Source organism: Biomphalaria glabrata, chromosome 11 (assembly GCF_947242115.1).
Source record: "Biomphalaria glabrata chromosome 11, xgBioGlab47.1, whole genome shotgun sequence".
Lineage (NCBI taxonomy): Eukaryota > Metazoa > Mollusca > Gastropoda > Planorbidae > Biomphalaria > Biomphalaria glabrata.
Genome location: NC_074721.1, coordinates 23,179,096 through 23,443,666, shown reverse-complemented (window position 1 = coordinate 23,443,666; position 264,571 = coordinate 23,179,096). Strand labels below are relative to the sequence as shown.

The 264,571-nt window shown below is 37.6% G+C and overlaps 2 protein-coding genes and 1 long non-coding RNA gene across 3 annotated transcripts; 2 read left to right on the top strand and 1 right to left on the bottom strand.

Annotated features, from left to right (window-relative positions):
* Nucleotides 1-30,550: 30,550 nt before the first annotated feature.
* On the bottom strand, nt 30,551-185,536 carry LOC106064530 (substance-P receptor-like). Its single transcript, XM_056003934.1, has 3 exons — nt 184,587-185,536; nt 98,682-98,911; nt 30,551-32,972 (listed from the first exon to the last, which is right to left on the bottom strand). Exons 2-3 carry the CDS (start codon nt 98,811-98,813, stop codon nt 30,948-30,950), a joined length of 2,157 nt encoding a protein of 718 aa, XP_055859909.1. The 5' UTR covers nt 98,814-98,911; nt 184,587-185,536; the 3' UTR covers nt 30,551-30,947.
* LOC129928948 (uncharacterized) lies at nt 104,931-109,345 on the top strand. Its single transcript, XM_056045549.1, has 2 exons — nt 104,931-108,129; nt 108,646-109,345. Exon 1 carries the CDS (start codon nt 104,931-104,933, stop codon nt 108,117-108,119), a length of 3,189 nt encoding a protein of 1,062 aa, XP_055901524.1. The 3' UTR covers nt 108,120-108,129; nt 108,646-109,345.
* A 41,302-nt stretch (nt 185,537-226,838) lies between the features above and the next one.
* LOC129921806 (uncharacterized) lies at nt 226,839-250,191 on the top strand. Its single transcript, XR_008773784.1, has 4 exons — nt 226,839-227,009; nt 228,550-228,612; nt 246,643-246,735; nt 249,694-250,191. It is a non-coding gene; the product is annotated as an uncharacterized LOC129921806 (long non-coding RNA).
* Nucleotides 250,192-264,571: the final 14,380 nt, after the last annotated feature.

Sequence of the window (264,571 nt, the reverse complement as noted above, 5' to 3'; positions counted from 1 at the left end):
CCCAATATGGCCTGACCTCAATTGGAGTCTCGCTTCTTGTGTCCGGCCAACCAGTCATAATTACTTCCCGAAGCATTGAAAGTTCTTTGCTTGTACAGTCTTGGATTTCACTGTATTCCGAATCACTTACATAGATCATATGCACTGAATCATCTGTAAATTCACATGTCTGTGTATCAGTATTTGGTAGATGTGCACGAAAAAGCTAAACATTTCCTTGCCTTTTCTGTAACAGACTTTCAGATCATACCACTGTAGTCTTATTAACATCTTCTGTATTCTCATTGGTGCTGACAATAACGGTTTCTTGAAGATTTGCTCCAGAGGTTTGTGATCATTATAAAATGTTACTTCTTTACCAAATATGTAGCAGTGACATTTGCTTGTACTATACATGATTGAAAGCATTTCCTTCTTAATTTGAGCATATCTTGTTTCTGCATCCGTGAGAGCTCTTGATGCGTATGCAATTATACGACCTTCCTGGAGTAATACTGCTCCCAGTCCATCTTTACTTGCATCACATTCTATCTCTACGTTCTTGTTGACATCATAATATGCTAAAACTGGAGACTAGTATATATAATTCTCTTCATGGCTCAAGAGTTTGAACACCACGTATGTACAGTATTGGCTGTGATTTATCGGACAGTAAACTGTAACGTTATTTTGGAGCCCTGAGTTGTCAAGTTTTTGGTGTCGCGTGGATCAGTTTGCAGAGAGTTTGGGTAGTGAGAGACGTTTTAAGGGTAACTTTAATTTCTGTATCCCTTATTTACTGCACTACATGACGAAGCTTTATGAACAAGCACGTGAAAATGAAAGGTGTGATATCAACTTTAAAAGGAAGGATGTGCTAATATTGCGTCATTGTTTGTTGTGAATGTTTTTGTGAGAAAGTACTTAAAAGGTTGTGAAGTAATAAAATGATAGTCTCATCTACTTATATCAACACGAAGTCTGTATTCATTAATTGTTATGCCTACCGTAATTTATTTATTCGCTGTGAAAACAGAACAGACTTGATGTAGGAGACGTTCGCCTTGCTATGACCAATTTAAAGCTAGACATTTCAAATATTGTCACACTGCAGGAGGCACGCTGTTCCGTTTAATTTCATTTTTTAGTGAATTCAACAATAATAGTATTTATATAAACAATAAAACTTAATTTAAAATTAAAAACAAAAAAAAATAGTAGTAGACTACTGGTTTGGATCTAGACTATTGTTATTACATCTAGATTCTAGATCTATCTTGGACATCTTGTTATGTAATACTATATCTGGTTTAAGTATTAATTTAGATTATAGATATATCTATAATTATAATAATTAAATAGTCTGGACCTTTGATCCAGATTAGTAGATACAAAAGTAGATGACCATGAGTTATCTTAAGGATCATTTGGCTTCATTCCATCATAAGAATCATTTAAAGTTATTTGAAAGATATATGTAGATCCTATCTACAACTGTTTAAGTTTATTTACAAGTTGATTATCAAATCTCGTTATTTTTTACACTTTCAAATGACTTTTTCTAGATCTAATATAAATACGCTATTCTAAAATTTCACAGTTTTAGAAATTGACTTTAATGCTATCTGCTATCGAAATCTAAAGCTAACTCAATTATGAAAAAACAAACTTTTCATTTTGTTTTTAAAGTAATATAGGTCAAACAAGCAATTAGAAACCATTACCTAGCACCAATTTGATTTTCAAAATAAAATTTGAAACATCTTATATCGATTAAAAATATTTGAGATGTTTTGGCAAGAAAATGAAATGTAAAATAAGTTTCAAGAGTGATTTCCAACATCGTTTGTAGTCAAGGAATTTGTCATTTTAAAATTTTGTAAAATAGGTCATTTGACATAAATTTGTTTTAAGTTGAAAATACGGAACAATTTGACATCGATAATTAAACTATATTAACGTATTATCCAAGAATATTCAGTGTAATATAAAACTGAAGTGCGATTTCAAACTATCATTTGATGTATTTTTAAAAACAAAATCAGTAATAACTTTAAAGATAATGAAATATTTATAAATAAATTATAAATACTTTCATTTAGCGTTTTGTATGCTATTTAGTTTAAAAATCAGGAACAACTTATTTTGATCATGAAATGTTGCAACGTGTTACATAAAGATGGGGGATTACTACGTAAGATCACTCCATGTTACATAAAGATGGGGGATTACTACGTAAGATCACTCCATGTTACATAACAATTTGATCAATTAATATGACCTAGTAGCGGGTATGTATCGTCAATAACAGTCTCCGTGTGACCTTTGGCTAATATTGCGTTCCCTACAATAGGTAGTTCGCTATCCGCGTATAAACACCCGAAGTAGTATTACATTTTTTTTTCATACACAATCTGCATAGGTCCAAAACTGTAGTATTTTGAATTTCATAATAAAATGACATTTTCTTAATATTTTGTACAATATTTGTGTATAATAAAATCTAGAATGTTAATATTGTTACGTATTTCTGATTTTCTGGCTAAATGTACAAGGCACACAAATAAAAGAAACACTGCAAAGAACTTGACGAATCAACTTTCAGCTTTAAATAACTTTATTGAATTATAACTATAACAATTCGTCACTGTAACATGTAGCGTATACGTCTTACATCGACTGTATCGACTGTAACGGCTCAAGTCCACTCTCTTCTACTGTCTCGCACAGTAGAGAACAGTATCGACGACTGTACTGACTCTTTTCACATGAACTCTCTGGTTTATAAAGAGTCCCTAATCGCTTGTCTATTGTTGCAAAAACACTGCTAGTATCCTCTGGAACAACATGGGAGGAAACATCACATCCTGTTGTTGTTTATACATGTCGATTCCAGAGGATACCTGCTGCAGTGTCATCTCGCCGAGGTCACACGTAGTGACCTCTAACTGTCACTGTTCATTTGTCACAATGCCCCCCTTCGTAAATCTGTTCGTCCTCTGGAACAACACGTGAGGCACGTCCCACCCTGTCTTTGTTTACATGCATAGATTCCAGATAACACTCGGTGCTGTGTCATCTCGCAGGGGTCACACATAGTGACCTCTACCTGTCACTATTCATTCGTAACACTGCCCCCTTCTTAGATCTGTTCGTCCCGAACAGATTCTATTTCACCACGGTACTGATGGAGTCGGTCAACGTGGACAACCTTCAGCTTGGACCGTGGACTTTTCTGTATCCGGTAGACCACGTCGTTTATTCTTTTTACGACACGGTCTCTTTGGAGTTTCGGGGATCTGCCTTTTCGTCTCTGTGGGTTATAGAGCCACACTAGATCATTCTCATGGAACCCCGACGTATTGGCCCGTTTGTCATACCTCGTTTTCATCAGGTCACTGTTGGTCTTGATGTTTCTGCGGGCCAATACATGAGCATTCTCCAATCGTCTTCGGAGATTGGTGACATATTCAGTTGAAGACACTGGCGTATCTCTCGGAATCCCAAATAACAGGTCACATGGTAGACGAAGCTCACGACCAAATAACATCTTCGCTGGGGTATATCCTGTGGTGGTATGAACGGATCCTCTGTATGACATGAGGAACATGGGGATATGGGTGTCCCAGTCGTCTTGTCGGTCATCAGTAACCTTAGACAGATGTTGTTCTAGGGTTCTGTTGAATCGCTCCACCATCCCATCAGATTGCGGATGGAGAGCTGTCGTGTGAGTCTTTTCGATGCCAAGTGTCTTGCACATCTCCTGGAAAACTTTGGACTCGAAGTTCCTGCCCTGGTCAGAGTGCAACTCATTAGGTACACCAAAGCGACAGATCCAGTTATCCACGAGTGTTTCGGCCACTGTGATAGCTTCTTGATTTGGTATGGCATAAGCTTCTGGCCATTTGCTGAAATAGTCCATAACTACCAAGATGTATTTGTTTCCTTTCTTGGTTTCAGGAAATGGGCCTGCTACATCTATTGCGATCCTCTCAAATTGAACACCAACATTATACTGTTGCAAAAGACCCCTGGTTTTGCGTCGAGGGCCTTTTGCTGCCGCACATATGTCGCACCTTCGACACCATTCCTCTACATCCTCTCTATATCTGAACCAGTAGAACCGCTGACGAACCTTTTCCAGAGTCTTATTGACACCAAGATGAGATCCGCTAGCGCCATTATGCATCTCTTTCAGTACTTCAGCAACTCTCACCTTCGGTAACATCAGCTGAAGGCGATTGGATGTTCCATCAGCAGATTCCTAAACTCTTTTGATGACACCATTGACCAACGACAGCGAGTCCCACTGAGCCCAGTACGCCTTGGTGGCTACCCCCTTCTCAGAGATGTCTTTCCAATCTGGCCGTTGTCCATCTTCTTTCCATAGAAGAATGGGAGCCAGATCTTCATCTTGCATTTGGTCCTCTCGAATCCTTTTATCACACCAGGGTCCGGAAACATCTACTCCGAGCCGAAGACAATTGACAGCTACCTCCTTTTCTTCAGCCCTCTTGCAGTGCTTACATTCCGCTTTGCAGGGTCGTTCAGCATTTTGGTGAATTTGCCCTTTTCGGTGCTTAGTTTCAAATTCATAGGTTTGAAGACGTTCGATCCACCTTGCCACCTGACCTTCAGGGCTCTTAAACGAAAGCAACCATTGCAGAGCTGCGTGATCTGACCTTAAGATAAATTTCTGCCCGTATAGGTACTTGTGGAAATGTTTTATTGCATCCACAGCAGCCAGCAATTCACGTCTCGTCACACAGTAGTTCCTTTCAGCTGTCGATAGGCTTCGACTGAAGTATGAAATGACTCGTTCAGTTTCATCAACCTTTTGGGACAAGACTGCGCCTATTCCAGTGTTGCTTGCATCTGTGTCGAGTATGAATGTCTTCCCTGGAATGGGGTAGGCCAATACTGGTGATGAGGATAGTGTGTTTTTCAGCCTCTCGAAAGCTTCTTGACATTCAGATGTCCAAATAAATGGCCTCTTTTGCTCTGTCAGTTGATGAAGGACCTTACAGATGTTTGAGAAATTTGGCACGAAACGTCGGTAGTATGTACAGAGTCCCAAGAAACTTCTCAGCTCATGGATATTACTTGGCGTAGGCCATCGTTTCACTGCCTCAACTTTGTCAGGGTCAGTGCTGACTCCGTCATTTGACACAATGTGACCAAGGTACTTAACGTTTTTCCTGAATAAGGAACACTTCTTTGGGCTGAGTCTCATTCCCGCACTTCTTATCCGTTGAAATACTTCCTTCAGATTTGCAAGGTGCTCTTCAAACGTTTTGCCAATGACAATAATGTCATCAAGGTAAACAAGGCATGTAGTCCAATGAAGTCCTCGTAAAACCCTCTCCATCAATCGTTCAAAGGTGGCTGGTGCCTTGCAGAGACCGAATGGCATCACAGTAAATTGCCAGAGGCCATTGCCAGCAGAGAAGGCGGTTTTCTCTCTATCATTGGGATGCATTTCAACTTGCCAATACCCACTCTTTAGGTCGAGAGTAGAAAATACCTGGGACCCTGCAAGCGTGTCCAAAGTATCGTCGATTCTAGGAAGTGGATAACTATCTTTATGTGTGACTTCATTCAGAGCTCTGTAATCTACACAAAATCGCACAGATCCATCCTTCTTCTTTACTAAGACAATAGGCGAACACCAAGGACTATTTGAGGGCTCAATGATTCCTTGCTGCGTCATGCCCTCTATCATGTCCATAGCTTCTTGTTGCTTTGCTAGCGGCAAGCGACGTGGTGGCTGTCGAATCGGTCTGGTGTTTCCAGTGTCTATTCGATGTTGTACCATGTTTGTCCGTCCGCAGTCTGTTTCATCAGATGGCAGAATATCTTCAAACTCCATGATCAACTGTTCCGCTTTGCTGTACTGCTCATCTGATAAATTCACTTTCATTTCTGTCAGGAGCTTGGTAATTTGTGGATTGAAAGGTTTGGTGGAATTAACGATCGTGATATTATTATTACAGTTTCTTATCAGGTCAAGAGTATTACATATTGCGATGGGGCTGTCTTTCTCTAGATGTCTCTCTTGTAGGCCGAGGTTCATGATTCTGACGGGCACCTTTTGATCTTTTCCGACAAGGACCAATGTTTTTCCTACTGCCATTCCGCTGTTGTCATTTTCAATGCCTTCCACTATCGCCGTCATCGTTGCAGTTTGACCATGCTCTAACTTTCCCCAGATAATTGCTTCAGACTGAGCTGGCAAACTTGTATCTTCTGTTAAAAGGATTCTTCTTATTTGACCATTCTCTTCATCTTCATCCCCGAGCAAGGGAATCTCAACATCACCACATTTCAAAGTACCACCTCCGATGTTCAGAGAGAATTCACATTTCTGCATAAAATCGAGCCCAATAATACAGTCATCCGTAATGTTAGCGATCAGAAATTCATGTATAAATGACTGATGCCCGAGCTCAAAGTTTATATTTGTCAGTCCATGTATAGGCATCATCTCTCCACTGGCCGTCTTCAAGGAGTAAGAGTTCACTCTCTTGATTTCGTTCTTTTTGACAATGTCTGGACGAATGACTGAACGTGAGGCACCAGTATCTAGAAGAAAACGGTAATTTCGAGATCCAATTCTACCATTGATGTACAGACTTTTATTCTTCCCTAACACAGCGACTGGAATTATAGTTGCAGGGGCTGTCATGTTCTTGATCGCCGATTTTTTGCCCCATAAAACCGGCGAAAGTTAGTTTCCCTGGTAGACATGAGCACCTGACCTTGCATCTGTCTCCGGTCTGTGCTGATACTCTGTTTGTCGGGGAAATCTTCTCGTGCAGTTCCTTTGTAGATGGCCAGGTTCTCCACAATTCCAACAACGTACACTGGTTCTATTCTGTCCTTCTTGCTTCTTATTTGGTCTGCGTTCTTCTAGCACTTCAGTTACCCTTTTGAGAAGTTGTGTAAGATCTTCTTCTTGGACTTCCAGCATACGCCCATGATGGATATTCTTAGAGGCGTCTTTGGCGGCTTCATAGGAGAGGGCGTAGACTAGAGCTTCGCTGGATTTGCGCTTACCACTGATTCTTATTGCCTTCTTCAGTTCTGGATCTCGAATAGCATCAATGAATGCATCAGTGATAATGACGTCCAGAAAGTCTTGTGCTGCTGTTGGATATGCCAAATGAGCAAGACGTTCTATGTCCGCCTCTAGCTCTTGCAAGGTTTCACCGGAGCGTTGTTGTCGGGTTTTCAACTGAACTCTATAAACTTCTTGTGAATGTTCGTCTCCGTAACGGAGCTCCATAGCCTTAACAATGGCAGCGTAATCTTGTTGATTTGTTATTGACTGAAGCAGTTCTGCTGCCTTCCCTCTTAAAGCTAACACCAGAGCAGTCGCTTTCTCTTTTTCAGTGTTCCAGTTATTAACCTTGGCCGCTGCCTCAAACTGTCTTTTGTAAACAGTCCATGAGATGGATCCATCAAACACAGGCGGCTTTATCTTCCCAGAGATTTCGGGCACTAATGTTTTTGTTCTAGTACCCCGTTCCTTACTCAGTTGTTCTTGGACATGAGTCCTTATCTCTTCCATTTCTTTTTCCACAGTGTTGACTCTCTGGTCAATCTTCTCGTTCATTTACTTTTTCATTCATGGCGTTTATTTTCTTGAGGCTCTCCTTCATTAAGTCCATCTGGCCCTGCATGTTACTCAGGATCTCTGTCATATCTGGGTTTAATTCAAATATGTATTCATCTGGATCTTGATCTTCCTCAATAAGGGCCTGTCTTAGGCGTTCTGTTAGTGTTTCTTTGTTACCATTGAGCTGCAGACCTCTCTCACGAAGTTCTTGCCTTAATTCTTTGACCAACAGCTGGTTAAGTAGTTTCCTCGAAGACATTTCAGCCAGAAAATATCCCACTTCTGACACCAATTGTTACGTATTTCTGATTTTCTGGCTAAATGTACTAGGCACACAAATAAAAGAAACACTGCAAAGAACTTGACGACTCAACTTTCAGCTTTATATAACTTTATAGAATTATAACTATAACAATTCGTCACTGTAACATGTAGCGTATACGTCTTACATCGACTGTATCGACTGTAACGGCTCAAGTCCACTCTCTTCTACTGTCTCGCACAGTAGAGAACAGTATCGACGACTGTACTGACTCTTTTCACATGAACTCTCTGGTTTATAAAGAGTCCCTAATCGCTTGTCTATTGTTGCAAAAACACTGCTAGTATCCTCTGGAACAACATGGGAGGAAACATCACATCCTGTTGTTGTTTATACATGTCGATTCCAGAGGATACCTGCTGCAGTGTCATCTCGCCGAGGTCACACGTAGTGACCTCTAACTGTCACTGTTCATTTGTCACGATGCCCCCCTTCGTAAATCTGTTCGTCCTCTGGAACAACACGTGAGGCACGTCCCATCCTGTCTTTGTTTACATGCATAGATTCCAGATAACACTCTGTGCTGTGTCATCTCGCCGGGGTCACACATAGTGACCTCTACCTGTCACTGTTCATTCGTAACAATATCTTTAAATGGCATGTCCCGTTTATTCCAGTGTTGGTTTGTTTTTATTTGGTTGAAGATCAAATGACAGCATTTTTTTTTATGTTTGTCAATTGAATTAATCCTCTTGCCAAACTTTTGAAAAAAAAAAAAAGTAGCATTCAGGCAACTGCTTAAAAATGCATAAATGATAAGTTAGAACTGTATTCTCGAAAGCTTTTAATGGGCTTTGTTGCTGCACATACAAATTATATAAGTGTCAGACGCGAATAGCTCATGTTTTCAGTAAAAGAAATTATAAAAGTCATTTCTCTATAGAAGAAGTTATATAATATAAAACCACAGACCTATCTATATTATAAAGTAGAATGTGTGGAGTATGTATGTATGTATGTTACTTATAGACATCAAAACCGCTTGACCAATCTTGATAAAACTAGGCAGGAATGTTCCTTGGGTACCAACTTAGACCGTAGTGTATGTATTGTAGCCTAAAACAAACTTAAGACCCTCAAAAAAAAATAAAGTTGTCCGACTCTATTACAGCTATAGTATTTTATGGATCTAGGCCATGTCTACAATGTTGACATGAGAAAAGATAGAAAGGATTTAGACCTAGATCTAATTTTAAGAAATACACTTTGCGCAGATAGTTTTTTACTTTGACACATGAAAAGACAAAAGAAGATCCATTGATTTCATTATATAATAAAATTAACCTTCAATTTTGTGTTTCAAAAGCATTTTTTACATTAATTAGTTCCTTATATCTGTGATTACAGATTTCCTGACGAACATTCTTTCATTAGACAATTCAGTAATGAATCGCGTACTAAATATTAATTCGTTTAATTGTTTACTTTATAATCCCATCCATGGGCGTAGCCAGGATTTTTTTTCGGGGGGGGGTTTTGGGGGGGTGAATTTTTTTCTCCCCTCCCCCGCGAAAAAAAAATTATATGTATTTATGTGTGTGTGTGTGTGTACATAATCTTTATTACATTCTGACCCTTCATTCTTTCGGTAGACGTTTATTGTGCCCTAGAATAGGTTCTTCCATGAGTTAGTGAAAAAATTGTAGATTCCCCTACATTACTAGCAAAGCCCCGCCGCCAAGCACTATTTCTGATATTGAAAACCAACAAAATGCATATTCTGAGGTATCTACAGTGCATTTTCCTGCTATTAAAAAGTTCTTTTTCAAAAACCTAATGTGCTATTCTTACTGACTTAGACTCTCCCTCGTCTTTCGGCGCATTTGCCATCAAGCTGTTTCCATAAAATTGTTGACTCCCAGCCATTACTAGGAAGGGGGTCTGGGGGAGCGCCAGGAGCTCCCCAGCGCGGGGCGAAGCCCCGCCGCCAAGCACTATTTCTGGTATTGAAAGCCAACAAAATGCATATTCTGAGGTATCTACAGTCCATTTTCCTGCTATTAAAAAGTTTTATTTCAAAAACCTAATTTGCTATTCGTACTGACTTAGACCCTCCCACGCCGTTCGGAGCATTTGACGTCAAGCAGTTTCCATAAAAATCTATCACTGGTAATCTCTGAAGCCTCTTCCCACCTGCCATGAGGACCTCAATGAATGAGTAGCGCCAAGTTGTACTAGGATATCATTGCAACTCTTCTTATGGGTAATTCATTTTATCGGAGAACATGTCCTGCAAACCTCATGCGTCGTTCTCTCACAATCTTACTAAAGGGTCGACTCCCAGTTCGGCATAGGATTTCCTTGATTTAGACCCGATCTCTATAACTGACTTCTAAAATCTGTCTTAGCCATCTTTGTTGAGCTACATTTAGTGTTTTTCGATTTCGGTAGATGACTATTCACTGCAGTTTATTAATGGAGCCCTGCCACTGGTAAAAATGTGTAACCTCTCTTGAATACGCTCTTGGAATTAAGTGACTGTAGTTTGCTTTAGATTTTATATCGAAAAGAGAAGTTTTATCGTTAAAATCTTCTGTTGGGGGTTTTCCACCTCAAAATGCTCTGTAGGGGGATCTTAGACTCAAAACCATCTGGAGGGGTTTTAAACTTTAAAAAAAAAAGCCATCTGTAGAAGAAACTCAAAACCCCCGATTGGCTTGGCTACGCTCAAATAATTTTAGTGTGTAATTTGCTTTTTTTTTATATTGAAGATGTATTTTTAGCACCAAACCCCTCTGAATGGGGGTTTAAACTCAAAACCCTTTTGACTACGCTCATAGATTTTAGAGTGAGTAATTTTCTTTTATTTATATTGAAGAGGTACTTTTTAGCTTCAAACTCCACTGGAGGGGAGTTTAAACTCAAAACCCCATAGACTACACTCATAACATTTTAGTGTATAATTTGCTTTTTTTTATTATTAAAGAGGTATTTTTTACCTTCAAACCCCGCTGAAGTGGAGTTTAAACTCAAAACTGAGTCAAAACCCATTTAGCTACGCTCATAACATTTTGAGTGCGTAATTAGCTTTTTTTTATATTAAAGAGGGGGGTTATCGTAATTTTTAGACGGGGTTTTAAAATTAAAATCTTCCTTAACTGTGCTCTTGGAATTAGGGGATTTTCGTTTGCATTTTTTGTTGTTTTGTTTTATAGAAGAGGGGAAGTTAACTGCAAAAAAACCCAGGTAGGGGGTTTAAAACTCAAAACCCCTGGTAGGGGGTTTTAAACTCAAAACCCCTAGTAGGGGTTTTTAAACTCGAACCGCTCTGGTAGGGGTTTTAAACTCGAACCCCCCTGGTAGGGGTTTTTAAACTCGAACCCCCTTGGTAGGGGGTTTTAAACTCAAAACCCCTTTGGTTATGCTGGGGCAAGGGATGGTTTAGTATTAAAATCTCACCTAAAATAAACAAAATCAAAACAAAAAATTAGTCACTAAATTCCGACTCCCCCCCCCCGGGGGGGGGGTTTGAACCCCAAGAACCCCCCCCTGGCTACGCCCATGACCCATCCCTAGATCTAAAACTCTAATTCAACTCTAAGATGATAAAACTTCTCTTCGCACAGATAGTTTTATACTTTAACACATAAACATATTAATTAAAGTCCATTCATTTCATATTTTGATCAAATAAACATTCAAATTTGGTTTTCTAAAGCTACATTCCCCTACGAAAGCTGCGAAACCGAGTTGAGATAGGCCTAGATCTATAGTCATTCATGAATCGCGTACTAAATATAATTTCGTTTAATTGTTCACTTTATAATCCCATTCATTTAACAAAGCTATCGCTCTTTTCGTTTTTAATAGATAAGAATGTATCGACTTCGGGTAAACCCATTTTCGCAAACCTAATTTTATTTTCGTAGCGAAAGAGAAATAACGTGAAAGGATCATTAGCTAAGTTTAACATACATATAAATCCAATCCACTAGATTATTCAAAAGCATTTTTTACATAAATTAGTTCCTGATATCTACAGATTTCCTGGCGAACATTCTTTCATTAGACATTACCAAATGGTTACACATTAACACATCTCTCTTCTGAGGTCTGAGTCTATTCCTAGGCCTAGGTCTAAAACTCTTACTGAACTCTAAGATGATAAAACTTCTTTTCGCAAAGATAGTTTTATGCTTTAACACATAAACATACTAATTATTGTCCATTTATTTGATATTTTAATCAAATTAACATTCAAATTTGTTTTTCTAAAGCATTTTTAATACATTCGTTCGCTGTTCGCTAAAGCTGCGTAGCCGTGTTGAGATAGGCCTATATTCATTCATGAAAAAAAGTTCACGCATGCGCAGCTCAGAACTCTAGATTAGTGTAGATTTAGATCTACGTCTACCTCAAGATCTACTTTATACTTTATACACATGAACATACAAAATTTAGTCTATTCATCTCAAATTTTAATCAAATATATGTAGGCCTACAAGCAAATGTTTTAATTTGAAAAAAAAATGGATTTAAGCCTATTAGATATTTTGAATTGATAGCTTCATTCACACTATTTTTACATTGACACATTCGCTTTACTTATTACATTATTATTTCGTTTAATTGTTTACAAAACACTCTCATTGACTATATCGAAAGTAATGCGCAAAAAAAGACCCGCGGTCGCGGGTAACATATGTCTAGTACTACAATAAATATAGGTATTTGCTCTCTATTTAAAATTTATTTAGGTAGGTGATGTTTTACTATTACACACCAAGTATCATAATTTAGAAAAATCCAGGTTCTTTTTTTTTTGTGTGTGTAACGCCAGGGGCGGACTGGCTATATGGGCAAACGGGCAAATGCCCAGTGGGCCGGTACCAAATGGGCCGTCTGGTTGCGACCAAAGAAAAAAAAATTCAATGCAGACAACTTAAAAAAAAAAGTGACAGCAGCAAGACACAAAGGCCCGAACACATTTTCTTGTTGTTGTTTTTTTCATTCTTATTACAATTAATTTTGTTTGAAATTTAACAAGAATATAATTTTAAGAATTACACTATACACTGAAATACACTGTACGTATTATCATTTGTAAAACGTTAGACCGTACTTTCTGCTATGCACGAGCGGCATGGCATTCAATACTACTTTGATGTCTTCGAGACTGTGTTTGGCCTGATCATTTTGCTGGTCGGCATGGGCCTTTGATGGCACTTCCATTTTTGTTTTGCTCCCTCCCTCACCCGTTTTTTAATGGTTCCATTGAAAGTTAACGAAAAAGAGGGATGGGAGAGGATAAGTTAGAAAACATTGATATAACTCGGCAAAAGGGGAGACAATTAGCTCTTTAACAAAACTTAATAGAAGTAAACAAACCAATAAACACAGCCGCGAAATCGCAAACCACCCAACTTATTCATAACTCAATATGGGTATAAAGTTCTACTTTCTGCAATTTGAAAAGAAAGAGCAAGATTCTTGTTGTTTATTTGTAATAACATAGATGAAAGATCTAAAAATACTACACTTAAGGCTTACAAAAAAAATTATTCAGTTAAAACATAAATATAGATCTAAAACAATTTCATACCATTATGATTAATGGCAAACTTATGCTTAGTATGAAGTCATTAATAATGAAAATTATTACAATAATTAAAATAATTGATATAGCGCTGTCACATCCGATATTTAATAAAAGGAGATTTAGAATCATCTATATTTTAAATAATATATTCATATACAAATCGCGTTTTTGAGGATGTACTAGGAGGAAGCTAGAGCTTTTCACATTTAGAAGTACCTCTCTAACCGCTCTATTTTCTCTTATCTTTTAAAGGAATGTATATAGTTCTATCTATCTATCTATCTATCTATCTATCTATCTATCTATCTATCTATCTATCTATCTATCTATCTATCTATCTATCTATCTATCTATCTATCTATCTATCTATCTATCTATCTATCTATCTATCTATCTATCATCTATCTATCTATCTATCTATCTATATATATATATATATATATAGTTGGTCCATCGTAGTTCGATTATGACCACTTTGTCATCCATGGGGCTGGGGGCTTTGCACTGGGGTTTTATGTCTCCTCGTGTGGCTGGTGAGACCTATGTGAGCCCGGAATGTTCGGCCGCACACTAGGCAGGTTATTCCAGCTGGAGCTAGTGTCATTGGCCTTGCTTTTCTTCTCTGGAGTTTTTCTTCTGCCAGCATTGTTCTCTTTTTCTCAGCAACCTGTGCGCCGGTTTTCACCGCGCGACGTCATGATGCTCTGTCATGTGCATCTGTCTCCCAGGTGGCTGTGTCTATGCTGAACGCCTTCAGAGAAGCTTTGAGGGTGTCCCTTAAGCGCTTTCTTTGACCACCTTGCGAGCGCTTTCCTTCGCTTAGTTGGCCATACAAGAGTCGTTTTGGGATGCGGTGGTCTTCCATTCTGTAGACGTGACCTGCCCATCGCAGCAGGGACTGAATCAGGATTGTGTGGATGCTTTGCAGACCCGCTCTTTGAAGGACTTGAGTATCTGGTATTTTGTCTTGCCATTTGACATTCAGTATTTTTCACAGACATGTCATGCTGAAGGGATTCAGTTTCTTTGCATGTTAACTGTACACTATCCATGTTTCTGAGGCATAGAGCAATGTAGGGAAGATGACGGCTCAATAGACCCATAGTTTTGTATTTGTGGCGATACCACTTTAAAGGAATGGGTTGCCTGAGTCTGCCAGGAAAACCAATGATTTAGCATATTTTAAGTCACAGATCAACATGCATGACTAGATTGACACGTGAAATGCGTAGGACCTAATTATTTTATTTTTTTGAAGAAACGTCTGTAATCTATAAGTAATACAAAAAAGTTTGAAACTCATTAAGTCTGCTATTGTAGTGTTTATAGTTTTCAGACTACATACATGTATAAATAGAATACATTATATAAGCCTACGAAAGCATACATCCAGTTTTCGATGCGTTATCAAACTTTATATATTTTGAATAGAATCAGGCTTACACCTATGATAAAACACATGGGCGTAGACGAGAGGGGAGGAGTTCAAACCATCACTGGCCTAAGATCTCATTGTCTGAAAGGGAAACTTTACTTACTTCCTCAGTGCAGCCAACTTAAGCAAACTACAGTCAACAAATTTCATGAGCGTAGCCAAAAGGGGTTTTGTGGTTTCCCTTCCACCCCCTTTCCAATACAAAACTAAAGCATTTTACCATTTTCTACCAGTCGATGGACTCCAGTGAAGATATAGTTTTTGATTTTTTTAGCGGAAGAGTAGCAGGTTAATTGCACTATAGATGCCTCAAAATATTCATTTTTTAAAGCTTAAAATAACGGAAATAACGCTTACACCGCTTCCCCAGACTCCCTTGCTGCCCTTGACGGTGTGTACTGCCTTTCCCAATGCCTGGGCCGATTTTGATACCCTGTCCTCCCCTGTGTAACGCTATTTGCTAAACATCGTATAGAGCTAAATTACAACTCTTTATTTGTATAATTAAATCTATATATTAAATTCTGTATGAATGCATTGGTAAAATAGTAGATCTACAGCTACTTATTATAAATGACATTACTAGATTTATGTTAATAAATTAATTGGAATAGATCTATTGCTCTATAACTTTAGAATCTCGTACAGCACAGCAGATAAATTTACAAAAGCATCAAGTCGCTTACTATAAGCTATCCCGACAAGACCAACGTCTAATCTTTCGACTCAGGACCGGACACAACAGAATGCGACAACACATGTTCCGGAAGCTCAAAATTGGAACCAGTGAAATCTGCCCATGTGGAGTATCACCAGAAAATGCCGACCACGTCCTCCAAAACTGCTCTCTCTACCAAGAGGCCCGTATAAGACATTGGCCCCAAATCACCCCAATAGAAAGAAAACTATATGGAGAGCTCCCTGATTTGGAAACCACTGCGCAGTTCATCTCATGTATTGGTCTAGTCATATGAACACTCCAACATAACAATGAGAACGATGAAGAAGAAGAAGAAATCAAGTCGCAATAGGTTCTGCGTATATGTAGCCTATACATTTCACGCCATTCACGGTTTTGCGTATACTGTAGGCGTAGTCATATCACCACATGAGCACATGTGATTCGTAAAGCATTAAAATACATAGTAAACACTGCACTCATCATTAATCTTCGGAATCACTGACATTGTCGTTAAGTAGACTCTCTATCTAGATCTACATTTCAGATCGAATCTAGTTTAGAAATCTAGATTCTATCTTGAGACTAGATTGTCACTAGTCTAGATCTAGCTCTACCTGGCTAAAGTCTATTAATTAGGATATGCCTACATCTACTATCTAGATTATTTTATATATAGAGTCTGTATCTAGATCTAGAATAATTCTATAGCTAGTCTAGATCAGACTCAGTAGATCTACTGTCTATACAATATTGAATATACTTCTACTTATAGATCTACTTTTCAACGCCAATATAATAATAATAAGGCTTGTCATCAAGTCCAAAGATTCACGAGGATCTTGAATGCAATATTTCCCATCGATACGCAGCCCTAGCTGTAACTTACATATTTCCCCACAACCAGGGCAAGCATAACCATTGTCCGCCTATGGTCGATTAAGATTTTCTTTTCGCCGTCTGCGTCTGTCCTCGGCAGCGGATTTCCTTTTGGTCTCAAATGTGAATTCCGCGGCCTTTGTGAGTGACCTCCAGCTGTCTGTCTCGCTCACCAAAAAAGACTGCTTTTGGCATACGTTCGTCCCCCATACGGGGGACGTGCCCTGCCCAGCGTAACTGTAGGACTATAAGAAGTCCCTCAATGCTAGTCCATACAGGCGTTCGCAAGGACATCGCTATTAGTAATGCTGTCTGGCCACCGTATGTTTTTGATGGAGCTCACACATCTTTGGTGAAAGTGTTCAAGTAGTGTTAGTTGTTTTCTGTTTAATACCCATATTTCAGATCCACATAGAAGGGCTGAGAGAATGACTGCTTGGTAAACACTTTTTTTTGTAGGCAGCCGGAGCAATCTATTCCGCCAACTCACTCCTGGAGGCGTCCAAAAACACTATTGGCCATGGCCAGACGGTTATCCACTTCCTAGAAAGCGAGTTGTCATTCGATACTCTGCTTCCTAGATATGTGAAGTGGTCTACCATGTTAAGGGGACGTCCATTTACGTTGATCTTTGGGGCTGAGTAGGTTTTATTGGGTCACTTCTGGAACATTACTTCTGCTTTCCCAAGGTTTATAGATAAACAGAAAGGAGCGGGATTGTATGCGAATTCGCTGACCGCCATCTGGATATCATGTTCATTGTGAGCTAGCAGGGCGCAATCATCGGCATAGAGAAGCTCTGTTATGACCATTTCTTTTGAAGATTGCCGTCCGAACTTAACGTGATGTTGATGCCTTCTTGCAATCGCTGCCTCATTTGACCCAGCATTACGCCAAAGAAGATAGTGAATAGGGAAATTTTGAAATGTCACCATTATGTCTAATCTTGCTTGAGAATGGATAGGAGCGTAGTTGGGCATCTGAGCCTGGCCAAAGTCCTCAATTAACAATTGACCGCGTCGAAAGCCTTGGTGAGGTCCACGAATGCAGCGTATATATAGGTTTATATTGTTATGACTCTACATTGCGCACTGTCATTTGGCGCGACATTGTGTACCAGAGGATACGATAGAGAACAGAGGAAGGAAGATGGCCGATGATTAGAGATGTAAACAAGAAGGCCTGAGATGTGACTCTGGGTTTGGCTCTAGATCCAGTTTATAATTGATTATTAAACGTTCTGTTTTTTATCACTTTCGTTGAGGTTAATTGCTAAGTTATAGCAATATAGTGTACTAGACTTAAATCTAGTCCAAAATCAAGACTTTCTAAAACTCTAGAGCTAGACAGTAAATTCTCATTGTCTTAGATTCTGTTTCTACTATATTTATATCCTAGATACATATTATAGAAGTAGATATATACAGATTCTATAGTTACAATTTGAATTCAACGTGAATATTTATGATTATATAGATACAGATTATAACTAGATTTGATAGATCTATGACAATTATGACAAAGCCTATGGCATGTGTGAGATCAATTTTTCAAAGCAACTATAACTAATGGACTTCATCTAAAACAAGTGCATTCATATATTCACATGTGATTTTTTTTTATATTTATAAGCTTAGTATTATTTTGGACCAATGTCTCACAACGACTGATAAGAGAAATCATTAAAAAATCATTGAAAGTTTTAAAATCACAATTTTTATTTTTACAATTATTTTTGTTTGTGAAACTGTGTATCGGAAAATGCCGGGTACCTGAAGTAATCTAGATCTTAAAAAAAAATACACAGATCTTGGATAAAAGACTCATCAAGAAAGTACTGTAAATGCGTAGTTTCAAGCGCTAGTTTCAGGTCTTTTCTTTTTATAGCCTCTATCGGGTTTTATCCCAACTACCCGTATTTTTGTGCAGAATTTTTTTTTCTCTATCAGGCACACTTAAAATTATAACATAATAATGTCAGTTTAATTTAAAAAGAAAACTGAAAATGCTAAGATATGTAAGGAAAAAAGGCACTTCCGGCCCAATTTATGATTCTACTTTTTAATCAAAGAAAGGAAACGCATTAGTCCAACAACGCCCATTAAAATAAAAAAAAAATCGTCTTCTCGATTCACTTAAATTTGTGACCAATTAACGATAGTTGACATTTTTCAACACTGAACACTATATTTTCATATGAGTTGGCAGTAAAATAAAATATATCCATGCAAAAACAAGTGATTGTTAGAATCTATATATATAATTCTCTTCTTCCCTCAAGAGTTTGCACGAGAAGAAGAAGTAAATGAAAGATCACTCTTATTTCTGCGGATAGAGTTAACCCACAAACTTTACGAGCCTTGCGTGTAGCGAAGTCATACAGTGTATCATGAAAATTTTATTTCCTACATAGATCACGCTCATTATCAAATATTAACTAATGTTTCAATCTATCTACAAGAATGTTTATTGAATGACACCCCAAAATGACAATTTTTGTCTATATATTTCATGAGGTTTGTATGTTTTCAAAAGATTTTTAATAATTTCCGGAGATTTCCTTTTTTTTTATATATATATTTTGCAATTTCAGGAGATTTCCAGGAGCTCCTGGTAAATCAGGCGGCCGCGAGAAATCTGTTATAAGTTATAAAACGGTTTAATTTAATAATTCATACATAGAATTAGCGCAGGTCCTATGAAAGTGCGGGGCCTACTGCGGTCGCATAGGTTGCAGTGGCCTAAGGCGCGGTACGTGACGTTTTGGCGCCGCCGTTTTGACGCCGGGACGTTTTGGCACGAGCCGTTTTGGCGACGTGACGTTTTGGCACGAGATATCATTTGACGATAATTTAATAAGCACTATTATAACAATGTTTATTTCACTCTACCATAATATTGTATGTATAGTATGAATTCTAACAGCTTTCAGCGAATTGTTTGTTTCTTTTAATTATAAAGGTTTTGCTTATTTCATGAATATAGGCCTATAATAAGTCAGATTCCTGAATGGTAATGACATGCTGTATGTGAGTTCTGCTAATCGCACTTAATGACATTTTTTGGATTTCTTTCAAAAAGATTTTTTTTTATTTGACATTAGTGTAATATACGAACAAGCTAAGTGTAACACTTTAATATAACAAAAACCATGTTAAAATCTAAAGCTCTATTACGCTAAATGACGACAATAACTCCACACATAGTAAAGATCAAGACACGGAATGTGGTCAGTACGAACTCTAACGTGAAAAGAAAACAAGACCAGCACCTAGCACTGGTCGTTGGCGTCATGCGTCTGGCGATCATCTCCTTGGGAATGGTCATTACATGTGACACCTATCCCGCCCCCTCTCTTCTGCTCACATTTCACTCCTTGTATATACTCTTTCCTCCACCCCTCCCCTCTCTCCGGCGATTTTTGTTTTTAATTTTAAAGTAAAAACTTTTTTTGAAAATAAAAGTGTGCCTATTAATAAACACACATACACAAGCCAAAATGTTTATTAAAGAAAATCAGCTTTGCGAGATTTATCAATGGATTTGGACATTGGGGACTTCTTGGCAGCCTTGTTGATCTTAGCAAAATATTTGTTCAACAAGGTGGCGATTTTATTTTTTGATGAAATGGTTACCCCACTGGATGAAGATAATGGGGTTGCTGTTTTCGTACGCTTAGCATTTTTGAAATTTCTTAGAAGACTCCAGGCCTTTGAGCTATCCCTTAGGTCTAACCTTGCACAGGTGTTGGTCCAACGTTCTCGTTTTTCCCTGTTAACAGACGTTTTTACTAGTTGGCTGAGTCTGTTATATTTCTGCCTGAGTGTTGGATTGTTTGAATTCTATTGGACCTTTTGGTATGCCCTTTTCCTAGCCATAACAAGTTTGTAGATTTCAGCCGTCAAAAAGTTTTTGAATTTTTTACAAGGGAAGTTCGATGAATAAACTTTTTAGCCATACCCAATATAGCTGTTGTTATTTGACGGTATACAAGGTCAGCAGAGCTAGACTTAAAATGGATTTTTTCAAGGGCATTGTCGACAGCTACCTTATATCCTTTCCAATTAGCCTTACTATAGCACCACTTTCGTGGTTCTCTAGTGGTCTTGCTGTTGATTTTAGAAAGAGTGGCAGTCAGTAATATTGGAAGGTGGTCACTGCCAATATCGCCTAGTACTTGATAGGTTATGACAGATTCCAAGTTAGCAGAGACTAAAGAAAGATCTGGCCGTGATAGTGAACCACTGCTAATATGCAGAAGAGTAGGAGGAGAGTGTTTTTTTTTTTGCAAAAGAAAAAGGTTTGTTGAATAGCACAGGTCATGAACTTTTAGATCTCCAGCTGTGATAGTGTCTACAGTTATTGTCTCTCTGATATCTAAAGCAAGTTCTTGTTTTGGTGGATTATAAACATTGATGCACTTGAAGCGTCTATTATTTTTCCAAATTTCTGACACCTAAAGTGTCAGTCCTCCCCTGACTCAAGTCTGTGGACACTTTCTTGGCGACCAGAGCATTAGCCACAAGTGTAACCAAGCCTCGGCAATCCCCACAGGAGCAGCGGAAAACAGAGTACCCGGGTATTGAGACACTTCTTTTTTCACCTATCAGACATTCTTGTAGTAAGGCAACATCCACACACTCTTTGTGGAGCAGGTTAGTTATTTCATGTGTCTTTGGGATAAGTCCTCGGACGCTACATTGAAGGACTTTGAAAGTTTTAGTATCAGATTTGGAAATTTGGGGATCATGTTGCTTAATCTTTCCAGCTAAATTAGCCTAGGCATACTTACTTTCCCAGTATGAGGTTTGGTGTTGGGTAAATTTTTTGAGACTTGTGTTTTTTTAATTGTTGTGTTTGTTTGGGGGAAAAAGAATGTTATCAGGGTTTATGTGTTGGGAAGAACGGTAGCTCTTTTTTCATAATGTGGCCCGTTCTCCCAATGTACCAACGTTGCGAGGCGATTAGTAGCACGTTTTTTTATGCCAGGCCTAACGCCCTTTAACAGGCTAGCGGAGCCTGTTAGGGTCTGCTAAGACCCGCTTTTCTTTGTATTTATTCTCGACATAGGTATGGGTTCCTCCAGGGGGAGGAGATTTGGGTTGCCCCTTAGAGCGAGTAGTGAAAACAGTCCAGACATTAACATTGGACTATAAACGATCAAAAGACCAGTTAATTCGGCCACTCACTCGTATGGGCAGGGTTTAATCCATGAGAGTGGAGTGGTGCAGGAGACCTTTTTTATCACCAGTTTAGAGCCCGCCAATTTTAAAAGTTTGACCCTTCACTAGGCTCCAGGGCGGTATCTGATCAGTTCAGCATAGGCTATAGACCCCGACAGACACAATTCCTACACCAGACGAGCGCGCAGGGGTTATGTCAATCAGAGCTTAGCATTTTCCCCAAACCTGCACCAGGAGAGCGTGAGAGCCTGCTAGGAAAGTTGGAGCTCCCGCAACGTTAGCGCTTTTCGGACCACCCTGAAAGCAAAGGGTGAACTTACTCCAGTTACCAGGGGACACCACGAGGAGGATGGATGCTCTTGGTTGATGATCAACCTACATAGGCGTAGCCAGATGGGTTGGGTTGGGTTTCAACCCCTTCCCCCCGAAATGAAATCACAGGGGGACGGAATATAGTGACTGATTTTTTTATTTGAATTTGTTTATTTTCGGTGAGATTTTAATACTAAACCATCACTTGTCCCAGCGCAGCCAAGGGGTTTTGAGTTTAAAACCCTACCAAGGGGGTTAGCAAAACGAAAAAAAAATGCAAATGACAATCCCCTAATTTCAAGAGCATAGCTAAGGAAGATTTTGATTTAAAACCCCCCGAAATTTACAATAAAAATTACACACTTAAAATTCTATGAGAGCAACCAAAAGGGTTTCGAGTTAAAACCTCCCCTCAGCGGAGTTTGAAGCTAAAAAATACCTCTTCAATATAAAAAAAGCAAATTACGCATTCATAATGCTATGAGTGTAGCCAAAAGGGTTTGGAGTTAAAACCCCCTCCAGTGGGGTTTGAAGCTAAAAAATACCTCTTCAATATAAAAAAAGCAAATTACACACTCAAAAAAGATGGCTTTTTTTAAAGTTTAAAACCCCTTTAGATGGTTTTGAGTTTAAAATCCAAAGAGTTAAAAAAAATATAAAGAGTTTTAAGTGGAAAACCCCCTCTTCAATGCTATTCTAAATTCGAGTGTAGCTAAATGGGGTTTTGAATTTGTTTGTTAAAAAAAACCTCCAGAGACTTTTTAGTTTAAAACCCCCCAACAGATGATTTAGACGATAAAACTTCCCTTTTCGATATAAAATCTAAATCAAACTACAATCACCTAATTCCAAGAGCGTAGCCAAGAAAGGTTACAAATTTCTACAAGTGGCTGGGCTCCATTAATAAAGTGCAGTGAACAGTCATCTGCGAAATTGAAAAATGTGGCTCAACAAAGATGTCTAAGACGGATTTTAGGAGTAAGTTATAAAGATCAGGTCTCAATCAAGTAAATCCTATGCCGAATTGGGAGTCGACCCCTTACTAAGAGCGTCGAATGAGGTTTGTGGGACATGTTCTCCGACAAAATGAATTACGCATAATAAGAATTGCGATGACATGGAGGTCCATAAGATAATATAAGATAAGATAAGATAATTTTTATTGATCCAATCTAATGGAAATTCAGTTTGACTACAATTGACATGCTCAGCGAAACAATATTGATTAAAAATTCGAACATTCACACACGAAACACAAACACATTCACAACCAGCGCTTTATGAATTGGACTTCTATGTACTTCTCCATGACGACAGGTGATTTTGTAACACTCTGAGCGAAAGTGGGATAAAGAAGTTTTTAAATCTTTCATTTTTAGTCCTAATGGAAGACCTCAGAGCAGGTGGGAAGAGGCTTCAGACATTGCCAGTGACAGATTTTTGTGGAAGCAGCTTGCCGCCCAATGCGCCGAGCGGCGCCTGAGGATCGAGTAAGTAAGAATAAAAGATTATGTTTTTGAACTAAAACTTTTTAATAGCAGGATAATGCACTGTAGATACCTCAGAATATGCATTTTGTTGGCTTTCAATACGCAGCGCTCCCTCAGACCCCCTTGCTGACAAGGGCGGGGAGTCTATTGTTTTTCCTCTAAATCCAGAAAGAACCTACTTTAGGGTTCAATAAACGTCTTCCGAAAGAATGAAGGGTCAGAATGTAATGAAGAGTAATTAAATACACATACACACATATATATATATATATATATATATATATATATATATATATTATATAAAGTAAAAAGGAAGGCGTATGTATGTATGTATGTTACAAATAGAACCGTTTGACCAATCTTGATAAAACTTGGCAAAAATGTTCCTTGAGTACTAACTTAGACCATTGTGCAGCCCTGAAACAAACTTCAGACCCTCAAAAAAAAGTTGACCAACTCTATGAAAGCATTGTAACTTCATCGATCTAGGCTATGTTTACCATATTTACATGAACAGATCGAAAGGATCTAGATCTAATTTTAGAAACTACACTTTGCGCAGATAGTTTTTTACTTTGACACATGAAAATATAAAATGTAATCTATTGATTTCAATATTTAATAAATTTAAGCTTTAAATGTGTGTTTCAAATACATTTCTACATAAATTCGTTCCTTATATCTGCGAATTTAGAATTCCTGACGAACATTCTTTCGTTAGACATTACGCGAAATGTTACACATCTCTCTATTCCTAGGTCTAAAACTTATACTTATAACATTATTATTTTCTTTAATTGTTTCTTATGCACAATATCAGTGACTATATCCGTATTACGAGAGTTAAGACCCGCGGGTAATATCTGTCTAGTTTGTATATATATAGTACCGGGTGACCGAGCCTCGCTTGGATGAATGATTTATTATAAAGAATATATACTTGGTCACAACGCTTTAAGTCCGGCCCTGCTATTTTGTGACGAGTGAATACTACTTGTTCTTACCCCCACCCTTCTTTTTTTTAGTAGGGTAACTCTAGTCCGTCCGATTAGCAAAAATAAAAGAGTGATCTTTCCTTTACGTGGACTTGCACTTGTCTTAGTTCAGCTTTAGATTTTACTCCGTTGCTCTTGGCATGCCTTGTTTCAAAATGTGATCATGATGCTGATGCTCAACATCTCTACTAGCTACTAGATTGTCGTCTATGATAACATATGCTCCTTTAATACCTTGATGCATTTCATCCATTATTCTTTGGTAAATTTCTGGCGCTGAATTGATTCCAAAAGGTAATTGTAACCATCTATATCTTCCCAGAGGTGTGTTGAAAGTTGTGAGAAATGAAGATTATCTTTCAAGCTTTATTTGCATAAACCCTGACTTGGCATCGAGAACTGAGAATATCTTCGAATCTGGAATATTAGTGATCACATCTTCAATAGTTTTCATCTGGTGATATTCCCTTCTGATTTCTTTATTGAGATCTTTTGGATCAATACATATTCCAACTTTGTCATTCCTGAACGAAACAACCATGGAGCTAACCCATTCAGTAGGTTCATGTACTGGAGTAATAAATTCATCAGTTTTAAGTTGTTTAAGTCTTTCTTCAAATTTATTGCGTAGCGTTGCTGCTGAGCGACGTGGTGAATGGATAACTCCTTTAGCATTTTCCTGTAACTGAATCTTGTATTCTGCTGGTAGAGTTCCAGTTGTTTTCAGCATTTCAGGAAATTCTCTTTGTAACTCATCTTCTGCTTTGGATTCTATGCTGTCTATCCGTTGTAGTAGTCCTAAACATTCTGCTATGTCACCACTCAAAATGTTCTCTTGGTTAATGTCTACTCCCTCAAACCTTGCTTTCACCTCTTGGATATTATTTTTCAAAGGTAGCATCACTGCTCCTACAATCTTAATAACATGATTAGTGTAAGACTTGAGTGACTTTGCTGAATAAGCAAGGTTTACTTTGTCTTTTAGGTTTTCCCACTTCTGACACCATGTAGAATATTTGTGTTACACAAATAACAAACTAGTGTTTAAGAGGGAAGAAATAATAGGAACTCCAATTATTACGTAAACACCAGCGGTGTTGCACTGATGCGCTAGTGTGCAAATGTACATATAATACCAGTATGTTACAGCTTCTTTAGAATACTAACGCGATGTTTCTAAGTCTCTTAGGAAAAATGCGCTATTTTATTTTCTTACAAGGTGCACATTTTACTCTACAAATTAGAGATTTTGTATCACTTGATGTTTCGTACTAAAGCCATAATGAATATACTTATTGCAATATTAAATGTCAGAATGTAACCATTTTGGAAGTTACACTGCAAAGACTTTCTTCCAAGTCAATAATAACCCAATAGTTTTACCCAAAAGACGCAATGTACACCTGACGACGTGAGCTGTGGTTTTCTATACTGTTGGGGGACTTAAGAGACTTTCTATTCTAATCGCCATGTACGATTACTTTGAAAACTAACAGTTAGAAAAAGCAACTCTTCAGATTGATAGTCATTACCCGATCATTCATTTTCGTAATTACAAAAATACTAGTCGACCGGCGGCGTAGCATACGCCGCTATTTTGCAGGGCCAACCTTAGGCCACTGTAACCTATGCGACCTCAGTGGGCCCAGCACTTTTATAGGACCCGCGCTAATTTTAGCCCTGGAAATATCCGGAAAATTATTAAAATCTTTTGAAAACTCATATAAATCTCCTGAAATATACAGACGAAATTTGTCTTTTTTTCCCTCTAAAATTACCTAGGATAACTCCCTCCGTCCGAGTTACCAAAATAAAAGAGTTCACACTATAAGAATTTCCTTTTTTGTTTTTTTTTGTTTATTTCTAGTATTTATACCGGATGTTGTGTTTACAAATTGGTCTGTTCATTTAGACCATATAATTATGTTTATTTTATGCTCATTAGTAATTATGTTGTATGTTTGCCTTTGGCAGGTTTTTTGTGTACATTAAACTTGAAATAATCCCCCTGACTTGCTTCGTCATTTTGGTTGTTATAATTCTGTGTCGAACCCACCACAGAATCTTTTGGTGTCAGAAGTGGGATCCGAAGAAAGAGTCTACCAGACCTCCCTTTCAGACGATAAGTGGAGCCTTCGGATTCTTGCAATCAAGTCAGAAGCTGAACAAGTAAATTTTTTTATTATATTTTACCATTTGAGATATTCCGGTTGTTTTTTTTTTCAGGGTAGTTTAGGTAGTTATTTTTTTAAAGTATATAATTGTATTAAGTTAGAGTATAATTGTATTAAACAAAAAAACCTGCAGCCAATGAAGAAAGGACAAAACACAATGCGGTGGATTGGGGTGAGGTCGGTCCTTTGGGCAGCGAAGGAGAGCCAGAAGGAGGAGCAGGAGTGGACCAAACCGAAGTCGCTGCCCTCCGGGCTCAGTTAGAGGCCCTAAAACTGGCCTGCCAACGGCCTCTCGTAATCTCGGAACAGACAAAGCGGGTACGCCAGTTCAGTGGTAGGGGCACTGCCGATGAGCCAACGGCTGAGGACTTTGCAAGGAAAATAAGAGAGGCATGGGAGCTCAGGCCTTATTCTGCACAGGAAAAGGTGGCAGTCATTATAAGCAATGTCAGCGGCCCCGCTAGGAAGGAGCTCGATTTGCAGACCTCAAAGACAAAGAGTGACCCGGAAGCCTTGTTGGAAACCCTCCTTGAGGCGTTTGCCCAGACTATGCCATTGCGAGAAGCCGAGGTGGTCTTCCTGAGATCACGTCAACGGATAGCAAATACCTTCGAGACTTCTCGCACCGGCTCTTCTGCGAACACTCGGTGGCGGTAAGCCAACAAAGGCGGGAGAGAGTTGAGTGCTTCAGCGAGGCAAGGCTGAGGGATCAATTCGTCCACGGGCTGAACGACTCTGCACTACATAGGGAACTGCTGAGACTGGTGGAGGAGGAACCAGCAATAACATTCATTGCAGTTAGAAACCAGGCCCTCAAATGGGAAAGCCAGGACCGAGGAAACTCCCAACTACAAAACCAGTGGTGCGAACTGGTAAGTTCGCAATTGAACAGGTTTGGGGAGTTATTGGAGGCTTTACAGCACACTCCACAAGCAAATGGGCAGAGCAGCCCATACCCCGACCAGCCTCTCCCCCAAACACAGACAAGTCACCAAGTTCAGTGGGCAGTTAACTGCCCTACAGCACCTGCAGGACTGATTTGGGCGCAAACAAGTAGGGGATTCTTCCCATATGCTGAGGATGGAGCACCAGTCTGCATCAACTGTTGGAAGTCTGGACATGTGGCGAATCAATGTCTGGAATTGTCACAACCTGAAACTCTGATTCACTCAATTGCTATTGGTTGTTCTGTCAATGGTCTATTGCCCCCTGTTTCAGAAAATCCACCCACAATACCTAAAAGGCAGAAGTTAGGAAAATGGTGTAATTTTCACAACAGCTGCTCACACAATTTGTATGAATGCAGATCACAGCCAATCCACACAATTGCCACCCTTTTTCCTGGATACACAAACAACCCATCTTCATCTGGACGTAATCCGCAAGTTGAAGAGGAAGTGCTAATCAATGGACGTAGGGCTAAATGTCTATTAGACTCTGGCTGCTCTTTTGATGCTATTGTCAGTAGATCTTTTGTAAGACCTGAACACATTATGGATGTATCAGTGACCCTTCAATCTCTTGACTTAGACATCCCACCCAAAACAGTACCTCTTGCTAAAGTGCATGTCAAGTCCCGTTTTGTCCATAGTACTATTACAGCTGCTGTTTTAGAATCCTCATTGTATGACATTGTACTTGGATCAAGATTTATAAAGCTGAAAATTCCCCAAAACTCCACTATTAAGCTGCCTTCAGTGCATCTAACCGCATCCTCTCGACAAGGAGTAAGAGACACCCAAGACGTTTTTAAATCCAAGCACACTATAAGAGATATGACGCCATCACACCTGCCTATTAATGTTAGCTCTCGATGTAGAGAGGCCCCGCAGGTTGCGAGAGAAACAGTCAAGTCTCACCCCTCCGAATTAGTTAGCAGGAGCAAACTTGCCATTTCACCTCAAGTCAACCAAGTAGGACAACGAGCCAATAAACAGGCTAGGCGCATTCACACCCGTGGTGCAAGTCACCTTACCCAACCAGGCTCTACATCCAGAGACGGAAAGTTTGAGGCTTGTCAGTCATGCAAGTCCCGGATTGATAAGTTCCGCAGACCATATTCATTCAGAAGAAACAAACAGTGCCACCAGCAACAGAGACTTTTTGGTTCACCCCTCACTACCGCACTACCATCAGGTTCCCAAACATCTATGAAAGATTTTAGTGTCCTTGATTACCAGATGGAAAGCCCACAGCACCAGCTACATTCTTCATACAAAGAGAAACCTGATAGGCCACCCTGTAGAATCCAAGGTTCAAGTACACTACAGTCCGGAAACATATATGGTGTCCAAGAAAATGGCTGTTCGGAGAAGAAACAGTTGTTTCTGTTTCCAGAAACGTACTAGGCTAAACGCCCCGAGACGGGTCGTTTCAAGCTAGGGGCTCTGTAGTGGGGAGGACCTGATATACGGGTCGGCTGAACTTGACCAAGCACCGGTCAGCAAAGGGTCAAGTTGACCTCTGTCCCGGTAGCTGAGATTTGAATTCCTTTTCCTGCTGGCATCCTCCATTGAAACTTGCTGCTACACACCTACTCCAATACCACCTTGTCTGATCCTGCTGTTTTGTCCTAAGTTCATTGTTTTGACCAAGGCTGCAGGTAAACACATTTTACTGTTTCTTGTATATCATATATTCTTGTTTATTTTTTATATAGCATATTGCTACCCAGGTTTTTGTCCTCATTGTCGGACTACCTTTGTTTTGTAGTTTTGAAATGCCTTTGGAAGGAAGGCCCACTCTGTATATAATGTGGGGACCTCAGTTCCTATTTTGTTTTTCTTGTCAGTCAAGCTCATATCTTATGAGCCAAGCCCATTGTATCTTTTGTTTGTGAGTCAAGCTCACCATATTAATTGTCCCTCTTGTAAATATATTCCTTTAACCAGTTGTAGATACGGGCTGTTAAGAAACCGTGTATAGATTTGTTCTATTTAATTGTCATAGTTTTGTAAGAAAAAGTAAGAGCGAAGCTCTTCAATGTATGTTAGTTTTATATAGAACTAGTTGATTTATTTTTTGAAAATTACTTTATGTCATTTATTTTTATAATGTTTGTTGGTGTTCCATATCTCTCTTGTGTTTAAAAAAGAGATGATTGGTTCACACTATAAGAATTTCCTTTTTTGTTTTTTTTTGTTTATTTCTAGTATTTATACCGGATGTTGTGTTTACAAATTGGTCTGTTCATTTAGACCATATAATTATGTTTATTTTATGCTCATTAGTAATTATGTTGTATGTTTGCCTTTGGCAGGTTTTTTGTGTACATTAAACTTGAAATAATCCCCCTGACTTGCTTCGTCATTTTGGTTGTTATAATTCTGTGTCGAACCCACCACATATATATACACTATAAAGTAGAAAGTAAGGCGTATGTAGGTATGTATGCCATAAATGTTCCTTGCGTACTAACTGGAACCGTGACGTATGTATAGTAGTCCTAAAAAAAACTAAAGACCCTCAAAAACAAAGTTGCCCAATTCTATGAAAGTATTAGTATTTCATGGATCCAGGCCATTACCAGAAACACGACCTTTACATCATCTGCGCTATAGACCACAAGGTCTGAGAGGGGAACTTTACTTTTTGTACATTAGTTTAAAAAAATGGTGAATTTGCAAAAATTTGAAAGTTAAGTAGAGGGTCTACCAAAAACCAGAAAACATGGCAAGGAGTCTACGAGACAAAAAGTTTGGGAACCACTGGACTAGATGCATAAAGAGAAGGACGAAATCATCTTCTTTTTTGAAGTAACGTCTGTACTTTATACGATAAGATAAGATGTCACGCATGCGCAGAATAGAAAATTTCTCGAAGCTTATATCTATATCTAGATCTAATTATAAGATGATAGATCTACTCTTCGTAACGATAGTTTTGTATAAAAACATTTACACACAAAATATAGTTCATTCATTTCATATTGTAATCAAATTAACCGTCACATTTATTTGTGTTTCTAAAGCATTTTTCACACATTGGTTCGGTATAGCTGCGACTTAGCCCAATAGCTCCATTCTTGATATCGCGCACTTCTTACATTAGACACTGCCGAAAGGTCACGCAACAGAATCCTTATAAATCTTTATTTCGAATTTTGTTGGATGTAGGTCAACGCGAGTTCAAGGTGTTTAGTCAATAACAAAAAAGTTTTGGAACCACTGGACTAGATGGATAAAGCTAACATTATTATTTTATTTAATTTTTTCTAATACACCATGTCAGTGACTTTATCAGTGATACGCAAATTAAGACTCACGGGTAATAAACAGTAGGCTACACACACACACATGCACACGCACACACACACACACACACAAACACATATATATTAACATTACAAGTCTGTGGATAAAATATCTTGTTTAGGAAAAAGCATTTGAGAGTCAATCTGTAGGATAAAGTTTCTTGTATCACTACTAATAGCTGAAGCTACATTGTGTGGAAAAAGATGTGTCGAGAGTGTACATGAATCGCACAATGGAGCTGCCTGATCACACGCATTATACATGCCATATGTATCACATTCTGTACTCCTCTTTACACACGTAGCAAACACATTATCTTCTCTGTCGCTTGTAGCAAACACATTATCTTCTCTGTCACATGTAGCAAACACATTATCTTCTCTGTGACATGTAGCAAACACATTATATTTCCTGTCACTTGTATCATATATAATATCCGTCTTGTTGTCCAAACGGTGGTTAAAACACACCTTCTTACGAAGGTTTTCGTGTGATGTAATATTGAAATCTCGAAAATGGGTCGAATTATTTCTGATCTCATGCCTTTGACTTGTTAAAGCCTCACCTTGACAGTTAGTCAGAATTATCGACTGCCTGTGATCGCTGACATTCTTAGATGTTGTTGGCACGTCGTGTACACATGCACACACTTTGGTGAAAAGTTGATGTTGGTAAAATGAAGATCTGACGGAATTGCTCTCTGTGTTTAGACATTGATGAAGCTTGTCCGAGTGTACATCAAGTTTGTCTGTCTCTCGACATGTCTGATGAAGTTCATGGAGACTGATAGCTTTATGTCTGTCTCTCGTGCACTTAATACTATTTCTGGAGTGTTTCAGTCCATCTTTAGAAATTCTGTGAATGTGCTGACTGAAAGGCTTTCTTTTAATCAACGCTAAAGGTTGTACAAAAGTTTGATGATCGTTTTCAGATGAATTAGCGTACTCCTCTGTTTGAGAACCGCTGTCTCCGTTTGATAGAGAACTATTTAAGTTTGCACTGGATGAATCATTGGTGTCCTGTGCTAGTTGAATGCTGGCACTATCAGCTGTCTGGTGTTTCCCATTTATCTTATTGGTAAAGCCTGCCAGTGAGTTGTCCGTGACTAATGTTGGAGATGTGTCTTGTATTGGTAGGGAGTTGTTGTTTGACAACATAGCAGTCTTCACATCAGACAAGCGCCTGAAGGTAGACTCTTCTAGTTCAGTCATCCAAGTATTGCTTCTTTTGGTTTTGTGACAGCATAGTCGTAGGAAACTTTTACGGAATATTTGATTGAACGCGCAGTAGATGAGAAAGTTGATACCAGCGTTGATGGCTAATAAGGCATCGGTAATTTCCCGAATTCCTTTCGCTAAGTAGTCTGCCTCGTGATAGCCCAAACCGAAAACTGTGGACATGATGGCGTCAGGTGTGATACATATGAGGAAAGCTAGAATAACAACTATCATCATAACTGTCACACGGTGACGGGCATTCTTTCGTTTCTTTGTTTGGCTCCGTCTGAGGGCCGTGATAATACACGTGTTGAGTATCACCAGCACTATCAACGGAATAATAGATCGAAGTAAATTCTGGGCCCAGGTATAGATCTTTACAAATATCTCATTCTTCCACATCTCTGTCAGTTGCACGTCTAGTCGGGTCATGTTGCTGACTACGTCTAGACAGGCAATCGTTTTGTAGCGTAGGGCTGAAGGCAGTGCCAGCAAGGACATAATGACGTAGATTAGGGTACACAGTAGCACAGCTCGCCTTCTACTCCATACTGCCCGTACTCTAGTGGGGTGACACACCATTAAATATCTCTCCACAGCCATAGACACGGTTAACCAGGACGAAACGCATGCAGAAAAGCTAAAAATAAAATGAGCGTAAGGGTAGAGGTAGCCGTAAGAAAGGTTTCCAAGAGTCGTCGAAGTTTTCATGAAGACAATAACAAAGAAGTACAGAATGTCATTGATTAGCTTGACCGAGTCGGAAACAGCAAGAGCACTCAGGAAGGCATTCGTGGATGTCTGCATGTTACGTCTGGACAATACAAACAAGGTGAGAGTGTTACCAAGGACACCAGGGAAACAAACTAGAGGGTAGATGACAAGTCCAGTAATCATCTGGGGATCAAAAAGAATGAAAAACATGATTATATTCACATATACTGAGTATTATAAAGTAAAAACTTTTTTTCATGACTGCTTTTTTGTTTGAATGTAAGTAAACTAATTAAAAAACTTTAAAAAATATTTTTTTTAATACAATACTGTCTCGTAGCAGACTGGGCGAATTTATTTTATTATACCCGGAGGTCAATTATCTAATCCTACCAACCCTTCAACAGCTCAGTATTGAGCATTGTCTTTCCGGGAATTGTTCATTTCGCAACACCTTCAAAGGCTTCCTAGCGGCATGACGTACAGAACAGCAGTAGGTCTGAGCAGTGGTTAGCAATTCAAAGATGCAAGTTGCATCAATCTCAGTGGTAGAGTTAATATATTAGCTTGAATTTTATTTGTTAATGAACTTGGAAGAAGATGTTCATTTGATACAGTTTTATTTCTACATATATTGATATGTGATTCCTAGTTCTCGAATTAAAGTTTTGTATTTTGAATTGACGGATCTTCGTTATTTAAATATCTAAAGATATATTTAGATCTAGAGATAATATCTACATAAGAATCTCCGGCTACACAGGAACATCTTGAGACATCGATACCTCTTCAAGATTTATCCAAAGATCCTGTGTGTGAAAAATACCTCTATGAAGACAACTTTAAAAAAATCAAATATAACAAGATTACAAAGAGAGTTTGTGTTAGAGGGGGCCCCCATCAAATTCACAAATGGACCAGGAATGTTCAAGCCATTATCTTGTTTTGATCGTTTAAGCAATAAAATCTTTAAATATTACGTTTCGAGAGACGATCTTTTCCCTTTGCAACTTCTTGTGTGACTAAAGAGGCCAATCCTTGATACACAGCCGCGGCCATGGGCATATGTAATCACCAGGCCACGTTGCATTTTCACCTTTCTTTCTGCTGCTGTTGTGCATGGCATCTGCAATCCGAGACCCTTCTTTATGCTCTCTCTCCATGTGGATTTATCCACTGCCACATTTTCCAAGCTGCTGTGTCGATTTTGAAGAGGTTCATGTCGCGTTTCCATACATCCGTATACCGTAAAAGTGGGCGCCCTGTTTCCTGATGCCCATTGGTTCAGCGAACCACTCCTCTTTGTGACCTTAAAAGAAACTAGTGCAACACCTAGTGTTTGATAAGACTTTTATAACTCTTCTGGAATAAGTAGAGTAGCGTTAACTGATCACCTAAGAACAGCATGGAAACATCCCGCACCTAGTGCGGTAGCTCAGGGTGTCACCCTCCTCCATCAAATTTCTTGAAATATGTTCCAATAAACACTATTGCTAGTTATTTCTTTTTGTTGAGCCAATACACTGAGCTGATTACGTACGTTTATTGATTTTTACGCAAATGTGAAATACCACTGATTTTTTTGACATTTATTAAAATGTTATTGCAAATTTTACAATGACATTTAATTAGAATTAGAAACAGACTTAACATCACCTCAACAGGTTTGTTATACTTTAAGACAGAAATGGTATAACGTTTGGTGTGTCATTAACACTTAAACAAACATCTAGATGTGTCTAGGCATATTTGAGCATATATCTAGACATTTTATTATTATTTTATTTGCGAGGATATAATTTTTTTTTAAAACTTGGTTGTCTCCCCAAAATGGTGTTGACGGACCCCCCCCCCCCCAGTGTCGCCACTACTCTAAGATACGCACCTCTTCCAACAATGTCCATTAATATTGGAGTAGAAGGGCTAGGAAAGGAAAAAAAAAGCCATCACAGCTAATACGGTTTCCCATGCAAACAGCATAGTACACATTACCTACTATCTATATATATAATTCTCATAATGGATCAAGAGTTTGGACACCACGTAAGGGAAAGATCACTCTTTTATTTCTGCATGTCGAAATAGAACTACGAAAAAAAAAAGTGAGGGGGGCGAGAACAAGTAGTATTCACCCGTGACAAAATATCAGGGCTTAACAGTTGGGACCAAGAAGTCATGGAAAAATCACTCTTTTTTATGTCTACCCCAATAGTTTTAGCGGCAAAAAAAAAAAAAAAAGAGGATGGGGGGAGGAGAACAAGTATTCTACTATGTATTCACTAAATAGCAGGGCCGGACTCAACCGTTGTGGGGCCCTATGCGAAACGGATTAGATTTCGCTGGGCCAAGTTTGGGTAGGGATACGGATGATAAGTGAAATTTAAGAGTTTGTATTAGAAAATAAATTCATCTTTGCATTTTATTCATTCTTTACTACGTACAGAACTACTTTACGAGCCTCCGTGTAGCGAAGTCATACAGTATATCATAAAAAAATTTATTTCCTACATAGATCATGCTCAATAGCAAGAATTACCAAATGTTTCAATCTATCAGCGAGAATTGTTGACCTCAAGTAATTCTTCATTAGTTTGAGGCGCGAGAAGCTTCTTTCACCAGATTACACAAATACGGATAATGCCGTTTTTTATTTATCGCGCTTAGGATTGGCATTCTCCATATTGAATGACACCCCAAAATGACAATTTTCGTCTATATATTTGAGATTTGAGAGTCATGAGATTTGTATGAGTTTTCAAAAAAATTTTAAATAATTTCCGGAGATTTCCATGACTTTTTCATATATTTTGCCATTTCAGGAGATTTCAATGAGCTCCTTGTAAATCAGGCGGCCGCGGGAAATCTGTTATAAGTTATACAATGGTTTCATTTAATAATTTACATCTAGAATTAGCTCGGGTCCTATGAAAGTGTGGGGCCCACTGCGGTTGGATAGGTTGCAGTTTTCTATGACCGGCCTTGCAATATTGCGGCGTATCTTACGCCGTGATTTGACTATATATATACATATAATTCTCTTCATGGCTCAACAGTTTGGACAAAAAGAAGTAAAGGAAAGATCACTCTTTTATTTCTGCATGCTGGACTAGAGTTACCTCACGTAACTCAAGCGGCGAAAAAAGAGTGGGGAAACAAATAGTATTCAACCATCAATAAATAGCAGTGCCGAACTTAACCATTGTGACCTAGAAGTCATGGAAAGATTACTCTTTTATTTTTGCAAGTCGGACTAGAGTTACCACAAGTAACTTTAGCGGAGAAAAAAAAGGGAAGGGGAGAACACCAGTCACTAAATAGCAGGGCCGAACTTACCGTTGTAGGGCTCTATGCGTAACGGATTTGACGGGGCCAAGTTTGGTTAGGGATACGGATAATAAGTCAAAATTAAAACCTTGTATTAGAAAAAAAAATTGGTCTTTGCATTTTATTCATTCTTTACTATGTACAGAATCACTCTACGAGCCTTGTGTGTAGCGAAGCTATATCGTAAAAATTCTGTTTCCTACATAGATCACGCTCAATAGCAAGAATTACCAAATGTTTCAATCTAACAGCGAGAATTGTTGACCTCAAGTAATTCTTCATTACTTTGAGGCGCGAGAAGCATCTTTCACTAGATTCCACAATTACGAGTATTGCATGATGAGGTTTTTTTATCGCACATAGGATTGGCCTTTTCCATATTGAATGACACCCCAAAATGACAATTTTTGTCTATATATTTCATGAGATTTGTATGAGTTTTAAAAAGATTTTTAATAATTTCCAGAGATTTACGGGACTTTTTCGTATATTTTCAATTTCAGGAGATTTCAAGGTGCTCCTGGTAAATCAAGCGGCTGCTGGTATTCTTTTATAAGTTATACAATGGTTTAATCTAATAATTTACACATAGGACTAGCTCGGGTCCTATGAAAGTGCGGGGCCCACTGCGGTCGCATAGGGTGCAGAGGCCTAAGGCCGGCCCTGCAAAACAGCGGCGTATGCTACGCCACTGGTCGACTAGTATAAGCGATTTTCTTTGTAGAGTATAGATGTAAATTTTGTTCTAATTGTTTAATACTTTTAAACCTAGATCTATATCTGGTCTCTATTTAGTCTAATCATGAAAGTATATGCCTACTAATGAAACACCAGCTGCGAGTTGTTTACAAAGACAAAGAGAGTCGGAGTGCCGTTGATATTTTTTTTTTTTGCGCATGGTGCAACGTGGAGAAATACATAATGATGCCAAAAAAGAAATTTACTCCGCCAGTCACTTGGATCGACCTGCATTGGGTGTAAAACTTTCGTACACTATTTGATTAGATGTGTAAAAACGTCATCCATTAAATTTTCCTGAATAAAAGATAGTCACAAAAGTTGTTTTTTTTTCGATCACCATATAAAATGCCTTTTCTTTTTCCAAAAATAGAATTTTTCAGTCCTTCTGTATTTGGGTTATTTACACTAAATCTGGATGAAGACCTGTCTAACGTTCGGCTAAATGCGTATTTGTTACGATATACAAAATGGCAAGAAATAAAAAAAATAATAGGAGGCCTAATACGGCTATGACACTCCAAGCTACGCATTTCTAGTCGTTTTTTTTATTATTAGTATCGAAACGACTGTACATGTCTTGTGTGAAAAAAAGAAAAAGTTCATTTCGGTATTATATATTATTACATTATTTAATGTAAATTAAAGGACAAAAAAAATATAGCCTAATCTAAACTCAAATAGATTGCGCATACTTCTAGATCTAGATCACAGTAAAACTCAAGGTGTAACTTCCTACTTTACTTCAAGAAGTCTACTCTAAAGTATTGTCAAGTGTAAAGCATCATTATAGATTCACATATAAAAAATTTATAGGCCTAAATGGATCGAATTATCAGACCCTAATCTAAATTCTTTTTTAAACGATGACATGTTACTATATATCAATGATATTTGAATAAACTGTCATTTATTATCAGGCATGTTTTAAAAATAATGACCTGTATATATAATTGATTAAGTAGGAGCATCAACAAATCTTTAACAATAATAGTCTACAGAATAACTTTATTCTTATCCAAACAATATACATTTACAATGTATTTAAATTTGTTAATTATACAAATCTGTATGGCCTAAAGATTATAGCTTATTTTTAGCATTGTATGAATATGAGTTACATTTTAAAGAATATATGAGAATAATGGACATATTTTTTAAATATCCTGGGTAATAAAAATTAAAAACTAATATGATACTTTATGTGAACTCTAAGCTGGAAAAAAATAATTTTGAAATTAATTTTTAAAAATAAAAATTTATGGTTCTTTAGTCAATGGAATGATAGCAGCAATTAAAAATGCATTTAACAACTTTATGATTCTCCATTCAGTTCAATATACTTATAACTGAAAAATAATTCACAAGGTTTGAATACAACCATTTGAAATAATGATTATATATATTGTTATGACTTTTCCATGCGCACCACCATCCAGGCTAGTGCAGAGATGCGCACTTCTAGTAACCAAACTAGAACAGGATGTTGACATGAAGAGACTAACGATATCCGCCCAAGTAGAGAGCCAATATGGAGAGATTGTGCCTAAGATAGATGTTGTTTGTGTACCTGTGATGTCTTGTCAATAAATATCAATGTACCTCGTTGAGTTGCCTCACTTAAGTTATTACAATATTGTTACGTTCCTTTCTAAGATGAGACTCTTTGAACAGTACATTAACACTAAAACAACAACGTCATCGATTAGAAATTTAATTTTCATGAACACTAGAACACTATTTCGTTTCTATTTCTCCATTTTGGTTCTCTCCTTCTTTCAACACGCATTCGCACCATTTCACATTTACACTAACATGCGCACGTAACATATATATATATTTATTTAATTTGCTTAATTCAAATCTAATATATGTAAGCAGGTCAGGAGGCGCTGAGTGGAGACCTTTTATCTGCTCAACATTTATTCATTATTTACAGCAGGCAGGTGGTAGCTCTACTGGCTGGGCCCAATCTGTGCACCTCGGTCTGCAACCAAGGGGCTAGAGTCACCTAAGCAACTAGACAGCACAATTAAACTAAACTAGACTAACTAAACTAAACGGACAAACAAATAAACAAGCTTATATACACCAAAAACGATACTTTATTTACATTAAAAAATAAATCAGCATAAAGTAATTATAAAATAAAATATATACACTAACTACTACTACAGAACCCAACAACTCATCAAAACAAAAACCCGCTTGACCTATGCTACTACCAAAATCAACACTAACAAACCAACCGTGCCAATAACCGTCTAACTAACCACCAACTTACTAGTCTAAACACTAACCGAACTCTAATCAAACTATCCTAATAAATCCTACTATAACACAAAAAGATCAAACCAACTACCTAACTACGTCAACTAAATTACTAAGCCACACAAAGAAACAAAATAACACTAGATCTACAGCAGCAATTTGGCAGTTATGCACTAAAGCAGCAGTTTGCGGCAGCAATAACTGCGGCAGGCTACAAGCTACACAGCATAAATTATAGCCTGCAATTACAAATAATAAACAAACATAAGAAAAAATAAAATAATAATATAGATCTAGAATAGCACATACAAAATAATATAGGCATAAGGTAATAACCATTACCCGCATGTAGCTAATGAAAGCTATACATTACTGATATAAGAGTCAATGTCTACGCCACAACACAAGTTGGGCTAGACAACAATAACATAAATCTAGATCTAGGCTCAACAAAGCCGCCATCATGGAGCGTTTAGTAGGGCGCAGCCATCTTTTACATAAAAAAAATTAAAATCAGAAACATGCCAACTTGTTAGAGCAGTTATCCTAACAATATTATAATATTAATAAAAATACTTTTAGAAACAAAAGATAATAAAACAATAAGGGGATCATTAGGGATGGCTCGGGGGGGGGGGGTGACGCTATCCAGATTAATGAACTTTCCGGTTCCATCATAGACAATGGCTAAGTAATTAAGCCGGTGATGCACGGCACTAATCCGTTTACATCAAAACAAATAAAACAAATCTAAAAACAATCAATCCTAATTAAAAATAACTAAAGTAAAAATAGAACTATTCCTCAACTTACAGGCGGTCCCAGCTGAAATTACACACAACAATAGAACTTAGACAGGCACCACTAAATACACTGACCCCTGATCAAGACAAAAGAGAGCTTAACGTGGTTCTGGAGCTAGCTATAACTGGTCAGCGCGAACATATCGGAGAGCATGACGTCACGCTAATTTTCTAAAACTAAACTGGACTACCAATTTCCCTAATTCGTACCTAGCCGTACAGAACAATAAAATCTAGCAAATTATTAAAGACACGAACTACACAACATTATATACCAAATTAAATAGCATTAAAAAGAAAATCTTAAAAATTAAATCCTACAAAAGTACAAAAAGGAAGATAAAAAGTTATTTGTATTCTAAACTCATATGGGGGCTCTATACCGTTTACAGACCTGCACCTAAACTGACATTAAAAAATAACAACAAATCCAACACTAATGCCAAAGACAAAAATAAGCAGAACTAACCAGGGACAAAAAATAGGAAAGAACATCCACAGCTCTAAGACTAGCTAACTATTTAAAAAACTACTTTTCCTCTACGAGTAAAACACAAATGACAGAAAAAGACTAAAACTAGCAGAAAGTTATAAATAGTGGAAACTACAAAATATTCAGCACTGACCCATACAAACTGAAAAGACACTAAATTAAATATTTCTAGCACTGGCCTATATAAATTACAAATTAAAATACAGATAAAAAAAAGGTCAAAAATTAGATCTAGGAGCGTAAGCTTACATATAAACAAGATTTTCTCTGTCAAGAAACTTATGAGGGAACAACATGCATGTTTTTTCAGTGCGTTTGGCAAAGGGCATTACGAATATTTAATTAATGTTGTTTTTTTTTTGCCATCATTTTCAACCTTCCCAACTGGATTTTAGTTTTAAGGATAATGCATCATATTTTATATGTTAATTTTTGTTAGATTCTTATTTTAATAATAATAATAAAAAAAGTTCCCCTTACATATCTTGCAATCTATTGGGCCGATGTTGTAAAGTTAATCTGTTTCTGTGCCCCATGGTTAGCGAGGGTGTCATGTGGCCAGCACAACAATCAACCACCTTTAGAAAAAAGTTCTCATTTCAGATCAGGCCAGGGCGCAGCACAACAACCAACCATCTTTACTTTCCCCAATGAAAGTCAGGTACCCATTAGAGTTGGGTTGCCTCAGAGGCACCCTAAAAATCCCGAAATTCAAAATCTGAGTCTTCACAGAGATTCAAATCCATGACATAACCATTCAGCCACAAATTCCCAAAACGCCTTTACTTATTTTTAAGTAATGTCATGTATCCATTAGAGCTTGGTTGACTCAGAAGATTCTGAAATTGAAAATCCCAGTCTTATTTGAACCCAGAATCCTCAGATCAGAAGCCAAGTGTTTTCCCACTCATTCACTGCACTAACTCTTGTTTCATTGGGGCTCAGATTAATAGTTTTCAAGTACGGTACAATCTCAGACAGTTTTAAAGAAATACTAAATCCAAACATAGTGGCTGAATGACAGGATATACACACATATGTATAGAGTTTAAAGTATAATATAACTTATTAAAATTGGTCCAATACTTTTATTTTGCATCATGATGGGATTTTCCTTTCTGGTGATGCTATGCAGGAGTACAAGAATCTCATCTTTTCTCAGAACAGAAAGTTATCTAGTTAAAAAAAATAATAAAAGGATTTTAAAAAATGTGTGATATATGTGTTGACCATGGTAAACGTATATATGTTATTAAGTATAATTGTCTAATTTTGCCATTCTAAAAATAGTCCTTACCTAAAATGAGCTACTGTGTTAATGTGTAGACACTGGCATGGCCCTGACCTTAGTTATGAATTATTACTAAAGGTGAAGGCAGATATTCAGTTATTTTGATGGACATTGCACTCATCTAAAAGCAGCTATAACATATATTAATATTTACATTTTCATGTTTTCTTGGAAAGTTAGTTTTCAAAAATACAAGTACTTCAGCTTTTGAGAAAAGTGCATAGGGAAAATTATACTTGCAGTACCTTACCTTCAAGATGTGCAACCAATCATAGACTTTTCAGGAATGCATGCATTTTTTCTTGCATTTCCAAACATAACTGTAATTATACAATTAGGCATATTGGCTAATTTCTTTTGAAAATATTAAAATTCAAAAATAATAATATTAAATTGATTACATTGTTGTATCAAACATACAAATTATCAGACATACTTTTGTCTAATTTAGTCTAATAGTTTCTTGTAAAGGAATGGCCTGCACAACAGCTAAGGTATAGTAGACAGTCATGAAAGTTTAATTTGCTTAAGAGTGTTATAATAAAAAAAAAACTTAGCGAAAAAGGTTAAATTCCATCCCAGATATTTGAATGTTGCTTGACCATGAAAATCACACATTTCATAAGACATCTATTAGATAACTAAAATAAAAATTGTATAGTATTACCTACATTAAATATTGAATGGATTCCAATATTATTAATGTCTGCCCAGAGAGTAGAAATAGTATGAGTATGATCCTTGAGCCATTCTGGTACATCATCAGAACTGGTTGCCATGGTTCTACTTGTTAATAACTGAAACATTACTAACATTTTATTTAAATAATGTATCACAGACTAGATCAGACGTTTTGCTAGGAAAAATACCAATGGTTAGATCACACCTAATGATACTTTTGTAGCCTTATTACAGGTATAAAATGCACCAAAAATTCATTCAACAATTTAGATGTATGTGATCCTTTCGAGTTTTTTCTCTTTCGCTACAAAAATAAAATTAGTTGTGCGAAAATGAGTTTACCCGAAGCCGATACATACATATCTATTAAAAACAAAAAGAGCGATAGATTAATAGTACAATTAAAAACGGGTAAACAATTAAACGAAATAATTTTTAGTACGCGATTCATGAATGAATATAGATCTAGGCCTATCTCAACACGGCTTCGCAGCTTTCTTACGAAAGTATTAAAATGCTTTAGAAAACCAAATTTGAATGTTAATTTGATCAAAATATGAAATGAATGGACGATAATTAGTAAGTTTATGTATTAAAGTATAAAACTATCTGTGCAAAGAGAAGTTATATCATCTTAGAGTTTTAGATCTAGGAATGGAAAGATGTGTAACATTACGGTAATGAAAGAATGTTCGTCAGGAAATCTGTAGTCACAGATATAAGGAACTAATGTATGTAAAAATGGTTTTGAAACACAAATTTAAAGGTTAATTTTAAGATATAATGAAATCAATGGACATTCTTTTGTATTTTCATGTGACAAAGTAAAAAACTATCTGCGCAAAGTGTATTTCTTAAAATTAGATCTAGATCTAAATCCTTTCGATCTTTTCTCATGTCAATATTGTAAACATGGCCTAGATCCATAAAATACTATAGCTGTAATAGAGTAGGTCTTTTTTTTAGGGTCTTAACTAAATTTTACTGCAAATACTGATTATATCACCAAAAAAGGTCACCAAAAAAGGGCAGCAAAGATTACGATTACTAAGAAAACTGTCCTCGTTTAATGATAGCGAAAAGGCCTTGGCTATGTTTTATCACGCTCACATCTGCAATATTTTAAGTTTCAATATCACTGCCTGGTATGGCAATCTGAGCATTAAAAATAAACTTTATAGAATCCTAAATGCTGCTGGTAAAATCATTGGCAAAAAACAAACCCCATTTGCTAAAGTTTTTAAAGTTACAGATCTAGCTCTAATCTATCTAGATCGATCTATCTGCACAGCAGGCGACCTGATTATACCGGGCTCTTTTTTTCTAATTTTTTCTGTTAATATTTCATGCAATTTGTTACTACTCCAATGTTTCAATGGATGTGCACTGTGTCTTTTGGATTCTTATGTTGGTCTGGATTTTAATTTGTGTGGAAACGTGTATTTCAGTGGAGTTTTGTGGCAAGACGCTTGACAGTATGGACAACACACCCGCCATCTTGGAACCTAATAACGAGCCTAAGCCCAAGGCTTTAACCGAACAAATCCCTAGTACTAATCTTAAGAAGAGAGGACGTAGAGGAGGAATACGAGTTAAGTGTAGAAGAAGAGGACAACGAGGCTTCCTTCAACCCATCGTAACAGGCAATGTTAGGTCTTTACAAAATAAGATGGAAGAATTAACAGGTTGCTGTGAACATCTGTATCAATTTAGAGAGTGTTCCTTAATGTGTTTCACTGAAATCTGACTCAATGATACGATACCCGACTCTTCTGTTGATCTCGATAAATGTTACGTTTTTAGAGCAGACAGAACAATTAATAGTGTGAAGTCAAAAGGAGGAGGACTCGCCTAGGACTTGCCTAGAGAATTCACCCAGTTGTGTGTTGTTGTTGTGTACATACCACCGACGGCTGACACAGCGATTGCGTCGGACGTAATTTTTGATGTGCTTCACAATGTAGAATCAAAACACCCAGACTCTGTATAGTAACTGGAGATTTCAACAACCTAAATGCCAAACTATTACCAGTACATCTCCCTCCCCAAGGCAGGGTAGAACGCTCGACAAATGCTACGTAAACATTAAGCAGGCTTACAAATGTAAACGTTTGTTCCCACTTGGAGAATCTGACCATGCATTATACCATCTTATACCAAATTACAAACCTACTCTTAAAACTATAAAGAGAGTTATAAAAACGGTCAAGAAGATCTGAAGAGGCTGTAGAAAAACTACAAGGATGTATTGAGAAAACTAACTGGGAAATCTTTATTGAGAACTGTCCAGACATAAACGAACTAACAGAAACTGTGAACTCGTATTTATTATTCTGCGAGGAGTTAACAATTCCAACAAAAACAATACAAGTCTATGGAAACAATAAGCCCTGGATGACCAAAAAATTCAAACACCTTATTACTGAAAAGAAAACAAAGTATAAGGCTAGCAACGAAGAGTTTATTATAAATGCTATAAATAAACTGAGGAAAGCAATAATTGAAGGGGAAAAAACATACAAAGAAAAAATTGAGAATTTCTTTGCAAATAACAACTCAAAACAATTCTGGGAAGGATTGAAGAAAATAACAGGCTGCGCATCAAAACGAGAACAAATTTCAGTGGCTGATGATGAGAAATTCGCCAACAAACTAAATTGTTTTTATTCTCGTTTTGACAAAGAAGATTTTGTTGATCTACACAAAGAACTTTTCAACACTCTGTCCAAAGGAAAACAAGAGCCCTACGTCAATTTTGTAACTGAGGATGAAGTGACCTTGTTATTTAAAAGAGTAGACGTAACAAAAGCTTCTGGACCAGACAAAATTAGTGGCAAGCTGATCAAGCTATGTGCGGAGCAAATCTCTTCTATCTTCTGTCACATCTTTAACCACTCATTGCAAACGTGCGTAATTCCACAGATCTGGAAAACTTCAGAGATCATACCAGTGCCAAAGAAACCAAAAATAGATTGCTTAAATGATTTCCGCCCATTAGCACTAACACCTATTGTTATGAAATGTTTTGAAAAATATATGCTTAAACAACTTGTAGCAAAATTCAATAACAGCCTAGACCCTCATCAATTTGCATACAAAGCAGCTAGAGGAACTGAGGATGCCATTCTATTGCTTTTGGACCAGCTTTATAAGCATCTCGATATACCCAAAACATATGCACGAGTCCTCTTCGTAGATTTCTCCTCGACTTTCAATACCATACAGCCACATCTAATGATAAACAAACTGAGTAACTTAAATGTAAGCCCTTACGTACAAGCATGGGTTCTAAACTTTTTAACCCAACGGCCGCAGAATGTTAAAGTCAACAACACCAAATCGTCAACTTGAGTACTATGTACGGGTGCTCCACAAGGTTGTGTACTTTCTCCTGTACTATACTTATACTCTTTACACTAATGACATAAGAAGCATCTATGACTTAGTTAAACTCATTAAATTCGCTGATGATACTGTCATAGTCGGTCTTATTTCAGGAGACGAAACTCAGTATCGAAGCTCGATAGTAGAGTTTACAAACTGGTGCACCGACAACTTTCTAGAACTGAATGTTACAAAAACTAAAGAATTTATAATAGATTTTAGAAAGAAAAAACAAACTGTACGTGAACTGCAAATAAACACTACATCTATAGAACAAGTAAACGCATATAAATATCTAGGCGTTATCATCATCAACAACAAGCTTTCATGGGAAGACCACCTTGGAACTTTGACAAAGAAAACAGCCCAGCGACTCTTTTTTCTATACAAACTCAAGATCCTTGAGACTTTTTGCGGCGCGACTATATAAAATCTGCTAACATACGGAATAACTTGTTGGCAAGGCAACGCCTCATCTAAACTGTTGCCACGTCTAGAAAATATCATTAAAAAAGCATCAAAAATTACACTCACAACATTACCACATTTAAAGGAACTTTTTGAACAAAAGTGCCTAAGAAAAATCGAAAAAATCTTGGAAGACAACGGCCACCCGCTCCATCAGAACTACGTCAGGTCGTCGCGAAGTGGGCGACTGCTGTCAATCAAAACAAGAACGGAGCGGTACAAAAACTCGTTCGTACCTCTTTCGGTCAGACTCTATCACCGCCACTCATTGATCAGGAAACATGAAATGCACCAAGATACCCGTGTGTAGTCGCTGAATGAACTCTTTATGTTGTCTGTTGTATTTATTGTCGCGTAGTTATCCTAACTCTGTTTTCTATTTCCTCTACGTAGTACTTATACGGGGCGAGAGTGCCTTGTATTTTTGTTTTGAATTGTTTTTGCTACGTCACAAAGTCCGGTGACATCTATTGGTCATTCTTTGTCATGAGGCAGATCACCCTCTGAATTTGGTTGAAACGGACGGTGTGTTGGTCCGTAAAAGGTATCTATAGTCTTTACTAGTTTCTCGGACTTTATATTCAGTAGGATTTTTGGACCCTTGTTTAGGGTGTGTTATTTGTTTGTGATATCTCTTATTGTATGTTGTATGAGGTTGTCATTATTTCTAGTTTTAGAGTAGACGTTAAGTTTTGTGTTTTTTTCGTTTATAGGGTGCCAGTGTTGGAGTTGTATAAACTGAGCTCGAGTCTATGCTAGTGTGGGCGTCGCTTGCGTCTCAGAAATATATATTTCAGTTTTCAGTGTAATTTTCAAATTGGCGATCATCTGAGGTCTAACTTTACTATTATCGAGATTGGCAGTTTTGTGACGCCAGTCGGTCAGAGTCTGTTGGACTATGAAACCAGGGTGACAAGTTGATAGCAGAAGCAAAGGTGCTTAAATTAATTATTGAATAATATCTTTATATATATATATATATATATATATACTAGACATATTTTACCCGCGACCCGCGGGTCTTTATTTGCGCATTACTGTCGATATAGTCACTGAGAGTGTTTTGTAAACAATTAAACGAAATAATAATGTAATAAGTAAAGCGAATGTGTCAATGTAAAAATAGTGTGAATGAAGCTATCAAATCAGAATAGCTAATAGGCTTAAATCCATTTTTTTTAAAAATTAAAACATTTGCTTGTAGGCCTACATATATTTGATTAAAATTTGAGATGAATAAACTAAATTTTGTATGTTCATGTGTATAAAGTATAAAGTAGATCTTGAGGTAGACATAGATCTAAATCTACACTAATCTAGAGTTAAAAATTGGCTTTAATAGAGTTCATTCTGTGCTGAGCATGCGTGAACTTTTTTTCATGAATGAATATAGGCCTATCTCAACATGGCTACGCAGCTTTAGCGAACAGCGAACGAATGTATTAAAAATGCTTTAGAAAAACAAATTTGAATGTTAATTTGATTAAAATATGAAATGAATGGACAATAATTAGTATATTTATGTGTTAAAGCATAAAACTATCTTTGCGAAAAGAAGTTTTATCATCTTAGAGTTCAATTTGAGTTTTAGACCTAGGCCTAGGAATAGACTCGGTAGAGAGATGTGTTAATGTGTAACCATTTGGTAATGTCTAATGAAATAATGTTCGCCAGGAAATCTGTAGTCACAGATATCAGGAACTAATTTATGTAAAAAAATGCTTTTGGATAATCTAGTGGATTGGATTTAGATGTATGTTAAACGTAGCTAATGATCCTTTCACGTTATTTCTCTTTCGCTACGAAAATAAAATTAGTTTTGCGAAAATGGGATTACCCGAAGTCGATACATTCTTATCTATTAAAAACGAAAAGAGCGATAGCTTTGTTAAATGAATGGGATTATAAAGTGAACAATTAAACGAAATAATTTTTAGTACGCGATTCATGAATGAATATAGATCTATGCCTATCTCAACTCGGCTTCGCAGCTTTCGTAAACGAATGTAGCTTTAGAAAACCAAATTTGAATGTTTATTTGATCAAAATATGAAATGAATGGACTTTAATAAATATGTGTATGTGTTAAAGTATAAAACTATCTGTGCGAAGAGAAGTTTTATCATCTTAGAGTTGAATTAGAGTTTTAGATCTAAGGATGGGATTATAAAGTAAACAATTAAACGAATTAATATTTAGTACGCGATTCATTACGGAATTGTCTAATAAAAGAATGTTCGTCAGGAAATCTGTAATATAAGGAACTAATTAATGTAAAAAATGCTTCTGAAAAACAAAATTGAAGGTTAATTTTATTATATAATGAAATCAATGGATCTTCTTTTGTCTTTTCATGTGTCAAAGTAAAAATTTATATGCGCAAAGTGTATTTCTTAAAATTAGATCTAGGTCTAAATCCTTTCTATCTTTTCTCATGTCAACATTGTAGACATGGCCTAGATCCATAAAATACTATAGCTGTAATAGAGTCGGACAACATTATTTTTTTTTAGGGTCTTACGTTTGTTTTAAGGCTACAATACATACACTAAGGTCTAAGTTGGTACCCAAGAAACATTCCTGCCAAGTTTTATCAAGATTGGTCAAGCGGTTTTGATGTCTATAAGTAACATACATCCATACATACCCCTCACATTCTACTTTATAATATAGACTAGACATATGTTACCCGCGACCCGCGGGTCTTTATTTGCACATTACTTTCGATATAGTCACTGAGAGTGTTTTGTAAACAATTAGACGAAATAATAATGTAATAAGTAAAGCGAATGTGTCAATGTAAAAATAGCTAATAGGCTTAAATCCATTTTTTTTTAAATTAAAACATTTGCTTTTGAATAATCTAGTGGATTGGATTTAGATGTATGTTAAACGTAGCTAATGACCCTTTCACGTTATTTCTCTTTCGCTACAAAAAATAAAATTAGTTTTGCGAAAATGGTGTACCCGAAGTCGATACATTCTTATCTATTAAAAACGAAAAGAGCGATAGCTTTGTTAAATAAATGGGATTATAAAGTGAACAATTAAACGAAATAATTTTTAGTACGCGAGTCATGAATGAATATAGATCTAGGCCTATCTCAACTCGGCTTCGCAGCTTTCGTAAACGAATGTAGCTTTAGAAAACCAAATTTGAATGTTTATTTGATCAAAATATGAAATGAATGGACTTTAATTAATATGTTTATGTGTTAAAGTATAAGACTATCTGTGCGAAGAGAAGTTTTATCATCTTAGTGTTGAATTAGAGTTTTAGATCTAGGGATAGGATTATAAAGTAACAATAAAACGAAATAATTTTTAGTACGCGATTCATGAATGAATATAGATCTAGGCCTTTAACTCGGCTTCGCAGCTTCCGTAAACGAATGTAGCTTTAGAAAACCAAATTTGAATGTTTATTTGATCAAAATATGAAATGAATGGACTTTAATTAATATGTTAATGTATTAAAGTATAAAACTATCTGTGCGAAGAGAAGTTTTATCATCTTAGAGTTGAATTAGAGTTTTAGATCTAGGGATGGGATTATAAAGTAAACAATTAAACGAATTAATATTTAGTACGTGATTCATTACGGTAGGCTATTGTCTAATGAAAGAATGTTCGTCAGGAAATCTGTAGTCACAGATATAAGGAACTAATTTATGTAAAAAATGCTTTCGAAACACAAAATCGAAGGTTAATTTTATTATATAATGAAATCAATGAATCTTCTTTTGTCTTTTCATGTGTCAAAGTAAAAAACTATCTGCGCAAAGTGTATTTCTTAAAATTAGATCTAGGTCTAAATCCTTTCTATCTTTTCTCATGTCAACATTGTAGACATAGATAGTACCCAAGAAACATTCCTGCCAAGTTTTATCAAGATTGATTAAAAATAATCAGACAAATTATTTTTTTAATTTTTCCAATCAACACTCTGGCTGGCAAAAAGGAGGACTCCTCAGTACTGTGAAAAGACGATAGCTGCATGAATTGGTTTGGAATTCTATTTTGTAAGAATATAACTTCAAAAAATTATCCTTCAAGAGGGTTGTCAGAAGAAAAGCTGGCTGGACATCGCAAATAATGGACCGTCCTCTCTCTCTTGATATCTTGTTAAGAACAACTGGTGACAGGGAAAAGTGGAGGATTTGATTACGCGGGACAGATGATGATGATGACATGTACATAAAAAAAAATCCAGATTTTGTGTAAAATACCCAAATATGGAAGTACTGGAAACATCTATTTTAATGAAGTGGCCTTTAAAAAAAAAAGTTGGTGACGATCACTTATTCAGGAAAATTTTATATCACATAGCATTGTGAGAAAATAGATGATTGTTTTACAGACCTAATCCAATAAAGCGTAGGAAAATTTTACACTGATTGTCAATCCAAGTGGTAGGTTGAGTATTTTTCTTCTTTGGCATCATCATAGATTTCTCCACATTGCACCATGCGCAAAAAGAGATGCGCGACGGCACTCCGCTCATAAAAACTAGGAGCTGTTGTTCCATTAGTATAGTTCCATGGTCTAATTAAGATTGTTGTCAAGTGTTTAATGAGGATATGTCAAAACTGCGAGCTATAAAGTAGTTCGTTTTTTTTAACTTACAACTAAAGCGAAGTTCGTAACAAAATTCTTTAAAAAAAACCCATTTGAATCAGTATTCCATTCAATGAGTTAGTAAATATAAATGAAAAATATATTTTAAAATGATCCATTGACATTGCTTCCATTGTGACCTTAGATGTATTTTTTTTATCAATGCGCGAATCTATGAATGAAGCTTGAGTTGTTAATGAAGAAGTCCATGACCTTTTTAAAAAAACTTACCTCCCCTGAAGTTTTCACTTAAAAGTGGTGTATTTAAAAGTAAAACAATCTGCTTACATATATAATTCTAAAAATTAAATTGTTCACTTTCGGAAAGGAAAAACCGTAGCCGTTGCCTCAGAAATTTGAATAATCTAAAATATCATATTTTCATTTTCCTTTCTAGTTTCTGAGACGGGACGGGACGGGTGAATGGACGGACAGACAGACCACACAAAACTAATAGTGTTATTCCCCTGTCAGGGGCCGCTAAAAGTTACATCAGAATTTTGAATGGTATAAAATATCATGATTACCGATTTTCATATTCTTTTCTAGTTTCTGAGATCTAAACGGTACAGACAGACGGACAGATTACACAAAACTAATAGCGTCTTTTCTCATTCTAGGGCCGCTAAAAAGAATTTGTGAATAAAGTAAAACTAGACTGAAATCAACCTTGGTTACAAACTCATACTTTAGCACCGTCAGCTCGATGAACCTACGAGTCTAATCATTGGTAGTTTGAGTGCTGGGACAAGTTCCAAAAAAAAAAAAAACGCGAGTCTGGAAGCGCATGAGGCGCCCTGATCGCACTTCCGCGTGGTGGAGGCTGTTTAGGTGTGAACAAGCTATTAAAGCAAATTGAAGGACAGGCAAGGGAAGAAACAGAGACAGGAAGACAACATGAATGAATGGGCCTACCATTGAGAGCGGTTCTTTTTAAAGCAAAAGACAAATGAAGAAAAGTTGTCGATAGATCTTGCGTGGTGCCCAAAGGTGCAACACACAAAGCGATAGGTGAGGTGAAGGACAGGCTATATTCCTGTTGGCTGCTATTGCTCACGGCTATGGCCAAACTTCGACTCATGATGCAAACGGTGTCTCTAATTCTGTTTGACTGCCCCAGACTTACTGACCTGTCCTGACAGGTCTGGGAAACCACAAATTCTCGAATATGGCGATATGTATGCACTACACACAACAACAGGGTTTCTGTCCAGGGCTTTTGTAAGAGAGGATTTGATCCTCTGAAGCCCTCACTCAAATGAAGTTTGATGCTGATGATGATGATGATTTTAGATAATTAAAGACAAAATCGTGGCTTGAATATTCCTCGCCAATCCATTGATCCACAGATTCGTATTGCTGTATATGTTTTGTAATTTTCACTACTTTCATCACACATTGGCCTTTGATCATTAATTACATCATGCAATATGCGTCTGAGAACCCTAAATCAAATAGAAACAATATAAACCCCGCTTAATATATTTACTTGTTTAAATATGTTTTTTTCATTTATCAACAAATATGAAGAGAGAAGGGTAACACTATAAACACTAAAATAACATGTCAAAAATATCTTATCTTATGTTATATAATACAGAAGTTACTTCAAAAAAAAAAGATGATTACGTCCTACTCGTCATGCATTTAGTCATGCATATTAACCGATGACTTAAATTCTGCCAAGCCACTGGTTTTCCTGGCTGGCTCAGGCAACCCATTCCATGCTCTAATAGCACTAGGGAAGAAGGAGCAATTGTACAAATTTATCCTAGCATATGGGATGATGAATGTGCCTTTATCTTTGTGTCTTTCTGAGTATTTTATTAAATTTTGTTTTTGTATTTGAAGAATATGGTTCAGTGTTTTATGTATGATTGCTACTTTACTTTTAAGTGTTCTATCCTAAAAGCTGTCTAAATTTAGTGATGTTACTAAAGGTGTTACTCTAGTGAATATTCGTATGTTATGAATCTCACTGCTCTGTATTGTGTCTGTTCTAGTTTCTTAATGTTTTCTTGAGCTGAGGGGTCCCAAACGGAGGATGCATATTGTTATAAACCTGGTGGTGGCACAGATGGGGGTAGTGGTGTGTGTAGTCAGCCGACGCAAATCGCCGCAGGCCAGCGCTAGACGAGCGGTCAACCGTGACGAGCTACGACGGTCAGCCGAGTCGTGTGTCAACAGGACGGTTCGGGAAGGATTGCCGTCGTGAACAGAGCTCAGGAGCGTCACGAGAGTTGTAGTCATCTGACCACTAGAAACGTCGAGCGGCGTTCTGTCCGATTTGAGAAGGCCAGTAGGGACCCTATATAAGAGCGGAGGATCGCAGTCAAGACGGTTCAGAAAGGAGGTTCACGAAAAGAGTTCAGAACACGGTCGACTACAGCACAGTTCAGCGGTGTGGTTCTGTACGGAGCATTACGACGGTTCAGTGCGGAGTACTATCAAGTACAGTTGAGACAAACGGCGTCTTGATCTTGGTCTGCGATTGAGTGCGACACAACGAGCCTAGTGTGTGAAGTCAGTCCTGAACTGTTGAACCCAGTGCAAGCCCGGAACGAGACGGAGAGGCCAGTGCAAGAGTTGATACGGCGGTATGGCTATTAACAGGAGAGATATTTGTACAGTGTACGTATTGCCAATTGTACAGTATTGGCTGTTATTTATTCAACTATTAAAGTGTTACGTTACTTTGGAGCCCTGAGTTGTCAAGTTCTTTCAGTTGGTGGTGTATGGTGCAGTTTGCAGAGAGCCTGGATAGTGAGATTCGTAACATTTTATTATTGGCCTAACCAAGGTTAAATAACATTTTAGTTTTATGTTCTTATTTGATTTATAGACATTTCTTTTAATACACTGTAATGCTTTGTTTTGATTTTTTGATAGTTTCATCAATATGGGGATTCCATGACAGTTTTTCATTTATTATAACACCTAGGTATTTTGCGTTTTCAGTCTGTGTTAGTAGTTTACCATGAATAAGATAAGTGGAATTAATTTGTTTTAGGTTTTTTGTTTTTTTGCTGTCATCATACTTATTCTTAGTAGCCGTTCCGAGCCACCAATTGGAGGGACTATCATGGTAAGAAGACTGTTCTTGACAGAATGTATAACTAACCCAACTATGTATAATTATGTTAAATCATGGGCAATCATCACCCGTTGATCTCCCCTTCCTTATCGCCTTTTTTTGTTTATGCAATTTTAGTAATTGCTATTCACAATGACTAGTGAAAACAAACTATTTTATTATTCCTTTGATTGGGGGTCCCTTATATTTATTTTATTGTCTCTCCTGAAGGATACATTATTAACTTGCTAGCTCCCTCAGCTATGCTTAACGTGTAATACAATTAAAGAATCTGGGTATAGTTTTTTCCTTTAAAGCATAGGCCTATTCATTCTGAAGATGTCCTTCCCAGAAAGGCTTCTACGTCCCAGTAGTGTCATTATGGTTAACAGGCTTGTTTTTCATATCTTCGCAGCCTCTATATTCTTAGGTTCTCTGACCTTCTGTTCAGAAGCCTTCGCCAACGCTGAAGACCTATTTGTGCCTAGAAGTCAATACTAAGACCTGAGATAAACTCTTATTGAAAAAAACAGTAGGAAGGACTCAATCCTCCCGTAGTGCTCTGGCAAGAAACTTGGCTGATCGGCTTAGTGCCTCATAGCTACAATACAAGTCGAGTGACTGCTCAGACACGTCCCCCCTTAGCTCACGGAGCTAGGGACACTCGTACAAGACGTGCGACACTGTTTCGACGCTCGCTCCACAGTGACGGCATCGGGATTCAAAGCTCGGACGGAACCTGGCAAAATATGCCCCAATAGGACAGTGTTCCGTCCTGCACTGCGCAATAATTGTCTGCTCTGACCTCCTCAGTCGCCACCATGGATCGTCGCGATCTGGGTGACGCATGTGCTGCCAGACACCACGTGCTCTATCGGATACTAAGACAGCTGTCACGACCCTTCACTGGCTTTGCTATCTGTAGCCGCAGCTGATCCCTGTCTGTTAAACAGACATAAAGAACAAACAGCAAAAGGTTTAGCAGAAATAAACAGAAAACCTGTGGTAAAGATTCATTAAAAGTGCAACAAAGATAGTAGAGAAAAACTCCCAAACTGTTGGTTTTGTGGAAGCAAACATAGAGTTAACCTGGAGCTGTGTCCTGCATGGGGATAAACTTGCAACAAATGCAAAAGGAACAAGATTACAAAGAGAGTTTGTGTTGCCACACAAACTCAGATGCGGCCCCGTGGGAGACGGATCCCTGTCGGATCCGCATATTCGCAAGGAATATTCAAGACGTGATTTTGTTTTGATTGTTAAAAGTAATAATGTTTCAAAAATTCATTTGGCGTTGTAAAAATTTATAAAAAAAAAAGTAAAATCTCCCGCTGGTTGACGGAGGATGGCATCGAGCAGGGTATGAAACTGGGAACATAGAGATAATCAGTCCTGCGCGCTAACCGCACGACCAGGCATTGCTCTTAACCTAATGAAAAATTGTTTGATATTTGATAATATACCTACACATTACGGAATGACAACTACCGGATATGTACAATATGTCAGAAGAGCGATTTTAGATAATCTTTTGGTATTGAGCATTTTCATGTAAATGGAACTAGAATGAGGATGTAGATCTACCTAAATTAAACTTGTAATTTAGCACTCTCAATATCTATATCTATTAGTTTTAGATATAAAATATATATTTGGGATAATGTAGATGTAATTTGGATAAGATTTGTGTAAAAAAAAACACACTAGATAATCAATTAATAGACTAATCGCAATATTAAATTTTAAAATAGTAGATTAGTTTTAGTATTTTATAACATTGCAATATTGACATATTGACAATCTAGACTTTAGAAATAAAAATCTACACTTTAAATCTAGAAATTAAAATTATAGATATTGATATAGTCTAAATCATGGCTGTCTGGTAGTGCGGTTTGTGCGCTGGACTGTTGTTTGGATTCATCGATGCTCCCAGGTTCAAACTCTGCCAGCTCCCATTCCCCGTCGTCCTGCAGGAGGTCTGGACTACAGCTCTGAAGGAACATCAGAAACATGTAAAACAACAAACATTCTAAACTAGACCAAGAAATTCTAGATTCTACAATGATTTTAATTAGAACTTAAAAATCTAAATCTAGTTTTAAAAATCTAGCTCTAGTGTAAAAATAATATCTAGATCTAGTGTAAAAAATCTAGCTCTAGTGTAAAAAAAAATCTAGATTAGAAATTCTAAATTATGTCTTTTTAAAATGCGAGTCACATTACAAGGTTCAATAAAGTTTACTATACCGAGTTGTTTTAGCATTTCATTTAAAGAATTTATTCCATATGACATCAAAGGAAAAAACTCGGCCTAGTTAGACTTTAAAATGTCATCTATACGAGCAGCTTGTCGAGTGTTCATAGACATTGGTGCACCGAGTGAGATCTTTAAGCATTTCATTTAAAGAATAAACTCCATATGACGTCAAAGGAAAAAAATTCCATTACGTCACACGTCCTAGTTAGACTAAAAAATGTTTCTCGAGGGTTCATAGACATTGGTGCACCGAGTGAGTTCTTTTAGCATTTCATTTGATGGGCTAGTTAGACTAAATATGCATATAACAAATATATAAAAGGATTAAAGACGCTTTTTTATTTTGTCTGTCAGTCTGTCTGTCCGTCATGTCCGTCAATAGCGAGAAAAAAAAGACTAAAAGCTATTGAAAATCTGATTAAAATCTAATTTCCCTTCCGAAAAATTGCATTAGTTTTAAGTTTCTATAATAGATTGTTCCGGATGTTTATATATTTATAGTGAGAAAAAATAAGAATTCCAGATTAATCAAATACCGTTAATAAAATTTGTGGGATGATCTGTTATGAAAATTAGATGTACCATATCATTATGGAGAGATTTTCAAACCATACTTTTGTGTTAGGAAGTTGTTTTCCTTAAAAATCAAAACATAATATTAACTATAATTAGATTTTCTAACGTTTTAGCTAGAAAGTTAAATGTAGTGTAAGAGAGAAGTGCGATTTTACAAAAAATAGTTAAAATATTTTTCATAAAAAAATCCGGAACAACCAATTTTCGTAAATGAGAAAATTATTTATTTTATCTATTACAAGAGATATTTCAAACATTTATTAGCTTTACTAGATTTTTCATATAAAATTCGGATCATTTTTGGCAACGATCTGTAACAATAGTAAGGTAATATATACAAAACATTCTTTACCGATTAAACAACTTTTATTATGTTTCAGCAAAAAAATTAATTGTAAAATAATTCTGATAAGTGATTTTTAATAATCGTTTCTAGAAAATTACTTTCTTATTTTAAAATCCTGAACAACCAATTGTCGATATTTTTGAAAAAATAAAGTCATTTGACATAAAGTTGTTTAAGTTAAAAATTCGGAACAATTGATATTGATAAATAAACTATAGTCACGTAGTGTCAAAGAATATAAGTGTAATATTAGTCAATTATGCAATTTCAAACAATCATTTGACAGAATTTATTTTTTTATAAAACAATATCCGGAACAACTTTATAGTTTATGAAATATAAATCAGTATAGATATTTTTATTTAGCATTTATTGTCCAACTTTGTTGGCATATTGTAACATTGCCTCCCTTACATTTACGTAGTTGTTTTAGAATTGGTGTATTTTTATGAAAAAATCGCTTGCATAATTAATTTTATTAATTAAACGGTTTGCTTTTAGAAAACCAAAAGTAGCCGTTGCACCTAAACTTTTCAAGCCGCATTTAATGGTGAAATAATATTTTTCATATCTCTTCTAGTTTTCGAGATCTGAGTGTGACAGACAGAGAGACGGAAAGACGGACATTTTGCACAAACCTTATAGCGGCTTTTTCCCCATACGTGGGCCGCTAAAAATCATTTCGCAATCAAGTACAAAATGCAAAATAAAATAGACCTGCAGAATAATAAGAAGATGGAGATCATGATAAAGAATTCTTAAATTCAGTACATGTTAAGAATGTCAAACAAGACAGCATTGTTCAATAATAATAATGTTATGACTTTGCCATGCGCACCCTGATTGATGAAGACGAAGATCCGGAGACCTACCTATTTGAAATAGAACCGGAGATTTATGAGCTTATTGGCAAGATAAATGAAGGTATTGATGCATTGTGTGATTAAGTAACAGTATGGGAAACAAGGTAGATAAAATGGTGTCTCAAGTGAAAGAAGGAGTAGACTTATTGGTAAAGGAGCTGTTGCCTGTAGACTCGTTGGTTGCGTGGTCAAGACTGTGGCTGCACAAACAGTGGTGACGGAGACGCTGGGGATTGGAGCGCCGTCTGTGTCTGTGTTGTGGGCAAGTCTTGTGGTTGTGACTTTCAAGACGAGAAACGTGACAATGATTGCTGTGATGATCTCAACGGGATGTACCGAGTCGAACGGAAAGAGACAAATGAAGAAACTGGGGACTGTTACGTGCCTGAAGCGTTTGTTCCTGTTGTACCTGTTACCAGTACCTTAACTGAAGTCTGTTATGTGCCTGAAGCGTTTGTTCCTGTTGTACCTGTTACCAGTACCTTAATGAGCTGGACAGATCAAGACAACGTTGGGTCTGCATTTAAGCCTGTTGCTATGGACCTTAAAGACCTCTGCCTATCTTTCGGTGATCACGAAGGAAATTCGAAGCTTGACAACTGCATCCAGAAGTTTACCATGAACTGTACGTGCGGCGCATCACACTTAGAATTTAGATGCCAAGAAAACCATCAACAGGGCATATGTACTTCTACCATCATCATCGACATTGGCATAGATGAATGTCAATCAAACCACTCTAAATCTGAGCTGTCAAGAGGAAGACATTTTCCACTTGAACCTGAAGAGACCTATCTTTCGGACGTAAGACTGTTATCTGAGGATGACTGCGGTGCATTGGACTTTATTTGCAACGTGGCTGCATGTGAACCTGCAACTCCCTTGAGAGGCGTCTGTCGGGAAGGTCTGCTGAGACAGCGTGTCCAATCAATGGCTGTGCTGAAGAAAACAGTGCTCGACAATATCTCTTTGTGTGTCAAACGGCCACGTCATCGTCGCAACAACAGCCTGGTCAACTGGATAAAGAGAAAGCGTCACTGGAGGAAAACAATGCGGATGGCTTGGTGGGGAAAACGCTCCCTGCCGCCTGTGGCTCCCACTGATCGACCTCCACCTGAACTGTCAAACCTCTGTTGCAGTTGTTTCTTTTCGGGACGAAAAGTGCTAAGACGGGGGCAATGTTATGACTTAGCCATGCGCACCGCCATCCAAGATAGTGCAGAAAGAAGGTGCGCACTATCTGTGACTAGACAAGTCGGATGTTGACATTAGAGAGAGAGAACGATTTCCGCCCAAGTAGACAGAGCCAATATGGAGATGATGTGCTCAAGGCAGATGCCCCTTTGTGTTTGTCATGTCTCCGTGTAAATAAACGTCTTTGTCTCGTTGAGTTGCCTCCCTTCAGTTATTACAATAATAACAATAATAATACTCACAATTTAAAAAAAAACTTAGTTGGAAAAACAAAGATACTATGGGAATCTAGGCTTGGAGATTAAGCGTTTATGGAAGTTATCTAAACCAACAATCATGGACGTAGCTAGGGAAAGGGGGGGGTTTGGGTTCACCCCCCCCCCCCCGAAATGTAATCCCCCCCCCTGCAGGAATTCGGAATTCAGTAATTTACTTTTTTGCTTTGATTTTGTTTATTTTGGGTGACATTTTAATACTATACCATCACTGCCCCAGCGTAGCCAAGGGTTTTGAGTTTAAAACCCCCTACCAGGGGGGTTTGAGTTTAAAACCCCCTACCAGGGGGGTTTGAGTTTAAAACCCCTATCAGGGGGTTTTGAGTTTAAAACCCCTACCTGGGGGTTTTCAGTTTAAAACCCCTATCAGGGGTTTTTCAGTTTAAAACCCCTACCAGGTGGTTTTGAGTTTAAAACCCCTACCAGGTGGTTTTGAGTTAAAAATCCCCTACCAGAGGGTTTGAGTTTAAAACCCCTATCAGGGGGTTTTGAGTTTAAAACCCTCTACTAGGGGTTTCTGCAGTTAAATCCCTCTTCTAAAAACAAAACAAAACAAAAGAAAAGCAAACGACAATACCCAAATTCCAAGAGCACAGTTAAATGTTATGAGCGTAGTTAAATGGGATACTCAGTTTTGAGTTTAAACCCCCATTCAGCGGTGTTTGAAGTTAAAAATACTTCTTCAATATGAAAAACAAAGCAAATTATACACTCACAATTCTTTGAGTGTAGTCAAAGGGGTTTTGAGTTTAAACTCCCCTCCATTGGAGTTTGAAGCTAAAAAAATAACTCTTCTATAAAAAAAAAGCAAATTACGCACTCAAAATGCTTTGAGAGTTGCCAAAAGGGGTTTTGAGTTTAAACCCCCTTTCAGCGGGGTTTGATGCTTAAAGAAATACCTCTTTAATATAAAAAAAGCAAATTACACATTAAAATTATTTGAGCGTAGGCAAGCCAATTCGGGATTTTAAATTTAAACCCCTTCTCCTACATATGGCTTTTCTTAAAAGTTTAAAACCCCTCCAGATGGTTTTAAGTTTAAAATCCCTCTACAGAGTGTTTTGAGGTGGGAAAACCTCCATCTTCAATATTATTCTAAAGCAAACTACAGTTACCAAATTGTATGACCGTTGCTAAATGGGGTTTTGAATAAAAAAAAACTCCAGAGATTTTTTAGTTAAAAATCCACAACAGATGATTTTGACGCTAAAACTTCCCTTTTAGATCTAAAATCTAAAGCAAACTACAGTCAGCTAATTCCAAGAGCGTATTAGAGAGGTTACACATTTCTACCAGTGGCGGGGCTCTATTAAGAAAGTGCAGTGAATAGTCATATATCGAAATTGAAAAACACTAAATGTGGCTCAACAAAGATGGCTAAGATAAATTTTAGTCAGTTATAGATATCTGTCTAAATCAAGGAAATCCTATGCCGAATTAGGAGTCGACACCTTAGTAAGGTTGTGACAGAGCGTCCCATGAGGTTTGCGGAACATGTTTTCCGACAAAATGAATTACGCATACTAAGGGTTGCGATGACATCCTAGTACAACTTGGCGCCAGTAAGGCAGTAAGAATGCATTTTAGGTTTTTGAAATAAAACTTTTTAACAGCAGGAAAATTTACTGTAGATACCTCAGAATATTCATTTTGTTGGCTTTCAATACCAGAAATAGTGCTTGGCTGCCGGGGAAGCCCTGCGCTGGGGGAGCTGCAAGCGCTCCCCAAAACCCTTGCTGGCGATGGCGGGGAGTCTACAATTTTTCCACTAACTCCAGGAAGAAACAACATTCTAGGGCATAATAAACGTCTTCCGAAAGAATGAAGGGCCAGAATGTAATAAAGATCATGTACACACACACACATACATACTATAATTTTTTTCGCCGGGGGGGGGGGGGTAGGGGGGGAGACCCCCCCCCCCCCCCAAACCCCCCTCCGCCCGAAAAAAAATCCTGGCTACTGGCTACGTCCATGCCAACAATACACCCTATTATTAAAGCAACCGAGGGGATAATAACAACTGACCTCACAGATACCTTCAAGGCCCTTAACATTCCTAGGAACATTCTCGTTGCCTGTAAGAGGGCGGCACAGGGCGGTACTGTTGCAGACGTGTCACATCACCTGAGATGAACTCCAAGTAGTGGCAAGGCTGGAAGGATCAGTCCTCCCGTAGAGCCTTGGCGAGAATATCTGCTGTTAGGCGTAGTGCCTTTAAGCTCCCATACAGGTCAAGTGACTCTGCAGACAAACTTGCAAGAGATGCGTCACTGTTTCCACCGACTCTCCACAGTGTCGGCAACGGGCATCAAAATTTGGCCGGAATCGGAACCAGAAAATTCCTCAGTGGAAACTGATAAAGGGACTAAGATGAATTTTGTTTCTCTTGAACGAAACTCGAGCCTGGCAGCGCCAGAGAATGAATACTCGTTCGTTTCTTGTTGCAACTAGTCAGACAAAATACAGAGGACAAGTAAAGAAACATTGTGATCAAAGAACGTATGAATTACATCGAGACCGAACAATATATTCAGAGGGAGGATGGTATTCTGGCATAATTAGAAAACAACTATGTCCAAGAACTTATAACATTAAGGGAGAAAATGGAGGATACTACATTTTCAACAGAGAACACATTCGATCAAGGGAAACTATATTTTGCACGAACGCTTGAATGTTAAAAACTAATAGTGAGAAGCTACAATTATATACTGACTGTCCTCAAGAATAAAGAAACTGTCATATAAACATATAGGCTACATAATAATAAGTAAACTAGAGCCAGTAGCACTGAGATACAAGAAGTCATTGTGGTAAACATGTTTTATTCTGATCTATGGACTCTTGTACTTTGTTTGAATTATAAACATCATTTGTGAGCTCCAATAATGAATGTCCAGCTATCATGTTTAATTAATTGTCTTTAGTTGTTTATTTGTAGTTTATAATATTAGTTTAAGGAAATTAGAATATGTCATTATATTCTGTTTCGTTAATTACGAAAATTATTGATCTTTAAGTTGATATTGTCAAGCTGTAGAAAGGGAAGGGTGTTGCTGTTAGTATTTTTAATATAATGTTACGAATCTCACTATCCAGGCTCTCTGCAAACTGCACCATACACCACCAACTTAAAGAACTTGATAATTCAGGGCTCCAAAATAACGTAATACTTTAATGGTTGAATAAATAACAGCCAATACTGTACAATTGGCAACACGTACACTGTACAAATATCTCTCCGATAACACCGTACCGCCGTATCTGTCGTGCGCGCGTGAAGTTTTCTTTGCATTTAATATTGGTGTTTTAGCGTATAGGAAGTAGTTTCTTTTAAGTGCGTTTTGTTGTCTAGAATATTGTGTGTGTGTGTTTACGTCATCCTTAGTTCCCGCAAGAGAGAGAGAGAGAGAGAGAGAGAGCTTCTTTTGTGAGCTGGGTAGCTGGTTTTGTTGGTTCCCCCTTGTAAGGGGTGTTAGGCTTTGGGCTTTGGGAAAGTGTGTCGTCTTTTCGCCCTTGGAGTTGTGGAGTAACTATCGGCGTTGAGGTGTAGGGAGTTGAGGTTCTGTTGGGCGCCGAGATGGAGTGTGAGCGTGAAGGTGTGTTACGGAAACTTGTTGGTGTGATACTAGACTAATTAGTAATCAAATGCTAACTTCAATGATATTGATGTATATGTAAATATGTTTGAAAATTACAATTAAGTATAATTAAATATTGTTCCTGTTGACAACTGTTGTTATTCACTAACTTTTTAGTTGAATAACTGTTATTCAATGTTTGTAATTTACATGCTATTACCTTTAGGTTCTTGTGTTACTCTGTTCAGGCTGGATATACGGGACCATAATATCATACCCTACCTAAGCGACAAAACCCACCTGACAGTATCAACTCTTGCACTGGCCTCTCCGTCTCGTTCCGGGCTTGCACTGGGTTCAACAGTTCAGGACTGACTTCACACACTAGGCTCGTTGTGTCGCACTCAATCGCAGACCAAGATCAAGACGCCGTTCGTCGCAACTGTACTTGACAGTACTCCGCACTGAACCGTCGTAATGCTCCGTACAGAATCACACCGTTGAACTGTGCTGTAGTTGACCGTGTTCTGAACCCCTGTCGTGAACCTTCTGTCGTAAACCAACTTGACTGCGACACCTCCGCTCTTTATATAGGGTCCCTACTGGCCTTCTAGAACCGGGCAGAACGTCGCTGGACCATTCTGGGTGGTCAGTTGACTACAACCCTCGTGACGCTCCTGAGCTCTGTTCACGACGTCGATCCTTCACGAACCATCATGTTGACACTCGTCTTGGCCGACCGTCGTAACTCGTCACGGTTGACCGCTCGTCTAGCGCTGGCCTGGGGCGATTTGCGTCGGCTGACTACACAGACACCACTACCCTATCTGTGCCACCACCAGGTTTATAACAATATGTTACTAGTCGACCCGCGACGTAGCATACGCTGTTATTTAGTGAAGATTACTTGTTATCTCCCCCCCCCCTTTTTTTTTTCTAAACCGCGCTCTCTGTCACCGCGAAAGTTACGAAACAATAGTTATCTTTCCATGACTTTTTCATCTAGGGTTAGAGAGTCGGCGTGCGTGCATGTCCCGCATGGTTGAGCGAGGAAGAGAATATATATAAACTATTCGACCGGCGGCGTGGCATACGCCGATATTTTGCAAGACCGACCTTAGGCCACTGCAACCTATGCGACCGCAGTGGGCCCCGCACTTTCATAGAACCCGCGCTAAATCAATGTGTATAAATTATTAAATTAAACCATTGTATAACTTAAAACAGATTTCCCGCGCCCTCCTGTCGATTTACCAGGAGCTCCTGGAAATCTCCCGAAAAGTCCTTAAAATATACGGAATATATAGACAAAAATTGTCATTTTGGGGTGTCATTCAATATGAAAAACGCCAATCCTATGCGTGATAAATAAAAACTGCATTCTGCATTAGCCGTAATAGACCTCATTTATCAGTCGTAAACAAACAACATTTAGCCACGTGATTCTCTATATCTTCTATACAAATTATATAATCCATAAAGGTAGTCACATGATACTTATTTTTCATTGTTTTATCAATAATATGACGTGGCTAAATGTGTTTATTTACACTAGGTGAATGAGGTCCATTGTGTAATCTGGTTAAAGAGGCTTCTCGCGCCTAAAACTAATGAAGAATTACTTGAGGTCAACAATTCTCAAAGATAGATTGAAACATTTGGTAATTCTTGCTATTGAGCGTGATCTATGTAGGAAACAGAATTATTATGATATACTGTATGACTTTGCTACACGCAAGGCTCGTAAAGTAATTCTGTACGTAGTAATGAATGAATAAAATGCATAAACCAATTTATTTTGTAATACAAACTCTTAAATTTCACTTATTATCAGCTTCTCTACCCAAACATGGCCCCGCGAAAATCCGTTTCGCATAAGGCTCCTTAATGGTTAAGTCCAGCTCTGCTATTTAGTGACGGGTGAATATACATAGTAGATTACTTGTTCTCTTTCCATGACTTCTTGGTCACAATGGTTACGTCCGGCGCTGCTATTTAGTGTTTGTAAAATGTTTTACATGTTTCGGATGTTCCTTCAGAGTTGAAGTGCAAAGGGGGATGGGAGCCGGCAGGGTTTGATAAATCCAAACGGCAGTCCAGCGCGCAAACCGCACGCAAGGCTCGTAAAGTAATTCTGTACGTAGTAAAGAATGAATAAAATGCATAGACGAATTTATTTTCTAATACAATCTCTCAAATTTCACTTACTGTCCGCTTCTCTACCCAAACTTGGCCCCGCGAAATTCATTTCGCATATGGCCCCACAATGCTTAAGTCCGGCCCTAGTGCTATTTAGTGACGGGTGAATATACATAGTACATTATTTGTTCTCTTTCCATGACTTGTTGGTCACATTTAGTGTTTGTAAAATGTTTTACATGTTTCGGGTGTTCCTTCAGAGTTGAAGATAGTTTACTTTTTAGTCCAAACCTCGCTTCAGGACGAAGGGGGATGGGAGCGGGCAGGGTTTGACAGTCCAGCGCGTAGCCATCCGTATCGACGTGTCACTACCCACTTGTTCTCTCCCCCCCCCCTTGTGAGAGTGATCTTTCCTTTATTTCTTGCTTATCCAAACTGTTGAGCGAAGAAGAGAATAATATATATATATAGATATAGATGTTTTTCGGTATGTAGGAGTAATGTCCCGTGTTGACTGGTGTTGTTAGTCAAGATGGTGTCCTAATAAACAGCTGATTTTGTCAGAAATTAGCATAAGAGTTATGTGCTTAATCGATTTAGATAATTAACAGTTACGTGTGAGTAGCATCTTATCACAGATACAAGATGACGGTAATTGAGAAAAATACAACAATCGGGAGCAATCCCGATTCTAAACGACATGTTCATTCACCCGAAAAATGAAGTGTTTGCATGGCACAGATTGGTGTATGGCAAACAGAGTCCAAGAAACAATAGATGCCTCCATCTAGACACTAACAATCCTATTTATATACTCAGAATATATTGCAATTTGAAAGCAGTGACTGCCAACCATCAAGTATTTGAGACTCATTTATATGTTTTGGAATGTTGCTATAAAAACTGTTTTGTGCCATTGAGAAGGCTTTATAAATCAAATAATAAATAATCACTGCCGGAAGCCCATTGCAGGGCAACTATTGGTATAATTCATAGACAACTTTATCGCCGAATTTGACGACAGCACAGAGTACAGACCTGAAATAAATGCTAATATCTAGAAAGTGTTACATTTGGCGGCAAGTGTGTCTGCTCGTCCACAATGCATGGCAAGGGAAGTTTAGGGAAGAGACATGCAATCAGTGCTTTAAGAACGGACATTTTCAATGAGTATGCAAACCGACGATTTTTTTTTTGCTTAAGTGTTGGCGAGTCAAAGCTCTAGTTATCGCAAAAAAAAACAAAGACGGCTGACAGAATTTTCATCTCTATGTAAATATATCCTCAAGGGTGAGAAGCATTGTTGCAGCTTCATGTGAATGTAGATTGGTGTGAATGTAGATTGATATGAATGCGTGTTTTATTTGGCAATGAAAAGGAAGCTGGAAAAAGTGTCCTTGGTCTGGAAAGAGGTTTGGCAGATAAAAGTAGTCACTAGCATACGTGTAAGGAGGGCTTGACAGTCGCTGTTTATGTTCATTGTAAACATCGCACATCTTTCTGAAGTATTAAACATTATTAATCTTTCCCTGCTTACCTCATTGAGTTGCCTCCCTTAAAGGGATTGCTTATTTCTACGATGCTTATATCATCTCACTGTATAATGAGGATATGACAAAACTGAGCGCTATAAAATTAGTTTTTTTTTTAAACTTACAACCAAAGCGAAGTTCGTATCAAAATTCTTTTTTAAAAACAACATTTTAAATCTGTATTTCATTCCATGAGTTAGTTAATAAATCGAAAATGTAGTTTGTAATGAGCCATTGATACTTTTCCCATTGTGACCTTAGATGCAAATTGTTTGTATCGATGCGGGAATCCATGAATTAAGCTTGAATTACTAATGAATAAGTCTGTGACCTTTTAGAAAACTTACCTCCCATAAAGTTTTTCATTTAAAAGGGGTGTATTGATTTGAAAAATCTGCTTGCATAGATAATTTTAAAAATTAAATGATTCACTTTCGGAAAAGAAAAAAAGGCCGTTGTATCAGAACTTTGAATGATCTAAAATATCATGATTTCCGATTTTCATTTTATTTTCTAGTTTCTGAGATCTAAACGGGACATCTGACAGACGGACGGACAGACCATATCAAACTAATAGCGGCTATTTTCCTTTCAGATGCCGCTAAAAATCCATAAAACAAGCCTATCTAAGAGAACGAACTATGTACTTACAACTACCTCTCGAGAATGTATGTCGTACATAACCAAATGTTACCATGTTACATCTAAAGCTTTATTACACTGAATAACAAACAGCTACACGTATAGTCAAGATCACAAACACGAAATATGGTTAGTACAGTCCAACAAATGTAAACAAACACTAGGGGCGACATCGAATAAACAAATTCACGAATGTATTTCCCTAATTCAATTTCCAACAAAATGATTAATTACCATTAATTAATTGACTAATTGGTTAAATTTTGTATTGATTGACGTCTTTTCTATGCCAGTTAGTAATTGTACAAAGATTGATCCGAGGTTGGGAGTGGGAGACATAACGTGTAAAAACTTTTTAACAAATAGAGTGAATTGATTTATGCTTTGTAAACAAAGAACAGGACACACACCACTATTAAATGACCACCTGAACTAAATAAACTCCACACAACTACTCCTCTGCAGACATTGAGGATGTCAGGGAGAGGTATGGCGAGAATGAATGTTAGTTTGATATTTTGGTGTGATTGTTATATCCCCTTGTTATGAATGCGAAGTGTTGCACGCGTTGTGAACTGAGTGATTAAGTCTTCGTTGAATGTGCGAGAGAATGTGCTAGTCAGTAAGGTCCTGCTCCCGGTCCAGGAAGGTTGGACATTTACTTCCTGGACTGGTATTTATGCATTTATATATTTATAAGTTGATGGACTGGTGTTTTGTATATTTCATAACAGTGATATAATTGTGTGCTTTATTAAGTATTAAAGTATTATCGATATTCGTGAATATAAGGAGTTAGAGTTGATGTATATTAAGTGTTCGTATTTGAGTTAAGCAAGTATTGAATTATAATTGAATAACCAAGAAAGTATCAAGCAAGTATCATTTGATATTCAAGAAACCCCTAGAGAGCCAAGTTAAGAAACACAACAAGACAAGAGACAAGCAGAGCATAGCAGCAGCTTTATATATATACATATAATTACGAACCCTGACAGCGCCCACCCCTTTCAAACCGTAAACCATATCCTCTTTGAATGCCCCTCTTAATCCACCTTAGGCAGACCCTACTTCCACTACAGCCCAATATAACCAACACCCTGTACGGCAGTGCTGAACAACTGAAGAAAACAGCACACTTTTTTTCCTTGGCACAGTCTGCAAAAGAGCTCACAGCTCAGCAGCAATAAAGCTGGCTAGAAGAAGAAGAAGAAGATGCTTTGTAAATATCAATATTAATGCAAAAACTTTACATTATTTGAAATAGTGTATGTGTGTGTAAAATTGTGTATCGACAAATGCAGGGTACTTAAAATAAACTAATGAAAACAAAAAGTACACATTTTTGTGTAAAAGACTCGTGAAAGAAAGTACTGTAAAATTGAATTTAGTGTTTTTTTTTTATTTCATTACCTGAATCGGACTGGATCCCAACTCTCCTAATTTTTATACAGAAATTTGTTCTCTGTTATATTTGAAATTTAATACTTAATGATGTATTTCTATTGAAGATGATTTGACCTGGGCTTACAAATGATGATTCCCTTAGGGATATGGAAGTTTCTCTATATGGTTCACTGCTTCTGAAGATATTCCGACAGTGACGTTTGCTGCTCAACGCTGCTTCACTAGACCAACAGCGTACGTAATGTTCAATGTAGAGTAGGTGAGACCAAGGTCACCTCCGACAATGTCACGTTAGAGGAATAATGGTTTCACGCTGAATAAGTTTCAAACTACTAAAACAGCAAGACAATAACAAGTCCAGACCGTTAGATAGACCACAGTCAGGTATGTCCGAAATACGAGGTTCTCACCTTGAATTCCTAACACCAACTGAAGAATACTAACATAAACAAGGTTAATCTACTAATCGTGATGTCACTAAATATGGCGGTGAAGTCCGTCAACTGTATTGCGTCCCTCTACTAACTGCCTAACATCTGGCATCCTTGACAATGTCTATTTCAAAATCTCTCTTTTTTTATTTTCTTTCATATTTCTTTAGGTAACTTTTTGTTTTTGCTTTTATATTATCTCTATTTCTTCCTCTTGGTTCTTCAGATACAATAAGATGCAAATAGAATGTTTCTTTGTTCAAATTGCTCCATGGAAGAAGCAAAGCATCAATACATTATTGATCAATACTTCTATAATGTACGGGTAAAGAATGTGTGTAGTGCAGGTACATTATTGTATGCTGGGATGCAACGGGTGATTCAAAGAGCTTTAATGGCCTTTCAAAAAAAGTGGGTGGTTGGGAATGAGGGCTTACTATTTAATGATGCCAAAAAATGATGCAATGTTATTGTAATGCTGGCTGTCACACTGAATATACAAGGGCCAAAAAGTATGTTGTTAGGGAGAAGCGTTTCATTGATAAGTGGTGTGTGTATTGTGTGTGTATTGTGTGTGTGGGGGCATTATAATGCAGGCCAACTAGAAAGCTACAACTGATGGGCCTAAGAAGTGTTTGGGCCTATTCTATACTAGAATGTTTGAATCGAAGATCAGCACGGCTATCTGCTCGTCTTGTATAATAATCAATTATAAACTGGATCTAGAGCCAAACCCAGAGTCACATCTCAGGCCTTCTTGTTTACATCTCTAATCATCGGCCATCTTCCTTCCTCTGTTCTCTATCGTGTCCTCTGGTACACAATGTCGCGCCAAATGACAGTGCGTAATGTAGAGTCATAACACTGCCCCCTCCTTAGTTATGTTCGTCCCGAACATGACCAGATTTACGACAGGGCAGCAGAATTGTCAGTGCAGAAGAAGTTCTGGCAAGAAAGTTAAAGTTCCACTGGAGGCCAGGTCATAAAACACACAGTAATTTTCCTACATCTCCAGAGGTATGCCTTTCTACACATGTCCATTAACCACGTTATCAGTGTTCAGTTTCCGCTGAAATTGATTCATCTTTTACTCTGCTTTGTGAAGGCAGACGTACGCACGTTTGTCAAGTCCAGACCTGTTGATGTTTTTTTTCTGGTATTTGCATTGTTCATTCGAGGTGCCGCCCTTACAGTTCTTATTAAATTTCTGTCTGCAGTTAGTACTGGTAGATAAACAGAAGTATCGTACACAGACCCAACGTTGTCTGATTTGGTCATGCCCATTGAAGCACTCATATCAAGGACATCGAAAGCAATAGTTTCACTCTGCCTATAGGTCACTCCTCTAGTTTCTTCCTCTAGCGTTTTCTTTTCGGGTCTGCGCTTATCGTTGAATAGGTTGCCACTTTCTTTATCTTGAAAGCTAGACGCATCTGATTTGTCATTATGATCATCGACGGTCCTGCCACTACCAACAATTTCGTTGCAACCATCCGTACACCCACAACAATGATTGGTTGATGTTTCATTCTCCGCTTTTCTAGGATGCAGCCGGCCTTCCAGTTTGTCCCTTTTATGATACCTGTTTACTGACAGATTGGACCATTTTGATATGGTCGTATGTTTGACTCGTTTTACCTGAACGCCTTCCACATCATCATTTAGCAATGGAAACTCTATGTCTCCATATAGTACAGTTCCACTTCCAATGTTTAGAGATAAACCGAATTCCTGCATAAAATCCAGACCAAGGATGCAATCGTCGACAACATTGGCGATCAGAAAATCCTGACTAAATAGTTGACTTCCTATTTCAAAGTCAAGCCGTATCTGTCCTAATATAGGTAACAGTTCGCCACCTGCTGTTTTAAGAGTGTAGCCATTCACTCGTATTATTTCTTGATCTCCGATTAGACTGGGTCCAACTATCGACCGCGTAGCCCCTGTGTCCAAGAGGAACCTATGAGAGCGAACGCCAATCTTTCCCTGCACTCTCAAGGTTCTGCTTTGCTCTAACACTCTGAAAGGAGTGTTCATTCTCGGAGTTTCGATTTCCTGGGCTGCCCGTTCTTGCTCCCTAAACCCGTGGAATCGTAGCGGTTGACGTTCATATACACAGCCTTGGCCTTGGAACAACATGTTACAATTCCTCTGTACATGACCTGGAGTGTTACAATTCCAACAACGAAAAGTCTTTCTACTACGCCTTGAGGTCTGATAATGTTCCCGTTCATTTAAAGCCTTTTCCACCATTCTTCGAATCAGCCTCGGCAGATCCTCCTCTTCCGACACATTTAACGTCCGACAATAGTGTATGTTCCTTTCTGAAACTTCGGCCGCCTCGTAAGACATGGCATAGATGAGGGCTTCGTTGATTTTCCGTTTTCCGCTTATTCGGATGGCCTTCTTAAGTTCCGAATCTCGCATTCCATCTATAAAGGCACCTGTGACCAGAACATCTAAAAGTTCCTGTATTGCCAATGGATAAGCAAGACGGGCTAGACGTTCTGTGTCTGCTGCTAATTCCTGTAATGTCTCTCCGCTCTTCTGTTGTCGATTCTTTAATTGCATCCTGAAAACTTCATGCAGGTGTTCATTGCCGTATCGTAGTTCCATTGTTTTGACCATGGCATCGTAGTCCGTCCGATCCGTCATAGTCTGTAACAATTCGGCTGCCTTGCCTCTGAGTGCCAACATAAGACCAGTTGCTTTCTCTGCCTGGGTATCCCATCTGTTGATTTGCGCCGCCGCCTCGAATTGTAATCGATACACCGACCAAGACACAGAGCCGTCAAACACAGGTGGTTTAATCTTCCCCGTCATTTCAGTCACAGTGGCACCCGCATCTTGTTTCTTTTGCAGCAGCCTTCATTTCATTTCGTAATTGTTGAATTTTAGAATCAACATCTCCCACCATTTGGGACCTTAATTCAGCTACCTCATTTCTTAATTGTTGTTTGAAACTGTCTATGTCATTTTTCAATTCAGACACAAAGGATGCTATAGATCTAAGTTTATTACCTAATTCATTTTTAAGTTCATCCTTCACCAATTTCAGGTCTTCCTTTATTTGCTCTTTCATCGATTTCCAAATCTCCCCCGTATCGGGTTCTATTTCAAATAAATAGGTGTCCGGATCCTGTTCATCATCTATGATGCTTTGCTTCAGACGCTCCATGAGCGCCTCTTTGTTGCCGCTTACCTTCAGCTCTCTGCATCTGAGTTCTCGTCTAAGTTCTATCAATGAAAGCTGACCAAGTGTTTTCGTTGACGCCATCCCGTATCTTTCTCACGTTGGCCTACCAAAACTTACGTTGGGTTATCCGAAAAGAAAACGATGTAACGGTGGTGTACAAAGACCTTGTTCCCACTTTCGTTGAGAATCCCGCTTCTGACACCAATTGCTATAACTTAGCAATCAACCTCAACAAAAGTGATATAAAATAGAACGTTTAATAATCAATTATAAACTGGATCTAAAGCCAAACCCAGAATCACATCTCAGGCCTTCTTGTTTACATCTCTAATCATCGGCCATCTTCCTTCCTCTTTTCTCTGGTACACAATGTCGCGCCAAATGACAGTGCGTAATGTAGAGTTATAACACTATATATATATAGTGGACACAAATTTAGCTTATTATTACTTAAGCCTAGAATAACTGAACCTTTTCAAAATCAAAATAGTTGCGGTTGAATTTAACAAAAACGATTTTTTATTTGCTATTTCGACCAAATATAAAGAAAAGTACATGTTATTAAGCACTAATTAAATATAAAACAAGGTTACAAAGACAGTTTGTGTGAAACACAAACTCAAAATCGGCCCCGAAGTGGTCCACCTCGAGTCTTCACCAGGATTTGAACACGGGACTTCCAGTTCCAAATGCTTTACCCCTCAGCCACAGCATCTCCATATATTCATTTAGCGTACACTTATATTTTTTAAAATAATAATTATTAACCTTATCCATACATTCAAAATTAATAACATGTTACATTGTAATAAAGAGAAACTAAAAAAGATTTATTCTCCTAACAAAATTAGATAAATTGGCAACACGAAAAACAAAAACTTGACCTACTTTAAGCTACAATTGTGTACAAATGACAAGATTTTCCCTCCATTGTCATTTGTCATACAAACTAGACATAGATCTAGCTAGATCTAGACCTAGTTTTAGATCTAAATCTAGATTCAAGATCTAAGTCTAGGTCTAGCTACTAGATTAAGCCTAGATCTAGAAATAGATCTAAGACTCTAAGTCTAGATGTAGAGTTAGATTTAAGTCTAAGTTTATATCTAGATATAGGTCTATATCTAAGTCTAGATCTAGATCTCTTATCTTCAGCTCACTGTATTGGTTCAACGAAAAAAACAAATAACTAGCAATAGTGTTCATTGGAACATATTTCAAGAAAGTTGATGGGGAGAGATGACACCCTGAGCTACCTCACTAGGTGCCACCGACACTGTATCGGGAGGTTTCAATTCTGATCTTAGGTGATCACTTAACGCTACTCTACTTATTTCAAAAGAGTTAGAAGAGTCTTATCAAAGACGACGTGTTGCACTGTTTGCTTTTATGTGAAAAATAACGCCAAATATCTTTAAACGATCAAAACATTGGTGATTTTGATGGGGTCGCCTCTTAGTTTGTGTAAAAACACAAAATCTCTTTATAATTTTGTTATAAAATAATATCTTTTTTTTGTTGTCAAAAAAGCCAACATTGACTGAGTGCGTGTTTTTTTAGAGTATAAAAATGTATAAAAAAAAATTAAATGTAAGTTTAACGTTATTATTTTGTGTTTTGATGGTAGAGACAAAAAATAAGAAAATAGAATTCTTAGGTGCTAGAAAATTATAAATGTTCGAGTTATAATATAAAAAGGATACGACCAAAATCAGCATAGAGTTTAAGTAATACTTTAATATGAAATGAAGAAGCCGAAGAAAAGTCAGTGACACTAAAACGCGAGGTAATCTATTCTATGAATCTATGTTGACCACTTCTCAATGTGAAGGAGCCAGATTAATCCTAGATGTATAATTCAATAAGATTGATTTGTTTTGATGAGGGTAAATAGATCGACTTTCTCTGAACAAATTCAGGTGTGAATGCGAGCGCACCAGAAACTAATATTTAAGTGCTCGAACATGATGCACGGACTTGTCCCTCCTCCTCTACGCCTATGCTGTTAATTGTTTGTTTGTTTGTTTGATCTTATTCAGCAACTAGCTTTATATTCTATTCAATCTATTCCTAAAGTACCGAAACAATCTTGTAACTCTAAACATGATTGTGTTATCAAACTCCAGCAAGTTTAATGAACATACATGTTAATTTTCGTTGAAGGTTCGATTAAAAAAAAGAAAGAAAGTATCTTGAAATGTATTTACTTTTATTTTGTTGGAGATTTGGATTCGCAAATAAACTAACTTAATGCAGCGGGTACTAAAGACTGATCACCGGTTTTTAAAGTTTCCAAAACTTGTAATGATCATTTTTCACTTTTTTGTTAACATTCAATCAAGCATCGTTATGCATGTATCTCTATGTAAAGGCTTATGCATTATTAATATTAAAGAAGATAACTGTTCACGCGATGTTTCAATTACAGAGGAAATGGAGATATCTTTTGTCGGCATCATATTGATCATCAGCCACTGGCGGATCGGGGGGGGGGCGGTAGGCGGTAGGGGCGGACGAATTTTAGTATATAATTCACACAATTTGTATACGAATTTATTACATATGCTAATAATTTATGCTAATTATTTATATTTCAACCTATTTTTAGATTATTTCGCCCCCCCCTCAGGTATTTTGGCCGATTTGGTGGGGTCGGGAGGGGGGCGATGGCATCAATCCCGCCCCCCCACCCCATAAAATTTCGAGTGGGGGGGGCGGTCCAATAAATTTGTAGAAATCACAGCTTGCTAACAGAATCAATTAAATATCAATATTATTAAAATGTGTTATTGGTGTTTTAACCGATCTTTATATTATGTCTTTCCCCTGTTTTCCGAATGGGTGGAGGGGGGGGGGGGGGCGAATACATCTACTGCCATTCCCACCTAAACCCTTTGAGTGGGGGGGGGGGCGGTCCTACTTTTATGGAAAAATCATTGTTTGTGAACAAAATTAGTTGAATATCTATATGATATAAGCTACGTATTGATATGTGAACCCATTTGTATATTATGTCGCACCACACTCTAATCTCAAATTTTATCATTAGTAAATATCAAATGAAAAAGGGTTGTACTTGGTGGAACGGGCGATACATGCAATCGCCTTCCGCCCATCGGACAAACCAATGCTTTTTCTTTTTCAATTATAGTTAAGAAATTACAAAATTATTAGAAAAAACTGTCACTAATATACTTTATATGTGCTATCAAATAAATTCTTATATCGAGTCGCACAACCCTTATTCTTTAATGCCAAATGCAATTATTAACAGAAATTATAAAAAGGAGCGAGGATTAATCGTTTTCATTCTACCGCCCCTCCCCTTTTCAGACGAAAACATGATGTTTTAAAACAAATAGTCAAATATGGCGACAGAGTTTATGTAATTTCACATAAATTTATCATAATTTTGTAATGAAAGACTTTGCTATGGAAAATTTAGAATTCGTCCGAAATTTTTCAGAATAAGAGTAACAATTGAGATGAGTTCTAAAACCAAATATTCTTTTCCTAGTCACCTTTTTCCAACCTTTACTCAATCTGCTATTTTTCTAGTTAAAAAAAAATGGGAATATAGCTCATAACTTATGCTTCAATCCTAAAAATGCAAACAAATTTAGAGTAGAGTCTAATTGGTCCACTTAATTTCTCCTCCCACTTCCGAAACTTTTCGTTAGAGCTTTGAATTAAAGTTCTGTAACAAAACAAAGTTACAAACTTGCTTATTGAACAAAATTTATCTCTTACAAATGAACTATGAACTAAATTATTTTATTTGCAATGTAGTAAGGGCCTTTCTAATTCATATAAGAATATGTTTCAAGTAAAACATTATTGAAAAGGTCATTTTTAATAGGATGAATAATGAACTGTAGATGTCAGGAGAATGCGTTTCAGCAGTAAAAAATGCAAGAAAACGCTTTTGGCGTCCGGGCCTTGCCCCGAATACCACTGATAAATAATGAGCTATAAATGTCAGGAGAATGCGTTTCTACAGTGAATAATGCTAACAAACGCTTTTGGCTTCGCCCCGATCCCCACTGATAAATAATGAACTGTAGATGACAGGAGAATGCGTTTCAACAGTGAAAAATGCAAGAAAACGCTTTTGGCGCCGGGGCCTTGCCCCGAACCCCACTGATGAATAATTAGCTATAAATGTCAGGAGACTGCGTTTCAGCAGTGAAAAATGCAAGAAACCGCTTTTGGCGTCGGGGCGATAAATAATGAGCTGTAAATGTCAGTAGAATGCGTTTCTACAGTGACGAATGCAAAAAAAAACTAAAGAGCCTTACAGCGCTTCCCCAGACCCCCGAACTATCAAGAGAAAGGGTTCTACATGTCTGGGTTTTTTTCTTCGCAGAAAGTTGAGAAACACGGCTTTTTTTTATTTCTCATATATATATATATATATATATATATATGCTGTACTCACGTTTATGCATAGGGTTAGGATTTACTGGGGGTTAGGGTTAGGGTTTGGAAAAAAATCGCCCCCCCCCCCACTCCAAAGTTCTGGATCCGCTAGTGTCATCAGCATGATATATTTTAGATTTGTATAACAAAACAACAACCCTTTTGAACTTATCACATGATCCCTAAATCTTTGTAATCATTTCTTAAGTGTGTATAGTTCTACATACAGTATATTTTTTATTGTATAAATATTTTTATTCATTCATACAATGATATCTCAAATTTCTCTCTCTCTCTCTCTCTCTCTCTCTCTCTCTATCTATCTATCTAACTGTCGGTCTGTCTGTCTGTCTGTCTGTCTATCTATCTATCTATCTATCTATCTATCTATCTATCTATCTATCTATCTATCTCTTACGTATGTACGCATGCATATTTGCATATATGTATGTATATACCCACCCATCCATCCACCCGTTTACCTAAGTTGAAAGTTGTATGTTTATTGTTATTAGAAATAGGAGAAAAACAACGTTAACCCATTTTAATGAAACTAAGTTTGAACTTTTCTTAGCCAGGTGTTCTTGGAATCTTATTGGCAAATAAGTGTCAGACCGGGAGCGGGGCGGGGCGCTAATCTTGTACAGCGTCAGTTGTCTATCTTGACCTATTGTCACAACCTTAAATGCAAACAAGCATTACGATAAACAAGAAGATTCTTACACATTTTGGTACTTATGGGCTTTGTTGCGCTGATGCGTTTTGTTTCTTTGATATAAAGTAGAATCATAAATTGGGCCGGAAGTACCTTTTTCGTTATATATCTTTTGCATTTTTCAGTTCTCTTTTTAAATTAAACTGACATTGTTATGCTGTAATTGTGTGCCCGATAGAGAAAAAAAATCTGCACAAAATACGGATAGCTGGGATCGAACCCGATAGAGGCTAGAAAAAGAAAATACCTGAAACAATCGTGTGATACTACACATTTACAGTACTTTAGTGGATGAGTCTTTTACCCAAGATCTGTGTATTTTTTCAGGACTAGCTTATTTCAAGTACCCGGCATTTTCCGATACACAATTTCACACACAAAAACGATTGTAGAAAAACAAATTTTAGTGGTTTTAAAACAAACTTTTAATAATTTTTTAAAAGGTGTTTTTTTTAAAGGTGTTATTGTAAACAAGTGTGAATATTCATTTGTTATGATACTCACTGTCTATTTTGTGTCTGTTCAAGTTTGTTAATGTTTCCTTGAATAACGGGTCGTTTTCTCCTAAATGTTAATAACGGATTTCTCTTATCAGACGTTGTGAGACATAGGCCCAAAATAATTCTAAGCTTATAAATATTTAAAAAAAAATCGCACGTGAATATATGAATAAACTTGTTTAGATGAAGTCCAATAATTATAGTTGCTTTGAAAAATTGATCTTACATTATTATTATAGCTTTTATATAGCGCTACTTTCATGCTTATAGCATGCTCAGAGCGCTTTGGTCCAATCTCATTTGTGTACCAGTTGGGGGGGGGGGAAGGGGTATCTAGGAGCTGGTTTTCTTTGCTGCCTTTAGGCGCTCAGTAAACACAACTCTGCCCGAGTCGGGTGTCGAACCTCGAGCCCCCTTCTAGGTAGCCAAGCCAAGCCAAGTTCAAGCGCACTTATCCTCTCCCACATGGGCATTGTCATAATAGTCATAGATCTATAAAAAGTACTTAAAATCTGTAATCTATATAATCATACATATTCAAGTTGAATTTGAATCAAATGCTTACTATTGTAACTATGTAATCAGTATAGATCTACTACTAGAATGTAGATCTAGATTATAAATATAGTAGAAATAGAATCTAAGATAATCAGAATTTACACTAGACTGTAACTCTAGGCAGTCTTGATCTAGAGTCTTAGACTTAGTCATAATTTTAGACTAGATTTAAGGCTAGTATTCTATATAAACCTATACTCTGCCTCTGTGGATCTTACCAGGGCTTTCGATATGATCAGATGCGATGGTTTATGGAGGATTTTGGCCAGGCTCGGATGCCCATCTATGTTCCGTTCCATTCTCAAGCAGTTTCATGTGGGACAAAAAAGGCCAGATTTAGACAACACTTTACAAAAGGAAATGGTGTGAAGAAGTCTGTGCACTTGCTCCTACTCTATTCGTTATTTTCTTTGGCGTAATGCGGTCAAGTCAACGAATTCGCCTACGCTGCAGCCTCTTTCGGTATATCTATAAACCTCGGAAAAACAGAAGTCATGTTCCAGAAGTCACCTAATAAAACCTACTCAGCCCCAAGGATCACCGTAAATGGACGTCCCCTTAACCTGGTAGACCACTGACATCTAGGAAGCACAGTATCAAATGATGCCTCGCTTTCAAGGAAAGTTGATAACCGTCTGGCTAGGGCCAGTAGTGCTTTTGGACGCCACCAGGCGAGAGTTTGGCAGAATAAATCGGTCCGTCTGCCTATATGCATCTGAGACATGGTTATTATACAGAAAGCATCTAAGACTATTTGAACGCTTTCACCAAAGATGCTTATTTTATCTTATACTAGCCTGACATTACCCGCGGCCTGCTGGTCTAAGTTTGTGTTTACTAATCTAAAGGATTGGATTTAGATGTATGTTAAACTTAGCTAATGATCCTTTCAAGTTGTTTCTCTTTCGCTACAAAAATAAAATTAGTTTTGCAAAAATGGGTTTACCCGAAGCCGATACATTTTAATCTATTAAAAACGATAAGAGCGATACCTTTGTTAAATGAATGGGATTATAAAGTAAACAAATAAATGAAATAATTTTTAGTACGCGATTCATGAATGAATCTAGACCTATCTCAACTCGGCTTCGCAGCTTTCGTAAACGAATGTAAAAATGCTTTAGAAAACCAAATTTTGATCAAAATATGAAATGAATGGACTATAATTAGTATGTTCATGTGTTAAAGTATAAAACTATCTGTGCGAAGAGAAGTTTTATCATCTTGGAGATGAATTAGAGTTTAAGATCTAGGGATGGAAAGAAACATTACGGTATTGTCTAATGAAAGAATGTTATGTTCGTCAGGAAATCTGTAGTCACAGATATAAGGAACTAATTTATGTAAAAAATGGTTTTAAAACACAAATTTGAAGTTTAATTTTATTATATAATGAAATCAATGGACCTTCTTTTGTATTTTCATGTCTCAAAGTAAAAAACTATCTGCGCAAAGTGTATTTCTTAAAATTAGATCTAGATCTTTTCTCATGTCAACATTGTAAACATGGCCTAGATCCATAAATACTATTGCTTTAATAGAGTCGGTCAACTTTATTTTTTTTAGGGTCTTATTTTTGTTTTAGGGCTACAATACATACACTACGGTCTAAGTTAGTACCCAAGGAACATTCTTGCCAAGTTTTATCAAGATTGGTCAAGCGGTTTTGATTTCTATTCGTCACATACATACATACATACATACATACATACATACATACATACATACATACATACATACATACATACATACATACATACATACATACATACATACATACGTACATACATACATACGCCTTACTTTATAGTATAGATAGTATAGATAATACAGACGTTACTTCAAAAAAGAAGATGATTACGTCCTACGCGTCATGCATTCAGTCATGCATATTAACCAATGACTTAAATTCTGCCAAGTCATTGGTTTTCCTGGCTAGCTCAGGCAACCCATTCCATGCTCTAATAGCACTAGGGAAGAAGGAGCATTTGTACAAATTTGTCCTAGCATATGGGATGAGAAATGTGCCCTTATCTTTGTGTCTTTCTGAGTATTTTATTAGATTTTGTTTTTGTATTTGAAGATTATGGTTCAGTGTTTTATGTATAATTGCTACTTTACTTTTGCGTCTTCTGTCCTGAAGTCTTTCTAAATTTAGTGATGTTACTAAAGGTGTTACTCTAGTCAAATGTGAATATTCGTTTGTTATGAATCTCATTGCTCTATTTTGTGTCTGTTCCAGTTTCTTAATGTTTTCTTGAGTTGAGGGGTACCAAGCAGAGGATGCACTTTCTATTATTGGCCTAACCAAGGTTAAATAACATTTTAGTTTTGTTCTTAGTTGATTTATAGAAATTTCTTTTAATAAACCCTAATGCTTTGTTTGATTTTTTGATAGTTTCATCAGTATGGGGATTCCATTACAGTTTTTCATTTATTATAACACCTAGGTATTTTGCGTTTTTAGTTTGTGTTACTGGTTTATCGTGAATAAGATAAGTGGAATTAATTTGTTTTAGCTTTTTTGTTACTCTTAATAACTGACATTTTTTTGGGTGGAAAGACATGCTCCAATTTGATTCCCATTTCTGTAATTCATCTAATTTTCTTTTTAAAATTTCTGTATCTTGTGTTGTTTTTATTCTTCTATATATTATGCAATCGTCTGAAAATGATCTGACTTTTGTTCCTGAACTAATGCAATTTGGTAAATTGTTTATGTAAATTAAAAATAGTAGTGGACTTAAGACTGTTCCTTGTGGTACATCTGAGTTTACTGTTATTGGTGTTGATTTAGAGCCATTTATTATTATATTTTTTTCTCTTCCTGTCAAAAAATCTTGAATTCACTGATGCAATGGACCATTAATGCCGAAATATTTTAATTTTTTATGCAAACTATGGTGGTGAACTTTGTCAAAAGCTTTGAAAAAATCTAGTAAGATAGCATCGATTTGCTCACTGTTATCTAAACCTTTTGAAAAATCATCAAGTAGTCCTATTAGTTGTGTTTCACATGATCCTAAAGCCATGTTGGTATGGAGTAAGGACATTATGTTTGTCTTAGTGGTTAATGGTGTTGGTACATATGTTGATGCTTGTGCTTCATCATGGATATACGATGGCAAGACCACATTACAAAGAGCGATGACCTTGCGAACGTCGGAAAGGACAGTATAGACTATAGAGGGACTTCTTATGGTCCGACAGTTACGCTGGGCATGTCACGTATCCCGGATGGGGGACGAACGTATGCCGAAATCAGTCTTTTTTGGTGAGCTAAAATGTGATGCCCCACGGAAACGCTTTAACGACCAGGTTAGGCACCAACTTGACTTATCAGACATTGAAGAGAGCACCTGGTTGCATGCGGCCTCAGAACGAGACAGCTGGAGGTCACTCACAAAGAGATGCACATTTTAGACCTAGACCAAAAGGAAATCCGCTGCCGAGTCAGAGTCACTCAATTTTATCACAGCATTAATTATTATTATTTATTTATTTTATTTTAATTATTTCCCATTTTTAGTCCCGATTTCCCTACCAACCCCTACCCTTTTCCTCATCTCGCTAGACTTAGTCCACCACCTTGGCGATAACAAGACCACGACTCTAATCTATCTCCCCTTGACCTGGGGAAAGATCAAACAAGCAATCACTTACTTAGGTTCTAGGCGCCTGAACTCCTGCTTTCAAGTCGAAGCCACCTTTGATGGAACATGCTTTATTATTTGTTCTACCCCACTCAAGTCTCTCTTTGATCAAGGAGATTATTCGTGTCACCACGCCTTTTAGCCCTTCCAAGGTGCAACTTTCGTCGGGCTTCACCCACGTGAGAGATAATCTTTGGCCTATCGCATTTCCTGTTTCCGCCCATCTCTTCCGGACCTTTACAAGGTAGAATAAGGCGAGACCTACACTCTCTCACTTCTCTCTCGCTGACCAGTTGAGTCTGGACTATTTCATTCACTCTTACTCTTAGGGGAATACCTGGTGCCTCAATCAGGTGTCTGCCTATTTGTTATTGAGTATCATCTCCCACCTATTACTTGGATCTATTCAACTATTTATTCGGCATTGTTTGACAGCCACTCGTCAACCTACCCAATTTCCTATTTATCGATTCACTTGCCTACTTATTCCACATAAACTAACTACTTTATTTGGTGCTAGTCAGCACTGCGATCTACTACTTGGCGCAATTGGCTCTACTTGCCTGCCTATTCGACAGCCCACTATCAACTTATTAGGTACGACGTACCTATAGACCACGCGTCTGTGCGAGACGTCATAGCTCCGCCAGATCTCCGCAACTCACTGGACTTATACTGCTAACTACGCTGCCCACAGCAGATCAGCTCTTCCCGCAGTACACTTGTGCCCACGGTAGCCGGCCACCCGCCCTACTGTGCCCACTACAGATATCAGAACTTTGGATTAAGACTCCACTAGAACTGAATCACCGGCGTCCCTCTACCCGCTAGAGCGCCACCTCCAGCTGCAGAACCTCAAGCTAGGGCACAGCCAGCTGCGACCCAAGCAGGACAAACAGCTAAGTTCAGAAGACAAAGTGACATACTCTCTTATTAAGTGCAAGAGTGATGATTAAATATAGTATTGATTAGAGATAGATGCAAACCCTCCCCCTTTTTATTCTTGTATGTAAATATTTATGTAAAAAAATATTCTTCAATTTTTAACTTTGTATCTATCTTTCATTGCTTGTCTCGTTGCATGCCTGCTCCCGATTTATATGCTGACGGGTCGGTGTGTGATAGCTTCAAAAATAATCATCACCTAGACATAAACAAGCCAAACACACGTTACACGCGAAAACCTGTCACACAAGGACAGACGCAGACGGGCGAAAAGAAAGTCTTAATCGACCACCGGCGGACAATAATTATGCTTGCCTTGGATGTGGAAAAATATGTAGTTCTCAGATGGGGCTGCGCAGCCACGGGAAATATTCCATTCTTTACCAATCTTCGAACTCGAATGCAAGCCTTATTATTATTATTTTCACGAACATAAATTAACTTTTGTGCTCGTTTCAGCAGGGAATACTGGAATTTTCTAGTGCAACATAATTGCCCTCTAACTACCTAACTATTTATCGTGCAGTCAGATTCATATGCCTGTAATATATTTATTTTTATCAAGAACATTATTAAAACTAGAAAAGAAAAAGACAGAAACGTTGTGCCTGGTAACTCAGAATTTAAAAGAGAACTTTTCCCCCCTAACAATATTTTACAGTGTGATGTTACAGAGAAAATCGGCTTAGAGATGCCCCACTGTCCTATAATTAGGTTATTAGCTGGTACGCGTGGAAGGAGGCTTTAGTTTTCTAACAGCTTTACGGCCATAAGAAAAATATCCAAATAGTCACTTTCTGACATTATAAAGTGTCGATACATTGTCAGAATATTCATTTAGTGTCAATATGTTAGTATCCTGTGAAACAATTCTCGTTGAAACAAATTTCAATGAACCGATTGGCTGGGAGCCATTTGCACTTTGAACTTTTTGTCGTGAGCCAATTGTTGGTGAATCAGTTGTCTGCACTGGCGGATATGGGGGGGGGGGTAAGGACGAATTTTATTAGAGAAATTACACAATTAGTAAACAAATTCCTTTACTTATGTTAATACATATAAATTATTTATATTTAAATCAATTTTTAGATTATATCGCCCCCCCTCTACTGTGCTGGTCAACTTGGTTGGGTGGGGCGTTGGATGCATCAATCCCGCCCCCCAATCCTAACTCTTCTAGTCGGGGGGGGGGGTTTCAATTATTTCATAGTTTAACATAATTAGCAACATATCTATACGAGCTCAGCAACTTAACGATATTTTAAACATTCTATATGTTGCCCCTTCCCAAAAGACATATACTTTTTCTTTTGTATTTTAGTGAAGAAATTACACAATTTTTTAAAAATCTGTCATTAATAAAAGTTAACTATGCTTTATACTCAATTCTTCTATCGAGTCTCCCCTCCCCTATTCTCTAATGTAAATGATATTTTAAAGCGATGTAGAGTAAACTCTTAAATGATTAATTGTTTTCACTCTACCGCCCCATCCCTTTTTCCGACGAAAATTTGACTCGTAAAACAGAATAGTCCAATTCGGAAACAGGGTCTAATTGCGCATATATCTGTCATAATTATTGAAAGAAAGACTTGGAACATTTAGAATTAATGAAAAACTCTTTAAGTATCAGAGTAACAAAGGAGATGAAGTTAGAGGCCAAATATGTTTTCCTAGTCGCCTTTTCCCAACCTTTTCTCAATATGAGATTTTAATCAATTTGAGTATAAATAACTATGGGAGTATATTTCATAATTTTTACTTGAATCCTAAAAATACACAAAATTTAGAGTAGAATCTAATCCAATTTCTCCTCCCTCTTCCCAATTTTGTTCAGAGCTTTAAATTTTAGTTCTGTAACAAAACAAAGTTTCAAACAGGCACATTGAATAAAATTGATCCTATCTGAACGTCTTACAAAGCCTCTATTAACTCACTCTAATTGTAGGCCTGGTAAAAAGTGTGTACACGTTTTCTCCGAAACTCAATCTGGGATTGAAATTTTGCGCAATTATTTCTTTTACCTGACAACAGAAGAATCGATTAAAAAAACAATTAGTTTATTAACTGTTAATATCTAGATGATCAAAGACTCAACAAACACTTTGAGTGATCAGCTAAAACAAAGGGTACTTTAATAGTTAACAAGTTGCATTCCTGGCTGCCTCCATATTGCATGGAATCATAAAAAAAACAAGAGCTTTAAATTTTAGTTCTGTAACAAAACAAAGTTTCAAACAGGCACATTGAATAAAATTGATCCTATCTGAACGTCTTACAAAGCCTCTATTAACTCACTCTAATTGTAGGCCTGGTAAAAAGTGTGTACACGTTTTCTCCGAAACTCAATCTGGGATTGAAATTTTGCGCAATTATTTCTTTTACCTGACAACAGAAGAATCGATTAAAAAAACAATTAGTTTATTAACTGTTAATATCTAGATGATCAAAGACTCAACAAACACTTTGAGTGATCAGCTAAAACAAAGGGTACTTTAATAGTTAACAAGTTGCATTCCTGGCTGCCTCCATATTGCATGGAATCATAAAAAAAACAAAACTGTAACACTCAAGGGAGACTACTCCAATAAATAAGCATCATTTTAAGCATTAGACTTAATGTTCTTCACTAACTTAACTAACATCCTCTTTTCTTTGTTAACACAAAGATTATAACGATACTGTCCGTAGTTCTACTTCATGAAATAGTCTTTTTGCCAAACAGGTTTCTTCTTTTCTCTTGTTGATGCGGGTCTCCTATTGTTAGTTGGTTCCGTGTGCGTATGTGACGGGTTGATTGGATTGTCCATTTGGTATGTGGCTGATTCAGGTTGGACATCTGATGGAAAGTTGTTTTCGTTTACAGGAGGGTCAACAGGACAGGAGTTTCGGTGTGTTGCGCTGGGACTGGATCGACTGTCCTAAACTCTCTCCACCAATTTTCTGTCATCGTCGTAGATGTCTTGCCTTTCAATGTTTCTATTTCCCATCTTTGTTGATTGCTGTGGTCTGATATCAACTCTGTTTCGTATATATGTTCCGCCCTCCTCACTTCTAATCTTATAAGATCTTGGAGTTTCTTGACCAATAATCGTTCCGGGACGCCACGTTTTCCGTCCTGGGTCTTGGAAATATACCGATTGGTTTACTGTTAATTTTGGTAAATCACCGGCTCTTTCATCATAGCAACTTTTGACAGTTTGTTTATGTTTCCTTTTTTTTCAAGTATGCCCGGTGGGGCAAGATAAATGTCCTTTGTTCTTAGTATTAGGGTGCGGGGTATCCGGTTTAGCAGGAGATGGGCTGGGCTCACTCCTGATTCCTGTCTAGGAGTGTTTCTTAGTTCCAAAAGGGCTTCATACTGATCCTCACTTCTTTGGTTCGCCTTTTTCATCAGATTTTTTATGATTTTAACGGCAGATTTGGCTTTGCCATTTGCTTGGTGATGACCCGGATCTGATTTTACATGAATTATGTTCTGGGGTCTGGGGTCTTTAGATCTTACTTTGTCGACAAGAATGGATGCTTCGGCATTGTTTAGTTCGTTCAAGCTGTTGTTGGATTGTTCGAAAGCTTGGCAAATACATATGGTTTTATTTAGTGACAGTTACTGACACCGTAATAATCTTTCTTGAATTTGTCCATTCACTAAGAACACTATTTTGTCTCTCAACATTTGTCTTTGTCCTTGAAATTGCATTTCTCTGCTTGTGTCCTAAGTTCTGCCAGGAAACTGTCAAAGGGGGAGCTTTCTTTTAGATTCCAGAATCTGAAAGTCTCCAACACCTCGTTGTTTCTGGGGTTGCAGTACTCTTCTAGTTTTTTAAGTACAGTCCTATGGTAGTTGGGTTCGTCATCTTGCTCATAAATGAAATGCTCGTGAATCTCAATAGCTCTTGGGCCAGCACAGTGTAGTATAATAGCCACTTGCTGTTCTTTTGGTTTTGTGTTGGCTCCAGAAGCCGCCATGTAAACCTCCATGAGCTGTTTCCATTTTCTGAAGTTTTCTGAGATGTTGCCTTCAGCTATATTCAGGTCGGTTGGTGGTTTGATTAAACTCTCCGCAATCTTTTGTTATCTTCGCTCTAGATTTCGTCAAAAAATTATATTTTTATTTTCTTCTTTAGTTATTTTGTAATACTTATTCTTTGTTTCCCAACTGTGGGTTCTGCTACTTCGCTGCCACCATGTTAATAGCTAGATGACCAAAGACTCTCAAACACTTTAAGTGATCAGCTAAAACGAAGGGTTCTTTAATAGTTAACAAGTTGCATTTCCTGGCTTCCTCCATATTGCATGGAATCATAAAAAAACTGTAAGACTCAAGGGAGACTACTCCAATAAATAAGCATCATTTTAAGCATTAGACTTAATGTTCTTAACTAACTTAACTATAAAATTATTATAATTATTTCTTTTACCTGACAAAAGAAGAATCGAAAAAAAAAACAACAATTAGTTTATTACATGCAGAACGACAACACTCTAAAAGTCGACAGGAAACGTACTAAGGTCAGTTTAGAGAAGAAGGCAGGATGCTGCAAAGTAAAAGTACTACTCATGCCTCAACACAGGAGTTTGCTATGCAGTGAACATGAAATAAGGACCAAGAAGAAAACGCAAAAGGTGGTAATGTTAAAGTTATTAGTTAAAAGATTAAGAAAGATTTTAAAGTAAAAGCGTGACTGATTGATCTTTTTATGAATGCGGGACATTGGCCACCCCAGCGTGACAGACGATCCAAAGCGGGAGTGTCACGCCTAAGTCGGGACGTCTGGTCACATTATTTTTTTTTAAAGTAAAACGTAGGTTTTTCTTGTTCAAAAATATCGACACACAAGTCAATACACAAAAAGCAGATGTCACAGATACAGCCCTAGAAATACTAGGGAAGTTCCGCCCACCCGAAAGGGTAACCGAGGATATACTCCAACTGTGTGACAAGCGACGGATCACAAGATATTGTAATAACCATGTTCTGTAGTGATTCTATGGTTGCACATGAGCGCACTATAAAGAGACGAAATGAATGGAAGAAAGGAGGAGGAAGTGGAATGTTTTGGATGGTTGTTGATATCAGCCTTTTCTTTGTGATTTATTTCATTCGACTTGTGTTGTCATTGTTTCCTTGCCGTTGAGTTGCTTCCTGTAAATGTCATAACAATATGTTCACGAATACAAAAAAGTCAAGACACGAATTAAAAAGGAAATGAAAGAAGCGAAGAAAAAGTGGATAGAGAAAAAGTGTCAAGAAATTGAGCAGGGACTGAACAGGAACGACAGTACAAAATCGTACCAACTGGTAAAGAACCTCACTACCCCATAGCATGGAAGAACTAACACAATACGAGACAAAAACAATAGATGCTTAACCGAGGAAAAGGATGTGATAAAAAGGTGGACGGAATACTGTTCAGAGTTGTATAACTTTGAAATCTCAAAAGATCCAGAGATACTAAATGTCTCGGCAGTATCCAACATAGATGACTATCCAAGTTTTCCTTGGAAGTAGCATTAGCAGTAAAAGCCCTGAAAAAAAAAGGGAAAATTAGCTGGAGTTAAACAACATTCCTGGTGAACTTCTGCAGGCTGGAGAAGAAACTATTTATAAATGCACTTTTTAAGATTTGCAACAAGATATGATAGTCAGGATTATTGCCCAAGCCCTTGACCCAATCACTCATCATCACGCTTCCAAAGAAAGGCAATTTATAACTGTGTCAAAACTACCGCACCAGTAGCCTCATAAAGGCACCTCAGCAAAGTCCTGTTAAAAATTATACTAAACAGCTTAAACCGATAGCAGACAAAATTATATCAGTAGAACAAGCAGGTTTTACATTATGTCGCAGCACATCAGAACAAATCCTAAACATCAGAATATTCTGTGAGAAATACCTCAAACACAAAAGAGAATCTTTTACATGTCTTTATTGATTTCAAGAAGGCTTTTGAAAGAGTGTGGCATGGGGTACTCTGGGCAAAAATGGAAAAGTACAACATAAAATACATAATTAATAAGTAATTTAGAACCTCTACAAAGAGACAACTAGTGCGGTGTGCTTGAACAGTACAATTTTGGAATAGTTTAAAACCACACCTGGACGAGTCTGCCTACTCTTACCAACTCTTCCAACAATATCTTCCTTGAATTGGCTATAAAGGTACTGGAAGCACTGGGGGACGAATAATCACTAAATTGAGCTTCGCTGATGATATAAATGGCCTAGCAGGGACAGAAGAAGTAGCTGACTAGGTGATGCACATATTCAGGACTTCCTCAGCATATGGTATGCAAATAAATTATGACAAAAAGCCAACTGGGCTTTAAAAGGGGCATCAGCATTAGAGGTAAAAAGCTAACAAGTGTCATTATTTATTTAAATATCTCGGAGCTATCGTCTCGGATATGGTAACCAAACCTGAAGTACTGGCACGAGATGCACAGTCCACATCAGCACTGGCAGCACTGTCAAAACTCAAAACAATATGGAAAGATAAAGGCATAGCCCTCATCAACACCAAAGTCAGTCTGATGCGCTCCCTGGTGTGACAAGTCAAAAACTCGCTGTCAGAGTCACTCAAATTTATCACAGCATTAATTATTATTTTTCATTATTTATTTATTTTATTTTAATTATTTCCCCATCCTACCCCCAAATTCTTCACCCGCACCACCTTTTCCCCTCCAGGCTAGACTTAGTTGACCACATTGGAGATAGCTAGGCCACGTCTTTCGACTTATCTTCCCTTGACCGGGGCAAAGAAACGCACAGACTCTTTGATCTTATCGGCAGGATGTCTGACAGCCGCAGTGGACACCACCTTGTGTGGAATGCAAGTCACTCTTCCCCCTTCCCTTTCTCCTACGTCTCTCTTTGATCTAGGAGACCACGAGGAAAAACACGCCCATTGACCTTCCCAATGTGCGACTCCCATCTCACGTCTAAGTCACACACGTGTGAGATAATCCTTAGCCTAGGACATTTCCTTTTTCCAGGCCTGTATATAAGGTAAATTAAATCAAGTCAGACTCTCTCTTTCTCATTCGAGCTGAGCTATCGAGTCTGGACTATATCATTTATTCTCACTCCTAGAGGAATACCTGGTGGTAAGCCGAACTTAATCACAAGTTCCATCTTAGTTACTTTGTGTATATTTCTCACTGGAGTTTATCATGTGTATTCTATTATTTTATTTACCTTAACTAGTGCATTGTGTATTTCTCACTGTCGTAAGTAGAAAACATAAACATGTCTTATGTATGTATTTAAGTATTGCATTAATCTATTAATGCTACATTGCTCAATTGATCGTTGATGCAACCATGTATATATTTGTACATCCTATTTTATTTCCTTTATCTCGGCTGATCGCCGTGATAATTTTGCTAGCGCACTAATACGGCGTTTAGAAAGGAGATGTGAATTATCTCCCCTTCACTAATTTTACTCTAATGAGAGTTGCGCCGCTTGAACGGACACCCTCTCCATTCAAGCGCGCTCCATTGTTCTCGACCGACGGTCGTATGTAAACAAATCGTCATGGTCGCTGACCACCGCCCATTCCCCCTCCCCCTCTTTTCTCTTCCAACTTGTGTTGTTTATTAGATATTATTATTTCCCCTTTTATGTACATTTTTATATTATTACTTTCCCTTTTATGTACATTTCTATATTGCTACTATCTGCCATATATTTTTCAAATCCCATTTGTCATCATCTCCCCTTTGCGCTCTAAAGCAATTTTACCAATCTGACGAATGCACCTCAGTCGAGAGACATGTCCTAACTTGTCTTTATTTATCCGCAGCCTCCCTCAGGTGTCTGCCTATTTATTGGATCAACGATCTATTTACCTGCCTATTTATTTGCTATCGAGAATCACCTATTTATGTGCTTAGTGCTATTCCGCACTGCACTTGCCTACTGAGATCTACTCAACTCTACTACTTGGCGCTATCGGCCTTGCCCGCCTAATCGACAGCCCACCTGTCAACCTATTAGGTGCGACGTCCCTATAGACTCAGGTCTGTGCGAGACGTCATAGCTACGCCAACCCTCTGCAACTCACTGGACTTATCCTGTTCACTACGCTGCCCACGGCAGATCAGCTCTGCCCGCAGTAACCTTGTGCCCACGGTAGCCGGCCACCAGCCCTACTGTGCCCACTACAGATATCAGAACTTTGGATTGAAACTCCACAAGAACTGAATCACCGGCGTCCCTCTATCCGCTAGAGCGCCACCTCCAGCTGCAGAACCTCAAGCCAGGACACAGCCAGCTGCGACATCAACAGGAAAACCAGCTAAGTCAGAGGACAAAGTGACATTCTCTCTTATTAGGTTTCAAGAGTGATGATTAAATCTAGTATTATTCATAGATAGATGCAAACCCTCCCCCTTTTTATTCTTATATGTATATTTATGTAAATAAATATTCTTCATATTTAACTTTTGTATCTATCTTTCATTGCTTGTCTCGTGGCGTGTCTGCTCCCGATTCATATGCTGATAGGTTGGTGTGTGATAGCTTTAAAAATAATCATCCCCTAGACATTTAACACGCCAAACACACGTCACATTTCCCCACCTGTCACACCTGGTTACGGCCACATTCATGGACGCTGACTGCTGAGCTAGAGAGGAGGATCCTAGCAATAGAATTAAGACGCCACGGAAGGATCCTGGGTATCTCATTTAAAAACCGCATCAAAACGAAGAGATTAGAGACAGGATCACTACAGCCATTTCACCCCACGATGACTTGCTAACTAATGTAAAAAAAGCGGAAACTAAAACTCTAGGCCATATCACAAGGTCTTCGGGGCTTGCAAAGACCTTACTTCAGGACGTAGTATCAGGAAAAAGAAAAAAAGGCAGACAGAGTAAGCGATGGAAAGACAAAAAATTAGTTTGTGTAAAGTTTCTATGAAAAGCTCATTTATGTCCTTAATGTTTTGGTGTTTATCTATGGTTAGTATTTTCCAATTGATGTCAGGCAGATTGAAATCACCCATAATCCAAAAAAACTGCATTTTTATTTTTTTCTTTAAGTGTAGTTAACTGATTACATAGTTCTTGCAAGTAAAATGGGATTATAAAGTACTTCAGGACGTCTAAATTCGCAGATATAAGGAACGAATTTATGTAAAGATGCTTTTGAAATACAAATTTAAAGGTTACTCTTATTAAATAATTAAATCAATGGACTATATTTTGTATTTTCATGTGTCAAAGTAGAAAAAAATATATTTGTAAAATGTAGTTCTTAAAGTTAGATCTAGATCCTTTCTGTCTTGTCTCATGTAAACATTGTTTTATGACCTAGATTCATAAAATAGTAATACTTTTATAGAGCTGGGCAACTTTTTTTTTGAGGGTCTAAAGCAGGCATGTAAAACTCATTACGGTGTATGGGTCACAAAAAATACTTACTATGACCTGAGGGGCCGCAGCAAAAAATCAGTTGCAAAACAGCCTACTAGTTTTATGTAAATTAGAAACAATACAATAGAATGCAATAATTAATGTCATACCTGTCTAAATTTGGAGTATAATTTGGTAATGACAAATTATTATGATTCGGCATTATTTTCTTTGTCCTGATGCTTTACATCTTTTCTGGGATACAAAATTATTAATGTCTTGTTGAAGTTTGTTTGCCACTGACACTTTCATCACTGACGACAAATTTTGATCAGATAATCTCGAACGGTGAGGTGTTTTTGTAGCTTTAATGATGAAAAAAAAACTGCTCGCAGAGCTAAGTGCTTACAAACATAGCAAGAATTCTGGCTGCAAGTTTACGCAATTCTACGTACCGTTCAGGTAAATAACTGTAAAATTTTGGCACAGCCACTTCTACATACTTCGATTTCAACAAAGAATCTGACTGCTATTCTATCAGCTCTAGTGGCACATAACCAGCAGCATTTTCAGCAGCAAATGAGAATGGAGATACAAACAACGAAAATTCTTGCTCGTATGAAAGGAAGTTCATTGAAAGCATCTACTAATGATTCCAGGTGTAGGACATATTTATCAAATGCTGTAGCCGTATTTAATCTTTTTAGTTTCTGACAACTTGAGAAATGAACAAGATTTTCTATTCATATTTGATTTATCCACAGTCGTAATGTTGCTTGAAAGTACTTCACATCATCACACGCAGTTGTGACAATTTTCTCTTTACTTTAAAGTTTCAAATTCAAGTCTTGCAGGTGACCAGTGAAATCATCTGCAAATACCAAATCCTGAACTCATTCGTCAGTATGGAAATGTTCAACAGGTTCACCTTTTCTTCAAAAAATCTCTTCAATACTTAATGACACAGAGCCATCGGACTTCTGTGTAGTAGGGAACACAATCAAATTCGTGTTCAATATCACCCAGAAACATTGAATATTGGCGATGATTTAAAGTTTTTAAACCACGGGCACGAGATCGACTGAAAACGGTCTTATGACATGTTAGAACTGTAATTGCTTTCTGCAGAATGTTTCTTGTTGAATGATTGCTCTGAAAATGAGCAAATTTAAAATTAGCATCAGTCTCACTTATTTTTGCAAGTACTAGTAGCTTCGCATCAAAACCATTTCATTACATGTACTGCTATATCATCTCCTGTTATTTTTCAAAAACAACCTCGCTTTTTTCGTGGTGTTATGTATAGAACAAGTAGCTCCTCATGTATTTCAAAATTCCTGTCACAGGAATAAGAATATAGCCAACTGTGCTACACCAGTTACATCAGGTGACTCATCGAGAGCTAATGAAAATAATTCAAAATCAACTATTTTGTTCTTTATATGTTTACTCAAGCTGACTGACATGCCATTTATTCTATCTGCCACAGTGTTCCTAGTTAACGCTATTTCTTTGAATGCTTTCACCTTTTGCTGGACAAATTACTTCGGCTTTAACGACACACTTTTTCATAAAATCACATTCACTAAATGATTAGCTATGGCTTGCAATTAAGTTGGACAAAATGTAGCTTGCTTTCACTGCAGACTCACTCTCGTTGTTCAGCGTAACAAATACTAATTCAAGTAACTTGTCATCTCTTATTTACCAGCGTAATGATAATGTTTTAGGTGGACAAGCGGGCCGCATGCAAAGTGGTCGCGGGCCGCACGCGGCCCCAAAACACCGTGTTTGACATGCCTGGTCTAAAGCTTGTTTTATGGCTACTGTACAAACATTACTGTTCTAGTTAGTATCGAAGGAACATTTATGCCAAGTTTTCTCAAGATTGGTGAAACGGTTTTGATTTCTATTTGGGACATACATACATACATACATACATTCTTACACACATACATACATACATACATACATACATACCTTTAATATAAAGCAAAAAGTATGACGTATGTATGTATGTATGTACGTATGTATGTATGTATGTATGTATGTATGTATATATGTATGTATGTATGTATGTATGTATGTATTAGGGGTGCACCGGATAGTCGCTCCGGCTCCGGCTTCTGCCGAATATCCGGCATTTTTTACTATCCGGTGCTATTCGGCTCCGGCCGGATATCACTACCGGATAGTAAACCGGATAGTAAAAAATACACCTATTTAATATGCATAAAGTGGACCTCGTTCCATTAATGCCTGTTGTAGAATGTATTAATGTTTATACTAAAACAAAATAATGTTCTTAAAAATAGAGCCATTGTGAACATGCACCAAACATCGTTTATTATAAAGATAAGGCGTGTTAATAACTTATTATAAATAGAAATAAAACTTTACATCATAAATGCGCTTTACATACAGAGCAGCAATGGCTTGCACTTTTTTCAATTTGTCTTGACCTTTGAGTAGGTTAGTTAACATGTTAAAATGCTACAATCCTTGACTACGTCATGCTGACCAGACGTCTGTCTAGCTGTGTGGGTATATCTCCAGAGGTAGAGATGAACAACTCCTACCCCTTTTATTTGTTTAGTCCATCACATTGAGTTTTGTTTATAGGCAGGTGACCACAAGTTAAATACGATGGACGTAGGTTTAATGTCAGCGTATGTATGTATGTATGTACGTATGTATATATGTATGTATGTATGTATGTATGTGTGTATGTATATATATATATATATATATATATATATATATATATATATATATATATTGTATATATTTTTACTTTTTACATTTTGCAAATCGTAATGCTCATTTTTAGCGGCCCCCGTAAGGGGAGAAAGCCGCTATTAGGTTTGTGCAAAATGTCCGTCTGTCTGTCTGTCCGTCTGTCTGTCTGTCTGTCCGTCTGTCCGTCTGTCACACTCAGATCTCGAAAACTAGAAGAGATATGAAAAATATTATTTCATCATTAAATGCGGCTTGAAAAGTTTAGGTGCAATGGCTACTTTTGGTTTTCTAAAAGCAAACCGTTTAATTTATAAAATTAATTATACAAGCGATTTTTTCAAAAAAAAAAATACACCAATTCTAAAACAATTACGTAAATGTAATGGAGGCAATGTTACAATATGCTAAAAAAGAAGCCAGATTTATATGTATTTTCAGTATCACTAAGTCAAATATATTTATAAAATGTACAGGAAATGTTTACAACAAATATTAATAATAGTTAAAGATGTTTTTTCTAGTCAACTAGCTGTTAAAGTTAAAAGAAAACATTTCTGTTTGTTTATAAAGGCTAATAATGCTTTTTGTATGTAAATATCACTCACATTTTTTTAAATGGACTTATTATGCAGCGACTTTCGTGCAGTTGCCACATGATGCGGTGCTAAACCAATTCCTTAAACTTTTTTGAAAAAATCAGATTTTATTTATTTTTTGTTTAGTGCCCCCATCCAAATAAAAGAAGATTATTTTTGTGCGTTTTGTCTGTTGGTCGGTCTGCCCATCACGATTAGATTAACAAATAACACTAGAGGCTCTTCTAACTTTTAGATTTTATTTCCATGCTTAAACATTGCAAGAAACACATGATCTTTAATATATTGTTCCGTTTTTTTTATGTAAATAGCATATAATGGCTAAATAAAAATATCTATATTAATTTATATTTCATTAACTATAAATTTGTTCCGGATATTGTTTGATAAAAAATTAATTATGTCAAATGATTGTTTGAAATCGCATAATTGACTAATATTACACTTATATTCTTTGACACTACTTCACTATAGTTTATTTATCAATATCAATTGTTCCGAATTTTTAACTTAAAACAAATTTATGTCAAATAATTTTATTTTTTTCAAAATATCGACAATAAGTTATTCAGGATTTTAAAATAAGAAAGTAATTTACTAGAAACGATGATTGAAAATCACTTTTCAGACTTATTTTACAATTAATTTTCTTGCTGAAACATAATAAAAGTTGTTTAATCGGTAAAGAATGTTTTGTATATATTACCTTAATATTCTTACAAATCGTCGCCAAAAATGATCCGAATTTTATATGAAAAATCTAATAACGCTAATAAATGTTTGAAATCCTTCTTCTAATAAATAAAACACATAATTTTCTCATTTACGAAAATTGTTTGTTCCGGATTTTTTATGAAAAATAGTATAACTCTATTTATGTAAAATCGCACTTCTCTGTTACACTACATTTAACTTTCTAGCTAAAACTTTAGATAATCTAATTATCGTTAATATTATGCTCCGATTTTTAAGGAAAACAACTTTTTTTCTCGCAATTAACATGACGGACAGACAGACTGACAGACAAAACAAAAAAAAGCGTCTTTAATCCTTATATATATATATATATATATATATATATATATATATATATATATATATATATATATATATTTATTTATTTATTTATTTATTTATTAAGTCTAACTAGCCCATGAAATGAAATGCTAAAAGAACAAACTCGGTGCACCAATGTCTATGATCCCTAGAGAAGCTGCTCGTATAGATGACATTTTTTTAGTCTAACTAGGACGTGTGACGTAATGGATTTTTTTTCCTTTGACGTCATATGGAGTTAATTCTTTAAATGAAATGCTAAAAGAAATCACTCGGTGCACCAATGTCAACCCTCAACAAGCTGCTCGTATAGATGATATCTTTTAGTCTAACTAGGTTGTGTGACGTAGTGGATTTTTTTCCTTTGACGTCATATGGAATAAATTCTTTAAATGAAGTGCTAAAACAACTCGGTATAGTAATGTTTATTAAACCTCGTAATGTGACTCGCATTTTAAAAAGACATAATAGCTAGATTTAGATCTAATCTAGATTTTTGTTACACTAGATCTATATTTTTTTTACACTAGAGCTAGATTTTTAAAACTAGATCTAGATCTAAGTTCTAATTAAAATCATTATAGAATCTAGATCTAGAATGTCTTGGTCTAGTTTAGAATGTTTGATGTTTTACATGTTTCGGTTGTTCCTTCAGAGTTTAAATCCAAGCCTCCCGTAGGACGACGGGGATGGGAGCGGGCAGGGTTTGAACCTGGGACCATCGATGAATCCAAACGACAGTCCAGCGCGCAAAATGCACTACCAGACAGCCATGATTTAGACTAGATCAAGATCTATAATTTTATCTCTAGGCTTAAAGTGTAGATTTTTATTTCTAAAGTCTAGATTGTCAATATGTCAATATTGCAATGTTATAAAATACTAAAACTAATCTACTATTTTAATATTTCATATTGTAATTAGTCTATTAATTGATTATCTAGTGTTTTTTTTATATAAATCTTATCTAAATTACATCTACATTATCCCAAATACATATTTTAGATCTAGATCTAGTAGATTTAGATATTGAGAGTGCTAAATTAGTAGTTTAATTTAGGTAGATCTACATGCTCATTCTAGTTTCATTTAAATGAAAATGCTCAATACCAAAAGATTATCTAAAATCGCTCTTCTGACATATTGTACATATCCGGTATTTGTCATTCCGTCATGTGTAGGTATATTATCAATAGTAGGCTATTAGTTTGTAACCAGTTTGTCATTAGATTAAGAGCAATGCATGGTTGTGCGGTTAGCGCGCAGGACTGATTATCTCTACGGTCTCGGTTTCATACCCTGCTCGATGCCATCCTCCGTCGACCAGCGAATATGCGGATCCGACAGGGATCCGTCTTCCACGGGGGCCGCCTCTGAGTTTGTTACTCTCTTTGTAATCTTGTTTTTTTTTTACACTTTCAATGACACTTTTCACATTTCAGCACGACACATTTTGGCCAGTTTATTCTTGTACGTGATACGTTTCATTGGAACGGCCCGCTTTTAAACGCTCTTCCAAACACACTGACTTCTGACCTGTCCATTCGATATTTGTTTTCTCTCCCCGACACTTATACCAGAAAGACAGAGTGAGTTGATATAAGCAACACAAAGATATGAGGGCTCAGTGGGACAATCAAGTGTCAAGTGTTCTTTCTTCTATCATCGTGTTGATGATGAAACAAATTATTCGGGATAATGTTTCGTATAGTGTAAATTATATATATAGTGTTAATTTAAAAAAAAAGAGACCCACCTGAGCCATCTGATAAAAATGTTGGTATGTTTGATCCTGGTTTGTATCGTTGACTACAGCACACCAACTCATATTAACAATTTGACTGTCCAATGATCCGTGATTTCCATTAGATATACTATTGATACTCATGACTGAACCCTCTATTTTCTATGTGTCCTTTGGCTACTATGAGTGGACCTTGTCAAGTTGTTTTCCATTGTAGAAACACAGTCATATGGTCTTAATGTCTGTTGAAAGTCCACAATTAAATAGTTCAATACAAAGTGTATACCAATGCAAAGCTCATACAGTAATTGATAATAAATAAGCTTTAAAAACATACTGTTAAATTAAAGAACAACGAATAATGTATAAAATTAAACGGTTCAGTACACTGGAAATATTGTAATGGTAAAACATTTTGCAAATAAGGAGATAAAACAAGATTACCTAAAGAGTTTTTTGTAATCACATCGGATCAAGAAATATTCAAGACATGATTTTGTTTGCTTGTTCAAAGTAATAAAAGTTCAAAGATTAATTACATCTACCACCCTCCCAAACCAAACCATTTGAGTGGGGGGTGAGGTCCAATTTTTATGCAGAAATCATAGTTTGTGAACAAAGTTAGTTAAATATCTCTATTATACAAGCAGTCGAGTATGGAGACACAATCCAACGATTGGGTTCAACCAGAATGGCCGAGTGATGTTCCGTCCGTTTGGTATCGATATTGAACCCTTTCGTAGGATTAAGTCTCTCCGCACTCAAACCTCAAATTAAATTGTTATTAAATACACAATGAACCAGTGTGGTCGGTACCAGGTTAGACCGTGGGAGGGGCGATAGATGCAATCATCCTACCACCAGCCTGACAGACCAATCCTTTTTTTTCTTTTAGTAAAGAAATTACAAAAGTGTATAAATAATAATAATAATAATATTACATTGCATTACATTACAATGTGCAGGCTGACTGTATAGAGGAAATCCAAACTAAAAACAACCTAATACCAAAAATGCCTGATGAGGAAGTCTCAGCAGCTAGATCAAAAACTCACTACTGGACTGCTCCTGGGCCGGACACTTTTGGTTGAAAAACTTACAGCCATACATTAACATCTTGTTTTAACGAGTTAATAGCAGAACCGTCTTCAATGCTGTTAGAACTCACTGAAGGGAGAACATCTCTCCTATCCAAAAAAGGTGATCCGAATCAACCATCAAACTATCGCCCTATCACTTGTCTTTCAGCGGTGTATAAACTATTAACTTCACTATTAAAAAGTAAAATGTATAGATTTTTCTCTGCCCATAAGCTACTAGCAAGAAAAACAACAAGGTTGCATTTAAGAGTCGATGGGCTGTAAATTACAGCTAACTATAGGTGGTATTATATTGCACAAAGCTAATAGGAGAAAAAGAAATTTACACATGTGCTACATCGACTACAAAAAACTTTTGATTCAGTTCCACACGATTGGCTATTAAAAAACCAGGATATTCATAGAATCAACCCAAGAATAAAACAACTTTTGAAAGTCTTTATGAATAATTGGAAGATAAATCTGCACCTTAATCGTGATAAACTAGGTTCTGTGCACATAAGAAGAGGTATATACCAGGGTGACTCACTATCTCCGCTCTGGTTCTGCCAAGCAATTAATCCTCTATCTACATTACTCCAAGACACTACAAACGGTTTTAGGGTTGACACTAAATGCACTAAATGTGTGTCCCACTTATTATACATGGATGATCTAGAGCTATATGCAGAAACAACCGAGCAAATGTTACACACCTTAATCAAAACGGTAAAATGCTTTAGTATGTCTTTTGGCCTAATCCTATACTCTTAAGCGAGCAATTCTTGTATGTATGTATGTATATATATTTATATTTATATATATATATAAATTTTATTTCGAAAACGGCTCTAACGATTTTCTTTAAAATTTCAAGGTATGTGCATAATAGTGAGAAAAAAATTCTCAACTCATTGGCCACATCGGGAAAACTCAAGGTCGACCGTTATATCGGTTTGAAAATGCCTCATTATCGAAAAATTAATTTTGGCTAGAATGTTTTATGAATGAAAATTTTCTATATGACGTCAATGGGAAAAAAACTTGACACCGCTTACGTCACTAGGCTCACAGCAGAAAAGAAAAAAAAACTTTACACCTCCTACGTCACTGGCTTACAGCCGTTCACTAAAGCATTTCTTTGCTACAAGTTTTATCGCGTTTCAATGAATAAAAAGACACAACATTTTGCGCACCGTAGTTGAAGGTTTAGAACAGTGTTTGCGTTCATTTTTAACTGAACATCAATTGATCAAGCACGTGGTTATCTGAAGACGCCCAAGTGTTTACAAGTGTTTCTACAAATTAAACATTTCATCCCTGTTAAATAAGGTAAGTGAAAAGAAGAATTTGATTTATGTGCATAACTTTAATTAGCTAGAATGTAGGCCGAAAGGAATAGATATGGTCCTTATGGATTTTGATTCTGGAATCTACGTCTAAATCTAGATCTTGATTCAAGACAGCTAGATTCCCAGGGGATGCAACTGCTATGTTGCTCGCCATTATTCTTGCACAATAGATGGAGGTTTACGACGTAGGCTAATAAGATTTCTAGAGGATGGTGACTTATCCCTAAGCAGCAACATGATACTTTTCTTTTGTTTGTTGGGAATGGTTATAAAACATCTCATCTAGCTATTGGCCACAAAACATCTCATCTAGCTATTGGCCACAAAACAGCTCATCTAGCTATTGGCCACAAAACAGCTCATCTAGCTATTGGCCACAAAACAGCTCATCTAGCTATTGGCCACAAAACAGCTCATCTAGCTATTGGCCACAAAACAGATCATCCAGCTATTGGCCACAAAACAACAAATCTAGATCTAGCTATTGGCCACTAAACAGTTAAATCCAATGAGTCAATACAATCCATCTATGGGATAGAAATGTTCACATGCAATTGTGGAGTGGAATTGGTGTGAACGTCCATTTCATTTGCCATAGCTCTAATGTTTTTTTTTTAATATAATGCACACATTTTAATACTATTATTACTAATACTATTATTTATGTAAGCATTATTATTTATTATTTTATTAATTGTTATTATGAAGTTAATATTTATTGATATAACGTTATTATTCGGAATTTTAATATTCAGTAGTGTAATATAGTATACCAATTATATTTTTACAAAAAAAACACCAATTTAATCCATTGCTATTAGGAAGATGCCGCGGCCAAGAAAACGTCAGTTATTCAACTTCAACCAAGAATCTAGAGAAGGAAACAACAACGCTGATCCAGCTAAAGTCCCTCGCCTTTCTTTGGTTTTACATGAACGGGATTCAACTTCAATAAATTGCCAGTCTTCATTGAATCACCAGCCTTCAACTACAATAAATTGCCAGTCTTCATTGAATCATCAGCCTTCAACTTCAATAAATTGCCAGTCTCCAGTGAATCACCAGCCCTCATTTTCAATAAATTGCCAGTCTCCAGTGAATCACCAGTCTTCAACTTCAATAAATTGCCAGTCTTCAGTGAATCATCAGTCTTCAACTTCAATAAATTGCCAGTCTCCAGTGAATAACCAGTCTTCAACTTCAATGAATTGCCAGTCTCCAGTGAATCATCAGTCTTCAACTTTAATAAATTGCCAGTCTTCATTAAATCACCAGCCTTCAACTTCAATGAATTGCCAGTCTCCAGTGAATCACCAGTCTTCAACTTTAATAAATTGCCAGTCTTCATTAAATCACCAGTCTTCAACTTCAATAAATTGCCAGTCTCCAGTGAATCACCAGCCTTCAAATACGACAAATCTCAGAGAAGCTTCAACTAGAGCAAATGCAGTTATTAGAAATATCGTCAAACTAGAAAATTCTGAGAAGCGTTTAAGGAAACTTGAGGATCTGCGACTTCGAGCTTCACGACGACTTAAAGTGGAAACTTGCACACAGTATTCTCAGAGACTTGAAGATCTGCGGCAGAGAGCTTCACATCGACTTCAAGCGGAAACTTGCACACAGTATTCTCAGAGACTTGAGGATCTGCGACAGAGAGCTTCACAGCGACTTCAAGCGGAAACTTGCACACAATATTCTCAGCGACTTGAGGATTTGCGACAGAGAGCTTCACAGCGACTTCAAGCGGAAACATGCGCACAATATTCTCAGCGTCTTGAGGATCTGCGACAGACAGCTTCACAGCGACTTCAAGCAGAAACATGCGCACAATATTCTCAGCGACTTGACGACATGCGACAACGAACTTCAAGACGATATGTAAATGAAACTCCCATAGAATATTCTAAGCGACTTGACGACTTGCGACGAAGAGCTTCACAGCGACTGGAAACTGAGTCTCCAACAGAATATTCCAAACGACTTTATGACATGCAAAATCGTGCTTTACAACGAACAAATAATGAAACGCCTACTCAACGAAATGAGAGACTTGAAGAAATGCGACAGCAAGCAGCCATAAGATTATCTGAAGAAACCCACGAACAACGCATCGAGAGACTTGAAGAAATGAGACAAGGGGCAGCCATAAGATTATCTAAAGAAACCCACGAACAACGCAATGAGAGACTTGAAGAAATGAGACAGCGGGCAACACTAAGGTTATCTGCAGAAACGAAGATAAAAGAGGACCAACGTTTGGAGGAACAAAGACGGCGTGACGCAAGACGAAGAGCAGCCTTGGAGAAAACTAAAGTACAAACGTACAAGAGCGCAGTGAACTCAAGTGTTAACTATAGATCATTGGGCCCCTTTACAATTACATGCATACATTGCCAGGCGATACATTTTCCAGAGGAAAGAGTTGGCAACAAAGTTAACAGAGACTCCTTCGGGGACTGCTGTTTACATGGTCGAATTTCCCTGGAAGCTCCTATCTTTCCAAATGAATTAATTATTTTGTTTTTAGGTCAGCACCCTTTGGCACAGGAATTTCATAAGAAGATACGAAATTTAAATGCATGCTTTTCATTGGCATCATTTAATGTGGATGACGACAGGACAATTAATAGCCACGGCATTTATAGTTTCATCGCAGCAGGGATGATTTATCATAAAATAAATTTGGCTGTTCATCCAACACAAAATCCAAATGGTGACTACGAAAGACCACAATATGGTCAGCTCTACTTTCTGGATCCCGACGATGCTGTGAATGAAAGAATTCATCATCCATACAATAGTGACATCAACCAAGACTTAATGAATAGATTGGAGAAAATCATACGCGCCGTCAATTGTTTCGCTCAGGCATTTAAAATGATGAGAGAAGTGGAGACAGAAACTAGACAACTTGCATCAGCAAACGGAATAGCACCTCCACATGTTCGACTTTTGTTTACTAATCCTGATGGTTTTGATATCAGGCGCTACAATGTCCCCTCATCCAATGAAGTATGTGCTGTGCTGACACTGAATGCTGATCAAAGCATTCCAGCTAATGAAATGGTTGTACATCAGCGAGGCAAAGAAATAGTTACTTTAAAGAACACAGACAAACGAACAGAGCCCTTCACATATCCATTATTTTATCCTAAAGGCACCTTTGGATATTCTGTGGATCTAAAGCTACAACAGCCTTATCCCAGTCGGCAGCATCTAACAAGACTGGAAATGGCACAATACCGTATTGCTTATCGCAAAGGACTCACCAAAAATCTCCCACTTGAAAAAGATCGAAGCGATCTTGATCTACGTGAAACACAATTCAACGCACTACATTTTGGTGGCCGACTGTTTCAGCAGTATCTGGTTGACACATTTATTAGAGTCGAACGCGATCGCATCCAGTGGATCAAGTCCAACCAAAAGAAGATTCTGGCTGAAAAATACATAGGAGTGTCTAACTGAGAAATGGACGAGCTCCCATCCAAATCACAAGAAAGATGATGCTTACTATAAGCTATCCCGACAAGACCAGCGTCTAATCTTTCGACTCAGGACCGGACACAACAGAATGCGACAACACATGTTCCGGAAGCTCAAAATTGGAACCAGTGAAATCTGCCCATGTGGAGTATCACCAGAAAATGCCGACCACGTCCTCCAAAACTGCTCTCTCTACCAAGAGGCCCGTATAAGACATTGGCCCCAAATCACCCCAATAGAAAGAAAACTATATGGAGAGCTCCCTGATTTGGAAACCACTGCGCAGTTCATCTCATGTATTGGTCTAGTCATATGAACACTCCAACATAACAATGAGAACGATGAAGAAGAAGAAGTCTAACTTTCTTAAAGAACTGGCTGAAAAGAAAGATGCTGTTGTTGGTGAAACCATCATTTTACCATCCTCCTTCCCAGGCTCAACACGATACTATGCTGAACAATTTGAAGACGCCATGGCTATAGTACGACGCTTCGGTTCACCAGACTTCTTTATAACCATGACATGTAATCCGGAATGGCCTGAAATAAAAGAAGCTGCCCGTATTGTTACCGAGGAAGGGTTTGTTATTCAGCAGCGAGCTCAAGATCGTCCTGATCTCGTTGCGAGAGTAGCAAAGCTGAAGTTTGAAACCATCTTTGGGAAAGTAGCAGCCTATGTTTATACTATTGAATTTCAAAAGCGTGGTCTCCCTCACATGCATCTTTTACTAATTATGAGATCGGAAGACAAAGTGCACAATCCTGATGAGCTAGATGATTTAATTTCTGCTGAGATCCCAGACAACACAGATCCTGAGTTGCGAGAACTGGTATTGAAATGGATGATCCATAATCCTTGCGGTGAACATGACTTAAATGCGTCATGCATGAAAAACCACAATGGAAAAATTCACTGCCGTTTCGATTTCCCCAAACCTTTTCAAGAAACAACATCACTGGTTGACGACGAAAAACCAAAATTAAGACGTCGGTATGATTCCAGACTGGACCAGCAGAGCCCTGAATTTTCTCACGAACTAGCTGTCTACCGAAAAGACAAGTCTGGTAGAAGAATAACCAGAGACAACCGCCACGTGGCTCCTTACAATGCATATTTGCTGAAACTTTTCAATTGCCACATAAACGTTGAATTTGTTGGAAGCATTAGAGCAGTGAAATATTTATACAAATATATTTACAAAGGACATGACTGCGCCTATATTAAAATTGTGGAGGAGCAAAAAAGAATAAATTATAATGAACCAGACACATACATTGAAGGGCGGTGCATCACACCACCGGAGGCTTGCTGGCGTTTATCTGGAAATGAACTCCAAAAGAAGAGCCATGTAGTGCAACGTCTTGACATACATCTTCCTGGTCACTACCGAATGTCAGACATTGTGAATGTGCAAGAAGATCTGGCGGACACTGGCATTAAGGGTTCCACATTGGAGTCTTATTTCAAAACCAATGCAACCAAGAAGCAAAAAGAAGAAGCTAACCGTCTTGCTGGACTGGATGAAGAAATTACCTACCACTTTTATTGGCAGATGCCCGAGCATTTTAAATGGATCGGAAGGACGAGTGAATGGGTTGAGAGGCTTCGACAAATCAATGTTATTGGTCGTATCCACAGCGTTAATTTTGTTGCCCAGCCAGAGTTATACCATCTCAGGATGCTTTTGTACCACGTCAATGACGCTACAAGTTTTGACGAACTTCTTAAATTTAATGGTATCAGGCATGCCACGTTCAAGCAAGCGTGTCTTGCTCGAGGGCTTGCCTATGATGACCAACAGTGGATAGATGGTCTGCAGGAATCGGCCATGTCAAAAACACCTAGAGCCATGAGAACACTATTTACACAGATTTTAATATTTGGATCTCCAGAAAATCCAAAAAGACTTTGGGAAATGTTCAAAGCAGATCTGGCTGAAGATTTTCTTCTAGAAATAGAACGCACAGGTGGCCGAGTGGAAGACGCGATAAATCATACCTATCGAATTATCGCCTCCAAATTAAATACCGAAGCCACAGAAGGCAGAGATTTTCAGTACTGGGTCAACACCTTTGGCATGGACAACATTGACTTTGTCAATAACCATTTAAATGTGGATATGCTTAACAACGACTGCTCAATACTGGAAGGGGAACGGTTGTATGGACTCCTAAAAGGGAAACAGCTTGACATAGTGAATACCATTCTTGATGCTGTCACAAGTCATAACTCTGGACCAAGATGTTTTTTTATTGATGGACCTGGAGGTACTGGAAAAACGTTTGTGTACAAAACTATTTATCACATTCTTCGGGGTCGAAATTTCAATGTGAAATGTATGGCATTTACAGGAATAGCATCAATTCTTTTGCCTAATGGACGCACCTCACACAAAACATTTGGCCTCAGTGTGCCCCTTACACCTGAATCAGTTTCAAACATAAAGCTAGGATCAATGAAAGCTGCTCAGTTAGCGGAAGTTGATGTATTTTTAATGGATGAGGCCCCTATGCTGCCAAAATACGGACTTTCTACCGTAGACCAGCTACTAAGAGCAATCGGCAATGCAAAAGAGCCTTTTGGAGGAAAAACAATAGTTTTGGGGGGCGACTTCCGGCAATGTCTTCCAATTCAGCCACGAGCTAACAGAAGTGAGCTTTTAGACGTATCCCTTAAAAAGAGTGACTTATGGAGACATTTTAGAATATTTCGATTAACCAGAAATATGAGAGTTGATGAAGAAGAGACGGATTTTGCCGAGTTTCTTTTAAGGATTGGAGACGGTGAACTGCCATTGAATGATATGGGTGAAATAGCATTGCCACAAGATGTCATCTCAAAAACAAACATTATTGACGAAGTTTATGGGGAATGTTTGGCAGATAAAAGTTACGAACAAATGAAAGACAGGGCAATTCTGGCTCCCTTAAACAAAGATGTCAATTTAATCAATTGTGAGCTTATAGACAGATTACCTGGAGAGGAAAAAGTCTATTTTAGCTTTGATTCAATCAAGGATATGTCAGAAGGTACACTTCAATTTACCACAGAATTTTTAAATTCCATAGACATCGCTGATTTGCCTCCACACAAACTAAAACTAAAAAAAAACACAATTATCATGCTACTTAGGAACTTAGATGTTTCAGAAGGACTCTGTAATGGGACGAGGCTCATTGTCACTGAACTGTGTAACAACATAATTATTGCTAAGATTCTAACTGGCGAACATTTTGGAAAGGCTGTTCACATTCCCAGAATCACTCTAGATTCCAGTAAGGGGAAACTTGGATGCACAATGCAGCGCCATCAATTTCCTGTGACCCCTGCTTTCGCCATGACAGTCCACAAATCACAAGGTCAAACATTCCAGTTCGTTGGAGTTGATCTCAGGGTCCCAGTCTTTATGCATGGTATGCTGTATGTGGCCTTTTCAAGAGTGAAACGACAAAGTTGTTTGAAAGTCCTTCTTCCCCGAGACAACGCAAATTACACCCGGAACGTTGTGTGGAAGGAAGTGTTGAACTAAGATAAAGAAGGTTAGTATTAGGAGAGTCAAAAGTTACCTACTTTCCTAGAATCTAGATATATAGGTATTGTGTTATAATTATTTATAAATAACACTTTCTAATAGGTATCTGTAATAAGGCTTAAAACATTTGGTAGTTGATTTTTTTCTTTGAAAAACGTGGATGGGAAATAGGGATTGTATTAGCTGTAAAATGTCCATATTCTCAACTCATTCTAATGCTGAAATATAATGTGCAATGCAATGCTACGGTGGTATGGATAAAGTCATCCCAACAGTTTTTGCACTATGTTTGATAATAAACTTCGCTATGAATAGGCTGAACATCATAGAGTTCAAACTTTGAGTTCTAAAATTTGTTAACCATTAAAATACAACTATTTGTTAGTCGAACATCAGAACGATATGTAACTTCGACCTTTTATTTTATGTCGACAAATAAATTAAAATACAAATATAATTATTGTTTGAAATTTTATTATAAGAAAAACACAAATTAAGATTAATTTGGATATTCCTATTACAGCCTGTTTGTACCGGAGAATTGATGTACTGGATAGCAAGTGGTAGTGGGAAGCAGAGATGTGAGTCCTCATTAGACATTGCTATGCTAGCTCCGTGGCTTTGAACCAACGTTAGACTATCTATGACCAGCGTTCATCTGACTCAAGGAAGATTTGATAATGTACCTAAGGCGTGTCTAACTGCAAGATCCACAGACCTAATTGTTTATGTTTTATCTCTTTGGATATGACATACCTTTATTATAAAACAATAATAATCCACTCTAGCCCTACAATTTATGTCTGGAAGAAGTAGAGTTCTTTAGTGCTTGTATATGTTTACCAAAGAACAGTTTTAGTAGATCAGATAAAAAAACTAAAATATGTCTTACATTTCTACAAAATCGATGCATTGAAACAAATGGAGATCATAGAGATCAAAAGTGATCTAATAATAGTGAACATTTGGTGAAACTGCTCAACATGTATTTTGTACATGAATCAAATCTTTTTTGCACCAACATTATATTTTTTTTATCAATTTATTTTTGTTCTCTAGGAAACTCTTGGGTTTTGCAGTATTTGTTTAATACTGCAGTTAAGTATCCTTTTTTTTTCTAATACCATTAAATTTAACTATTATGTATAATTATTAAATGTATATAATCAAGTATTATGTATGGTAATTACATTTAAGTAACACAGTTTTATGTATGGTCATTACATTCATGTATCCAAGTAGTATGTACAGTCATTACATTCAAGTAGCCTATCCAAGTTATATGTAAAGTCATTACAATTAAATATCAAAGTATTATGTATGCTTATTACATTTAGGTAACCAATTATTATGTATGCTTATTACATTTAGGTAACCAAGTAGTATGAATGGTCATTACATTTAAGTATCAAAGTATTATGTATGGTCATTACAATCAAGTATCCAAGTATTAGTATGTATGGTCATTATAATTAAGTATCAAAGTAGTATGTATGGTCATTACATTTAAGCATCCAAGTAAAATATATGGCCATTACATTTAGATAACCAAGTATTATGTATGGTCATTACATTTAGATAACCAAGTATTATGTATGGTCATTACATTTAGATAACCAAGTATTATGTATGGTCATTACATTTAAGCATCCAAGTAAAATATATGATCATTACATTTAGATAACCAAGTATTATGTATGGTCATTACATTCAAGTATCCAAATTATATGTATGGTCATTACAAGTATTATCTATTATCATTACATTGAAGTAACCAAGTGTTATGTATTGTCATTACATTTAGGTAAAAATGGTTTATGTATGACTATTACATTTATTATATGTTCTTTTTAATAATGCTATGTATCTCTTTGTGCCATTAGTTCTTTTGCCTTCTTAGCCAAAAAAAAATGTTATTTATGATATTTGTTTGAAAGGCATTGATCATGCATTAACTGATTTTTATTAACTGATGGGAATGAGATAAAAGTTAAGCAATCCAGTAGATTGCTAGCATTTCTAAGTAAAGTAATGAAATGTCTTTTAAATATAGATAAAAAAAAATATTTAGCTGTGCAAGTTCAGTTCTTTTTCTAGGCTTATATTCACTATTACTAAGGGCTAAATTCTGAACATTGTATAAAGTAGTCAAATGTGTGAGTAATATCATTAGGACTTTTACAGTAACACTTAATGTAATTGTACTTTATAAATTGATGACTACATAGCTGACATTATATCTTGTTAGTGTGTCTGTTTCACAATGAGTTGAATGTGTGTAAGCAAGTTTCTATACAAGTTAATGTCTTCAAGTGAAAGTAAAATGGTAGAAATAAAAATATTCTATTAATATTTATATTCAATATATTTCACGTTCCTCAATGAATTAAAATCATTTAAGCTTTTATACTATACAATAGCTCTCTTTTTTTTTTTTAATTTTGTTTGCATCTAATGTTGTTTTTAAAAAAAAATCTTCTTTAGTAACTAAAGGTTTTCACATTATAACTGCCATCTGTTGTTTGTTTTTGGTTACATCTAATGCCATTTGAGAAAGATTGTCTTTTAATATTATTCAACAAATAATGGTGACCAAAAAGCTTCTTTTAATTGAAGTTAGAATTATTTCATTTCATTTTCCTTTTATTGCCATCAAAATGTAATTCCTAATTAAAAGAAAATCAACTTGTATAATCTTTAAATAAATCCGTAGCATCTGCTAACCTTGCAATTATGAACACATGGTCCTGCTCTTCGGTTGTCCACTAAATACTTTACGACAGTGTATTATATTTTTAAAAATCCATGAATGTAGTCATGTTTGTTTCAACCAAATTTCAGTAAGTAATAAATTAAATGCATTATAGAACCGAGCTAGGATCGGTCATCCCGGTACTAAGTATTAAAAGAGCAAGGCAGCCAACACTAACATTGCATTGCATCGAGGAATTGAACTCTGCCTCTCTTTATAAATATCTTGGAATAAACTAGAATGTCAAGATAAACCATAAAAACTTAAAAGAGGACTTTCTTGGTAAATATAAGCAGAGAGTAAATAAAACTGTCTGGCAGTAACCTCATCACTGCAATAAACAGCTGGGTCGTCCAAGTGCTCCTTTACACGTTCGATGTCATTAAATGGACTGACACAGCACCATAAGGTTATACCTGCTCAGGAAGGATGGGGGTCGTGGATTGCAGAATATCTTCAAATTGTGTAAGATGCAAGTTTTAAAAATACGATCAAAACTGCTCGCCTCTAGCAATCAATTAGTTTCCTTTCTACACAAATATGACTCCGAAGCAACCCCTCTGAACCTACACAATGCTGATGTCAATGTCGGTTTGGACGACGTAGGACATGAGATTCGCCAATGGGAAGGAAAAAACCTCCACGGAAAATCCCCAGCTTTATTACATGGGGACAACATCGACAAGGCTGCTTCCTTAACATGGCTCAAGGCAGGTCATCTCTACTCTGAAACAGAAGGCTTTGTTTACAGCAATACAGGACAGAGTAATTAGGACAAAAAATTACGAGAAGTATATCCCAAAACTCAATGTTGTTGACAAATGCCGAAAATGTGTAAATGTGGGTGAGTCGATTGAACACATTTTGGCAGGATGTCCAGCCCTATCAGAATCAGCCTACCTAGCTAGCCATAACCAAGTTGCAAAGTTAATACACCAACACTTGGCTTTGACACACAATTTGATCAGTAAGGACACTCCTCCTTATTATAAATACTTGCCACAAGAGGTTCTCGAGTCTACTGAACATCTGCTGTACTGGGATAGGCCTATTCTGACCGACAAAACGGTAGATTTCAATCCCCTTATCTTCTGTTCGTTGACAAAAAAAGAAAAAAAAACACTACCATTATCGACATCGCCGTACCACTGTCTCATAATTTAAGAAAAACTGAATTGGAAAAACAAAGAAAATATGGGAATCTAGGCTTGGAGTAAGAGTCTATGGAAATTATCCAAAATAACAATATACCCCATTGTTATATCAACCGAAAGTTTAGTAACAACTGACCTCACAGATACCTTCAAGGCCCTTAACATTCCTAGGAACATCCTCGTTGTCTGTCAGAGGGCGGTACTGCTACAGACCTGCCACATCACCAGAAAATTCCTCAGTGGAAGCTGTTAAAAGGACTACGATGAATTTTGTTTCTCTTTAACGAAACTCGACCCTTGCAGCGCCAGAGAATGAATATTCGTTTCTGACATAATAATAATAATATAAGTGATATATGCTCTAAATGAAATTGTAATATCGAGTCCTCCACCTCTACGCTCTGATGTCAAGTACAATCATTATCAATAATTATAAAATGGAGGGAGGACTCTTTCGTGATTAAATCGTTAACTCGTTATCACTCTACCCCCCCCCCTACCCTTTCCCGACAAAAACATGACTGTTATAACAAAAAATATGATTTAGACAATTTAGAACTCATGAGAAACTTGTAAGAATCAATGGAGATGAGTTTTGAGCCCAAATAATTTCTTCATAATCACTTTTTCCAACTTTTACTCAATCTGATTTTTAGCGGCCCCCGAAAGGGGAAAAGACGCTTTTAGTTTTGTGTGGCCTGTCTGTCCGTCCGTCCGTCCCGTTTAGATCTCAGAAACTAGAAGTCCATACTATAGATTTGCGCATTGGTACAAAAAAGTTACATCTAAGATCAAAAAGATAAAATTGTCAATGGATCATAATAAAATATATTTTCCATTTATGAACTAACTCATTGAATAGAATACTGATTCAAATGTAGTTTTCTTTTTGTTTTTAAAAAGAATTTTGATACAAACTTCGTTTTAGTTATCTATCTATCTATCTATCTATCTATCTATCTATCTATCTATCTATCTATCTATATATATATATATATATATATATATATATATATATATATATATATATATAAGTTTTAAAATTAACGAACTACTTTTATAGTGCGTAGTTTGTACCGCTACCGCTTCTCTCAGGCCTGTAAAGAGTATGGCCTAACCATTAGCACAAAGAAAACAAAAGTTATGGGAGCACCTGCTACAGCACCACCCTCCATCCTCATAGACATTAACAAGCTGGATGCCGTAAATGAATTTTGCTATCTTTGATCTACTATTCAAGACGACCTCTCACTGGAAGAGATAAAAAAAAAAACGCTTAGGGAAGGCTACATCAACCTTCGCTAGACTCAGGGCACGAGTTTGGGAAAACCAGAAACTCACTACAGCGACCAAAATGGAGGTCTACAAGGCATGCATTCTGAGTACGCTACTGTACGGCAGTGAGTCGTGGACTACCTACGGAAAGCAAGAGAGAAAACTAAACTCATTTCACTTGCGTTGATTTGAAGGATCTTGAAAATCACTTGGCAAGAGAGAGTGTGCAATACTGAGATCCTTGCACGAACGGGTCTTCCCAGCATCCTTACAGTCCTCAGACAACGCCGCCTGTGCTGGCTAGGACATGCTCGCCGGATGGACGACAATCGCATCCTAAAAGTCATTCTTTACGGGCAACATGCGTCTGGCTCAAGAAAAGCTGGTTGTCCCCACCTCCGTTACGTGGATGTAATAAAACGGGACCTTAAAACAGTCAACATTGATACTGACCATTGGGAAGACATAGTTCTAGACCGCACTAGATGGAGACAGACAGTGACCAAGAAAGCTATGGACAGTGGAAAAATATGGGCCTCAGCTATGGAAGAAAGAAAACTTGCCATACAAAAAATGACCGGATCCTTTACCACCAAAGCGAAGGCCACTTTAACCTGTGATATATGTGGACGGGAATGTCTCTCTCAACAGTCACATGAAATAGTATTCGAGATGAACGATAGTCGTTCTACGACTGAAGGAGGCCTGGTTGACGATAACGGTAGTGTGCATATTACCTTGGTAGAATGCTCATTCCGAATATTAATATTAGTTTATATTCACATTACCTAAATAATCTGCACATTAGTGGATTACACACTTTAGCGGTAATAAATACATATACTAACAGATTTTAAGTTTAGCGCATTAGAGCTAGCGTTAAAAAGTAACATTCCCGCTAACCTAAAAGCTCTTATTCTACTTCTGACACGGACTGGTGTCTTATAAAACATTTGGATGTTATGTAAATAGTGTTGATCTTCATATATTCAACATTTCGGTCTGACGTTTGGTTCCGCCAAACCCAGTGATTGACATCTGGTTTACTTAAGTCACCAACACATTTTTGTGTTTTGTCTCCAGATCTCGTGAGGTCTCAAACTATGTTTCCCGCACCACGTGATGTGAAGGAAGCGTTTCATAATGAAGACTGGCGGAAAGAAAGTGAACTTTCCGCGTGATGGCTGCCTAGTGTCTGAAGCACACTACGTTCGGAATGAATAGAAAGAAAATAGAGAGAAGATCAATAGATGCACAGACATACAAACTGACATTTAGATAGATAGCTAGACGGACAGACGGATGGTTGGTTGGAAAGATAGATAGCTTGTCTAGTTTTAAAAGCTGAATAGAAATATTTAAATACGCTTTATTGTGTGCGTAATCTCGAGACTGATTGTAATTAACAAAAAAAAAAAACACTCACTATGCCATTGAAGTGATCATAGGTTTCATAGCTATGTATTGTTAGTTTCAAACTTTTAAGCGAACACCTAATTTTCTACACAAGGTTAAAGGGACACTAATTCAACTTAATCCGCCATTTCAGACTTTAATAGAATTTTCCCCCTTGTTTGTTAATAAACATAGTAATTCATTACCGATAAATAACTGGTTGTTCAATTTTTTATCGATTCTTGTGTTGTCAGATACAAGAAATAATTATGCACAATTTTGACTTGATCCGAGATTAGGTGTGGGCGAGATAACGTGTACTTGTACCAGACAGACAGACAGACAAACAGAGCGAGTTGATAGAAGCTTTGTAAAAACAAATGATGTTTGGGCCACGAAGCTGTCATCAGCTCTAAAAAAAAACAAACAAAATAGACAAACAATTAAAACAAAATAGAGTTGTAGATCACTTCTATGCCCGAATTAGGCTGTGCTCGAGAAGTCGAAATATTTGCTCATAGTGCCGAATCATTGGAGAAACAGCCAGGACGATACAAATACGATTCCAAGAACACATACAGATATTAGAAATCTTTAAACAAAATTTTAATAATTTCATTTTAATAGCACAAAACATGAGGGACACACTGACCACTACTATACAACAATGCAATGACAAAAACACTTGTCTTCAGATTAAAAATAATTTGTCAGCCTCACGGTATCAACAACCAACATGCTTTTCTTTAATATGACATTTGGGAAAACTTTTGGCCCTTTTTCCATTTATCTTAGTCACACGGCCCCGCCTCCTTCCGACGTAATTATATGTCAAGGCATGTTCGCCTCCTATAGAGTTCGAACTAAAACTAAAAAGCAAAGTTTAGGACCATGCGCATATTGTCGTTTTTCTTTTCAGACTTCATGGATGGTAGGAGAAGGTTTTGTATGTGTTCTCATAGAATGTCTGCTCTATTACGTGATGGCTTTCATGAGCTATTTTGTGTTTTACTAACGATCCCGTCAGATACGATAAGAATTAATACAAACGATTTCCACCCATTCTGATCCAATCAAAATCAATTCGATTCAAACTGATTCAATTAGATCCCATTCAATCCGATTCTAACTGATTCAATCAGATCTCATTCAATCCTATTCAAACTGATTTGATCAGATCCCATTCAATCCGATTCAAACTGATTTGATCAGATCCCATTCAATCCGATTCAAACTGATTCAATTAGATCCCATTCAATCCGATTCTAACTGATTCGATCAGATCCCATTCAATCCGATTCAAACTGATTCAATTAGATCCCATTCAATCCGATTCCAACTGATTCGATCAGCTCCCATTCAATCCGATTCAAATCATTTAATATGATCCAATTCGATCGTGATAGATCCGACCAAATTCTAAATAAATCTGATTCGATTCGATTTGATAGATACATTCGGATCCGATTCCAATCCTGTCACATCCAGATGAGACGCAATCATATTTGATTTGGTATGATTCGGATCTAATAATATAAACGTGCCAACGCCCTCTATTTCATTTTTTTAATAAAGAATATTAATTACTTTTAGTGAGTGGGTTTTGTTAATTTCAATCTTATCCATATTCTCAAGATTACACGCATTTAAATCTTTCTACCTATTCAGCCTTTAAAACTAGAAAGGCTATCTATCTTTTTTACTATCTGTGTGTCTGTCTAATCTGTTCCGATCTGATCAAATTCGATCCAATTCGAACTGATGGGATAAAAGAAGATGATTTTATTGGTCCAAATATGTGGAAATTCAGTTTGACTACAATTGTCCACCTTAGCATAACTTTTGTAACAGATCCGTTCCGTATCACATAATATAACATTTAATTAGATCCGATGCTGATAGATCCGAATTATTTTTATCTCTATCCTATTCTATCACGATTTGATCATATTCGATCCCATTCCGATGCGACTCGAATACAATCAGTTAAAGACGCGATTCAATCCAATCCGGTTTGAAAGATTCGATCCAATGAAATTCGGATCCGATTTGATCCTATCAGATCATACCCAATTAGTTCCAATCAGATCCAATCCAATCCTATCCGCTTCGATTTAATATAATCAGATCCTTATATATATATTGTTACAAATGACCAGTGACAGGAAGAGGTTAACGTGTGACCCCGACGAGATAACACAGCTGCGGGTGTTCCCTGGAATATACATGTATCAACAAAGACAGGATGTGACGTGTCCTTACGTGTTATTCCAGAAGGTACTAGCAATGTCCAGTGACAGATAGAGGTTACAACTTGTGACCCCGGCAAGATGACAATGCAGCCGATGTTTTCTGGAATCTACATGTATAAACAAAGACAGGATGTGACGTTTCCTCACGTGTTATTCCAGAAGATACAAGCAGTGTTTGTGCAACTTTGGAGAAGCGATTAGACCCAATATAAGCCAGAAAATAAATGTGAAAGTCAGTCGTATGGAGTCGTGATTGAGCCGTTACAGTCGATACAAACGATGTAAGACGTGAGAGGCTCTGTGGAAGAGAAATGTGTACGACTCGATGCAAGTTAACTAGGGTAGAGTTAACTGGAGTGGACTACTGTCGTTAAAGTCTATACAGCGAACTACAGTGGACTTGAGCCGTTACAGTCGATACAGTCGATGTAAGACGTGTGCGGCTCTGATTCGGTAGACTTGAGTACGACTTGGTTCAGCTTTGGGAGACCTGGAGCGACACTAGAAGTGTGTCGTTGGTCTGTTCTGTGGAATACGGCTCGAGGAAAGTTGAGAAGAGATGAATTGCAACGAAGTGAAGAGATGAATTGCAACGAAGTATAGCTAACTGTAAACTGACAGATATTGTACAGTCTTCTACGCTACATGTTACAGTAACGAATTGTTAGAGTTAATAGTCATTAAAGTTATATGAAACTGAGAGTTTAGTCGTCAAGTTCTTTACAGTGTTTTTTTATTTGTGTGCCTACTAATACATTTAGCCAGAAGATTCAGAAATACGTAACAATATATATATATATCGAAATCTATTTGTTTTCGATTCCATTAAATCCCATTTGAATCCAATCAGAACCAAGTGAGATTCAATTCAATTCGATTTGATAATATTCGATCCGATCAAACTCGGATCCCATCCGCTATCGATTCGATAGATCCGAACCAATTCCTATTTGATCATATCTGATCAGAAACATTCCGATCATCTTCAAATCCAATCAGATCCATATTCGAGTCGAGACATTAATGCTAGTACACGCTAATATGATTATTGTTATGGTCATGTGATCGAAAGCCTTTACGGTCAAGAGACAGTGTGTAAGAAAGGACAGTTGAGTCCAGGACAGCAAGGCAGTAAGTACTGTACGGTACCTTGTGAGTCCTCGAAAATGTAGCTGTACGAGTCTAGAAGTAGACAGAGAAAGACTTGTAGTGATTAGTTAGGCAGTTCTGTTGTGTAGAAAAGCATTTGAAGTTACTGTAGCCACTTGTGTCGTATTGTCAGCCGAGTCGAATGTCAACAGGACGGTTCGGGAAGGATCGCCGTCGTGAACAGAGCTCAGGCGAGGGATGTAGTCATGTGACGAAGCTAGAAACGTCGAGCGATGTTCCGTCACGGTTGACCGCTCGTCTAGCGCTGGCCTGGGGCGATTTGCGTCGGCTGACTACACACACACCACTACCCCTCTCTGTGCCACCACCTAGTTTATTACAATATATATATATATATATTTATCAGATACATTGCGATCCGATTCGAATCCAATCAAACCTAGATTCGATTCGATCAGATTTGGTAAGAGCCGATCACATTCAGTCCAATCCGAACAGAATGAGAAATCATAGATCACCATCAGCTTCATTAAGCATTGTATAAAAAAAGATAAAGTAGGAATGGATTTAAAAAAAAAAAGTAAATATTAGAAAATTTAACAAAAAATCATAATATCCCTTTAAAAAAAAGAATCGATTATTTTTCTCATAACAAAAAAATTTTAGATTTAAATCGCAGAAAGGGTTTTACCCCCCACCTCCACCTTTTCTCCGAGAAATAATCCTTGTTAAGTAAATGTTTCAATCTACTTATATTGTTTGAAAATTTTTCATTGTCGACAAATTAATTTTTGCTATTTTTTATATTATTTTTTTGCAAACATTAATAGATTTTAATGAATCAATTAATACAATAACTAATCATACTTCGGCAGGTAAAAAGGCAGGTTTCAATATTTTCAGAAAGAAAATCAGAGTGAAATTTTATCAAAGACAAATGACACAAAAGAATGGAGAAAGAAGATTGTCAGATCTTGTGTGGTGCCCCAAGGGATATGTGAAAGTGAAGGTGAAGTTAGATGTGAGCCTCGCCTAACTGATGCCATATAATGATTATCTAATTGATCTAATTGTATTGTAAAGTGTCAATCTCTTATTCAAAGCCTCAAGAAAAAGAAACAAAACACATTTCCGTAAAAAAAAATTCCTTTTGTTAAGTGATATATGTATATCCTACCGCTCTGCATTTCACACGATAATATGAAAGACTACTTATTAGTTGTTGTTTTAAATTATGTTCATTTATATGCATATTAAATAGATTTGTTCTCTTAAAAAATAAAAGTAAACATTTTTTTTTTTGTAATTGTAGTTGTTAGTAAGACAGAACTTGTTTCACTTTGCTATACATTTGTAAAAAAAAATAATTTTTGACAAAAAAACTAAAACCGTTTAAAGATCAAAACGGGACGGACGGACGGATCGACGGACGGACTGACAGACAGACAACACAAAGTAATAGCGTCTATTCCCCTTTCGGGGGCCGCTAAAAAAAACACTTCTCGTAAAAAAAAATATAAAAAATCCTTTAGTTAAGTGTCCTTTGCGTGTTGCGACACGCAGTTTACGCGATAGTATGAAATACTACTACTTGATTAAGGTAAAATATGATAAGATAATTTTTATTTATCCAATCTAATGGAAATTCAGTTTGACTACAATTTGTATGCATATTAAAGAGATTTTTTTCTCTTTAAACAAAATAAATATTTTTAATGTAGTAGTTAGTATGGTAGAACTTACTTAACTTAACAAAACATTTGTAAAAAAATAAAACCTAAAACGTTTGCATAAATGTGTTAAAATATGGTAAAAGTCAGCTCCCTTACTAAATAGCTTCCTATGTTTGTTACTATTAATAGTGAATAAATGTAAAAATGGTGTATTTTTATGAAAAAACTGCTTGCAGAGTTAATTTTAAAAATTAAATTTTTCCCTTTGAGAAAAAAAAGTAGCCTTTGCATCAGAACTTTGGATGGTCTAATATATCATAATGTCGGATTTTCACTATCTTTTCTAGTTTACGAGATCTAATCGGGATGGACGGACGGGCCACACAAAACTAATATCGTCTATTCACCTTTCGGGGGCCGCTAAAAATTATGAATATTTATGAAATGCATTGTAATGCTGTAATACTTTTTATAAAGCAACTGTCATTAATATAGCCTTCATAGAGCGCTATGGTCCAACTTGTAGGTGTGACGCTGGGGGGGGGGGGATGGTACTTGTAAACATAACCCTGCTCGAATCGGGATTAAAACTCGATCCCATTTAATAAGTAGCCAACCGACTTTTGTCACTCAGCCGCATATCACACACCGTATACCTTATGTCAAGAATGATAAATTAAGTATTGCATAGTAACTTAATATAAAAAAAAAAAACAACAAGGTTACAAAGACAGTTTGTGTGGAAACATAATCTGAAATGTGATTACCATGAATGCATTCAACAGTAGTTAAGGAGGCAGGTTTCAATATTATCAGAACTCGAATATGTGTAATAAATTATGTATACTAAATAGATTTTTCTCTTTAAAAAAATAATAAACTTTTTTGTGTGTAAATATAGTACTTAGTATAACAGAACTTACATATCTTAACAATACAAATCTAAAAAAAAAATATTTTTTGAAAATCTACAACCGTTTGCATAAAACGTGTTAAAATTATGGTAAATAGTAGCCTCCCCTAATAAAGAGCCTCAATTGTTTGTTACTATTAATAGTGAATAGTTGTAAAAGTGGTGCATTTTTATGAAAAAACTGCTTGCATAAGTGAGTTAAAAAATTAGATTTTTCGCTTTCAGAAAAGAAAAAAGTAGCCGTTGCATCAGAACTTTGAATGGTCTAAAATAGTGTGATGTCGGATTTTCAATATCTTTTCTAGTTTAAGAGATCTAAACGGGACGGACAGACGGACAGACAGACCACACAAAACTAATAGCGTCTTTTCCCCTTTCAAGAGCTGATAAAAACTACACACAAATGATGTATATTCTTACGTTTCATGGTTTTAAAATTTGCTAATTTGTGAATCGAATCCTATACAGTCGCTAAAATTCAATTAAGTATTTAGTTTGAACCCTTGCTAAAATTTAAAGTGACTTTGTAAACAAATAGATGCCATCTATAATAAATCTGATAGGTCAAGTTTTCTTTTCAAAACAAATGATTAACTATTCTCTGTTTAGATAACTTATAATAATTAACAAAGTCCTAAATATGCAAGGTCATATTTTTTTTTGCTCTTGACTTATTACAATGTGTTCAATCTTCGAAGTCTACTGTCCCATACCAAAATAAAGGAAATGGCCATAACACAGCTTCTCTACACATTTCTGGCTCACACTGAACATGATCTCCAGCTCGCGGTCAATGAATATGCGTACGCTGTCGCTTGAACTATAACCTCTGGAAAACGGAAGTCTTGTTCCAGAAAACACTCACTAAAATCTACTCAGCCCCAAAGATCACGGTGAATAGAAACCCGTTTAACGTGGTAGACAACTTCACAAATCTAGGAAGCATAGTATCAAATGACTCATTGCTTTTAAGGAAGGTTGATCAATGTCTAAACGTAATCATATGAGAAGTTACACTGCAAAGACTTTCTTCCAAGCCAATAGTAAAAGCTGCAATGTAAAACACCACTACGTGAGCTGTGTTTTTTCTACACTGTTTAGGGACTTTCTATTCTAACCGCCATGCACACTTACATCTAGAACTGACAGAACACAAAAGCAACTCTTCAGATTGATAGTCTTTACTCGATCGTTCATTTTCGTCACTACAACAATATTACCAAAATGACTTCGGGAATATACCATTCCTTAAGAAATTATTCATCCGAGCGAGGCTCGGTCACCTGGAGCTAATATTTTAATGATGGTCCTTTGTCCTAGACATTAATCTATTAAACACTTAAATGAAGTATTTTCATGCGGAATTATCCGGAACAGGTAGAGTCTGTTCAAGATCAAGGTTTTCTAGTTCTCTAGCCAATTTTTTTTTAGCTAAGTTACAAATTGATTTGAAATCATGTTTGAGGTATTGTAATAAACTAGCCATATGTTACCCGCGGCCAGCGGGTCTTAATTTGCGTATCACTGTCGATATGGTCACTGAGAGTGTTTTGTAAACAATTAAACGAAATAATAATGTTATAAGTAAAGCAAATGCGTGAACGTGAAAATATTATGAATGGAGCTATCAAATTAGCTAATCGATCTAAATCTAATTTTTCAAATAAAAACATTTGCTTGTAGGCACTAGCGTATCCAAACTTTTGGAGTTGGGGGGCGATTTTTTTCCAAACCCTAATCCTAACGCCCAGTAAACCCTAACCCTATGCATAAACGTGCGTACAGCATAGGCCTGTATATATATAGTGGTGGGCAAAAGTTAACTAAAAAGTTAGAAACTTTTAGTGTAACTAAAAAAATTAGTTCAGGTCATTGTTTAACTAGAAAAAAAAAATTAGTTAAAATCGTAGTTTAATTAATTTTTTTAGTTACTAACTAAAAAGTTTAATTAAAATTTGTAAAACTTTTTAACATGTGGTCGGGGTTGAAACGCACTCCCTGTTTTCTGGTCATGTGATATCAATAACTTTGATTATTAAAAAAATTATGCAGTTAACAACTATTTAGACAGTCTGCATTTGAAGAGGGCTAAGTTTGATCCTGGTAGAAGTTATGGGAGTAAATATTTGCTCTTGAATGTAGCAGTATTATAAAATGTTAAACTTTTTTTGCCAAAAGCTTCTATGCAGTATTATGAATGAGGTTGTTCCGAATTTTTTTGTGAGCTACATGGAGGTGTTTAATTTCTGTTTCTAGTGGGAATCTGATTAGTGAGTTAGGTCAATATTTATTGGTTTCAATCAATTCATTTGAGGCAAACAATATTTTTTTTAACTGCAGGAACATCAAGAACACCCTTTTATAGTCTTAAAACTTATTATTGAGATCTATTAAGTCTAAATCAACAGCTAGGCCTATATAGATCTAAAAGCATTAGGGTAACCAACTCTAGAAAAAACATCTTAATCCACACCCTCTCTCACCATAAAGTAAATAGACTGTGTCCAACTGATTTTAACAACCTGGTCAGCTAGACATACACATGTAGGCCTAGTGTACTGTACGTGTGTAGTCGATAATACTGTAAGACTGCCCTGCATTAAGCGTTATGCAATAGTGTTTGCTTAATGTGGAGAGGTCAGACAAGAAAATAACACACTGGCGTGGTTAGTTAAGCATGTTCGTAGATACATCTTTACACTAAAATAGTTATACACCCTCCCTGCCCAGAAAGTAAATAGACATTGTGTCCGACTGATTTTAACAACCTGGCCAGATAGACGTACACGTGTACGTCTATATAGTGTCTATATATGTCTATATAGTGTACTGAGTGTGCAGTCCATAATGACAAGATCACCCAGTTTTTTTTTCCCTTGCGCGTTTAACGGTTATGCAATATTGTTAGTTGTATTTTTAGTGGTCAGACAAGAAAATAGCACATCGGCATGGTTAGTCAAGCATGTATTTTACACTATAAAATAGTTATACAGGTCAAATGTTTTAAAAACTCCAACGATTTCTTTTCTATTTCTTTGGGTACTAGATCTAAATTTGAAATTCTAAATCTATGTTATTTAATGAGATTTTAAACTTTACCAGTATAAGTAAGATTTTCCGTTACATAATAAGTTAATATAATTTAAAAAAAAAAAGAGTACCATTATTTTCTAAAGGTTTTAATTCAAGGCAAAAATACAAGCATATATATTTATTTAGACATTTTATTTTATTGTGCATTAACGTTTATGTAAGAAACATATTCCTTAATACTGATTTTATTATAGATAAATATTACTAGAATGTTAAAAGAATAAGATCGAACCGTAGGCATACAGTCGGATGATTATATCTATATAGATCTAGTTCACCCCCGCCCCTCCCCCCCCCCCCACCCAAAAAAAAGTTTAATTAACTTTCTTAAGATAGTTTAGTTCCCATTACTATATATACTTTGCGCGAAGAAAAAAAAACAGTCATGTTGAGCCCTTTCTCTTGATATCTTAGGAGTTTGGGGGAGCGCTGTAAGCCTCGTAATTGGGGTTCGGGGCCCCGACGCTATAAGCGTTTTTTTTTTGTTTGCATTCTTCACTACAGAAACGCATTCACCTGACATTTACAGCTCATTACTCATCAGTGGGTTCGGGGCAAAGCCCCGACTCCGAGATCGTATTTTTTTTTGCCTTCTTTAATGCAGAAACGCATTCACCTGATATCTACAGTTCATTATTCATCCTTTTAAAAAATGACCTTTTCAACAATGTTTTACATTCAAAATATTCTAATATGAATTAGATAGGCCCTTAATACATTGCAAATAAAACGATTTGAAGACACCCCACATGTTTAGATTAAGGCTTTGAAGATCGCCGCCTAAAAAAAAAATATTCGAAAAATAATACATTTTAAAAAGCTCATTTGTAAGTGATGCATTTTGTTCAATAGGCATGTTTGTAACTTTGTTTTGTTACAGAACTCTAATTCAAAACTCTAACAATTTCGGAAGTGGGAGGAGAAATTAAGTGGACCAATTAGACTGTACTCTAAATTTGATTGCATTTTTAGGATTTAAGGATAAATTATGAGCTATAGTCCCAAATTTATTTAACTAGAAAAATAGCAGATTGAGTAAAGGTTGGGAAAAGTCGACTAGGAAAAGAATATTTGGGTTCCGAACTCATCTCAATCGTTACTCTTCTACTGAAAAATTTCGTATGAATTATAAATTTTCCAAAGCAGTCTTTCTTTACAAAATTATGATAAACTCATGTGAAATTACACAAACACTGTCGCCATATTTGACAGTTCTGTTTTACAACATCATGTTCTCATCTAAAAGGGGGAGGGGCGGTAGAGGAAAACGATTAATCCTCGCTCCTTTTTATAATTTCTGCTAATAATTGCATTTGGCATTAAAGAGTAGGGGTGGGGCGACTCGATATAAGAATTTAATTTAAAGCATTTATAAATTATATTAGTGACAGATTTTTCTTTTAATTTTGTAATTTTTTAAAACTATAATTCAAAAAGAAAAAGTATTGGTTTGTCCGATGGGCGGAAGGCGAATGCATGTATCGCCCCTCCCACCTGGTACAACCCTTTTTCATTTTGTATTTACTAATGATAAAATTTGAGATTAGAGTAAGTGTGCGACATAATATACAAATGGGTTCACATATCAATACGTAGCTTATATAGATATTCAACTAATTTTGTTCACAAACTATGATTTCTCCATAACAATAGGGCCGCCCCTCCCCCACTAAGAGGGCAGTAGATACAATCCCCCCTTTACCCCACCGAATCGGCCGCGATACCAGAAGGGGAGCGACATAATATAAAAATTATATTTTAATTCCACTAACTTTGTTCACAAACTATGATTTGCCCATAAAAGTAGGACCGCCCCCCCACTTAAAGGTATTAGGTGGTTAGGGCAGTAGATGTATTCGCCCACCCCACCCAATCGGCCAATAGGGGAACGACATAATATAAATATCGGTTAAAACACCAATAACACGTTTTAATCATATAGATATTTAATTGATTCTGTTAGCAAGCTGTGATTTCTACAAATAAATTGGACCTCCCATCCCACCAAATCGGGCAACATTCTAGAGGATTGGGGGGGGGGGCAAAATAATCTAAAAATAGGTTGAAATAAAAATAATTAGTACTTTTAAGCGAGCGATTCGTGTATGTATGTATGTATATATATTTATATTTATATATATATATATAAATATATTTCCAAAACGATTTTCTTAAAAATTTCAAGGTATGTGCATATTAGTGAGAAAAAATTCTCAACTCATTGGCCACATCGGGCAAACTCGATGTCGACGGTTATATTGGTTTGAAAATGTCTCATTATCGAAAAATTAATTTTGGCTAGAATGTTTTATGAATGAAAATTTTCCGTGACGTAAACGGTAAAAACGCTGTTTACGTCACTAGGCTTATCGCAGTACACTAAAATATTTCTTTGCAAACAAGAACAAGTTTAAAGAATCAATAGACCTAATTAAACATTTGCGCACCATCTTATGTAGATTGATTTATTATGGAACTATGAAAGAGAAGTAATGAAATTAAATGTGCCGATGTATGATTAGATATCGTGTTTTAAGTGCTTAATAAATTGTTTATACTTTATTCGCATAGAGCGGTGTAGATACCTTTTACTTTGTTGTTTATTTTGCTGGTGATCTCCAGCTGTCTCGTTCTGAGGCCGCATGCAACCAGGTGCTCTCTTCTATGTCAGCTAAGGCAAGCTGGCGCCTATGCTGGTCTTTAAAGCGTTTAGCTCACCCAAAAAAAAGACTGCCTTTGGCATACGTTCGTCTGAGATTCGTCTCTCATACAGGATACTGTTCTGTCCAGCGTAACTGTCGGATTCCCTCTATACAAAGGCCGCGGATACACATTTGAGACCAATAGAAAGTCTGCTGCCGAGGACAAACGCAGACGCGAAAAGAAAATCTTAATCGATCAACGCGGACAATGGTTATGCTTGCCCTGTATGTGGCAAAATATGTAGGTCACAGCTGCAATCCTCATTAATTTTCGGACTCGAAGACAAGCCTTATTATTATTATTATTTTGCTGGTGAATTATTACCATGTGTTCATGCTTCGGTGTCTACTTTCCTGTACCAAAACAAAGGAAATGGTCATAACACAGCTTCTCTGCGCCTTACTTGCGAACTTCTTATAGTCCCACACTCAGGCTGGGCAGGGCACGTATCCCGTATGGGGGACGAACATATTTTTCGGCGTAACAGAGGTGCCCCACGGAAACGTTTCTTTAGAAAACTAATGCAATGATTTAAGCCTATTAAGAAAAAATTTGCCATTTTACTTTGTCACAAAGTGCCTGTTTTACCCTATAACGTAGAGATTTGCGTCACTTGATGTTTCGTACTAAAGCCATAATGAATATATACTAATTCCATAATTAAATGTCTGAACGTAACCATTTGAAAAGGAACACTGCAAAGACTTTCTTCCAAGCCAATAATAGTAGGCCTACAATAGTTTTACGCAAAAGATGGATTGTAAAACTATAAGACGGATGTGAGCTGTGGTTTGTCTACTAGACTGTAGGAGGACTTAAGAGACTTTATATTTAAACGCCATATACAATTACATTTAGAACTAACAGAACACTAAAGCGACTCTTCAGATTAGTAGTCTTTATCCTATCGTTCATTTTCGTAATTATAAATATATTCCCAACATGACTTCGGGTATATAAACTTCCTTATGAAATTATTTAACCGAGCGAGGCGAGGCCACCGGGTACTATTAGTAACATAAGTAATAAATTCGTATACCAATTGTTTGAATAATTCTATACTAAAATTCGTCCGCGGGGGGGGGGGGCCCAAGTTGGGGGGAGGGATCGCCCCTAACGCCCCCCCCCGGATCCGCCAGTGCTTGTAGGTCTACATATATTTGATTAAAATATGAAATGAATAGACTTTATTTTCTATGTTCATGTGTTAAAGTATAAAGTAGATCATCTTGAGTTAGTGATAGCCTAGATCAGGGCCGGTCTTAAGCCACTGCAACCTATGCGGCCGCAGTGGGCCCCGCGCTTTCATAGGCCCCGCGCTTAGTGTATCTGTAATTGCATAATGATGCAAAATATACGAAAATGTAGTGGAAATTATTTTTAAAATCTCCTGAAAATTAGACAAAATTGTTATATGGAAAACACAAATCTTACGCGAATAAAAAAAGCATTGTCAGCTTTCATATTTAAATAAAAATATAATAATAGTGCGAATTTTAACCGGAACGAAAGTTCCAATAGAACTAGAATACGCTTTTAAAACGATCAAAACCCGAAAATGAGAACGTAATCACTTCTAGTGAGACAGCTGAAACAGATTCTATGAAGAATGCAAAAACTGCAGTGGTGAATGTCGGAAGAGAAGAAGAAAATTCTGTAACACTAACAACTGATCAACATGTCGTAAGAAATGAAGGCAATAATGTAAAAACTGATGAACATGTAGTTATAGATAATGAGCTAAATGTGTTCGATTCATTGAGAAATCTGGATTATCCTGCCATGTGTCTAGAAAAAATGGAAAGATCTTGTATTGACTATTTATTACAAAAAGGTCCACCTGAGATTACTTGGGAGAATTTTCCAAAAAATAAGGATGGTAGACATTTCACTTAAGTGCATTGCAAACCAAACCTGAGTGATGGTGAAAGTGTTTTGCGTCCTTAGCTGATATATTCTGTGTCAGCAGACAAGATCAATTGTTTCTATTGTCGTCTACTGGAAAAACAAAAAAGTTTCTTTTTGAGCATGAAAAATCGCAAAGGCATTTAGACGCCATGACCAGCTGCTGTGAATCTGGAGCAAGACTAAGTAAAAAAAACAGGCATTGACAAAGTTCACCAGGAGATGCTTTAGTCTGAAACTAAACGTTGGACAAGTTGCAATTGTACGATTTCTATCGAAGCGCAATTTAGCTTTCAGAGGGACCATTGAAAGACTTAAAGAGACAAGTAATGGGAATTTCCTGGTCTAGTTGAATTACTCGCCAAGTTTGATCTAGTAATGTGGGAACAACTTCAATGTGTTACCTATGCAGAAATTCATGATCGTTACCTGGGAAAGAAGATTGAAAACGAACTTATTACTGTAGTAGCTGATGCTGTTGTAATTCTATCCTTCGAGACATCAAGAATACAGTGATATTGGATTGTACTCCAGACATAAGTCACAACTAGCAGATGTTATCGGTATCTCTCAGATACGGGTTAATTTGAGCTTGTGGTTGTGTATAAACATTTTAAGTCTCTTCCTGTTGTTTCTTCTTGTGACAGCAAAAAGAAGTTGGATGTTGTTGCAATCTCTCCAGCCAAAAGTCAAAGTTAAAAGGCAGTATGATAAATCTGTGGAAAACTTCACACATCGAAAAGCTGAAGATGGCTACAGGAAAAAATGCTTCAACAGAATTGTGAACACTGCAATTTACTCCTTGCAGCTGAGATTTGAACTGTAATTGTGGCGCGTTTTAAACTAATCAAGAATTACTTAAGGTCATTAATTCACGAAGAGAGATGAACAATGTGGCAATTCGTGCTATTGAGCGTGATCTATCTAGGAAACAGAATTTTGATGATCTACTGTATGACTTCGCTACACACAAAGCTCGTAAAGTAAAGTTAATTTGATCGTGATTTTGTACTTAGTTAAGAATGTATAAAATGCAAAGACGAATTTATTTTTTTAATACAAAATCTTAATTTTCACTTATTATCCTTATCCCTACCCAAAATAGGCCCCGCTCAATCCGTTTCGCATAGGGCTCCGCAATGGCTAGGACCGGCCCTGGCCTAGATCTAGAGTAATCTAGAGTTAAATATTGGCTTGGATAGATCATTTTGCATAATGTCTAAGGAAAGAATGTACGTCAGGACTTCTAAATTCGCAGATATAAGGAACGAATTTATGTAAAAATGCTTTTGAAAGACAAATTTGAGGCTTAGTTTTATTAAATAATGAAATCAATAGACTATATTTTGAAATTTTCATGTGCCAAAGTAAAAAACAATCTGTGCAAAGTGTAGTTCTTAAAATTAGATCTAGATCTAAATCCTTTCGATCTTTTCTCACGTAAACATGATTATAAGATACTAATACTTTCATAGACTTTGGCAACTTTTTTTTTGAGAGTCTTAAGTTTGTTTTAGGGCAACTATACATACATTACGGTTCCAGCTTGTACCCAAGGAAAATTTCTGCCAAGTTTTATCAAGATTGGTCAATCGGTTTTGATTTCTATGCTGGACACAAACATACATACATAGCCAAACATCTACACGGGTATCCGGACAAAGAGTTTGCTTATTTGGAGAAAAATCTGAATCACGTGGATGGGCTAGAGGCCACACCTTTTCAAGTGTGTCGAGTTACTTGAACATAAATCTCAATTAGTAAGCTGGACTCAGGGCACTAGCGGATCCAGAACTTTGGAGTGGGGGGGGGGCGATTTTTTTCAAAACCCTAACCCTAACGCCCAGTAAACCCTAACCCTACGCATAAACGTGCATACAGCGCGCGCGCACACACACACACACACACACACACGCACACACATATATATGTTTATATATATATATATATATATATATATATATATATATATATATATATAAATATGAGAATAAAAAAGCAGCATTTCTCAACCTTCGGAGAAAAACAAAACAACTGGGGCAGCGCTATAAAGTTCTCTGGTGAAGTTCGGGGCGAAGCCCCGACGCTATAAGCGTTTTCTTTCTTTTTTAACTGCAGAAACGCATTCTCCTGACAAGTACAGCTCATTATTCATCAAATGGAGTTCGGGGCGAAGCCCCGACGCCATAAGCGTTTTCTTGCTTTTTTCACTGCAGAAACGCATTCTCCTGACAAGTACAGCTCATTATTCATCAATGGAGTTCGGGGCGAAGTCCCGACGCCAAAAGCGTTTTCTTGCATTCTTCATTGCAGAAACGCATTCTCCTGACATCTACAACTCATTACCCATAAATGAAGTTTAGGGCGAAGCCCCGACGCCAAAAGCGTTTTCTTGCTTTTTTCACTGCAGAAACGCATTCTCCTGACAAGTACAGCTCATTATATCAATGGAGTTCGGGGCGAAGCCCCGACGCCAAAAGCGTTTTCTTGCATTCTTCATTTCAGAAACGCATTCTCCTGACATCTACAACTCATTACCCATAAATGAAGTTCGGGGCGAAGCCCCGACGCCAAAAGCGTTTTCTTGCATTCTTCTCTGCAGAAACGCATTCTCCTGACATCTTCAACTCATCACCCATAAATGAAGTTCGGGGCGAAGCCCCGACGCCAAAAGCGTTTTCTTGCATTCTTCACTGCAGAAACGCATTCTCCTGACCTGAAGCTATTTATTCATACTATTAAAATACGACCTTTCGAATAATGTTGTACTTGAAAAATATTCTAATTTGAATTTATAGACCCATAATACATTGCAAATAAAACCGATTTGTTCCTTGAAAAGATAGGATACCCCACGTATTTAGATTTTTGCTTTGAGGATCGCCGCCGAAAAAGAACTTATTCGATAAATAGTAGTGTTACGAATGAACAGTGACAGGTAGAGGTCACTATGTGTGACCCCGGCGAGATGACACAGCACCGAGTGTTATCTGGAATCTATGCATGTAAACAAAGACAGGATGGGACGTGCCTCACGTGTTGTTCCAGAGGACGAACAGATTTACGAAGGGGGGCATTGTGACAAATGAACAGTGACAGTTAGAGGTCACTACGTGTGACCTCGGCGAGATGACACTGCAGCAGGCATCCTCTGGAATCGACATGTATAAACAACAACAGGATGTGATGTTTCCTCCCATGTTGTTCCAGAGGGTACTAGCAGTGTTTTTGCAACAATAGACAAGCGATTAGGGACTCTTTATAAACCAGAGATGTTCATGTGAAAAGAGTCAGTACAGTCGTCGATACTGTTCTCTACTGTGCGAGACAGTAGAAGAGAGTGGACTTGAGCCGTTACAGTCGATACAGTCGATGTAAGACGTATACGCTACATGTTACAGTGACGAATTGTTATAGTTATAATTCAATAAAGTTATTTAAAGCTGAAAGTTGATTCGTCAAGTTCTTTGCAGTGTTTCTTTTATTTGTGTGCCTAGTACATTTAGCCAGAAAATCAGAAATACGTAACAATTGGTGTCAGAAGTGGGATGTTTTCTGGCTGAAATGTCTTCGAGGAAACTACTTAACCAGCTGTTGGTCAAAGAATTAAGGCAAGAACTTCGTGAGAGAGGTCTGCAGCTCAATGGTAACAAAGAAACACTAACAGAACGTCTAAGACAGGCCCTTATTGAGGAAGATCAAGATCCAGATGAATACATATTTGAATTAAACCCAGATATGACAGAGATCCTGAGTAACATGCAGGGCCAGATGGACTTAATGAAGGAGAGCCTCAAGAAAATAAACGCCATGAATGAAAATGTAAATGAACAGATGAGCTCTATGAACGAGAAGATTGACCAGAGAGTCAACACTGTGGAAAAAAAAATGGAAGAGATAAGGACTCATGTCCAAGAACAACTGAGTAAGGAACGGGGTACTAGAACAAAAACATTAGTGCCCGAAATCTCTGGGAAGATAAAGCCGCCTGTGTTTGATGGATCCATCTCATGGACTGTTTACAAAAGACAGTTTGAGGCAGCGGCCAAGGTTAATAACTGGAACACTGAAGAAGAGAAAGCGACTGCTCTGGTGTTAGCTTTAAGAGGGAAGGCAGCAGAACTGCTTCAGTCAATAACAAATCAACAAGATTACGCTGCCATTGTTAAGGCTATGGAGCTCCGTTACGGAGACGAACATTTACAAGAAGTTTATAGAGTTCAGTTGAAAACCCGACAACAACGCTCCGGTGAAACCTTGCAAGAGCTAGAGGCGGACATAGAACGTCTTGCTCATTTGGCATATCCAACAGCAGCACAAGACTTTCTGGACGTCATTATCACTGATGCATTCATTGATGCTATTCGAGATCCAGAACTGAAGAAGGCAATAAGAATCAGTGGTAAGCGCAAATCCAGCGAAGCTCTGGTCTACGCCCTCTCCTATGAAGCCGCCAAAGACGCCTCTAAGAATATCCATCATGGGCGTATGCTGGAAGTCCAAGAAGAAGATCTTACACAACTTCTCAGAAGGGTAACTGAAGTGCTAGAAGAACGCAGACCAAATAAGAAGCAAGAAGGACAGAATAGAACCAGTGTGCGTTGTTGGAATTGTGGAGAACCTGGCCATCTACAAAGGAACTGCACGAGAAGATTTCCCCGACAAACAGAGTATCAGCACAGACCGGAGACAGATGCAAGGTCAGGTGCTCATGTCTACCAGGGAAACTAACTTTCGCCGGTTTTATGGGGCAAAAATCGGCGATCAAGAACATGACAGCCCCTGCAACTATAATTCCAGTCGCTGTGTTAGGGAAGAATAAAAGTCTGTACATCAATGGTAGAATTGGATCTCGAAATTACCGTTTTCTTCTAGATACTGGTGCCTCACGTTCAGTCATTCGTCCAGACATTGTCAAAAAGAACGAAATCAAGAGAGTGAACTCTTACTCCTTGAAGACGGCCAGTGGAGAGATGATGCCTATACATGGACTGACAAATATAAACTTTGAGCTCGGGCATCAGTCATTTATACATGAATTTCTGATCGTTAACATTACGGATGACTGTATTATTGGGCTCGATTTTATGCAGAAATGTGAATTCTCTCTGAACATCGGAGGTGGTACTTTGAAATGTGGTGATGTTGAGATTCCCTTGCTCGGGGATGAAGATGAAGAGAATGGTCAAATAAGAAGAATCCTTTTAACAGAAGATACAAGTTTGCCAGCTCAGTCTGAAGCAATTATCTGGGGAAAGTTAGAGCATGGTCAAACTGCAACGATGACGGCGATAGTGGAAGGCATTGAAAATGACAACAGCGGAATGGCAGTAGGAAAAACATTGGTCCTTGTCGGAAAAGATCAAAAGGTGCCCGTCAGAATCATGAACCTCGGCCTACAAGAGAGACATCTAGAGAAAGACAGCCCCATCGCAATATGTAATACTCTTGACCTGATAAGAAACTGTAATAATAATATCACGATCGTTAATTCCACCAAACCTTTCAATCCACAAATTACCAAGCTCCTGACAGAAATGAAAGTGAATTTATCAGATGAGCAGTTCAGCAAAGCGGAACAGTTGATCATTGAGTTTGAAGATATTCTGCCATCTGATGAAACAGACTGCGGACGGACAAACATGGTACAACATCGAATAGACACTGGAAACACCAGACCGATTCGACAGCCACCACGTCGCTTGCCGCTAGCAAAGCAACAAGAAGCTATGGACATGATAGAGGGCATGACGAAGCAAGGAATCATTGAGCCCTCAAATAGTCCTTGGTGTTCGCCTATTGTCTTAGTAAAGAAGAAGGATGGATCTATGCGATTTTGTGTAGATTACAGAGCTCTGAATGAAGTCACACATAAAGATAGTTATCCACTTCCTAGAATCGACGATACTTTGGACACGCTTGCAGGGTCCCAGGTATTTTCTACTCTCGACCTAAAGAGTGGGTATTGGCAAGTTGAAATGCATCCCAATGATAGAGAGAAAACCGCCTTCTCTGCTGGCAATGGCCTCTGGCAATTTACTGTGATGCCATTCGGTCTCTGCAACGCACCAGCCACCTTTGAACGATTGATGGAGAGGGTTTTACGAGGACTTCATTGGACTACATGCCTTGTTTACCTTGATGACATTATTGTCATTGGCAAAACGTTTGAAGAGCACCTTGCAAATCTGAAGGAAGTATTTCAACGGATAAGAAGTGCGGGAATGAGACTCAGCCCAAAGAAGTGTTCCTTATTCAGGAAAAACGTTAAGTATCTTGGTCACATTGTGTCAAATGACGGAGTCAGCACTGACCCTGACAAAGTTGAGGCAGTGAAACGATGGCCTACGCCAAGTAATATCCATGAGCTGAGAAGTTTCTTGGGACTCTGTACATACTACCGACGTTTCGTGCCAAATTTCTCAAACATCTGTAAGGTCCTTCATCAACTGACAGAGCAAAAGAGGCCATTTATTTGGACATCTGAGTGTCAAGAAGCTTTCGAGAGGCTGAAAAACACACTATCCTCATCACCAGTATTGGCCTACCCCATTCCAGGGAAGACATTCATACTCGACACAGATGCAAGCAACACTGGAATAGGCGCAGTCTTGTCCCAAAAGGTGGATGAAACTGAACGAGTCATCGCATACTTCAGTCGAAGCCTATCGAGAGCTGAAAGGAACTACTGTGTGACGAGACGTGAATTGCTGGCTGCTGTGGATGCAATAAAACATTTCCACAAGTACCTATACGGGCAGAAATTTATCTTAAGGTCAGATCACGCAGCTCTGCAGTGGTTGCTTTCGTTTAGGAGCCCTGAAGGTCAGGTGGCAAGGTGGATCGAACGTCTTCAAACCTATGAATTTGAAACTAAGCACCGAAAAGGGCAAATTCACCAAAATGCTGATGCACTGTCTCGACGACCCTGCAAAGCAGAATGTAAGCACTGCAAGAGGGCTGAAGAAAAGGAGGTAGCTGTCAATTGTCTTCGGCTCGGAGTAGATGTTTCCGGACCCTGGTGTGATAAAAGGATTCGAGAGGACCAAATGCAAGATGAAGATCTGGCTCCCATTCTTCTATGGAAAGAAGATGGACAACGGCCAGATTGGAAAGACATCTCTGAGAAGGGGGTGTAGCCACCAAGGCGTACTGGGCTCAGTGGGACTCGCTGACGTTAGTCAATGGTGTCATCAAAAGAGTTTGGGAATCTGCTGATGGAACATCCAATCGCCTTCAGCTGATGTTACCGAAGGTTAGAGTTGCTGAAGTACTGAAAGAGATGCATAATGGCGCTAGCGGATCTCATCTTGGTGTCAATAAGACTCTGGAAAAGGTTCGTCAGCGGTTCTACTGGTTCAGATATAGAGAGGATGTAGAGGAATGGTGTCGAAGGTGCGACATATGTGCGGCAGCAAAAGGCCCTCGACGCAAAACTAGGGGTCTTTTGCAACAGTATAATGTTGGTGTTCCATTCGAGAGGATCGCAATAGATGTAGCAGGCCCATTTCCTGAAACCAAGAAAGGAAACAAATACATCTTGGTAGTCATGGACTATTTCAGCAAATGGCCAGAAGCTTATGCCATACCAAATCAAGAAGCTATCACAGTGGCCGAAACACTCGTGGATAACTGGATCAGTCGCTTTGGTGTACCTAATGAGTTGCACTCTGACCAGGGCAGGAACTTCGAGTCCAAAGTTTTCCAGGAGATGTGCAAGACACTTGGCATCGAAAAGACTCACACGACAGCTCTCCATCCGCAATCTGATGGGATGGTGGAGCGATTCAACAGAACCCTAGAACAACATCTGTCTAAGGTTACTGATGACCGACAAGACGACTGGGACAGCCATATCCCCATGTTCCTCATGTCATACAGAGGATCCGTTCATAGCACCACAGGATATACCCCAGCGAAGATGTTATTTGGTCGTGAGCTTCGTCTACCATGTGACCTGTTATTTGGGATTCCGAGAGATACGCCAGTGTCTTCAACTGAATATGTCACCAATCTCCGAAGACGATTGGAGAATGCTCATGTATTGGCCCGCAGAAACATCAAGACCAACAGTGACCTGATGAAAACGAGGTATGACAAACGGGCCAATACGTCGGGGTTCCATGAGAATGATCTAGTGTGGCTCTATAACCCACAGAGACGAAAAGGCAGATCCCCGAAACTCCAAAGAGACTGGGAAGGTCCATACCGTGTCGTAAAAAGAATAAACGACGTGGTCTACCGGATACAGAAAAGTCCACGGTCCAAGCTGAAGGTTGTCCACGTTGACCGACTCCATCAGTACCGTGGTGAAATAGAATCTGTTCGGGACGAACAGATCTAAGAAGGGGGCAGTGTTACGAATGAACAGTGACAGGTAGAGGTCACTATGTGTGACCCCGGCGAGATGACACAGCACCGAGTGTTATCTGGAATCTATGCATGTAAACAAAGACAGGATGGGACGTGCCTCACGTGTTGTTCCAGAGGACGAACAGATTTACGAAGGGGGGCATTGTGACAAATGAACAGTGACAGTTAGAGGTCACTACGTGTGACCTCGGCGAGATGACACTGCAGCAGGCATCCTCTGGAATCGACATGTATAAACAACAACAGGATGTGATGTTTCCTCCCATGTTGTTCCAGAGGGTACTAGCAGTGTTTTTGCAACAATAGACAAGCGATTAGGGACTCTTTATAAACCAGAGATGTTCATGTGAAAAGAGTCAGTACAGTCGTCGATACTGTTCTCTACTGTGCGAGACAGTAGAAGAGAGTGGACTTGAGCCGTTACAGTCGATACAGTCGATGTAAGACGTATACGCTACATGTTACAGTGACGAATTGTTATAGTTATAATTCAATAAAGTTATTTAAAGCTGAAAGTTGATTCGTCAAGTTCTTTGCAGTGTTTCTTTTATTTGTGTGCCTAGTACATTTAGCCAGAAAATCAGAAATACGTAACAGTATTCAAGAAAACTCTAGCATAAATTGTGACTTTTAGTCCCAAATTTATTTAGCTACAAAAATATCAGATTGAGTAAAGGTTGGGAAAAGGCGACTATGAAAATTTTATTTGAGTTTAGAACTCATCTCAATCCTGACTCTTATACTGAAAAATTTCGTTTGAATTCTAACTTTTCCAATGCAAAGTCTTTCTTAAAATACTTATGATAACTTCATGTGAAATTACAAAAACTCTGTCTGGAAATGGAAGTGGCGGTAGAGTGAAAACGATTAATCCTCGCCCCTTTACTAATTTCTGCTAAAGATTGCATTTGGCATTTAAGAATAGGTATGAGGCGACTCGATATAAGAATTTAATTTATAGTATATATAAATTATATTTGTGACAGATTTTTTTAATTTTGTAATTTCTTAACTATAATACAAAAAGAAAAAGTATTGATTTGTCCGATGGAGGAAATGCGATTGCATGTATCGCCCCTCCCACCTGGTACAACCCTTTTTCATTTAAATTTACTAATGATACAATTTGAGATTAGAGTGTGGTACGACATATTTACAATGGGTCACATATCAATACGTAGTTTATATTATATAGATATTCAACTAATTTTATTCACAAACTATGATTCACCACAAAAATAGGACCGCCCCCCCAGCACTCAGAGGGCTAGAGTGGGGAGGGCAGTACATGCAATCGCCCCCCCCCCCCTCACAACACCGAATCGGCCAAAGTACCAGAAAGGGAGCGACATAATATAAAATTTTTATATTAATTCAACTAATTTTGTTCACAAACTATGATTTCTCAATAAAAACGGACCGCCCCCCCCCACTCAAAGGGTTTAGGTGGGAAGGGCAGAAGAGGTATTCGTCCCCTCCCCCCACCAATCGGCAAACAGGGAACGACATAATATAAAGATCGGTTAAAATATCAATAACAAGTTACAAGGATATAAATATTTAATTGATTTTGTTAGCAGGCTGTGATTTCTACCAATAAATTGGACCGCCCCCCCCCCCACTCGAAAGTTAAGTGGGGGGGGGGGCGGGATTGATACCATCGCCCCCTCCCGACCCCACCAAATCGGCCAAGATACTAGAGGGGGGGCGAAATAATCTAAAAATAGGTTGAAATATAAATAATTAGTATATATTTTTAACATAAGTAATAAATTCGTATACAAATTGTGTAAATCCTATACTAAAGTTCGTCCGCCCCCCCCTTCGGGGGGTGGGGGGGTCGGCCGAGTGGGGGGGCAATCGCCCCTACCGCCCACCCCCTGGATCCGCCAGTGACTCAGGGCCGATCCTAGAGATTGCGGGGCCCTATGCGAAACGGATTGCGCGTCTGGGCCTCGTCTGGGTAGGATAAGGATAAGAAAATTAAGATTTTTTGTTAGAAAATAAATTCGCTTTTGCATTTTATTCGTATTTTACTTAGTGCAAATTCAAGATCAAATTAACTTTAAATCCATCTACAATAGAAGGTAGATTTTTAACATATAGCCGAAAACCATTCAGATCTGCCTTTTAGATTTACTATAAACTATCAAAATATCGCTTTTGATTTTTTTAAAGAGATCGAGATAGATTTAGATCTATATTTGTATGCCAGTAACTATTACAGTAATTTAAGTATTGGAACTTACTGTTTTGGTTAAAATTCGCCCTATTAACTGAAAGCTGACAATGCCTTTTATTTTTAATCACGAGTAGGATTGGCGTTTTCCATATTGAATGATACCCCAAAATACAATTTTATTTTTCAGAACATTTTTGTGAGTTTTCAGGATATTTTAATAATTTCAGAAGATTTTCATGACTTTTTTTGGTTTACTTTGCAATTTCAGGAGATTTCCAGGAGCTCCTGGAAAATCAGGAGACCGCGGAAACCCTGTTATAAGTTAAAATGGTTTAATTTTACAATTTACAACTAGAGTTAGCGCGGGGCCTATGAAAGTGCGGGGCCGCATAGGTTGCATTGGCCTGGACTAAAGATCACACACACCTAAAGGAGTGACCTTTAGCTACACAGAACACAAACCGCGAGATTATATAGCGAGATTATATAGCCCAGTAAGCCAGTAACTAATTATTTTGTAGAAGACACGACCAGGGCTATCTTTAAATGGAGAGCTAAACACCTCCTACTCTTTATTTTATTTCTTTGGTCCTTGACAACCAATTTATTGATAGACATTGACCATTTTTAAGCCAGAATGAAAAAAACACAACGTGCTAACAAAGGATATTACACTGTCAATAAATATTACGGTTAAATAATTTGTTTAACATGTTAACTTGAATATTACTCCTGCAGTTAAGTGTCTTGATTTGATAACAAAATTCTTAATAATTTGTGACAGTCAATTAACTCCTTGTTATTACTATTTTTTTTACTTAAGATGCGTACTTAGCCACTCTGTATCAGACCAGGACGACTTTCACACACATGACATCCATAGGCTTACTATCGTTCCGTTTTGTAACAGTTACTGAAACCACAAATAAAATAATTAATTAGTAATAATTAAGGAAGATGTTTCTAACATACGTTCTTTGCATTTAATGTTTCTTACGTACGTTCTTTGCGCAATAAAATAAAACAAAGATGTGCATGTTTGCGTGTGTGTATTTTGCCTTGTATTAAAACCTTTAGAAAGAAGGCTAATTTCATTGTTTAATTCTTTTGATTTAAAAGGAAACTCCGATAGTTTTTCAAATTTTAGTTATTGACTTATTTAAATTCTGCGTAAAAAGTTGTAATAGTAAACATTATATCATTTTTTATTTAAATGCTCAGAAAATTTTATATTAAATAAATTAGAAAATTCTTCACGCCCCCCAAAAAACGGGGTTCTGCGAGATTTTGTTTCAAGTTATTTCATGCGTCACTTCCCTAAACAATACTGAAAGAGAATCTTGATTTAACCAATCGTATCGCTTCATTCTTACAGTAGCTGTTGGGCTTAGTGACGTCCTAGTCCAGAGCTATAATACAGTTATATATATATAAACATGTATAGATAGATCCAAAAGCATTAGGATAACCAACTCGAGAAAAAAAAAGTAACATTTTCATCTAAACCTCTCCATATCCCAAGAAGTAAATAGATCGTGTGTCTGACTGATTCGAACAAGCTGGTCAGTGTAAGGCTAGAGACTACGTGTAGTCGGTCATGACAAGACAACCAAGCGATAGTGTTTGTTGTGTGTTGAGTGGTCTGGCGAGAAAATACACACTGCCGTGATTAGTCAAGCATGTAAATCTACTTTTAATACGCATTTTTTTCTTTGCTTAAAAGATCCTAGATCTAACTGCATAGACGAAGATATATTTCTTTTACGAGAATGTAAACTTTGCTGTATGGTCTCCTGTTATACAATAAGTCAGTAGATTAAAACACCTTTGTGACGTCACATAGAAACCTGGTGAAAGTCTGACTGTTTTGGATGCGCAGGAAAATTACGTCGGAAAAACATCAATTACTAAGTTATTATTGCAAATAAAAAAAAAGAAGAATATATTCATTATCTGTAAATCAAAACACATATTATATCAAAAATTGTCAAAACCATCGGAGTTTCCCTTTAATAAATAACAGAAAATCTTACAGTAAATTTTAAAATCGCATAAAATAAATTGAATAATAGTACCGCAGTTAGATCTAGCAAACAAAGAAACAATATGCTGGACCATAAAATAAAAAAAAAAAAACCTTGACCTCTAACTAGTGGACGGGTATAATTTATCTATATGCTTGACTGACCATGCCAATGTGTTATCTTTTTTGACTGACACCCAACTCTATTGCTCAAGGAAAAAACAAAACGTGATGGTTAACACAAACAACTATACACACTACACTAGGACTACATGTGTAGGCTCACTAGGTATATATCTGACCAGGTTGTTGGTTTGAAATTCATGAACACATACATCCGACCTCTATACAAGGCAGATTGCACTTTACTTTTGAGAGATTTACATTAGTTACTAGTTAAATATATACTAACATTATTTACATTGACCTTCCTACACACATCCTTTACAATTGGTGGCAACGTAGATACACACAGACACACTCATGCTATACAGATTTTTAGAAATACTGTTAAGCTTGAATAAATCAATCAGTTACAGAGTTTAAAACAATAATGTATATAAAAGAAAACAAAATAAAACCAACCAATATAGGTATGTTATTTAACAGTTTCGTAAAATGTTCTGCAATACAAGCTATTTACTATACACTTAGGTATTCGGCTCCGGCTCCGGCCCCGGCCGAATATCAAATTTTACTATCCGGTCATAACCGGCTCCGGCCGGATATCACAAAGTACTATCCGGTGCACCCCTAATACATAATAAATGAGAGCTAGAAAGAAGATTGAAAGAGTAAGAGAAGAAGAGAAGCATAGAAGTCATTTCAGGCTTCTTCAAACGTTTTCAAGAAATCAAACGCAAGATAAGCAAAAACAAGTTTTCAGATAAATACGATGGTGTATACATTGAAACTTTATTTAGAAAGCGAACTGAATGAGAGAGAGTGAGAGAGAGAGGTTGAAAGTGTGATTGCGTGTTAGAGCAAATGTTATTTAGACAATAGGATACATCTAACTGTGATGTCGTTAATCTCGCTATGAACTATTTCTCTAAACCCTCTGAGCCCCCTGCGCTGTAATGTCATTTATTGTTTGCTTCCAATCCCAGTCCAATTAGAGCCTACCCTGTAGCGCCAAGGCTTTAGAACTATCAATCCTGATTAACATTGGATTGGATTTCCTCCAATGTCACAAACAAAATGGTTATTTAATGACTTTCTTTCTATAATCATTTCAATTGTTTGTGAAGAGCTTCATGCCCTCGGTAACAGTGAACCAACTATTCAACAAACATTAATATTGTCTTCAATGTTTATTTATTTATGAAATACTTATTACTGTGCTGAATGTGTATTTCTTCCTCTAATAGCATAGCTCTGAATATTTATGATTCTTTGGCATAGCAATACAGCCCTAAAAGTTCTAAACGCTCTTCTTTGATTACAATTCCTTCTATTAGATTCAAGGGTTCAAGAAGTGGAACATTGTTTTTTTTATATCCTTGATGAACATAGGCCGTTCGTAACAAAACACCCTCATCACAACACAATGCTCAATAGAATTTTCCAGACATTAATTTCAACACCAATAAACGTAAACATCTTTATGTTAAGTTTTTTTTTTTTCATCGTACGTCATTTCCATTCCACACTACAATCCTACGCTGTTTAACAAGTTCTAGACGTTGGAGATATTCATACGGTTGACTTTAAATAGCATTGTTTGGTGTATCCGGTGTGCAGACTCTAAGAGGTGTTCAAATACTGAGTAGTTTACAATGGGCAATGTTGCTGTAAGTAGACATTATAGCAGTCGCAAAAAGCACAATTTTTATATAAAGAAGTTACGAAAGTTATTTAATATAAAATAAAAACACATACCTTTATATTCTATAATAGTTTATAATATATATTTAGGTTTTTGATTTCTATATAAAATTTAATTAGGTAGGTGCTGTTCCAGGTATCGGAACTTAGAAAAACCTAGGTTCGTATTCATGTACTTAATGTGTAAGAAAGCCTTTATAAACAATGAGAAAAAAAACAAGAATACAGGTCTTGCTTTTATAACACACATAATTCATATACTATATTGCTATAAATCTATAATAAACAACTCACTGACACATTTTTAATAAAAGATTAAACGCACAGACAAATGCGTCAATCATCTTTCGTTATTTACAGCTTATTTTCACACGACATACTAGCGTAGTAAAGAACAGTAAGTCAAGCCACTTAGTGGACGGAAGCCCATGATAGAGTATCGTGGCGTGGCGCTGTGACAACTGGCTCAAAAAAATGCAGAGAACAAGAGAACAGTGCTGGCTAAAAGAAAAGCGCCAGAGAAAACAAGGCTAACGAGAGAAGCCCAAGATGGACTAAAGAATGAGGAGGTATAAAAAACTCAGTGCAAAACTTTCACTGTCTGGATGGTCATATTCGAACCACATTGGACGAACTATATAAGTCTACACACTACAGTAATGCCATTGTCTCCTGTGGAATCGTTCATAAGTAAATTAATATATAATTATACCGTTCGCGATATCTTGTCGGAAAAATTGTCTCTTCTTTGGCAACGCTATTTTGTAGATGCTTTTTATCAGCGTTATTTCGTCAGATTTTGTCGTCTAAACCAAATTTGCTATTTGTTCTTCTTACAATTAAATTAGTAGCATGTCAGACACATAATTATGATATCAAGAAAATTCATCAAAGTCGAGACCAGGAATAAGAGGTTGGCTAATCAACAACACCTCTATTTGAAAGTCCCCATCAACTATCATTTCATTCTTTTTTTTTATGTGTGGGGTCATTTCTTGTTCAGCCATTCTTGTTGTAACAAGGTAGGAGGTGGACACCCACGACATTATTATTCCCACAATGTATTACAACAAAATATGAGAATGCCATAATAACAGCGTACGACTTCCGCAAGTAACCGCGTAGCGAATCGGACAAGGGCTAGCAAGCTTTTCTTTACTACGTGCCATGTACTCAATACTTTGGAAGCTCACAAAAGTTTATGATTAATTCATAAGTATGCAAGCAGGATCTCTACATTTGTTAAATTTATTTTTAAAATACAATTTTTTATGGAAGGGTTAATATATAATAGTTGTTCAAAGTTTGTAACTTCTGAAACTCATTCTGAAAATATTTGACTTTTGACATTCATTCCTTAAGAAATATAGGAGGTGGATTGACTTATAATGTGCCTTCTCTAAATTTGTGTAAAAACACAAAATCTCTTTGCAATCTTGTAAGTTAACCTTTCAAACAGATTGCGAAAAAAAAAAGAGATTATTTTTCCAGTTTAATTCGATTTATTATGCTATTTAAGAATAGTGGTACAAGCAACCAAGAGTTATCAAATGTCTTTGTCTTACAAAAATAATGAAAAGTAAGTCCATTTCTGCAAAGAGTTATTTTTAAGTAATATCAAATGTATTGTAATAACTTAAGTGAGGCAACTCAACGAGGCACATCGATATTTATTGACAAGACATCACAGGTACACAAACAACATCTATCTTAGGCACAATCTCTCCATATTGGCTCTCTACTTGGGCGGAAATCGTTTGTCTCCTAATGTCAACATCCCGTTCTAGTCTGGTCACTGATAGTGCGCACCTTCTTTCTGCACTATCTTGGATGGCGGTGCGCATGGCAAAGTCATAACAGTATATTAGTAACTTACACATCATTCATAATGCAATCATGAGATTTTTGTATATTCAAAAGCATATAAATAGTAACATTTTTCGTCTGCCTATGTCTCACGACAGCTGCTATAGTTTAGTTTTACAAATGATCTGGTTAATATAATTTTTATAATTGCTATAAATTTTAGCGGCCCCCGAAAGGGAAAAAGACGCTATTAGTTTTGTGTGGCTTGTCTGTCCGTCCGTCCGTCCTGTTTAGATCTCAGAAACTAGAAGAGAAAATGAAAATCGGACATGATATTTCAGATTATTCAAAGTTCTGATGCAATGGCTACTTTTTTTCTTTTCCGAAATTGAACCATCTAATTTTTTAAATTATATATGCAAGCAGATTTTTCAAAAAATGTCACCATTTTTCAATGAAAAACTTCAGGGGAGGTAACTTTTTTTTAAAAGGTCATGGACTTCTTCATTAATAACTCAAGCTTCATACATAGATTCGCGCATTGGTAAAAACAATTGCATATAAGGTCACAATGGTAAAAGTGTCAATGGTTCATTATAAAATACACTTTCCATTTATTAACTAACACATTGAATAGAATACTGATTCAAATGTTGTTTTAAAAAAGAATTTGGATACGAACTTCGTATTAGTTATAAGTTTAATTACTTTTATAGCGCGCAATTTTGATATATCCTCATCATATGGGCCTACATTTGACAGTCTAAATAAGACTACATAGAGCCCAGATCTAGATATAATTATAATAAATGTATTAATAATCTGAACACAATTTTAATTATTAAGGCAATAACTTATCTTCTGACAGCTTAGGGGTGCAGATTTATTTATTATGCAAACAATAATACCACATTAAGAAATGAATCGGATACAAACAGCATGGTAGCCTACACCATTAGTAATGGCATTACCCGGTAACAAAAGGCCTACTATTCATGATCATAACATTGGCCTAGGTCTAGTAATTTTAAGATTAAACGTGTAAATTCATACGAGTTCTAGTCTAGAAATAGTAGATTGATTCTATATCAATAGTAATCCTATACTCTTAAGCGAGCAATTCTTGTATGTATGTATGTATGTATTTATATTTATATATATATATATATTTTATTTCGAAAAAGGCTCTAACGATTTTCTTTAAAAGTTCATGGTATGTGCATAATAGTGAGAAAAAAATTCTCAGCTCATTGGCCACATCGGGAAAACTCGAGGTCGACCGTTATATCGGTTTGAAAATGCCTCATTATCGAAAAATTAATTTTGGCTAGAATGTTTTATGAATAAAAATTTTCCATGACGTAAACGGGAAAAACGCTGCTTACGTCACTAGGATAATCGCAGTACACTCTAAAATATTTCTTTGCAAACAAGAACAAGTTTTAAAGAACCATTAGACCTAATTAAACATTTGCGCACCATCTTACTGTAGATTGATTTATTATAGAACTATGAAAGAAAAGTAATGAAATTAAATGTGCCGATGTATGATTAGTTATTGTGTTTTAAGTGCGTAATAAAGTGTTTACTCTTTAATTGCGTAGAGTGGTGTAGATACCTTTTACATTGTTGTTTATTTTTCTGGTGACCTCCAGCTGTCTCGTTCTGTGCTATCTTCTATGTCAGCTAAGGCAAGTTGGCGCCTAAACTGGTCTTTTAAGCGTTACGGTGTTACGTCGACCACTTTTTAGCTCACCAAAAAACACTGCCTTTGGCATACGTTCGTCTGAGATTCGTCTCCCATACAGGATACTGCTCTGTCCAGCGTAACTGTCGGACTTAAAGAATTCCATCTATACAAAGGACGCGGATACACATTTGAGACCAAAATAAAATCTGCTGCCGAGGACAGACGCAGACGCTAAAAGAAAATCTTAATCGATCAACGCGGACAATGGTTATGCTTGCCCTGTATGTGGCAAAATATGTAGGTCACAGCTGTAATCTTCATTAATTTTCGGACTCGAAAACAAGCCTTTATTATTATTATTATTTTGCTGGTGAATTATTACCATGTGTTCATGCTTCGGTGTCTACTGTCCTGTACCAAAACAAAGGAAATGGTCATAACACAGCTTCTCTGCGCCTTACTTGCGAACTTCTTATAGTCCCACACTCAGGCTGGGCAGGGCACGTATCCCGTATGGGGGACGAACATATTTTTCGGCGTAACAGAGGTGCCCCACGGAAACGTTTCTTTAGAAAACTAATGCAATGATTTAAGCCTATTAAGAAAAAATTTGCCATTTTACTTTGTCACAAAGTGCCTGTTTTACCCTATAACGTAGAGATTTGCGTCACTTGATGTTTTGTACTAAAGCCATAATGAATATATACTAATTCCATAATTAAATGTCTGAACGTAACCATCTGAGAAGTAACACTGCAAAGACTTTCTTCCAAGCCAATAATAGTAGGCCTACAATAGTTTTACGCAAAAGATGGATTGTAAAACTATAAGACGGATGTGAGCTGTGGTTGGTCTAGACCAGTGATTCCCAAAGTGGTCTATATAGACCCCCAAGGGTCTACGTAGACCTCCAAGGGGTCTACGAAAGTAAAAAACTAAATTGGGGGTCCATGAGATGCCCACGGGGGTCTACGATAATAGATTTCATTTAAGCACATTTAATGTTCACATTCCACTAATGTAATTATTGCATACACTAATATATAATTTGTACCTTCGTTAATCCTTTATATATTTATCCTGCTATTCAAATGAAAAATTGTTGTAATCAATTTCAATACTTATTTAAATAGCTTAATTTTGTGTACATGTAATTAATATTTAAAAAAAAAAGAAATGTAGACAGTACAGCATTAATTATTTAAAATTGGGATTCCTTCCTCCCTTGTCGAACAAGCCTAAGTGACTTTTATATGACGATATGAACCAGGGTCGCTGGAAGATCATCTGAGACAATGCTACCCTGACAAAAATAAAGATTTTAAAAACATTCGAACACTCAAAGTTCAAAATAGACCCGCAAAATCATAGTTTGACATCATATAGAGAAGATGATGGTTTGTGAGAGTCTTACAAGATTTCTTTTCTTATAGCAAAAACAGCAAAGGTCAAACATTGATTCTACCAGCCGTTTGGCACAAACCTACATCTGTTATTATTAAAAGAATTTCTTTAAGCAACAATACAGTTCAATGTCGCTTCGGTGGCATGAGTTATAAAATTAAAAGCTTATTATGTAAATCTTTGCAAAATACATAAATACAGTTTGGTCTGACAAGGTGTAGCGCTGTGTGCTACAAACTGTCTAATGGTCACCATCTCATCTCATCTATGCATGTAGTCCCTTCTGGCCATAGGTTACCATCCAGCTTCCTCCAGTTATCTCGGTTCTGGGCGAATCTCTCCAACTGTCGCCACGTCTTACCCATCTGCTTCCAGATCGCAGAAACCTGGAGAACCACCATCACCACCATGAAAAAAATCCAGCTATTCATCAATACCTGCCTGAGGAAAATTCTTATGATCCCCTGGCCAGACAAGATCTTGAATGAGGAACTGTGGCAAAGAACAAAGCAGCAGCCCATTGAAGTAGATATCCTTCAGAGACGCTGGAGATGGATAGTTCACACCCTTCGCAAGCCTGCATCCAACATAACAAGGCAAGCCCTAACCTGGAACCCCCAAGGAAAGAGAAAGAGGGGACGGCCCAGAAATACATGGCGCTAATGGTCACCGTTGTCAGGTGGGTTTTGTCCTCGCGCTCATCTAGGGTATGATGTACTTCGCCGGGCTCTCCACCTGAACAGTGTTTATTAACTTTATGCCGGGGTTATAATTTAGCCTTGGCTCGTCTGCCTGGGCACCCCTAACAGTCTAGCAATCAATTTATGCACTAAATATCCAGGAACGAATAAACCAAATCTTAACGTATACTAGTGAATAACAATATTGCATATAACAACAAAGGTTTAATGAGTTAATGATATATATGATATTATGAGGCATACATTATGAATAAATATCAATAGCAATTACAAACTACATTCAAAGGACTATAGCACACCTTAATCTCAGTGCCATAATCAATCAGGCCTCACAACGCCAACCCAACGCCACGGGCAATAGTCAACTACCAAGCCTACAACTCAGACTTGACTCCAGCAGAGTCCCAAGCCTGCGTCCCCAATACTGGGGAATAACACCACACAGATAACTCAATCTCAAGGCACACCAAGAGAACACAAAGAGACTCATCTCAAGGCACAACAAGAGAACAATGACACCAATATAGCGCATCCTTAGAAACAGAACCAATAAGACCTTATGGTGCTCAAACGAAAATACCCTACCAGATGCGCACGACAACCGTCTCCTTATATTTTCTTAGGGTTGACCCACGAGACCTTTCCCATGTTTGGGTATAGTAGCAAGGCAGCAGAGGTTTGAATTCAGTTTTCCTTCTGCTACGTGGGTAGCAAGCCAAGGCTAATGAGCCCTTCCTGCTCGAAGTTTACTGGTTTATGCGCCAGTTACTCGCCTTTGACCCATCTCCTGTTAATGAAAACAGTTCAGCAGATTCAACATTTGAGCCACACGTGAAAGATCAAGAAATACACGAGAAACGGCTCTATGCGAAACCTTTTACAATGATACTTAAGGCATATTAATTTAATTAATTAATATTTAATGTTGGAAAGACTACTTCATAGAACGACAAATTCGTATAATAAACATAATATCCTAAGTTGTGTAGTTTTAAACTACTTTTTCACTCCTCAACTCACTATTTAAGATTAAACGTGTAAATTCATACGAGTTCTAGTCTAGAAATAGTAGATTGATTCTATATCAAGATTTTAAATCTAATTCTAGATCTAGACTTGAATCTATTTCTAGATCTAGTTCTAGACCTAGAATTAGATCTTGAATCTAGATTTAGATCTAAAACTAAGTCTTGATCTAGCTAGATCTATGTCTAGTTTGTATGACAAATGACAATGGAGATATTAATTTATATTTTGCGATGGGAATGTAGACCTACTCCACGTCTTTCAAGTCATTTCTAGCTTGCTCACAATCTAACTCAAATAAGTCAAGAATTTGTTTCGTGTTGCCAATTTTGTAGGAAGAATAAATTTTTTTTAGTTTCTCTTTATTACAATGTAACATGTTATTTATTTTGAATGTATGGATAAGGTTAATAATTATTATTTTAAAAAAATATAAGTGTACGCTAAATTAATATATGGAGATGCTGTGGTTGAGTGGTAAAGCACTTGAAACCAGAAGTCCCGTGTTCGAATTCTGGTGAAGACTCTAGGTCAACCTTTTAAGCTCGGCGACCCCTTTTTAAAATCCCCCACTCTGCCTCGACCCCCCCCCCCACACACACACACATACAGCAATAGAAGAGTAGACAATACCAATCCATATTTTCGATGGTCTTAGGCGACCCTTGGCAAATGGTCAATCGACTCCCAAGGGGGTCGCGACCCACAGGTTGAGAACCCCTGCTCTAGGTAGACCACTTCGGGGGCCGATTTTCAGTTTGTGTTTCTATACAAACTGTCTTTGCAACCTTATTTTTATTTTCACAAATATTTTTTATGTGTGCCACTGTGTATCGGAAAATCTCCGCATACTCAAAATAAGCTAGTCCTAAAAAATACACAGATCTTGGGTAAAAGACGTGTCAGACAGTACTATAAATGTATAGTTTCACATGCCTTTTTTCAGGTTGTTGATAATAATAATAATAATAATAATAATAATAATCTCTCTGACTCATTGCACTTTTTAGCGAGATCAAGGAAGTATTTGTACTCTAGACTTTACAAATACTGAAGTACTGCTACATGGTTGTAGGTCTGCATATATTTAGGATGTTTTTATGCATTGGGTTTGAAAACTTTCTTAGTTTTACCGAGGGGATAATAACAACTGACCTCACAGACACCTTCAAGGCCCTTAACATTCCTAGGAACATCTTCGTTGCCTGTCAGAGGGCGGTACTGCTGCAGACCTGCCACATCACCAGAAAATTCCTCAGTGGAAACTGTTAAAGGGACTACGATGAATTTTGTTTCTCTTTAGCGAAACTCGACCCTGGCAGCGCCAGAGAATGACTATTCGTTCATTTCTAACATAATAATAATCTTTATTATCCTTAAGGAAATTTGTCTTACAATTTGTGCATTACACCAAACAAAAAACATTATAACTATAAGAAACCAAAGTGTACATTCACACCAGACTCACTCATAATTTACATGTGACAAAGTTTATACCAGATTGTTCTTATTTAATGATTTGATTGCCAGGGGAACAAAAGAGTGTTTGTGTCTGTTTGTCTTTGCTATCGGTGTCTTGTATCTCTTTTGTGATGGTAAAATCACCAAATCCCGACACAAAGGGTGATTCTTTATTTCGAGGATCTTGTTAGCTTTTTTATATATGTTTGTCTCAATGTCTCAAAGATCAGCAATAAGCAAACAACAACCATTAGTGTCATGGCGGAAAACAATACTTGATTATCTTGAACGAGTACAACATCCCCTTTTCTTTAAAAAACAAAATAAATCATTTCGGGAAGTATCATAAAGCAAGAACACAACAAACATAAACAACAAAACATAACATACGTATATACGCTTCAATGAATATGAAACATATCACATTTAAAAATCAACATTCAAGAGCTCATTAAGACACATAGTCATTGAATCTTGTCGGTTTCTTCAACTGATCCCTCCTTGGTCGCAGGGAATGATAAGTAGTTCTTTGTCACTTCCAATGTTTGTTTGTAATGACCTATGGCGAATGAGTTGATCTTGAGTTCTATTGTCCTGTAAGTTGTCATCAGTATCGGGAAATATATCTTCTTCTTCGGTTTCTATGTTCAGGTTGATATGTACTCTGTTTCTTTGGTACACTGCACCATTGTCACCTCGAATAATGTAAGCTCTCTGATTGACTTGAGACTGGATTCTTCCACGTCTCCATGTAGAGTCATTTGGTGATTGGAAATAGACCATATGTCCAGTTCTCAGCTGACTCAAATTTCTTAACCTCTTATCATAAGATGTTTTTACACTTATCTGACATCTTTCTATCCTTCTAATAGTGTTCTCTGAACATGTAGTAGAAATATTAATGTTACTTGTTTTGTGTTCGAGTTAACCAACCAAAACATCTCAGCTGGACTCAGATTAGTGTCTTGCCTTGAAGTATTTCTAAATTCCAAGAGAGCTTCATAAGCGTCTGACTTCTCTTGGTCTCTTGATTTCTTCATTATGTTCTTTTGACAAATGTGTAACATGAGTTGGCTATTTCCTTTACTCGAGCTGATAATCCAGGCCAGAAAACTGTTTCTTTTGCTCTTCTTTTCATTGAGTCTACTCCCAGATGTGCTGCATGCAGTTTTTCTTCTATTTCCTTGCGAAGTGATATCGGTATGATTATTTTTTCTCCTTTCAACAAGAGTCCGTCTTCGTATGTTAACATGTCTCTTAGTGAAAAATATTGTTTTAGTTCAGGTAGTTGTGTTTGTCTGGCCATCCATTGAGGATATACTGAATCAGTGTTTGAGTTCAGGTAGACTTTTTGTTAAAATGTAAGTTTAGATGTAGACGAATTCAAATTCTTTGAAGTCCAAAGATTATTTATTTTTAGCAGTCTATAATTTTGGGAGTAATTTTCACTTAAGGACAATATTACAGTTGGTTCTGGACAAAAATAGTCTCACAAAGCAATATCTGTTGTTTGTTAATATTTATTGATGCGTATGTTTACATGACAACAATAAAATGTAATGTATCTTAATTAAATTGATATTTTTATCTAAACTCTATTTCAGTTTGTTGAAAATTACATTTTTCTTTGTTATGTATATGTGCCAGTGTAGTGACATCTAAATGTTTTCCTGCATTACATATACACAGTTTTTGTAACTACCATATGTTATGTGGTTTTGTTGTCAATAAAATTCAGTAAAAGCGCTGTATTCCTATAAACGTTGTTCGTGCGAGGGGTTAGGACAAAGTGGCTAAATAGCTTGGATCAATTCAGTAGCAGTAGAGAACTGTGAAAACACTTGAAGAATCTTGACAAGTCAGACTATGGTGGCATCTGAGACTAGTGGAACAATCAATTCTTGCTTCCGAGTTGGCCACTGCCCTAACCAATCCCTTATTTCTTTAGATTCCCAGCAGCGTTTCCAATGTCGCCAGTTTAGGCAAGAATCCTAAGAGAATAGAATGTGTACCACAAGCTGTTACAAGGACCTGTTTTCCTTTTAGATTTTTCCTTTTTAGACTTTCGATATTTGTGTTGAGTATTAGAAAAATATATAAGGGCAGGTACTTGTTGTCATGTTAAAATGAATGGCTGTGGAAAAAAATAGAAGGAGCGAAAGATTGATCAACGCTTTATCTGAAAGAAATATTTAGTTTTGTTGGTGTTGACTCCACATGGATAGAGGATGCCTTACATTCGTTATCTATATACGAATGTTTATGTCAGTGCTGTGATGATAAGATCCAATGTTGTGTAATGGTATTGACGAGATCAATGGTACTTCTATGTATTATAGCCGTGATAAGGAGATCAATGGTACTCCTGTACACATGAATCACAGGCAACACTTCTCTGCCGGGGAAAGCCGCTCCTGGTAACTATTTACCTAAGAAAGGCAAAGAAAAAGACATGTCCAAAGCCAAAGTGGGTACATGAGAAGGCAAATTGGCGTGTCTTCCAGAATGTATCGGATACGCTCTTGGTAATTGGATATAGACTTTGAGTACATCGATCGTACATACAGCCTCTTGAAAAGCGAGTATGTTCTTATCATGAATTAATGGCTGACCATGTACGTGCGCTCCTCTGAATTCTGAGAAGCCCAATGTTAGCGACTTAGTTACACCATCAAATCAATTAACTTCTGCTAAGTAACAACTTGACAAGAAGTGATTCCATTGGAGTACAGTTGTAAGGATATGCTACTATTGTAATATAGAACTGGCAAATCTGTCCAAACATGTACGCTTTATTATAGGCTTGCAGTCCTTTGCACCATGTAAGTCTTGACGACTTTTTTTCATTTGCACATAATTATAGTTATTATTATATTTAATTAAGGCCTAGAATATATTTGTTTTACTTGAAGGAGAAATCATTGCCATCTGTCTTTCGTTGTGATAAATGTGAAAGTTTCTTTGAACAAGATTTAAGAGTGCAGTCATGTTAGTAAATGTATTTAAGTCTTGCGGAGTTGCGGTCGGTGTAAGCGCTCGATAAAATAGACGATGGAACACGTTCACCTTTTTAGGTAAGAAGAGCTATATAAAAGTTTTCACATGCCATCTGAGTCAAAACGTGGATTTGTATCAACGGATCACTAACAGCAGCAAGAAACAAAAGAAAATAGGCAGATGTCTTTGAGAGTTCGGCTCGTTGATGGCGATTGTATTCAAGAAGTCTTCATTGCTTTTGTCCATGATTTTAGAGCGAAGTCATTGTCATCGAATACATTATGTACGGTAAAGACATGGACTAACTACTCCGCCAAGGCTACGATGGCTTCCCCGTGATGGCTAACATTCTTCTTACGTAACAGTCCATGCGAGAGCGTTGGTGCTAAATTTATCTCTTTTATGAGAAACACAATGGACAGAAAAATACGAATCCATTTGCGTTTTAAGTCACAACTTTGAGAAGATCTTCGACTGTATGGGGTTTCTTAAAAACAACGGCTGCAAGTGAAACCAGACAAACTGCACATTGTCTTAACCCTAATGTGATTCTGATTTGTCTTTTCATTGTCATCAATTATACACCTGTTCTTGAACCCGTTTCTCTTATGTCTGTCAAACTTAACATAGTGGGCGCTCAACTGAACATCAACAGTCACATTAAGGACATAATAAAAAACCAACTTGACCATGCTAAGGAATACTTCAGAGATGGCATCTTGAGGAAGGCCAGACTGCTTGCAAAAAAACTTGCTGCGGGTATTGAGTTGCTGTTGCCGAGAATTAGCAGTCGACCACATGTTTGGATTTTAGGAGTTATTACAAAAAGGCTTTACATTAGGTATCTTGATTCGTTGGTTTCTTCGTTAAATCTCGCTTTTCAAGCAATAAAAATGCTCAGTTCAACTTGTTTTGTCTTCATCCTAAAACTATGCAAGAGCTGCAACGCAAAGAAGAATATCGGAACAGCATGATAAGCACTCACTTTCCTTTCTCGAGAGCTCAAAGGCGTGACCCAATCCATTTGAAAAGGTAACGTCATGAGGGCAGCACCTAAAAGTAAACAGAGGACGTATTGGGTTATATATTGCTTTGTGGAATCAAAGGAAACGAAAGGGTAAACAGTTTGACGAAGCTATGAATGTTGCTAGACTCACCAGAGGAGTCGTAAACATACGAGAGTCCGAAAGCAAGGATTGTGAAAACCATTGTAGCAAGGGATCGGAAGTGTGGAAGTTTCTAAAATGCCCAAACAGTTTGGACGAGCCAAGCACTTTTGGCACGTTTTCGCACTGGCCGATATGAAACTATTTCGCTAAGATTCGAGAGAACCACGATCCCAGATGTCTACACTGCTACATCGTACATGGAAGACGAGACAGTAGAACACATCCTAAACGACTGATGGGTGCTCAGAAGCGATTTAAAAAATACGACAGGTCTTGAAAACGATAGTACTGGTGTATGCGGGGGTCTTGCAAACCTTACAGAACACTGTCAGAAATATGTATGGGGGTTCTTGCAAACCCTACAGAACACTGTCAGAAATATGAACCGTGTTATAAGAGAGTAATCTCAGCACGGAGCCTTAGTGCATGGAGGCTTACTTATGACTGTGACAAATTAAAATGAATAAGTCTTAGTTTAAAGATTTCGGGTGTCACTAAGGCTGTGATGGGCGATTTACGGCCCGCGGGCCATGTCCGGCCCTCCACATGCTTATTTTTTCATAATAATTAAAATAAAAATTCTTACACAATGGGGCAATTAAAGTTTTGACCTATTACGAAAGAAAACTAAAAAATTCTAAGATCTCCGAAACGAATTAGATTTATTAGCAAGATTAACAAGATTACAAAGATAGTTTGTATTATCACACAAACTCATAGAAGGCCTCTGTCGGATTGAATCCGCCTATTTGCAAGGCATAATCAAGACGTGATTCGGTTTTCATTGTCCACATCAATAATGTTTCAAAAATGTTTGACATATTTCGGCTATTCCTTCAAACCTTATAATAATCTATCCCCTAGTATATGTCCGACGAGCGGTTTTAGATAATCTTTTGGTATTTGTTTGTAATAATAATAAAAAAAGAAAAGAACAAGTATCGAGCTTGTACTTCTGCAACGTCTGCTCGATGTCCCAGTACTGTTACCAACAGGAATATTGGCATTTTCATTTAAGCGAAACTAGAATGAATATGGAGATCTACCTAAACTAAAATTCTGATTTAGCACTCTTAAGACCAATACCTACTAGATCTAGATCTAAAATCTAAATTCGGAATAATTTAGATATAATTTAGATTATCTTTACGTAAGAATGAAACCTAGATGATCTATCAATAGACAGAAAGCAACATTAAATGTAAAAATAGTAGATGAGTTTTAATATTTATAACATTGCAATGTAGATCTAGACATTTGCAGGGCCGGTCCTAACAATTGCGGGGCCCTATGCGAAACTGATTGCGCGGGGCCTAGTTTGGGTGGGAAAAAGGATCATAAGTGAAAGTTATATATGCCAGTGACTATAAAAGTAAATAAAGTATTGGATCTTCCGATAAAGGTGATAATTCGATCGGATCGGATCATACCTTTTATTACAGGAAATATGGCAATGCCTTTTTCTTTTATCGCGCGTAGTAGGATTGTTGTTTTTTTTTCGTGATTAATGACACCAACACGTTTTTTAGCATTTCATTCAAAGAGCTACATATATATATATATATCATGGGCGTAGCCAGGTGGGGTTTTGGGGTTCAAACCCCCCCCCTTCCGAAATGAAACCCCCGGAATTTAGTGACTGATTTTTTGCTTTGATTTTGTTTATTTTAGTTGAGATTTTAATACTAAACCATCACTTGCCAGAGCGCAGCCAATGTGGTTTTGAGTTTAACAGAGGGTTTTGAGTTTAAAACCCCTTACCAGGGGGTTTTGAGTTTAAAACCCCCTACCAGGGGCTTTTGCAGTTAAATCCCCCTCTTCTATAAATAAAAAAAAAAGCAAACGACAATCCCCAAATTCCAAGAGCACAGTTAAGGAAGATTTTGATTTTAAACTTTTGGGGTTCAAACCCCCCCCCCCTTCCGAAATGAAATCCCCGGAATTTAGTGACTGATTTTTTGCTTTGATTTTGTTTATTTTAGTTGAGATTTTAATACTAAACCATCACTTGCCAGAGCGCAGCCAATGTGGTTTAGAGTTTAACAGAGGGTTTTGAGTTTAAAACCCCTTACCAGGGGGTTTTGAGTTTAAAACCCCCTACCAGGGGCTTTTGCAGTTAAATCCCCCTCTTCTATAAATAAAAAAAAAATGCAAACGACAATCCCCAAATTCCAAGAGCACAGTTAAGGAAGATTTTGATTTTAAACTCCTCTCCAAAATTTACGATTAACGCCATCTTCAATATAAAAAAAAAAGCAAATTAAACACTCAAAATTCTATGAGCGTAGCCAAAGAAGTTTTAAGTTTACCCCCCCCCCCCGATCTTCAGTAGGGTTTGAAGCTAAAAAATACTTCTTCAATATAAAAAAAAAAGCAAATTAAGCACTCAAAATGTTATGAGCGTAGCTAAATGGGTTTTGACTTAATTTTGAGATTAAATCCCCCTTCTTCGGGATTTGAAGGTAAAAAATACCTCTTTAATATTAAAAACAAAGCTAATTATACACTCTATAAGTGTAATTAAATGGGTTTTGAGTTTAAACTCCCCTTCAGTGAGATTAATATAAAAAATACCTCTTCAATATAAAAAAAGCAAATTACACACTCTAAAATCTATGAGCGTAGCCAAAGAGGTTTTGAGTTTAAACCCACCGCCAGCGGGGTTTGAAGCTAAAAAATTACATCTTCAATGTAAAAAAAAAAAAAAAGCAAATTACGCACTCAAAATGAGCGTTGCCAAAAAGGGGTTTTGATGCTAAAAAATACCTCTTCAATATAAAATTATTTGAGCGTAACCAAGCCAATGGAGGATTTTGAGTTTAAACCCCTCTCCTACAGATGGCTTTTTTAAATCTTAAAACCCTTCCTGATGGTTTTGAGTTTAAAATCCCCCTACAGAGCGTTTTGATGTAGAAAACCTCTATCATCTATATTATTCTAAAGCAAACTTAAGTTACCAAATTCTATGACCGTAGCTAAATGGGGTTTTGAATTAAAAAAAAAAACAACTCTAGAGATTTTTTAGTTTAAAACCCCCAAGAGATGATTTTAACGATAAAACTTCCCTTTTCGATATAACATCTAAAGCAAACTACATTCACCTAATTCCAAGAGCGTTTTCAAAAGAGGTTACACATTTCTAACAGTGGCGGGGCTCCTTTAATAAAGTGCAGTGAGTAGTCATCTTCAGAAATTGAAAAACACTAAATGTGGCTCAACAAAGATGGCTAAGACAGATTTTAGGAGTCAGTTATAGAGATCGGGTCTAAATCAAGGAAATCCTCTGCCGAAATGGGAGTCGACCCCTTAGTAAGATTGTGACTGCGTCGCATGAGGTTTGCGGGACATGTTCTCTAACAAAATGAATTACGCATAATAAGAGTTGCGATGACATCCTAGTACATCTTGGCTCCACACAATCATGGAGGTCCTCAGAGCAGGTGGGAAGAGGCTTCAGACATTGCCAGTGACAGATTTTTGTGGAAACAGCTTGACGGCAAATGCGCTGAACGGCGCGGGAGGGTCTAAGCCAGTAAGAATAGCACATTAGGTTTTGAAATTAAACTTTTTTTAATAGCAGGAAAATGCACTCTAGATACCTCATAATATGAATTTTGTTGGCTTTCAATACTAGGAATAGTGCTTAGCGCTCCCCCACATCCTCTTTCTGGCAATGGCGGAGTGTCTATACAATTTTTCCACTAACTCCAGGAAGAACCTATTCTAGGGCACAATAAACGTCTTCCGAAAGAATGAAGGGTCAGAATGTAATAAAGATTATGTACACATACATACAAATATTTAAATATTTTTTTCGCGGAAGGACGGGTGGGGGAGACCCCCCTCCCGGAAATAAATCCTGGCTACGCCCATGATATATATTTATATATATATATATTGTTAAGACCTCTGCGCGGTGTTGATTCTTGACAATCTGTCTAGTGTAGATCTGACTGTAGGTAACGCTGAAGTCAACACTTCAGTAACACCGGCGAAAGGCCGAAACAATCAAATATGTAGTCGACGCTGATATGTTGTTCTAACAATATGTTTAATACTCAAAAGGGAATCGTCCGATGTCAATAATGTCGTACTCAAGTCTACTACTTTACAATAAGCGTCCTCCTTCTAGCGTCGTTTAGAGCGTTCTTATTTTTTAAAAGATCTGTCACGTCACTTGTCGCTAATTAAAACTTTACCCTATTCCCGAAACAAATAACTAATTCCTAACTACTTCCTAATCATGTCATAACAACTCCTCCCCCTCCCGCTAAAAAAAATTGCCTGTCAATTTTTTAATCTACTGTCTTAGTCTTACAATGTGCAAGGGCCAAAATGTAGGGAAACATAAAAGACAACACAACTTGAGTCTTGATTGCGATTTCAACTTCTCTTTCTGTGTCCACAATCAAGTTCCTCTGAACACCTATTTCCCTCAAGTGTCACTAACTGATACTGTCCAATGTGATGTGCCATAGGTGACCGCAGACATAGTTCGTTTGCGCTGACACTATAGGTGTGTCTATCTATACATCATCACATCACGTTCCGGAGATTACCGCTTTCCCTCACACGTCAGGACAGACAATTTACCTAATATGACAAATTGATATTTATCAATGCTCGTTCTCTCACTATACACCTAACGTTCTTTCGGGCATTTACAAGTGTATTTTATTTCCTCTCTCCACTTACTTGTCCCCACACGACCTAACTCTTTACTGATGTATGATCATGATCAAATACAAAGAATAAATTATAAAACTTACTTTTCCTTGATATCACTACATCGTCGCCTTATAAATGCCCTTTCTATTCATACACACATACATGCAATGCCTACATACTACCCGAAATTACATAATTAACATGAGTCAATCTAATGATAACCAACTTACATGTATATTATAACATAAATATACTATTCAAAGATACATTAAACAACCTAATACCCATCTAGTTATGACTACTAGTTAAGTCAATTAATTAAGAATACGCAATTAAATAAAATCCAACTTATTTACACACTACAGTCTCATAGTGCTATGTTTCACAGGCTATCTACACGACTCATACATTTGTTCTCTCCAACTGGAGTTAACATCTCTTCTTACACCACTATAGCCCGCTTGTGGCCTTCTACCTCTATATGACTTGCGATTACCGCTACCACAGTCATCCCTTCTATCATCACTATCGGATATAGACCTGCGCCTCCTATCCGAACTCGCAATCTTCTGTTTAGACTGTTCTGCCCTACTCCAACAGTCTTTAGCGATGTGCCCATGTTTATGGCAGTTAAAACAAATTCTGTCATTTCTAGGTTTATTTCGCCTCATGTTGCCATACCTGCTTTTCCAACTTCTAACCTGTTTGTCAGAAGCGGCGCTGACACCTGCTACATTTCCAAGTAAAACATCTCTAGATAACCTCGGCATGGCTACCCCTTCGCAATACCCTGTGTATAATGGAGATCGAAGGAACACTTTGCACGCTTCGAATCTCTTAACTGCGCCGTCTGCCAACCTGACTGATTTGGTATAGCCTAAATAATCCTTAGATTTCACTAATCCCCCTCGAACTGCGAGTGTACTGCTAGCTGTGTCCCGGATCACATTTACCTGTTTATTATTTATCATGCCTGGATATAGTTTAAATCTATCTTCCCCACAATCAACGTAATTAATTTCTTCATCTGGTTCACTATGTCCACTATCACGATCCCTGTCTTGGATGCTCCTTACAAAATTAACCCTCTCCGGTGGCCGATTATCCCTCTCTTGTCTACGGTTTTCTCGATTACCTCTCCTCTCACTAGTGCCACTATTACCCTGTGCATTTCTATTGCCAGCTCCATTCCCTCTATGTTTCTTACACTGGTATGCCATGTGTCCCTTTTCCTGACAGTTAAAACATGTAACATCCCTAAGGTTTCTATCACCCGCTTTAGGTCTATCTATTCTTCTATCACCACTTTCCCTGCTATTGTTTTCATTTTCCCAGGATCTATCCTTTATGCCATCATAACTATCCCGACCATTGTTCCCACGTTCCCTGGACCTATCGTTTCTCCTACCATAATCCCTATCACTACCATCATTTCTCTTTACATAATTTACCAGGTCAATAACTTTTTTGTGGTCGCTACCTGAAAGTGGGTTGTTTGGGTAAGCATTCTTAAAGATCCTAATAATTTCTACCAAGTCTTCAATTACCTTAGGGTTTCTTTCTTTTACAAAAGACTGCAGCTGAGGGTCGCACTTATTGATAAAGTTATCAATCAGAATGAAGTTCTTCAACCCCTCGTAGGTGTTCTCTACATTCTCGAATGCGAGCCATTTAGTGAAGAAGTCCTTCTCTGAGTTGATGGTTGTTTGGGGATCAACTTGGCTGGATGGAGTGTTTTCATAATACTTCTTTCGGAATGTTTCCGCGTTGTGCCCGTATGCGTTTAGCAGTTCCTTCTTTAGCACCTGATAGCTGTTTTGCATGGAGTGGTCGTGGTTTTGGCAAATCGTGAGGGCTTTCCCATGTACGAAGTCCAACAAGATTTCGGACCACTCCTTCTCCTGGACATTAAACTTTGCAAGTTTAATTTCAAAGCGTTTCAGATAGTCGCCGATGTCGTCCTTGTCTTCCGCAAACGGTTGGATTTTCTTTTTCATCCATGCGGCGCTACTATGGCTTTCTATGTTGGCACTATTGTTGCTGTTTCCTTCGGTGGGCCCACTTACACCAGCCTCTATCCTCATCTGTTCTACTTGAATTCTCACTTTTCTGTCCGCCTCTTCTTTTTTCTCCCTCTCTACACGTTCCGCCTCTCTAACCTTTTCCCTCTCCAACTTTTCTGCCTCTCTAACCTTTTCACGCTCTATGCGATCTGCTTCTTCTTTTTCTTTTTCTCTGCCTCTAGCTTTCTCTCTCTCCAAGCGTTCTGCTTCTTCTTTTTCTCTTTCTTTGCCTCTAGCTTTCTCTCTCTCCAAGCGTTCTGCTTCTGCCGCCACCATCTGCTGTACATAAGCAGTTAGTTCTTTGCCGCGCAGTTCTAGTTCTGTCTTAGCTTCATGAATTAGCTTTTTCCTAAATTCTTCCAGGTCGTAACCTGAAGTAGCTGCCATATTACCTTTGTTACTTTACCTCGCTTTTTTATTTAAATTATCTTACACACAGGCCTAATAGCGTCTATTACCTATGTTCTATACATCAAATTACCTTTTGAGCGTAACCTCGCTCCGCGGCTACCTAATACCTCTTGATTCAAATAAATTAAATTCGTCACTCTACCCTTGGCGTCTAAACTGCCAACTCCGACTTATAATAACTTCTGTACTTTCCAAGATACACTTAGTATCCTTGGTACCAGTGTGTAGGCTACCCTTTGACCCGACTGAATACGCTGTGCGACACACGCACACACACCCGACTACGTGTTACTTACACGAGTTGCCGGTAAATAGACCAACCTGTCTATTTACAAATACTAAAATTTACAAATGGGCAATCAGGCTTCACCTCGATTGTTCCCCAGATCTAGTCTAGATTACGCTAGATCTTAGTTACTTCTTACCTGCTTTCACAGCCAGGAGTGTATATACCTTACTCATACAAATAAACTATGAAATTAAACCTAAATACGATAAACACCAAACTATAGATCTAGTTCTAATGAATGAGACTTTCGTCTGACAGTAAGACTTTAGACGGGAGTATTACAAACAATTAATACACAACGTTACTACAAAAAAAAAATGCTTAACTGAATGATCCACATTCACACACAGGACGAATTAACAGCTAAACGTATATCTGGACCTCTTGCTAGATTACACCTAATTTTTTAAGGATATCCCCAATCCACCACGATTTAACCTGGTAGTGATAATCTAGCGAGTGGTCACTTCCCTACAGACTCTAATTATTCTAAGGAGAAAGTAGTTAAATAACACTTGACTTATCTGTCTAAGAAGCGGTGATAACTCCACAGTCTCGGGTCCACTCTTCCGACGCTAATGTCTGTCCCGGCGGCAAGGTTCACGGCGATGTCTTCTCTAGCGGTGAGATAAGGACAGCGAACGTTTCGGCTCTCGAAGGTCCTTCGGTGCTGGTCTGCAACGGCTCCGGTTCTTCGGTGGTACGGCGTCTGGTTCTGGTTCACGGTGCCGATTCCCTACTGGACTTCATCGAAGGTTCACGGTGATCTGTCGTCTGGCTCCGGTTCGTCGGTGACGTAGAGTCTGGTTCCGGTTGCTGGTTCCAAGGCAGGTACGGTGGTTCCTGGTGGTCGTCTGTCCCAAGTGAAACTGGAACGGTCCAACAGTTGACACAGCGACAAAGTCAAAGTCCAGTGCTAAAATACCGGCTATCTGGCTATCTAACGTGTAGCACAGATTCAGCCGAGACGTAGATCAAATTAGCACTACTGTACTTAAGTGCCGTAGTCAGTAAGATGGTTCCTACGTCACAAGTTCTTTGGCGTGACCTCAACGGTCGATCTTGGCCTTGCAGAGGTGACCTTCACGTTCGTTCTCAAGATGCCGGGCAGGCGATATCTCTTCAGTACGGCTTCGACCGGACGGTTTTCTTCCCTTCGACAAACTGTAGCCCTCTCAATACCGAACTACAGGCTTCAGTACGCTGCCCCAACGTATGGGCGTTTACAAATTACAAATGTAGATCTAGATCTATATTTCTTTACCTCCTAGGTCTACGAGTCCAGGATCTCACTGGCTTTCCTTCGCCGACGTAGCTGTATAACCAGGGTCTAGCTGCAGACTAGGCCGATGACGTAACTTCTGCCTCCTCCTAACAGAGGGCTTCTATTCTTCTTGATGTTGCTGCCAGTGAGCTCCGAGTCAGGGGTCGCCACGTTGTTAAGACCTCTGCGCGATGTTGATTCTTGACAATCTGTCTAGTGTAGATCTGACTGTAGGTAACGCTGAAGTCAACACTTCAGTAACACCGGCGAAAGGCCGAAACAATCAAATATGTAGTCGACGCTGATATGTTGCATCGACTGATGTTTATTTCTATAGCCATAATGAATATACTGTAATATAAATGTCGGTACCTAACCATTTGAGACGTTACACTGCAAAGACTTTCTTCCAAGCTAATAATAGACTATAGTTTTACTCAAAAAATTGTTATGTAAAGCGACACGACTTAAGTGACATTTTTTTCTAGACTATAGGAGCACGTGATTTCTATTCAAATCTTCATGTACATTTAGAACTTACAGAACATAAAGGCAACTCTTCGGATTGATGTCATCGTTTCTCCATCGTTCGATCATTTTCATCAGAACAAAAATATTTTCAACATTCAACCAAGGGAGGCTAAGTCACACTGTTACTAGAAACAAAACATATCAAAATGGTGGTGCAGAGTGGCGATATGCAATTTGTGCTTTACATTTGAATTCTAATAATGTTGATGGATGTATTTTGTTATTAATTCAATGTGAAAAAGGGGATGGGGTGCCATGGATTTCTATTTTGTGAAGTGTCATTAATGACTGGATAATTCATCTTAGAATTGTTCAGTTTGTCTACGTTCACGTCCACACTCCTGCTACAAACGTTGAGACTCAATCAATTTGACTATTGAAAAGTAGGTCGACTTATTTTTTAAATGGACTAAAGTAAAAATTCACTCTATTTTAATTTTAATATTAATTAATTATAAGCTAAAACTAAATTAAAAATATTGAAATTTCAAGCTCAAAAAAGTTTAGATTGCCTTCATAGATATTTGTTTACAAATATAAAGTAAAGGATGAGTTTAGATTTACATTAAATAAGGATATTTACTTTGTATTGTCACCAGTTTCAAAACCTCATTATAGGTTAGTGCTGTAGCCTGTAAGTGTCAAAGTAACACGAATACTTTTGTGATTAAGTCGCTAGATTAGTTTTATTGATTCAACTTTGTAACAGTGTCGTCAGAATTCTTTATTATTGATAAGATTGATAGGCTGGTCAATACGTAAAGCACCTGCATAGCGATCACAAAGTAGGTTGAGCAGAAAAGAGACAAAGATATTGTTGTAACCCTGCCTTGCACCAGTGCTTGAGATGTGCACTAGCGCACTGTTGAACGTAAACAGGAAGACACTAGAATGGAGAGAGAACAGTGCATCAGGCATTGTGAAGAGTCTGAATGTTTGGGAAACAAACTTTTGTGCTGCCTGAAGGTTGTAGTAGGGACCTTGAGCGAAGCGGGGAAGGCTGTCGTTGGTCCACATTCGGGTTAAGTAGCAAAGGAATGGTATACTTAGTAGTAGGACTCTGAGGAAGCAGAAGGATGTTATGTGTTTGTCCTAGTGAGTAAACACATCTATTTATTTCCTGTTAAACTGTGTTGAGTTTCTTGCCTTTTCGTTGAGTGCCTACCCTAGAGTTGCAACAATATCTTGTTCACATTCTAGCCTATCTGTTAAGACGATTGATTAAGACAAAGTGTTGGTCGAACTAATGATATGAAATGATATGAAATGATTGGTTAAGACAAAGTGTTGGTCAACTAATAGTATGAAATGATTGGTTAAGACAAAGTGTTGGTCAACTAATAGTATGAAATGATTGGTTAAGACAAAGTTTTGGTCAACTAATGGTATGAAATGATTGGTTAAGACAAAGTGTTGGTCAACTAATGCTATGAAATGATTGCTTAAGACAAAGTGTTGGTCAACTAATGCTATATGATCTAAAGCTCACAATCCTTGTTGAAAAAGTTCCTCTAGTATCTCTGAAAAATAAGAATAACAACTTCTTTAAACGTGTGTCGTGGTTTCCAATGGTCATCTCCTCTAAAAGTCCTGCATGTACTTCTCCCTACAAATCATAAGTGAGACCTTCCAGATTTGTCCAATCATAATTCGACAAGTATGAGACAGTCAAAAAGAATGAGACACAGTGGAAGCACTGTGAGCAAAAGTTTTCCCTGTAACATCGCGACACTAGCAAGTGAATGGTCATTTTACACTCATCATAAATTATTGATTACAAACTATGTTTTATTTATCTATTTATTTGCTATAATTATTTGTTCAACTCCAGGTATGCGCATAATGAATACGTGTGTGATCTGCAGTTTATTAAGCAAATGAAATCGGATTTTTTTCCTTCTAAATCTGAGAATGATCTTAATGTAGTTTGAAACAATAACAAGAAAAACATGACCTATACTTTTTTAAAAAGACAATCTCTCTTGTACATCTTATAGGTCGATTATTTTAACTTAATAAAAATGAATTTAATAATGATTATGAAATGATGATTGAAATAATGGAACATTTTTTACCCAGCCGTATTACCCCCCTGACCCCGGGGCCGTGAAAGAATCCTGGTTAAGCAAATGTATAAATCTACTTAGACTCAATACTATTTTAAGGAAAAGTCTTTAAATGTAGGCTTGGAAGACTGTGATTACAATGTTCTGGACCATTCATTTATTCTTGACTGTATATGTTACGATAGATAGTTGAAAGTACACAAACATGAAATAAGAACTGTTGTAACCCTGCCTTGCACCAGTGCTTGAGGTGCGCACTAGCGCAATAGTGAACGTAAACAGGAAGAGACTAGAATGGAGAGAAGAACAGTGCATCAGGGATTGTGAAGAGTCTAAATTTTTTGAAACTAAGAAGCAAGCTTTTGGTGCTGCCTGAAGGTTGTAGAAGGGACCTGGAACGAAGCGGGGAAGGCTGTCGTTGGTCCACATTCGGGTTGCTGTCTAAAGGACTGGTAAATTAGTAGAAAGACTCTGAGGAAGCTGAAGGATGCTATGTGTTTGTCCTAGTGAATAAACACCTGTCTTTATTTCCTGTTACACTGTGTTGAGTTGCATGCCTATTCGTTGAGTGCCTAACCTAGAGTTACAACAATTGGTGTCAGAAGTGGGATTTATGCAGCTCAACGAAAGGAAACAATGACAACGCTGAGGAAGCTAGATGAACTTAGCTGTAAACAGTTAAAAGAGGAGCTCCGAGCCAGGGAGCTGAGGATCTTCTGTGCCAAAGAAAAAATGAGAGCCAGTCTTTGGCAGGCTCTTGTTGATGAAGGGGAGGATCCGGAAATATACCTGTTTGAGATAGAACCAGATATTGGTGAGGTGCTGAACACCATGCAGAACTGGTTAAGAAGTGAACTTTGTACCTTCCAGGATTCGATGAATCATTCTATGGACAAACTGATACGTAACGTGCAAGGCCAGATCAATCGTGTAAGAGAGAGGAGTCTAACATCATTCAACAACAATGAACCGTTACTCATTCAAGACTGTGGCTGTACTGATAGTTACAAAGAATGCGTCAATATTAACAAGAAGCACAAAGATGAACAGAAAGAGACAGTCGAAGCAATAGAAGAAGTCTGCTACGCGACTGAAACTTTTGCTGTACCAGCTTTGAGTGCAGCAACGACCTGGACGGAGCAGGAAAACTTTGAGCCTGCGTTAGAGCCTGTCACTTTGGACCTTAAGGACCCCTGTCGATCTGCCAGTGCCTACGAGGGGAACTTGAATTTTGATTGTTGCATTCAGGCGGTAAGCAACAACTGTACATGCGGTGCTTCACGAAGGGAATGCAAATGTCAAGAAGCTCATCAACAGGGTCTGAAACCAGTGGACTTCGATACTTCTATTTTCACCAGCGAGAGAGGCCCTGAAGGTGGTCAGAAGAACCCTGCAGCTGATGAACTTTTGCACCTTAAACGTTGTAAAGATGCCTTACAGACAATTCTCCCTGAGAGGCTGAGGCTGACAGTTTGTTAAACAGCTTGGCTTCATGTGGGTCTACAGCTCTTTCGCGAGTCATCCTTAGAAAGGGTCTGATGAAGCGCAGTTCTGAATCAACTGCATTAACAACAACAAGAGCTTTCACTATCACTCGATGTGTCAGGTGGCTGACGCCAGCGACAACCGTCAGGATGGAGAGGCCACGTTTGCGACATCGTGTCGAAAGAAACTTGGTCAACTGGAGAAGGAGAAAACGGCACCTGCAGAGAGCAGTGTGGATCGCTTTGTGGGGAGCACGCTCCATGCAATCTGTGACTCCCACTGACCGACCTCCACCTGCATTGATCAACCGTGAACATATTTCTTTTCGGGACGAAAAGACTAAGGTGGGGGTAGTGTTGTAACCCTGCCTTGCACCAGTACTTGAGGTGCGCACTAGCGCACTAGTGAACGTAAACAGGAAGAGACTAGAATGGAGAGAAGAACAGTGCATCAGGGATTGTGAAGAGTCTGAATGTTTGGAAACTAAGAAGCAAGCTTTTGGTGCTGCCTGAAGGTTGTAGAAGGGACCTGGAACGAAGCGGGGAAGGCTGTCGTTGGTCCACATTCGGGTTGCTGTCTAAAGGACTGGTAAATTAGTAGAAAGACTCTGAGGAAGCTGAAGGATGCTATGTGTTTGTCCTAGTGAATAAACACCTGTCTTTATTTCCTGCTACACTGTGTTGAGTTGCATGCCTATTCGTTGAGTGCCTAACCTAGAGTTACAACAGAACATTTAAGATCATAACAACTCTAATCAGCCATCTTGGTTAACAGAGTAGTGTCCCCTATACATGGGCACAACTCTTTCTACTATATACAGTATCCCTAAAAAAAAAGGGGGGGGGGTAATATACAATATTATGTAAAATACTGAAAGGGGCGTAACATTCCATCAACATCCCCTCTACTCCCTAAAAAATGTTTAAAAAAATATAAAAAATTAAATCAAATCAACAAACAAAACTATTTACAACATAGTAAATATGTACAGTTCTTAAACATAGTCCCCGTATCTCGACGGTTTCTGAAGAGTAGCTCTAGGTTTCAGAGAGTACGTATTAGTGTTTTGGGCGTTTGATGGGCTGCTGCTGCACTCATTCTCTCCGTCTGGGAAAATGTCACTTTCTCTATCTGGAGAAAAGTCTATGTTGTTAGAAGTTCTGGTCGTAGGTGTCTTCTGTTCCTTTGGTAATGGAACCATTGTCGCCTTGTATAATGTAAGCACGTTCATTCACTTGCTTATATACTGTTGTAACTCTCTAAGGGAGGCACTCAACGAAAGACAGGTTGACAAGAGTAAACGATGTATTTATTTATGATAAATGCAAATGAAGCATCGACAAATGGTACGGGTAATAGTAACTAGTTAGACTTGGACTTCTGCTATAAAGTCACAGGGAGTAATATGTCTAAGTTCTAAGAGTCCTACTTTATACCAGAACACAGAACAGACCACCGACACACTTCCCAGTGTCGCTCCAGGTCTCCCAAACAGTTTCCTAGTATCACACAGGACAGCACTCAGCACCAGACTGTTCAGACTCCCATGACTTCTAGCCGGCTTCCCAACAGTCCTTCTTGTTTACGTTCACTAGTGCGCTGGTGCGCACCTCAAGCACTGGTGCAAGGCTGGGTTACAACAATACTCTGCCTTGTCTCCAGGTTGGATCACTAGGCGATTGATAGAAGACTTTCTGTCTAGCGTTTAGACGGTTCATGTCACGTGGTTTTGTTCTAGTGTCTTCTGACACTTTGCTGTCGCTTCTCTCGTTTGGCCGTGGCTTCTTGTTGTGGCGTTCTTGCAGGATGCTTTTTTCTTGGCAATAGCGTTCTTGTTGCCCTTCCGAATAGCATCTGAGCCAGACTTAAGGTGTTATCTTGCCTGGGTGTGTTTCTGAACTCTAATAGGGCTTCATAGGCATCCGATTTACTTTCTTTTGATTTTTTCATCAGATTCTTTAATATTTTCACTGCTGCCTCTGCCTTGCCGTTTGACTGAGATGATGTCCAGGTGAGAATTTTAAATAATGGACACCCCATGCTTCCATAAATGTGGTAAATTCAACAGATGAAAACTGAGGTCCATAATCACTGATACAAACTTTGGGGACACCATATCTGACAATTTTTTTATTCTCTAGTTTTCTTATAACAACTTGTTTGTTATCGTGTGCAAATGTTCTACTTCAATAAAATTTAAATAGTAGTCAACTATGGCTAGGTATTGTTGGTCGAATATTTGAAAGAAATCTATTCCAACTTTATCCCAGAGATTTGAACCCTCATTATGCTGTATTAAGCTTTCTTTCTGGTTTGCAGGTTTACTTTGCTGGCAAGGTTGGCATGCATTGGCTATTTCTTTTATTCTTACCGCTATTCCTGGCCAGAAAACTGCGTCCCTGGCCCTTCGAATCATGGCATCATACCCTAAATGTGCTGCATGTAGTTTGGTCTCAATTTCTTTTCTTAATGCTCTTGGGATAATTATTCTCTCCCCTTTCAATAGAAGGCCATCCTCATAGGTCAGTACATCTGCAAGTGACCAATACTGTTTAAGTTCTGGTACAATATGCTTGTCTGGCCAACCATTCAGTGTGTACTGTTTCAATATCTGCGTTTCATTGTCTATTTTGACTGCATCTTTAACTTTATTTAACATTATATCAGGGAGGGCCAGTCCTACAGTGTTGATAGAGGTGTCAGGAAAATTTTCCTGCTATGGCAAAGGGTATCTGCTTAGAGTGTCGGCAAATCGTAATCTGTTTCCTTCGGTATACTGGTACTAAACATAGTATCGGTACAAACGCATTATTAAGCTTTGAAGCCTTTTAGGTGCACAACTGAGTATATTTTCCAATGGTTTATGATCATTCTGTATTATTATTGTTCTGCCGTACGTCTACTGGTCAAATTTCTGTAGAGCTACTACTACAGCCAAGAGTTCCTTTTCGATTTGAGACCACTTTTTCTGAAACTCTGTGAGTGATCTTGATGTGTATGCTATGGGTGTGTCATCTTTGGCTGCTGTCCGACTGAATAGTTACTTTCTTCTCCGGGTCGAAATATCTTAGGGTTCTGTTTCACACTGTTAAATGCTTTCTCACAGTCATTCGACCACACGAATAGCTTGTGTTTCTTAGTCAGTTCTGTTATTGGCTGTAGGTTTGCTGAAAGTCCTGGGATGAATCTTGACAGATATTGAATTATTCCACTAAATCTTCGAACCGATGTGACGTCTTTAGGAGTTTTTAGATTAGCTATGGCTCTCACCTAGTTTGGGTTTGGTTTTATTCCTGACTGGGAAATAATGTGCCCCAAAAACACAATTTCTGACTTTCGGAATGCTGATTTCTTTTCCTTTAGTCTGATGTTCTTTTCCTTTAGCCAATTGAGTAATTTTGACAGGTTTTCCTCATGATTTTTGCGAGCCTCTTCTACTGTGTCCCTCTTGCCTATTACCATTATATCATACACTACGTTAAAAAATCCTGTTAGTCCCTCCAACGCATCATTCAAATGTCTTTGAGACCAAAAGCAAGCCTATTCCATTTGTACCTACCAAATAGAGTCGCCATTGCAGTGAGACATGATGAGTCCGGGTCTAGTTTGATATCCCTAAAGCTTCCTGAATGTCGACTTTGCTAAATATCTTGGCGTTACCCGTTTCAGCCAAAATGTCTTCTAGTGTTGTTAGGTTGTAATGCTCCCTCGGTAGTGCCTTGTTTAAGGGTTGAAGATCAATGCAGATTCTAATCTTGCCATCTGATTTCTCTACCAATGCCATTTGGCTAACCCACTTCGTGAGCTCAGTTATTCTTTCCAGAATTCCTCGTTGAACTAATGAGTTTAGTTCAGCTCTGACTTTCTCTTTTAATGCTATCGGAATTCTTCTACATGGTAGGACTTTGGGCTTCACTGTTTTGTCTATTTTCAATGTAGCCACGCCCAAGTCACCGAGTGCGTCAATGTTTCTATGTTTGCTTCCTGTGGCTTCGACTTTGACAATAAATCGGTCTTCATTTATGTGAATGAGTTCCATTTTCCTCAGTGTTGATAATCCTAGCAGGCATGTTAGATCATACTCTACATTGAATTTCTCATTGGTCTTTAGATTGGTGGTTACCAACGTAGCTTTTCCTTTTGGCTCCATTACCGTCTTATTCCACATAGTTAACCTCTGGGACGTCGTTACTATCTGGCCTGGGCGCACATATTTTTCGTCTATGGTATTGACGTCGGCGGCACTGTCCACTTGAAATCTGACTCTTTGGTTGTTGATCATCATGACTGCCGTCATCCTATGCTTTTTGGGGCCTTTCATTGCCATGACCCATTCAGTTTGGAGTGTAACTTTGGGGTGTAACTTCATCTTCTTCTGTGTCTGAGTCTATGTTGCTCTTTGCTTAAGTAATACTGTATATTTTCTTTTTGCAGACTGAGGCAAATTGATTCCTGCCTCCACAAATGTGACACAATTTTCCCCAGGCCGGACATTTTCCTTTATGTATTCATGGTCGCCCTTGCAAAATTTACATATTTTCCTTTGTATTGGCTCTTGTCACTCTGTTGATATTCCTTTCTGTATTTTGGGCCTGACTTAGATGTTGAGATTATTTCAATCGTTGGTTTGTCCAAAAGTTCGTTTCTTCCTTCTCTGATATCCTTCATTTGTCTTTGTGATCTTTCATATATCCTACACACATCTATGCATTTCTGTAGGGTTAGTTTATCGTCTTGCAAAAGTTTCATTTTCAAATGTTCACTTGTTACCCCTAAGATAATTCGGTCCCTAATCAGACTCTCTTCTAGTTTATCAAAGTTGCAGCTGCTTGCCAGTTTCCTCAGGGCAGTTATGTACGAGTCAATGTTCTCGTCCTCCTCTTGTCTTCTGGTATTGAAGACATCTCTCATATGTTTCATTGGTTCTCCCAACGTAGAACTCTTCAAAACTCTTCAAAACTTCAATTATCTTTGTCTCCTGCCCTTTTCCAAATGAATCAAACACGTCTGCAGCTTCATTTCCAAATATGGTCATTAGTGTTGCTACACGTATATCTTCTGTCTCTGTTGTGAGTTTCGTGGCCTTTTCATAGTTATCCCAGTCTCTTCTGAATCTTTTCCAATTGGCCGCCATATTGCCTGTTTGCAATAGCGGTTGCGGTACTGGGAAATATCTGTTAGAAGTTGCCATTTTAGCTACTGATTTCTTATATTTCCTTAAAGTTTCTCTAGGTTATCGTTTACCTTTATTAGATGTGTACACCGCTGCCACCATGTTACGATTGATAGTTGAAGGTACACAAACTTGAAATAAAAACATTTAAGATTATAACAATTTTAATAAGCCATCTTGGCTAACAGAGTGGTGTCCCCTGTACATGGGCACAACTCTTTCAACTATATACAGTATCCCTAAAAGGGGGTAATATACAATATTATGTGAGTTACTGAAAGGAGCGTAATAGCCCATCAACAGTATGGGGTCTACAATGCGGAAGACGTAATTCGTTCAAGATAAAGAATGTTAGTTCTCTAGGCAAATGTTAAATTATTTTTGTTATGCTTTGAAACTATTTCACGGTAAAACTAGGGTTTTCCCAGTGTGGCCAACGAGGTAGTAATACTTTTTCCAATGATATTCATCACTGTCAGATTTCTAGGAAATTCGTTAGAGCCGTTTTCGAGATCCATGTCCATCCAGGTTTTGCCTATGATTGTGCAACCTGATTAGACAAGACAAACATAAACAAGAAAAACATTACAAATATTTGTTTAAAAGACAATATCTCCATTAGACAGTTCATAGGGCCATTCATTGTTTTATTAATAACGGATGAATGTTAGATTTGAAAAAAATGGAACATTCTTTAGCCCGCCCCATTTCCTTCTCCCCCCCCCCCCAAAAAAAAAAGAATCCTGGGTAAGCGAATGTATCTTCTTGATCTTCGAAACAATATAGTAGATAGACTTTTAGATTTCGTAGAGGTTTTGCAAACTTTTCCTAAACATTCATTTGTTAAACTCTTTGAGTGAATTCTTATTATAGATACATTCTATATATTATCTATATTACTATGTGTTGTTTCTGGAAAAGTGAAGCGCCAATTATGTTCCGTCCACCGGACGTCAGTTAGGCTCGCTACAGCTCTGCCAGTTTGCAATTTTATTACAAGTTACACCTACGTGACAAAGGACTGACTGCATTGACACAAATGTGTCCAAGTATTCGCTTATATTGTGTTAGGTCTTGGTTATAGCAATGTGTCCTAGTGTTCGTTTATATTGTGTTAGGTATTGGTTATAGCGCAATATTGGCGGGGTGGGGGGAGGGGGCAGACGGTCCCTCAGGTCCAGAATCAAGTCAAAGTCAATGGCTTTCAGAGATTCACCGAAGCCATGGATTATGCATTAAAAGTGCAGATGTTACCACATGAACTGTGTGGTTTGAATTACCAATATAGTCTCAGTAGCTGTTCAAGTATTTTCTTCAATGTTTGTAACCTCAATTCATACTATATGCATCATTCCCCAAATTTATATCACTAAACAATCAATTTGATTCAATTGTCTTTTACGATGAAACTGATTGCTACTAATCTTTTGTGAAATGTTAACTTTTCAAAATAACTAAAAGAAAAAATAAAAGTTTGTTTTGTCACACAAATTTAGAAGCGTATCCTCCCATTGGTTTGGCTAACAATGCGGAATAAAAGGCAGGTTTTGTTATTTTCATCTCGAATATCAGATAGTATGAACTACAAACAATCAATAGACAATACCCTAACTGCCTCTATACCAAATGACGGTTTAGTAAAGAGAGTATCTCTTATTTTGGTCCTCTGGAGGAGGTCCCTACCTTTGGTCAATGATCAGGGATGTAGATGTCTAATACTTTGCTTGACTCTAGCACAGTGGTCTTCAACCTTTTTTGGCCTACCGCCCCCTTTTCGTATTTTTTCTTTTAAAAAATCCGCCAGCGCCCCCCTCTAAGGAAAATACTGAAAAAGAAGAGTGATACGTCAAATTTTAACAAAATGTCATCTATTTATTAATTTGTATGCTGTCAATAACACTTATCCCGCATGGGAGACGACCTCATGCCAAAGGCGAATTTCTTTGGCGAGCTGAGAGGAGGACGGAGTTACAGATGTGCTCAGCGTAAGCGATTTAAATATCCAATCAGTCGCCATTTCGCCCTCGCATTCTCTGGCAGCAGATGACAGAGACAGTTGGAAAGCTCTCACAAAAGCTGCGGGACAAACATTTGAGACTCAAAGAAAAGCCATTATTGAAGACAAGCGCAAAAGACGGAAAGAAAACTAAAATAGACCGCCAGCAGACAACGGCTTTGTCTGCAAAAAATTCGGGAAAATATGTAGGTCGCAACTGGGTTTACATAGTTATGTGAAACACTGCACTCAGCATTAATCTTCGGAATCGAAGGCATTGCCAATATTATCATCATACAAAAATTATGTCAAATAATTTGCAGTGATTATACACAAAAATTAATCTCATGTCATGACTTTCTTTCAATTCCTAAGAATAGTCCCTTTTGAAATTTTTGAATATTAGGGCCAACTGTTTTTAGGTTTAATTGTAAATTCAGTTTTATTTTTAATATAAACATTATTATTGTATCGAATCCTGGTGAAGACTGGGATTTTCAACTTTGGAATCTTTGGGCGCCTCTGAGTCCACTCAGCTCTAATGGGTACCTGACATTAGTTTGGGTTAGGGGAAAAGTAAAGGCGGTTGGTCGTTTTGCTGGCTACATGACACCCTCGTTAACCGTAGACCACAAAAACAGATGAACTTTACATCATCTGCCCTATAGACCACAAGGCCAGGTTCACATCTAACTTTACATTCACTTTTACCTATCCTTTGATCTGCGGGAAAGTTGGGGCACTACACAAGATCTGTTAACCTTCTTTCTCCATTCTTATCTCTCATTTGTCTTTGATATAATTTCATTCGGATGTTCTTTCAGAAAATAAAGAAGCCTTCCTGGGTGGACCACTTCGGGGGCCGATTTTGAGTTTGTGTTTCTACACAAACTGTCTTTTGTAACCTTGTTTGTTTTGTTTTTTTTGAGTTTTCGAATAAGAGATTGAGCCTTTTCAAAAGAATTACATCAATTATAAGACTTCAGTTAGGACAGGAGAGGCGCGGTAGCTGAGCGGTAAAGCGCTTGGCTTCCGAACCGGGGGTCCCGGGTTCGAATCCTGGTGAAGACTGGGATTTTCAACTTTGGAATCTTTGGGCGCCTCTGAGTCCACCCAGCTCTATGGGTACCTGACCTTACTTAGGGAAATTAAAGGCGTTTGTCGCTGTGCTGACCACATAACATCCTCGTTAACCGTTGATTAAAGAAACTGATGACCTTAACATCATCTGCCCCATAGATCGCAAGGTCTGAAAGGCGAACTAGTTAGGCCAGGTTCACATCTAACTTTGCATTCACTTGCACCTATCCTTTGATCTGCTGGACCGTGGGGTCTGTCAACCTTCTTTCTCCATTCTTATCTCTCATTTGTTTTTGATATAATTTCATTCGGATGTTCTTTCTGAAAATATTGAAGCGTGCCTGGATGGACCACTTCGGGGGCAGATTTTGAGTTTGTGTTTCCACACAAACTGTCTTTGTAACCTTGTTTGTTTTTAATATTGTCTTAATAGTAGATTTTTATAATTTTTCAGCAATATTCTTACATTATTTTTAGATATTGCTATATGTTCGTGAAGCCAACTTGGTTTCATAACATCATGCCGTCATTTAAAGTAAAACATTGGAATATTTTTTATCTAGTGGCAATTCACTAAAAATCTTACCGATATCAAATTACATACCAGCGAGTTTTCATAACAACGCTTTGTCAAGGTTTTTTGTTTAAAAAAAAAAGGTAAAATTATTCTATTTGAATGTTAGCTCCAACATTTTTTTCAATTAACATTTACATCTGTAGATAAAACAAACTCTAATGTAAAAGGCGTATTATCTAGTCTGTTTATGAAATCATAAACGTTTATGCGAGCAAGATCCAAGGACAACAGATGTCCTCCTCTTACAGCAAAGAGTAAGAATTTAAAAATAGAAAATGGGATTCCCGAACTCAATTTCTAACGTCTGTTCATAAATTAGAAGCAAGTGAACTAGAATTGGTCTATATCTAGTTTGCCAGCTTCAATTTTCAAAAAAAAAAATTTAGTTTCTTCTTTCCCCTTTTATGCCCAGCGCCCCCTTACCGCCCCTATTGTGCCCATCACCCTCTACCGCCCCTTTGGCTCCCATCGCCCACCAGGGGGTGATAGCGCCCCAGTTGAAGACCACTGCCTAGCACAAGTCTGGTGTATAGTTGGGAAAAGAAATGACAGGAACCCCTGCTTATTAATTCTTTTTCAAAAAGTGCAAATAAACACATATATGCATAGCATGGATATTATAACAAAATTTTTGTTTTGGTTAATTTTTATTACATAATAATAATGACATAGTCTTTGATTTCAATTGCGACCTGTATATTTTCCCGTATCTCGTGCAGACAAAGCCGTTGTCTGCTAACTGTCTATTTATGTTTTCTTTCAATCTTCTGCGCCTGTCTTCAAACATGGCTTTTCTTTGAGTGTCAAATGTTTGTCCTGCAGCCTTTGTGAAAGCTCTCCAACTGTGTCTTTCAGAGGCCATCTGCTGCCATCTACGAAATGGCGCCTGAGTTGAACTTTATAGCGCTAAAGGGGGGGGGGGGTACCTTCCTTCTTTAAGCTAGCCAAACAAGATCGCCTTGGTATATTCGCTATGACTTTTGCTAGAGTCAGATTGATAAGCAATGCACGGAAGTGAGTCTCCTAGTCCTAGTCCTCGTGTATCCCACAATTCCCGTGAGTGTTCTCCCAAAATTATGTTTTTACTTTTTGAGTTGTTTAATGTCATATGTATAAGATTTGTCAGTTTGTTGGGTACTCCTAAATCCTGTAGTGTTTGATATAGATATTTCCTTTCGATGCTTTCATTAGGCATTTTATAGTCCAAGTAGAGTTGGTGTACTGGTATACTGTATTCAAAGCACTTCTCGAGTATACATCGTATATGATCAGTTAGGTCTAAAACCACTTATGGTTTCTTCTGCAAACTTTCCAAGTCTCTTAGTAATTAGCTTAGTTAGTATCTTGTACGTCACATTCAAAAGAGAGAGAGATTTCTCTGTACTTACAACACTTTAGTTAGGCTCTTTGTTTGTGTATTGGAGCTATAAGCGTTGTTTCACCATTCTGTTGTAAACATCTTCTTCCCAAATTCTTAATATCAGTCCGTGTATTTGGGAATGTTGGTCTTTTCCTTTATCATCATCATTATCATCACCAAACTCCATTTGAGTGAGGGCTTCAGATGCTCAAATCCTCTCTTGTCTTGCAAAAGCCCTGGAAAGCTGTCTTGCGTAGCGCATAAATGTCGCCACACAGGTCGTGAATTTTTGGTTTCCCAGACTTGTCGAGACGGAGATCAGCAAGTCTGGGGCAGTCAAACAGAATATGAGGCACGGTTTCCTCTTCTTCCCCGCAGCGAGGGCACCGTGAATCGAAATTTGGCCATAGCTGTAAGATATATGAGCCAACAGGACAATAGCCTGTCCTGCACTGTGCTATAATAGCTTGCCCAGTCCTGGACAGCCTCCACCACGGGGAAGTGCGGTCAGGGCGGCTCATGCACTCCCAGACTCCACGGGCTTTATGGGACTTGTCCCAGCACTCAAACAAATTTTCCATTTCTGATTTTTGAATTATAGCCAGAGCATGATGAAAACTTACAGCCTGTTCAGTGGGTTGAATTTGCCCTCCCTGGTGGGCGAAGGAGTCTGCAATAGTGTTGCCAGTCACACCTGTGTGACTCGGTACCCACTGCATTATTACAGGGGTGCCATAGGGTTGTTTTATGTTGTGTGAAGCCATGATGACAGTGTCGATATTGGGGTCGACATGATATCAGTAGCTCTTTGTAAAGACATTTTCTTTGCAAAATTAAAGGAGGATGACGTAACAGTGTGATATTTGTTTGGTTGTCACGTGATGTCTGAGATGTAGTTTTAAATGTATAACCTTTGACATATTACGAACGAAAATTGTAAAATCAGGATTTTTTACAATTTATAAAAGTACGAGCAGATATCGGTGCTGTGCTACACTTTAGTTTGGCTCCTTTTTTTGTGTATTGGGGTTTTAATATAATAATATACAGTCAACCTCTTCAATATCTCGTTTATGTATTTGACATTGTCTTATTGGGTAAAGACAACTCTGACATTGCTAAAGCTTTCACACAACTGGAAGAAGCATCTCGACCAGCAGGACTTGAAATAAATGTCAATAAAATAAGTATATTTCAATGACAATAGAAAATTAGGCAGAAGAACAATACAATAAAATTAATAACCACAAGTTTGAAAACGTAGAAATGTTAAAATATTAAGGAAGCCTGGGATACATTCCAACAATGTCAGAAGTAAAGGATCGACTTGTGGAAAGCAACTGAACTTTCTATAACACACAATACGTAATTGAAAGCATACTTATATATAAGAAAACAAAGAAAATCATTTGTAAAACCATTTTCAGACCAGTAGACATTTATGCAAGCGAAAGCTGGAAGGTGCCAAAAAATACAGTAAATCAACTAAAGAAAATTTCTCAGAAAAAAATAATGATGCCATACTTAGGAAAACGGATGGAGAACTCACACCAACCAAGAAATATACAACTATATGAAGACTCCTCCATAGTGACGGAAATAAACAAGGAACAGATTACGTTCGGCATGTCACCTCGAAAGAATGTCAGACAACAGAGGAGCAAAAATTGTTCACCTGCAGAAACCAAAAGGCAGGCGTCCCAAAGGCAGACCACGAGTAGATTGCTTGATGACGTAGAAGCAGATCTACAACAGCAAAATGTCCGGGCATGGAAATGTAAAGCTCAGGATAGATCAGAATGGAGAAATGTGTTAAAGCAGGCCAGGGCCCTCCGTGGGCTGTAGCGCCATTGGGAATTCAGGGCCGCCGCTACCTATTGTGCAATGTGTGCATTGCATGCAGGCGGCCGAAGGATAGGGGCGGCCAAATCTTTTCTTCAAAGTTATCTCTTTTTTGCAAATAGTAGTTTAATTTTTTACAAATACTTTAATTTAATTTTGATAAATTAATTGTATACATTGCATAGTTCTAATTATTATTGCCCTTGAAAACATAAATAAGCAGCAACGACATACGTACTTGAAAGTTATTTCGGAATCAAAAAAAAAAAAAACAGTCGCGCACGCGCGGGATTCCCACTGGTTCTTCGAGAGATGCCACACTATTCCTGACCTTGAGTTTTTGCGTTTAGTTTATAAAATTTTAATATGTATTTAGTCTTAATTTAATAAATAGACCAGTTTACATATTAAAAAAAAATAAAGTACGTAGATCTATGTTTGTAAAATGTTTTGTTTACATGTTTCAGATGTTCCTTCAGAGTTGAAGATAGTTTACTTCCTAGTCCAAACCTCCCGCAGGACGACGGGGGATGGGAGCGGGCAGGGTTTGAACCCTCGACCGTCGATAAATCCGAACGACAGTCCAGCGCGTAAACCGCACGACCAGGCAGCCATCCTTTATCTACTACAGATAAATATAAATATTTTTTGTATTGTCAAGTAACACTTAGGTTTGTAATTGAATGTATAGTATTTGTATAGACTTAAATATTCACACTCTCAATTTGTATGAGTTATTAATCTCAAACTAATGAAGCAGAATATTTTTGGGTCAGTATAGATCTAGAATAATCTAAATCGTCACATCATCTCCTTCACCTATTCATTAGTTGGATGTTTGGGGCACCACACAAGATCTGTTGACAGTCTTTCTCCATCCACATCTGTCCTTTGCCTCGAATAGTATATCTTCCAATGTAGTTCGAAATCAACATTTAAATATTGATCTATATCATTTACTTAATTCTAATATTATCATGTTAAATCTTTCATTCAAATCAATGAAAACTTATTTATTTCATAAATAAATTACGTCAAATTGAATTCCAATTATTCCGATATTACGGCAACAAGGTGAATTGTAATTTTTTAATTTGAAAAATGGTGCAGTGATTAAGGGATTTAAGTGGACTGTATTAAGTGGGTATAGTGGCTAACGTTTGCTAATTCGTTATATGTTAAATGGAAAGATTGAAGCTTTATTAGTGTTTGGTGCTAATTTGTAAGTTAATTTTCATTTCAAATTTAACACCAATTTTCAAAAAATGGCAGAACGAAAAAAAAAAAGCTTATCAGGTGCTCAATATCGACAACAAAATCGAAGTAGAAAAAAATTAAAAGGATCATTAAACACATTTTTTTACATCTTCCAAAAATACTGAAAGCGAAAAACCTGATTCCAATGATTGTGCAAATGCCGTATATCCAGTGCTGAAGTGTCTATTCCGTCATCATGGCGAGGAAAACCAGACAGTGAAAGTTATATACCTCCCGAAGAACAAGTTTTTCAGGAAGGGAATCAATCATTAATACCACAGACTAGTTCATCTAAATATAAGCATTTTGGACAGTCAAGACATTCTAGGATTCACGTTAATGTCAAATGATCCTAGTAAGTGGCCTGAAAAATGTAATGCTCATGATGTTCAATTTTTAATTCAAAATTATCCCAAACAAATATCCAACATACCATTTCCAGGCAATGAAAATGGTAGAAAATTTTCTCCATCTTAACTATCGCCATTTCCGAACGGTGAAAAAGAACACCGTCAATGGCTTTTGTATTCAGAGTCATTGTGTTTTGTGGCCCGTGTCGGTTATTTGAGGAAAAAATACAGATGACATTGTGGGTACAAAAGGAGTAAATGATTGGGGCCATATTTCATTCATTTTGAAAAGACACGAATACAATGCCGATCATATAAAGAATGTTTAGAAAATGTCAGAACTATTAATTGCTCTTGAAAATAAAACAACAATAGATGCAACTCAGCAAAGGTTGTGATACTAAAAAGCAGCATTGGAAATCTGCTATGAAACGAATTGTGTGGCATTTTACGTCTCGCGAGACGATCTTTTCCCTTTGCAACTTCTTGTGTGACTAAAGAGGCCAATCCTTGATACACAGCTGCGATCACAGGTTGGGCATATAAAATCACCAGGCGCCATTGCATTTTCACCCTTCTTTCTGCTTCTGTTGTGTATGACATCTGCAATCTGTGACCCTTCCTTTATGCTCTCTCTCCATGTGGATCTGTCCAGTGCCACCTCTTCCCAGTTGCCAGTGTCGATTTTGAAGAGCTTCATGTCGCGTTTGCATACATCCGTATAACGTAAAAGTGGGCGACCAGCGGCTCTCCTGCCTTCAATTAGATCGCCATACAGGATGTCCTGTGGAAGTCGACCTACTGGCATTCTACGAACGTGGCCAAGCCAGCCAAGGCGTCTGCTGCTGATAACAGAGCGGATGTCCTGGCATCCTGCTCTATGTAGCACTTCCTCATTTGTTATCTTATCTTGCCACCTTATTTTAAAGATCCGCCTTAGGCATCGGAGGTGGAAGACATTCAGCTTTTTTTCCTGACACGAGTAGGTTGACCATGTTTCACTTCCGTACAGCAAGGTGCTCAACACACAGGTCCGGTAGACTAGGGCTTTAGTCCTGCTAGTCAGCTGACTAGCTGAAACGAATTATTCAGTAATTAAGTGCCTGTCTCAGCAATGTCTCGCTTTAAGAGGATCCTCCAATCGTTTATTTGACATCGAAAAAACAATGGAAATTTTTTATAATGCATACAGACAATTTCAAAATTTGATACTAATATGGCAGAACATCTTCAATAATGGTTGCGTTGCCTAATACTATACATTGCTTGCCTTATGATTAAAGGATACCAAAAAACAAAAAACAAAAAAAAGGTAAAACTAACCAAGAGTGCCATATGTAGATCTAGACTTCAAAAGCTGAAGAGTGTGTGGTGAGGGTTTGAATAATTGTAGGATGCTTAACAAATGTTAGGAGTTGTCATTGAAAGAAAAAAAAAAGGGCCGAAATGTGTGACAGCGCTTCCGTGTGTGTGTGTGGGGGGGCGGTCCAAACGCTATACAAAGAATATTAAATAAAGAAGCAAAGGCAATGCCAAGATGAGTATTAAGAACTAACTTTTTGTTGTTGGACGTAAAAATGATCTTAGAATTGACGGTCCAAAAACATGTGTGTGTTTCAGGGAGGGGGAGGCATTTTAAAGCGGGTCATTCCAAATCAAATCAAGTCAGAGAAATTACGATGCGCAGGATGGAAACGGATCACAAAAACGGCTCTAGCAATTTTCCTATAAATTTAACATTTGATATATATCGATGAGAAAAGAATTACCAGCCCGTTGGCCACAAGGCGAGATCTCTAGTATGGCGGTTATAATTTTTCAAAGTAAAAAAAAAAGAAATATATTTAAAATTTGGCTAGAGACCTAGGTCTAGAACTAGATCCAACATCGGTTTTGAAAGGACTATCGCATTTGGAAATGTACGATTTTAAGGTATTATTAATTAAGAATTTAATACATTAATGTTACGCAAAATTTTACGCATGGTCTTCTTAGTCAAGATCTAAAGGTCTATCATTGGAATAGTCTAAAGTGTAGTAAACATTTGTTGAAATAATGTTCCATTGTTTTGAACTCTAATATTCATGAGTTATTAAGAGACAAACATTTTGGCTTTCTAAGTTGTATAAAGGAGGTATTGTCTTTTTAAAACGGTATTTGAAATGTTTGTCTTGTTTCAAGTAGAAACTTGTGAGGCAATCATTTGAAAACATTAAGTCGGTGTTCAAGGCTTTGTGTCTATTGTCTGCAAGCGAACTAGACAAAGCCTGTAAATTCTTGCAGAAAAGAATGTAATTACAATACAGTTCATTCAGATGGAAACCAAATACCAAGAGAAGACTTTCATGTGGACTGTTGACCACATCCACTTTGTACTTAGTTAACATGTATTTCAAGTGTCTTAGTTTCTATACTTAAAGAAGACAAAATATTGTCTAGCTTAAAATTACTGTCATTATTTTTTTACCCGTGCCAAAATGTTTTCTTTTTACCTGTACAAAAATGTTTTGTTTTTACCTGCAGCAAAAAAAAAAGATTTTACCAGCATCATAATGTTTTCTTTTCATCTTTACCAAAATGTTTGTTTTTACCTGTGAAAAATGTTTGTTTTTACCTGTACCAAAATGTTTTCTTTTTACCTGCACCAAAATGTTTATTTTTACCTGCACCAAAATGTTTTCTTTTTACCTGCACCAAAATGTTTATTTTTTACCTGCACCAAAATGTTTTTACCTGCACCAACATAAGTTAGTTTTGTATGTTTCATTGTTTAGTTCAATCTCCAATGACAATTTGATGTTACAAGAGGCCAAATGAAGAGTGTACTTGTTTAGATGATCTCTACTTGTCGTATTGATGAGAATAACAAACTGTTCTAATATAATACATTATAGGAACTAATATAATACATTATAGGAACTAATATAATACATTATAGGAACTGGCTTCAAAGCGATCTTTTTTTATTCGTATTTTTTTCTATTAATAAAGATAATTTCCATTAATCAAGCTAGTGTCAATAAATAAAGATAGTGTCAATAAATAAATTATAGATAAAGATAGTGTCAGTAATAAGAATCATATCGGTGTTAAAGCATGATATCGTTTGAAAAAAAACACCGTTATTTTTACTACATGTTTACAAAAACAGTTAAGTAATGTACTTACATAATGAAAGCGACCAACATTATTTCAGTTGAAGTAAATCCTTCCTATTGTCCAGAGAACTCTAAGCAACAATCTGTTGTCTGTGTCTCACATAGCAGACTTCACTGCGCCCCCCCCCCCACCCGACATGTCCAATCGGAGCTGGGAAGAGAGAGGTGGGTTTTGTCTTCCACTTTTGTTTGGAGTTTTGTAAGTAAAAATGTTTTTCTTTCTTCCAGTCACATTTCTCAAAGATCCATAATGGCAGATGACCAAATCAAAGTCTGTATACATTTTACTCATAGATTGTTAGGCAAACAATCATAGTTCTTTCTCTCTCCCAAAAAACTATTCAAAGACTAGAAATTAAACAAATATAAAAAACTTATTAAAAAAAAAGAAAAGTATTGTATTATTACAGGATTAAAACATAGATGGAAACTAACCCTAAAGAATGACATGATCCTAGGATTTGGAATCCAAGAACAACACGGAACTCGTTCTTCTGGCAAGACAAAATGTTCATTAAAAAGAATTTGACTGGCATTCGAGTGTAAACATGTGGGGGTTCACATAGACATCTGAAGAGATAGATAGATAGATAGAGAGAGAGAGAGAGAGAGAGAGAGACAGACAGAAAGAGAGAAAGAGCGAGACAGAGAGAGACATGGCTGTATTACGTTTTTTACATTGTTTCTTGATCTCTCAATTTTTCCTCCCTCTACTCCCTACCTCTCACGTCCTCTGCCTCTCTGTAGGCTCAGCTGTTTGTTGCTTCTTCGTCCTCTCTTTGCTTTGCTCTCTCTTGTCTTTTTCTCGCGCTCAATCACTTGGTGTGTGTGTGTGTGTCTCACAAAACACTTTCCATTTCTCCTCATTTCTCTTGTTACAGTTCTCTCTTTGACCAAATGGAAGTTCTCTCTTTGACCAAATGGAAGTTCTCTCTTTGACCAAATGGAAGTTCTCTCTTTGACCAAATGGAAGTTCTCTCTTTGACCAAATGGAAGTTCTCTCTTTGACCAAATGGAAGTTCTCTCTTTGACCAAATGGAAGTTCTCTCTTTGACCAAATGGAAGTTCTCACATTGAAAACGTTCACTTGTACACCTATAGAACTAAAACAAATGAGAACTCCAACTGTAGTGTTGATTGTTTTACTATGATATTTTAGCTAGGACAAAAATTTTCTAGTGACTGAGAAAATCAACTACTAATTACCCTAATCAATAGGTTAAAATAGATCACAAATTGTAATCATTGATCTGTTTACGTTACCGGTATATGAATTTATATATATATATATTATAGTGAGGGGCTTTATACAATGACAAAATGAGCTATGACAAAAACTTTCTTATAAAATTGTGAAATAACCAAAAGGCATTGAATCTAGCGAATTATTAGGAACTTAAATCATTGAATCTACATCTTTACACAGAGATACATTGGAATTAGCCCATAGATTTATATAGATAGTTATCTGTACTATAAGAAGTACCCTTTTGTAATCTGAACTTTAGACTGTTACTTTAAACAAAAATAGATAATGTAAGCTTCGTATCCTCTCATCAACAAATCTTTCTAGTGGGGCTAAACAGTACACTATCCTAAAGGTTAGTTATGGACAACGGTCAAAGTTAATCTAGATAATCCTTCAGTTCAGTGTATTGACTCAAATGACACAGCTCAAATTGATCTATTCTTATGTACTAAATCTTCTCAATCGCAGAGAACTTCGAATTTGTCATTCACATTTTGATATTTGTATTAAACCCTGCGGCACAGGGTACGAGATTGTGCAGCCGCAAAGGGCCATATTCTTAAAAAGGGGTTCCTGAACAAATTAGGAATGAGCGTGACCAGTAACATATAATAATAAACTAAGGTGCAAGTTAGTTGACAGATAAAGGTTTTAAAAACATATATAAAAATATAACATTTTAACCAAATAGAAATATAAAATAAAAGAAACGATTCCAATGAGATTCAATGCTACTCAGAGCCTCAACTTTCTAACTTCCTGCACTGGTTTAGTAGCGGCCCCCCGAAAGGGGAAAAGACGCTATTAGTTTTGTGTGAAATGTCAGTCCGTCCCTCCCGTTTAGATCTCGTAAACTAGAAAAGATATTAAAAATCCGACATCACAATATTTTAGACCATTCAAAGTTCTGATGCAACGGCTACTTTTTTTTCTGAAAGCTAAAAATCTAATGTTTTAAATTACTTATGCAAGCAGTTTTTTAAAGAGAAAAAGCTAATTAGTATGCTTTATAAGTTAGACCTAATTCAAAAAGAATAGTAATCTTAAAAAATTCATTTTCTTAAACATTTTTTTTAATATCGAAAATGTTTTTTTTTTTTTTTTTTTGAGAATTCAAATAAGAGATTGAACTTTTTAAATATAATTATATCAATTATAAGACTTCAGTTAGGTCAGGAGAGGCGCGGTAGCTGAGCGGTAAAGAGCTTGGCTTCCGAACCAGGGGTCCCTGGTTCGAAGACTGGGATTTTCAATTTCGGAATCCTTGGGCGCCTCTGAGTCCACCCAGCTCTAATGGGTACCTGACATTAGCTGGGGAAAAGTAAAGGCTGTTGGTCGTTGTGCTGGCTACATATTACCCTCGTTAACCGTAGGCCACAAAAACAGATGAACCTTACATCATCTGCCCTATAGACCACAAGGTCTGAAAGCGGAACTAGTTAGGCCAGGTTCACATCTAACTTTTCATTTTCTTGCACCTATCCTTTGATCTGCAGGACCATTGGGGCACTACACAAGATCTGTCAACCTTCTTTCTCCATTCTTATTTCTCATTTGTCTTTGATATAATTTCATTAGGATGTTCTTTCTGAAAATATTGAAGCCTGCCTGGATGGATCACTTCGGGGGCCGATTTTGAGTTTGTGTTTCCACACAAACTGTCTTTGTAACCTTGTTTATTGATCATAGTCTCGTTCAAGAAATAACCTTGACCTGTATCAGAACAATATCAGCACTAAGGTGAAAGGTTTTTGAGAGAAGAAAGTAAATAAAGACTCGTGACATGCTTTCGTTTGTACCACAAACTACTATTATAGAGGAAATAGTGGAGGTTCGATGTTTTGCAAGTAAAAAAAAAAATTTTAATACAAAGTGACCAAACGTGATAAGAAAACAAGAAATTTTGTTGGCTACAATGTTTCCATTTAGCGTCCTTGACATTGCTTTTTTTTTCCAAATCTTTCCCAATTTTTATCTTTCTTACGTTTTATTGAGATTCCTTCATTCAACCTCCCCCCCCCCCGATACATACACGCACATACCAAGTTCTCGGTTAGCTGGATCTAATCATCAACACGTACACAGGAGCGGACTTATCCACAATAAAACTTTCCCTTAGTTAAGTGTCCCAGTGCAATTGTGTGTTAGTACAGGTCACAGGTGTAATATACAAAAAATTGTTATTAGTTTTGTTTTAAATTATATTCCACTTGTATGCATATTAAATACATTTTTCGTCTTTAAAAATAAAGTAAACATGTTTTTTTAAAATATAGGTAGATTTGTAAGACTGAGAATACTTAACTTAGTAATAAAAAAAAAAAAAAAAAAAAAAAAAAAAAAAAGGAAATTTTTTGACAAAAAATCTAAAACCGTTTGCATAAATGTGTCAAAATATGGTAAACAGTCACTTACAAAATAGTCGCCATTGTTTGTTACTATTAATAGTGAATAGTTGTAAAATGGTTTATTTTATGAAAAAAACTGCTTGCATAGTTGGTTTTAAAAATTAAATTTTTCGCTTTCAGAAAAAAAGTTGCCATTGCATCAGAACTTTGAGAGGTTTAAAATATACTGAAGTCGGATTTTCAATCTTTTCTAGTTTACGAGATCTTGACGGAACTGATGGACGAACGGACTGACCAGACAAACTAACAGCGTCTATTAACCTTTTAGGGGCCGCTAAAAATCAGATTTTCAATAGCTCTTCTCGTTTTTAGGATCAAAACGGACAAACTGAGTACACACAACTCACGTCAGCTTTTGTTCTAACGGTGGCCGCTAATAGAAAGGACTTTATGCTACAAGATAAAGAATGCTAAGAAATAAAATTCTTCAGTGCTAAAAAATATATGCATGTATTTTAACACCGGATATACCAAAGACTCTAATCATGAAAATCCCTCATATTCTTGGATAGAAGATTGATTGTTGGAACATATAAAGTATTTTTATATCAGAAACAAGCAAATATTTGATAACAGTAGCATGTCTTGGAAAAAATAGGAATAAATGTAGACACATTTGGATTATATTTTATTTTTATGTTCCTCTATTAATCGAATAATTTTTAATTGTATAATAGCCGAAACGTATTTAAATAAATATAGATAGATAGATAGATAGATAGACAGACAAGATAGATAGATAGATAGATAGATAGATAGATAGATAGATAGATAGATAGATAGATAGATAGATAGATCCCTGTAGAAATGGATACATCTATCCTAACCCTTCTAAGAATATAACAAAATCAAGCGACGTGTATTTGATAAGTGGAGCGAAATGTCAATAATGACACAACGGTCTGCGTGCGGTGCGTGTTCGAATGTTCCATTGGATGGAAAACTGCTACGTTCAGGCCAGATAATACTTATGCTACGTGCGAATTACACTATTAATACAATCTAATTGTGTTCTGTATAAGTAGTGTCTAAATTAAATCAAGAAGAAAGTAACGTAACAAAAAACTGTATACAGCTGACCAACCTTTGTAAGAGCGACTATCGTCTATGTAATAACTTGATTTCTAAAAATAGAGCATTTTAGCCCGCTCCTATTCCCCACCCCTCCTCCCCCGAAAAAAATTCTGGTTAAGCAATAGTATCTATTTACTCAGAGTTTATAAAATTGTAATATCAGCCCAATAAATCCAGACTTAGAAGACTGAGCACTAAATGTTACGGTAAACAATGTAATATCAAATTCACGTATAGTTTATACACGGGCGCACCAGGAGGGTGACATCGCCATTGTGGTTCATTTTGTAAACTAATGATTTTCAATCCGATAGTCCTTTTGGCTCCTTCACAAAATTCACTTTCAGAGAACTCAGACGTAAATTAGTATTTCAGAGAACACATTAAAAAATACTGTAAAGATTTTTTTTTTAAATTTTAAATACAAAAAAAACAACAACAAAGAAATAATTATTGATTTTCGTGGGGAAAAGAAGGAAGATGATATTGTTTCTGTAGAGGCCATTGAAAAAGTGCAAACCTTGGTACCTACTATCTGACAATAAATTAAATTTTACTGCAAATACTGATTATATCAGCAAAATAGGACAACAAAGATGACGATTACTTAGAAAAATGCCCTCATTTAATGTTAGCGAAAAGGCCTAGGCGATGTTTGATCACGCTCACATCTGCAGTATTTTAAATGTTTATATCACTGCCTGGGCAATCTACAAAAATACAAATTCCTAACTAAATGCTGCTGGTAAAGTCATTGGCCAAAACAAAAATGAGAAAAACATTAATAAGAAAGCTAAAAAGATTTTAGAAAAAAAAAATTACCCTCTGGGTCAGGATTTTATGATGCTACTATCATGAAGGAGATAGAGGACACCGATAACAAAGACAAACAGACACATCCCAGTATAATCAATGATCAGTAGATTCTAGAGGCAATTCTGATGACTCTTTGTAATGAAAAGAGTGTCTTTATTGATCAAATTATGTTGTTAAGTGTTGGTGTATTAATTTTGCAATTTGGTTATAACGACCAAGGTAAGCAGATTCCAATGGGGCTGAACATCCTGCCATTATGTGTTCAATTGACTCACCACATTTCCGCATTTTCGGCATATGTCAACATTGAATTTTAGGATATGTTTCTCGTAATTTTGTGTCCTAATTAATCTGTCCTGTATTGATAAACAAAGCCTTCTGTTTCAGGGTATAGATGAACTGCTTTGAACCGTGTTAAGAAAGCAGCCTTGTCAATAGTTGTCAATGTTGTCCCCATCTAGTAAAGCCGGAAATTTTCCGTGGAGTGTTATTTCTTCTCATTGGCGAATTTCATGTCCTGCGTCGCCCAGATCAACATTAACATCAGCAGTGTTCATGTTCAGAGTCGCATTGGCTTAAGTAGGCAACTAGTGAGCAATTTGGATCGTATTTTTTTAAATTTGCATCTTACATAATATGTAGATGTTCTGCAATCCACAACCTCCATCCTTCCTTGGCAGGTATAACCTGGTGGAGGATTTTGGGTGTAAAAATCGAAATTAGGTAAGTAGTTTTCTCGTGAGTCTATCAATATCGTGTAGGTCGATGTCACTCCATTATATGACACCGAAAGTGTAAAGGAGCACTGGGAAGGCCCAGCTATCTATTGCCGTGATGAGGTCATTGCCAGACAGTTTAGTGTTGAGGATTTTATTTACTCCTTGCTTATATTTACCTAGAAAGTCCAATTTTAATTTGTATGGTTTGTCTTGGCATTCTGGTTTATTTCAAGATATTTATAAGGAGTAATAGAGTTCAATGCCTCGATGCCTTCAAATGCAATGTTAGCTTTGGCTACCTTGCCATTTTTAATGTCTATAATGCCACACTTATCCAGGCCAAAAAATCACACGTACAGATATCGTCACTGAAGAGTTTTACTGTTTTAATTAAGGTATGTAATTTTTAGTTTTACTGTTTTAATTAAGGTATGTAATTTTTAGTTTTACTGTTTTAATTAAGGGATGTAATTTTTAGTTTTACTGTTTTAATTAAGGTATGTAATTTTTAGTTTTACTGTTTTAATTATGGTATGTAATTTTTAGTTTTACTGTTTTAATTAAGGTATTTAATTTTTAGTTTTACTGTTTTAATTAAGGTGTGTAATTTTTAGTTTTACTGTTTTAATTAAGGTGTGTAATTTTTAGTTTTACTGTTTTAATTAAGGTATGTAATTTTTAGTTTTACTGTTTTAATTAAGGTATGTAATTTTTAGTTTTACTGTTTTAATTAAGGTATGTAATTTTTAGTTTTACTGTTTTAATTAAGGTATGTAATTTTTAGTTTTACTGTTTTAATTAAGGTATGTAATTTTTAGTTTTACTGTTTTAATTAAGGTATGTAATTTTTAGTTTTACTGTTTTAATTAAGGTATGTAATTTTTAGTTTTACTGTTTTATTAAGGTATGTAATTCTTAGTTTTACTGTTTTAATTAAGGGATGTAATTTTTAGTTTTACTGTTTTAATTAAGGTATGGAATTTTTAGTTTTACTGTTTTAATTAAGGTATGTAATTTTTAGTTTTACTGTTTTAATTAAGGTATGTGATTTTTAGTTTTACTGTTTTAATTAAGGTATGTAATTTTTAGTTTTACTGTTTTAATTAAGGTATGTAATTTTTAGTTTTACTGTTTTAATTAAGGTATGTAATTTTTAGTTTTACTGTTTTAATTAAGGTATGTAATTTTTAGTTTTACTGTTTTATTAAGGTATGTAATTCTTAGTTTTACTGTTTTAATTAAGGGATGTAATTTTTAGTTTTACTGTTTTAATTAAGGTATGGAATTTTTAGTTTTACTGTTTTAATTAAGGGATGTAATTTTTAGTTTTACTGTTTTAATTAAGGGATGTAATTTTTAGTTTTACTGTTTTAATTAAGGTATGTAATTTTTAGTTTTACTGTTTTAATTAAGGTATGTAATTTTTAGTTTTACTGTTTTAATTAAGGTATGTAATTTTTAGTTTTACTGTTTTAATTAAGGTATGTAATTTTTAGTTTTACTGTTTTAATTAAGGTATGTAATTTTTAGTTTTACTGTTTTAATTAAGGTATGTAATTTTTAGTTTTACTGTTTTAATTAAGGTATGTAATTTTTAGTTTTACTGTTTTAATTAAGGGATGTAATTTTTAGTTTTACTGTTTTAATTAAGGTATGTAATTTTTAGTTTTACTGTTTTAATTAAGGTACGTAATTTTCAGTTTTACTGTTTTAATTAAGGGATGTAATTTTTAGTTTTAGTGTTTTAATTAAGGTATGTAATTTTTAGTTTTACTGTTTTAATTAAGGTATGTAATTTTTAGTTTTACTGTTTTAATTAAGGTACGTAATTTTTAGTTTTACTGTTTTAATTAAGGTATGTAATTTTTAATTTTAGTGTTTTAATTAAGGTATGTAATTTTTAGTTTTACTGTTTTAATTAAGGTATGTAATTTTTGCTCGGTTTCTGCCTATAGTTTTAAATCCTCCAGGTGAGACACATTTTATTTTGTACATTTAGTGTGAACCCTAAAACCGTTTGTTGTAACATGGAGTAATTTAGAGAGTGGGTGAATTGCTAGGTAGAGCGGAGTTGGAGAGTCACCCTGGTATAGAGGCCTACCCTTGATGTGGACAGAACCTAATTTAAACTTCATAATGAATAGAGCCTACATAAGGAAAAAAAACGCTGACCTGTTCAAGATACAGATTTACAAAAAAACTAAATTTAATTTTAGAAGATAATAGTTCAAATAATTATAACGGTCAAACTAGAGTATTGATAAGCGTTTACACATGAAACATTGTAAGGGTGCTTCATGGGCGTACCTTGGTGACACGGCTAAGAATGACAATGTGTTTTAAACAATGGCTACCCCGTGGGCTTACAACTATCTCACCGGACGTCCATCGAGGTCACTCGAAACGGCGTGCAGGGATCGCCACTACCTCCATACGCGTCAGAACGCGAGCGTCAGCGACAACGGTCATGAAGAAGTCGAAGCAACGATCACGATATCGTCTCATGAACGGCCTGGCTAAAAGGAGATAGAGAAGGCGGCACTTGCAGGGAATAGTGCCGTCTGTGGCTCTCACCTACCAACACCCTCCTACACAAACCAAACTCCACTACCTTGTAATGCACCTGAATCTGTTCGGTAGAAACAAAGCTAAGAAGGGGCAATGTTACTTAAAACTATGCTTACGCTTATGCACCAGCGTTCAACACAAGTGATACATTTATCTTATAGGAACTGAGATTTTTTTTATCTAGAAGTACAGAATAAAACTAATTTAACAGGACAAAAGTCATTTTTACGTCTTAGAACCTTTGAAATATTACAGTTACTAATGAGGAGTATACACAATTGATTATGACTGGTTCGCGGCATACTATTTTACGACACTCTATGAGCCATGCCTCGTAAGAAACTCTCAGAGGTGAAGTAGGCATCGAAACTTTGGAATGACTCTTAACAAATAAAATATGACAGGTCTAAATTTTGATCTCTGAATAAACTAAGACGACGAAAGGTTTTCGGAGTTAAAACCGACGAGGCGAAGAGGCAATTGTTTCATTGGTAATAGACGAGAACACTAGTAAAACTAGTTGACTTTTATAGGAGTCGTCTGTGTGACGAGCAAAGACTTTGGGGCTGAATGAAACCATGTAACTTTCAGAAACACTTAACGACGGAGGTGAGAAGAAAGAAACCTAGTAGGACAAGCGACCAGCCACTTATAACGAAACAGCTTTCTAAGGATTTAGTAAGGATACACAATGACATACAAACACAAATACATGTATATAAAACCTTGTGAGACTCTTTCTCTCACACGTTTTTCTCTCTCTCTCTCTCTCGATAATGCACAAATATCGCTTAAAAGACTCATAACCTCAGCGTAACTACTGTACAATAACAATATTGATGCAATTACGAACAACATTCACACACAAAACACATACACATTCATAACCAGCGCTTTATAAATAGACTTCTATGTAGTTCTCGATGACGACAGATGATCTTGTAACACTCTTACCGAAAGTGGGAAGAAGGAGTTTTTAAATCTTTCTGTTTTAGTGCTAATGGAAAGGAGACAACCACTTCGTTCAGATCTTATGTAACAGTGGTTTTATGGTTGCAGGTTATCTTTAAGAATTGTTAGTGTTTTGGAAAGACATCTTTCATGAAAAAGCTCTTCAAGAGATGGTTCGAGTGATATACGATGCTTTTTAATTAGTCTATTTAGTCTAAGTCTTTGTGCCAGTGAAGTATTACCATAGCAGCAGGTGATGGCGAAGTCAATTAGACTGCTGGTGGTTGCTGAGAAATACTGAGAACTAAATCATTGAAGTGGCACACTTTCAAAGTAGGAGCATCACTCTTCGCAAACTAGTTCTCTCTTTACACAGTATTTTTTATTTTATTTTGTCATTCGTATATTTAGAGACTCACTCTAACAACTCACTCCCCCCCCCCCAAATAAAAAGGAAACACTTTTAATAGACCCTTATATTTACTGTGACAAAAATTTGGGATTTTTAATTTTTGATTTCAAATAGAAGCCAACCTTTAGATCTAGATGTAGAAGGGAAAAGTAAAACAAATCTAGATGTAGTCCTTCTAAATTGTTCAACATTTTGTCATTAGCTAAGATCTTTACAATTCAAACTGTAGTCATTTTCTCCAAACACACACACGCTTTCAAAAAGATGTTTCGTGTTCTTTGCAAAAACCCATTTGAAAATCTGAGGATGATCCTTCACGTTCACTCTATCATCAGATCTAGAAGAATTTAAGGTCTAGATCTACATCTGTGTAGAAAAAAAAACATCAATAAAAACAAGATTTTAAAAAGGCGTTTATGTTTCACATAAACTCAAAGGCGATCCTCAATGTCCGCTCATGGATCCTCGTTTATCAGACAGTTACATTGTGACCAACTCTAACTCATTTTAAAACATATAATAACGAGCCCTCCTTTTATTTCAATAACATCAAGATTTTACACAGAGCTTCTTTAGTTTTCGATCTAAATTATATCCTACTAAAAATGAAGTAAAACTGTTGTTGTTTTTTTTCTACTTTAGAGATCTAGCTTAGAAAACAAAGAATACAAATAATATTCCTGAATGATGGCTGTCTGGTTGTGTGGTATGCGCTTCGCGCTTTCGTTTTAAGCATCTCCTGTTCGAACCCCACCCTATCTCATTCCTCACCGTCCTGCAGAGGCCTGGGATACGACGTAATAATTTGAAGTATCGCTGGTCATGTTTCGATTGATACAAAAATATTGCGACGAAATAGTCAAGAAATTATCGAAGATCGAGATCTAGATCTTTAACTAGATTTACTCTAAATCTTCATATAAAACTCTATATCTCAACTAGGGCTCTAGATCTAAAACTCTAGATTAAGATATTAAACAATAAATATAATCTATATCTGGAATGATAACAAAATCTAGATCTAGAAATTCAGACCAAACGCTCTTTCAAGTTTCAATAAAGACGCCTCTACTTTAGATTAAGTGTCTGAATGTGCAATTAAATTATCTATATATATAATTTTCTTCATGGCTCAAGAGTTTGAACAACAAGTAATGGAAAGATCACTATTTTATTTCTGCAAGTCGGACGGACTAGAGTTACCCCACGTAATTTTAGAGGCGAAAAAAAAGAGGTGGGGGGAGAACAAGTAGTATTCACCCGTCACTAAATAGCTAGACCGGACTTAAACGTTGTGACCAAGAAATCATGGAAAGAGAACAAGTATTCTAATCTGTATTCCCCTGTCACTAAATAGCAGGGCCAGACTTAACCATTGTGGGGCCCTATGCGAAACGGATTTCGCGGGGCCACGTTTGAGTAGGATACGGATAATAAGTGAAAATTAAGAGTTTGTATTAGAAAATAAATTCGTCTATGCATTTTATTCATTCTTTACTACGTACTTAATTACTTTACGAGCCTTGCGTGTAGCGAAGTCATACAGTATATCATAAGAATTCTGTTTCCTACATAGGTCACTGGTATTACATAATGCCGTTTTTTTTTATTCGCGCGTAGGATTGGCGTTTTTCATATTGAATGACACCCCAAAATGACAATTTTTGTCTATATATTTCAGGAGATTTGTATAAGTTTTCAAAAGATTTTAATAATTTCCGGAGAAAATTCCAGGAACATTTCGTATATTTTGTAATTTTATGAGATTTCCAGGAACTCCTGGTAAATCAAGAGGCCGCGAGAAACCTGTTATAAGTTATAAAAATGGTTGAATTTAATAATTTATACACCTAGAATAAGCTCGGGTCCTATGAAAGTGCGGGGCACACTGCGGACGCATAGGTTGCAATGGCCTAAGGTCGGCCCTGAAAAATAGCGGCGGATGCTGGTTGACTAGTTAATATAAATTTCTGTAATTAAGACTCTAGATGTAAAGCTTTAGATCTAGTTCTAAAACAATAAATAGATCTAGAATTATAAGCCCGAATATTAACGAATTCTAGATCTAGAATTTTAGATAGTTGTAAGGGCTAATCTCTCTTTCAAGCCTCAATAAAGAAGCCTTTTTCTTTAGGTGCCTGAATGTACAGTTTGATTAGTCATGTGAACACCACTTGCATAATATGAAAATCTGCCCCCGAATAGGTCTACTAAGGTAAAATGACTGCTTTCAATATTTTCAGCATGAATATAAGATCCAAAGATCCGAGGCTTATTTGCACTGCAAGCTATCTACAACCCCAACCATATAGCCCACGTGGACGTGTCTAACGTGGTGCCCACATTATTGTATTTTTAGTCCAACTGACAACACACATAACTAATTGCGAGTATTCCCCTAGAAGCAATGTATTTGAAAAGTATATGATGAAGTATAACTGTTCCAAATTTCAAGCTTCTATCTATCATGGTTAGAGAGTTATAACGAATTAATGATTATTATTCATTTATGGATCACAATTTTTCGGATACTTTCAATTCAATTTTAAACACTTAAAAATGCCTTAACTTCTCTCCCATGTGATATAAAAAGATAATATTGGTATCGCTGTAATCTCTACACCAAGCTCTAGACAACTAGACAATTATTGTTGTATTATATTGATAAACTTTTTTGACAAATAGACTAGCCAAGTCGATGTATATGACAAACTAATATAATAAAGTTTTAAACAGATAAGTCATAATGTTGTCCTTGAATGTAGTGTAGCATGTTGTCTGCCTGAGATCAACGGGGAGTGAGTTCCAAACCTTTGGTCCGTGCACTCAAAAAGCCCGCAGACCGTAGCTTTTGAGGGAGAAACGTGGCATCACTAGAAGCTTGCGTTGAGTCCATTGAGTCACATATGAAGTGATTAGTTAGGCCATGCACCGCTTGTCATTCGTACAGTCTCAGTTAGGCCATCTGCACCGCTTGTCACTCGTACAGTCTCAGTTAGGTCATCTGCACCGCTTGTCACTCGTACAGTCTCAGTTAGGCCATGCACCGCTTGTCACTCGTACAGTCTCAGTGAGGCCATGCACCGCTTGTCATTCGTACAGTCTCAGTTAGGCCATCTGCACCGCTTGTCATTCGTACAGTCTCAGTTAGGCCATCTGCACCGCTGGTCATTCGTAGATTCTCAGTTAGGCCATCTGCACCGCTTGTCATTCCTACAGTCTCAGTTAGGCCATCTGCATCGCTTGTCACTCGTACAGTCTCAGTTAGGCCATCTGCACAGCTTGTCACTCGTACAGTCTCAGTTAGGCAATCTGCTTCGCTTGTCACTCGTACAGTCTCAGTTAGGCCATCTGCACCGCTTGTCATTCGTAGAGTCTCAGTTAGGCCATCTGCACCGCTTGTCATTCGTAAAGTCTCAGTTAGGCCATCTGCACCGCTTGTCACTCGTACAGTCTCAGTTAGGCCATGCACCGCTTGTCACTCGTACAGTCTCAGTGAGGCCATGCACCGCTTGTCATTCGTACAGTCTTAGCAGTCTTAGTTAGGCCATGCACCGCTTGTCATTCGTAAAGTCTCAGTTAGGCCATCTGCACCGCTTGTCACTCGTAGAGTCTCAGTTAGGCCATCTGCACCGCTTGTCACTCGTACAGTCTCAGTTAGGCCATCTGCACCGCTTGTCACTCGTACAGTCTCAGTTAGACCATCTGCACCGCTTGTCACTCGTAGAGTCTCAGTTAGGCCATCTGCACCGCTTGTCACTCGTACAGTCTCAGTTAGACCATCTGCACCGCTTGTCACTCGTAGAGTCTCAGTTAGGCCATCTGCACCGCTTGTCATTCGTACAGTCTCAGTTAGGCCATCTGCACCGCTTGTCACTCGTACAGTCTCAGTTAGGCCATCTGCACCGCTTGTCACTCGTACAGTCTCAGTTAGGCCATCTGCACAGCTTGTCATTCGTAGTCTCAGTTAGGCCATCTGCACCGCTTGTCACTCGTACAGTCTCAATTAGGCCATCTGCACCGCTTGTCACTCGTACAGTCTTAGCAGTCTTAGTTAGGCCATGCACCGCTTGTCATTCGTACAGTCTCAGTTAGGCCATCTGCACCGCTTGTCACTCGTACAGTCTCAGTTAGGCCATCTGCACCGCTTGTCACTCGTACAGTCTCAGTTAGGCCATCTGCACCGCTTGTCACTCGTACAGTCTTAGCAGTCTTAGTTAGGCCATGCACCGCTTGTCACTCGTACAGTCTCAGTTAGGCCATGCACCGCTTGTCACTCGTACAGTCTTAGTGAGGCCATGCACTGCTTGTCACTCGTACAGTCTTAGCAGTCTTAGTTAGGCCATGCACCGCTTGTCATTCGTACAGTCTCAGTTAGGCCATCTGCACCGCTTGTCACTCGTACAGTCTCAGTTAGGCCATCTGCACCGCTTGTCACTCGTACAGTCTCAGTTAGGCCATGCACCGCTTGTCACTCGTACAGTCTCAGTGAGGCCATGTACTGCTTGTCACTCGTACAGTCTTAGCAGTCTTAGTTAGGCCATGCACCGCTTGTAATTCGTAAAGTCTCAGTTAGGCCATCTGCACCGCTTGTCACTCGTAGAGTCTCAGTTAGGCCATCTGCACCGCTTGTCACTCGTACAGTCTCAGTTAGGCCATCTGCACCGCTTGTCATTCCTACAGTCTTAGCAGTCTTAGTTAGGCCATGCACCGCTTGTCATTCGTACAGTCTCAGTTAGGCCATCTGCACCGCTTGTCACTCGTACAGTCTCAGTTAGGTCATCTGCACCGCTTGTCACTCGTACAGTCTCAGTTAGGCCATGCACCGCTTGTCACTCGTACAGTCTCAGTGAGGCCATGCACCGCTTGTCATTCGTACAGTCTCAGTTAGGCCATCTGCACCGCTTGTCATTCGTACAGTCTCAGTTAGGCCATCTGCACCGCTGGTCATTCGTAGATTCTCAGTTAGGCCATCTGCACCGCTTGTCATTCCTACAGTCTCAGTTAGGCCATCTGCATCGCTTGTCACTCGTACAGTCTCAGTTAGGCCATCTGCACAGCTTGTCACTCGTACAGTCTCAGTTAGGCAATCTGCTTCGCTTGTCACTCGTACAGTCTCAGTTAGGCCATCTGCACCGCTTGTCACTCGTAGAGTCTCAGTTAGGCCATCTGCACCGCTTGTCATTCGTACAGTCTCAGTTAGGCCATCTGCACCGCTTGTCACTCGTACAGTCTCAGTTAGGCCATGCACCGCTTGTCACTCGTACAGTCTCAGTGAGGCCATGCACCGCTTGTCATTCGTACAGTCTTAGCAGTCTTAGTTAGGCCATGCACCGCTTGTCATTCGTAAAGTCTCAGTTAGGCCATCTGCACCGCTTGTCACTCGTACAGTCTCAGTTAGGCCATCTGCACCGCTTGTCACTCGTACAGTCTCAGTTAGACCATCTGCACCGCTTGTCACTCGTAGAGTCTCAGTTAGGCCATCTGCACCGCTTGTCATTCGTACAGTCTCAGTTAGGCCATCTGCACCGCTTGTCACTCGTACAGTCTTAGCAGTCTTAGTTAGGCCATGCACCGCTTGTCATTCGTACAGTCTCAGTTAGGCCATCTGCACCGCTTGTCACTCGTACAGTCTCAGTTAGGCCATCTGCACCGCTTGTCACTCGTACAGTCTCAGTTAGACCATCTGCACCGCTTGTCACTCGTAGAGTCTCAGTTAGGCCATCTGCACCGCTTGTCATTCGTACAGTCTCAGTTAGGCCATCTGCACCGCTTGTCACTCGTACAGTCTCAGTTAGGCCATCTGCACCGCTTGTCACTCGTACAGTCTCAGTTAGACCATCTGCACCGCTTGTCACTCGTAGAGTCTCAGTTAGGCCATCTGCACCGCTTGTCATTCGTACAGTCTCAGTTAGGCCATCTGCACCGCTTGTCACTCGTACAGTCTCAGTTAGGCCATCTGCACCGCTTGTCACTCGTACAGTCTCAGTTAGGCCATCTGCACAGCTTGTCATTCGTAGTCTCAGTTAGGCCATCTGCACCGCTTGTCACTCGTACAGTCTCAATTAGGCCATCTGCACCGCTTGTCACTCGTACAGTCTCAGTTAGGCCATCTGCACAGCTTGTCATTCGTAGTCTCAGTTAGGCCATCTGCACCGCTTGTCACTCGTACAGTCTCAATTAGGCCATCTGCACCGCTTGTCACTCGTACAGTCTTAGCAGTCTTAGTTAGGCCATGCACCGCTTGTCATTCGTACAGTCTCAGTTAGGCCATCTGCACCGCTTGTCACTCGTACAGTCTCAGTTAGGCCATCTGCACCGCTTGTCACTCGTACAGTCTCAGTTAGGCCATCTGCACCGCTTGTCACTCGTACAGTCTTAGCAGTCTTAGTTAGGCCATGCACCGCTTGTCATTCGTACAGTCTCAGTTAGGCCATCTGCACCGCTTGTCACTCGTACAGTCTCAGTTAGGCCATCTGCACCGCTTGTCACTCGTACAGTCTCAGTTAGGCCATCTGCACCGCTTGTCACTCGTACAGTCTTAGCAGTCTTAGTTAGGCCATGCACCGCTTGTCATTCGTACAGTCTCAGTTAGGCCATCTGCACCGCTTGTCACTCGTACAGTCTCAGTTAGGCCATCTGCACCGCTTGTCACTCGTACAGTCTCAGTTAGGCCATGCACCGCTTGTCACTCGTACAGTCTCAGTGAGGCCATGCACCGCTTGTCACTCGTACAGTCTCAGTGAGGCCATCTGCACCGCTTGTCACTCGTAGAGTCTCAGTTAGGCCATCTGCACCGCTTGTCATTCGTACAGTCTCAGTTAGGCCATCTGCACCGCTTGTCATTCGTACAGTCTCAGTTAGGCCATCTGCACCGCTTGTTATTCGTAGATTCTCAGTTAGGCCATCTGCACCGCTTGTCATTCCTACAGTCTCAGTTAGGCCATCTGCACCGCTTGTCACTCGTACAGTCTTAGCAGTCTTAGTTAGGCCATGCACCGCTTGTCATTCGTACAGTCTCAGTTAGGCCATCTGCACCGCTTGTCACTCGTACAGTCTCAGTTAGGCCATCTGCACCGCTTGTCATTCGTACAGTCTCAGTTAGGCCATCTGCACCGCTTGTCACTCGTACAGTCTCAGTTAGGCCATCTGCACCGCTTGTCACTCGTACAGTCTTAGCAGTCTTAGTTAGGCCATGCACCGCTTGTCACTCGTACAGTCTCAGTGAGGCCATGCACCGCTTGTCACTCGTACAGTCTCAGTGAGGCCATCTGCACCGCTTGTCACTCGTAGAGTCTCAGTTAGGCCATCTGCACCGCTTGTCACTCGTAGAGTCTCAGTTAGGCCATCTGCACCGCTTGTCACTCGTACAGTCTCAGTTAGGCCATGCACCGCTTGTCACTCGTACAGTCTTAGTGAGGCCATGCACTGCTTGTCACTCGTACAGTCTTAGCAGTCTTAGTTAGGCCATGCACCGCTTGTCACTCGTACAGTCTCAGTGAGGCCATGCACTGCTTGTCACTCGTACAGTCTTAGCAGTCTTAGTTAGGCCATGCACCGCTTGTCATTCGTAAAGTCTCAGTTAGGCCATCTGCACCGCTTGTCACTCGTAGAGTCTCAGTTAGGCCATCTGCACCGCTTGTCATTCGTACAGTCTCAGTTAGGCCATCTGCACCGCTTGTCACTCGTACAGTCTCAGTTAGACCATCTGCACCGCTTGTCACTCGTAGAGTTTCAGTTAGGCCATCTGCACCGCTTGTCACTCGTACAGTCTCAGTTAGACCATCTGCACCGTTTGTCACTCGTACAGTCTCAGTTAGGCCATCTGCACCGCTTGTCACTCGTAGATTCTCAGTTAGACCATCTGCACCGCTTGTCATTCGTACAGTCTCAGTTAGGCCATCTGCACCGCTTGTCACTCGTACAGTCTCAGTTAGGCCATCTGCACCGCTTGTCACTCGTAGAGTCTCAGTTAGGCCATCTGCACCGCTTGTCACTCGTAGAGTCTCAGTTAGGCCATCTGCACCGCTTGTCACTCGTACAGTCTCAGTGAGGCCATCTGCACCGCTTGTCACTCGTAGAGTCTCAGTTAGGCCATCTGCACCGCTTGTCATTCGTACAGTCTCAGTTAGGCCATCTGCACCGCTTGTCATTCGTACAGTCTCAGTTAGGCCATCTGCACCGCTTGTCATTCGTAGATTCTCAGTTAGGCCATCTGCACCGCTTGTCATTCCTACAGTCTCCGTTAGGCCATCTGCACCGCTTGTCATTCTCACAGTCACTACGAATGACCAGTCTCAGTTAGGCCATCTGCACCGCTTGTCATTCGTACAGTCTCAGTTAGGCCATCTGCACCGCTTGTCACTCGTAGAGTCTCAGTTAGGCCATCTGCACCGCTTGTCATTCGTACAGTCTCAGTTAGGCCATCTGCACCGCTTGTCACTCGTACAGTCTCAGTTAGACCATCTGCACCGCTTGTCACTCGTAGAGTCTCAGTTAGGCCATCTGCACCGCTTGTCACTCGTACAGTCTCAGTTAGACCATCTGCACCGTTTGTCACTCGTACAGTCTCAGTTAGGCCATCTGCACCGCTTGTCACTCGTAGATTCTCAGTTAGACCATCTGCACCGCTTGTCATTCGTACAGTCTCAGTTAGGCCATCTGCACCGCTTGTCACTCGTACAGTCTCAGTTAGGCCATCTGCACCGCTTGTCACTCGTAGAGTCTCAGTTAGGCCATCTGCACCGCTTGTCACTCGTAGAGTCTCAGTTAGGCCATCTGCACCGCTTGTCACTCGTACAGTCTCAGTGAGGCCATCTGCACCGCTTGTCACTCGTAGAGTCTCAGTTAGGCCATCTGCACCGCTTGTCATTCGTACAGTCTCAGTTAGGCCATCTGCACCGCTTGTCATTCGTACAGTCTCAGTTAGGCCATCTGCACCGCTTGTCATTCGTAGATTCTCAGTTAGGCCATCTGCACCGCTTGTCATTCCTACAGTCTCCGTTAGGCCATCTGCACCGCTTGTCATTCTCACAGTCACTACGAATGACCAGCGGTGCAGATGGCCTAACTGAGACTGTACGAGTGACAAGCGGTGCATGGCCTAACTGAGACTGTACGAGTGACAAGCTGTGCATGGCCTCACTAAGACTGTACGAGTGACAAGCGGTGCATGGCCTAACTGAGACTGTACGAGTTACAAGCGGTGCATGGCCTAACTAAGACTGTACGAGTGACAAGCGGTTCATGGCTAGCCAGCAACTTTTTTCAAGCAAGAATTGTAATAGCTCAGAACGTTTGTGTGTTGTGTGTTGCAATAGCAAAGAGTTTACGTCTATTTTGAAGGAGGCAAAGTTCATAGCTTTCAAATTGCAGCTTATTGATCTAGCCCTATTTTTCTACATATCATCATCATCATCATCAATTTCCATTTGAGTGAGCGCTTAACAGGCTCAAATCCTCTCTTGCAAAAGTCATGTACAGAAACCATGCTGTCTTGCGTAGTGCATACATGTCACCATACTGGTCGAGAATTTTTGGTTTCCCAGACCTGTCGAGGCGGAGATCAGCAAGTCTGGGGCAGTCAAACAAAATATGAGTCACAGTTTCCTCTTCTTCCCCGCAGCGAGCCACCGAGAATAGAAATTTGGCCCTAGCCCTGAGAAATATGAGTCAACAGGACAGTGACCTGTTCTGCATTGTGCTATAATACCTTGCTCAGGCCTGGACGTGCGGTCAAGGCGCCTTATGTCCCAGAACTTAAACCACTTTTCCACTGTATTACAGGTTTTGAGTCAGTGACCACAACAATCTGTGTTTCCCTAAAATGTTCCTCGCCGAGTTGAGAGTTAATGACTTTTAAGGCTTCACAGACTGCCATGGTCTCCGCATCAAAACTGCAAACACTACCACATGGTCCAAAGATTTCGACTGAGTAAGAGCCAAGAAAGATGTAGGCTCCATAGCCTGCTCTTCCAGAATGTATCGATGCCGACCCATTAGTAAATGCAAAAATAGCACTGGGCTTTGTTAATGTGTGTTTTATATAGGTTGCACCACTCAGTGTTTGGGAGTAACATCCCTTGTAACTGTTGTCAACCAAGATGGCGTAAGATTAAACAGCTGATTTGGTGTCTATAGCTTATATCTAGAGTTTTGTTATTATTCTTTCATGTTAATCAACAGGCTTGAAGGCATTAATGGTCTCCAGTGCTAGAATTTGAAGGTCGTTAGATGAACGACTTAGCTTAGTTGCATTAGTGTCTAATGTGTGAAAACGTTGAATGTTTTGTCGGTTGGTGGAGAGGCCGGCTTTATCAGATAGTCTAGTGGCATGATGCATAAAAGACAAAATCTGGATACGTCTTCTGTATTTCCAACCATGCACCTTTTTTCTACATATAGATATATCTAAATCTATATACATTATATCTAGATCTAAATCTAAATGTGTATATAGAATATAGATCTAGATTCTATAGTCTATGACCAATTCTATCTAGACTAGAATTCGTATGTCTTACATCTAATCTTAAAAGGACTAACCAATAGGATCAGGATTACATGATCAAATCCAAGCGGGTATCAAACTCCGTCAGCTGCTTGAACGCACGAGGATTCTAATTCGGCCATCGGGCGATGCATACGTAAGCAATTATTTATTGGTATGTTCATTCGATGCACATCTAGATCTAACACTAGACCTAGACTTCTAATTTAGAACTATCATTCATTAGTTATTGGTATGTTCATTCTGTGCACATCTAGATCTAACACTAGACCTAGACTTCTAATTTAGAACTATCATTCATTAGTTATTAAGAACAAAATAATCTCTCTTATTAAAATTTTTAGTTTTACAAATTTAGATTTTTTAGGTTGGTCCTTACTTCTGCATTTCCATTTTTAGACTTGATATCTAACAGTCTGGAAATTCTTTCTATACAAAGAAATATGTTTAGAAAGGGAATAAGGCAGACACCACACAATCTTAGAAAGGGAATAAGGCACACAGCACACAATCTTAGAAAGGGAATAAGGCACACACCACACAATCTTAGAAAGGGAATAAGGCACACAGCACACAATCTTAGAAAGGGAATAAGGCACACAGCACACAATCTTAGAAAGGGAATAAGGCACACACCACACAATCTTAGAAAGGGAATAAGGCAGACAGCACACAATCTTAGAAAGGGAATAAGGCACACACCACACAATCTTAGAAAGGGAATAAGGCAGACAGCACACAATCTTAGAAAGGAATAGGACTGCAAATACGTGATCCAGATTCGTTTAACTGACATCGAAGATGTCTCCGGACCATCTTCAACTTTAACTGTGAATGGACAAGTGCACAATACAATTCAAGGAAGTAAGATGAAATTTCGTCCGTAAATACTCTTTGGAAAAAAAGTTTTCATTGCATCCATTTGTCATTTTCCTTAGAGAACAAAAAGATAGGTTTGCAACATGAAACATTTTCGTCCAATTTTGTTTGTGAAGTTTTTATTTGGAAGGATTGGATCTTTACAGAAAAATCGAGACATGTTTCTTGGTCTCCTTGCAGAGATCAATTGTACTCATTGACGATGGCAAAGATTGCAACATTTTCTGTTGTTCTCTTTCACAGCTATAAAATGCTTCCAACTTTTTTGTTTAATTCCATACAATATTGTTTTAGCTAATCATGAAAGTAAAGAAAGATCCCCCCCTCTCATAGGTTTTTCTACATTGAAAATATAACTTTCAATAACATGGACTTAATTTTTTGTTAAATTATGGTGAATTATTAATTTTAAACGGATGCGCTTTTATTTACATCATGAGGTGCGTAAATCTTCATCATAGAAATAATATATATTGCGTAACAACGTCAACCTGTTTAATAGACAATAGTTAAAACTGATACAAATATTTCAGCTTCACCAGTAAACATGTTTGAATTCATTCTAATTCTGTTGTTTACAATATTTATCGTCGAATAATAATTATAGTCTTAAAAAAGTAACAATCAAAGGAAAACTTTGAAAAATGTCAAGTTTTATACTTGAGAATAGACAAAATCAATATTTCCGGTGGTCTTCGGTGACTCCAGGCAATCGTAATTCAACCCTAAAAAAAAAAGGGGGGGGGGCGCAACCCACAGGCTGAAAACCTCAAGTATACATGTGAGCTAATTCTAATGATTCGTAATAAAACAGTAGACTGAAAACATCGGGTTTCTGCAGACCTATATTACACACTGTACTATAGTAAATCAGTTACTATGGACATCTGGTTCCTATAGACCCAATAATGGCCGATATTAAGCTATTAAGTTACATTCTCAACCATTTAACACTTATTGAATAATCTTCATCAACTATAAACATACAAAGGGTTTTCATTTTCGTCGTAAAATAGTGTTAATATGAAATTACTGTTCATTTCATTTAATTAATGTCCACAATATCATCATGTAGGTTATCACTAAAACGGTGACCCGTCAAAATAGCGCGGACAAAATAGCGCCGACAAAATAGCGCGAAATTTCCCGATAAAATAGCGCAAGACAAAGTAGCGCGGACTTCTATATGATGTGTATAAACGTACCGGATTATTAGTAATTTAATGTCATGGGAATTATTTTTGTTGATGTCTCTATCTTTTTCAATATTAATAGATCTGAAAGTATGCCATATTTGAGAGAACGAGAGTACTTTAAATTTTATATCATTTGTTTTTTAATTTGTATGACTATTGGGAGGACAACTTGATTGGTCGCCGGGGATGAAACCGCAGAGTGACTCCAAGATTTCCGATAGCATTATGAAATGTTAGAGATTGTGTGCAGGACAATCTACCACGAACAATGGATGGCACCATGCATTGCAGCTGTCTACTGTCATCACACTAATGTGTACAAGTGAATCTCTCACTTCATCAAAGAACAGGAGAACACTGAGGTACAATGCTGGAGAACGAAGTAAAGCTACAAGTAAGACAAAGTACCTCCAACTTAACAGATGTCTATATTACCAATGTACAGAAACAAACAAGTGATGGAATTTCAACGTGACATTTTCTACAATTTAACTTTGTGAAAGTATGTGTGTGTACATTTGACACGTATCTTTGCGTGTTTTCTAAGTACACTTTTATAATGTAAATAAATGCTATATTTTGAAATTAATCATTTTACCTTATTATGATTTTTGCTTATTTTTGTTTTAAGATATCTAAAGTGTTTCCTGCAAAATGACTGAAATATATATTTTTCTGCGCTATTTTGTCGGCGCTATTTTGTTCGCGCTATTTTGTCGGCGCTATTTTGTCCGCGCTATTCTGACGGGGTATCCACTAAAAGACAAGACTTGAGGTCTACAACAAGTTTAGGTTCAAGTCTAAGACTACAGAAGAAGGAGGCAGTACATGTTCTGAACATTGTATTTCCCAAGTATTCCTTGTCTATTGTCTCCTCTCACGCAACTACAAACTCAGCTGATGGTGCTTCACTAACGCTTTGGCAGTATCATAGTTTCTCTTAAAAAACGCAAAATCTTAAATTAGTTATGGAAAACTGCTGGCCAAAAATAAAATGGGAGTGTTGTATTATTATATCAAAATAATGTAAATGTTTTATGTCAAATATTTTAAATGAAATTTTGATGTTATTATATTTGGCCTACAGGTTTAGGTGGGGTATTTTTTTGGTTTAGGTTTGTGTGTATATGTGTGAGTCAATCAAAACTTGAAGACTTTGTGCGGCAAGCTAATTATAACTTGAGCCTAATTTGTCAGCCGCCACCTCTCCTCCATTTTGTACCCTAACTGTATTTTACCAACAAACCATTTTGTAGACCTATGTGTCTAGCAGTTAACTATCTCATTGATCTAATGACAATATAACACGTTTTTATGTACGCAGCATTCACTTTTGAATTACCTAATGAGAAAAACAACATTTGAATTTTCAGTAGCAGTCCACTGATCTAATTGACGCAATATAAGCAATTTGAATCTACTTAACCTCCACTTTCTAATTTTCCAATTATGAGCAATACAATTTTTAAATGAATGTACCAGACCTCTTTCTAATTGACCTAATGACCAATACATGTATGCTGCCTTCAACATGGAGGTAAGGTATATCTTTTGGTAAGAAATGTGTAACGTCTTTTCAAATCAAATTAAAGGCGCCCATTTGATAAGGTCGAGACTTCATATGGTGCTAATGCGGAATTTTTTTAGAAAGCTAATTCACACATTCCTGAGTCTTAAGTTTGACCATGATCACAGTATTGTGAGTACACGACAATGATCAACTCTATTTAATTTCCAAGAATAGCGTTCTAAAACAAATCCAACAAGAAATTCCAATAAATCCAATTCAGCTTTTTAGTAACAATTATAAACACTCTTTCAGTGTCTTGAGTGAATTCAGTTATTTTTGCCAAGTAATTTCAATGACAATCTGAAAAATAATCACATTGAGGAAGAGCATTTATGTCTGTCTGGAGATCAATGCCACTAGCCTGGACGTCGGTTGTGTCCAGTAAGGGATTGAATATCCGATTCCGGATATTCAGGTCAAACAGGTCAATAAATCATCTTTGCACATTTTGATGTGTTTGTATATGTGTGTTACTGAGCAACGGAATCCTTCACGAATCCTGTCATTTAGTTCTTCCAGAAAGGTTTGAGATTTAGGAAACACGAAGGCTGGAAGAAAGGAATTTTCAAGGTTTTAATCATTTTAATTTCTTTTTTTTTTCTGAAGAGCCATCTTTTTGAATATTTAAGACGCAATACTTGTAAATTAAAACCAGAGAGCAAGATTTTTTAATTAACTCAACCAGGATTACAGAATTTTTAGAAGAAATTCAAGATTTACTTTTCCATGAACACAAATTGCACTTTAAAATGCATCCAAACTAATTAGGCATGTTGATGAAGTGCCTACATCTTCATTCATTGTCTAATTCTAAATAAGAAAGAACAGCAGCGTTAACCTTTTTGTGTAGCCTTAGACTATACTTTAAAGAGCTGCCAACACTAAGGTAACTTAGTATAAGTTTCGTTCAGCCCTTACGTACGGGTGCCATACACGCTTTTTTGTTCTTAATAATCATACTGGTTGTATTGAATGTGTCTCAAAGTTGTCTTTAAGAGGTCAGTTTATACACTATATACTTTTTGTGATTCAAATCGAGTTGCCTTCCTTAGTGACATCCTTGTTCATTACATGATGCTATAGTGCTGTGAAGAGACAAGATGCCAGTGGGGACTACTTTTCTTTATTTGTTTTTAAATCACATTTTATATTTGTTTGGTTCAAAACGTTGACTTGAAATATGAGTTCAATAAGTGATTCATTGAAAGAGTTTTTGAGAGAGCAAATCTAATGGGTGAATGAGTTAGTTGTTAAGACCTCTGCGCGGTGTTGATTCTTGACAATCTGTCTAGTGTAGATCTGACTGTAGGTAACGCTGAACGCAACACGTCAGTAACACCGGCGAAAGGCCGAAACAATCAAATAGGTAGTCGACGCTGATATTTTGTTCTACCAATATGTTTAATACTCAAAAGGGAATCGTCCGATGTCAATAATGTCGTACTCAAGTCTACTACTCCACAATAAGCGTCCTCCTTCTAGCGTCGTTTAGAGCGTTCTTATTTTTAAAAGATCTGTCACGTCACTTGTCGCTAATTAAAACTTTCCCCTTATTCCCGATACAAATAACTAAATCCTAATCATGTCATAACAACTCCTCCCCCTCCCGCTAAAAAAAATTGCCTGTCAATTTTTAATCTACTGTCTTAGTCTTACAATGTGCAAGGGCCAAAATGTAGGGAAACATAAAAGACAACACAACTTGAGTCTTGATTGCGATTTCAACTTCTCTTTCTGTGTCCACAATCAAGTTCCTCTGAACACATATTTCCCTCAAGTGTCACTAACTGATAATGTCCAATGTGATGTGCCATAGGTGACCGCAGACATAGTTCGTTTGCGCTGACACTATAGGTGTGTCTATCTATACTTCATCACATCACGTTCCAGAGGTTACACCGCTTTCCCTCACACGTCAGGACAGACAATTTACCTAATATGACAAATTGATAATTATCAATACTCGTTCTCCCACTATACACCTAACGTTCTTTCGGGCATTTACAAGTGTATTTTATTTCCTCTCTCCACTTACTTGTCCCCACACGATCTAACTCTTTACTGATGTATGATCATGATCAAATACAAAGAATAAACTATAAAACTTACTTTTTCTTGATATCACTACATCGTCGCCTTATAAATGCCCTTTCTATTCATACACACATACATGCAATTCATACATACTACCCGAAATTACATAATTAACATTAGTCAATCTAATGATAACCAAATTACATGTATATTATAACATAAATATACTATTCAAAGATACATTTAACAACCTAATACCCGTCTAGTTATGACTACTAGTTAGGTCAATTAATTAAGAATAACCAATTTAAATAAAATCCAACTTATTTACACACTACGGTCTCATAATGCTATGTTTCACAGGCTATCTACACGACTCATACATTTGTTCTCTCCAACTGGAGTTTACATCTCTTCTTACACCACTATAGCCCGCTTGTGGCCTTCTACCTCTGTTTGACTTGCGATTACCGCTACCATAGTCATCTCTTCTACCATCACTGTCGGATACAGACCTGTGCCTCCTATCCGAACTCGCAATCTTCTGTTTAGACTGTTCTGCCCTACTCCAACAGTCTTTAGCGATGTGCCCATGTTTATGGCAGTTAAAACAAATTCTGTCATTTCTAGGTTTATTTCGCCTCATGTTGCCATACCTGCTTTTCCACCTTCTAACCTGTTTGTCAGAAGCGGCGCTGACACCTGCTACATTTCCAAGTAAAACATCTCTAGATAACCTCGGCATGGCTACACCTTCGCAATACCCTGTGTATAATGGAGATCGAAGGAACACTTTGCACGCTTCGAATCTCTTAACTGCGCCGTCTGCCAACCTGACTGATTTGGTATAGCCTAAATAATCCTTAGATTTCACTAATCCACCACGATTTAACCTGGTAGTGATAATCTAGCGAGTGGTCACTTCCCTACAGACTCTAATTATTCTAAGGAGAAAGTAGTTAAATAACACTTGACTTATCTGTCTAAGAAGCGGTGATAACTCCACAGTCTCGGGTCCACTCTGGCTCCGGTTCGTCGGTGACGTAGAGTCTGGTTCCGGTTGCTGGTTCCAAGGCAGGTTCCAGGTGGTCGTCTGTCCAAAGTGAAACTGGAACGGTCCAACAGTTGACCCAGCGACAAAGTCAAAGTCCAGTGCTAAAATACCGGCTATCTGGCTATCTAACGTGTAGCACAGATTCAGCCGAGACGTAGATCAAATTAGCACTACTGTACTTAAGTGCCGTAGGCAGTAAGATGGTTCCTACGTCACAAGTTCTTTGGCGTGACCTCAACGGTCGATCTTGGCCTTGCAGAGGTGACCTTCACGTTCGTTCTCAAGATGCCGGGCAGGCGATATCTCTTCAGTACGGCTTCGACAGGACGGTTTTCTTCCCTTCAGCAAACTGTAGCCTTCTCGATACCGAACTACAGGCTTCAATACGATGCCCCAACGTATGGGCGTTTACAAATTACAAATGTAGATCTAGATCTATATTTCGTTACCTCCTAGGTCTACGAGTCCAGGATCTCACTGGCTTTCCTTCGCCGACGTGGCTGTATAACCAGGGTCTAGCTGCAGACTAGGCCGATGACGTAACTTCTGCCTCCTCCTAACAGAGGGCTTCTATCCTTCTGGATGTTGATGCCAGTGAGCTCCGTGTCTGGGGTCGCCACGTTGTTAAGACCTCTGCGCGGTGTTGATTCTTGACAATCTGTCTAGTGTAGATCTGACTGTAGGTAACGCTGAACGCAACACTTCAGTAACACCGGCGAAAGGCCGAAACAATCAAATAGGTAGTCGACGCTGATATGTTGTTCTACCAATATGTTTAATACTCAAAAGGGAATCGTCCGATGTCAATAATGTCGTACTCAAGCCTACTACTCCACAATAAGCGTCCTCCTTCTAGCGTCGTTTAGAGCGTTCTTATTTTTAAAAGATCTGTCACGTCACTTGTCGCTAATTAAAACTTTCCCCTTATTCCCGAAACAAATAACTAAATCCTAATCATGTCATAACATAGTCTATGTAAAATAACAGTAGTAAGTCAATGAACCTAACCTTTTACATCGTTACAATTTTTCTATATAGCTATTTGTTGTATTCATGAAGAGTTTTATTTCTAAACTAGTCGACCGTGGCGTAGCATACGCCGCCATTTAGTGACGGGTGAACACTTCCTGAAAGACACAGTTGTCCAAATAGGGTGGGGTTGGCAAAACGACTGTGTGCGCAGCCCTTAAGAGGGTGCGGGCGGGACAGGGGCGGGGGAGGGTTAGAGAGTCGGCGTGCGTGCTTGGTGTTCCGAATGGGTGGGCGACGTAGACAGGGCCGGCCTTAGGCCACTGCAACCTAAGCGAACGAAGTGGGCCCCGCACTATCGTAACCCTGCGCTAATTCTAGATGTAAATGATTAAATTAGACCATTTTAACTTATACAGGGTGCCCACGGCCTCATGATTTTCAGGAGCTCTTGGAAATCTCTTAAAAATTGCAAAATATAAGAAAAGGTCCTGAAATTATTAAAATTTCAAGAAAACTCATAAAATCTCCTGAAATGTAGACAAAATTGTTATTTTGGGGTATCATTCTGTGACAGGTTAGTGACGTGTGTTTAGCGCGTTTAATGTCTAGGGGATGATTATTTTTGCAGTTATCACACACCAACCCGTCAGCATATAAATCGGGAGCAGACACGCAACTAGACAAGCAATGAAAGATAGATACAAGGTTAAAAATGAAGAATATTTATTTACATAAATATTTACATAGGAGAATAAAAAGGGGGAGGGTTTGCATCTATCTCTAAGCAATACTATGTTTAATCATCAGCATTGCACTTAATAAGAGAGTATGTCACTTTGTCTTCTGAACTTAGCTGGTTGTCCTGTTGATGTCGCAGCTGGCTGTGTCCTGGCTTGAGGTTCTGCAGCTGGAGGTGGCGCTCTAGCGGGTAGAGGGACGCCGGTGATACAGTTCTTGTGGAGTCTCAATCCAAAGTTCTGATATCTGTAGTGGGCGGGTGTAGGGCGGGTGGCCGGCTACCGTGGGCACAAGTGTACTGCGGGCAGAGCGGATCTGCCGTGGGCAGCGTAGTGAGCAGGATATGTCCAGTGAGTCGCAGAGGGTTGGCGTAGCTATGACGTCTCGCACAGACTCTGGGTCTATAGGGACGTCGCACCTAATAAGTTGACAGGTGGGCTGTCGAATAGGCAGGCAAGTAGATCCGATAGCGCCAAGTAGTGGAGTTGAGTAGATCCACGTAGACAGTAGAAAATACTCAACAGCAAATAGATAATAGATAACAGCTGAATAGCACTAAGTACAAAGGCAATAGATCCAAACAAATAGGCAGTTGACTAGGCAGACAATGCCAAATAAATAGGCAGGTGAGTGATCCGATAAATAGGCAAGTGCAGTGCTGAATAGCACTAAGCACATAGGCAGGTAAATAGGCAGATGATCCAAACAAATAGCAAATAGGCAGACAATGCCAAACAAATAGGCAGACACCTGAGGGAGGCACCAGGTATTCCTCTAGGAGTGAGAATAAATGATATAGTCCAGACTCGATTGACAGCGATAGAGAAATAAGAGGGTCTGGCTTGATTTAATTTACCTTATAAAGGCCTGGGAGAGACGGGCGGAAACACGAAAGGCTAAGAATTATCTTACACGTGGGTGAAGTCCGACGAAAGTCGCACCTTGGAGTGTCACGAGGCGCGTTGACCCGAGTAATCTCTTTGATTAAAGAGAGACGTGGGAGAGGGAAGGGGGAAGAAAGATTGGTTTGCATTCCACCCAAGGTGGTGTCAATTGCGGTTGTAAGACCAAAGAGATTGTGTGTTCATCTTTACCCCGGTCAAGGGAAGATAAGTAAAAAGCCGCCAAGGTGGTGGACTCAGTCTAGTGAGACGAGGAAAAGGTGGGGCGGGTGAAGAAATTGGGGATAGGACGGGGAAATAACTAAAATAAAATAAATAAATAATGATAAAATATAATTAATGCTGTGATAAGTTCGAGTGACTCTGACAGCAAGCTTTTGACTTGTCACACATTCAATATATAAAACGTCAATCATACGCGCGATAAAAAAAACGACATTATACTATTCCCGTAACATCGGGTCTGGTGAAGAAGCTTCTCGTACCTAAAACTAATCAAGAATTACTTGAGGTGAATAATTCACAAAGACAGATTTGGCTATTCTTGCAATTGAGCGTGATCTATGTATGAAACAGAATTTCGATGATATACTGTATAACTTTGCTACACGCAAGGCTCGTAAAGTAAAGTAAATTTGTTAATAATTTTGTACTTAGTAAAGAATGGATAAAATGTAAATACGAATTTTCTAGTACAAAATCTTAATTTTCACTTATTATCCTTATCCCTACCCAGACTGGGCCGGCACAATCCTTTTCGCATAGGGCCCGCAATTGTTAGGGCGGCCCTGGACGTAGAGACTTGTTTTTTCTAAGCCGCGTTCTCTGTCGCTGCAAAAGTTACTTGGGGTAGCTCTAGTCCGACTTGCAGAAATAAAAGATTTATCTTTTCATTACTTTTTCAGCAAGGGTTAGAGAGTCAGCGTATGTGCGAGGTGTCCCGCATATTTGTCGACGAAAAAAATTATATATATAGATAAGTAATTCCTTTTTTTAACTAAATCAAAGCTAAAAGAACATCTAATTATTCTAGAAGCCTTAAAAAGATTGAAGATGTTTTCTTCGCCTAATAGAACTCTAGAATCATTAGGGCCTACTTCAATTAAAAGTAATTGGAAACGTTAACAAGTAAAGTTTCACCCGTTGACCTATAGCTATAAACTGTATCTACAAATACGAGATTCACTTACCGCAACAATGTTTTTACGACCACTACAATATCTTGTTTAAATCAAAAGCTGAATGGCTATAGAATCTATATCTATATTTAGAAGGGCCTTGACCAAATCACTGATTGATTAACAATAATTCTCCCATTTGACGAAAACATGAAAATTTAACCTAGGACAACTAAGTACATTTTCATAATCAAAACCGCAGTGGTTAAATTTAACAAAAAAAAAAAAACAACAACAAACGATTCTTTATTCTTAATTTCGACCCAAAAGTTTGAAACCTGCATTTGTAGACATTGTATAAAACCAATCACATTTTTACCGAATACATTTTTAATCGTATCATTTCAAATATAGAAAAAGTCCAGTACTTGTCAACAGAAGCCTACGCAGGATATTTAAAACAAATATATGTGTGTGTTTGTGCGTGTGTGTGTGTTTACATAATTAATCTTTATTACATTCTGACCCTTCATTCTTTCGGAAGACGTTTGTTGTAACCTAGAATAGGATCTTCCTGGAATTAGTTGAAAAATTGTAGACTCCCCACTATTTCCGGTATTGAAAGCCAGCAAAATACATATTCTGAGGTATCTACAGTGCATTATCCTGCTATTAAAAAGTTTTATTTTAAAAACCTTATGTGCTATTGTTACTGACTTAGATTCTCCAGCGTCTTTCGGCGCCTTGGGCTGCAAACTGCTTCCCAAAAAATCTGTCACTGGCAATGTCTGAAGCCTCTTCCCACCTTCTCTGAGGACCTCCATGAAAGTGTGGCGCCAAGTTGTACCAGGATTTCCCTGTTTGCGCTTTCGTCGTAATGTCCTCCATGTCATCGCAACTCTTATTATGCGTAATTCATTTTGTCGGAGAACATGTCCCGCAAACTTTATACGACGATCTGTTACAACCTTTCTAAGGGGTCGACTCCCAGTTTGGCATAGGATTTTCTTGATTGAGGCCCGATCTCTATACCTGACTTCTAAAATCCGTCTTAGCCATCTTAGTTGAGCCATATTTAGTTTTTTCAATTTGACTATTCACTGCACTTTATGCATGGAGTCCAGCCACTGGTAGAAATGTGTAACCTCTCTTGGCTATGCTCTTGGAATTAGGTGAATGTAGTTTGCTTTAGATTTTATATCGAAAAGGGAAATTTTATCGTCAAAATCATTTTTTTTTTGGGGGGGGGGAGGGGGTTTTAAACTAAAAAATCTGTGGATTTTTTAAAAATTCAAAACCTCCTAAGCCACGCTCATAGTATTTGTTGACTGTAGTTTGCTTTAGAACAGGGGTGGGCAACCTTTTTTTTTGAGGGCCACATTAAAAAAAATTGGGTTATGGGTGGCCGCATACATACATGCTTACAATTTATAAAAATACGATAACTTACTATGTATAATGTCTTTTAATTTATATTTATATTGTATTATATATTTAGATTTTTTTTTTCAATCTCTCAATTGAGGAATTATAAAAAGAGTTTGGAAACTAATTTCACTCATAATTTTTTAAACTATATACTTGTGTTTTGATTCGCAACATTTCACCACAAATTTACAGTTGTAAATAATTTGAAGTATTTCACTTTTTACACTAGTGCATGTTCCTGAACTATTGAACTAGCTTACTAGCTATTATCCTCATGACTGCTTTCAAATTACTGTCAGTTAGCATTGGTCTGTTATTACACTTTATTTTCAAACAAGAAAATGTTTGTTCACAGATATATGTGGACCCCAATAATGTGAAAGTTAAGCTGCAAAGTTTTTTTAGGTGTTGAAAAGCAGCTTCTGGTAAAGACCCGTAACACTCCCGCGGAAGAACTTGAACTTATCTTTCTGTCATAATTTGCTTGGAGTTATCTCCTCTGGTGCTGAACCGCTTCAGCACTAAATTGTCAGCTGAGGGTATTGAAAAATGGTTTCAAGTTCTTGATGTCTTAAAATTTGATTTTTATTTAAACAATCAAAGAATCCAAATAAATCTTGCACTTTTTTACCAGTTCACTAGAAAAAGCTTCACCTTTCAGCAAAGGAAAATGACAAAACTTGTTTTCACTTGATTATCTGGAGAAATGGGATAGCTTTGTTTGAAAAGATTTAACATGCACAAACATTTCATTTGCAAATCAACTCGTTGCAAAAGTGTCGATGGCAAACATGTCTTCCATATCAGAAACATAAATAACAAAGTCACAAACAATATCGTTTAAAGAACATTACAATTTATTCCATGAGATCCCATATTCTTCTCAATACCTTGTCCATGTTAATGCAAGGATACATCTGTGATACTAAACAACAGAATGTTTTATTTCCAAACTTCAAGCAGGGTACTTCTCGGAACTACTTGTGGTTACGAACCCAAGCTCAGATAAATTATATATCTGAGATAATTGGGCCAATAACATGTTTGATATTCAATGCATATTGGCACAAACTTTCCCGTGATAAGATAAGAGTATATAGTTGGGATAGTGTTCTGTCATTGTATTAACAAACCTTTTTGTTTTTCTGAGTCAAAGCACGGGCTCCATCAAGTTATCAACCCGCCATCTTGTTCCATGCAAACTCAACAGCATCAACATAATTCTTCATAGCATTAAATAAACACAAACCTTGAGTTTGCGTTTTTAACTGAATGTTTCGACCTATCCCTTTTTAGAATGATATTATAGAGATCGTTTCTTTAGCCTCTCCAGCATAATAAGAGAAGTTTCAATAATTTATATAGAAATAATAAAAGTTTAGAAGTTTGCACTTTTCATGGATATAATCTGTGGGCACACCTAATATTTGTAGGAGTCTACAGGCCGCATAAAACATTCCGGCGGGCCGCATGTGGCCCGCGTGGCGTATTTTACCCATCCCTGCTTTAGAATAAAATTGAAGAGAGAGGTTTTCAACTTCTCTAACTCTCTATATGGAGGTTTTTAAACTCAAAAAAAAAATCAGGAGGGGTTTTAATCTTTTAAAAAAAAGCCCTCTGGAGGAGAGGGTTTAAACTCAAAACCCCGTTGGCTACGCTCATAGATTTTTGAGTGAGTAATTTGCTTTTTTTTTATATTGAAGAGGTAGGCTATTTTTTTAGCTTCAAACCCCGCTGAAGGGGGGTTTAAAATCAAAACCTTGTATGCTTATGATCATAACATTTTGAATGTGTAATTTTCTATTTTTTTATACTGAAGAAGTATTTTTTAGCTTCAAACCCCGCTGCAAGGGGGGGGGGGGGGGGAGGTTCACACTCAACCCCCCCCCCCCCTATGGCTACACTAATAGAATCTGCTGATGATAGTTTTATATTTCGGTGGGTGTTTTAAAATCGAAATCTTCCTTAGCTATGCTCTTGGAATTTTGGGGATCGTCGTTTGCATTCTTTTTTTTTTTTTTTGGTTTTGTTTTAAGGAAGAGGGGGATTTGACTGCAAAACCCCTGGTAGAGGGTTTTAAACTCAAAACCCCCTTGGCTGCGCTGGGGCAAGTGATGGTTTAGTACTAAAATCTCATCTAAAGTAAACAGTATCAAAGCAAACAATCAGTCACTAAATTAATAATAATAATAATAATAATAATAATAATCTTTATTATCCGTAAGGAAATTTGTCTTACAATTTGTGCATTACACCAAACAAAAAACATTATAACTATAAGAAACCAAAGTGTACATTCACACCAGACTCACTCATAATTTACATGTGACAAAGTTTATACCAGATTGTTCTTATTTAATGATTTGATTGCCAGGGGAACAAAAGAGTGTTCCGAGTCCCCACCCCGAAGTTTGAACCCCCTCCCCGGCTACGCCCAAGGAAGTAGGCAAAACCTTTACACTAAAGGAGGACATTTTTCTTGTTAATCGTAATCTTTGTTTAATGTATTGTCTAAGATAGTACCAAGGTATTTAGAAGTTTGCACTATTCCAATGTTCTCTCCAGCTACAGCCACACTATCATTTTCCTCCATTTCCTGACCACAACAAACAAAAATCAATTATCATTTCTTTGGTATTTCAACGTTTAGGATTTCCAATTAGTATTACAGTTTGTTGTTTCACTGTATTTTATTTCTCTGAAATAATAATTTCATCTCAACTCTCTGAGAGCATCATCAGCGTGTTAAGTGAAGGTGCAAGGAGGACTAGCCAATTGAGAACCATTGGTGTACAAAATGAACCATTATGGCGATGTCACAGCCACCTATGGCGCACAGTGTGCATTTGATATTCAGATGCGCATAGCATTATATATAGACCATAGACATATATATATAGACTGGACGATAAAGTAAAAATTATTATGGGAAACATTTGGGAAAAGATAAGTTTGTATGAGTTATACAGCAGTTATGAGCAGTGTAAAATTAAAAGTATTTATAGTTGTTTTTTTTCAGTCATAACCTATATAATTGATACAACTCCTTCTGTATTATTACATCTCTAATCGTGCCTAATTATAAATAGTTTTAAATACTAGATTTAGATCTAGTCTATATAAATACTATAGTAAAAAAATACTACTTTTACTAGTACTATACTACTATACTATACTATAAACTATAATTGTAATCTGTATAGTCTAGTCTATAGTCTATAGTTAGTATATAAATAGTCTAGGACTAGATTCAAGATTGTCACTAGATCTATAATCTATACTTATACTAGATCTAGTCTATAGTCTGCATGCATAGATGATAGACTGACTAGTTTAATAGTTAGTAGTAAAAAGTATGAAACGTATTAGACCCAGTTATTACAAATAGGCCTATTAGTCATATTTATTAGATTTAGATCTATCAATATTAAATTAGTCACAGTCACAGTGATACTGAATTATTCTGACTTACTGAAACTAAAAGTTAATGTGTATAATATTCAATTTTTTTTCAACCTTTAGAATTTATCCTTGGCCTATCGTACTACGAACATTAGAGCACGTTCTGCTCATTTTCTTTGACTTTTTTGACTAAAAACTAATTCTAACAATTTGAATCGATAAGACGACCGCCATACATTAATAAAGAAGCCATGTCAACAAACATAGATCCACATCACAAATCTATATATATTTGCCTATGTCTATGATTATGAAACAAAGGCAAAATATTGGGAATATGGCAGTTTTGTACTTTTCAAAACTAAAGATCATAATTATATATTGGCTGAAATGTTAGTCCTAGAATTTATAGCTCAATTGCCGCCATTTTTTTTTCACATAGATAGAGTACATAAAACATATTTGACTTCCCCCAAATAAAAATAACTTCCTACTTCCAGTCTATATTTATTTATGTCTATGATATAGACTTATCTTCAGTATATATATTCGTGTGTGAATGTTGTTCGAATTTTTCATCTATGCTGTTATTGTACAGTAGTTACGCTGATGTTGTCAATTGTAGTCAAACTGAATTTCCATTTGATTGAATCAATAAAATGATATTATATTATATTATATTATATATTATATATTATATATTATTATATTATAATATATTAATTATATTATATATAAAATTATATATATATATATCATGGGCGTAGCCAGGATTTTTTTCGGGGGGAGGGGGGTTGGGGGGAGGGATTTTTTTCTCCCCCCCCCAACGCGAAAAAAATAAATTTATATGTATGTATGTGTGTGTGTATATAATCTTTTTTACATTCTGACCCATCATTCTTTCGGAAGACACTTATTGTGCCCTAGAATATGTTCTTCCTGGAGTTAGTGGAAAAATTGTAGACTTCCCTCCGTTGCCAGCAATGGGGTCTGGGGGAGCTCCTAGCGCGGGGCGGAGCCCCGCCGCCAAGCACTATTTCTGATATTGAAAACCAACAAAATGCATATTCTGAGGTATCTACAGTGCATTTTAATTTCAAAAACCTAATGTGCCATCCTTACTGACTTAGATCCTTCCGCGCCGTTCGGCACATTAACCGTCAAGCTGTTTCCACAAAAATCTGTTACTGGTAATATCTGAAGCCTCTTCCCACCTTCTCTGATGACCTCCATGAATGTGTGGCGTCAAGTTGTACTTGGATGTCATCGCAACTCTTCTTATGTGTAATTTATTTTGTCGGAGAACATGTCCCGCAAACCTCATGCGACGCTCTGTCACAATCTTACTAAGGGATCGACTCCCATTTCGGCATAGGATTTCCTTGATTTAGACCCGATTTCTATAACTGACTCCTAAAATCTGTCTTAGCCATCTTTGTTGAGCCACATTTAGTGTTTTTCAATTCACTGCACTTTATTAATTGAGCCCCGCCACTGGTAGAAATATGTAACCTCTCTTGAATACGCTCTTGGAATTAAGTGACTATAGTTTGCTTTAGATTTTATATCGAAAAGGGGTAGTTTTATCGTCAAAATCATCTGTTGGGTGTTTTTTTTTAATCAAAACCCCATTTAGGTACGGTTATAGAATTTAGTGACTTTAGTTTGATTTAGAATAATATTAAAGAGAGAGGTTTTCAAAACTCAAAAAGCCATCTGTAGGAGAGGGATTTAAACTCAAAACACTTAATTGTCTTGTCTACGCTCAAATAATTTTAGTGTGTATTTTCCTTTTTTTTTATATATTGTGTGACAGGTGGGGAAATGTGATGTGTGTTTGGCGCGTTTTATGTCTAGGGGATGATTATTTTTAATGCTATCACACCCCCACTTATCAGCATATGAATCGGGAGCAGACACGCAACGAGACAAAGCAATGAAAGATAGATACAAAAGTTAAAAATGAAGAATATTTATTTACATAAATATACATATAAGAATAAAAGGGGGAGGGTTTGCTTCTATCTCTAGTATATTCTATGTTTAATCATCACTCTTGCACCTAATAAGAGAGTATGTCACTTTGTCCTCTGACTTAGCTGGTTTTCCTGTTGATGTCGCAGCTGGCTGTGTCCTGGCTTGAGGTTCTGCAGCTGGAGGTGGCGCTCTAGCGGATAGAGGGACGCCGGTGATATAGTTCTTGTGGAGTCTCAATCCCAAGCTCTAATATCTATAGTGGGCACAGTAGGGCGGGTGGCCGGCTACCGTGGGCACAAAGTTACTGCGGGCAGAGCTGATCTGCCGTGGGCAGCGTAGTTGACAGGATATGTCCAGTGAGTTGCAGAGGGTTGGCGTAGCTATGACGTCTCACACAGATCTGAATCTATAGGGACGTCGCACCTAATAGCTTGACAGGTGGGCTGTCGAATAGGCGGGCAATACCGATAGCGCCAAGTGGTAGAGTTGAGTAGATCTCAGTAGGCAAGTGCAGTGCTGAATAGCACTAAGCACATAGGCAGTAGTTGAGTGGCGTCGAGTAGACACTGAACAGCAAATAGCAAATAAATAGGCAGGTAAGTAATCCGATAAATAGGCAGTAGATGATTCTCGATAGCAAATACAGTGCTGAATAGCACTAAGCACCTAAATAGGCAGACACCTGAGGGAGGCTGCGGATAAATAAAGACAAGTTAGGACATGTCTCTTATGCATCTTATCGATGCCCTCGACTGAGGTGCATTCGTCAGATTGGTAAAATTGCTTTAGAGCACAAGGGGGAGGTGATGACAAATGGGATTTGGAAAATAGATGGATGATAGTAGCAATATCAAAATGTACATAAAAGGGAAATAATAACACAAAATGTACATAGAAGGGGAAATAATAATCTCAAATGAACAACCCAGGTGGATAGAGAAAGAAAAGGGGGGGGGGTTGAATTGGGCGGTGGTCAGCGACCCAGATGATTGTTTACATATGACCGTGGGTCGAGAACAATGGAGCGCGCTTGAATGGTGTGTCCGTTCAAGCGGCGCAACTCTCATTAGGGTAAAATGAGTAAAGGGGAGATAATTCAATACAGGGGAGATAACTCATATCTCCTTTCTAAGCGCAGTATTAGCGCGATAGTAAAATCATCAAGGCGATCAACCGAGATAAAGGAAATAAAATAAGGTGTACAAATATATATATGGTTGCATCAATGATCAATTGAGCAACGTAGCATTAATAGATTAATGCAATACTAAAATATATACATAGCACATGTTTATGTTTTCTACTTACGCCAGTGAGAAATACACAATGCACTAATTAAATATAAATGAACTAAGCAAAATACACATGATGATATCCAATGGAAATAGCACAAAAGTAATTAAGATGGAACTTGTGATTAAGTTCGGCTTACCACCAGGTATTCCTCTAGGAGGGAGAATAAATGATATAGTCCAGACTCGATCGACAGCGATAGAGGAGTGAAAGGGTCTGGCTTGATTTGAATCTACTTATATACCGGCCTTGAGAATGTGGGCGGACACAGGAAATGTCCTAGGCTAAGAATTATCTTACACGTGGGTGAATTAGACTTAAGATGGGAGCGTCGAGAGGCACTTTGACTCGAGTAATCTCCTAGATCAAAGAGAGAAGTGGGAAGGGGGGGGGAGCGACTTGCATCCCACACAAGGTGGTGTCCACTACGACCGTCCTTCAGACATCCGGCGGGAAGACAAAAGAAATTGTGTGTCTACCTTTCCCCGATCAAGGGCAGATAAATGAAAGGACGCGCCTTAGCTATCTCCAAGGTGGTCAACTAAGTCTAGCCTGGAGCGGAAAAGGTGTGGCGGGTGAATAATTTAGGGGTAGGATGGGGAAATAATTAAAATAAAATAAATAAATAATGAAAAATAATAATTAATGCTGTGATAATTTAGAGCGACTCTGACAGCGAGTTTTTGACTTGTCACAATTGAAGAGGTATTTTTTAGCATCAAATCACTCTGAAGGGGGATTTAAACTCAAAACTCCTTTTGGCAACGCTCATAGATTTCTGTGTGCAATTTTCTTTTTTTTATATTGAAGATGTAATTTTTAGTTTCAGACTCCACTGGAGAGGAATTGAAACTCAAAATCACTTTGAATACACTCATAACATGCTGAGTGTATAATTTGCTTTGTTTTTAATATTAAAGAGGTATTTTTTACCTTCAAACCCCGCTGAAGGGGGGTTTAAACTCAAAACTGAGTCAAAACCGATTTAGCTACGCTCATAACATTTTGAGTGCGTAATTTGCGTTTTTTTATACCGGGTATTGAAGAGATATTTTTTAGCTTCAAAACCTACTGAAGAGTGGGTGAAGGTTAACTCAAAACCCCTTTGGCTACGCTCATATAATTTGAGTGAGTAATTTTCTTTTTTCATATTGAAAAGGGGGTTTATCATAAATTTTGGAGGGAGTTTAAAAATAAAAATCTTCCTTAACTGTGCTCGTGAAATTTGGGGATTGTCGTTTGCATTTTTTGTTTTTGTTTTGTTTTATAGAAGAGGGGAATTTAAATGCGAAAAACCTTGGTATGGGGGGGGGGGTAAACTCAAACCCCCTGGTATGGGGGGTTTTAAACTCGAACCCCACTGGTAGGGTTTTTAAACTCGAACCCCCTAGTAGGGGGTTTTAAACTCAAACCGCCTTGGAAGGGGTTTTTAACTCAAAAACCCCTGGTAGGGGGTTTTAAACTCAAAACCTCCTTTGCTGTGCTGGGGCAAGTGATAGTTTAGTATTAAAATCTCACCTAAAATAAACAAAATCAGAGCAAAAAATCAGTCACTAAATTCCGATCCCCCCGCACAGGGGGGGGGATTTCATTTCGGAAGGGGGGGGGGCTTTGAACCCCAAGAACCCCCCCCCCCTGGCTACGCCCATGATACCTTTTTGAATGTGGGAAAAAATTATTTCTTTTCTTGTATTTTAAAGTATATGTATGCTGCATTAGTAATTAAAAGTTAGGCCATCAATTACTGAGTACCGGCACCTAATCACTGAGTATAGGTGCCTATCTTTTTCATAAATAAGCACTGTATATATATATATATATATATAATATATATATATATATATATATATATATATATATATATATATATATATATATATATATATATATATTGTTATAAACCTGGTGGTGGCACAGATGGGGGTAGTGGTGTGTGTGTAGTCAGCCGACGCAAATCGCCCCAGGCCAGCGCTAAACGAGCGGTCAACCGTGACGAGCTACGTCGGTCAGCCGAGTCGAGTATCAACAGGACGGTTCGGGAAGGATCGCCGGCGTGAACAGAGCTCAGGAGCGTCACGAGAGTTGTAGTCATATGACCACCTAGAAACGTCGAGCGGCGTTCTGTCCGGTTCGAGAAGGCTAGTAGGGACCCTATATAAGTGCGGAGGTGTCGCAGTCAAGACGGTCGAGAAAAGGGGCTCAATACAGCGAGGTTCAAAGCAGGGGTTCAGAGCCCGGTTCACTACAGTCCGGTCGACTACAGCACAATTCAGCGGTGTGGTTCTGTACGGAGCATTACGACGGTTCAGTGCGGAGTACTGTCAAGTACAGTTGAGACGACTGGCGTCTTGATCTTGGTCTGTGATCGAGTCCGACACAACGAGCCTAGTGTGTGAAGTCAGTCCTGAACTGTTGAACCCATTGCAAGCCCGGAACGAGAGGGAGAGGCCAGTGCAAGAGTTGATACGGCGGAACGGTGTTATCGAAGAGATATTTGTACAGTCTTGTGTTACGTGCTGCCAATTGTACAATATTGGCTGTTATTTATTCAACCATTAAAGTGTTACGTTACTTTGGAGCCCTGAGTTGTCAAGTTCTTTAAGTTGGTGTAAATGGTGCAGTTTGCAGAGAGCCTGGATAGTGAGATTCGTAACAATATATATATATATATATATATATATATATATATATATATATATAGATAGATAGATAGATAGATAGATAGATAGATAGATAGATATAGATAGATAGATAGATAGATAGAGAGAGAGAGATAGAGAGAGAGAGAGAGAGAATTAAAATGTAAGGAGCTTACTTGTATGACATAAAACGCTTAATTACTAATAAAAATATTCTTATAACAATATTTACACACACAAAAAAAGAAGATTACCTCCCTTTTTAAATGTTTTGCTTTCAAAAATAAAAAGCATGTGAACTTTGTAAAAAATATCAAGATGTCGAATATTCAATCTATCTTTTCTAGTTTTTGCATTCTTAACGAGACGGACGGACAAACAATCACACAAAACTAATAGCAGCTATTCTACTTTCGGGGGCAGCTAAAAAGACATATTTCTCTCCACATGTGTTAATAGCAAGACTTACAGATTTGATATCAGCATTTCATGGATGAATTCATAGTAAACGAGCGAATTCGAATGTAAGTAAAAAAAAAGTTCAATAATTGGACTTAGCTTCAACTAAGCAGAACTTACAACCTAGGGTTACTTAGGACGCAAAGTTGGTCATCCAATAGTCTAATTTTCTACTTGAGAGAAAGTATTTTAATTTCTAAGGATTCTAAAATGAATGTCAGGAAATGAAATTTGAACCACTGAACTCTTAACGTGAAATTTTAGAAAACTTTCCTGAACAACTTTGACTGGATTGCTAGCTAACTAATTCAAGGGGAAGAAATCGTCAAACAAATGTAGAACTCGAGTCTGGATAATGGGTTTCTTTTTTTAAACATGAGCGGCCATGTTTTGTTGACATTTATCACAAGATACATTTAATCTTAGCTTGTGTATCTCGTGGGATCCCATTTGCGATCCCAAGTCTTATTAGATCTATGTATCTCCGGAAATAGGATCTGTTTGACTCGTGGGATATATACTTAATTTCAGGTGTCATCTTATGTTTGGCACTATTTCAGGCTAGGGCGATTACAAATGATGTCACTTCTATCGTAACTAAGAAGATGAGAAAAGCTGTGCTGCTATGCTGAAGTGACTTAGAAGTAGGAAAAGATTTTTATTTTATTTGAAATGATTTGGGAGATTTTACTTTACCCTTTATCCTCCCTCCCAAGGTCCAACCTAGTAATGACAACCCGACATAATTTACAAATGGGTTAAAATATAAATAACTAGCTTTATATATTTAACTAAATTTGTCCATAAACTGATTTTTGAACAAAATAAAAAAAAGTGAGGGTTGGCGGGGGTAGATGCAATCGGTCAAAATACCATAGGAGAAGAGCAACAAAAAAAAAGAGGTTAAAATACCAATAATTAGAATATATTTTACAGATATTTGACGTATTTTGTTCATAAACTGGGATTTCTGCGGTAGATGCATTTCCTTTCCGCCCCATACACACACACAACACCAAATGTGAAGGGGCGAAATACAAAAAAAAAGGTTAATATTTAAATAATGAGTAAATATTCTTAAGAAAAATTAATAATGCTATGAGCTCCCCTTCCGCCCCTGACCTTATCTGCCAGTATTGCTACACATTATTTCTGGTCAGCCTGCCAGAGTTTTCCCAGTGATACCTTTTTGTGTGGAATTTGAGTTTTCTAACACTACGACCTGCCCTTATCACCTATTATTATCTCAGGTTGAGGTCAAATACTTTTTGTTGAACAGTGTGAAAGAAATGCGAGACGTGTACAGATGTCTTTTGATTATAAACCTTATAGCAACTCACACTCTGTCTGTCTGTCAGGTCAAAAGTATCATATGTTATTTCTCCCAAGACCAATGCTGATTTAATTTCACAATTATTTCTTTGCATGCCTTCACAAGAATAAGTAAAAACAATTTATTAACTATTGGTGATTAATTATTTTGTTTGGTTTCTCGAACAAGGGAACAAAATTAAACTTACTATAAGTTAGTATAAAATGAGTTATTTCCTTGTATTGTTTGTAGAAAGAAAAGTTTGTAAATAACTATAAACCTATATTCATCAGCAGCTCCCTGTTTACCATATTGGCTTGAGGAGGTTGAGGAGGCCTTAGCCCTCGAGTGCGAATGTAAGTCGCTTTCTTTTTATATAAACACATTTAAAAAATGTTCCCCCGGACACCCCTACTTCTTTCTCTCCCTACTGGTCCAGACTAGTGATAGGATTATAGAGTATCGAGAAAGCTAAAAACATGAAATTGTGCCAAACAAAAACAATTGGTAAAATATTTGTAATCGCACAGATGTTACTATAGATCTATAACAAATTTAATTATATGACTGATCCAAAATAATTCATACAACTACACTCAATATAAGGTTTGTTGTTTTTTTAAGTGTTTTTTTTATTTTCTTGTATTGTCTATAAATGTACAGAGTAATTTTGCAATAACTATATTATTCTACATTCAACTATAAAGCCAGTTTGAAGCTCAGACATATGATACCTTCTCAGATGTTCCCCAAACCAAAGTTAACATCCACGGAAACAAAATTAAAAACAAAACCTGACAAAATGAGTACACTAAGAGCCGCCCCACCCCCTTCACTAGTCCTTCCAAGCTTGATGAAGTTAATCGATACAACATTCCCATGACTGAGGAAAACGAAGAGGGAAAGATTAAATAACATGTTGTGTTTTTTTTTATGGGCTACAGACTTGACAAGATTAGCACTACGCCTTAAGGGTGCTAGGGAATAGTGATAGTTGGAGTTGAACCCATAGCATCTTAAAAGAAAAGGCAAACATGTATTTGTCTAGAGTATGAACAAGCCTTTTGAAATGAAATAGTTTGAGAACCAAATAGCACTACACAATAAAGCTTGATGTTTGAACTCACAGTCTTTAGAGTAGGAGGGTTTCATAAAGTAATTCAGCTTTGGAAAATATTTGTTCTCTTCATAGCTAGTGGACACCAAAAGGAGAAAGCTGCTATTCGTTTCATTTCATCCGTATGTCCGTCTTTCCGTCCAATTCCCTAGTGACACATTATAGTAATGGTAGTTTTTGGGGTTAATAAAATGTCAAAGGAAATATTTTTGTGTGCAGATATCAATTAACTATTACGTTGCGCTATGCAAAAGTAGTAAAAAAAAACAACAACAACACTATTCTATCTCCCTGTATACAAAATGATTATTTAAAACATGATTGCCTGCGAGTATATTCAGATGTGAATCAGTTCATTGTCCTTGTTGCTTTCAGCCAAGGTCCTAAAGCCTTCCTTACAAAATGTTTATTTCAAGCATTATTATCACTCACAATGCGGCTAATTAAATTGTTTCAGTGATTTTAGCGTTAAGTATTTTTAATATATCTGGGGCATTTTTATGTCCTACTTATATAATTAATATTAATAATATTGTCCACAGCGCAATAACTTGATATTTTTTTCTAATAAAAAAAAGTGCAGGTCCAAACTTAAATCTCTTCACTACACTTTTCAAACTCTACTGGCTACACTTTATCTTATCTTATAAATGACAGACGATAATTACTTCCTACGCGTATCCATGAGTCAGTGTAGTGCATGTTAATTACAAACTTAATTAATACAACTACACCAAGCTGCATATAACTTTCTTTCAACAAACATTCTTGTCGGAAAAAGACATTGACCTCTGGAATTTTACTAAAAGCTATCTTAAAACATAGAAAATCATATACCAACTAAATACTCATCAAAGAAAATAAAGAAATTCTAGTTTAATAATAAATTAAAGAAATTTTGCAAACAAAAGGAAAACCTATTTTAAAGAAATTAAGTCAGAAAGACCTTATAAAAAAGTATACTAAAACTAAACATTTACTCCAAAAAGGAAGCAGGCAGCTGCAGAGTGAATACATAAACAATGTAATATCTAAGGATGCCAATAAAAACCTATATTCATACATGAGGTCTAAGAAAATGGAAAAAACAGGAGTAGGACCATTAAAAGGAGAAGATAACTCAACACATAATGATAATAAAACTAAAGCTTATATCCTAAATAAATACTTTGTATCAGCCCCAGGAGACAAAGACATATTACTTAATCTGAACTAAGTAGACAACATAGGAAATATAGAAGTACAAGAAAAGGGGATCCAAAAACTATTATTAAACATCAAATCAAATAAAGTATCAGGACTTGATGGTATCCCAGCAAGATTACTCAATTAACTAAGCAATGAGCTAGTGCCAGAGTTCAAAATACTTTTTCAGGCATCACTTAAACAAGAACTGGAAAGAACCAATGTCACTCACTCCCCTATTTAAAATAAGACAAAAATCTTACCCAGGAAACTACAGACCAGTATCACTAACCAGCGTCACATGTAAAATCCTAAAACACATAATATGTAGAAACACTATAGACCACTTAGATAAACATAATGTTCTTACTCAATACCAGCATGGCTTTAGGAAATATAGATCATGTGTAACACAACTAATATGATTAGTTGATCTTTTTTTTTAATAGGTTTAGATAATAGTGAGCAAATAGATGCTACCTTATAAGGTTTTTCTAATGCTTTTGACAAAGTTCAGCACCATAGCTTGTTTAAATCATTAAACTATTTTGGCATTAGCATGGTTCGTTACATCAATGAACTCAAGATTTTTCTGATAAGGAAAGAACAAACTGTAATAATAAATGGCTCTAAATCCATACCAATAACATTAAACCCAAGTAAACTCAAGGAATTGTCTTAGGTCCACTACTATTTGTAATTTACATAAATGATTTACCAAATTGCATTAGTTCAGGAACAAAAGTCAGATTATTGGCATATGATAGCATAATATATAGAACAATAAAAACAACACTAGATACAGAAATTTTACAAAGAGAATTAGAAGAATTTCAGAAATTGGAATCAAATTGGAGCATGTCTTTCCATCCAGAAAAAAAGGCAGTAATTTAAATAAAAAAAAACTTAAACAAATAAATACCACTTATCTTATTCATGGCGAACCAGCAACACAGACTAAAAACTCACAAATTCTTAGGTATTATAATAAATGAAAAATTATCATAAAATCCCCATATTAATAAAACTATTTAAAAAATCAAACAAAGTTTAATTTTTCTTTTTCTAACGAAATTTCTACGAATCAGATTAGAACATAAAACTAAAATGTTATTTAACCTTGGCTATGCAAATTATAGAATATGGATCCTCTGTTTGGGACCATTCAACTCAAGTAAACATTTAGAAACTTGAAAAGACACGAAATAGAGCTTTTTTTCATAACAAACGAATTGACACAATTGACTAGTGTAGCACCTTCAGTAAAATCACCAACCTTTAAGGATATAAGACTTAAAAGTTGAGTAGCAACTAAACATAAAAATCAATCCATAATCTTCAAATATAAAAACAAAACCTAATAAAAGAAAGAAACACAGATAAAGGCACATTTATTGTTCCATATGCTAGGACAAATTTTAACAAAAGCTCCTTCTTTCCTAGTGCTATAGAACATGGAATAGGTTGCCTAAGTCAAGCAAGAGCCAATGACTTTGCGGAATTTAAGTAATTAATTAACAAGCATGAATAGATTGATCTAGGAACACGTGCAGGACGCAATTATCTTCTCTTTTGAAGTAACGTTTGTATTACATAAAATATGACAATGACAGGTAGGAAAACAGATGATGTTAAAGTTTCTGTTTCTTTCTACTAAACGTACTTCGTCAATAGTAAAGTCAACAGGCTTGGTATATTTATATACAGATTTAAGTATTTTTCTTTATCGAAAATAAGTCCACAGTGTTTACAATAAGTAAACAGTAAGCAGTGGTGGGCGAATAACTGCCCGCGGCCGACATGCGGCCCACTGGAGCGTTTTATGCGGCCTGTGGACATCTACAGAAATTAGAAAAATGTATGTATATTAAAAATAAATAATTTCAAATGTCAATATAAATTGTTGAAACTTGTAATTGTTTTGATGAAGAGGCTATAAGGAAACATTGTCTGTACGTCAGTCTACACATTGTAAGTAAACGAAGATTCTAATTGTCGAGATGCACAGTCAAAGACGCAAACTCAGGCCAGCTTTTATTCAATGTTATGAAGTAATATGTTGAAAGTTTTGGGTTGGAATGAAACAAGAGGGCGAGTGATTGAGTCCTTGCTTTGACTGAGAAAAACGTGAAAGTTTGTTAATAAGAAAATATCCCAATCATCAACTCTTACCTTTAGACGGAAACGTTTGTGCTCCATTGATTATCAAACATATTATTGACCCAATTATCTCAGTCTTATCATAGCTAAGGGTCTTACCCACAAGCAGTTCCGAAAAGTACTTAAAGATTTGAAAACAAAACATTTCATTGTTCGGTACCACAGCAGTATCCGCTGGCTTTGCCTGGGCAAGGTGTTGAGAAGAATATTGAATCTTAAGGAAGAAATTCTTGTGTTGCTTGAATGACATTGACTGTGACTTTTTAGATTTCTAATGAAGAGTGACTTCCTGTTGCCATTGACAGTATTGAAATGGCTTGTTTACACGAGAAATATATGCTCATGTTAAATCTTTTCAAAGAAAGCTTTCCTATTTCTCCAGACAAGCAAGTGGATACTGCTTTTGTCATTTCCTCTGGTGAAGTGTGAAACTATATCTAGTGAAAGGGTTGAAAGTACAAGACCTATTTATATTCTTTGATTGTGGGATTTTAAAGTAAATTTAAAGTCGTCAAGATTTTGGAACCGATACACTCATCTCACCATTTAGAGCTGAAGCTGAGAGGACTTACCTTCAAGTTTGACTTGAAAGAGAAATTCTAATCAGTTCTTCCGCGAGTGTTTTATGGGTGCCAGTAGCTGCATCTCCACAATAGCATCAGTTGGGTCCACTTAAATCTATGAACATTTTTTTTTGAAAAGTAAACAAGTGCAGAACAGGTAGATGCTGACTGACTGTAATTTGAAAGCAGTGACGAGAATACAACTAGTAAACTAGTTCCACAGTTTCGGAACACAATACACAGTTTTAACAGTTAAACAATCCATATTAAGTACAACTGTGCTAATATGTTAATACTGAGTCATTATGTTTTTGTGTAAAGTACTTGATAGGATGGAACGTTATAAAATGATAGTTCTCTATGTTTACTTATATTAACATGAAGTCTCTGTTAATTGTTTGAAATGTTTAATTGTCTACAGTAATTTATTTATTCTCCATGAGAACAGAACAACAACTGCGTACATTTGTGGTGAAATGTTGTTATGAAAAAGGCAATGAAAAAAATATTTTTAAAATTTCATAAAAGTTTCAGAAATAGCTAACTATTTTTGTAGTTCCTCAATTATGAGTCTAAAACTATTATATGTAAATTTAGAATACAGTACAAATTAAAAGACATTGTAATACAAAAAGCAATGTCTTCGATTCCGAAGATTAAGGATGAGTGCAGTGATTCACATGACTACGTAAACCCAGTTGCGACCTGCATATTTTCCAGCATTTCGTGCAGACAAAGCCGTTGTCTGCTGGCAGTCTATTTAAGTTTTCTTTCCGTCTTCTGCGCTTGTCTTCAATAATGGCTTTTCTTTGAGTCTCAAATGTTTGTCCTGCATCCTTTGTGAGAGCTCTCCAACTGTCCCTTTCAGAGGAGACCTGCTGCCAGCTACTTTTCTCTATGCCAGTGAGGGCAAAATGGCGGGGGACACCTTTGTCATGCCAACCTCCTTTAAACTTGCCAAAGAAGATCGCCTTTGGTATGTGGTCTTCGGGATAAGTGTCCGACCAGGCGCATCTGTCGAATAGTATTCTGCCTACACCGGCCTGCAGCAGAACATACTTTTTCGTAATGTACTTGGTCAGCGTATGGCCGTATGCCTTTTATGAGAAGAAGACACCTTTAATGGAAGCGTTCGAAAGATCACCCAGAGAGAACCACTGCTTTATAAATATTGATTTTTGTTGCTAAGTGAAGAGACCTATACCGCCATGCTCTCAGCGACCAAAAGCCCCATTGGCCTTTGCGAGATGTTGTCTATTTCTCTGGAAAGTGTCGCATCGTTAGACACTGTGCCGCCTAGGTATGTATAATGGTCAACAACATTAAGGAAATGGCCATTCACTTTGATTTGTGGATCTGGATTATTTCCCATTGGGGACTTCTAAAGAAGACCAAACGTGGCAGCAGCCTCAACAAATTCATGGGCGTAAGTTGAAGGTCCAGTTTGGTGTGTTCAAGAAGGGCGCAATCGTCCGCAAAGAGCAGCTCAGTAGCAGCTCAGTAGCAATCATGTCTTTCATTTTAATGGGAGAGCATGTGCCGTATGTTAAATATGCTGTCATCGGTGCGGAACCGAGTGTAGATTCCTTCATGCAAGGTCACCCCATCTTATTTAGAGTTGCTCCAAGGAATATTGCAAAGAGTGTCGGAGCAAGCACATAACACCGTTCTCTATAGAGAAATGAGCTGACGGGTCGCCGTTGCATCTGATTTGACCCTTTTAACCCTCATGCAGTTGCTTCAGAGTGGCGATAAATCTTGGAGGGTATCAATATCGAAATAGAATTACCCACAAGCCATCGCGACTCACTGTGTCAATGCTTTTGTGAGATTGATGAATGCAGCATACAAGTCTAGGTTCTTCTCCCTGCACTTTTCTTGCATTTGAAGTAAGACAAAAGTCATGTCCGATGTGCCTCTACCGGTTTCTGACTTCCAGAAAGCACTCTGCCGACTATGGATCAATCTGTCAAGGAGTATCCTGGCAAGGGTCTTCCCCGCCACCGACAGTTAGATAACGCCACGGTTATTGGAGCAGTCTGATTTGTCGCCTTTTTATACAGGAATATGACTGTGGCATCTCGACAAGAGTTGGATATTCTTTCAGTTCCATTTTCACTGTTTCTTGTGTGATTTCAGTAAGAGATTCCTTAGACATAACCCTTTTGTCACTAAAAAGCAAGTTATATGCTCCACCGATATAGTAAATTGGACTTTCTTGTTAGCAAGACGAGGCAGTCAGCAGTTCTTAGAGGAGACATGGTATGTTGCGCCATAAGCAGAGCGAATGGATTCAAAGAGTGAGCTCATGTATCCCTCGTCCGCGAATCTTTGTACGTTTTCTGAAAGCTCCATCCACCAGTTAATTCGCGAACTTTTGCCTGTAAATATTAAACGAGGCTCTGCAGAGGGACTTTGTTCAGTGCTGTTGAGGGTCTCAAGCACAGAACATGGAGAGATGTGTTTTTTTTTAATAGCTCTTGGATTGCTGCGTTGTACTCGACAAGCCAGTCTCATTGAGCCTGCTGTAACAGCCCACCCCCCTGGCCGTTGCATCCTGGAGAGTCTGTTTTAGCGGTTCCAGTTTGTCTCTAGGTCAATTTAATTTCATGGGGCTTTCTGAGCTCATCCTCAAGCAAGGCTATAAACCTGTCCTGTACATCCACAAATTTTACGACATTTAGCTTCCTTGCCCGAAGGTAGAATTTTTTCTTTGGAGCCTAGATTGAAATATTGAACTTGGCACAGACAAGGTGTAGGTCTGTATAGCAGTTGGCGTTTGGCTTAACCCTGGTGTGCATTACTTTACCAACATTGCATTGCTTCACTAGTATATAGTCAAGTCAATGTCAATGTTTAGAGTGTGGTTGTTTTGTTTGAAAACGGTATTGGTAACCACAAGTTTAAATTCAGAGCAGAGTTCCAGCAATAGTCTGCCGTTGTCGTTGCAATTACCAATACCATGTTTCCCCTGGACACCATGGTGTTCACATGTCCCAGGACTCGCTTCAAGCCACCATAGAATTTTGTCCTTCGCGTCCGGTTCCGCCAGTAGCGTGAGGGCATAGACACTAATCAATGCAAGATTCATCTTATGGAAGTCTAAGTGACATTAGTAAATCAAAGTGAGCAACAGGTATACCCTGCAGATTGTTGACGATAGTTTGCTTTATCATTAAGCCTACTCCAGATTGCCTTTTTCCTCAGTGATACTTGACCTGACAGACGTAAACTTACTGCGGACAGTACTATTTTACGAGCCTTGCGTGTATACAGTTTATCATAAAATTCTGTTCCTACATAGATCACGCTCAATAGCAAGAATTACCAAATGTTTCAATCTATCTTCGAGAATTGATGACCTCAAGTAATTCTTCATTAGTTTGAGGCGCGAAAATCTTCTTTCACCAGATTCCACAATTACCGGTATTGCATAATGCCGTTTTTTTTTTAATCGCGCGTAGGATTGGCATTTTCCATATTAAATGCCACCCCAAAATGACAATTTTTTGTCTATATCTTTTAGGAGATTTTTATGAGTTTTCAAAAGATTTTAATAATTTCCGGACCTTTCCAGGACTTTTTTGTATATTTTGCAAGTTTAGGAGATTTCCAGGAGCTCTTGGTAAATCAGAAGACCGCAGGAAATCTATTATAAGTTATAAATGGTTTAATTCAACAATTTACACCTAGGACCAGCGCGGGTCCTATGAAAGTGCGGGGCCAACTGCGGTTGCATAGGTTGCAGTGGCCTAAGGCCGGCCCTGCAAAATAGCGGCGTATGCTACGCCGTGGGTCGACTAGTTTAGAATGATTTTAAACAGTATTCTGCTGGGGTGGCTTATGAGGCTGATGGTGCAGTAGTTTTGACAGAGTAGTAAATTGCCTTTCTTTTGGAAGAAAGGTGATAGATGATAGGTTCCAGGATTTGGGCTATTCTCCTGAACGCTAAATCTTGTTGCAAATCTTTGAAAGTGCGCTTATCATAGTTTCTCCTCCAGCCTGTCAACGTTCACCAGGAATGTTGTCCACTCTGGCTGATTTCCAATTTTTCAGAGCTTTCTCTGCTGATGCTTCTTCCAAGGGGATATAAGGCTATTTCTCTATGTTGGATACAGCAGGGACTTTTAGTAACACGGGATCTCCTGAGTTTTATAAGTCTGAACAGTACTGAGTACATCTTCTTATCACTTCTTTTTCCTGTCAGACATCTATTATTTTTGTCTTGCATTGTGTTAGTTCTTGCATGCGTTGAGGTTGTGAGGTCCTTAACCAGTTGGTATGCTTTTTCACTGTTCTTTCTGTTCAGCCCCTACTCAATTTCCTGACACTTGTATCTGTATCATGGGCGTAGCCAGGGGGGGGGTTGGGGTTCAACCCCCCCCCCCCCCGAAATGAAATCCCCCCCTTGGGGGGGGGATCGGAATTTAGTGAATGATTTTTTGCTTTGATTTTGTTTATTTTAGGTGAGATTTTAATATTAAACCATCAATTGCCCTAGCACAACCAATGGGGTTTTGAGTTTAAAACCCCTTACCAGGGGGTTTTGAGTTTAAAACCCCCTACCAGGGGGGTTCGAGTTTAAAACCCCCTACCAGGGATTTTGAGTTTAAAACCCCCTACCAGGGGTTTTGAGCTTAAAACCCGCTACCAGGGGTTTTGAGTTTTAAACCCCCTACTTGGGGTTTTTGCAGTTACCCCCCCCCCCATCTATAAAACAAAACAAAACAAAAATGCTAACGAAAATCCCCTAATTCCAAGAGCACAGTTAAGGGAGATTTTGATTTTAAAACCCCCTCCAAAATTTATGATAAACCCCTGCTTCAATATAAAAAAAGTTAATTACGCACTCAAAATGTTATGAGCGTAGCTAAATGGGTTTTGACTTAGTTTTTAGTTTAAACCCCACTTCAGCGGGGTTTGAAGGTCAAAAATTCCTCTTTAATAATAAAACCAAAAAAAATTATACACTCAAAATGTTTTGAGTGTATTATAGTCAAAGGGGTTTTGAGTTTAAACTCCCCTCCAGTGGAGTTTGAAGCTAAAAAGTACCTCTTCAATATAAATAAAAGCAAATTACTCACACTAAAATCTATGAATGCACCCAAAGGGGTTTTGAGTTTAAACCCCCCGCAAGGGGGGTTTGAGGCTAAAAAATACATCTTCAGTGTAAGAAAAAAAGCAAATTACGCACTCAAAATGCTATGAGCGTTGCCAAAAGGGGTTTTGAGTTTAAACCTCCATTCAGAGGGGTTTAATGCTAAAAATACCTCTTCAATATAAAAAATAGCAAATTACACACTAAAATTATTTGAGCGTAGCCAAAACAATCGGGAGTTTTGAGTTTAAACCCCTATTCTACAGATGGCGTTTGTTTAAAGTTTAAAACCCCTCCAGAAGGTTTTGAGTTTAAGATCCCCCTACAGAGCATTTTGAGGTGGAAAACCCCCAACAGATGATTTTGACTATAAAACTTCTCTTTTCGATATAAAATCTAAAGCAAACTACAGTCACTTAATTCCAAGAGCGTATTCAAGAGGGTTACACATTTTTACCAGTGGCAGGGCTCCCTTAATAAACTGCAGTGAATAGTCATCTGCCATAATTGAAAAACACTAAATGTGGCTCAACAAAGATGGCTAAGACAGATTTTAGGAGTCAGTTATAGAGATCGGGTTTAAATCAAGGAAATCCTATGCCGAACTGGGAGTCGACCCTTTAGTAAGATTGTGAGAGAGCGACGCATGAGGTTTGCGGGACATGTTCTCCGACAAATGAATTACGCATAAGAAGAGTTGCAATGATATCCTAGTACAACTTGAGGCCACTCATTCATTGAGGTCCTCATGGCAGGTGGGAAGAGGCTTCAGATATTACCAGTGACAGATTTTTATGGAAACAGCTTGACGTCAAATGCTCCGAACGGCGCAGTAGAGTCTAAGTCATTAAGAATAGCACATTAGGTTTTTGAAATAAAACTTTTTAATAGCAGGAAAATGCACTGTAGATACCTCAAAATATGCATTTTGTTGGCTTTCAATACCAGAAATAGTGCTTCGCGGCGGGGCTTCGCCCCGCGCTAGCGCTCCCAAGACCCCATTGCTAGTAATGGTAGGGAATCTACAATTTTATGGAAACAGCTTGACGGCAAATGCGCCAAACGGCGCGGTAGGGTCTAAGTCAGTAAGAATAGCACATTAGGTTTTTGAAATAAAACTTTTTAATAGCAGGAAAATGCACTGTAGATACCTCAGAATATGCATTTTGTTGGCTTTCAATATCAGAAATAGTGCTTGGTTCAAGATCAAGAAGAAATGAAGAAACTAATTGTGAATAGAATACATGGGAAAGGGACAAGCTCTCATTCGCATATTATAAGTTGATCCGACACGACCAAGGTGTAATGTTTTGCTTCAGTACACCACAGAATGAGTGCCAAAAGCTGAAAATTGGGACTAGTAAAATTTACCATTGTGGAGTGTCGCCAGAGAATGCCGACCAAGTCTTACAAAACTACATTCTTCATCAAGAGGCCCGAACAAGACAATGGTCCCATAACACTCCTATAAAAGAAAAACTCTATGGAGATCTGGCTGATCTGAAAACCACTGCACAGTTCATCTCAGATATTGGTCTAGTCATCTGAACCCTCCGACATAATAATTAGAAGGAAGAAGAAGAATGACAACATTTGTAACCAAGGTCAAGGAGATATAGCTGATTACTTTCGATCACAAATGAATTCCCCAAACACATGATGCAGAGTGACTTCCTCTTTCATTTTCACAATATGTCTAGTCTCTGCCCCTTCCGACTGACAGGTCACGTGGGAATAGCATCATTATTTATTTCAACGTGTTTGTTATATTTCATGTGGTGTTTTGCAATGGCCTATGTCAGGGATTCCCAAACACTTTTCCTGTGGTGTTTTGCAATGGCCTAGGTCAGGGATTCCCTAACACTTTTCCTGTGGTGTTTTGCAATGGCCTAGGTCAGGGATTCCCAAACACTTTTCCTGTGGTGTTTTGCAATGGCCTAGGTCAGGGATTCCCAAACACTTTTCCTGTGGTTTTTTGCAATGGCCTAGGTCAGGGATTCCCAAACACTTTTCCTGTGGTGTTTTGCAATGGCCTAGGTCAGGGATTCCCAAACACTTTTCCTGTGGTGTTTTGCAATGGCCTAGGTCAGGGATTCCCAAACACTTTTCCTGTGGTGTTTTGCAATGGCCTAGGTCAGGGATTCCCAAACACTTTTTCTGTAACGAAACACTTGGTAAAGTCTAAGAAACCAAAGACTACGTTTTATGAAAATCTCCATAATTTTACATTTTCATGGCATCCCCAATATCAAATTTAAATTTTCTAAAATGTTTTCATCAGTACGTGTCTATACTCTATAGGCTATCATTGTTCCGGCATCAACCTATCTTTTGATTTATAATGCAATCATTAAAACACTTAGGCATATTTGTTTCTGTAGTAAAACTAGATCTGTCCCGCATAATATGCGCACTTGAAAAAATGTTCAATATTTTTATCATAATGTCCTGCGAGATCTGTAAATTCATTAATTTGCAACGCATATTCACTGCATGATCCAACACAAGAATGAGCTCTTAGCTTATAGAGCAAATGCGTCTTAACACAGAATTATTTGATAGTTGCATTGCAAACATATTTTTGTTATTTGCTTGTTTTTAGGCTTAATTAATGTATCTTCAATTGTCTGAGCTCCACCGTTAAACAAAATGTGATAACTCAAGCGTGTCACTAAACTTTTCCTGCTTTATTAGAATACTCCAACTGAGGGGATTTTCATTTATAGTAGCCCCCCTCCTCGTTTTTTTTTAATCTCCCCTTTCTTTTTTAACATTTGAACAATCCCTATCCTCTACACATCATAGAGTTTGACCAAGGTGACCCTACCGTCTGGCTTTTCTCTGCCAGTCGAATTTGCTGGTTCACGGCCGCCATGTTGGCAAAATACTAAACTATTGACGCAACGGAGATTAATATATGTCGGAGATTGATAATGCCGGATAGTAAAATATGACACGACTTTTAAATATCTTGTGTTACTGAACATTTAGCAAATCTTCTAAATAGCATACCTATATTCATATTTATTTATTTTTACTTTTATTAACCTTAACGTTTTAAACTCTAATTACTGATTGAGAAATTAAAGTCTATCAGCATTTATTCACAGAAAGGTCTAGCACAAACTAATCTGTGTAACATATGAGATGTGGGATGGCCAATGTAGAATATGTAAACGTATATTTAACTAATGTAAATCTCTCAAAGGTAAAGCGCAATCTGGTTTGGATAGTGTGATAGTGTGTGTTTTTTTTTTTTGTTTGTGGAGTGGTCAGACAAGAAAATAACACATTAGCATGGTTAGTCAAGCATGTAAATCTAGTTACAGGGATCAAATATTTCTTAACACTCCCGCAGATTTTTTTTTAGGTAAATAGATTAAATTTAGTGATACGGATCTTTTTTTTTTTATATGAGGATTTAAACATTACTGTAAGGTTTTCCATTTTATAATAAGTCAATAGAATTAAAAACGAGACCCGTAGCCTTTTTAGCGCCCCCGAAAGGGGAAAAGACGCTATTAGTTTTGTGTGGAATGTCTGTCCGTCTATCTGTCTGTCTGTCCGTCCCGTTTAGACCCAGTGAAAATCCAGCGTCATAATATTTTAAACCATTCAAATTTCTGATGCAACGGCTACTTTTTTCTTTTCTGAAAGCGAAAAATCTAATTTTTAAGATCACTTATGTTTTTTCATAAAAATACAACACTTTTACAATTATTCACTATTAGTAGTATCAAACACGGGAGGCTCCTTATTATGGGAGATGAAGATCACTCTCTTATTTCTACAGATAGTCACCCCACGAAAAAACAAGAGGGGGAGAGAGGAGAACAAGTGTCCACAAAATAGCAGGGCCGGACCGTTGTGACCACGAAAGATCACTCTTTTTTTATTTCTACCCCACGTAAAAAAAAAAGAGGGGGGGTGGGAGAGAACAAGAAATCTTTCTCTTTATTTATATATTCTATACACTTGATTATATTGTTGCAACTCTAGGGTAGGCACTCAACGTAAAGGCATGCAACTCAACACAGTTTAACAGTAAATAAATAGAGGTGTTTATTCACTAGGGTAAACACATAACATCCTTCAGCTTCCTCAGAGTCTTACTACTAAGTATACCAGTCCTTTGCTACTTAACCCGAAAGTGGACCAACGACAGCCTTCCCCGCTTCGCTCCAGGTCCCTTCTACAACCTTCAGACAGAACATAAGTTTGCTCAAGCACTGGTGCATGGCAGGGTTACAACAATATTTTTGTGTGTATTTTTTTTACACACATCAATATCTGGTGTCATTAAAATAGTTGATTTAGCTTTGTTTTGATTTTGCCCCTTCGTATTGCCTTTCATTTCCACCGCTTCACATATATTTTGTGGAAACTACAGGTCTTTCAATGTAGTCGAAATCCCTGCATCAGGTAACTGTTTATTTTTATCAGTCGCATATTTCTGGGAAAATGGCATCGACGAAACTGTTGCTCTCGAACTTCGCAAGATAGCTGTAAGCTTTGTTTGCAAACATTGGGATAAGTATGGTAACGCTCTGTCCATTGTTCTTACTCACGGAAACACAGTCATACACTCTGCTCAGCAATACGCTGCCTACATGACTACTTCCGGCGTTTATGGTGGCGAGGCTGAACTTGTGGCGCTGTCTCAAATACTTCACGCTACTATCACTATTCACTTCCGAGAAAGTCCGCATGAACCTCCTCGAGTTTACAATCCAGGTCAACGTCCCTCCATAACCCTGCTATTTAGTGGTCCTTTGGATCATGGCCATTACGAAGTTCTCTTGCCTGACTCAAACACACGTGATGACCTTCTGGTGACATCTGTTGCCAACGTCGGCATGTGCACCAACATTACACCACGTGATCTACACATGGATGTGACGTCACCTTCCCACTCTCCTGTTACTGATGAACATTTACAAACGCCGGATTTTCATTGCAACATTTTCTCAAAACAGTTCACACGGAAAAATAATCTCAACGCACGTTTAAAAAAACACCCCAGTGAACAAACGCATTCCACAGAGGTCTTTAAATGCACCATTTGTTCCAAAACCTTCCGACTCGCAATGTAGTCGCATATATTTTCATCATTGAGTTCCAAAAACGAGGCTTGATTCATTGCTATATGTTACTGGCACTTGATTCACAGTGCAAAATAAGGACCAAAGATGACATAGACAAATATATCTGCGCTGAGCTTCCAAATCCCGAAATACACCCTCAACTTTTCCGAATTGTCACTAAATGCATGGTACATAGTCCGTGTGGCACGCTCAATGCCAACTCACCCTGCATGAAAATTTCCCAAATGAATTCAACGCCGAGACTCAGGAAAACACACAAGGGTACCCCATATACCGCAGAAGACAGGCTGCCATTGTTGGCAAATACGACATTGACAATCGTTGGATACTACCTTACAATCCCTGGCTTTCTCAGAAATTCAATGCTCATATTAATGTTGAAGTGTGCGCGTCCATTCAATGTATCAAGTATCTATACAAGTATGTCTACAAAAGACACGACTCTGTATCCATTGTACTTCAGAAGGAGCCAGCCGATAGTGTTATCCAACATGACGAAATACAAACTTTCCTTGATGGTAGGTATGTTAGTGCTCCTGTGGCTATATTGCGTCTGAACGAGTACATGCTTTCAGAAAGATCGCACGTTATTTCACGAACAACTAGTCGTCTTCTTTCATGAGGGTCACGAAGAACGAGCGCTACAAAGACAGGCCAACAAAAGCACCTTGCTCTTAGCTTGGTTTGAACTGAACAAAGCGGATCCTGAAGCTGTGGAGTTACATTACACTGATGTTCCCCAACATTACACATTCCAACAATCCTCTTGTAAATGGCAAAAGAGAATTAGAGGAGGCACAAAAGTGATCGGTAGAATGTTGTGGCCATTAATGACACTGAACGTTATTACCTAAGGCTTCTCCTTACCCGTTCCATAGGCATCACAAGTTTCAACCATCTACGAACTGTCAATTGCGTGGAATGTAAAACGTTCAAAGAGGCGTGCCAACAATTGGGTGGAATGTAAAACGTTCAAAGAGGCGTGCCAACAATTGCGTGGAATGTAAAACGTTCAAAGAGGCGTGCCAACAATTGGGTGGAATGTAAAACGTTCAAAGAGGCGTGCCAACAATTGCGTGGAATGTAAAACTTTCAAAGAGGCGTGCCAACAATTGGGTGGAATGTAAAACTTTCAAAGAGGCGTGCCAACAATTGGGTCTTCTGAAAAACGAAAGATATGGCATGATACTCTACATCTCAGATACGAATGCCAGCGTTCTTGCGACAACTTTTCGTTTTCGTCTGTGTCTTCGGCGAACCACGTGACGTTCTACACCTTTGGGACACGCATAAACTCTGAGGACTTTCTCAGAACATATTCCACATGCACCGCTTGCATGTATGCTCTCGCAGAAATAAATGACATTCTCCAACCACATGGCCTCAACCTGCAAAAATTACACCTCCCCCTCACTGACATTCTTCCAATGTGTCATTCATCTTCTGTCTTCGACGCTCAGGCTGAACACTCCCATGCTATGGAACATTACGACTAATTCAACACAGAACAAAAGCAAGCTATTGAAACAGTTTTGGACGCAGCATACACCAACTCCCATCCGCGACAAACCTGCTTCTTCTTAAACGGTCCCGCAGGAACAGGGAAAACCTTTGTCTACGAAACCCTGATTCATACCATCAGAGCCAGGGGAGACATTCCTAAAACAGTTGCATCTACAGCTGCAACATTGTGACCGGGTGGACGTACTGCACATTCGGTGTTTCAAATACCGTTGAAGCTCACGGCGACTTCCACATGCAATGTCAAACCTCGCAAGACGCTCAACATAGTCTGCAACCCAAATTAATCATATGGGACGAGGCGCCAATGACACATGCATGAGCATTCCAGGGACAGGTTGTTACGTGATCTCACAGGTGAGACGAACCCATTTGGAAGGAAAACAATACTATAGGGTGGAGATTTCCGACAAATACTCCCCGTCATTCTGCGTGGCTCTCGAGCTCTCACTGTCACCAGTTGCATTAACAAGCAACCTTTGTGGCGTCACATGCATGTACTTACACTGACGACAAATATGAGAGCTCTTCCTGACTATCAACATTTCGCAAAATGGCTTCTCGATGTTGGAGACGGGACAAATGGAACACCTGTAACATTACCTTCTCATTGCTTTCCTGTTCATTCTGATCCTGTTCAACAACTTTATGGCGACCTCAACTTCTCAACTGTCACTTCGGAACAACTCAGCACGCGAGCAATATTAAGTGTCACGAATGAAGACTCCCTGCACCTGAATGAACAAGTATTGAAACTTATCCCAACCGACGAAGTAACTTACACCAGCGTTGACTCCAACGTCACAGGCGATCCCGCAGATCAAGTTTCATTCCCGAAGAATTTCTTAACTGTCTTACCCCTACCGGCATGCCTCCACATAAACTCAAATTTAAAATTGGTTCAGTCGTCATGCCAGCAAGAGGTCTCTGTAATGGCACTAGACTGACTGTTACCAGCATTCACCGCAACGTACTGGAGTGTAAAACTATCGTATCTGCTACCTCACTGCTGTTCTTATTTCCCGAATGTCCCTGACCATCAGATTCAAATTTGTCTTTTACCTTTACGCGCAGACAATTCCCTGTTAGATTTGCCTTTGCCATGACAATAAAGCCCAAGGCCAAACGTTCGAAAAGATATGCCTGTATTTTCCAAAACCTGTTTTCAGTCGTGGACAATGGTATGTTGCTCTCTCCAGAGTTTCTTCCATTCAGTTACAGTCGTTTGCCCAAACCTACCCCATTTGGACAACTGTGTCTTTCGAGAAGTGTTGACCCTTCACTAAATAATGGCGTATGCTACGCCGCCGGTCGACTAGTTATTTTAATATTTTATCGCATGGACTGCGGCCTCAGAAAATTGTACCTTTTTTTTTTTTTGATGAATTGAATAAGAGGACCCTTTACAAAGCAATTAGATAAATTAGGTATTAATTAATTATAAGACATCAGTTAGGCCATGTTCACATCAAACTTCACATTCACTTTCACTTATCCTTTGGTCTGCTGGACCGCTGGGGCACCATACAAGATCTGTCATACCTTTTTCTCCATTTTTCTCTGTCATTTGTCTTTGATAGAATTTCATTCTGATGACCTTTCTGAAAATATTGAAACCTGCCTTTTTATCTGCCTAGGTGGACCACTTCAGAGGCCGATTTTGAGTTTGTGTTTCCACACTAACTGTATTTGTAACCTTGTTATTTGAGATGATTATGTCGGCTAAATGGGTAAACTCATTTGCACTCTTTATTTTTATTGTTGTGGCAAAATAATAAAAATATTGAAGGGAATATGCGTCAAGTTTGACATAGATCTAAATTCAATCCATCAGATCAGTAATACCCAAAGTAAGAATCGTAGGCCGCGGGTCATATCTGGCTAGTTTATAATAAATAATTGATCTTTTTAAAGAGAATAATTTTCTTATGCATGTTAGCTTATGTTCCATGTTTCTTTTATGTTCTAATCAGTTCACATTTTTTTTAATTGCGTTTACGTTGTATTTAGACTTTCATGTTGTGTTTAAAACTAAGTCTAATTATTTATTATGTTAAATGTATACTTCGTGTGTGATGTAAGACTGCATTCTTAAGTTATTTTATTTGCCTTGTTCATGTCTCAAGTCAGTACTAAAGAAATGGTAAATTTGAAAAACAGCCTACTTGCCATGGGCAAGTGGTTTGGGGTTCAACCCCCGCCCCCCCCCCCCCCGAAATGAAATCCCCCCGCAAGGGGGGGGGGTCGGAATTTAGTGACTGATTTTTTGCTTTCATTTTGTTTATTTTAGATGAGATTTTAATGCTAAACCATCACTTGCCCCAGCGCAGCCAAGGGGGTTTTGAGTTTAAAACCCCCTACCAGGGGAGTTTGCAGTTAAATCTCCCTCTTCTAGACAACAAAACAAAAAAGATGCAAACGTCAAACCCCATATTCCAAGAGCATTGCTAAGGAAGATTTTGATTTTAAAAAACCACTCCGAAATTAACGATAAAACCCTTCTTCAATATAAGACTATCCATTCATCAGTCACCAGATTCTATGGGCGTAGCCAAGAGAGATTTTGTGGTTAAACCCCCCCCCCTCTAGCGGGGTTTCAAGCTAAAAATACCTCTTCAATATAAAAAAAAAACGTGACACACAAAAATTCTAATAGCGTAGCTAAAGGGGTTTTATACATGGCCAAGCTTTAACCATATGTCAAAATCATGATCACAGAATAGAGGACAGCTATGGACACAACGCTGCTACATTTAAGAAAAAATATTTTGAAAATAGTCCATCAACACAAATTGAACCACAAAACTACGATTAATTTAGAAAAAGATTTCTTTAATAAATGGTTAAAACTAGAGAAATTAGGAAATTCATATGAAGCAAAAAAACTTTATTTTAATTGACAACTTCTTCAACAAATGTGACTCTCAATTACAATCTTTTATTAGAGAAAGAAACCCTAAATCAATTGATGAATTAACAGAAATTATTAGAATCTACAAGAATGAATATCCAAATAACCCATTCTCTCCTAAAGATAAACAAATAGATTTAGTAGGATATACCAATGAGAACAAATTCAGAAATAAAGATAAATACTCTAAAGACAATAAGGATAGATTTGAAAACAGACATAGAGATCTAAATTTAGAAATACTCTTGTTGAAGAAATAACTTGCTTTAATTGCCAAAAGAAAGGTCACATAGCTTCTCATTGGAAAACTCTCCATACTATAGATCAAATGATAGGGATTCATATAGAGATAGAGATCAAAACAGAAGAAGTGGTAGTAAAACTAGGGATATAAATAAAACAAGTATATTACACAAAGGAGAGTCGTGATAGGGATTACAGTAATGATGATAGTGAAGTTGAACAATTAAATTATTGTTAAGTGAAAGAAGAGATTAACATGGTAGAAGAAAGGAGAAATAGTTTTCAATTATTCCCAGGTTTGGTAAATGGCAAAGTTGTACATTTTATTAGAGACTCAGCATGTGCAACAGTTGCCATCAGATCTAAATTTGTAGAACCTTTGTGTCCCTTAGGTTACATGAAAAGTGTCAGACTATTAGATGGCAGTATTAAGAAGTATAAAGCTTGTAGAATTGTTGTGAAGACACCTTTCTTTACAGGCTATTGTAATGGAGTAGCAATCCCCAGCTTATCACAGGATATGGTATTATGAAATGTTAAGGGAATTAGATCCTGTACGATGAAAGACATAGGAAGGTGTCAAAACAAATACAGTCATTTGTGACACAGAAATAGGGAACATCAAAATACTAGACAATAGACACATAGATGGCTCATGTAGAAGAAACAGGACTTGCTATAATTGTAACAAGCAATGACATTTTGCCAGGGACTATTGGAATAAGTCATATAACAACCAGAAGATTGCGAGTTCTCATTGTTGTAGAAATGATGGAAGAATAAAACATAGTAGAACTAAATACAGTGACTATAAAGTAAATTAGTACTGAACTTATGGTAACCAAAATAATGACATGACAAGATATGGTGTAAAATAAGAAGTAATATTATGAATATGGAACTATGTACAACTTAAAGTTGTTTTATTAAAGTTTATGAAGAGATGTTATGCGTATTATTAAAAGTTGAGAGATAATATGGAACAGATGAATCTTAAATTGAAATATAATGTTGGTTCAAGAGTATGGAACTATAATGATAATGAGTGGATTGGGGGATGTGGTATTCCATAGAATAATGATATGTCTTAAACTTACCAAGTTTTAAAACTAATGTGGGAGTACATAGAGGTAGGCCTACTATTTTGACACATTTGAATAATGTTAAATAAGCTTAATATGTTGTCCAGAATGACACTTATATGAGGAACTGATACATGTAAATACTATGTAGTACATTGCTGTTTTGTATTACATTATTTTATGTTAATATTCATTTAACATGCCGCAAATTAAATGATAGAGAAAAGGGGAGATAATAAAAATTTAAAGTAATTGTAACTAAGCATAAGGAAGTAAGTACTATTTATATTTTGTATTGTTTATCATATCATGTATCATTGGAAAAATTACGTTCTTGGACAGGGTGAGTAAGAGAAAAAAATTAATTAAATCGCGATTGGATTAGTGATATTTTGATATAGAGCATGATAACAAATTGTTTTAAAAAGTATTTTGTGTTACATTAACATTAGGTTGACTTGTCCTGGTGTTGTATGCCATGGAAGAATACACATGCCATGGAAGAGTACACATGTCATGAGATATGAACAAGTGATGCTAAACTGCTTGCTTTACATTCTTGATAGTGATCTCTGTGACTATGAAGAGATGAACTGTGTATTGTCAGAAACTTTAACAGAACTCAGAACTATATGGCAAGAAATGAAGAGGTCATGAAACATGTCAAGTAAACGGAAAATGCATCAAGAATGTCATGTTTGTGTCGTCTTGCCCCTTGAATTCCTATATTATTTTAACACAAGTAAGTTTTGAAAGAAAAAAATGAACTGGTTAATTTTTTTTTTAAATAAAGGGGGGAGGAATGTAGAGACGCACTTTAGGTGACTGATAGTGAACGCAATTATCAGACATAAAATCCAAAGCGAGACTGTAGCTTAGCTAGATTAAACGGACAGTTTAGGCTAGGCTTTCATAGAGGTAACATCGTACGTGATAGTAGCTGAGACTAGACTGCTCCCGTTGTGAATTAAACAGTTATACTTCATACGCCTGTTGGTTGTTCACTTTATTTGTGGAATTGTATTATTCATCTACATGTCTGTAATCAAGAACACGCTAGTAATTTGACGCGTACAACCTATTTGCTAAACAGTACAACCTATTTGCTAAACAGTACAACCTATTTGCTAAACAGTACAACCTATTTGCTAAACAGTACAACCTAATTGCTAAACAGTACAACCTATTTGCTAAACAGTACAATCTATTTGCTAAACAGTACAACCTATTTGCTAAACAGTACAACCTATTTGCTAAACAGTACAACCTATTTGCTAAACAGTACAACCTATTTTCTAAACAGTACAACCTATTTGCTAAACAGTACAACCTATTTGCTAAACAGTACAACCTATTTGCTAAACAGTACAACCTATTTGCTAAACAGTACAACCTATTTGCTAAACAGTACAACTTATACAGACTCAGATTAGACATTTACAAATATCAATTGCAACTATAGTTAACACAGGGGCGCCCCAAGTGGCTGTTTCAACGTCATTGTGGTCCATTTTATACATTAATGATTTTCAATCGCATAGCTTTTTTTGCTCCTAAACAAAATTCCTCTTGTTTTGCTCTCATAGAGCTCAGACGTAAATGATAATTTCAGAGAAATAAAGTACATTGAAAAATACTGTAAGGATAATTTTTTATGCTAAATGTAAAAACAAGGAATGATAATCAATGTTCGTTGGGAAAATAAGGAAAATTGACATTGTCTCTTTAGCTGGAGAGAACATTGCAATAGAGCACAAGTTTAGACACCTTGGTACTAGCTTAGACAAAAAAAATAATTTTTATTGCAAATACTTATTGTATCAGCAAACAAGAAAAACATTAAAAATACTTTAAAAAAAAAAAAAAAAAGGCTTATACGAAGAGAAATTATATCAATTAGTTTATATCAGTCATGTAATTAAATTTGTAATACATCTAGACCAACAACAACAAATCTATGCAATTAATTTGATCTGCCTTTTTTTTTAATTGGATGAATAATGAGCTTTAGGTATTAGGAGAATGCGGTTCTGCAGTTAAAAATGCACACTGCTCTAATTGCAATATAGATCACATTTTTTTCTCTGAAGAAAAATCTTCCAAGATCACTATAAAAAGCAATCAAGTAGTAAATTAGACTTTGGTTAGGTCTCAAATAGTGAAATCAAGCACACAGACACAGACACACACGCAATTACTTTCCCTTCCTTTTTTTCTCTTCTCAATCACTGACTAACATCTAACTATAGAATAGACTGCAACAAAAATATACGACAAGGAGCTATCGTATCTAGATCTTTAGATAGAGAAAGTAGTTGAAAGGTTGGGAAGTTGTATTATCAACAGGTCTGAGCAACAGGAGATTTTACATATCAAATGATCTGAGCGTGGTAGATTTGAATGCCATTTGGTTGGATTTGGAACAAATTGGGCTTCGAACTGAAAGAAGTCAATCGTAAACAATGACTGAGTAGTCTTAGTACATTCTATTAAATAGTGATGAACTAATGCAACTGTTAATGAATAATATAGAATCATGATGACTTAATAAAAACATACAATTTTAAGTGTAACATTATTAGTTTTATTACACCTACTTTACAGTTGGGGAGTGGGGTATCATCAAATGTCGCTAAGCTCGGTAGTTTGAATTAAAAAGTGTCTTGACTGCCTGAGATCTAGATTTACGCTCATTTTTAATGTGAATACAATACGTTTAGTTCGCTTGAATTTCATAATGGGTTCATTATTAGGGGACTTAGAGTACATTATTAAGGAGAATATTATACATTATTATAAGTATTGATTAAAAAAAACAAACATTAATGCATTTGGTCCCTTCTGTGGCATAGGTCACCAACCAACCAGCTTCCTCCAGACGTTTCGGTTCTGAGCAAGTCTCTCCAACTGTCCCAGCGGCGTAGCTTGAGTGGGGGGAGGAGGGGTAGAATTAGAAAATCCCACCGGGTCCCCACTTGAGGGTGGCCACAAATGAGTGTTGTTGTTTTTTTTACATTAAAAGTTAAACACAAAAAGCAAGGGTCCCCTAAAAAGTCAAGCCCCCCCCCGGCCCCCAAAAGATGGAAAATTCCTAATTACACCTTGTTCTTCCCTCTGTTTATGTCAAGCCCCATTCTAGCTGAATTGTCAGCAAGGACGCTTATCTTTTCCTGCATCCGCTGTTGTGTGTAAGAAAGTCTAGGTCGTCTAGCTGTTTCCAGTGTTCGTTTTGTTCCGCTTCTGGTCTGTTGCTGTCTTCATGACCTAATTTATGACTAGCAGAAACAAGAAGGGAAAGAGTAAACACCCTTGTATCACTCCTGTTTGGACTTCAAATGCGTCTTCCTTGCACTATACTGCAAGTCATCCCCTCATATGACTTCCTGATGATATTTGTAATTTTTCTAGGCACTCCATAGTATCTCAGAAGTCTTCAGAGGATCTGTCTGTTCACGCTGCCAAACGCTTTCTCATTGTCTATAAAACTGACGTAGAGAGGGGAGTTTCATTCCATGGACTTTTCCAAAATTATGCGTAGCTTTGTTATCTGATCTCTCCTTTCGAAAGTTGGCTTGTTGGTCACAGAGATGTGGATCTAGAGTAGGCATGTCAAACTCATTAAGGTGTATGGGCCATATACAAAAAAAACTTACTATGACCTGACGGGCCGCAGCAAAAAATCCGTTGCAAAACAGCCTGCTAGTTTTATGTAAATTAGAAACAATAGAATACAATAATTAATGGCATACATGTCCCTAAGCTAAATTTGTAGTAGCAGTTACTATTTAGTAATTAAAAATTACTATGATTACGCATTTTTTTCTTTGTCCTGATGCTTGACATCTTTTCTGGGATACAAGTATATTAATGTCATGTTGAAGTTTGTTTGCCACTGACACTTTCATCATTGATGACAAATTTTAATGAGATAATGTCGAGCGGTGAGATGTTTTTGTAGCCTTCATTATGAAAAAGAATTGCTCAGAAGATAATAAGTGCTTACAAACATAGCAAGAATTCTAGCTCCAAATGTCCGCAATTCTACGTACCGTTCAGGTAAATAACTGTAAAATTTTGGCACAGTCAATTCTATAGGCTACTTCGATTTCAACAAAGAATCTGACTGCTATTCTATCAGCTCTAGTGGCACATTACCAGCAGCATTTTCAGAAGCAAATTTGAATGGAGATACAAACAACGAAAATTCTTGCTCGTATGAAACGAAGTCACGGAAACGGTAATTGAAAGCATCTACTAACGATTCCACTTATAGAGCATATTTACCAAATGTACCAGCCGTATTATATTTAATCGTTTTAGTTCCTGAACACGTTGAGAAGTGAACAAGATTTTCTCTTCATATTTGGTTTATCCACATAAACATAAGCGCTTGCAAGCACTTCAAATTATCACACGCAGTTGTGACAATTTGTCTTTACTGTGAAGTTTCAAATTCGAGTCTTGCAAGTGTCCAGTGAGATCAACTGCTAATGCCAAATCCTGAACCCATTCGTCAGTTTGGAAATGTTCAACAGTTCACCTTTCTTGTTCAGAAACAATACAATTTCATAACGCAGTGCAAAAAATCTCTTCAATACTTTATGACATGAGAGTCAGCGGGCTTTTGTGTAGTAGGGAACACAATCAAATTCGTGTCCTATGTCATCCAGAAACATTGAAAATTGGCGATGATTTAAACCACGGGCACAAATAAAATTTAGAGCGACTGAAAACGGTCTTATGACATGTTAGAACTGTAATTGCTTTGCGCAGAATGTTTCTTGGTGAAGGATGCACTGAAAATAAGCAAATTTAAAAATGAGCATCAGTCTCTCTTATTTTTGCAAATAGCTTTGCATCAAAGCCATTTCATTTTATGGTTGGTGCGCCATCCGTTGTTAGATGAGCTAGCTTTACCAAAGATAAATTGAACTGCAATATCATCTCCTGTAATTTCTCAAAAACATCCTCGCTTGTTGTGAAGTTATGCAAAGAACAGAGCTCATGTAGTTCCTCGTGTGTCTCAAAATTCCTGTCACAGGTCCTTATGAATATAGCCAACTGTGCTACACCCGTTACATCAGTTGACTCATCGAGAGCCAATGAAAATAATTCAAAATCAACTATTTTATTCTTTAATTGTTCACTCAATCTGACTGACATGTCACTGATTCTATCTGCCACAATGTTCCTAGTTAACGCTATTTCTTTGAATGCTTTCACCTTATCTGGACAAATTACTTCGGCATTAACGACACACACCTTCATAAAATCACCTTCACTAACGAATATGCTATGGCTTGCAATTAAGTTTGACAAAATATAGTTGGCTTTCACTGCAGACTCAATCTCGTTGTTCAGTTTTACAAATACTATTTTCAATTCAAGTAGCTTGTCATCTCTTATTTTACAGCATAATAGCTTAACATTATTTTGATAATTTTTAAGGTGGCCAAGCGGGCCGCATGCCAAGTGGTCGCGGGCCGCATGCGGCCCGCGAACACCGTGTTTGACATGCCTGATCTAGAGCATCTTTCATTCAGTTTAGCAGAATGCGGTTAAAAAAAAGTTTTCGTGGAATGAACAGCAGTGTTATTCCTTGATAGTTGGAGCAGAACTAAGATCGCCTTTCTTGGGGAGTTTGATGAGGTAGTCCTCCTTCCACTCTGGTGACAATTTTCATATTTTGCAGAAGAGAGGGTAGAGTAACTTCACACTAGTATCAATGTCTACCTTTAGCGCTTCAACTGGGATGCTGTCAGGTCCTGCAGATATGCCATTCTTCAATTGTTTGATTGCGCTATGAATCTCTTTCTTGGTGGGTGCACTGCACAGGTATCTTACAGCTGGTGGTATCTCTGGTGGGTTAGCAGGACTAGGTCTGTTAAGTAGCTCCTGGAAATGTTTGATCCATCTCTTCTTTTGTCCTTCTTCATCTGTTATTCTTGTACTTTACTGGTCTCTCTGACTCGGCAAATTTTCTAGATATTTTTTGAAGACTGAGTACAGGTCTTTGGTGCTATTCTGAAGGGCTGCTTCTTCTGCTTCTTTGCCAGAGCTTTGATGTCGTTCCGCCTGTCTGTTCTGACACTACGCTTGGCATTTCTATCTTTTCAGCATATTCTTTTTGTACTTTCCTTTTGCTGCTCTTGTTATACTGTTTTTCACGCCTACTTTCTTCTCTCTTCTTTCCTTGATCTTTTGAAGAGTTTCTGCTGAAATCCACTCCTTGTGGGTCCCCAGTACTTCTTGGCATGTGGAGATTAATGTTTCTTTCACTTTCTACCTCGTCTGTTCTACTGTCTCCTCTTCTAGCAGCTCTTCTAGAAGCTGGAACTTGTTTGATAGGATAACCTTGAACTCATCCTGTTTTGTGCAGTCTTTCAGCGCAATAGTATTGAAGTGTTTGCGTTATCTGGGTCCACTTGTCCAAGTCTTCAGCATCAGCTTCACACGGGCGACCAGAGGATGATGATCTTAAGCATTATCTGCTCCTTGTCTGACACGTACATCCTGAAGAGATTGACGACACTTCTTCACAATGCAGACATGGTCTATTTTGGTTCTCTGTTGATAGGTCTGGTGATATCCACGTAGTCTTGTGTATTCGTTTGTGTGGGAATCAGAAACCTCATTAGTAACGAACCATGCTGAGATTACTCTCTTAAAGCACGTGAAAGGAAGCGAGCAGTGACTTTTAAGGTCGCCTTGTTTCCATACAAGGACAGACCAAAAGTCGCACACGAACCATTTCTCTCTCTTTCAAATTCTTGTCCCGATCGCCCTTCAAGCAGAACGCGACATTCATAAAGAATGTTGTCTACTGTTTCTTCGTCCTCTATGCAGTGGCGACACCTTGTGTCGTAGTTCTCTCGAAACCGTGCGAAATAAGCACCACTTGTGTGGGAAGACAGTTCCTCCAATCACTAAGTTGCTCGTGGTACACATGTCTGCAAATCTCTCTCCATTTTCATTCATCTCACCTAGTCCATGTTTTCCCATGATCTCCTCATATCCTCTGTTGTCATTGCCAACCTTAGCGTTGAAGTCGCCCATTATGATAAGGATGTTGTTTTTTTTAAAAGGTCTTTCAATGTATTGTTACGATCTCTCCTAATCAGGCGTTCTGTCAACACTGCTAAACACACAAGACATCAACACATGAAGAACTTGACAACAAGAGCTCCAAATAATCTGGTACTTTAATAATGGTCAAATAGATAACAGCCAATACTAGACAATTGGCAACACAACCAACAACTAAAAATGCTACACTGTACATCACCGTACTAAACTCTACTGTTTCTATCTCTTTCTGGACTAGTACATTCACTTGAGGACTCCACCAGGACCGACTTCATGGCCGACTCACAGTCCCGGTCTCCTCGCTGTCCTGTCTTGAACTCCCCTGCCTTACACACTCTGTGTCTCTGGTCCACGCAGGCTTACGATCAGATTACCATAACACTGGTCACATTCACGTGCAACGTTCATATCAGTACTGTTCCTTGCCCTTCGACATAGCAAACTATGGCCTGTGTCACATAAGTCCGCTGATCACACACAGTTAACCCTATCGCGTCGCCAATAGGGTTACAACAGTATTATTACAGGGAGTAAAATCAGTAAAACAATGATATTTATTTAATTAAGAGTTTAGAGTCGCCTTTGACACAACATCAACAAGAATAAGTAACGAAAAAAAAAAACTACAGATAACATCCACAACAAGAATATGTAATGCTGAAAACACTTACAGATAACATCCACAACAAGAATATGTAATGCTGAAAACACTTACAGATAACATCCACAACAAGAATATGTAATGCTGAAAACACTTACAGATAACATCCACAACAAGAATATGTAATGCTGAAAACACTTACAGATAACATCCACAACAAGAATATGTAATGCTGAAAACACTTACAGATAACATCCACAACAAGAATATGTAATGCTGAAAACACTTACAGATAACATCCACAACAAGAATATGTAATGCTGAAAACACTTACAGATAACATCCACAACAAGAATATGTAATGCTGAAAACACTTACAGATAACATCCACAACAAGAATATGTAATGCTGAAAACACTTACAGATAACATCCACAACAAGAATATGTAATGCTGAAAACACTTACAGATAACATCCACAACAAGAATATGTAATGCTGAAAACACTTACAGATAACATCCACAACAAGAATATGTAATGCTGAAAACACTTACAGATAACATCCACAACAAGAATATGTAATGCTGAAAACACTTACAGATAACATCCACAACAAGAATATGTAATGCTGAAAACACTTACAGATAACATCCACAACAAGAATATGTAATGCTGAAAACACTTACAGATAACATCCACAACAAGAATATGTAATGCTGAAAACACTTACAGATAACATCCACAACAAGAATATGTAATGCTGAAAAAACCTACCGATAACATCCACCCCCAGACGTTAGACAGCCATCAAAGTTTTGATGACCATTCAGACAGCGATCCTATTTCCTTAAGGTACTGCCATTGCTATCGTAATGTCACTGAAGACGGTGACGAGATGGACTCTCTATTTACAGCTTCCTCCTCTAGCGACTAGGACTAAACAAAAAACCTATTGGATTAACGTCTTCTTAAGAAGTCACAGTTTGCCCACTTTGATTCTAGATTTTTGATATTGTAACGATAGACTATAAAGAATTTAAGAATAAACTAAAAAGTGATTCGGTGCTACGTTTACTTTTTTTTTTAAGATAACCGTTTTGTTTTTAACGTGGAATAAGCCTATTAAAGCCATCTTTTCCCTAAAAACACTCCAATAAGAAAACACTATTTACTAATTATAATAAAAACTGGGAAGACTGCACTGTGTATTAAGGGAAATAATAATTTTGAATAAAACTGTGCTACACTACGGTTGAAATAGTTGGTATATAAGTTTATTGTGCCCGAACACTCGCAAATTAATCAATAAAATGGCCCACATTACAACCTCCACCCCCCCCACAACACAATTTTCTAGCTCTCAAAATGTATGTCCTTTTTTCGTCTCTTTCATCCTACAAACGAAGGGCCCGCAACCTTATAGACAAACACTTCTCAGTCGTAGCCTTCCATCTCCATGCATCCCCACGCACATGACAGACGTAAATGAAACGCCCCTCCCCCAACACACTTTTTTGCCACTGTATTTTCTAGTGAAACGGCTGTCCTTGAATTCTGAATGCGCATAACTATGCCTGATACCTCTGCTACGCTAACTTATCTTATATAATACAGACGTTACTTCAAAAAAGAAAATGGTTATGTCCTACGCGTCATGCATTCAGTCATGCATATTAACCAATGACTTAAATTCTGTCAAGTCACTGGTTTTCCTGGCTAGCTCAGGCAACCCATAGCACTAATAGCACTAGGGAAGAAGGAGTATTTGTACAAATTTGTCCTAGCATATGGGATGAGGAGTGTATTTGTATCTTTGTGTCTTTCTGAGTATTCTATTAAATTTTGTTTTTTGTATTTGAAGATTATGGTTCAGTGTTTTATGTATAATTGCTACTTTACTTTTGAGTCTTCTGTCTTGAAGGCTTTCTAAATTTCCTTAGTCAAATGTAAATATTCGTTTGCTATGAATCTCACTGCTCTATTTTGTGTCTGTTCCAGTTTCTTAATGTTTTCTTGAGTTGAGGGGTCCCAAACAGAGGATGCATATTCTATTATTGGCCTAACCAAGGTTAAATAACATTTTAGTTTTATGTTCTTATTTGATTTATAGAAATTTCTTTTAATAAACCATAATGCTTTGTTTGATTTTTTGATAGTCTCATCAATAAGGGGATTCCATGCAAGTTTTTTCATTTATTATAACACCTAGGTTTTAGTATGTGTTACTGGTTTACCATGAATAATATAAGGGGAATTAATTTGTTTTATTTTTTTTTTTACTCTTAACAATTGACATTTTTTTGGGTGGAAAGACATGGTTCAATTTAATTCCCATTTCTGTAATTCATCTAATTCTCTTTGTAAAATTTTTGTATCTTGTGTTGTTTTTATTGTTCTATATATTATGCAATCGTTGCGAATATTCTGACTTTTTGTTCCTGAACTAATGCAATTTGGTAAATCATTTATGTAAATTAAAAATGGTAGTGAACCCAAGACTGTTCCTTGAGGTAGGTCTACACCTGAGTTTACCGATATTGGTGTTGATTAAGAGCCATTTATTATTACAGTTTGTTCTCTCCCTATCAGAAAATCTTTAATCCACTGATGCAATGGACCATCAATGCCAGAATATTTTAATTCTTAATCAAACTATGGTGGTGAACTTTGTCAAAAGCCTTTGAAAATTCTAGTAAGATAGCATCTATTTGCTCACTGTTATCTAAACCTTTTGAAAAATCATCAATTAGTCCTATTGTGTTTCACATAATCTATATTTCCTAAAGAAATGTTGATATGGAGTAAGGACATTATGTTTGTCTAAGTAGTTAATGATGTTGCTACATATTATGTGTTCTAGGATTTTACATGCTACTGTTAAAATAGTTGGTATATGAGACTATCTCCTGGAATAGATTTTAATCCATCAATAAAACGGACTGCTTTATAATGCTGACACAATTTCTCTAGCCCTCAAAATTCTATAAGTCCTTTTTATTTTTGGTCTCTTTCATCCTTCAATTGATCGTCACTTTAACTCCTGTTATGGAGTACACTTCTTAGGCCCATCAGTTGTAGCACTCTTATCTGCATACATTATAATGCCCCCTCCCCCCCCCCCCAACAATACACTTTTTGGCCTTGTATCAGTGTACAGTCAGTTTAATGATGCACCCGCACAACACACATTTTGTACCCGTAAATAATAAAGTAAAAAAAAAAATTAAAGTTCCCCTTTCAGACCTTGCGGTCTATAGGGCAGATGATGTAAAGGTCATCAGATTCTGTGGTTAACGAGGGTGTCATGTAGCCAGCACAACAACCAAGAGCCTTTACTTTTCCCCAACTAATGTCAGGTAGCTTGAAAGTTAGTCCACTCTTTAGATTTATTATAACTCGATCTGGAGAGGCACCTTATTTAGAAGAAACCATCCTCACAAACCGCGTTATACACACCCTCCTACAAAACACACACACATGCTCACACTTTAATACTTACTTACTTAGGTCCTCCCGCGACGTTGGGCACATTGGGCGGCAAGCTGTCTCCATAAAGATCTGTCACTGATAATGTCAGAAACCTCCTCCCACCTGGTGTCCACTGTTCTGAGGTTCTCAATGAAGGTGTGGCGCCATGTTATACGCTTTCCTCGTTTGCGCTTTCCCCGTATTGGCCTTCATGTCATCGATAGTTAGATTGATAGATAGATAGATAGACAGACAGACAGACAGACAGACAGACAGACAGACAGACAGATAGATAGATAGATAGATAGATAGATAGATAGATAGATAGATAGATAGATAGATAGATAGATAGAACGATAGAACGATAGATAGATAGATAGATAGATAGATAGATAGATAGACAGATAGACAGATAGACAGACAGATAGATAGATAGATAGATAGATAGATAGATAGATAGATAGATAGATAGATAGATAGAAACAATTGTACAATAGGACACAAGATATACGTTCATACTCCAAGTTTTCTTTAACATTACATGCGAAACTTGCAGCAGTAAGTTACATTTTGTTCAAAGATTTTATTGCCAACGGAACAAAAGAGTTATTGTGTCTATTTGTTTTTGTGATGGGGTCATCTTCTTTGTGATGGTAAAATCATGAAGAAGAGGATGCCTTTTATGCTTAAAATCTTTATAGCTTTCTTAGCGATGTTTTTATCAAATAGGTGTCAAGGTGTGGTTTGTTTGTTGCCTATATAGTTCGTCCATCGTGGTTCGATGATGACCACTTTGTCATCCAGGGGGCTGAGGGCTTTGCACTGGGGTTTTATGCCTCCTCATGTGGCTGGTGAGACCGATGTGAGCCTGGAATGTTCGGCCGCACACTGGGCAGGTTATTCCAGCTGGAGCTAGTGTCGTTTGTCTTGCTTTTCTTTTCTGGCGTTTTTCTTCTGCCTGCGTTGTTCTTTTTTCCTCAGCAACTTGTGCGCCAGTTTTCACAGCGCGACGCCATGATGCTCTGTCATGTGCCTCTGTCTCCCAGGTGCCAAGGTCTATGCTGAACGCCTTCAGAGAAGCTTTGAGGGTGTCCCTGAAGCGCTTTCTTTGCCCACCTTGCGAGCGCTTTCCTTCGCTTAGTTGGCCATACAAGAGTCGTTTTGGGATGCGGTGGTCTTCCATTCTGTAGACGTGACATGCCCATCGCAGCTGGGACTGCATCAGGATTGTGTGGATGATTTGCAGACACGCTCTTAGAAGGACTTAGCTGCATTTACAATTTTATAAAGGTTATTTTTATTTTTTATGTTCAGATTGCCCTACCTGGCTGTGATGTTGAAATTTAAAATACTGCAGATGTGAGCATTGACAGCGCTTTTTCGCTAACATTAAATGATGACATTTTTCTTAGTAGCCTTAATCTTAATTCTCTTTTTTTGGTAATGTAGTCTGTGTTTTCAATGAAATTTAATTTATTGTCTGACACAGTTCTAATGTAATCAAAGCTTTGAAATATTTCTATGCTCTCCCCAGCTACTGAAACAATATCATTATTTTCTTTTCCTTTCGGAAGTCTATAATCATTTCTTTCGTTTTATTGACATTCATTGTTTAAAACATTGTCATTACACAATCTTTCTATATTTCTCTTAAATAATGATTTTAATTCCGCGCTCTCTGAGAGCAGGGCTAGGAGAGCCGCACGTCCTCTGCAAACTTTGTTAAGGAACAAAAAGGACTACCTGCTTGATGTTAGCAGGTCAGGAGGCACTAGACCTTTTTCTGCTAAACAGATTTTATTTAACCGGTAGGTTGGTGGTAACTCTACCGTGTGGGTCCGATCTGTGCACTCCGGTCTGCGACCAAAGGGCGGCCTTCGCCTGGGCGATCAGACCGCACAGTTAAACTATCAACTTGAGCTAAACTAAACTAAGCTATTAAAAGGAAATGATGAAACTAGATTTATCAGACAATTTATATACACTTTTATTTACACTACACAAATTAACCTAAAATCAATAATATATATATATATATCAAACAAATAAACCCTAAGACAACTATATAATCTCTTAAAGAAATTAAACAAAACAATAATAAATCAATTAAAAACTTAAATACCCAAATACTCCACTTGATCAACTAATCAATGGAACACAAAAACAATAAACTAGTACTTACTTTACTTAACCTAACAGCTAAAAAAATAAACTCAGACTAAACCCAAAACTGGCAAACCCCAATAAAATACTCTAATTCCTGCCTACTACCTAGATCTATCAGTTACCAAACAACTCTAAATACCCACTAGACCTAAGCTTAAAATACAACAAAAGAAGGTACAAGAAGGCGATGGCAGACTAATGGCAGGCAGTAGACGTAACAACAGGCAGTAAATAATAGTAGTAGACTTAACGACAGGAATTATAGCCTGCAATTACAAATATAAACAAACAAACGGAAGTTGCAGCTGCAATAATCGCTGACGTAGTGCATGAGTTTCAGACAAGGTCACCGGACGCACCAGTAGTTATACTGGGTGATTTTAATAAATGCACCTTGAAGGTTGACCTACCCACCTTCTATCAACACATTTCATGTCCGACAAGAGAAAACAGAACTCTGGACTTATGTTATTGTAACATCAAAGGAGCATTCACATCTCGTGAAAAGCCACCACTAGGATCATCGGACCACAAAACAATACAACTGCTGCCTACCTACCGCACAAAACTTAAAGAAGGAAAAATCATTCAAAAAAAACATGAGATACCACCTGTGTGGAAGTCATCTATAATTGTACCTGTGCCAAAGGTTTCCAAACCGAAGGAAATGAATGACTATAGACCTGTTTCACTTACTTCCATTGTGTCTAAATGTTTAGAAAAATTGGTTAAAATGTTTCTTCTGAATGATCTTTGTAATAAGTTAGACCCTTTACAATTTGCTTACCAAAAGGGTAAAGGTGTAGACGATGCCATCCTAAATATTTTAAACTGTGTCTACAAACATCTGGACTTACCGAACACTTATGTAAGATTGCTCTTTATGGATTTCTCATCAGCTTTTAACACTATACAACTTCATTTACTCATTGAAAAGATGAAAGCGTTGCAGATTAGTCCATACATAATACTATGGGCTAATGAATTTTTGACCCAGAGAGCTCAGAGGGTTAGGGTAAACAATGTTGTATCTAATGAACGCATAGCTAACACAGGGGCGCCCCAGGGGGCTGTAACATCGCCATTGTGGTTCATTTTGTACACCAATGATTTTCAATCCGATAGTTCTTGTTGCTCCTTCACAAAATTCGCTGATGATGCGGCTCTTCTTGCCCTGCTCTCAGAGAGCTCAGACGTAAATGAGTATTTCAAAGAACTAGAACACATTGAGGAATACTGTAGAGATAATTTTTTATTATTAAATGTAAAAAAAACCAAAGAAATGATAATCGATTTTCGTAGGGACAAGAAGGGAAATGATATTGTTTCTGTAGCTGGAGAGACTATTGAAATTGTGCAAACCTTTAAATACCTTGGTACTATCCTAGACAATAAACTAAATTTTACTGCAAATACTGATTATATCAGCAAAAAAGGGCAGCAAAGATTACGACTACTAAGAAAACTGTCCTCGTTTAATGTTAGCGAAAAGGCCTTGGCTATGTTTTATCACGCTCACATCTGCAATATTTTAAGTTTCAATATCACTGCCTGGTATGGCAATCTGAGCATTAAAAATAAAAATAAACTTTATAGAATCCTAAATGCTGCTGGCAAAATCATTGGCAAAAAACAAACCCCATTTGGTCAGTTGTTTGAGACAAACATCTATAAAAAAGCTAACAAGATCCTCGAAATAAAGAATCACCCTTTGTGTCAGGATTTTGTGATTTTACCATCACAAAAGAGATACAAGACACCGATAGCAAAGACAAACAGACACAAACACTCTTTTGTTCCCCTGGCAATCAAATCATTAAATAAGAACAATCTGGTATAAACTTTGTCACATGTAAATTATGAGTGCGTCTGGTGTGAATGTACACTTTGGTTTCTTATAGTTATAATGTTTTTTGTTTGGTGTAATGCACAAATTGTAAGACAAATTTCCTTACGGATAATAAAGATTATTATTATTATTATTATTATTATTATTATTATTATTATTA

Coding starts and splice junctions, on each gene's coding strand:
- LOC106064530 (XM_056003934.1), bottom strand. CDS start 98,813: ATGAGTATCAATAGTATATCTAATGGAAATCACGGATCATTGGACAGT. Junction 32,973..98,681: donor ATTTTTATCAGATGGCTCAG/GTGGGTCTCTTT, acceptor TTTGATCCCCAG/ATGATTACTGGACTTGTCAT.
- LOC129928948 (XM_056045549.1), top strand. CDS start 104,931: ATGAAGAAGAAGAAGTCTAACTTTCTTAAAGAACTGGCTGAAAAGAAA.